This window comes from Antechinus flavipes, chromosome X, assembly GCF_016432865.1.
Source record: "Antechinus flavipes isolate AdamAnt ecotype Samford, QLD, Australia chromosome X, AdamAnt_v2, whole genome shotgun sequence".
Classification (NCBI taxonomy): domain Eukaryota; kingdom Metazoa; phylum Chordata; class Mammalia; order Dasyuromorphia; family Dasyuridae; genus Antechinus; species Antechinus flavipes.
Genome location: NC_067404.1, coordinates 14,524,476 through 14,790,779, shown reverse-complemented (window position 1 = coordinate 14,790,779; position 266,304 = coordinate 14,524,476). Strand labels below are relative to the sequence as shown.

The 266,304-nt window shown below is 46.4% G+C and overlaps 9 protein-coding genes and 1 non-coding gene across 22 annotated transcripts; 3 read left to right on the top strand and 7 right to left on the bottom strand.

Annotated features, from left to right (window-relative positions):
* Positions 1–7,959: 7,959 nt before the first annotated feature.
* Positions 7,960–39,146, bottom strand: PDZD4 (PDZ domain containing 4). Of its 2 annotated transcripts, XM_051968156.1 has the most exons (8): positions 39,057–39,141; positions 14,909–15,123; positions 13,526–13,616; positions 12,848–12,946; positions 11,808–11,870; positions 10,491–10,592; positions 10,117–10,227; positions 7,960–9,850 (listed from the first exon to the last, which is right to left on the bottom strand). In XM_051968156.1, the coding sequence occupies exons 1-8, from the start codon at positions 39,114–39,116 to the stop codon at positions 8,267–8,269; spliced, it is 2,325 nt and encodes a 774-aa protein (XP_051824116.1). In that variant the 5' UTR covers positions 39,117–39,141; the 3' UTR covers positions 7,960–8,266. The 2 variants fall into 2 exon arrangements, with proteins under 2 accessions (XP_051824116.1, XP_051824117.1); XM_051968157.1 differs by lacking the exons at positions 13,526–13,616; positions 14,909–15,123 and having other exon boundaries at positions 7,962–9,850; positions 39,057–39,146.
* A 34,462-nt stretch (positions 39,147–73,608) lies between these two features.
* L1CAM (L1 cell adhesion molecule) lies at positions 73,609–120,875 on the bottom strand. 2 transcript variants are annotated; one of them, XM_051968094.1, is made up of 29 exons: positions 120,762–120,875; positions 106,201–106,455; positions 101,934–102,039; positions 101,521–101,717; positions 100,519–100,641; positions 100,154–100,324; positions 97,487–97,598; positions 96,982–97,166; positions 96,510–96,641; positions 96,247–96,390; positions 95,489–95,600; positions 94,827–94,993; positions 94,501–94,657; positions 94,139–94,263; positions 93,860–93,961; positions 92,409–92,606; positions 92,048–92,118; positions 82,978–83,197; positions 82,677–82,789; positions 82,135–82,339; positions 81,896–82,018; positions 81,491–81,667; positions 81,097–81,216; positions 78,033–78,194; positions 77,079–77,213; positions 76,396–76,468; positions 76,240–76,251; positions 76,060–76,080; positions 73,609–75,149 (listed from the first exon to the last, which is right to left on the bottom strand). In XM_051968094.1, the coding sequence occupies exons 2-29, from the start codon at positions 106,274–106,276 to the stop codon at positions 74,915–74,917; spliced, it is 3,774 nt and encodes a 1,257-aa protein (XP_051824054.1). In that variant the 5' UTR covers positions 106,277–106,455; positions 120,762–120,875; the 3' UTR covers positions 73,609–74,914. The 2 variants fall into 2 exon arrangements, with proteins under 2 accessions (XP_051824054.1, XP_051824053.1); XM_051968093.1 differs by lacking the exons at positions 76,060–76,080; positions 76,240–76,251.
* LOC127543297 (U6 spliceosomal RNA) lies at positions 88,310–88,415 on the top strand. Its single transcript, XR_007949198.1, has one exon. It is a non-coding gene; the product is annotated as a U6 spliceosomal RNA (small nuclear RNA).
* A 19,605-nt stretch (positions 120,876–140,480) lies between the features above and the next one.
* Positions 140,481–144,756, top strand: AVPR2 (arginine vasopressin receptor 2). 2 transcript variants are annotated; one of them, XM_051968349.1, is made up of 4 exons: positions 140,481–140,526; positions 141,212–141,289; positions 142,388–143,236; positions 143,603–144,756. In XM_051968349.1, exons 2-4 carry the CDS (start codon positions 141,265–141,267, stop codon positions 143,806–143,808), a joined length of 1,080 nt encoding a protein of 359 aa, XP_051824309.1. In that variant the 5' UTR covers positions 140,481–140,526; positions 141,212–141,264; the 3' UTR covers positions 143,809–144,756. The 2 variants fall into 2 exon arrangements, with proteins under 2 accessions (XP_051824309.1, XP_051824310.1); XM_051968350.1 differs by lacking the exon at positions 140,481–140,526 and having other exon boundaries at positions 140,857–141,289; positions 142,391–143,236.
* A 2,272-nt stretch (positions 144,757–147,028) lies between these two features.
* On the bottom strand, positions 147,029–174,254 carry ARHGAP4 (Rho GTPase activating protein 4). Of its 3 annotated transcripts, none has more exons than XM_051967896.1 (23): positions 173,937–174,254; positions 166,374–166,578; positions 166,070–166,232; positions 161,146–161,208; positions 160,614–160,802; positions 155,917–156,045; positions 155,563–155,748; positions 154,283–154,384; positions 153,921–154,112; positions 153,745–153,829; positions 153,543–153,570; positions 152,972–153,074; positions 152,271–152,331; positions 151,971–152,048; positions 151,754–151,888; positions 151,532–151,637; positions 151,043–151,273; positions 150,690–150,763; positions 150,262–150,508; positions 149,851–149,940; positions 149,309–149,461; positions 149,087–149,183; positions 147,029–147,431 (listed from the first exon to the last, which is right to left on the bottom strand). In XM_051967896.1, exons 1-23 carry the CDS (start codon positions 174,001–174,003, stop codon positions 147,234–147,236), a joined length of 2,982 nt encoding a protein of 993 aa, XP_051823856.1. In that variant the 5' UTR covers positions 174,004–174,254; the 3' UTR covers positions 147,029–147,233. The 3 variants fall into 3 exon arrangements, with proteins under 3 accessions (XP_051823856.1, XP_051823855.1, XP_051823857.1); XM_051967895.1 differs by having other exon boundaries at positions 155,563–155,784; positions 173,937–174,253; XM_051967897.1 differs by lacking the exons at positions 161,146–161,208; positions 166,070–166,232; positions 166,374–166,578; positions 173,937–174,254 and adding an exon at positions 160,900–161,008 and having other exon boundaries at positions 155,563–155,784.
* An 835-nt stretch (positions 174,255–175,089) lies between these two features.
* Positions 175,090–189,325, bottom strand: NUDT16 (nudix hydrolase 16). Its single transcript, XM_051967898.1, has 3 exons — positions 189,131–189,325; positions 188,728–189,003; positions 175,090–175,374 (listed from the first exon to the last, which is right to left on the bottom strand). The coding sequence occupies exons 1-3, from the start codon at positions 189,266–189,268 to the stop codon at positions 175,207–175,209; spliced, it is 582 nt and encodes a 193-aa protein (XP_051823858.1). The 5' UTR covers positions 189,269–189,325; the 3' UTR covers positions 175,090–175,206.
* A 1,720-nt stretch (positions 189,326–191,045) lies between these two features.
* NAA10 (N-alpha-acetyltransferase 10, NatA catalytic subunit) lies at positions 191,046–197,920 on the bottom strand. Its single transcript, XM_051967982.1, has 8 exons — positions 197,792–197,920; positions 197,012–197,110; positions 196,609–196,667; positions 194,871–194,916; positions 194,614–194,729; positions 194,238–194,282; positions 192,457–192,541; positions 191,046–191,408 (listed from the first exon to the last, which is right to left on the bottom strand). Exons 1-8 carry the CDS (start codon positions 197,810–197,812, stop codon positions 191,172–191,174), a joined length of 708 nt encoding a protein of 235 aa, XP_051823942.1. The 5' UTR covers positions 197,813–197,920; the 3' UTR covers positions 191,046–191,171.
* Positions 197,921–198,254: 334 nt separating this feature from the next.
* On the bottom strand, positions 198,255–205,187 carry RENBP (renin binding protein). 2 transcript variants are annotated; one of them, XM_051968319.1, is made up of 12 exons: positions 205,071–205,187; positions 204,877–204,965; positions 203,732–203,835; positions 203,251–203,326; positions 202,901–202,976; positions 202,555–202,727; positions 201,892–202,116; positions 201,645–201,726; positions 201,219–201,394; positions 200,760–200,891; positions 198,544–198,631; positions 198,255–198,451 (listed from the first exon to the last, which is right to left on the bottom strand). In XM_051968319.1, exons 2-12 carry the CDS (start codon positions 204,877–204,879, stop codon positions 198,381–198,383), a joined length of 1,206 nt encoding a protein of 401 aa, XP_051824279.1. In that variant the 5' UTR covers positions 204,880–204,965; positions 205,071–205,187; the 3' UTR covers positions 198,255–198,380. The 2 variants fall into 2 exon arrangements, with proteins under 2 accessions (XP_051824279.1, XP_051824280.1); XM_051968320.1 differs by lacking the exons at positions 204,877–204,965; positions 205,071–205,187 and adding an exon at positions 204,405–204,560.
* An 11,589-nt stretch (positions 205,188–216,776) lies between these two features.
* Positions 216,777–245,043, bottom strand: HCFC1 (host cell factor C1). Of its 4 annotated transcripts, none has more exons than XM_051968964.1 (26): positions 244,549–245,043; positions 236,570–236,718; positions 236,091–236,251; positions 235,194–235,402; positions 234,408–234,492; positions 233,479–233,585; positions 233,066–233,245; positions 232,606–232,968; positions 232,058–232,218; positions 231,316–231,513; positions 230,542–230,766; positions 230,231–230,335; positions 229,143–229,491; positions 228,718–228,860; positions 228,414–228,552; positions 227,641–227,861; positions 225,280–227,029; positions 224,691–224,854; positions 223,049–223,601; positions 222,181–222,513; positions 221,544–221,659; positions 221,327–221,461; positions 220,797–220,982; positions 219,915–220,212; positions 219,309–219,372; positions 216,777–219,121 (listed from the first exon to the last, which is right to left on the bottom strand). In XM_051968964.1, the coding sequence occupies exons 1-26, from the start codon at positions 244,805–244,807 to the stop codon at positions 219,082–219,084; spliced, it is 6,693 nt and encodes a 2,230-aa protein (XP_051824924.1). In that variant the 5' UTR covers positions 244,808–245,043; the 3' UTR covers positions 216,777–219,081. The 4 variants fall into 4 exon arrangements, with proteins under 4 accessions (XP_051824924.1, XP_051824925.1, XP_051824926.1 ...); XM_051968965.1 differs by having other exon boundaries at positions 221,574–221,659; positions 244,549–245,038; XM_051968966.1 differs by having other exon boundaries at positions 229,272–229,491; positions 244,549–245,038.
* A 2,304-nt stretch (positions 245,044–247,347) lies between these two features.
* On the top strand, positions 247,348–256,934 carry TMEM187 (transmembrane protein 187). 4 transcript variants are annotated; one of them, XM_051968969.1, is made up of 3 exons: positions 247,348–247,753; positions 250,013–250,075; positions 255,976–256,934. In XM_051968969.1, exon 3 carries the CDS (start codon positions 255,976–255,978, stop codon positions 256,774–256,776), a length of 801 nt encoding a protein of 266 aa, XP_051824929.1. In that variant the 5' UTR covers positions 247,348–247,753; positions 250,013–250,075; the 3' UTR covers positions 256,777–256,934. The 4 variants fall into 4 exon arrangements, with proteins under 4 accessions (XP_051824929.1, XP_051824931.1, XP_051824928.1 ...); XM_051968971.1 differs by lacking the exon at positions 247,348–247,753 and adding an exon at positions 248,191–248,346; XM_051968968.1 differs by lacking the exon at positions 247,348–247,753 and adding an exon at positions 248,191–248,459.
* The last annotated feature ends 9,370 nt before the right edge of the window (positions 256,935–266,304 follow it).

The following is a 266,304-nucleotide window of genomic DNA, read 5'->3' as shown; positions in this document are numbered from 1 at the left end:
GAGATTGTATTCTCTGATCAGTTGTGTGTCCTGTACTCTTATTCTGTGTTGTCTAATCTTACTGCCACTTCTAGCTCTTGACATTTCCTAGAGCTTAGGACTTTTTAAACTTTAAATTCTATCAATAGTGACCCCCATACAAGTCATTTATCCCCGTTTGCCTCAGTTTCTTTTGCAAAAAGTCCTGGAAATCATCTTGCCGAGAATACCCCAATTGAGCTCACTGGGAGGGAGATCAATCTTGTGTCCCTTACAGCCCCAGGTCGTCTTCAAAAGGCCAGCACACCCTATACCTCTTGAGCACTAAAAATAGCACTATTTTATTGGCTATTCTACATGGCCAGATGCTCTCACCAGAACACAGCCAAGCTTGAGTCTTTGCTACCAGATATTTGGGGATACCCGAACCAAGATGAAGATTGTTCCTAGTCAGTAAGGAGACACTTTAAGAAGAAAAGCCAGACACAGGTGGAGCTAGAGGTGATGGGAGCAAGGAGTAAAATGTAGCTGCTTTGCTGGTATTCTGGTTCCCGAATCATTAGCCACATGATTCTGGCCCCCTGGCAGGCCTTTCACCTTATTGTCAGAACTGTCTTTGATGGGGATCAAGACTTGAGCCTTCCAATAAGAAAAGAGATGTATGTAATGAGGAAACCATTCTTTGCAGATAATAGGTACCAATAAGTGCTCCTGGATAGGTCCAGTGAATATAATAAATGTGACACTACCTAAACTAATCTGTTTAGTGGTATACCAGTCAGACTCCCAAGAAACTATTTTACTGACCTAAAAAAAAATAATTCATCTGGAACAACAAAAGGTCAAGAATTTCAAAGGAATTAAAGAAAAGAAAATCAAGTGAAGGTGGCCTAGCTGTACCAGATCTAAAATAGCAAGACACCAAAACCATTTACTTTAATAATCTAGTGTTTGGCAAAGACCACAGCTTTTGGGATAAGAATTCACTGACAAAAACTGGGAAAATTGGAAACTGGTATGGCAGAAACCTAACCTTGACCCACACCTGATAAGGTCAAAATGGGTTCATGATGTAGACAAAGAGTGATGTAAATGGAACATACCTCATCTATAGAGGAGAAAGGAATTTTGTGACCAAAGAACTAGAGACCATTATTGATCATAAAATAATTTTGATTATATTAAGTTTAAAAGTTTGTACAAACAAAACTAATGCAGACAAGATTACAAGGGAAGCAATAAACTGAAGAAAAAATTATGCCCAAGGGTTTTCACAAAGGTTTTCATAAAAATTTCTAAAATAGATATAGAGAATTGACTTAAATTTATAAGAATTCAAGCCATTCTTCAATTGATAAATGGTCAAAGGATATGAATGATTTTCAGATGAAGAAATTTAAAAACCAAATGCTCTAAATTATTCATCAGAAGTGCAAATTAAGACAACTCTGAGATACTTCTCAGATTAGCTAAGATGACAGGAAAACGATGAATGTTGGAGGGGATGTGGGAAAACTGGGATGCTAATATATTGGTGGTGAACTGAATGAATCCAACCATTCTGGAGAGCAATATGGAACTATGCTCAAAAAGTTGTCAAACTTGACCCAGTTACTACTACTGGGCTTATATCCCAAAGACATGTTAAAGGAGGGAAAGGGACCCACATGTGCAAAAATGTGGCAACCCTCTGTAGTGACCAGAAACTGGAAACTGAATCGATGTCCATGAATTGGAGAATTGTTGAATAAATTGTGGTATATGAATGTTATGGAATATTATTCTGTAAGAAATGACCAGCAGGATGATTTCAGAGAACTGATGGTGAGTGAAATGAGCAGGGCCAGATCATTATATACTTCAACAACAATACTATACGATGATCAATTCTGATGGATGTGGCTCTCTTCAACCAATGAGATGAATCAAATCAGTTTCAATTGTTCAGTGATGAAGAGAGCCATCTACACCCAGACAAAGAACTGTGGAAACTGAGTGTGGTTCACGACATAGCATTTTCACTCTTCGTTGTTGTTTGCTTGCATTTTTGTTTTCCTTCTCAGGTTTTTTTTCCCTTCTTTCTTTCTAGATCTGATCTTTCTTGTGCCACAAGATAACTGTATACATATGTATTTAACATATATTTTAACATTTAACATGTATGAGACTACCTACCCTCTAGAGTGGGGGGAAGGAGCGGGAAGTTTGGAACAGAAATCACCCATGATATATATATATATATAAAGAGACCAGCCTTCTCTGCTCGATTCTTCCAATAGTCAGCATGTCAGCTGCAAGAGGTGCTGAGATGGCTGCTTAGGCCATTTCTCATAAAAGAAATAACCCCATCAGCTAGAAATGGAGGGAAAGGAAGTTTGCACCAGTTGGATTCCAGGGCAGAGGTTCTTAAGCCTGTTAGGTGTTATGTACTTTGACAGTCTAGTGAAGCCTGTGGGCCACTTTTTAGGACTTTTTTAAATGCATAAAACACCTAGGATTATGGAGAAAACTAAAACTCAAAAGGAGAGGTTAAAAAGTTGAAGCTAAGAAAATGAACTAATAAAACTGAATTGGTTTTATGAAAAAAACCAAGAAAATTAACTTTTGGTTAATTTGATCAGAAAAAAAGGAAAGAAAAAAGCAAATCACAAGCCTGATCTCCACTGCTTACTGCTTGACTACAGACAAGTAGCTAAAACTCCTTGGACCTCAGTTTCCAGCTCTATAAAATTAAGCCTCTGGGATCTTTCCCACTCTAAAGCTATGAACTAATATCTTGATGAGGAGAATGTTCTCTTTGGAGACTTGGGCCCTGATTGGGGGGGGGGGCAAATAAAATCTAGCCTGAACTTTTTTAAGGCCTGCCAAATACTAGAGGAGCATAGGGATGGCCTTAGAGGCCATCTAGTACCATTCCCTCCTTATGTTGCATTTGAAGAAAATGAGACCCAGAGAGCTGACACATAGGTATAGATGTCTGAGGTTGGGTTTGAACTTGAGCCTTCCTGTATTCTCTGAGGCTTTAATCATTATTACACCTGCCTATGAAAGGGGACTTAGGTTAAGCATGATCCTGAATGAAAAAATAAAGACAATTCAATGAATTGCCAGGATTTCAGGATTTTGTTGCAAAAAGACCTGAACTTAATAGAAAATTTGACATATGAGATCCAAGAGAAACATCAAAGATTAATTTCAAGGGACAAAACTATGCTTTATATGTGAAAATGTAAACCATATATCAAGATTGTGGGTAAGTTCGAAAGACTGAGGTAGAGATGAGTATGATGTGATTCTAAAAAGCAAAATTTTATATGTGCCAAAATGTGTGTGGCAGCCCTTTTCGTAGTGGCAAGAAACTGGAAATTGAATGGATGCCCATCGATTGGAGAATGGCTGAATAACTGATGTTAAGTGAAATGAGCAGAACCAGGAGATCATTATACACGGCAACAAGATTATACGATGCTCGATTCTGATGGACGTGGCTCTTTTCAATAATGAGATGATTCAGACCAGTTCCACTTGTTCAGTGATGAAGACAGCCATCTACACCCAGGGAGAGAACCGTGGGAACTGAGTTTGGTTCACAACACAGCATTTTCACTCTTTATGTTGTTGTTTGCTTACATTTTATTTTGTTTCTCTTTTTTTTTTCTTGTGTGGCATGATAATTGTATAAATATGTATACATATATTTAACATACATATATATTATTTAACTACTTGTCATCTAGGGGAGGGCATGGGGAAAGGGGGGGAAATTGGAACACAGGGCTTTGCAAGGGCTAATCCTGATGTTGAAGAATTGTCCATATGTTTTGAAAAATAAAAAGACTTAATAAAAAAATCAAAAGCAAAATCATGTAAGAAAAGGTACAAATAAAATGTAATCAATTCATACTAATTATTAGAATATTAGAAGTGAGAGTAAGAACTGACAGAGAAATTAGATGGGGGAGGAGGGTTGGAAGTTCTAGAATTCTACTCACATCAGGCATGGGTTAAAGAGGGAACAAGACATATCTAGAAGGGTATAAAAGTCTAAATTAAGAAATAAGGGAGGGGGAGGAAATAGGATAAGCCGCAGTGGTTCTCCGACTTTTGTTTTCAGCATCTTTATCCTATTAAAAGTTATTGAGTTTTTGTTTATCTGGATTCTATTTATAGACATTTACCCTATTGGAAATAAAAACTATTTTTGAATTTGTAGGCCCTCTAAAAGGGTTTCAGAGATCCCCAGGATTCTCTAGACCATATTTTGAGAACCACTGGGATAAGGGGACATAGGAGATATAGATTAATGGGAATGGGATAGAGAGGGAAAATATGGGGAGAAGATAAGGGAGGGATCCTGGGGGAGAGGGGAGGCTAAGTATCAGCAAGGCAAGGTAGCCAATAGAAATAAAGCAGGGGTTGAAAGCAAGTTACAAATAAAATAATGATCAGGAACAGAAGCCATTAGGGAAAAATAAGCAAGGGTAATATAATCATTGATTTCCAAGTTAAAAGAGGTTCAATCAAAAGAAAAAATAGGGACTCTATATTAGCCATGGAAATATGATTTACACTATTTAAAAAAACTAGATAGCATAGGGTTGGGATATTGCTGTGCTGTAGAAAATCAAAAGTTGGTGGATTTAGAAAAATATGGAAAGATCTAAGAATGATGACAAGCATTGTAGCATGTGTATGGACAGAACTCGTCTCTGGCGTTACATAGATGTATGTGCGTATACACGTGTGGACATATGTGTGTAATTGGAAGCATCTGTATCTGTGTGTATGTACATACATACATCTATGCCTATGGATGTATAGAAAAATATATTTCTGCTTAACTGTAACCTGTTTGGGGAAGGTGGGGAGGGGGGAAGAAAAAGGGCAAAAAATAAAGTAAAAAGCGTCCAGCAGAAAACAAAAGAAAACCTGCAAAGAAGCCAAGGTGGACAATTCCGAATACAATGTGTAATATTTATTATATGTTTTCTTGAAATGGAAATTGTTTCATGTTTTGAATCCTCTCATGTTCTGCTTAAGTAGGACTTTTTTTTTTCTTTTTTTTCATCTCTTCTTTGTATTTAAGTTTGAAATAAATTTGTGTTTTCCCCTTGGACTTAGCAGAGGATCTTTCACCTACTTTACTAGCCTGGGTAACAGGGTACCCCTTTTTTACTCACCCATGCCCTACATCCATCTAGACCCCTTAATGGATATTAAGCCACCACCCCGTTGCTCTTATATATTTCTTGGACTCCTCTTGTCCCTGCTGATTGGGCAGAGACAGGAATTCCATAAAGGTGTGAAAATGAAGGCTGGGCTGAGATGTTTAGGCCGCTGAAGGAAAGGCCCCTTTCCCTCCACACGAGCCGGGCTGTGGCTTCCTCCATTCTCTTCAGATTATAGCAGGATGGAGCACACAAACCCACCTTAGATTGTTGGAGTATCATTATGGGACCTGGGATCAGCATCCAGCCTTCCAAGTAAAAGGGGCAGGAAGAGTGTTTTGCTGTTAGGAGGTCCCTCTTGAGTCCCTCAATGACAGAACTGGTGGCTGTTTCAGAGGTCACTACAACCTCCCTGCTGCTCAGCCTCCCCATAATACAGTGATGCTGATTTAGAGGGCTGGGCTCCAGCTGCTTCCAAGCTCTGCCCGGAGCATGGCTTGCTTCCGTCCCTCTTCTCATTCCGTGGCTCACACAGGAACTGACTCCTCTGCGTGCCAGCCTCGCCAGCCTCCTCATTGCTGACAATGTTTCTCGGGTTGCCCTCACAGATCCTTTCTGCCAGAATTTAATCAGGGGCGATAGATCTCCTCACTGCTAAGTTCCGTTACTTCCTGATTCTCCACATTGATATTTCTATTTCAAGGCCAATTCTAAAACGACTTCCCAGCCCCTTCCCAATGAGTGCTGAGTTTATACCATTTTTGGACTGCACAGTACCAACTCTGGACCCTTCCGGGTCAGCTGGTCATTCGTTCGGCAAATATTTATTTTGGGTTCCTACCACGTACGGGCCTTGGTGCTTAGCACTGTGGGAAAAAGTGAAAATCAGCGTCATCCCGGACCTGGCCCCGCACTCACTTCCGGCTAGCCCATCCTCAGAACCGGCTGAGCTCTCGTGGACCAGCCCGGAAGCCTGTTGGATTTGCACACCACGGCAGTGATGTGGCAGCTTCCAAAGATGAAGCCTGGCCCGGTTACTGCCCTTCGAATACGTGGGGACAAATGGTGAGCTCTGCTTCAGTCCGGGCCAAGTCTTTCATCTTCTCTCCTTTTTCCCATCTCCACCTTTTCCATATGGTTCCTCCTCAAAGGCAGAGGATTCTTACCCAAGTCCCCCCAATGCTTTTTGAGTAGAGTGGGCGGAACACTGCCCAATTCTGTTCTGTGAACGTGGTTTTTGTCCCTATTGCTTCTCTAGTGGCCATCATACTTTACATTTTTTTTGTGTGGGGGGAACCTCATTCAAAGTTCCCATTCCATAGCTGTTATTTCCTGCTACTCCAAAATAAAATGCTGTCAAATGTAAAAGAGTGCTTTTCCACGAAGAGTACCTCAGTCTATCTTTTTCGCAAATTAAGGAGTACGGTTTGTGAATTTCAAATCACTGCTTTTCCCAGCACCCATCTTTTCCCTCTGTCCCTCCCTCGCCCAAAGCAGGCCATTGCTCTTCTCAGACAAGTCCCTTCAAAACACAAATCAAGAGACCGAAGACGAGGAGTCAAATCACAGCTTGCTTTATTCTTAAGATGCAGGTGGTGCTGGAGGATGTGTACAGAGGATGGGGTAGCCTGCACGCTACCGATCGTAGAGCCTCGGAATTGAAAGGGACCTCAGAGGGCATCTGGTCTGGCATCCCATAGACTGCAGGAACCCCTTCCAAGGCATCCCCGACGGGGGGTCATCCAGACTCTGCTTTAACGACCAAATGAGACCGCCCATTCCACGGTTGGGCCACTGGTTGTTAGGAAGCCCTTCCTGATGTTGAACTGAAATCTGCCTTCCCATAACTTTTCCCCACTAGTCCTACTTGGGCCCTCTGGGGACAAGCAGAAAAAGTGGCATCCCTCTTTTACCTTTCAGCCCCTCTAGTACATAAAGACCAATCATTTCCACTTTCTTCCTCCCCTTGACCATGTCTTCTCCAGATTCTCCATCCCCAGTTCCTTCAGCTGAATCTTCTCACCATCCTGCTCACCCTTTCTTTGAACACTTTCCAACTTGGCAATGTCCCTCCTAAACTGTGGTGTCCACAAGTGAACACGACACTCTGGATGGGTCTGACTAGGGAGGAGTATGGCGGGGTCATCGCTTCCCTAGTCCTGGACATTGAATTTCGAGCTCCACTGGCTGGTGGAGAAGGAAGTGTCCCAGACTGGTGAGACAGCAGCCATATTACACACGGGACCTTCTTCCGGTCCACCTGTGATGCCCCCCACCCTATCCTGGGCCCCATACTTCACCATTTCCCCTCTCCCGCTTCCCCCCCCCTCCCCAGACCCTTCCCTCCCTCCCTACCCTCCCAACCTTCTTCCCAGACAGACATCACTCTTAGCTCCTGGCTATTCACCTGAAGGAGCTGCTGGCCCCTGGGCAGGTTCACAAAACATAAAAACAAATATTGGCAAGCACAGAAAGGATAAAGACCACAAAATCAGGGTTGCTTTTGTCCGGGGATCACAGGCTCCCAGCGGGCCCCCAGTAGACACAGCACGGTGAACGGCGAGCCGGGGGGACCCGACCATTCACAGGGACTTTTGTGCTCAAAGGAGGAGTCTGTGCTCAAAATCCAAGGTAAGGAAATGCTTTGTGCTTGGCAAAGTCTTCCTCCCTCTCCAACTTTCTTATTTAGTTTCCCTGTCTCCTTATACCCCAGGTGGAATTGGGGAGGTAGTGTGTGTGTGTGTGTGTGTGTGTGTGTGTGTGTGTATGTGTGTGTCTTGTTTCACACATACACACACACACACACACACACACACACACACACATATACACACAGCAGGCCTGGTGCCTTAATGCTGACCTTAGGTGTGCAGATAAATTGGACTTTACACACACACACACACACACACACACACACACACACAGCAGGCCCAATGCCTTAATATTGAACTTGGGTATGCACACTTGGGTTTTACACACACACACACACACATACACACACCTCACAGCCCACACCCTAGTCTCCAAGGGAACGGGCTTGTGAAGCAGGAGATTCATGGGACTGGGTGTGCTATGGAGGGAGAGCACTGGGTAGCTCAGTTAGAGGCCTGGCAGGAGCCTCACACGGTGGTGACGGAAAGGAGAGGGTTATAGACCCTCTTTCCATCAGCTGAGCGGGTTCCATGGGCCAGCATCTCTTGTATAGTAATCCAGTTGTCCAGGATCTTCTTGTTCCTCTTCTTCATGGTCTTGCGGTGGCTCAGAGCGATGATGTTGAGCTCGTGCTTGCTCTCGCTGTTCTGCTGCTCCTTCAAGCATTCCAGCCGGCTCTGCATCATGAATTCCCGCCGTTTCCGCTGCTCTCGGGCCCGGATCAGATGTTGCTTTCGTTCTTCCTTGCTCCAGTACCGTCCCATCTTCATCTCACTCACCGCATCATCATCCGTGGTCATGCCGCTCCGTTCCTCACGGATCTTCAGGGCCCGGGCCTTCAGGAGCCGGTCACGCACCGGTCGTTTGGCTACGTAGCGAGTTCCGTCGCTTCGCACCTTCACCTTCCATTCCATGCGTGGGGCTTCCGCCCCTCCGACTTTGGGGCTGGCCAGGGAGTCCTTGCACATGCTGGCCAAGCTCAGCGGGTTGTGACTCAGTTCCTCCAGGCCCCGGGCCTGACTCAGCTGCACGCAACTGTGGTAGCGCTCACTTGCTTGGCCCTGCACCCGGTGGCGCCTGGAGAGGTACGGACTGCCTTCCGCTCCCACCTGCTCCAATGTCCCTCCAGCCTTAGGGCTGCGGCGGAGTCGGTCATCGGCATGCTGCCTCTGGCAAACCTCGCCATCACGGGAGAGGGACCGGAACTTGGCAGGGCTCCCGTCTGGGGGGCCGGCCTTGTGGGGGCCGGCGACGGTCTGGTTGAGGTTCGAGTTCCCCGGGGCGGCCTTCTCGGCCCCTAAGCAAGCGGCCTTGAAGATGGTGTCGGTGACCCGTCTCAAGGGGCTCTCCAGCAGGGGCTCCATGAGTAACGGAGTGCTGCGGCAGCTTTCGCCAGTATTATAGGCGCTGGTGCTGTCTTTGTCAGATTTCTCCGGCAGCTCGGTGATGTCCGAGAGTTCGTGCTTCTTCGGCTCGCTGGCCCCGAAGTCATAGAGGCTCTCCTCCTCCAGCAGCCAGGCCTTCATGCACCGTTCCCGGAGCTGCTGCATCTTCTGGGCTCGTAGTATGTTCCTGCACTTGAATTCCAGGTGCCTCAGCTCCTCCTCGAGCATGGCCATCTCGTGGCCAAGGCTCTCGTTGCGGTTGACGTCCAGAGAGCTGTTGCCCCCTCCTGCCCTGGGGAAGAAGAGTCCCAGCTGGTTGCCATTCTCTAAGTGACATTTGATTTCCAGCAGCTCCCGATAACGCTCGTACTCCTCATCCGTGAGACCCGGCACGTCCCCACCGCCCAGCCCGGCTCCCTCAGCCAGGAGGGAGTCCATGCTGAAGTGGAAGTCCCGGCTCTGCAGGGCATCCCCTTGGAGGCCAAATTTACGCAGACTCCCGGGAGTGTTTGTGGTGCTCGGGGCCTCGTCTCCCAGCAGATCGTGTTCAGAGCTCTCTTCGTTTCGAGTGCTTTCGTCTGTCCGGCCTACCCCACTGTCCAGTTCTTGGCTATTGTTCAGGCCTGGGCCTGGGCCGGAAGTTCCCTTTCCATCTTCATTTTCAAGCTGAGGACAGAGAGACGTTTAGGATTCAAGTAGACCTAGACACGGCACAGCTTTGGAGCCAACACAGCACACCGAGTGGTGTTTGACCTAAGGCAATATGGGCAACATGGGCCAATGGACAACTTCTTCTTCTCACCATGGGGCTCCTCTCCTATCGCTCAGTGCCTTTACTCCACTTCTCCCACCCTGCCCTTCCTCGCCTCAGGGTATAGCCTTCTCTGAGGCCGACCACAGCAATGATGCCTTGACCCCTTCCCTGTCCTCACCTGGTAAGCGGAGGGGGATTTAAGTTTTTGGACCGGCAGTTCCCCCTCGTTCTCGGAGCCGAAGTCGTCTAGGAAGTCCTCACGGTCACTGTCCTTCCACCGCTTGGTCAGCTAGAGAGAAAAGCCAAGCATGAGAGTCATCGTGCCAGAGTCTCCCTGGCCTCTATCTCCCCACAGCTCCTGGTACCACGCTAAAGAGTGAGCTCGGCCCCGCCGAAGAAAGTCACGGCCCTCCTAGGTCCCCTTTGCTGTTCGTGGAGCGGTTCTTTCAGAGGGCTTTTAAGATCCTTTTCAGGGGAGAAGTGCTAGTCTGTCATTGCTCTATTTGATTCTCCTTCCCTAACAACCCCCTTAATACTTCTGGCTAGGATTACCTCCATCTCAGGCCGGGCCACAAGCAGTGAAATGTTGGTATTCTCCTCCTGGGTCAGGATGGCCACTGCTTCCTCCCGATTCTGGACATCCATGCCATTTATCTTCGACGGGGCAAGGAAAGAGGATAAAGTCACAATCTAGCCAGCCGACTGATGAGCACAGAAAGAGCAGTTACTGGCAGTTCCACCTTCTTGGCTCTGCTACACTTTCCGGGGAGACAGGAAGGTCCGCCCTGCCTGGGACGCCATCTCCCTGTCTCATGCCCGAACCCACCTATTCTCAAATGCCTGGGCCTCAACTCATGATCACAGTGAAGACAAGACAGCGAGCTAGGAAAAGTTTAATAAAATAAACGCTGATATCAAAAGTGTCACGGGCCCGTCACAGGACAGTTCAAATGAGAAGTGCTATGGGTGCTCCAAGAAGGGAGAGAGCTCTGGGGTTAGGGCAGGTGGAGGAGGCCTTAGGGGTGATTAGGGTGGGGGGGGGAATCTAATCTATATCTTAAAGATGGACAGAATATGGAGAGGGGAGGGCAGCACATCCCAGAAAGGGGAGACATAGCCTAACTTTTGCTTGGAAATCAGAAGACCTCCAGCTATGTTCAGGAAATGGCGAGAGGAACACTTTGACTAACACAGGCAAATAAGGGGATCAGGAGCCAATTGCAGAAGACCCTCCCCCGAGTTGTGGGGTAAAGACCCGGGGCCATAGGAAGAGATGGAATAAGCCAGATCCAGCTAGTTATTTCCAGGCTCAGATGGTGCTATAAGGAGCAGGCTCTGGCATGTGCATCTCTTCTTGTGGTACTGGGACCAACATTAGAGGATCAGAGGTCTCAACATTAGAGAATAAACTTGCAAAGCCTTGGCAAAGGTCGCAGGGGGGCTGAATCCTTCTCATCCTGCTCATATTCCACAAGACATGAAAGCAGCAGCTCAGAAGGCAGTAGGGGAACTAAGGTATCTGAATCGACAATCTTGGGCAATTATTGGGACAGGCAAGCCTTCCATCCAGTGCCTCGCAAGGGCTCTGGCCACGGTGTCTATCTGCCAACCCTAATTCAGCTCAAAGAACCAAACACTCATAACTCAGAGAGCCCTGTCCGGAAGCCTCAACCCAGAGGACCGGCAGATCATCTGGGTTCCTTCTGCTTTTCCTGAAGCCTTTTCTGGGTTCTTTTCACGGCCGCCTCCCCCACATCCCATTCTGGAAGACTTTCACCAATCAAATTGGACTAACGCGAGCCAACTGGTACAGGAGGGGCAAGCCAGGCTATTGTTGTACCCCCTCCCCAACGTCCATTCGATGCTCACCTGGATGATGCGGTCCCCTTCTCGGATCCGGCCGTCTTTGGCTGCGATGCTGTTGGGATTTACCTATGGGAGCCATGCAAAGTGAGAATAGTGCTGGGTACTCCCAGGGAATGACAGGTGGTTTCAAATATCTCAGGCCCACTTTGCAGAGGAAGGAGACAGAGCAGCCCTTGGAATCCTTCAAGGTAAATGGTAACCTTTCCTATCCCTCTGGGAATGGTCACTGGCTAGCCCCCAGGCTTGTTCGTCAGCAAGTAGCAGGGGTAGCCTCACAATTCACTCCTAGGCTGTGAGATGACTAGATACAAGGCTGAGAAGATTTCAGACACCCTCCCTGGCCCTGCCTCATCACCCGTGACCATTCCAACTGATACCCAGGGATTATCTGACAGGCAGCTGCCCCAACTAGGGAGCTCTATTCTGTCCTTCATACCTGACCGGTAGTTTGGGTGATGCTTACTGCAAGCCACTTTCCCCGTCCCCGTCTTCCCTGTCTCTATTTCCCACATCAGACAAATGACAACCCTGTTCAGGGATGCGAACTGTACAGCCTTCCCTTTAAAGGCACACGTCATGCTGAGATGGAGGGTGCAGAGCATGATGGACAAGTCCCTCTTCTCTTAGTTTCTTCCTTTGTAAAGTGAGGTTAGGCTAAGTGGAATCTAAGGCTCTTCCAGCTCTCAATGTAGGAGCCCATAATTCAGAGCAAAGGGACTACAGAGTGGGACTGGAAAAACAAAGCTCTCATTCACACACCTAATGCCGCTAGTGACCAAATGGGCCCCCAAATCAAGGTGAAACTCTGCCACAAACCAAAGTGGAAGAACCCCCAATCAAGGTGGAAGACCTCGCACTAAATCAAGGTGGAGGGATCCCTAAATCAAAGTGGAGGACCCCCCACAACTCAAGATACAGGAACCCCATAAATCAAGGTGGAGAACACCCCCATCTCTCTTTCTCTCTGTCTCTCTCTCTCTCTCTCTCTCTCTCTCACACACACACACACACACACACACACACACAAAAAATTTAAGTCGTACCTCTCCAACGTAGATCCCCAGATCCTCTTCGTCATCTGTTCGGTAGCAAACCATCAAGCCCAGTTTGTCCTGGTGGCTGGCTTTATACAGCTCCACCTCCTGCCATGCAGGGGGAGCAGGGAAGGGAGAATAAAAACCCCAGAGGAATGCATGAGTGACGCACAGCTTGATGCCCGGGGGGCAGGCCAATGACACTAGCAAGCTATGCCATCCAAACCGGCCCCTCTACCTGGGGAACACCTCACCTCTTCTCCCGCAACACCTACATTGCAGCTAGTTTCAGAGTGTCTCTTTCTCTCTCAGGTTTGAGATCTGTTCTCACTTCCCCTCAAAAAATGTGATTTGTTAACAACAGCCCGCTTCTTGGAAGCCCCAGGAGACACACAAGGAAACGTACAAGACATCAGACGCACAGGAAGACACACACTCACCTACACAGAGCAAACACGGGAGCCAAACCCATACCCTCCTTCGTGCCCGATGTGGCCTAGGCCACAAGGGATGGGCTGAGCCCACGAAAGCTCTAAACTGACCCGGGGCACGCTCCACTCTTTTGTACCTTCTCCCCTGGGCACTTTCTGTCTCCCAAGAAGTGACCAAACCTCATCACTCCCCAAATGGAGGCCGGTTAGAGTGATATCACCCCAAGAGCGGCCACTGACAGCGTCAGTCCCTCACCTCATACTCCAGCTCATCCACACGGTCTGCCTCCTGCTGGCTGCCCTCCATGAACTCCGCTGGGTCATAATACTCATGGCCGATGGGGGGGCTGCCCAGGAGAAGGTGGGAGGGATCAGGACCACCGACCATCCATCTATCTCCCCCCCGCTACTCTCCCCGCCTCCCACCAGCTCCAGGGCCTGACCTATCTGCCTCCCTACAAGTGACCCAGGTATCTGGGATATAGATGAACTACATACGCTAGACCGCTGCCCTAGGTCACGAGGCACCCTCAAGAGTGAACCCGCTAAATTCCACTCCTTGCAAGCCAACTCATTCATGCAGAGGCCGGAACCGTTCTGTGGAGTGTCCAACGATCCAGAAGGGAAGACTAAGGATGCCTAGCAGTCCCCCACCCCAGTGAGTTCTCACAGCTGCACCATCCAGCTGGCAAGATGACTCTGGCCTTTCTGACCAAAACTGTCACCGCTAGTGCCATCGCTAGTGCCTTGTCGCCAACCCCACCCCCTTAACTAGAACTATCCCATGCAGTGCCCCCAGGAGTTAACCAGGCCCAACAGATTCTCCGGGACCAGAGCTGGGATGATGATGTCCCCTTAAATATTGCTTTCCAATCCTCAGGAAATGATTAGTAGCAAGGTCAGCGGCAGCCCTTCCTCCCTATCTCCCACCTCCGATTGAGGAGAGGGGGTCCTGGTAGCAAGCAGCTCCCCCTGCGATCTGGCTGGAAGATCAGTGGCGGTAGTGCACACACACGCTCTCAATCATCCCTGACCGGAAGAAGGCCTCTTCTTTCCAAGGAGTAAAGCAGAGAAATGAAAGGAAGGAAGCAGGCAAGAGATGAGAAGAGATCCAGAGAGATGAGGGAAATAAGAGAGAGGGAGAAAGCAAGAGAATTCAAAGACATGAAGCAGAAGGACAATGAGGAAGAAGGAAAGAAGGAAAGACCAACTCGTTCCCTCTGCACCACGTCTATCAGCAAGGAATAATCCACAGCCAGTTCCATGCCAGCAGAGGGGGGCTTGCCTCCCTTGAGCCCTGGGAGGAGATGAAGGGAGGAAGGCTTCAGTTATAGCTTCCTGATCCCATCACTGGATGGTGAGAAGCCCGAGACAAGCGCTCCTGGGGCTTGAGCGTGAATCCAACATGGACCTCCTGGGAGGCAGCCCCGGGACTGCAACCCGCCCAGCCCATTCCCCAGGGAAGATTTCCACAAGGAAGGAAAGCAGCCAATCCTGGAGATATAAGAGGATCGGAAAAGGTAGTCTGAATATTCTGCCTCCGAAGCCCAGGCTTAAATGCGGCCTTTGGCAAACGGCCCTGTCTAGATGCTGGCCCGGAGCCCTCCTGGGGGCAACTCCCAGTTCAGAAAGGACATACGGCTCCAGGATGACCATGGGCGGAGTGGGAGGGCGCAGCTTGCCCAGCGCCATGACATGCTCGAAGGTGATGTCAGTCTGAGTCCCACTGTCCACCAGCTGCAGGTCGTTGCAGGAGCTGTCCCCCCGGAGCCGGGGGCTTCGTCTTAGCACCTGGATCACCAGGGGCTCCTTGGAGGAGCGCAGTGCTTCCAAGGTTTGCTCCTTTCCATTCACCTGTGGGCAGAGACATGCCCATATCAGCATCCCGAGGCTATTTCCCCATGGAAAGGGGAGGAGAAGGGGACCCAGCCTGGTAGGACTTGAGCACGACACTCGTTGCCTGAGCTCACCAACCGGTAGCCACAAACTGATCCGAAGAAGAGGTGACCATCCTTTTTGCTGTAACTTTGATTCCTGTTCCCATTTCTACCATTCTGCCCTTACTGGCAAACAGCATATACAAAACCAGCTCAGACAAGTCTAGGAATGAGAGGAAAGACCCACAGGGGCCTAGTGTCTCAGGGACAGGGCAGCATGCTCTACCGCAAGAGACCTTTCTCCATGGCAACAGACCTTCCTCCAGAAGATCCCAGAACTTCTTCACCTTTCCTCACCTTTAGCCAGCATGGAGGTGTTTTAGGAAGGATCAAACCAGGATCATCTGGAATCTGTAAAATACTTTAGAATCCTTTGGCAAGAGTCTAACATCATCACCACTACCCCAATATATTAGGTACAATACCAAGATGATGATGGGGACGGGGGGGGGGGGGCGTCGATCGGTGTGGGTCCCAAACACTGATGAAGTTTCTACTGGGTCCCCAATCTATGTGTAGCAATGTAGAGGGGAAGGAACACAGAAAACTGTAAACAAGCCCTCAGAAAGCTTCTGATGTGCTGGGTGGGAAAACAAATCCACACGACAAGATAGTTAACAATATGAGGCAGTCTACGATAAATAAAGCGAAAGGAAGCGAGGGGCCCTTGTGCGAGATCTTGAAGAACTATTAGAAATGGAACAATCTCCCCATCCTGGTAGAAAGGAGAATGCATTCTGGGTGATGAAGTATAATGACAAAACCAAAATCCCAGAGATGGGAATGAGTTGGAGGGTGGAGGTGCAGAGAAGAGAGCAGCCTGGCCAGAGCAGGAGCAGGAGAAACACACAAGAACAGTCAGAGAAGAGGCCAGACTGGGAAGATCCACCATTTCTAATCTCCAGATAAAACTCTTATATCTCCTAGACCAACCGAGCCCAAGCCAATATTCAGCCTGATCTCTTGGCGGCATTTCCAAAACCCTCTGGGGTCACTCAGTGCCTTCCCCTTTCAAAGCCTCATTGTCTTCAACTCCCTATTGCTTCTCTTTCCACCCCCTCCTACCCTAAATTAGCTGCCTGTATGTCTCTCCTGGTGTCTGAAGGAAACACTAAGACTCCTGGGAAACTGCATGCTACCTAATACCTCCGTCCTGATCTAAAGTGACTTCTCTTTGGTACAAGTCCCACTTTTGCAAGGGTCTATCCAAATTATCCAATTACTGTGTGGTTACAGTGCTTTCTTCTGGAGAACAGGAAAAATAATGATTTTTTCATTCCAGTTTATAGTCAGAACCACCCATTTCCAGTTGGAGGGGGCCAAAGAGGCCCTCTAGTGACTAGATTCTAGTCCAATTTCCTGATTTTAAGAAGAGAGGGTGACACATACACAAATAAGTCTAGGGTAGAATGTGACGGGGCCAAAGGCAAGAAACAGACAAGGCAATCTAGAAAACCCACGGACGGAGAAACATGGAAAAAATGTAGTCTTGAAATAGTCCTACATGGCTAGCACCAACACCTAGGCATTCCCTCCCCGTCATCTTTTTTCTTTTTGAAAAATTGATTTTATTTTTAATTTATGGAATAAAACAAGCATTTCCATAACATAACATAGTATAATAGATGGTTGTATATAACTCCAAATCTCTTCTGTACAATTTGCTATTCCTTTTAAATATGTAATAATGTAGCTTTCTTTTTTTCTTGCATCCCTCCCCGTGCCCTAGAAGTAGCTACCATAAAACATGAATAGAGGGCTGTGTGTGTGTGTGTTTGTGTGTGTAACATTCTGAACATATTTCTCAGTTCTTTCTTTTGATGCAATATGGCCCTTTCTTACTCAGCTGTAGTGTGTACAGTGAAACGTGATGTCTTTTCATCTGGCCAGACTTCTCTGGATAAACAAACAACTAAAATCTTCCCTCCCACTTAACTTTTTCAGTTACTGGGTATTAGGAACTTAGCTCATGGGCAAAGAGATACAGGAAAATACATATCACATGCTATAACTGACAAGAATCTGGGTCAGGGAGTGACTTACAAGCATCTTCAACCATTTCCAATAAGCTAGATGCAGAAGAGGTCACATGTCTATGGGCAGGGTGTGATGTTTTCACAAAAAAGCAGCATGTGATGGCTTAGAAAGCACGTACGCAGCACGAACAGGAGCTTGTTATTTGATAAGATGTGCTCACACCTGTGGTGTGCATGTATGTAAGGAACAAGGGTGTGTCCACACTCGCTGTGATGACCGAATCTAAGGAATTGTTGTGAAGTCACGTGCTCGAGCATGGGTGTGCGTGCCTCTCCCTGAGGTGTGTGCTCGTGCACTTCCCACATCTCCACTATTGGGATCTGTGGGCAGGGATCCTGGGTGACACAAGGAGGCTCTGCCACTGTCTTTTCTCTGTATGGCTGCACAGCAGCTGGGTTGCTATGGAAACTGAGCCCAGGCTGTGGAAAGGGAGCATGGGTTGGTTGTTGAAGGGGCGCCATGTCAGGATGTCAGAGAGTAGGGGGATGGGGTAGAGAGCTGCTGCTGTGTGTGGCTACAAAGATTCAGAGTCCCGACGTGGTGATCAAAGCTGGTGCTCGAGACAGGTGACATGCGGCTGGATGACCAAGCAGTCTCTGCCTGTAGCCCCATCCCCCACTTCTTAGCTCATGTTCCTTTAGAATTAATTGCATCCTGTCCCCCCAACCCCCAGTTGTTCCTTCCAGTTGCTGGGCCAGCACAGGGCTTGGGGGGGGGGGCATTGGAGTCCTATGATTTCTTTCACTGCATCTGAACAGTTGAATGTCTACAATAGCAGCTCTCCCCTTCATTAGTGTGTGTGTGGGGGAGGAGTACAGGAGTGAGTCCCAAAGTGATGAGGATTGACGATGGCACAAGATGATGGGAAGGGATGGGGGATGGTAAGCAGAACAACCATCCTCTTCTGAAGCTGCTTTTCCCTGCCTCCAGTGCTGCCCTCCCACCTCCCGCTTTTTAAAACAACGACCAAAAAAAAAAATCCATTTTAGAGTCTTCCTACAAAGACAAAGAGCCAGATACAGCATGAGGAAGAAGAAGAAGACAAAGCTATGCAAAAGGATGAACAAAATGAAGGAAAACTGGGGCAGAGTTGGGGAGGAGAAGAATGAATATCTGGGCATTGTGGCTTCTTGAAGATTGGGCATAGGCAGATTCTGAAGCCACATCAGGAAAAAAAGCTAGAGGTGGATTATTCCCATTAGGCAGGAGATTATGGGATTACTCCCATAAGGCCCTTGGGCAGAAGGGGCACTAGCTGCTGACCAACATTCTTCTCATCCCTCTCCCTTCAGAAGGAGCACAGAGACCCTGGACACCAGTTAGGGGCACATGTTGATGTCCATTTTTTAAAATACCCCTTAAGTCAAAGCTCATCCTTCCCTCTTGTATGATTCGTCTTCTTTCCAGCCTCCACTGTTCCTCTCTACCAGCCTGGGCTCTTCGATGCCGCCCCCCTCTATCCCTCCAACTCTCTGTGTCTCCCCTTCCCTCCCTCTCTCCTCAATCTCTCTGTCTCTATCTATCTGTGTCCCTCTCTCTCTGTCACACACACACACACACACACACACACACACACACACACACACACAGTCTTACCTCTGGATCTCTGTTTATGAGGGCTTGTTCATTCGTCACTTCCTTCCCTGGATCTATGAACACCCAATCCTGAGACTGACATGAGCTGGAAAGAGTCATTGATGCCTACAAACCCTTCTAAGAAGAATGTGGACACAGCAGCACAACCCCAGGAAGAATAAGGGCTTTCCTAGACACAGTAAGTTTTCAAAAAGACAATGAGGGACCCACGAATTTCCCCTCCAAAAGAGAAATATGCATTAGCTGTAACATCAGATCCCTTTCTCAGTACAAGAAAACTGTGGCTTTGTTGAAGTGAAGGTCAATCTAGTTTGCCATTAGCTTGGCTGACCAGGAAGTGATAATTGCCAAAGCCACAATAGTGAGCAATCTTTCTGAAAGATCTAGGCCTTATTCCCTATCAGCCTATCAGATAGTAGTAGTGTTCTCTAGCTGCCATGCTTAAAGGAGAATACTCTGGGCCTCAATCCAAGGCAGCACATCTGGTTATTCAGGAACAGGTGGAAAAGGAATGAAGAGGAGAGACTGCAAAGGATAAGGGAATTCTTTTTTCTCTTCTGAATCCGTTTTCTCCTTAGAAAATTATAGGCAAAGTTCCTGGAGCCCCCAAGAAAATATGACAGTCGATTCCAATCTCTAGATGCTCCCTAATACAACTCTTAAGATGAACCATGTCTTCTTTAGCCCTGCATTTTTCCAGAATATATATATATATATATAATATATATATATGAAGAAAGTAGGGCAAATCTGTAAGTCAATGTGTCTTTGCTTTCCTTATTCCCTTGCACAGCGCTTCTCTTTTTCTTCTGTTGGGCTCTCTATGCACATCTAGCCAGCTCATCATCTCTCTGTCCCCCAAACACTCTCTCCACCTCCCTCCCATTTTATATTCTTTCATTCTCTCCCTGACTCTGCTTTTTTCTTTCCCTTATCTCTTCTTATCACAGGGATTCCTCCTTCTTCATACCTGACCCCCTCTCCCTGGTCTCATTCCTAGCCCACAAAGTCTCACTTTCACACACAGGCCTAACTGGAATTCACAAGAGAATACTGATAATCCCCCGGAAACCTATACAGGAAAATTCGCACCAACACTTTATGAAAACGGCATTGTGATGGCCAGTCTTGGTCCTGAAAAACAGCCGAGGAGCTTTATTTCCTTCCTTTCGGCACGAGCAATTAGGCGCGCAAGAATGGGACACCGTACCAAGACCACAGCATTGCTCTTGCCTGACTGTTTTTCTTTGTTACAAGGGAAGTTCTACCAGAAAGCGACTGTGGTGTAAGAACAAATGGCATCAAGAAAACTTTTAAAAATGTATTCGAGCCAGCCAGGGAGGAGTTTGAAAAGAGGAACACAAACAGGAGAGCCCCAATACGAAGAATGAGAGTCAAAAATAAGCCAATGAGAGATTGTGTCCAGAAAAACAGGACAAAATGAGATAAAAATATAGTTACACATTGTGCAAAATCTGGGCATTCATAAATGCACATACATTCATGCAAGTGTGCACACATGTACACACATGCATGTGTGTGTGAAAATACACACACACAGTGGGAGGAAGAATCCCATGAGGCAGCGCTAGGCCGAAGACAGCGCCTGGATCCTCCCCATGTGGCATCTAGCACAACTCTGCTCCTCATCTTCTCTCCATCTTGGCAGGTAGCAGAGTAGAGCAAAAAAGATGAGTGGACGGAGCCAAAAGAACCAGCTTTGTCACTTTCAAGCTAGGTGATCTTAGACAAGTCACTGAACCTATCAGAGAATTCTTGGGAAGATCAGATGAGATTATGTTCACAAAGTCAAGTACCACCATTAGTTCTGCGAAGATCCAGATTCACCCTGTAGGGCAAGCTTGGGCCTTGCTCCTAGTTGAGCAGATGGCAGTAGAAGCCTTGAAGACAAGTCTGGAAGATGAAAAACTAAAAATTCGGGTTAAGTACTCGGGTGACAGGTCCAGACATCAAAGACCAGGATAGGCTCTGCATTGGTACTGAGTGAGCCAATGACACCCCACACAAATACTGCTCATCCTGACTGGGCTGTCTCCTGACTCCATTAACTTCCATTTGGTTTTCTTCTTCTTCTTCTTCATTCCTTTCCCTTTACTTTGTACATTTATGTCCTTTCCAGAAAGAGAAGGGAATAAGCATTTCTTTTTTTCTTTTCTTTCTTTCTTTTTTTTTTTTTTTGCTGGGCAATTGGGGTTAAGTGACTTGCCCAGGGTCACACAGCCAGAAAGTATTAAGTGTCTGAGGTCAAATTTGAACTCAGGTCCTCCTAACTTCAGGGCTAGAGCTCTATCTGCTACACCGACTAGCTGCCCCTGGGAATAAGCATTTCTTTAACAATGTCTATTATGCACCAAGCACTATGCTAAATGCTCTTTTTTTTTTTTTTTAACCAAAAATTTCCTCTTCTCCCTCTCTCCATTCATCCACTGGACTTGTTATGGCCATCTCCCCTAACACAACCTCAGAAATCACATGAAGATAATAGAGTTTGTAGAAACATGGGTGATGTTACTACAATCAGGAGCAGGCAGTTGATCTGTGGGGATAGGAAGGCAGCAACTGCTGCCAGGATTCCTAATGAGGGCACCAGTCTCTCCTTTAATTTTAAGGCTTCATGTAGGCATAGGAGTAGATAAAAGTGCAAAAAACCAGTTCTAGATTGATACGTGCTAAAATCGGGCCCATGATACTGTACTTGTGAATTTGAGCGTACCGACATAGCTATGAATTGATCCGACCGTTCTGGAAAGCAATTTGGAATCACGTGAACAAAGTGATGAAAATGCTCGTGTCCTTTGACTCAGACCCTCCACCTTTTAATCACCCCGTATCCACACCTAATTTTCAATCTCTCCTTATCGATGTCCCAGCTTATTAAACGATGGGTTATGACCCTATATGGGATCTCATAACTGAATGTAGGGGTCATGAAATAACGACTTATTATCAGTAAACATTTAATTTGTATATCTTTTATATCATGTATATACGTAATATAAATCTCTTGAGCGAAAAGGGGTAAGGAGTGTGCTACTCACTTTCCTGTAAGTAAGGCTCCTTCCCTACTTACAAACACATCCAGACCTTCATCCTTAATTAAAGCCTTCACTTGATGCTATCATCATCCCCTTACATTAACCTATATCTGTCCTCCCGTTCTCAACCGCACTCCTAGAAAAAGCCTCTATTTTCCCACTCCACACTAACTTCTCGGCCTCTTGTAGTCAGGCAACACTCAACTGACACTTCTCCCTCCACAGGTAGAGATGATTTTGTAAATGACAGTTCCAATGGCCTTTGTCAAAATGCATCTCCTCCTTGACCTTTCTGCTGACCTCAGTCTCCTCTTAGATCCTCACCCTTCACTGGATTTCCATTCTCTGCTTTCTTCCGGCTCTCCTATCTGTCTGCCTATTCAGTCTCCTTTATGCCATCATCATTCTTCTATTGTCCTCCCAGATATCTCCCAGGGTGCTGCCCTGTGCCTACTTCTTCCTTATCTCTTTGCACACACTCTCTGACTGACCTTATCAGCTCCCATGTGTTCAATGATCACTGCTATGCAGACAACTCCCAGTCATATCTTCAGTCCTAGCCTCTCTCCTGACTGCCAGTCTTGTATCTCCAAGCAGGGGTCTGGCAGGCATCACGTCTAAAACAAAACTCATTATATTTCCCCCCAAATCCTCTCTTTTCTAAACTTGTCCATCTCTGCGGGGTATGGGGTGGACTGAAGCAACAAGACAGTCTGAGGGAGAGAGAGACAGGAGGTGAGTAAAACCATAACCACTTCCAGCACCATCTCCTCTCAAACCCAGATGGCGACAGGCCGGGACTCTAAACTCAGAACATTAGGATTTGATTCTATTTCCTCGCTATATTCTCTCAATTCATACAGTTCTCATTCTAGTTCAGGCCTTCGTGATCTTTTGCTTGGATTGCTGCAATAGGCTCTTACTGGTTCCCCCGCTTCTAGTGTCTCCAATCTAGCTTCCACGCAACTGCCAAACCACAGCATACATCTAAGTTACTCCGCTCCTTTCCAATTTGTTTTAGTTTATTTTCAGTTCATATTCTCTCCCTCCTTTCCATCCTTTAAGGAGACAAGAAATATATAACTCATTGCAAATATGAAGTCATACAAAATAAAATTCCATATTAGCCATGTTTAGGGAGGGGCAGGGGAAGGAGAAAAGGAAAGAAAAATATCTAATTTGCCCTCTGAATTCATCAGTTCTCCATCTGGAGGTGGTTAGCATCCTAGGTTATAGATCCTTTAGAGTTGTGGTGGAGCATTGTTTTGTTCAGAGTTGATTCGTTTTTCATAGTTAATTATCATTACAATATTGCTGTGGTTGTATAGATTGTTCTCCCGGTTCTGCTCACTTCACTTTGCATCCGCTCCTACGGGTCTTCCTAGGGGTCTCTGAAACCCTATCCTTCATCAATTCTTACAGCACAATTGTATTTCATCATATTCATATCCCATAATTTATTCAGCCATTCTCCAATGAATATTTCTAATTCTCTGCCACTACAAAAAGAGCTGCTAGAAATATTTTTGTACGTATGGATCCTTTCCTTTTTCTTTGATCTCTTTGAGGAATAGAGCTAGTAGCGGTGTTGCTGGGCCAACAGATACATATGGTTTAATAACTTTGTGGGAATAGTTTCAAATTGTTCTTCTAAATGGTCAGTCTAATTCACAACTCCGCCAATAGTGCTTCAGTGCATGCATTTTCCCCAAATCCTCTCTAGCATTTGTCATTTCCCTTTTTTTTTCATCTTAACCGATCTGATGGATATACAGTGGTACTTCAGAGTTGTTTTAATTTGCATTTCTCTAATTATTAGTGATTTAGAGCATTTTATCATATTATTATCAAATAGATTTCTTTCTCTGAAATGGGTGTTCATATCCCTTGACCACTTATCAACTGGAGAACAGCTTTTATTCCTATAAATTTGGCTCTGCATCTATTTGAGAAATGAGACCATCAGAGAAGTTTGCTGCAAAGATTTTTTCCCCAATCTTCCTGCTTTTCCTCTAATTTTAAGTGTATTGGTTGTTTGTGCAAAAATGTTCTAATTTTCCGTAATCAAAACTGTCCATTTTACCCCCTGTGAACTTCTCTATCTCTTCTTTGTTCACAAAATCTCCCCCTAACCAAACATCTGACGGGTAATTTCTTCTCTGTTCCACTAATCTGCTTTATAGTTAAATCATGTACCATATTGAACTTATTTTGGTATCCCGTATGAGATGTTGGTCTGTGTCCACTTTTTGCCAGTGCTTTGTTGAACTGAACTAACTAAGTCATAGAGAAGTTGCAAAGTATAGTAATAGAAGTTTCCACTCTGGGAGTTCTTTGCACAGAAAAATTATAGATTCTTCCTATATTCCATGATGTGGTCCAAGGGTGATAGATAGATATGTAGATAGAAAGATAGGCAGATGGATAGATATATAGATAGGTAGTTGATTGAGAAGTAGGTAGATAAGTAGATAGAGAAAGAGAGAGATAGGTAGGTAGATGTAGATGGTATGAAAATGCAACGTGGCTTTAAAATTCATTAGCAGCAACATATTAAAAGGGCAAAAGGTAAGGACATTACTCTGAAAATAGAAGACCTATATATGTCTTTCTCCGCCTTCATCTTTCTAGTCCAACTACTTCAAAATGAGAAATGAGCCAAGTGGTCCCCCAACCCGGCCCGGCGCACAGCTTTGTTTAAGATCTTTGCTGCGCTGTCTTACAATTCTTCATTTAAGACCTTGAAGCAGGAAGATCTGAGTGCAAATCTTGCTCCCAGACACTTTCTAGTTATATGGCCCAGGAAAATCACCTCACCTCCGGTCTGAGTCTCATCTATAAAATGAGGGTAACAGCAGCACCTGCCTCACAGGATTACTGTAAGGATTTTGAAAAAAAAGTGCTAGCTATGACAATTATTATTCATAATCAGCTGAATCGATCTTTCCATTTCTCCTCTAAAGCCATCCTACATTTTGTTGCTTTGAAAATAAATTTCTTCCTCCGTGGGTGAGTGGCTGTCAAAAAGAAAAGGCTCCAAACTCATTGGCAGCCTGATGCTGGCCGATGAGGGAGAAGACCCGGGTTTAAACCCTCATTCTGACACGGGCCAGGTCATCTCATCTCGGTGCCCATGGCTGATCTCCCAGATGCCAAACTACAGAACCGATGATCTTCATCTGTGGACATTTCCCATACTCAGAGCTTCCTGGAGATTGGGAACCCCAGATCTCAACTTTACCCCTCCATCCCCTCTAAAGGGCTGAAACCACCCATTTTCCATTCTCCTATTTCCCAAAGTATTCTTGAGTTCCAGGAGTTTGCTTCATCTTTCTCTGCCCTTTGGTGCCCCTGGCCTATGTCCACTGCTGCCCTTGCCTCCCAACTCCGCTGGAGGAGCTGCTCCTTCTTCTCTGTGCCTGCCAAGAGTGGGATGATCTCAGACTCTGAAACTGTAAAATAAGATAAACACGCTTCCCTCTACTCTCCTCCCACCCATTGAGCAATGAGTGCCTTCCTGTTTGCAAGGAGAATTTACACTGAAAGTAGATGTGGTTTGGGGTTTGTTTATTTGCAAGGCAACTGAGGTTAAGTGACTTATTCAAGGTCACACAGCTAGTAAGTGTCAAGTGTCTGAGGCCACATTTGAACTCAGTACTGCTGCTTTATCCACTGTGCCATCTAGATGCCCCAGTAGTGTTTAACTACGGGGATGACCCCCTTCTCCTCTCCTCCCAGGAGATACCCACAAGTACCAACCTATTTCTAGCAGCTCTTCCTTTGTGGCAAAGAACTGAAAAATAAAAATATGAATCGGTCAGCGCCTGAGCAAGGGATGGAACGTGAAGGACAATGGAATACTGCCACAGCATACGCAATGATGAAGGGAACAGTTCCAGAGAAACCTGGGAAGACCTGTGGGAAGCGAGGCAAAATAAAGTGTGAAGAACCAGGAAGATGATTTATACTATTACATCAACACAGTAAGAACCACTCAGAAAGACTTTTGAGCTCTAATAAGTAGAATGAGCAGTCTCAGTTCTGAAGAACAGGTGAGGAAGTACGCTACCCACCTCCTGCCAGAGAGGTCTTGGGGTATAAAAGCAGACAGATTTTTGAGACGTGGCCAAAGTGGAAGATCATTTTTCTTAACTATGCATCTCTGTTTGTAAGAGTTGTGTTTATTATGTTTTGTTTTATTTTTTAAACTGTGGGGTGGGGGAGAGAAATTGGATTTTTTGTTAATAGAAAAAAAAAGATTTAATTTTAAAAAAGAAGAAAGTGTCTTTGCGATGAAAAACAAATTAAATGAAAAGAATATAACAACATTGAAAGTGTGTAATTATAATAATCGAGTGTGGTCCCAGAGGAGGGATGGCAAAATGCCTTTCATTGCAGAAGTGGAGAGCATGGGTGTGTAATGCAGCATGTAACCATGGTCCACGTGGGGAAGAATGATGGGTAGGAAATGACTCTGATCCACGTGCCAGTTGGCTTGGGAAATTATGGGTTGGTTTGAGGTGTTTTGTCTTGTTTTGTTTTAAACCTTTGATACAAGAGAAGACTCACTGGGTAGAAGGGTTCACCGGATATTTGGGAACGAATGTGTCGCAACAACAAAAAGCATCAATTAGAAATCTAAACCCAAGTGAGTGTTCCCCAAATTGCCCAAGACTGGTCAGGATGGTCCCCTTGGATTTGCAAACCAGAAGTTTTACACGGCAACAAGACTATACAATGATCAATTCCGGTGGACGTGGCTCTCTTCAACAAGGAGAGGATTCAAAGCACTTGTTCAGTGATGAAGAGAGTCATCTACGGCCAAAGAGAGGAGCAGAGAGGAGCGTGGGAACTGAGCGTGGACCACACCATAGCATTCTCACTCTCTCTGCTGTTTGCTTGCATTTTGTTTTCCTTCTCAGTTTTTTCTTCCTTCTTGATCTGATTTTTCTTGTGCAGCAACATAACTGTAGAACTATGTATACATACATTGGATTTAAGCTATACTCCTGCCATCTGGGGGAGGGGGTGGGGGAAGGAGGGGAAATTTTGGAACAGAAGGCTTTGCGAGGGTCAATGTTGAAAAATTACCCAGGTATATGTCTTGTCAATAAAAAGCTTTAATTAAAAAATAAAAAAGCCGGGCACGCTCCTGACCCCAACCTAGCACCTGCTCCCCCCCAACACCTGGGGCCTCCCGGCAGACAAGAGTGGGGGCTGTCCCACCGGCAGCTGAAGCCTCCCGGGCCACCCCATTCCCTTGGGCTGCTCAGAAGAGGCCCCAGAGTGAGGATGCACACAGGTGGTAGCTTGGGCTGGGAGGGGGGAGGTGAGGAAGAGTGAGTAGGCCAGGTGCAGAGGGCTGATAAGGGGCTCGGCGGGCGGGCGGGCGGGCAGACAAAGAGGCAGCGGCAGCAGGCAGGATGCAGCACGGCCCTGTCCTACTGCAGCCTGCGCATGCCCACGCCCACATTCCCTATGCAGGCCCGCTGGGCGAGCAAGGCGCAGGGCCCGGGAGGCCCGGGGCAGGTCCTGGGCCAAGAATGGGATTATGAAAATCACTCTTTAATGTGGGAACACCTCCGGCCCGCCCCTTTCCTTCACGCCCCGTTCCCCTCCGTGGAAAAGCAGCTCCAAGCGATGATCCACAGTCCGAGAGAACAGTGTCGCGGCCCTGCTTCCTTACACTCACGCTCCCACCCTGCCCGAGCCAAGCTACGGGGAGAGACGGCCAAGGGGTTAAGGGAACATCAAAGGGGAAGGGTGGGGCCCAGAAGGAGGCAGAAAACCGCACCGTAAGGAGGGCTGGATTTATATACTCGGCTTATTCAATTATGCAACATAACCTCCTAATTAATTTTTAAGCACCGTGTCATGGATTTGGCAACCTCCCTCTTCTATCCCCCTCCCACCTCCATTTGGCCCAGCACCCATGGGCCCTCATCACGCTTCCAACCCAGTCTACCTTGGCAAGCCACACTACCAGGATGACTCTGTGCCAATCGCCTCTGCCAACCAAAAGTCAAAGGGAAGAGAGGAAGGGAGGAGGGAGAGAATGAGAATCTTCTCACTTTAACTCTTTTGGGGGGCCGCCTCCGAACAAACGAAATAGCCTTCTCATCAGGCAGCTGTTTCTCCCTCACTCTCACTGGCACCCTTTGTTGTGAGGATTCTATCACATCTGGAATGGCAGGTCTTAAGGGGTGAGGGACGGGAAGCAGAGGGCCCATGGGCTGTAGCAGAGCACAAGAAAGGGAGAGAAAGCTCCCGGTTAGACTCATCAGCGGTGTGATGCTGCGCTAACCACAGGTCCTTCTCTTATCAAATTTGAAGTCATTTTCTTAGACTGCTCTGCTGGAATTGGAAGAGCAAAGGAAAGTCTGGTTGGCAGAGATATTAGGGCATCTTCGGAAGAACCATGATTCTGTCGCACCCAGAAGCCACAGACCACCAACAGGAGAATCTCGGGAATATATTTTGTTTATCACCAAACACCAATCATCAATCAAATGCCCATCATTTTCGTGGTTCCATTTACCACTAATTGACTATGTTTCCCTTCACTCACCTCAGAGCTAATCTGGCTGAGCTAATGGCACTATCTACCCTTTGTGAAAATCATAAAGATCTCTTTACCCAGCACTTCCCATGGTAGCATCTTCAAGCACCTAAAAGGCACTATCCAGAAGAAGCTCTGAAGGGAGTAGATGGCTTATTACCAGCTTCACCACAAATCTGGAGGGAGATATGAGAGGTTTTTGAACCTTTACCACTAGACCATATAAATCTCAAGATTTCTTCCTGTCTTGGCAGGAAATACACAGTCGGTGAATAAGCCTTCAGTTCAGTTCTGGGACTTTAGTTCTTCCTAACTGCCTCGTCCAGTAAAAAGTATCAGCACCTCAAGGGAAATAACGCTCTCCTATTTTGCTTTCCTGAGACATTAGCGGCTGAGACTAATGTTGGAATCGACCTGTTGCTCATCACGCTGGAAAGCTACCGGGGCCCAGCTCTACCACTTACTAGCCATGTGATCTCAGACAAATCACATCCCTTCTTTTGGCCTCAGTTTTCTCACCTCTCTAATGGGACAGTAGTCCCTATATTATAGTCATCATGGGGCTTGTGAGATGAAGTGAAAATTAATATAGTCCATCAAATCCAGCAAAGAACTCCATCACTCACTATTTCCATGTTTTGTGGTACCCAGTTTTGTAAGAACAACTTCTCTGCTCAAATTCTTCCTTCAGCCTGAGCTCTGGATGAAGTCTATATGCATTTACCCTAGGATGGAAACCAGACCAGGATTCCAGATCAAAGCATAATGCTTGCTGTCCAAATGACAGGAACCCAAGGATAGAATCTGCTCTCAATTCCAGAGAGAGACTGACACTTCCATCTTCCTCTGCCCTTCCCTGAAGAATCTGCCAACATGATTTTGTTGTCTCATCAGTTACATACCTAGAAATCCACAAAAGTGCATCAATACATAAATATCATCCAAACATACATACACACATATCACCACATCTCAAAAAACAAAACCCTGGTGGTATCTGGGGTAAAAGGCATAGGAGTCCATTATGAGACCCGGCCCCCAAATCCAGCTCTGCCACTTTACTATCTTTGTGACTCTGGACAACTCTGAGCCTCAATTTCTTCATTTGTAAAACGGAAATCATAATCCACCCATAATGTCTCCCACAAGATTGTGGGGAAAGTCCTTGAAAGGCTTTAGAATGGTACAGAAACATGTGCTACTTATTCAGAAAGATTAATCTGAGTTCTCTCTTCTAGATCTCAGAAACCAAATAACGAGGACTTCGAGAAACCTTCAATAAATTCTCCTGTATATTCACAAGTGGGAAAGAGAAACAACTCTGAGGTACCACCTCCACAAAAATGAGATTGGCTAATATGACAGAAAAAGGAAATGACAAATGTCGGAGGGGATATAGGAAAATGGGGACCCTAACAAACTGTTCATGGAGCTGTGAACTGATCCAACCACTCTGAAGAGCAATTTGGAACTATTCCCAGAGAGCTTTCAAACTGTGCATACCCTTTGATCCAGCAGTGTTATTACCAGGCTTATATCCCAAAGAGATCTTAAAGGAAGGAAAGGGACCCACATGTGCAAAAATGTTTGTAGCAGTCCTTTTTTGTGGTGTCAAAGAATTTGAAATTAAGGGAATGCCCATCAATTGAGGAATGACTGAACAAATGACATATGAATATAATGGAATACTATTGTTTTCTTCTATAAGAAATGATGAGCAGGCAGATTTCTTTTTTTTTAATAGCTTTTTGTTGACAGAACATATGCATGGGTAGTTTTTCAACATCGACCTTTGCACTCACTTCTGTTCCAACTTTTCCCTTCCTTCCTTCCACCCCCTCCCCCAGATGGCAGGCAATCTTATACACGTTAAACATGTTAAAGTATATCCTAGATACAGTACATGTGTACATATTTATACAGTTCTCTTGTTGCACAAGAAAAATCGGATTCAGAAGGTAAAAATAACCTGGGAAGAAAAACAAAAACGCAAGCAGCCCACATTTGTTTCCCAGTGTTCTTCGCTGGGTGTAGCTGGTTCTGTTCATCACTGATCAATTGGAACTGAATTGTATCCTCTCATTACCAAAGATAGCCACTTCCATCAGAATTGATCATCATATGGTATTGTTGTGGAAGTGTATAATGATCTCCTGGTTCTGCTCATTTCACTTAGCATCAGTTCATGTAGGTCTCTCAGCCTCTCTGAAATCATCCTGCTGGTCGTTTCTTACAGAACAATAATATTCCATAATATTCATATACCACAATTTATTCAGCCATTCTCCAATGGATGGGCATCCATTCAGTTTCCAGTTCCTAGCCACTAAGAAAAGGGCAGCCACAAACATTTGTGCACATATGGGTCCCTTTGCCTCCTTTAAGATCTCTTTGAGATATAAACCCAATAGTAACACTGCTGGATCAAAGGATATGCACAGTTTGATAACTTTTTGGGCATAATTCCAGATTGCTCTCCAGAATGGCTGGATTCGTTCACCACCCCACCAACAATGCATCGGGTCCCAGTTTTCCTGCATCCCCTCCAACATTTGTCATTATCTTTTCCTGGTGTGTAGTGGTATCTCAGAGTTGTCTTACTTTGCATTTCTCTGATCAATAGTGATTTGGAGCACCTTTTCATATGGCTAGAAATAGTTTCTATTTCTTCAACTGAAAATTGTCTGTTCACATCCTTGGACCATTTATCAATTGGAGAATGGCTTGATTTCTTATAAATTAGAGTCAATTCTCTATATATTTTAGAAATGAGGCCTTTATCAGAACCTTTAACTGTAAAAATGTTTTCCCAGTTTATTGCTTCCCTTCTAATCTTGTCTGAGCAGGCAGATTTCAGGAAAAACCTGGAAAGACTTATATAAACTGATGCTGAGTAAAGTGAGCAGAATCAGGAGAATATTGAACACAGTAACAATAAGATTGTGTGATGATCAATTATGATTGACTTAGTTCTTCTTAGCAATACAGTGATCCAAGACAATTTCAAAAGACTTGTGACAGAAAATGTCATTCACATCCAGAGAAAGAACTATGGAGATTGAATGCAGATCGAAGTATACTATTTTCACTTAAATTTTATGTTGTTTTCTTTCTTTCTCATGATTTCCCCCCTTTTTCCTGATTTTTCTTTCCCAACAGGACTAATATGGATATATATTTAACATGATCGTACACGTATAACCGCTATCAGATTGCTTGTTGTCTGGGGGAGGAGAAAGGGAAGGGAGGGAGTGGCGGAACTCAAAATCTTACAAGAATGAATTTTTGAAAGCAACTTTTACATGTAATTGGGGGGAAATTAAATATTGAAGTAAAAAAATTTTAAAAGGAAGAAGGAAATAGTAGATCACTCCAGTATCTCTGCCAAGAAAACTCCAATGCCAATAGGGTTCAATCAGACATGACTGAAAAAAAAAAAAGATTCAACAATGACAACAACAAAAGAAACCACAGACCTTAGAATCTCAGAGTTGGAAGGATCTTAGATGTAATCTAAACCCATACATGAACAGGAATTTCCTCCAGACCTCCCTACTTGAACACCCCCAGTGACAGGGAACCCTGCTTACTGGAGTGGCCCGCTCTGATTTATGTTAGGAGGGCTGTCCTCACCGAGAGCCCAAATCAGCTTCTCTTCAACTAGTCCTGACTCCTGAGGCCAGAAAAAACAAGACAAATCTTTTCTTCAAATGACAGTCTCTTCAAGTACTGTGCTTAAAGGCAGGATCATGCCTTCCACCCCAACCCTGTCTCTCCAACTAAGCACACCCAATTCTTTCAGTCTATAATGTGCTTCCTATTCCCCTCACCCTCTGAGACACCTTTCTCTGAATGCAATCTGCCACATGAATGGCCAGGTAAAGCTGGACACTATGGTTCTAGTAATGCGCCCTAAGAATTCTCATATACCCCTCTATAGTCTCATCCTGCTAGATCCAGTTCTCACCTTTTCCCACTTTGCTCATCTTTTACCCACTCCAATATTCTTCCACTCTGGAATTTGGAAAGGATCTGTGGGTAAATCTAAGGAGTACATAAACCTGGATGGAAAAAGACATTTTTCTCTTCATTAATCTCTAATTGAAATTTGGCATTTTCTTCAATTATAAATCTAGGCACTAAACCTTATTCTGAGAAGGGTCCCAAAGGCTTTCCCAAACTGACTGCAAAAGGTCAAAGACTGTTAAGAATCCTTGGACTAGAGGAAAGGGCTGGGAAAGAGAAAGAATAGAGACAATAGTAAAGACCTGGAGCCACTGTTTAGAGACACAGCCATTAGGGCCAGCCTAGCTCCAGGAGGAGTCCCTCTCCCCTTTCCTTTTATGTCTTCTTAGGAAAAACTGTGAAGCCCCTAGAGCAGGGACTCTGTTCCTTGTGTCACAGGTGCCTTGGCCAGAGGGTCTGGGGAAGCCTATGGACCCTTTCTAAGAATCATGCATAAAATATATAAGATTATAAAGGAAACATTATATTGAAATAAAGTTATCAAAAATTAAAAAAAAAAAAAAACAAAAAAACAAGTTGAGAATCCCGGGGCTAAGAACTTCTTCCTGAAAGGAAATAAAAAATCCTCCTCATGCATCTGAAGAGACCTTGATTCTGGTGCTCAGTGTAAACAGCTAAGATAAGGCTGGGCATGGGGCAGGAAAGCCTGAATTTGCATTGTGCCTTAGAAATCAGATGTATGATCTTGAGCAAGTTACATAAACTCTGTGTTTCAGTTTCCTTATTTGTACAGCAAGGGGCGGGGGCCTACTGGTCCCTGAAGCCCCTTCCAGCTCTAAATCTATGAATCTGAGAAATGATTACACCTTTGGGATCAATCTTTAAAAGGGGGCTGACATACAGCAAGAACACTAGAGACAGGGAGCCTGGACAGAAGGGCAGGGGGATGGCCATAGGCCCTGAGTTGGTTTCCTGGAGTGACGTTGCTAGAATTGAAGGAGAGGGGATAAGCAGGGCAGAGTAACAAAGGAATTCCAGGCCAAATGGAAGAGTTCTTGCACCAAGTCACCACTTAAGAAGCAACAAGATACTGAATCACAATGATAAGTCTAGACTTAAGTTTTTACTGGTTTTGTGGACTATGGAGGTTTGGGGGAAAGAAGTCTCTTGGTACCACTAGTTCTTTCCCCATCCAGGATAGGGCTATAAATCTAGAGGACTATAGAGGTATCTGGAAGGCAGAGACCTATCAGAAGGGGGTGTATTCTGACTAGCACCCCAAAATACTTTCCCCTTGTAGTAAGTCTGGAGAACTATATAGATCCCTGGAAGGCAGAAACCCACCAGAATAGTACTATAAGTCAGGAAAACCACATAGGTCTCTGGGTGGCAGAGATCCACCAAAGAGGGAGATGTACCAAAAAATATGAAAGCCTGTAAAGGTTTAGGGGGAGGCAGATACTAGTCCTTGGTGTTTTCTGTGAGGTGGAATCATACTCGTCCTTTATTCCAAATTTTGCTAGCTTAATTGCTTGTATGGGAACTGATCAGTCCTCCAAACATGAGCCCAAAAATGGTACCAAGAAAAATCCAGTGGAGGCATAAAACAAGCCAACTTCGAATATTTCCAGGTGAAAACGTGGACCCCAGAGATTATTAGAGAAAATTACCTAAGACCAAACCCATTCTGTATGAGCTCAGGGCTGCAGTTACATAGAAGTAGGCTGATAAGACTTACTTGAGTCATAAACTATCCCACTTGAACTTCATTCTGAAATCAAAGCAATAACATTAGACAAAGAGGACAACAGTAAATTATTCCGGAGAGCCACAGACCAAAGAAGTGGAGATGAAACATTGGGTGTGAAAAGGGGCCATTATTAAAAAGAGGTGTGATGATGTTAGTTTTCTGATCTGAATTATAGATACTCATGATCCTCACATGCAAAGGACCATAAGGAAAAAGTACAAGCACTAATATGAGACTCCTAGAATTTAAGAGACTTTAGAAGTCACCTAGTCCAATATGAGTCCTTTATAATGTCCTTTAAATAGACCTCCTGCTGCCACTGGAATAATGACTCTTCACACTGCTTTTGGGTTTACAAAATACTGCTCCCACAATAATGTTGTACAGTGAGGCCAATTATCACTTATTTTGCCAATAAGGAAACTGAGGCTTAGAGAAATAAAATGTCTTGGTCAGAAGTCTAAAGTTAGTCAGTGTCAGAGTAGATTCAAATCCAGACCACTGGATTACCAGCCCAGCCAGTGCTCTTTTTTCCCCCCACTGCCTCTTAGCAGCCAGGAGCTCACTAACTCAAAGGGCAAGTAGTTCAAACCCATCCACTGTTGAGTCCTTCTAATTGTTAGTTCTTTCTAATATTGACCTGAAATCTGCCTCCCTCTAATTTATACCAATGGCCTTAACTCTGCCCTCTAGCACTACACAGAATTAGTTTAATATCTCTTTAAGATGACAGCTCTTAATGTATTGGAAGATTCTGTCACCATCCACTCTATTTCCTCCTTTCGTCTTCTCTTTTCCAGGCTGAACCGTAGTCCTTGGTAGGTGATGGTTTTAAATCTCCTCACTAGCCTGATAATCTTCCTCTGGATAGGTTTCAGCTTATCAATGGCTACTGAAAGTTGATCCCCACAACCGAATGTAGTATTCCAAATGTAGTGTGAACGAGACCGGAATACTACATGCTCAAGAGCATGGTAGCTTTGGGGACTTTCAGATCCTAGATTGGACTTATACGGAATTTGAAGTCTAAAAATTTGAACCCTAAGATCACTAAGAAAAAAACCCCAACTATCTGAACTGTCATTAAGCCATGTCTCTTTAACCTACTACTTGGGCAAAATCTGAGCATAGGACTTTCTATTTAGCCCTGTTAAATATCAGCTTCATGTTTTTAGCCCACTGTTCTAACCATCAAATTCTGATTCCATGATTCAAAGCATTAGATATTTATGCCAGCTTCATGCCATCTACAAATCAATAAGCATGTCATTTATCCAAATCATCGATAAATACGTTAGACTTGACAAGGTTGAGGACTGATTATAGATACAATAGACTTGATTTTTTAGTTACAGTGTTGTCATTAAACCAGGTCCTTATCTACTTAATTATACTGTCATTCAACCCCTATCTCTCCAACTTGTCCACAAGAGTGTCAGGAGAGATTTGCTAAAATCCAGAGGTGCCAAATTCAGAGCATTCTCCTGATTTTGCATAATTTGTTCTTATGAACCCAGGATGGTTCCTAGTGATTACTGCTTTCCCTCTCAATGCTCTAAAACAATCTGTTTAATAATCCACTGGAGAATTTTGTCATGGATCGACATTAGGCTGACTTAGTCCAGAGCCTCCGAAATCCACCTTTATCCCTTTTTCGAAGATCAAAACAAAATTTGTTTCTCTCTCCATGATTCCTTCACAATTGTCAACATCTGTTTTGAGATGATATCTGTCCATTATTTCGGTACCCAGGAATGCTATTCATCTGGGTCTGCTCTTGAATTCACTCATTTTGAGCAGCAGGTATTCTCTTATTATCTCTCTCCTAATCATGTTTATTCTACCTTTTCCATTTTGAAGGTAACTCTCAAGAGGAAAGACAGAAGCAAATCTCGAGATGGCAAATTCACTCCATGACTGGCTGTCTGAGGTTCTAAACCCCAACTGCATCTCTCCTCCACAACAAGATCAGCCTAAGCTTCCCCCTAGAGCTCTTGACTTTATTTTAAAATAATCCTAAACTGTACCTTACATTAATATAAGGTTTACCAAGTACTTCACACGTATTATCTCATCTGAGCTTCACAGCAATCCTTGAAAGTAAGTGCCGCAAGCATAATTTTCTCCCTTTCACAGATGAGGAAAGCAAGGGTAAGAGAGGTAATGACTCCCCAGGTCACAAAGCTAGTAAATGACAAAGCCAGGACTCTACAAGGTGACTCATCCACTAGCCCTTGTTTAGTTCAAAGTCTCTAAGCCTCAAATTCTGATTCTTCCTCCCAACCCAAGGAATTTTTTTAACCCAAATATTTATTGAATGTTCAAAGCAGAGGGGTGTTATGATCATGGAAAATATTTATAATGCCCGTTCTTAGTTAAAAGAATCCCTTCTGTTTTGCTTTTTATTGTCCTAATTAATAATAAACATGGAAGCTATGTCCCTTGCCCCACCTCAAGATCTCTCTCTCTCTCTCTCTCTCTCTCTCTCTCTCTCTCTCTCTCTCTCTCTCACACACACACACACACACACACACACACACACACACACACACACACACACACTCTCCTCTGGTCTTTGTCCTATAAAGGAATCTCGAGCGTCCTTCCTTTCACTAACAGTGAAGATTCAGTGAGAAAGAAATTGGTTTCCATTTGGAATGATTCTAGACATTGAGACAGGAAGGATGGTGTTCATTACACCACCACCAAGCTATCACTATCCCACCCCACCTCCTGCCAGTATTCTCAGAGAACAACACTCTGATTCTGAAGAATAGCCTGTATATTTCCAGGTTGTGAATTTCCTGCATCGCTCTCTCAATGGTATCAAATCTCAGTCACAAAGGCAAGATTTTGAGCGGCTGAGACCAAGAGAAAGAGAGAGAGCATGATAGGAGGAAGAAAGTAGGAAAGGGGAAGGGCAATATACAGAAATTGAACAAGGGAAATAGGAAATCGATCAAGAGAAACAGGTAGAAAGAGTACAAAAAGACAAAAGAAACAGGGAAAGAAAAGAAAAATGAACACATTCCTACAGGCAATATTTACTTGTTCCTATTTTATTCTTTTCGGGTCGTTCCAATCAAAGGAATTAGGTCCACATGGCCAATTCTGGGACTACCCATTAGGCTTCGTTCCACCCTATCTAATCCCAAGTTCTCTATACCATGCTTCCTTCCCATTGGCATCTTTTCTATTTTTAAAATAGATTTCGAGAGGATGTTCCTCCTCCCCCCCACCCCCAGCTGAAAGCTGAGAAATCTCTCTCCGAATAGCAAATCTCCCTCATGCCTCAGGCCACATTCAGTCTTTCATATTCCCCACCCTCTTCCATCCAAAGCCCAAAGGACAGGATGTGGGTAGTTAAGGACCCTGAGCTGATCAAGAAAGCAGCTTCCTCTCACCTTCTGCCTTTGAGTCGGCACCGGCCCCAGACTCTATTTAAGCCACTACCCAACTATGACCTCCCTCAATATTGGGAACATTGCCCTAGGGAGTTTGGATCGGCTATGGGTGACTAATTTTCTCGAAACAAATTACATCCCAACACAGAAAGCATACATATATTAGCATGTCTACGTGCCCACACGGCATGTACTGTATGGACACATATGCACATATGTAAAGAATATAAACACATGTGTAGTGCTGTAATACAATGAGCATATATATACATGAATGTACAGTATATATAGAAGGTACCTGTATTAAGCATTAGGAAATGTCTAAATTCATACACTGCATAGACAGTGTATATACAGATACACATGCCCGGCTTTAATATATTCTATATGTATATATACATATACATATACACACTAAACATCATATACAAGTACAGACACATAAGCACACCTCTCTGCACACCAACAGGATATACAAGCTATTAGAGACACATTCTTGTCGGTATCTTCCCTCTCTAGTTTAAGCTTGCAAGCTGATTGGACGGAGATGGTGCTTTTCTCTTTTTCTCTGTTCTCTGTTCAGGCTGATACCCAAATCATGCTCAATGAAAGCTCTAAGCACAAGTGTGTACTTGATACATAACATGTACGTTAACAGCTCCTGTTCCTCAGTCTCTCCCTGTGGGGACCGAAATCTGAGGAGAAATGTGCAAAACAGAAGGAATTGTGTTCTTGCACTTTCCCACTCGACTGGGCACTTCCGAGGCAGAACACTGGGCATTCAAGGAAGCTCTGAGGTGGCTTATTATTATGTGCTCCTGGGCGTGTATATACTCAGCCTTCTGTCTCCTCACAAGTACCTACCGCCTATCAAGGCTGATAAAAACACGTAGCCTTGCCCCAAAGGGAAACTTGCTCTTTGTGGGTTAGAGCAAGGAGGAGTCGGTGTGTCCTTGTCATCCTGGCTAGCCCGTGTTTTTATTTATCACTTATTCTCATAGCTTCTTTCTCCCCTCTAGATAAGACGCCTTCCCCTGGTGGTTGGGTGACACTGTGTGTGTGTGTGTGTGTGTGTGTGTGTGTGTGTGTGTGTAAAAGGGGGGAGGGGTTGCTGGGAAATGAACTCGTTGCTATGCAACCATCCCCATCCTGCCCTGGTTTCCCATTTTCAATTGGACCTCTCTGTGCTCCCCAACCCTAAAGTGAACGTTCTTTAGTAAGGGCCCATTAATCCATGCCCATCCCAGACAATCCACGTGCCCGAGTGGTTCTATTTCAAGGCTCCTGCACAGATGCCCGGAATGATGTCCCCTTCTTCCACTCAGACGGTGGCATCCCATCCCACAACTTCTGCGGGATTCCTGATAAACTACACTAGAATTCTTGGCCATCACCCGTCCTCGCCACCACCCCCCAGTCGGGCCCAGTTTGACTCCCCTCCTCATCTCCTCCCCGGGAACTCCCCCGGTCTGGGCTCCTTACCTGAAGCATCACTTTGTACTGCTCCTCTGGCTTCTGGACCACACACATGTTACATCCCATGGTGCCAGCCGGGGTTTGAGGAGGGAGGCTGGGGGTGGCGGGCGGCGAGCAGGCGGCTCCCGGGCTCACTGGTCCAGCCGTGAGGCTGGTGGGGAGCCGGGGGCTCCCGGGCCGCCGGGCGGGGGGGCCATGGCGCGGCTCGGGGGCGGGGCCGCGCTCAGCAGGGGAGGGGGGCGCGCCCCTGGCCCCTCCTCCCAGGCGTGCTGCGCGGGCCGCAGCCCGGCCAGGGGGGCATGCTCCCCTGGCCCGCGCGGAGGGGCCGAGCGCGAGGAGAGGGGCTCGAGGGCCGAGGGAGGGAGGAAAGAAGGGAGGGAGGGAGGGAGGGCGGGTCGAGGCGAGTGTTGCCTAGCAACGGCCGCTCCCTCCCCAATTGAGCAAAAGGGCCTGAAGACTACCGGCTGTCAGGGGCCCTCCCGAGAGGGCTCCTGCCTGCGTCCGCCGACACCGCCTCGACCCGGCCCGGCTCTGTCCGGCTGGTCCCGCCAAGCAGCTGGAGGCGGAGGCGGAGGCGGAGGCGGCGACGGCGAAGGCAGCGTCTCCGACAGCCCCGCGCCTCGCCCGCGCTCCAGCCGCCTGGTCTCCCCCGCCCTCTCTCGCCTCCTCTCTCCCTGTCTGTAGGGTGCTTGCCAGCCGAGGGGGAGGGGGCGCAGCGCGCAGGCGCACTTCGCCGGACCCGGGTGGGGCGAGGAGAGCGAGGGGAGATAATGGGGTGGAGAAAGACACCTGGAGCCCCCTTCGACCTGGGTGGAGGCGGGGCTGCTCCCTCCTTCCGGCCTAGCTCTTACCCCCATTAGCGCTCACGCTCTGCCCTCGCCCATCCCGTAGAGCCCCAAGAGGCTTGAAGGGTTGGGTGGGGGTCTCTCAGTGCACCCACCCGAGTGAGCAAGTAAGACTTGGGGGAGAGGGCACCACCTCCCGAGCTGGATCGCTCGCGTTTTCTCCGCTCCCTGCTCCCCAGTTTCCTTTGCTGTCTTCTATGAAAGGGGTCTGGAAACTAGAGGAGTCAAGGGTCACTAGGAACCCTGGCTCTGCTCTCGCTCTGGGGTTCCCAGCGCCCCCAGCTATAATTGCTCCGTCTCAGCTTCTGTCGGTCGACATCTCTCTCCTCCCCTCTCTCTCGTGCCTTTCTTTCCGCTTCACTATAATTGCTCCTTCCCTCGACATCCCTGATTCATGGCCACGGCTGGTGGGTTGTCATTTTTTTCCTCCGAACCTGCATCTGCACGCTCCTTCCCACCTCGGCCCGTGGAGATAGGTAGACAGGGTAAGGATTCTCCCTCCCGTTTTTGGACGGACCGGCCCCCGTGATGGGTTTGGGAGAGAAAGCTCCAGCGCAACTCTAGACTTAGGGACTCGCCTTTACACGTAAGAAATGGAAGGCTCTTAAAATGGGAAGTAGCTTCCGGAGCAGTGGTCAGTCTGAGAACAATCCTTTTCAATGGAGCAATCACTTCACCGAACCCTAGAACGGCCTATCAAGCCTCCGAGAGATCCCAAAGGGACCTTAGGGGTTAATTCCTCAATACTCCCTTTCCTTGAGCGAATCCGAGGTCCGGCCTGAGCCATTTGAAAGTATTTTGGCCTTCCAGGCAGAAACGGAAAGATGGGTAATAGAGGTGACTCCATCCTTAGATGCTGTACAGCTGGACTTCTTAAATTCTTTCCACTCGAGAACCCTTTTTGCCTGAGTAATTTTTAAGTGACCCTGAGTATATAGGAATATAAAATAGATATCTAAATCAAACATTTACTGAAAAAAATCATAATTTTGCGATTCCCCACATTCTATTACATGACCTCACATGGGGTCGAAAAGCACCGTTTTACGCAGCTTTTATGAAAAGAAACAAAAGCTGAGATGGCCTTAGTTCTAGCTCTGCCTTTGACACGAATTTATTGTGTTATCCCCAGTTTCCATCTCTGTAAAATGGACAAAATGGCTTTCTGGGGGAGGCCCTTTCTAGCTCTAAATCCTGTGAGTCAGTCTCTTCCCTTCTCTGGAACTATTTTCTTTTTTAAATAGTATTTTAGTTTTCCAAATACATGTAACGATAGTTTTCAACATTCATTTTTGTAAGACTTTGTGTTCCACCCGGGGAAAGAACTCTGGGAGATGACTAGGAACCACTACATAGAATTCCCAATCCCTCTATTTCTGTCTGCCTGTGTTTTTGATTTCCTTCACAGGCTAATTGGACACTATTTCAAAGTCCGATTCTTTTTGTACAGCAAAATAACTGTATGGACATGTATTCTTATATTGTATTTAATTTATACTTTAACATGTATTGGTCAACTTGCCATCTAGGGGAGGGGGGGAAGGAGGGGAAAAATTGGAACAAAGGGTTTGGCAATTGTCAATGCTGCAAAATTACCCATGCATATAACTTGTAAATAGTTATAATAAAAATATAATCAATCAATTAATTAATTAATTAAAAAGTGAATACAGAAAAAAAAAAGACTTTGTATTCCAAATTTTTCTCCCTCCTTCCCTTCCCTTCCCCCTCCACAAGATAGTCAGCAGATATAGGTTAAACATGTGCAATCTTTTTAAACATATTTCCGTATTTGTCATGTTGTGCAAGAAAAATCAGACCCAAAGGGTAAACAACCACACAGATTTCTTTTCAATAAAACGAGAGGGTTTTGCCTTCTTACGGAAAAGTGTAGATGCAACCCATAGAAAGAAACATTTTGGACATCACCACCTCTTGGAATTGATAGAGGAATCTTTTTTTGATTTTAATATGGGGGGCAGGGAGACAAGGTTAATAATTCCCTCTGAAAGAGGGCCATTGAAATGTTTTTAAAATACAGAGAACAAAAGGAAGAAGCACAGACAAGTAAGACAATTTTGAAAGTAAAGCATGGACTTTAGTATATTTGTTTTTAAGCTAGTGTTTTGGAATGAAGATTCACACTTTCATATACAAACTTCTTTTTCTTCTCTGACTATTTAAATCCAGAATAAAAAAATAAATTCATTAAGCGAAGTAAAAGGTGAGGGTTGGACTAGTTAGCTTCCAATATCCCATCCATCTCAAAATCCATGGTTCTGGGAATCCAGCTCCCAATCTCATCATCCCATGAGTCTATAAAAGGCACTTCTAATTGTCCTTCCCACTGTATTTTATTTCTCTGTATTATATTGTGATAAACCCTAGAAGAGCATACGTAATTCTCCACCATAAAACATCATTGGAAGAATATTGCTTAAAAGAGGAGCCTTTATTTCAGGGCAGTTTCTCCAAAGGTAATCCAGCTGGGTTTTTTTTCCCGTTCAATTCTGGACCCAATTCACTGTTTATCTGCACTGTCTGTCTAAGGCACCACCAGCTGCATTGGTTTTCCATCCTAGTTACTGAACTATGGAGGTGTGCACAGGGGGCAGAATAAACTAAGCTTAACTTAGCACCAGCTAAGAACTGGGCCCCAGAGGCATCAGAAAAGGATCAGAGAAGGGACTTTTAGAGTCTAACCAAGTGATTTGCTCCAAGTCACCACAATAAACTGCAGAACTGGGATATGAAGCAAGTTCCTCTGGTGCCATCATTCTACTCAGACGGACTATGTGTTCCCTTGGATACTTATGTGATGTCAAGAGATCTAGCAGAAAGCCTACAACACATCAGATATACCACAGACAGGATGTAGACATAGCCATATCTTAAAACAATCTCCTTTGTTCTCTTTCTTTATTCCAGACTTTCCCTTCTCTGCATCAAGGTCAGCTCCTTTACTTTTACCCTTGAACCCAATGGATTCGATTATTATCTCTGTGCTAATAATTCTCACATCAATTTATCCAGCCCTAACCTCTCTCCTCTCACATCTCCAACAGACTCTTAGACATCTCAAACTGTATATCCTGTACCAATACTAAACTCAACATATCCAAAACTGAACTTAGCGTTTTCCCCAAATCCTCCTCTTTTTCTACTTTCCCTATTACTCTAGTAGTAGGGAGCACTACTATCCTCCCAGTCATCCAAGCTTACAACCTAGATGTCAACTTTGACTTCTCCTTCCCCATATTTAATCAGTGGTCAACTTCTGTTGTTTTTACCTTCATAATGCCTCTCAATTATGTCTCATTCACTCCCCTGATGCCGCCACTACCAATGGTGCAAGTTCTCATTATCTCAAGCCTGAACTGTTTTAATAGCTTCTGGTAGGTCTATTTGCCACAAGGCTCTCCCCACTATTGCAATAGTTGCTGGTGGGGCTGTCTGCCACAAGGCTCTTCCCATGCTAGTCCATACTCCATTCAGCTGTTAAATTGATCTTCCTAAGGCACAGGTCTAACCATGGAATGAGGCACCCTTATTCAATCATCTCTAGTGGCTCCCTATTGTCTCCAAAATCCAATATAAAATCCTTGGGCACAAGGCCTTACATAATCTGACCTTCTTTTATCTTTGCAGTCTTATTATGGCTTCACTTATTGCCTCCATTTTTTCTCCTCTCCCTTTTATGCCCCTTACAAAGTAGTTGACTTCATCACTCAATTAAAATTGCTCTGTTCAAAGTAATCAGTGATTTTTAAATTGCCAGATCCGAGGGCCTTTTTTAAACTATTCATCTTTCTCTATTCCTCTTTAGTATTACACTGTTGACTACCCTCTATTCTTAGATACTCTCTTTTGGTGGTTTTCATGACACTTTTCTCACATGATTTTCCTACCTGACTGTTTGCTGAATCATAATCCATATCCTACTCCCTAATTTTGGCTGTGCCTCAACATTTTGTCCTGGGCCTTCCCCTCTCTTTTGAAGACCTCATCAGCTCCCATACCATCTCTGTATAAATAATTGCAAGTCCTAAATACATCCAGCCCTCGTCTCTCTTGAAATCCAATTCTGTATGAACAGTCACTTTTTGGACATTTCAAGCTCACTATCCTGCAGGCATTTCATATCTCCCCCAGAACTCAATCTCTTCCCCTTTCCCCTAAAATCCACTTATGCACCACCATCCTTGCCATCCCTCGGGTTCACAACCTCAGCATCATCCTTATCTCTTCATTCTCACCCCGCCACATGTCCAGCCCATTGGCAAGTCTATCTCCACAACATTTCTTGCTTTCTTTTCCTTTTTTCTATTTACACAGCCATAACTCTAATTCAGGCCCTCCTCATTTCTTGCTTGGACTATTTTAAGAGCCTCCTTGATGGTATTCTTATTTCCAGTCCCTTTTTTCTTCAATCCTCCATAGGGCTGTCTAAGTGACTTTCCAAAAGCGCAGATCAGTGTCATCTTCCTCCTCAATAAATTCTAATGGTTCCCTATTGCCCATAGGATCAAACAAAATCCTCTGTTTGGTATTTCAAACAGTTTAGATGCTAGCCCCAAACCCACCATTCCAGGCTTTTTACACAAAATACTCTCATTCGTGCATTCCAGTGAGCTGGCCTTCCTCACACACAGCATTCATTCTGTCTTCTGTCTTAAGGCCTTCTCACGATTCTTATTCCATGTCACCTCCCACTAAAGACTTCTGTTTTCTCTAGCTTCTTGTGTTTCCCTCCACAAAGTTCCCTTGCATTTATTGTGTATAATAGGGTATGTGTATGCAGTTTGCATCTATTTCTGTGATCTTTCCCAGTAGAATGTAAGTTTCTTGAGGACAGAGGCTATTTCATTTTCATCTAGCATGCAAGAAGAACTTATGTTTGATGACTTGACCTCTATCCCCAGTACCCAGTAGTACATCTGGCCCATAGCATCAATTTAAATGTTTGTTGATTGATTGAGTGCCAAGAGTAGAATAAAATAAAAAAGTAAATGAGTCTATACTGGTGGAGGAAATACCAGCCAACCCCCACCCCAACCAATGAAAACCAAGGTCCCTTGAAGGATGGCAATGGAGTACGCTTTTGGTCTGCCTTGTGTATCTGAGCGTGATGAGAGGGCAAGAGATATGGATCTGCCACCAAGGCATCTGGGAGACAAGGACGATGGTAAAAAAGGATCAGGGGCACTTGTTCTTAGATTCCAGGAAGTCAAACTCACTATTTTGAGTCAAGGGGTAGAGATAAACTAGAGGAAACCATGGCCAGGAGGGGAAGAGTCCCCTGAAAAAATCCAAATGGGATGTGACCTCCTGGGGAGCTGAGGTCCTTCGGAACTACAAATGAAAGTTGTTCCTCTCTCCGCCCCCCTCACCCCAGAACAGAGGAGCCTTTTTGGAACTTCTCTCAGCCACTCTCAGTTTTGAACCAGTTTCTGCGTCCCATTCTGGAGGCCAGGTAGTCATATTGGAAGGAGGAAATTGAAAGGTTTGTGTTTTGGACCAGAGGAGAATGTGAAGCAAAGGGATGCTCAGAAGACTTTCAGTCCACATGGGTGGGGAGTGAATGGCCTGTCCTTTTAAACAAGTAATAAATGTTCACCCGTTTCTTCCCTCCAAACTCTAAATTTGGGTTGAGGTCTGCCCCTAGGCTCACTGCATAGAGTTCTGGATGAGGCACTGCCCAGGTGGGAGTTCAGGTCAGTAGGGATAAACATCAAAGATGGGAAAAAGGAGGCCTTGAGGGAAAAACAGATGAGGATAGGATGATGCTGGGAGTTAGGTAAGGGGAATGAAGATTATAAATATGATTGAGGAGGAGACCCAAGGGGCCAGGGAAGGGGGAAGTAGGCTCCCAGCTGCTTGGAAATTCTGAGCAGGTGCCCACCCAGGCTCTCTGGAGCCTTAGCAGAAGCCCTGTTCCCATCAACAGTCTCAGAAAGTGGGATTAGTTGGAGCTGGGAAAAAAGAAAGAAAGAAGAAATCAAAAGCTCCAGCTGCTTGGAGCTGACAGCCCAGGGCTTTCAGGCCTTCAAACCTACAAGTGGGAATAGCAAAAACCAAAAGGGAGGGGGGCTTGCAGCAAGCCTGGCCCCGGTGAGGGTAGTAGGATCCGGGCCAAGTCGGGACTGCTGTCGTAACCAAAGGCTGGACAGCGAAGCAGAGGCCGATGAGAAGACCAATCGATGAAGCAAGAAGTGCCGTGAAGAAACTAAGACATGTCACTGTGTTCTGACATGCCAGGAAGAGAGGTTTGAGGGAGCTCTCCAGTGACTCCGGAGTCCAGCTCAAGCTCTCTCTCTGGCAAGGAGCTGCAGGCACATCATGGGCAAAGGGCAAAATGACAACGTGAAATCCAGAGCTAGATTGGGCTGTCTTTTTTCTGAATGCAACAGCATGATGCAGTGAAAGGAATATGGAAGACCTGCCTAGAAACCTGCTCATCTACTGTGTGCCCAGGGGCAAGGCATTTAATCTCATCTCTAAAATGAGGGGTCATCACATCCTCAGTGTTAGAACTGGGAGGGCCCTAAGGCATCACTCCAACTCCTAGTCTGCAGAGGAAAAAACTGAGGCCCAAGCAGGTTAAATGACTTGCTCCAAAACACATAGGTAATAAATCAACAGTTTTGAACCCAGAGCCGGGTCTCATTACACCGTATAACAATTACAACTCAGAATTTCTGATCCTCTTGTCATCTTCCCTTCCTTTGGCCGGAAATGAAGAGCCCTGAGCTCTTGGCTTGAACAACAAAGAAGCAACAATAGCTCCTTGAGAACATTACAGATGGCAGCCAGGCTCATCCTTCCTGGATGAAGGCTTGGAGCAAAGAACCCTCTTCTGGCTTACCTCCATTCCTCACTCACCCACTTTGCTATTCAGATGGAATCAAGATAAAATAAGCTAGGATAGCCTTAAAGAAGAATGAATGAGTTGACCTGGAAGAAAGTTCGAGGAGCCTGGGTTCTAGTCTTTGACATTACTTCAAGCTATTTTCTCAGCCTACTCCTTTGCATAGCCAAACTCCTAGAGAAAGCCTCTGTCGTAGCCTCTCTTTGCCCATCTCTTTTCCAACTCTTTTACAAACAGGCTCCCTGCCCCACCCCACCCTGTTCCCAGCTCCATTGAAAGTGCCTTCTCAGCCATTCTCCAACTGTTAAATGGGAAAAGGCTTATTAGCACAGTGCCTGGAGCATAGTAAGTGCTTAATAAATATTTATTGATTGGTCCAAAGAATATGAACAGGCAGTTCCCAATGGAAGAAATTCAAACTAGCAAAAGTCATATAAAAAAATATTCTAAATAGAGAACATAATAGAGAAATAATTTTTATGTATTAGAGAATAATTAGAGAAATAAAAATTAAAACAACCTCACATCCATCAGATTAGGAAAAATGACAGGACAGTAAATGGTAAATGCTAGAGGGGATGTGGGTAAACTGGTAGACTGATGCACTATTGGTCGTGCTGTGAACTGGTCCAGTCATTCTGAAAAGCAACATGGAACCATGCTCAAGCAATACCATAACAAAGGCAACTTTGGAAGACATAGGGATTCTGTTCAACATAAAAAGCCAACTTCAATTTGAGAAGATGATGAAACATGTTACTCACCTCTTGATAGAGAGACTCAGAGCGCAGATTGAGGCATATATATCTATACATACATAAAAATATATGCATGTATACATAAACACCCACATGCACATATTCTACACATCCCCCCCCCCCCACATATAACCAATAGAGGAATTTGTTTTGCTTGACGTATTTGTACCAAGATTTTGTTTAAATCTCTGTCTACTGATTCAGTTCCTACTGCCTATAAGCATGCTCATCTCTTCCTCTTCCTGAAAAAAACTCTCATTTGATCCTTTTATCCCTGCTAACAATCATCCTATATTTCTTCTGCCCTTTTGTAGTTAAACTCCTTGAAAAAGCCATCCACGTAGGTGCACCTCCACTTTCTGTCCTCCCCCTTTCTTTTTAACCCCTTATAATCCCCTACCTTTTCATTCCACTGAAACACTCTAGTTACTCATGATCTCTTAGTTGCCAAATCCAATGGCCTTTCCTCCATCCTCATTCTCCTTAACGTCTCAGCCTTTGACACTGTTTTTCACTCTCCCCCTCCTTGATTCTCTCTTTTCTCTTGGTTTTTCAGGATAGTTCCCCTCTTCTTAGATCTCCTCCTACCCATCTAATTGTTCCTTTTCTGCCCTCTTTGTTGGATCCTCTTCCAGATCACACCCTCTAATTCTAGGTGTCCCTCAAGGTTTTGTTCTGGGCTCTCTTCTCTAATCCCTCTATATTATTTCACTTGGTGATCTCATCAGCTCCCATAGATTTAATGACTATCTCTATGCTGATGATTCCCAAATCTATCTTTCCTTTCCCAAACTCTTTGCTAATCTCCAGCTGCCTTTCAGATATCTCAAATTGATGCCCAGTAGATATTTTAAACTTAATATGTTTTTGTTTTCAAAAACTAAACTCATCATTGGTCCCCCGAAACCCTCCCGCCACCTCTGCCTTCACTATTACCGCAATTGTCCTCCACAATCTCTAGGCTTCCTCACCATCTCTCATGTACCCACATCCAATTTGTTGCCAAAGTCTGCCGATTTCACCTTTGCGATACCTCTCAAATAGGCCTCCTTCTCTCCTCTGACATTGCCACAACTCTGGTACAGACCCTCAATACCCCACACCTGAATATTGCAAAGGCTGCTGGGAAAGTCTGCTTGCTTCAAGTCTCTTCAATCTATCCTGAATTCATCCATCGAAGTGATTTTCCTAAAGTTCATGTGTGGCCATGTCACCACCCTACTCAAAAAACTCCAGTAACTCCTTATCATCTCCAGAATAAAATACAAAATGCTCCATTTGGCATTGGAAGCCTTTCATAAGCTATCCCCCTCCTGCTTTTCCAAGCTTTTTCATCTTACCCTCTGGCATGTATTTTTCAATCAAGGAACTCTGGCTTTCTGTCTTTTCCAAGAACAAGATAGTCTCTCTCAGCTCTGGTCCTCTGACTGTGCCCTGTGTCTGGAACTCTCTCTCTTGTCCATTCCAGCTACTCACCTCCCTGGCTTCCTTTAAGCCCCAATTAAAACTACATCTTTTACTGGAATTCTTCCCCAACCCCTCTAATTTTTAGTACTTCCCCTCTGGTAATTATTGTCTATTTATCTTGTATGTATTAGTATATTTGCTTTGTACTTATTTGTCTGTATGTTGTCTTCCTCATTAGACTAAGCTCCTTGAGGGCAGGGACTGGTCTTTTGCCATCTTTTTGTATTTCCAATATTTGGAATAGAGTTTTACACATAGTAGGCAAATGTTTATTAATTTATGGTCTTGATTGATTGATTATAAGCAAATGTCTTCTCAGATCTCTAATATATTTAAGACCCAGAAAGAAAGATAAATAAGACAGAGGGCTAATGGTTTTATTCTGGGTTTGGGGGGGTCTTAGAAGAAGACAAAAATTGGAAAGATGGTAAACTATATTGGAAAGGAAAGGAAGGGATGGAAAATCATTATCACATTATAGAGGTGCCTAAAAAGGAGAATATTCAAACTTGGAGAAAAGAGTAGGGGGAACAGGCATTTTCTGAAGCTTACTTTCATCTCAGTTGGATAAAGATAAGATCTGAACATAATTACACATCTGCCATCTCCTCCATGTACATAAAGATTGCAGTAGAAATACATTAAACTCAAAAAGGAAGTAGGAAGAGACAGAGAGAAGAGAGTACCCCTCCTTAAAGGAGGACGGCAGGATTGGTAATAGTCATAAGCAAAATAAATTCCAGCATCAGAGAGTGGAATGTGAAAGAGTGAATTCAAAGGAATGGAAGGAAAAATAGAAACCTAGAATCAGGGATGGAACAAGAAGTAGAGGAGAGGAAGAGTGGAAATAGGAAATAGGAAAATTCAAGGGCAAGAGTGGAAATAGAAAAATTCATTTCGAGATTACAAGTGTTAGGCGTTTAGATACATAAAATAAATACAGACTAAGAAGGTGCTCTTTTAAGCACCTTCTTGTTTGTAAAGAAGGGAATGGAAAATGAATATTGCAAAATAACAAAGAACAAGTATGGCTACAGAGAAGAGATATGAAAAAACACCCCCACCCCATCCTACCTCACTTATTGCAAAAGTGAGAGGTCAACAGATGTGATATATTGCACATATTTTCAGACTTTTTTAAATGTATTGATCCGTTGTATTGATTTTTTCCTGTTTCTTTTTTTTGCTTTTAAAAATATGATTTGTTAAATGGGATGGCTCTCTGAGAGGAGGAAAAATACTGGAGGAAATTATGGTAATGTAAAAAAAGAGATCAAATAAAAATTTGTTTTTAAAAGTTTTGAAAGAACTGGTGGGTAAAAAAACAAATTATAGAAACAATAGAAAATCTCATCAAAGAAAATGATAATAAGGAGACAACATACAAAAACTTATGAAATGCAACTAAAGTAATCCTTGGGTAAAATCTATGTCTCTAAATGGTTTCATTAACAAAAGAGAGAAAAAGCAAACTCATGAATTGGGCATGAAACTAAAAAAATATATTAGAACGACAAAAAATCAAAACTGTTCAACTAAACAAAATAGTAAAAATTCTGAAACCCAAAGACGAGATTAAGAAAAACTAAAAACAAAAAACCTCATTGAATTGATAAATAAAACTAACAATTACCTTTTTTGGGAAAAAAAATTAATAAAATAGATAAAGAAATATCTGATTTTTTTAAAGAGAGGAAAACCAAATTGAAAATGAAAAAAAGAAATTTCTTAGCAATTGAAGAAGAAATAAAGTAAATTATCGGAAACGATTTTGCCCAATTATATGATTTTTTAAAATTTCATTTTATTTTATTTTTAGTTCTACATAGTCTCTCTTCTTCCTTGCCCTCTCCCATCCAAAACTCTTTACAAATATGTATAGTCATACAAAACAAATTTCAGCATTGCCATGTCATTTTTTCCCAGCTACTTAGTTTTTTTAGAAGAAAAAAATTTTTTTACCTCCTTCCCCTCACTCCACTGTCAAAAAAAAAAAAAAGAGTTTTGTAATCTGCTTTTCAGTATTTTAAGATCCTCATGAAAAATACCTTGTTTTAAAATTGAAAAGAGGAAGCCAAAGGTTTGTCTCATTTGGAGGTTCTCAAATGAGCTCAGTTTCTTAGTGAATAAGGCCGAGGCAGTAATTGGAGAGTAATACCATAAAGTAGATGCCACTGTTGAGATATTTCTCTGTACTTGTCTACATCTAATCAAATATCTCGTATGTCTGGCTAAATGAAAAAGTCAAAGAAGAAGTGAGGAAAGAAAGAAGGAAAAAAGGAGGAGAGACAGTGAGAGGGAGAAAGGAAAAGGAAAGGAAAGGATTAGAGAGAGAGAGAGAGAGAGAGAGAGCCAGAAAGAGAGAAAGAGAGAGAGAGAGAGAGAGAAGACAATATGCTTCAACCTGGATTCCATGAGTCCTTTGGAATTGTAGGCCATTATGTTGATCAGAATTACTAAGTCTTTTATAATTATCGTTACAATATTGTTACTGTATAAATTGTTCTTCTACTTATTCTCACCCCACTTTTCATCAGTTCATATAAGACTTCCCCAGGTTTTTTCTGAAACCTTTCCTGTCATCATTTCTTACAATAGTATTCCATCGCATATATTATAACTTATTCACTTTCCAATTCTATGCCGCCACAAAAAATACCTGCTATAAATACTTTTGTAAATACGTGTCCTTTTCCTCTTCCTTTGATCTCTTGATCTTTGAATTAGTGTACCTATTTTCCCACAGTCCTTCTAGCATTTGCCATTTTGTTTTTATATGCTAACAAAAGTTATAGCTTATAGGAAACAATTGAATACTTACAAAAACAAAATGTCTAGATTAACAAAAGAAGACATAGATTAGTTAAGTAACCCAATATCAAAAAAGATATTGGACAAATCTGAAAAAAAAAAAAAAACCTCCCAAAGGGGAAAAAGACTCCAGTTCCAGATAGATTTACAAGTGAATTTTGTCAAACATTTAAAGAACAACCAATTCCAATATTATGCAAACTGTTTGAAAAGATAGGAAGTAGTGATTCTAAATAATAATAATAACAACAACTAGCATTTACGTAGTGAAAAATATGTATATAATAAAATGAAATGATAGCTATCTTTTCAGGCTAATTGCATGTTTTAAAAAAAGGTAGGAAAAGACAGACCTTTTCCATTGTCTTTCCATCATACAGATATAATCATTATAGTTAAACAAGTGAGAGATAAACAAATATCCTCAGTATGATACAAAATTTTTTAATAAAATATTATCAAATAGGCTACAATAAAATATTAGAACAGTTATAATGTGACCAAGATGGGTTTAGAATCAGGAATACAAAGTTCATTCAATAGAAAGAAAGCGATTGATACAATAAACAATGATACTGTAAACAATAAAATTATATGATTGTATCAATAAATGCTTAAAAAGATTTTGACAAAATCCAACACCCATGTCTATAAAAATATTAGAAATGGTAGGAATAAATGGATTTTTCTTAAAATAGTAAATAATATTACTTTAAAATAAAGAGCAAACATTAAAGATAATAAAGAAAATGTAGAGATCTTTCTAATATTATTGGTATAAAATAAGGTTGTCCATCATCACCATTACAATTTCACATAAAGCCAGAAACATTAGCTCTAGCAACAAGATATGAACGAGAAATTGAAAGAATACATATAGACCACGAGGAGACAAAATGATCACACCCACTTAATGTTAGTGCCTTTCCTCTGTCAATCTCCCATTTATGATATATATATATGCATATACCTACACACAAAGATATATTTGTCCTATGTGTGTGTGTGTGTGTGTGTGTGTGTGTGTGTAAATATATCTATATGATGTATGTGTTGTTTGTCCATAGCTAGTTGTATGTTGTCTCTCACATTGGACTGTGTTTTTTTTTTCTTTGTGTTCCCATGCTTAGCACTGTGCTCAGCACATAGGTTTTTATTAAATATTTATTGGCATTTTTGCAGATGAAATTATTTACTTAGAAAATTTGACTTTGATGCAAAGGATATGGTTTACTTAGAAAAACCTAAAGAATGAAGTAAAGTTAATTGAAACAATCAATTCCTCAAAGTTGAAGTATAAAAAATAAATATCTGCAAAGCATCAGCATTCCTATATGTTATCCAGAAAAATCTATCAGGAAGAACTAGAAAGAAATTTCATTCATTCATTCATTCATTCATTCATATTACAGAGTATAAAAAATATTTGGGAATCTATCTCTTAAGACATAGCCGAGAATCCATACAAAACACTTTTTACAAAAATAAAGATTGACCTAAATAATTGAGAAAAATAATTGTTAATGGATAGATTTGAGCCAACATGATAAAATGACATTATTTGAGTAAATTTGCTTTTTGATACCATACCAGTCAAATTACCAGTTCATTATTTTATAGAGCTAGAAAAAAATAATAATGAAATTGATATGGAGGAATAAAAGTTTAAGAAGAAAGTAATGAAAAAAGTAGAAGAGGACCTAGTAGTACCTCATCTCAAATTATACTACAGTGCAGTAACTGTCCAAATAACTTAGTACTGATTAAAAGATAGAGATCAAACAGAGGAAAAGATTAGGTATATAAGATATGAACAAACACAGTAGCCTAATGGTTGATAAACCTAAAGACTCCAGTTACTATGGTAAAGAGTTGCTATTAGGCAAAAATCACTGGGAAAATTAAAACGCAATCAGTCTCCATAGTTCTCTCTGGATGTAGATATTTTCCATCTCAAGTCTATTGGAATTGCCTTGAATCACTGTATTGTTGAACCAAATCCATCACAGTTGATCATCAAATAATCTTGTTATTATTGTGTATAATGTTCTTTTGGATCTGCAGTGATTAGAATTTCAAAGAAAAAGGACCATTGTCCAATATATAATTGGTCAAGAGATATTGACAGGTAGTTTTCAAAGCAAGAAATCCTATGCTCAAAGGACTATAAAACCGCATATCCTTTGACCCAGTAGTGCTGCTGCTAGGTCTGTACTCCAAGGAAATCATAAAGGAGGGAAAAGAACCCCCATGTGCAAAAATGTTTGTAGCAGCTCTTTTTGTGGTGACAGAGAATCGGAAAATGAGTAGATGCCCATCCATTGGGGAATGGCTGACTAAATGTTGTTGTGTATGATAGTGATGGAATATTATTGTTCTATAAAAAATTATGAACAAGCTAATTTTAGAAAGATCTGGAAAGATTTACATGAACTGCTGCTGAGCATAACAAGCAGAACCAGGAATACATTGCACACAATAATAGCAAGAATGTGCAATGATCAATTATGAAAGATTTGATTCTTATAGTGGTTCAGTGATTTGAGGCAAGCCCAATAGACTTTGGATAGAAAATGTCATCTACATCCAGAAAAAGATCTATAGAGATTGAATGTAAATCAACACATGCTATGTTCACTTCTTTTTTCTGTTTTTTTTCCTCTTCTGTGGTTTTTCCTTTTTGTTCTGATTTTTCCCTCCCAATATGATTCACAAAGAAATGTATATTAAAAAAGAAAGAAAGAAAGAAAATAAGAAATCTAATTCATCAACAATCAAATAAAAATAAAAAATAAATAGAATGCGCTACACCCAAAGAAAGAACACTGGGAAACGAATGTGAACTATCTTCATCTTTGTTTTTCTTCCCGGGTTATTTTTACCTTCTGAATCCAATTCTCCCTGTTCAACAAGAGAACTGTTCGGTTCTGCAAATATATATTGTATCTAGGATATACTGCAACATATCTAACATATATAGGACTGCTTGCCATCTAGGGGAGGGGGTGGAGGGAGAGAGGGGAAAAATCGGAACAGAAGTGAATACAAGGGATAATGCTGTAAAAAATTACCCTGGCATGGGTTCAGTCAATATAAAGTTATTATTAAATAAAATAAAAATAAATAAATAGAATGCAAATTAGAGTACCTTTGAGACTGCATCTCATACCCATCAGAGTGGCAAAGATTCCAAAAGAGGAAAATGACAACTTCAGTAGGGACTGCAGGAAAACCGACACATTAAAATGCCATTGTTGGAGTTGTGAATTGGTATTATTTAGAATTTCTGCTTAAAAAGTCACTCATCTCTGCATGCCTTTTGATTCAATGATACCATGACTAAGTAAAGAAAAGACAAAGGAGCTCCCCAAAGAGAGTAAAAAAAGAGGAAATGGATCTACACATATGAAACTATTTATAGCAATTCTTTTTATGGTAGCAAAAAACTGGAAACTTAGGAGATGGTCACCTATTGGAAAACAACTAAACAAATTATGGAATATGAAATGATAAAATGGATAGTTTCAAAGGGAACTGAGAACTCTGCTACAAAATGAGGCAGAGTGAAGCAAGCAGAAGTAGAACAATTTGTACAATATACTATTTTAAAGAGAAAATGAAAGATTTAAAAGCCAATCATTGTAATTAAAAACCATAATTTCAGAGGACTGAAAATCAAGCATCCTACTTGCCTTCCATCAGAGAGGTGATGCACTTATTCAAATTTATCCACGGCATTCAAAAATTTTCCATTTGCTATAACTGGTTCCACACATGATTGGTGTGGTGCTGGCTGGTGGAGCACCTATGATTTCTTGGGATTAATTGTTAAAACTGAAATTAGCACAAACAGCAGAGAATTGATCCATACTCTGTTCCATCTCAGCTTCAGAGGTTGCATTGAGCGCACAATCATTTGCAAGCAAAAAATCATACGCCAATACTTCCTCCACTTTAGTCTTGGCTTGGAGTCTTTTCAAGTTGAAAATTTTACTGCAGGTGCAGTAGCTCACCTTGATGTCATGTTTGTCCTCACCAAAGGTGCTTAGCAACATGGCTGAAAACATCGAGCTAAAAATACTGTGGATGAGTTCACTTACTTTGGCAGTGTACTTCCCAGGGATGTTCACGTTGATAATGAGGTTGACTCATGCATTGCCAAAGCTAGATGAGTGTTTGGGAGGCTCCAGAGGAAAATGTGGGAGAGAAGAGGTAGGAGGCTGCCTACCAAATTGAAGGTCTGCAGCGCCGTTGTGCTGACCCTATTGCTGTATACCTGGATGGTCTAGCAGCGCCATGACAGGAAACTGAATCGTTTCCATCTGAATTATCTTAGGAAGCTTTTGTAGATCACCTGAGACACGGGAACAAGTCCTTTTTCAGACTAAACTGTGAAGCAGTCAAACTCTACTGCAGAGAGTGCAGCTCCATTGGGCTGGCCATGTTATTCGAATGCCAAAAGTATGTTTGCCAACAAGACTTTTATAAAGAACTCACACATTGCAGGCTCTCCCAAGGTGGTCAGAAAAAATGATACAAGGACACTCTCAAAGTCTCTCAAGGACTTTAGAATTGATTGTATGATATGGGAGACACTGACACAAGACCACCCAGCATGGTTTGCCCTCATCACAAAAGGGGCTGTGTTCTATGAGCAAAATGGAATTGAATTAGCCCAGAAAAAATACAAGATGTACAAAGTTAGAGAGTCCACCCCAAAGGTTTATAGGGACTACTTGCGTTCAATCTGTAGCAGAGCTCGTATTGGTCCGATCGGCCACAGGAGGACACACTGTAAGTTGGCCCCAACATAGTGCTGTCATTTTGGTCTTAATCAGGAATGACAGACAACAACTAACCAACCAACAATGCACTTAAAGAATGACACATTTCAAAGGATATAAACAGACAATTTTCAGATGAAGAAATTGAAACCATTTCTAGTCATATGAAAAAATGCTCTAAATCATTCTTGATCAGAGAAATGCAAATTAAGACAACTCTGAGGTACCATTACACACGTCTCAGATTGGCTAAGATGACAGAAAAAGATGTTTACCATACATTGGATTACTTGCCATCTAGGGGAGGGGGTGAGGGAGAAGGGTCAATGTTGAAAAATTATCCATGCATATGTTTTGAAAATAAAAAGCTTTAATTAAAAATGGCAGGAAAAGATAATGATAAATGTTGAAGGGGATGTGGGAAAACTGGGACACTAATACATTGTTGTGGAACTGTGAACAAATCCAACTATTCTGGAGAGCAATTTGGAACTATGCCCAAAGGGCTTTCAAACTCCATACTTTTTGATCCAGCAGTGTCTCTACTGTGCTTATATCCCAAAGAGATCATACAAAAAGGAAAAGGACCCACATGTGCAAAAATATTTCTGGCAGCCCTTTTTGTAGTGATAAGGAACTGGAAAACTGAGTGGATGGATGCCCATCGGTTGGAGAATGGCTGAATAAGTTATGGTATATAACATTTGTGTTACCATGTTCTTAAGTCAAAAGAATCAACAAAAACAGTCAATTCCTGGTTTATAGCATCTATTTATTTCTGAAGTATAAATGCTCACACTGAAAATTTAACAATTTTTTCTTAAGAACTGGTTTAAGCTGCTTCTAGCACACCCCTGGCTTAGAGAGTAAGAGTAGAGGACTTAGGTTACAGGGCTGTATATGCATAGGATTCTCAAGACTGTGTTTTTTTAAGCACCACCTGATGGAGTCTCCACCACCTCACCCGCCATCTGCCTCCTTGAGCCGCTGTTCAGCTGTCAGTAGTAGATAGATCAAAGGGAAACTGCCCAATTCACCTTATCCAAGAGAAGAGCAGTTCTTCCTCTAGCTTCAGTAGGTTTTCTGTGGCTGCTGCCTAGGTCCCGGGGGACATTCAGAAAATATTAAATGATAAGGTGAGGCCTAACATGGGGACAAAGGAAGTGATTTCAAGGACTGAAATAAGGGTTTCGATCTCTTAAAATCTCTTCTCACTCTGCAGTCTGATGTCTTTTCGAGGAATGACAGGAAGAAATTCAACTGAGAGGGGAAGTGATGATTAATGGTAGAACCTTTTCTGAGAGCACACAGTGATGAGGAGGAGAGGAGAGGGATAACTGAAGGGGTACCACTAAGAAAGCTGGACAAGATCCTGAATCATAAGGAGAAGCAGGAATAGTTGCTTCTTTTCTTTGTGGGAAGAAAGGTAGTTTAGAGTCAGTATGAAAGCAATAAAAAGCCCATAAGAACTAACCCTTTGACCACTGCATGGTATGTACCCAAAGAAGCCTAGAGATAGAAACAAAAGTATTCCTTCCTCTCCCAGATCACCAACCCAACATTATTCATAATTACTTACTTTCTCAAAAACTCAACTCTGTCTTTGTTCCAGGATCTGGCTTTCTCCCTTAGCAATGGTCTCTGTTCATTCATTCACGATCAGCTCGTGTTGTGGCCAATCCTGTCACAGTTCCGGCTTCCTCCACCTATTTCATGAAAGGCTGAAAGTCTACAACCAATCTCAGCGGCCACTCTCCCCCGTTGCCTTCATGGTGTCCAGGAAGTTTGAGATAAGCAAAAGAGAGAAAGCCAACTCTCAATGCTAAAGAGTGCAGATAACATTCTCCTCTATCCTAAAACTTTTTCTCCCATCATGGACTCACCAATTCCCTCCAGAAATCTGTCCAAACTCACATTCATGGCTTCCATGATACTACCTATCCATCTCATCCTCTGCTGTCCCCTTTTTCTTTTGCCTTCAATCTTTCCCAACATCAAGTCTTTTCCAACACACCCCAGTCTCCTTCTGCTTCAGTATTTGACCTTCCAGTGAATTGTCCGAATTAATTTCTTTAAGTAGCGACTGATTGGATCTCCTTACTGTCCAAGGGACTCTCAAAAGTCTTCTCCAACACCATAAGCAAAAGTGTTGATTCTGCCACTCTCAGTTTTCCTTTTCCTTACTCTCACAGCCATACAGTACAGGGTAATGGGGGAAAAAAACATAGCTTTGACTATATAGACTTTTGTTGGCAAGATGATGTCTCTGCTTTTTAGTATGCTGTCCAGATTTGCCAAAACTTCCCTTCCAAGAAGCAAGCACTTTTAATTTCATAGCTGTAGTTGCTCTGGGCAGTAATCTTTGAGCCCAAGAATATAAAATCTGACACTGCTTCCTTTTCTTCTCTCTCTATTTTCCAGGAAGTAATGGGATCAGTTGCCAAGATCTTAGGGGTTTTATGTTAAGCTTCAAACCATCTTTTACACTTTTCTCCTTCATTAAAAGGCTTCTTAATTCCTCCTCACTTTTTGCCACCAGAGTAATATTATTTGCGTACCTAAGACTGTTGATACTTTCCCTAACCACTTTAATTCTAGCTTTTGATTCATCCAGGCTGATATTTCACATGTTGTACTCTCTCTATATAAGTTAAACAAGCTAAAGATGATAGGAAAAGATAATGGTGCATGTTGGAGGAGATGTGGGAAAACAGGGACACTGATACATTTTGGTGGAATTGTGAACACATCCAGCCCTTCTGGAGAGCAATTTGGAACTATGCTCCAAAAGTTATCAAACTGTGCATACCCTTTGACCCAGCAGTGATACTACTGGGCTCATATCCCAAAGAGATCTAAAAGGAGGAAAAGGGACCCACATGTGCAAAAATGTTTGTGGTAGCCCTTTTTGTAGTGGCAAGGAACTGAAAACTCAGTGGATGCCCATCAATTGGAGAATGGTTGGATAAGTTGTGGTATATGAATGTTATGGAATATTATTATTCTGTAAGAAATGACCAGCAGAAAAAAAAGAAAAGAAATGACCAGCAGGATGATTTCAGAGAGGCCTGGAGAGACTTACATGAACTGATGCTGAGTGAAATGAGCAGAAACAGATCATTGTACACAACAACAGCAAGATTATAGGATGATCGATTCTGATGGATGTGGCTCTTTTCAACAATGAGATGATTCAGGCCAGTTTCAATGATCTTGTGATGAAGAGAAACATCTGCATCCAGAGAGGACTGTGGGAACTGAGTGTGGATCACAACATAGCATTTTCACTCTTTTTGTTGTTGTTTGCATTTTATTTGCTTTCTCATTTTTTTCTTTTTTGATCTGATTTTTTTTACACAACAAAATAATTGCATAAATATGTATGCATATATTTCATTTAACATGTATTTTTACCATGTTTAACATATATTGGATTACTTGTCATCTAAGGGAGGAGTTGGGGGAAGAGGGAGAAATTGGAACACAAGGTCTTACAAGGGTCAATGTTGAAAAATTACCCATGCATATGTTTTGAAAATAAAAAGCTTTAATAAAAATAAATAAGCTGACAATATACAACCTTGTCATACTCCTTTTTTTAATTTTAAGCCAATCACTTCTTACATGTTTGGTTCTGACTGCTGTTTCTTGATTCTCATAGAGGTTCCTTAGAGAAAAGTCAATGAGCTGGTACTCCTGTTTGACAACTTGCCACCTTTTGTTGTGGTCCACACAACCAAAAGCTTTAGTTTCCTTAATGAAGCACAAATAGATGGTTTTCTGGAACTCCCTCGCTTTCTTCATAATTCAGCAAATTCGGACAAATTGGTCTCTAATTCCTCTGCCTATTCAAAAACCAGTCTGTTCTTTTAGGAATTCTCAGTTCACATATTGCTGAAGCCTAGCTTGCACAATCTGCAGCTATGCAGAAAAGCATAACTTTGCTGGTGTGTGAAATGAGTGCAGTTATTTGGAAATGTGAACCTTCCTTGGCATTGCCCTTCTTTAGGACTGGGACATAAACTGATCTTTTTCCATCCAGTGGCCACTATTGTGTTTTCCAAATTTGCTGACATATGAAGTGCATCTTTAACAGCATCACCTTTTAGGGTTTTAAATAACTCAGTTGGAATTGAATCATCTTCACTAGCTTGATTATTTGTAATGCTTCCTAAGGCTCATTTGATTTGATTTTCTAAGATGGGCTCTAGATCAATAACCACATCATCCTGGTTATCAGGGATGTTAAGATCTTTCTCGTACACTCTTTTGTGTATTCTTGCACTCTTCTTTTTTTAATAATAGCTTTTTATTTTCAAAATACATGCAAAGATAGTTTTTCTTGCCCTCTTCTTAATCTCTTCTGCTTTGTTAAATCCCTACCATTTTTGTCTTTAACATTCTCTTAATATCTCTAATTTTTTGGATGTAACTACTCAGTCTTTATTCCACCATAACACAATAATACATAACAAATAATACATTTATTATTTTCCTGATTCTGGGACAATTCACAAAAGTCTTTCTATGTTTCTTTAGATTCTTATGGCATAAAAAATTAATTAATTAATAAAAATTAACTCATCACATTCATATGCCATAGTTTATCCAGCTATTATTCCACAAATGGTGAGTATCTAGTTTTCTTCCAATCCTTTGTTACCATCAAAGGTGTTATGATTATTACTTTGATGTATATAGGACCTTTCTGTCTATTTGGCCTTCTTTGGACTAGCCTAGCAGTGGAATCTCTGAATCAAAAGCTAAGAATATTCTAGGTTTTTTTTTTCTTTACGTATAATTCCATACACTTGAGTGGCCCCCAAATGCTCAGAGAAGCTAAGATAGAAAAACTTAGCCGACTAAGAAAAAAAAAATCTTCCTTAATACGAATAATTCTCATTTAAGGTATAGGAGAACTTCCTAGCACTGTGACCAAAGCATGTTACTTTGTGTCTCTGAACCTCAGTTCCTTCCTCTCTAAAATGGTAACAGTAACACTATCTACCTATCAGAGTTGTTAGGAAAAGACTTTGTCCTAATGGGCTATAAATATAGGAGTGATTAGTATTTTCTTGAGAATGACAAGTACGCAGATCCACTGGATTTCAGAATCAATGATTCCGTGCTCACTTTGTCAACCCTTGTTCAATAGATGTTGCCACCTCACTGAATCAGTTGCACTAAAGAACCCCACACTATGGTCGTCTATTCCTTTCCCCCTTAACAGTTCCCACCCAGTATATATGCTAACCCTGATCATCTTTGAAATACCTAAGGTATCTCAGACAAAATTAAAGCTAAAATAGATTTAATTTAAAAAGAAAACTAGGGAAATTGCTGTGTGTCACCAATATTTTCAATATTGTTTTAGGTCATTTAAAATATCCAGACAGTATAAAATACCGTATATCCATCAAAAACAGACACAGGAATTATATGAAAGTAAACATAAAACACTCTTTATACAAATAAAATCAGACATAAATAATTAGAGTAATATTTGTTGTTCATGGGGAGGTAAAGCCAATATAATGAAAGATGATAATTTTACCTAACTAACTATTTATTCAATGTCATCCCGATTAAATTACTAAAGATTTATTTTACTTAGAAAAAAATCACAACAAATTTCGTTTGAAAGAACACAAGGTCGGGAATTTCTTTTTTTTAAACTTTTAATAGCTTTTTATTTACAAGTTATATGCATTTTACAGCATTGACAATTGCCTACCTTTTGTTCCAATTTTTCCCCTCCTTCCCTCCACCCCCTCCCCCAGATGGCAGGATGACCAGCAGATGTTAAATATATTTAAGTATAAATTAAATACAAAATAAGTATACATGTCCAGACCGTTATTTTGCTGTACAAAAAGAATTGGACTCTGAAATATTGTACAATTAGCCTGTGAAGGAAATCCAAAATGCAGGCGGACAAAAATAGAGGGATTGGGAATTCAATGTAATGGTTCTTAGTCATCTCCCAGAGTTCTTTCTCTGGGTGTAGCTGGTTCAGTTCATTACTGCTCCATTAGAACTGATTTGGTTCATCTCATTGCTGAAGATGGCAAGGTCAGGAATTTCAAAGAAACTAGGAGAAATGATGTAAAGAAATGAGATTCAGCAGTATCAAACCTTAAACTATGTTATAAGACAAGAACATTGTTAAAAAATAAAATAGATAATTTCAATTATTTTAAATTAAAATTTTCTTGTATAAATAATATAATGTAGCCAAAAATAAAAGGAATGCAGAAAATTGGAAAGAAACTTTCACAGAAGAGTATTCTGGGAAGATAGAGTATCAGAAAATGTTTGGCTCTACAAATTTCCTCCACAGAAAAAAACAGGACATCGACTCAAAGGGAATGTAAAGCATCAGGGATAAAAAATAGTAAAGGCAAAGCAATTGTTCTCCTAAGAACTTAAGAAGACCAAATGGAAAGATCTGACTTCTTGCGGCAAAGATTTGATCCGAGTGAAATGAAAACACCTCAAGGTCCACTCTGTACAATGAGCAAACAAGTCCCGAAGAAAGCTGGACCGAGAGGTTGCCTCAGCCTTAGAAACTTTCATCTCATAGACAGTGTGAGGGTCTGGGCTGAGTGGGAAAAGAGTGAAGAACCTTCCACTGCCAAAGGATGCCAGGTCCAGCTGTTCTTACCAGACTCTTCACGGGCTGGGCTGCCACAGTGGAGAAGAAGGAGCTGGCTCTCACCAGGTGTGTGCAGTAGAAGAGGGGCAGGGAGCGCACTGGCTGGGGGCACTTGCAGGAAAGCAGAGTCCCTGGTTTCAGTTCCAAGGGAGAGAGAACAACTGTAATATGTAGTCACCTGAGGGACTGCAGGGAGTAAGATCATTTGGGGGACTGCATGACTGGGACTGATCACCGCACAGAGCGACTGCAGCTATGAAATTACAAGTGCTTGCTCCTTGGAAGGAAAGTTTTGGCAAATCTGGACAGCATACTAAAAAGCAGAGGCGTCGTCTTGCCAACAAAAGTCTGTATAGTCAAAGCTCTGGTTTTCTTCAGTAGCACTGTGTGGCTGTGAGAGTGGCAGAATCAGCACTTTTGATTATGGTGTTGGAGAAGACTTTTGAGAATCCCTTGGACAGTAAGGAGATTCAGTCGCTACTTAAAGAAATTAATTCGGGCAATTCACTGGAAGGTCAAATACTGAAGCTGAAAAAGACTGGGACGCATTGGAAAAGACCTTGATGTTGAGAAAGATTGAAGGCAAAAGAAAAAGGGGACAGCAGAGGATGAGATGGATAGGTAGTATCATGGAAGCCATGAACGTGAGTTTGGACAGATTTATGGAGGGAATTGGTGAGTCCATGATGGGAGAAAAAGTTTTAGGATAGAGGAGAATGTTATCTGCACTCTTTGGCATTGAGAGTTGGCTTTCTCTTTTTTGCGTATCTTAGACTTCTAGGCCAAGCTTAGGAGTGAAGAGAGGAGCCCAAGATTGAGCTACGGAACAAATCTCAGAAAATAACAGTAATGAAAGAAAAGAAAAGAACAGTAAGAAGGACCTGAAGCATTGGGCATTATTCTCCCATATCTCAGGACTAGAACTTGATCACACTAACAGTTGCTGAAAACAAAATTAATAATAATAATAATAAGCAAGCAAAGGAGAAAGAACCTAACCGACCTAACCATAGATAGTTACTGTAGGGATAGTAAAGATCAGGCTTCATAATGGAGCTTACAAAGAAAAAAAGCCATTCCTTTTTTTAATGAGAAACGTCAAATGATCTCCAGCACAAAAAGATTTCTTAGGAGACTTTAAAAACTAAATAAGAGGAATGAAGGAAAATTACCAAAAAAAAATAAGAGCAAACCAAGAAAATTAAGAAAATTGTGAAATGGAAAGTCAACCAATTTAAAATAGAGAACCAAAAACTTAAGGAAGAAAATAATTCACTGAAAACTAGAACTGGGCAAAGAGAAGCTAATTATGATCTGAGACACAAAGAAATAATAAAACAAAATCAAAAGAATGATATAACATAAAATAATGTAAAATCTCTCATCAGAAAAACAATTGATCTGGAGACTATACTGAGGAGAAATAATATAAGAGTAGTCGGGCTAACCGAAAATTATGATAAAATATAATCTTGATACAATATTAAAAGAAAGTATCAAGGCAAATTGCCCAAAGTTCTAGAACAAGAAAGCAAAGTAGAAATAGAAAAAAATCAACCAATCATCACCTGAAAGAGATTCCAGGAGCAAAACTTACAGGAATATTAATAGCCAAATTTCAAAGTCCCAGGTTAAGGAGAAAATATTGGAAGCAACATAAAAAAAGATAATTTATAAATGTTGTGGAGCTACAGTAAGGATTATATAAGATCTAGAAGCTACTACATTAAAGGATGGTAAGTCTTGGAATACTACATTTGGTAGAGCAAAAGAGCTGGGGTAACCAAGGGTAATTTATCCAGCAAAATTAAGCATAGTTGGAAAAAACGGACATTTAGCAAACTGAAGACTTTCAGATATTTGTGACAAAAACAATAGAAGTTAAGGGAAAATTCGACATATAACATCCAGGAGAAATATAAGATGAACATTAAGGATTGATTATAAGGAACTCAATAAGGTCAAATAATTTATTTCTTACATATGAAAATGTTATTAATTCTTTTATGGCTCATTTTTATTTTGAAAGTTTGAAGGAAAGGCTTGGACTGAGCTGAGTATGATGGGGTGATTCTAAAAATACATAAAACTGTAGAGAAATATAAAAAGGAATAATTATATCATACAAAAGAAGCAAAAAGAAAAGAAAAAGAAATACAAAAGTAGGAGGGAGGATGGGTAGTGCTGAAACCTTGCTCTCATTGGGAATGGGTTAAAGAAGGAACAAAAATACATAGAGAAAGGTATAAAAGCCTAAATTCAGAAAGAAATAAGAGGCAAGGGGATAGGGTGGGAGAAGAGGATAAGGGAAGAATTCTTGGAGAGGTGAGTAGATTAAGGATAGGAGGGCAAAGTAGTAGGTAGAAGTGAAGCAGAAGAATGGGGTAGGGATAGCGTAAATAAGATAAGGAGGATAAAGGAGGGAAATAGGAAGGAGGAAAATATACAAGTAATTATACTTTAGAATGTGAATGGGATGAATTTAACTATATGAATATAAACATAAAACATTTTTATACAAATAAAATTAGATCTAAATAATTGAAATAATATCCTTTGTTCAAGGGTAGGTAAAAATCAATATAATTTTTAAAAAGACACTTTTACCTAACTAATCTAGTTATATAATGCCATTTCAATTAAATTACTAAAAAAATTTACTGAGTTAGAGGAACAAAATGGTCAGGAACTTCAAAGAAACCAAGGGGGGAAAGATGTAAAGGAAGCAGATTCAGTCGTATCTAGACCTTAAACCATATTATAAGGCAAGAGCATTATTGAAGCGTAAAATGAATAATTTTGATATTTTAAATTAAAATTTTCTTGTTTAGATAAAACCTATATAGCCAAGAATAAAAGAAATGCAGAAAAATGATTGGGGGGGAGGGGAACCTTCATAGACAATCTCTCAGATAAAATGTGATTGGGTTGGAATGTTGCTGTGGTATGGGAAATGATGAACTGGTTGATTTAGAAAAAACAGAGAAAGATTTGAACTTATGAAAGAAGATGCTATCCACAGAGAAATAGATGACAAGTGGAAACATGCACAGTACTGTCTGTATTGTGTAGATATGTGTGTGTGTGTGTGTGTGTGTGTATCCACGCCTAATTGTAGTCTTTTTTTGGGGAGAAGGGAAGGAAATAAGAGTAAGAAGTGCACAACAGAAAACAAAAAGAAAACCAACAGAGAAGCAAAGAAAAGCTGGGCAGCTTTGAAAACAATGTGTAATATTTATCATATAGGTTTTCTTAAAATGGAAATGCATTGCTTCGTATTGAATCCTTTCTTATGTTTCACTGTGTACATGAAAATGCTTTTTCTTTTATTATTTGGTACTTAAGTTTAAAATTAGATTGCAATGTTCTTCTCTAAAATATGTTCTCTGGGAGCAGATTTCTTGGGGAGCTTCTGGAGGCAGCCTTAGTTTCAGTGCAAAGTAATAATCCCCTCAAATGCAGAGAGGAGTTAAGGCCCAAATCCTTTATTGTGTCCTTTATTGTGTCCTTCCTTGGGCCCGGTTAGTTTTCTTAGAGGCCTAGCTTTCTCCTTGGTTCCAAGAGCTCTTGCCACTAGTCCTTTGTCTCTTCTGCCTCTAGCTCCCTCCGAATCTCTCCAGCCATCACAGGGGTGGAAAATGGAATGAATCTGTCTCCTCCTCCAAGAGTGGGCTTGTCCTTTAGTGGGCTCCTCCTTATATATGCTCTCTTACAGGTGTGAATCTTTTGGAACTGTAGTAAGTACTAAGTACATTTAGAGAACTGTTAAGCACCCTGCTAAACAACCATTGTCTCTATCAATTCTACTGATTTAGCACCTTGTAAGAATTCTAACATCAGATTAAAAATTTTTTTAAAAGAAAAGAAACTTGTATAGAAAATTTCTCAGATATTCGAGCCATTCTCCAATTGATAAATGGTCAAAGGATACAAACAATTTCAGATGAAGAAATTGAAACTATTTCTAGTCATATGAAAAGATGCTCCAAATCACTATTGATCAGAGAAAGGCAAATGAAGACAACTCTGAGATACCACTAAACACCTGTCAGATTGAGTAAGAGGACAGGAAAAGATAATGATGAGTGTTGGAGGGGATGAGGGAAAACTGGGACACTGATGCATCGGTGGAAATGTGAATGGATCCAGCCATTCTGGAGAGTAATCTGGAACTATGCTCAAAAAGTTATCAAACTGTTTGAGTTCATATGGATGTCTTTAATAAAGTACCTTTTAATGCCATGTTCATATCTTAGTCATCTGATAGGCTCCTCATCAAAGATAAATAGCTTTTGATTACTCTGTATTCATCATTGGTGTACCTGTGTACCTATTTTTAGCTTTGATGTGTACCTGTTTTTAGCTCTGACTCTTTCTTTGTGAATAAAATCTATTTGTTTCAAAGGTATTTCAACAACAAAAAAAAAAGTTATCAAACTGTGCATATCCTTTGACCCAGCAGTGTTTCTACTGGGCTTATATCCCAAAGAGATCTTAAAGGAGGGAAAGGGACCCACATGTGCAAAACTGTTTGTGGCAGCCCTTTTTGTAGTGGCAAGAAACTGGAAACTGAGTGGATGCCCATCAATTGAGAAATGGCTGAATAAGTTGTGGTATATGAATGTTATGTTATATTATCATTCTGTAAGAAACGACCAGCAGAAGGATTTCAGAGAGGCTTGGAGAGATTTCCATGAACTGACGCTGAGTGAAATGAGCAGAACCAGGAGATCATACACGGCAACCACAAAAATATGACGATCTGTTCTGATGGACATGGCTCTCTTCAACAATGAGACGATTCAGACCAGTTCCAATGATCTTGTGATGGAGAGAGCCATCTGCACCCAGAGAGAGAACTGTGGGAACTGAGTGTGGTTCACAACATAGCATTTTCACTCTTTTTGTTGTTGTTTCCTTGCTTTTTATTTTGCTTCACTTTTTCTCTTGTGCAGCATGATAATTGTATAAATATGCATGCATATATTGGACTTAACATATATTTCTACCGTATTTAACATATATTGGACTACTTGGGGAGGGCATGGGGGAAGGGGAGAAATTGAAACACAGGATTTTGCAAGGCTAATGTTGAAGAATTGTCCATGCATATGTTTTGCAAAATTAAAAGCTTTAATAAAAAAAAAAAGAAAATTTCTTAGATAGGATGTGATTTTATTGGAATATCGCTGTGGTGTAGGAAATGAGGAGCTGCTTCATTTAGTGCCCAGCTTCTTAAACTGTAGTTCTCGACTCCATATAGTCATGTCACTGAATGTGGGGATCACAAAATTCTGATTTAATATCAGTAAATATTTGATCCGTACACCTATTTTATATACCTATAGATCCAGGGTCACATAAAAATTTCTCAGGTGAAAAGGGATCGAAAGTAGAAAAAGTTTAAGAAGCCCTCATTTAGCAAAACATGGAAAGACTATGTAGGAAGATACTATCCACCTTTAGAAAAAAGGTCACAAGTGAAAATATGCATACTATGGGTCTTATCCTTATCTTCCATTAGAAGATATACGTGTAGATATGTCTATGCTTAGAGATATCTGTGTACACACACACACACACATACACACACACCCACACCCACACAAATATGTTTAATTGTAGCCTTCTTTAGAGTGGGGGTGGAGGAGTGAAAGTTGCAGGGAGAAAAAAAATAAAGTAAAAAGTGCACAGCAGAGAACAAAAGAAAACCTAAAAGAAAGCAAATATGGGTAGTTTTAAGAAAATAATGTGTAGCATTTGTTATATAGATTTTCTTGAAATGGAAATTTATCGTTTTATATTGAATCATTCTCATGTTCCACTATGTACATGAAAATGTTCTCTTTCTTCTTTTTTAAAAAATGTTCTCTTTTTTCTTTTCTCATTTTGTATTTAAGTTTAAGTAAAATTAAAAGCAAACAAAAATAAACGTTCATCCAAAATCTCTCAGAAGGATGTGATTATGTTGTAATATTGCTTTGGTGTAGGAAATAAGGAGCCGCTTGATTTAGTCCCCAGATTCTTAAACTGTGGTTGTCAATTCCATATGGGGTCTTGTAACTGAATGTGGGGGTCACAAAATTCTGATTTATTATCAGTAAATGTTTAATTTGTCTACCTATTTTATATACCTATATACTCGGGGTCACATAAAAAGTTCTCAGGTGAAAAGAGGTCGAAAGTGGAAAATGTTTAAATAAGCCCTCATTTAGAAAACCATGGAAAGATTTCAAACTATAGAAAAAGAAGCTCCAGAGAAAGAAATCACAAGTGGAAATATGAATACGAGTCTTATACATATCTGTATGCATGTCTGTGTGTATGTTTGTAGATATCTCTGTGTGTATATGTACAAATATATCTGATATATGTATAGTGTATGTATATATGTGAGTGTATATATATTATATATGCGTGTGTTTATCTGCATTTAATTGTAGGGCTTTTTTGGGGGGGAAGAGTAGGAAGGAGAAAAAAATAAAGGAAAAATACACAGCAGAGAAAAAGAGAAAACCAAAAAAGAAGCAAAGTTGGGTAGCTTTGAAAACAATGTGTAGGACTTGTTATATAGGTTTTCTCGAATAGCCTTTGAATGAGGGCTAATTAAACTTTTCCCACTTTCGACCCCTTTTCACCTGAGAAATTTTTACATGACCCTGGGGAGATAAATCAAACATGTATTGACATTAAATCAGAATTTTAGTTTTTTTTATATATTGAATCCTCTCTTATGGTCTGCTGTAATACATGGAAATGTTCTTTATTTTTCCTTTTCTCGTTTTGTATTTGAATTTTAAATGAATAAACATTTTACCAAAAAAACTCTAGAGTGTAAGTTTGGGGAAGGCAAGAAAAGGAGGTACAATGGAGAGAGCAGTCAGCAAGACCTAAGTCATTTAGTTTCTCTTGACCTCATCTTTCATAACAGTACCACTGAGGTAATAATCCCTGTAGTGCTCTATCCATAGAGCTATTATAAGATTCAAAAGAGATTGTTAGTGAAACCATAAAATGCCATATAAATTCCTGTCGCTGTTGTTTTTGTAAACTTGGATACTCTAAGATGGAAAGATTGTGTACTTTTGTGTACATAGTCCTGGGAGAATGAACCTCAACTTAATTGGTAGGTAATCACTGCCAGGTAATCACTGCCAGGTAATCACTAGGTATAATGCAGGTCAAGGCTGGGACATTTACATAAAACTCTCTTCATTGGCAGAAAGAATCATGATGACACAGGAGAGATTTGCACAGGAGGACATCCTTCCTTTCTGTTTTGAGAGCAGAACAAGGGGTCCTTTGGGAACAAGGCATCGTCCATAGCTGAGGATGTTGTTGTTCCATCCCTCATTTTCAAAGACTAGGGGCATCACAACTTGATTTAAAGTGAACTGGATTTAATGAGGCAGAGTTGCACAGACTTGTCAGCCTCACTCTCTTCCAGAGTCACCAAAGTCCAGTGGCGTGGCAAAGGTCAAGAAGCCCAGCAATGGTCCATGATACAGTGGGTAACCTTGACATTTTTGATCTAAGGTCTGAGCACTTTTGCTTCAGCTGCCTTCATGGCTGCTGGAACAAAACGCTCTCAAACGCCCATTCTACCTTCAGAGAAATCTTCACCTGCTTGGTGAATGAGATGAGGTGAGATCTCTCAAGACAGTTGTGAAAATCGAGTAAGGCTTCATCTCTTTCCGAGTTGGAGTAGGACTGAAGGTCTTTGAGCCATTGATCCAAGGGCATACCCAAGTCCTTCCACTATCTTCCTATGACATCATTTTGTCCAAACTTCGATCAAATATGGGCAACTATGTACTTATTGGCCAAGTTCCATTTCTTGGGTAGTTCCCACCATTTAAGAACCTCAGCCAATGAGGATGAGGGTCAGTGGTGGGAGGGGTGTTTGCATTAGGGACTATTTAATGTGTCAAACCTGTCCCAGAAGTGCATCCTCCTTTCGATTGCTTGCTCTAGGGGAGGGACCCCCGCTTTTTGCTTCTCGGGAGAACATACAATCAACTTTTACTTTATTCCTGGAGATCTCTCCAGCTTTTTATTAAATGATGACCACTCACCATTCTGAGCCATACATCCCCCTAAGTAACCGGTGGGTTTGAAGTCAGGCCATTACCCTCATCCTGGTTTATCCTTTCTGCCAAGATGGTTTTATCAGAATGTGGCCACGGTGCAAGCTACAGCTTCTTGGAGCCACGGGCAAGGTCTGGGTGCTAGGTGGACCCTAATGGTGGATAAGCATCCCTGAAAAGGGCTCGGCAGCTCTCACATCAGAAATGCTAGACCTCCCTGAGCACTCCAAATACCTCGTAACTGAGGATATGCCAGAATAGAATGACCAGGAACCTGAAGAATACCTCAGCCCTGGGACTTCAGCTAAATTGGATAGAACAGGAAGTTTGAGAACTGCCAGGTGTGTCGCAGCAGATTTCTTTCGATGATCTATATCCGAATGTGAGTTTATGAATAAGTTCTTGAAATTGTCCATGACGTCGAGTGTACAACCAAAGGAAAATGAGACTAGATGTGCTGGCAGCTGGGCACTCGACTCCAGGACAAGGCAAATCCCTCACAGTGCCTGCTATCTAGTAATCAATTAATGTTTAACCAAATTGAAAATCACCAAATTTGAGAGTCGGAAGTAGGCAACCAGCTTGTGCCAGCTCACTAGAGCCAATTGCTAAAGTTTCAATTTAGCATTTACACCCGGAAAGAAAATGTCCCAAACCAGGGTTTGATTTATTGCTTTGTCGATTGTCTAAAAAGCGAGGGCAAAAAGTTTGCTAATTCCTATTAAACTGAAAAGTCTATATACATTTTCCTTGGACATTCAGTTGTTAAGCTTTTACCAGCACCGTCCTGCTTGGAAAGGATCTCAGAAGTCCACTCCAATCCATATGCAAAAGGAATCCTCATTATATAAACAATATCGTGCGGTTGTCGTTGGTCCTTCATTCTCAAAGACGATCGAAGATATCAAGGAGGTAATGTCTTGACTTGCAAGTGAGTTGAATTTAAGTGAGGAAGGGTCTGTAGGAAGTCGTCAGTCTCATTCTGTCTTCTGAAGCCATCTGGGTCCAGTAGCAAGATATAGATCAAGATGACTGGAGACGGCCCTGGATGCAATGGAAGACCATGGCCTTTCTAAGCTAAGGTTTTTCAAAATTTTTTCAATAGTATTTTATTTTTCCAAATCCATGTAAAGATAGTTTTCAACATTGATTTTTGGAAGAGTTTGTGTTCCAAATTTTTCTCCCTTCCTCCCTTCTCTCCCCCCTACCCAAGATAACAAGCCATCTGATATAGGTTAAACGTGTGCAATTCTTTTAAACATATTTCTATATTTGTCATCTTGTGCAAGAAAAATCAGACCAGAAGGGAAAAACCATGAGAAAGAAAAATAAACAAAAAGATGAAAATCCTATGCTTCCACCCACATTTAGTCTCCATCGTTCTCTCTCTCGATGCCGATGGCATCTTCCATCCCAAGTCTATTGGAATTCTAAGGTGTTTCCCAGGTTTGTTTGTCTGAGGCAACACCCTTTCAGTGATTGAAGACTAAGAATTAAGGCCCAGTTTGCCTTCCCAACAGAATCAGTCTGGGAGGGGAAGATCCTCCAAGACTAGAGTCTGCTGGCAAAGCCTGCAAGAAAGCAGAACTCCTGTTGTCTTGAGTTTTTCCTGACGTGGCCTTTCTACAACCCTTGGCCTTACTCCAAAGGTAATTACTCCCCACCTTGTTCTGCTTTGGGGGACGAACAACAAATTGAACCTCTCTTCCACAGGCCTGCCCTTCATGTGATGATTAAGGAAAGGAGTAAGCAAAATCTTTGAGCACACAGAAGACATCCAGCTTAGTGATGTGATGGTCAGATGAGTGCCTAGAGACAGGTTTTGAAGAGTAACTTCTGAATGGCAGCCTGGGGAACCACAAGCCAAGAAAAGATTGCCCTGATTTCTGATGTCCTCTTATTTCCTCCTCCAGGAAACCGAGGTTCTCTCTGTAGGATAGTTTTATGTGTGTGTGTGTGTGTATTGAGAGTTGGCCAGGGATGTGGGGAGATGAAGATTCAGGGGCTCATATACCCCACTGTTCAAGTTCTGAGCTTCTAAAAACAACCCCCCTACCCAGCCTCAGGTTGTAGCTGAGATCTCAACTGCTGTACCCAATTCATCTTGGAGAACGGTGCTTAAGGAACACCTGGTCCAAACCTCTCACTTTACAGAGGAGGAAACTGAGGTCCAAGAAGGAATGGGAACAGCCCCAAGTGGCACTCTTCTCCTTGACCTTCCTCCGTTCCATGGCCCACCATGGGGACCTTGCTCGAGCACCAACAACAGCCAGAGAGTCTCAATGTCATTTCCAGGTTTTTATTTGACTGTTATAATTCTGTCATATATGTACATATATATAATATAAAAAGAGGGCATCGGAGTTTGTCAACAGACCAAGCGGACGTGTACAGACGGAGGCTGCGACGGCGCTGCTGGAGGGGTGACAGTTTCCACTTTCCCCCCTCTCCTTTTCATTTTTTGTGTTTGTTTTTTTTTTCCTTGGGATGGGATTATCAAAGCTAATCGCTATGGAAACCTAGCAACCACCTAGACTCAGACATGGGCCTACACACTAGCAGGGAGGGGGGGGAGAGCAGAGGAGGCTACAAACTGTCCAAAGTCACAAGGTATTTACACTGAGAAAGGATGCACTGGCTGGGGGAGGGGGAGGTGCACCAGGGGAGGGTGACGAACTAGGGGAGAGCTTGTGTCTGTGTGTTCTGCGTCCCAACCCAAGAGATAGGGAATGGAGTGAATGTGGTCAGGATACTGGGTCCCGGGGGAGGCGGGAGGGAGTCAGACGCTCGACGGGCGACTGACAGAGGCCACTCGGCTTCTTGTCCAGCGTTGTGTGTGTAACAAAGGCAGCTTGTGTATGAGATGCACCTGGAAGCAGTGTGAAGGGGACCTGGGGGAAAGCGAGGAAGGGATGGAGGATGGAGGGGTTGGGGTCCTGCTATGGGGGGGACTCTCGAGCCATCAGAGTGGTGGAGATGAGCCCAGCCGTGGGCCCGACTCCCCTCTCCAGCCTCGGAGAGGCTGACCGAAGAGGGGGTAGGGAGAAAGGGGCTGGGGGAAGGGGTGTTCGGCTATCCGGCGGCACCCCCTTCCTGGCCTAGCAGGCGAGGCAGGGATGAGGCTCTAGCCCTGGTCCTAAAGAGGCATGCTTTACACATCCCCCAAATCACTCCCCAGCCCTTCCAGAGGGTGAGGGTCACAGGGTCTGGGAGACACTGCTTGGGGCTCACCCTTCATACCCTCCCAAACTGTCACCACTCAGAGAAAAGAGCTAGAAGGGGCTTGGGGTGGGGCCGGCTGTGGTAACTTTACATCTAGGGGTCAGTCCCTGGGTGGGAGAAAACCTGGGTGCAGGATGGGGGAGGAGCGGACTTCATTTTTGGCAATTATATGGGGAAGGGCTGAGGAGAAGGGGATCCGGAGATGCCCTGGTCCCCCGATCCTTGTGTCCCACCCACCCGGGGACGGAGGAAGAGGGGCAGGGGCTCCCCGTGGAGCGGCATGGAGGAAACCCCTCGGCGACGAGGAGACAGAAGCTGACTTGGTGGGAGCGTTCGGGCCCCTCTGCCTCCGGGATGCGATGCTGGACTACTCCAGGGTCACAGTGGTGGGGTTGATGGGAGAAGTGGCCCCAGAGCTGTCGTTGCCTCCGGCGGCCTCCTTCTCCTTCTTGCCGCTGTACTGGCCGATGAAGGAGCCGTCCTCGTTGAACTGAACGTCCACGCTGCCGCCGTAGTCGGCCAGGCTGTCGTCACTGCCCAGGGGCTTGATGTCTCCATTCAAGGAAGGCTGGCTGCTCCCAAAGCCTTTCTCTTCGTTGTCGCTAGAAGAGAAGGGAGGCTTGGGTGTGCTGCGGGAGAATGGAGCCCTCGCCCTGACCACGTCTGGAAGACAGTCCCTGGCTTTCCCCTCCTTCGTCCCCTCAAAATGAGTGCTTTCTGCATTCCCATGCCCAGAGAGCACGTGCAAAGACCGGCACGTGCAAGGAGCCTGCCCAGCTCATGGCCAAGGGGAACATGCATGTTAGTAGAGTTTGGGGGGACCCTGAGGTCATCTTCTCCGTCCCCCAGTCATGCCTCGGGGACTATTTGGGAAACCAGAGAAATTCAAATGCACGTGTCTCTGGTGGGGGGGAGAGAATAAGTTCCTCGTGTCATAGTAGAACGAATGATCTAGATAATGCAAGAATGGTAATATAAACATCCATGTTTCAGGAAATGGTCGTGCCTGAGAGCCTGTGATTTCCAGATGAAGCCTATCTAGGTTGACTCATAGGATCATAGGTTAAAGCTGAAAGGGACCTTAGAAGTCATTTAGTCCAACCTCCTGGTTTTCCAGACGAGGGGACTGGAAGTGGAAACCAGGATTTGAACTCAGAGCCCCTGGTTCCAATTTTCAAGGTACCACAGGGGCACACACCTCAAAAGCACTTTCGACTTTCCCTAGCTTTTCCCTACCCCCTCACCTAGGCATCAAGACAGCCCACAATTAGGAGAAAAGAATACCAAAAGGGCAAGAGGGGCAGCCCAGCTCGAAGAGGGGAGAACAGAACCGTGACATGCAGACCCCAAAGCTCAGTTCGAGGAGAAGAGGTAGGGGAAGGGGCAGGAAAGATGGGGGTCACGTTCTTCCTGAGTCTAGGAGCCAAGGAGGGGAATTGGGAGAGGAGGGTGAGAGAAAGGACAAAAGCAAGGAGATTGCTCCGGGATGAGCCCGGGGTGGAGGCAGTTTACCTATATTTAAGGATAGAGAAGCTGGTGTAGACAGGGGAGAACAAGAGAAAAGTGTCAGGGAATGGGGGTATAGGGCAGGGCCCTTCCTCCCCACCCCCAAGGAAAATCCCACCCCAGCAGCACTGATCAGCCTGCTCTTAGGACCCTGGCCTGTAGCCTGCCCCACCCCTGCTGCCTTACCTCTCCAGGGACCTGAAGGACCCAAGCAGCAAAGAAGAGAGAGAAAAACATGGCATCAGGCAGGCTTCCGAGCCCCTCTGAAGCCCACCCGACAGCTGAGAAGGACAAGTTTGGACACCAGTGTCTCCCCCCGGTTCCCACCCACCCGCCACTCACCTGTACTCGCCAAATGTCTCGTCTTTCATCGGCCTGGCCTCAGAATCCACCTGCGTGTCTTCCTTATCCTTGACTATGGACACAGGAAAGGATGGCTTCTACTGTTTTCTGCTATTCTCCCTCTCCCTGCTCCAACCCTCCAGACAAAGCCCAAAGACCCCCACCTCCAAGAACCACCCCCGGGCTCCCACAGCCTCCCAGCGTGACCACATCGGGGCAGAGCCTACTTTGCCTGTCTACCAAGAAATCTCGTTCAATCTTTACTACAATCCTCGCAGTCAGGTGCTCTTCCTGAAGCAATTTTCTTCATCTTTGACCCCGCTCCCCGCTCCCCATCCCCCAGCCCCACAGTGCTCATCACTGGGTTCTGGAGATGCTCAGCAGGCATTTGTTGAATGAATGAAGGACTGAATGAGTCAGGCAGGGACACTGCTCCGGCCAGAGCGGGAGCCTCTTCCCTTGCCCCTCGACTCCTGCGGCCTCCGATTCTGACCATCTCCACCCTGCCTTCCTTTCTCTTTGGCTGCCCACCCCTTTCCTAGGAGCATGGAGACATGATCCAGAAGCCCCGAGTGACCTCCCAAGCCTATCCGTAGGTGGATACATAGCCACATGCACATGCACGTAGAGGTGTACACGTGTATTTTGTGTGACCATTCGTGGGGGGCAGCAGATCTTTTTACCTGAGTATTTGCCGCCTTTGCTGCGCTTGATAAAGCAAAGAATCAGAAGGATGAGAAGCAGAAGGATGATGGCACTTATAAAGACAATAAACCAGCTCTTGGTGGCAAAGTTCCCGGGCGTCAGCTTCACTCGATCTGAGGCGGGAAGGGTCGGAGATGCGGAACCCAGTCCCGAGCCGGGAAACAAACAAACAAAATAGCCATTGGAGAAACTCTAAGGGCCGTCATGGTGAGTGAATACCCTAAAGCACATGGCCACGGGGAGCTCGGAGGAAGGCCCTGCCCAGCACGCTCTGAAGGAAAGGGTAAAACACCGCCCCTCCATCCCCACCGGGCCAAAGCTAGGGAAAGGCCCCTGGCTTTCTTGCCCAGACACCTGGCTGTGATTTGCACACACTTAAAATGAGCGTGGCTCAGAAACCAGAAGATTTCTAAACCAGATAAATCCTCTAATATTTTTAGAAAGGAAGATTGTACTCTAGAAGCCCGTTTCTTAAGCCATGGTTCTCTTCACCCCATATGGGGGTCTTGTAACTGAATGTGGAGTTGTGAAATTCTGCCTTCTTAGCAGTAAATGTTTGATTTGTAAGCCTGTTTTATAAAACTATATACCCGGATCGTGTAACATTTCTCGGACAGAGGTCACCACTGGAAAAAGTTTAAGAAGCCCTGTCGTAGACTAAATGTGAGGAGGACAAGGGCAGGGAAGGTCTGCCCTGAGGTATTCACAGCCTCTTGCTCAGACTTCCTAAAAATGGGCACGTGTCTGCAGCACGCACCGGGAGTCCGAGGAAGCATTCGGCCAGTGACCAAGGGCGGGGTTCGATCCAGGACTAGAGTGGAGATTCAGTCAATGGGTCAGGGTTTGGTCTGCAGTCCCACGTTTCAACCTCATCCGCACGACCTCGTATCGCACCAAAGGACCCAGAGGCAGTTCTGGGCTCAGGAACCCACCTGTGCCACCGGTTTTCACCTCCATCTCCCTGAAAAGCACCATCTCATCTGTGTAGTTGTAGCCAAAGAAGCTGATGATGTACTGAGTGTCAGGCTCGAGGTTCTCCTGAATGTAGAATTTCTGACTGTAATTGACATGCTGGGGCTGGATAAGCTTCTTACCTTTGGGCAATAGTAGAGGGAGAGAAAGGAAGGAAGGGGAGGACAGAAGATAAACATCCCCAAAGGTACAGTAACTTCAAGCATTTGGTCTCACCATTCCCACAAACCATCAGAACATCCCTCGAGTCCCTCCGACAAACCAGTCAGTGACCGAATGACTCGATGACCAGAGAAGTAGAAGGAGAGAGATCAAAATGTCAGTCAAGCCCCAGACTCACTAACAGGGGTCCCCCACCAGCTGATGAAGTGAAACTAATAATAAGGACAGGGTTAATAAGCAAGCGTTGTCATTTGACATACAGTCTCGACCCTTAGAACAAGGATAGCTGAAAAACAATCAGAAGCAGGACACACCACGGTGACAAGAGTATGAACAGAAACAGCTCGACGAGGTAAGCCAAGGGGAACCACAAATCTCCATCCTGAAGACATGGCAATGAGCCGTGCCTCGTTCCTCTTGGTAGAGAGGTGGGGAGGGCGGGGAGAGGCTCCTATGGTCCTATGGATGTGGAACATTCTATAAACAGCAATCTCTGGGGCAGTTGGTTTCGCTCAACTATTTTTTTTTAATTACCAAAAAATATTCTGGGGCAGAAGGAAGTGAAAGGGATAGGAAAATAAAGCATCAAAGTATGTTGAAGATACTGATGAAATGTCTTTTTAAAAAAAGAAGAAGAATCTGCTCTTCCAGGGAGGGAAGAGAGCCCAGAATGCAAAGTTCTGGAAAAAACAATGAGTCTTTTCAAAAGAGTCTTCCCATTTTTCATCCAGATGAACTTTTTAATGACCTTTGGGTCCTTCAATCAGATCTTAATGACGCTAAAACAAAGGAGGAGGAAGCTGTCCCAGAAATGGCAGGATGTGGTTGGGAATATAATTGGAATGGGTGGAATGAATTGATATTTCTAATGGAAAGAGTATTCTTGAATTCATCCCCTGCCTGAACAAATAATGCCTCTGGTCATCACAGCCGCTTGACAACCTTGAGGGAATAAGGAGTGAGCAAAAAACAATAAAACTGTCAGATCTCACAGCACCAATCCAAATAAAATCACACCATCGGACAAGTTGTCGTAGGATTCTAGATCCAATGTTGGAAGGGACATCAGAGACCATCGGATCCAATGTTCTCATTTTACAGAGGGGGAAACTGTGGCCCGTGAAGGGGAAGGGATTTGCCCAAATCATACAGTGACAGACCGGTCCCTTGAGCCCAAATCCAGCACTCTTTCTATCGCGTCTTGTTGTTGACGCACCAGTGGACTGTATATCCTCAAAGCCCTTTTCCAGAGCCGAGGCACTATGATACCTGGTCATTAATGATGATGAAGATGATGGAAGAAGAAAGAAAAGGCGTTTCTTTTGTACTCTAAGGTTTGCAGAATGCTTTCTGAACATTCTCAATTTGAGCTTCAGCAGAAATCTGTTTTACAGATGAGGAGTCCAAGGCTCAGGGAAGGTGAGCGACTTAGCCTATGTCACATAGCACTGATCTCAATAGTGAGGGAAAGGTGAAAATGACAGTGTAGATACCAAGAGATGTTTTCACTCCATTTTCTATTTCTCTGCACTGGATTATAATTATCCCGATAAAGGGAATTTGTTCGACATACAATTAAACAAATTAAGAGCCAGCCTGGCTATAATGAATAGCTAGAGACGCAGCTTCAGAGTGAGAAAGCCTGGCTTCAAGCTCCACCTCGGGGCCAGCTAGGCCCTATGACAGAGCCAGTGCTGACCACGATTTGTGGAGAGAGGTTCCTACTCAGGGAATTCCCTTACCCTAATAAGACTCCCTTCTCAGGTTCAGACCCTGCCCCCACCAAAAAAAAAAAAAAAGCCCTAAATGCAATTTCACTTTTATATTTTTTGCATGAATTAAATTAAAAAATCAAAGGAGAGAGAGGCTTTTCAGTGACTATGCCCTGATTCAGTGCCTGGGCTGGTTCAGAGGAGAGTGTGACCTTTTTGTCAAAAAAAAAAAGGGACATTTGGGAAGCGGACCCATGGGGGTGGCCAGTAAAGTGGGGGGTCAACAAGGGGAAGAGGAACTGCTGAAGGCTCAAAGGCAGGGCTGGCTCAATGCCTCTTCCTGGGGTCAGGAATGACAAATCCTACTTTGGAGAGTACCCTCTATCGCGCTCCTCTCTCTCTCTTCTCTCTCTCTCTCCCTCTCTTTCCCCCCTCTCTCTGTGTCTCTCTGTCTCTGTCTCCTCTGTCTCTGTCGTTTCTCTCTGTCTTGTCTATATGTCTCTCTTTGTCTCCTCCCCCTCTCTCTATCTCTTTGTCTCTATCTTGTCTGTATCTGTCTCTGTCTCTCTTTGTGTCTCTCTTCTCTATCTCTTTGTCTCTATCTTGTTAAGGACCGTGCCTAAGGGAAGGGCCAGGTCAGTTCTCCCAGAGCCTCCACAGCTGTGGATCATAACATCTGAAGGAGTTGCAGGGCGGCCTTTGCTGACACAGGTGTTGCTTGTGGACTGGGCATGAGATAAATTAGAGGCAGAGGGAAGAGGAGGGAGGTCAGACAACCCAACTGCCTCTCAGTAGGGAGGTTAGACATCAGTAACTGCCTCTCAGTCTCCTTGTATCATCATCATCCTCTCATATGAAGAGATCCATTCTACAGGTCTGATTTGGACCTCCAGCAGCCACTGGCAGGAGGTTCCCGTATCGCAACACTATCTCTCTATCTTGTCTGTATCTGTCTCTGTCTCTCTTTGTGTCTCTCTCTTCTCTCCCCCTGTCTTTCTGTTTCTATCTCTCTTTCTTGTCTGCTATTTCTCTCTCTGTCTCTCTGTCTCTCTCTCTCTCTGTCTCTCTGTCTCTCTGTCTCTCTCTGTCTCTCTCTCTCTCACACACACACACACACACACACACACACACACACACACCCCTGAAGTACCTTCTACAGATTTGAACCATATCTTGAATGTGACATCATGCTGTCCCTCCTGTGGAGACCAATAAATAGTGCTTGCATTCTCACTGGTCACAGCCGAGATGTTTCCGAAAGTTGGGATCCCTGTGGAATGGTCAGAAGGAGAGAAACATTGTGGGAGAGTGAGGATGCAGTATACCCCCTCTTTTCCCATCTTTGCACTTTTCATTCCCCTTGGGCATTAGCTTTAGCTCGATCCCCTCACCACCATAGGTATCCCATTGACCTGCAGGAAATCGAGGCTACCTGGTCCACTTGGGACAGAGGAGGGAGGCCTACCTCATTCCACCTGGGCAGGTAGCAGGTGGGCCTCTCCTTTCTCCGCCCCCCTTCCCCTCCCTCTGCCCCAGGCTCCTACCTGACTTGAGTATGGTGCTTCCTTCTTGGGTGATCATTTCACCAGGGCCCACGCTGGTGGTGGCCCGAAGCTGGAAGTGGTACAGAGCCTGGGGGCTGAGGCCGCTCAGGTTGAGCATCAGCATGGTGGGAAGCAGGAGCTCGGTCTTTTTCTCTTTCTCTTCTGTCTCCTGGTTAACTATAGGGATGATTCAAAGTATACCAAATTGATACCGCCTTCCCTCAGCCAGATTATCTCCTCCCATGATGCCCCACTCATACAGGATTCCTTGGATCCCAGAACCTGCTCCTGGTATAACAGTACCCCTTTCCCCACTCCCTGAAATTTTCCCAGTTTACATAGTTATGGCCCTCAGCCATCAGACTGAGCCCCACCCAGAGCCTGAGATTTAAAAAAAGTACTTACTGGCCTCATAAAAAAGCTGATAGCCTTTGAGCTCCCCATTTGGGTTGAGAGGAGGTTTCCAGGAGAGTTGTAGGGCTGTGTCAGACAGGCGTCGCAGATGCAGTGACTGTGGGCGGTCTGGTACTGAAGGACAAGGCAAAAGACGGTCAGAATCTAGTCTGGACTGAGGGACCACGAAGGGCTGAAGAACAGGAGACTGGAGAAGACAGGGAGGGAGAGGGGGAGGGGGGGTTGCTCACCTCCCTCTTCAGTATAGAATTGCCTGGTCTCGCTGGGTGGGCCCAGGCCCCGACCATTGAACACTTGCACCTGTACGTTATAGATGCTATAGGGCCGCAAGTCTGAAAGGACAGCTTCTGTGGCGCTGGCGGGCCTCTCGATGGACATTTTGGAGCTATGTCTCTTGCTCCTACTCCAGCGGCTATTCACCCACCAGTACGTCACCTGAGAGGAAGGAAATGGTAGAGTGGGTAGGTACTTCTTCCTTGTACCCCAGTGACATGGATCTCAGGCCCCTGCTGTGGCCCCCCTGTGGCCCAGATAGACCCTTTCCCCTTCCTTTTAGCCCTTCCCCCCTTCCCAATGGTGTAGACTTGGGCCTGTACTTCAGAGACTCTCAGAAGGGGAGCACTTTTGGGGGGAGGGGGCTCAGCTGGGCCAACCTCCTTTCCGTTTCCCAACATTGCTTATGGTGTCTTCCGTGGCCCCTCCTCAGCAGGCCTTCTCACTTCCCACTCCCTTCCAGTTCCCCGTTCCCACCCATCTTCTTTGGGCCCCTTACCTTATATCCACGAAGATGCCCTCTGACTTTGTTCAGGTCCACAGGCCCCCACTTGATTTTCACTGAAGTTGCATTCAATGACTCGATATCTATTACAGGAATGGCCTGGGGAACTGAATATAAACCCATGGACAGAAGTTGGAGTGTGCCCACCTCTTCTCTTCGACGCTGACCCCAGCACTAGAGAAGAGCAAGCTCGAACTCTCACCTTCAACATACAACCCAGCTCTTTTACCCATACACTCAGACTCCTAGCTTTATCTTACACCCACTCACCCTCTTCCATAGGCCAGGTACTCACCATCCTCACCAGAGTAGCCAATGACAATTTGAGGGTCAGGTCCCTTCCCCACTTCATTGACTGCCTGGACTTTGACCTCATAGGGCACAAAGATGGGTGTGTTAGACACCACAAAACTGGGGCCTTTCGCCGTAGCCTCCTGCCATTCCGATTCATTTTTTTGACGCCACTGCACTCGATACGTCAATTCCATCCCATTCCAATCCATCCATTTTAGAGGCTGTGGGGGAATGAGTGAGTGAGGAAGAAGGGTGAGCAGGTGCAGGAGAAAATAGTTTTGACCAAAGATATAAACAAATGGTTCTCAAAAGAAAAGCTGCAAAGTATTCCCAACTATATGCGAGAGTGTTCTAAATCACTAATAATACGCACATCAAAAAAACCCTAAAGTATCACCTCCTACCCTACAAATTGGCAAAAATTGGCCATACTCAACACTTGGAGAGGTTGTAGAATGATAAGTACGCTAATCAATTGCTATGAAATGGTTCCACCATTTTGGAAAGTTCTCTGGAAATATGCAAATAAAGTGATTAGAATATCTGCTTTGAACCAGAGACTCCATCACTGGGCTTATACCCCAAGGAAGCTACAAATAAGAAGAAAGTCCCCATCATACACCAAAATGTTTATAGCAGCACTTTTTGTGGTAGCGAGGTATTGGAAACAAAATTAATGCCCATGGATTGGATAATGGCTAAACAAACGTGTGGTATACGAGTGTAATAGAATGTTACTGTGCAGTAAGAAAGAAGCATGGAAAGAGCTACATCAACAGAGCCAAGAAAATGAAATGGTTACTATAACAATGTAAATGGAAAGAGTAACAACACACCATTTTTTAAAAATGAATATAACAAAATTATAACGCTCAAACAAGGTTTGAATGAAAAGAATATATCCCCAATCCAACCCTTTGTGGAGGCAGAAGGTCCACAGGTGTTATGGTCAGAAATGAGTATTGACAGGGCCCGTCACCCTCTTGAAGCAATAGAGGTCATTGTATAAGAAACTGAGTGGCGCAGCCCCTAGCACTTTGTTTAAAAGGGAGGAGTTTTCTCAGAATCAGGGGAAGAAATTCTGAACTTCTGAATTCCAGAGGTTGGAGCAAAGGAAGAACTGGGCTGTGGTAGAGAAGGGAAATAACGGAGAGTTCTTGAGTCTATGGGCAATTGTGGGCAGGAAGATCCAAGTGGAAAGGAAGAAGTCCCAAGAAAAAGGTCAGCTCTTTCCCCAGCTTCTTCTAATGCCTGGCTATTTGCAGACACTCTACTTGCCGTATTGGTACGATACGATAAAGTGAATTGTGCCCCAACCACAAAAGACCCGGGGTTCACCAGAGACAGATAGAAAATGTAAGGTTAGGCAGAGAATGCAACTTCTGCCTAGATGTTAGGAACCGTTGCCAACTGGGGACTTGGAGTGACTGAACTTTTCATCTAAAGTAAACTCCCAAAAGCTAACAAGAAAGAAATCAAGTGGTCCTTAGATTGTCCCCTAGGTTTTGAATGAACTAATTATTGGCACAGATGTTACAGTCTGCCAGACATATGCTCCCTTTGCCAGTCATCCACAGACAACTAAAGCAATTAGGGTCAACTCAATAGATCAAGGTTCACACAGGCTGTTGCCGTGCCATCTGGTGGAAGTTCCCAACTTCCAGCTGCAAACTGCCATCTGCTTCTGTCCCAGCTCCTTGGGTGTTACATAAAGTTTTCCTCAATCTTCAGATACTACCGTAGTCGCAATATCACATGACCCTCTGAATAGGGTATCTATAGCCACAGCTATAGCCCTGGCTGGTAGTGGCTGGTAGTGAGCTCACTAGTAGTAGTCAAGTCACATCAACAAGTATTAATTAAGCAGGTACTATGCTAAGTGCTGAGAATACACATATGAGCAGAAGGAAGAGAACAGGAGCCCAACCGGGTGGGGGGGGGGAAGCACCTGAGCCCTTTCCTTAAAATGGAAGTTCTAGGAGGAACCGACCAATCGGAGGAAGAGGCTGCAAGGGCAAAGTGTCAGGATCCAAGTAGAGGATGGTCAGAATCTACCGGTGAGTGGTTGTCAGTTCAAACTCGTAACTTCATTCCATTCGCTGGCTGAATTTCTCAGTGACTTCCACTGCTCATTCCAAGGTGAAGGAACTCCAATTTGCTAATGGGGTAATGGGTCTCCTTGGCACTCCGACCTCTGCTGGCAAATGCAACTGGTTTCATTCTTTTACTATAGGGCAGCTCCTAATCTCTCCAAACTGGCATCCATAGGCAGGGCAAAAGGTTTGCTTTAACTGGTGCCCGAGTAAGACAGCTGACTAAGTCTTTGAAATCTTGTTTATATCTCTCTATTCATTTGTCTCTGACAAGTTTATTGCATTTAAGTGAGTTTTATCTTTCTTGTCTTTCTGTTTCTGTGTCTCTTCAATCATATATTCTCTAGTGAGTGCATTCAATTTTTAAAAATCATTTTTTTTTCAATAATAACCACTAAATAGATCCTAGAAAAGTCCTCAGGGTAAGAAAATAATAATAGTGCCTAACATTTATATAGTACTTACTAAGTGCCAGACACTGGGCTAAGTCCTTTACAGATCTGATCCTCACAAGAACCTTGGGAGGTAAGTGCTATAATTATCCCCATGGTACAGTTGAGGAAACTGAGGCAGGCAGAAATTAAGTAACTTGCCTGAGGTCACACAGCTAGTAAGTGTGGATTTGAATTCAGGCCTTCACTCTCTCCACTATGCCACCTAGCTGCCCCAAATCCAAAGATTCTTTGGATCTGGCCAAGTCAGAAGTGTTTCCACCTTTTCTAGGTCAGTATTCACATCTTTTTGAGATAGGACTCACATGGGGCTCTACAAAATTAGCACTTAGAACTGGAAAGTTTTAGAGCATTTTCCTCTAGTCAATCTAACATTTTCATCAGTCTTTTTCTTCATGTCCTTCCAAGATCTTCCCACAGAAAATAATGTCATCGAGATAGAACAACGCTTTCAGGTTGTCCTCGCTCCCAACTACTTTCTCCATCTGTCTCTGGTAAGTAGCATGAGTCCCCGAGATAATTGTGGCCCTGCACACAAACTGATAGAATCTGGCTGGGCAGATGGAAGCCATCTTCTGTTAATAACCACCACGCAGATCCAATACAGACGCTGGCCGTCTAACAAGCATCTTGAGTTCTTGGCATGGTATGGTGACCACCTTAGGTTTCATTGTTCAAAGTGTAGTACTTAGTACATCTGTGCAGCTTTCCATTCTCCTTTAGTACGACGACTATGGGTGATGCACATGAGCTACTGGATTCTGTAATTATATAATTTAGCAACAGATATTCCCTCACACAAGGGAATGGTCTAGATCTTCCCTGGAATGGTCAGAAGTCAGTGAGTTGAATCTTACAAGTTCTCCTTTGGGGCCATCCCACTCATGAAAATACATTTGTCTTCTTACTAAACTCCTGGCCCTCCTCTAGTTCCAGAGAATCTCCCAAATCAAAATTCTTTAGATCTATTTGGAAAGTTAGTCCAGTATATCCCAGGTATGGATACTTTTTGTCTCCGTCGTCCAAGGCCAAAAGCAACATGAGGCTGTATAGATACTTCCTTCAAATTCCTTTGGCTGAATTCATGAAGTCACATGAGGTCACATGCTCTACTGTATAGGAAGCCAATATAGTTACTATTCTTAAGGCCACTGAATCCAATGAGTCCTGGTGGGAAAATTCATTAGCAATGGATGACAAGCTCATGTCACTTCTGCTGTAGCTTAAATTGGGTGTATAGTAGTGTCATAACCAGTTATCTGTTACTTCATAGCTGTAGGTCTCAAGAATGGTCCCAAAGTCACCAAGAACATTTCAGATCTGAGACACTGCCACGGCCATGTCTGATTGACCGAGAACACCAAATTTTTGAGAGATTTGATCCAGAGAAGTATGTTTTTGCCCCTTAAGAGAGAAGAGGCATGGAATTTTAAAGGCCTTGAAGGATAAGAGAATTCTTAAGTTCATCACAAAAGGATGGGAACTCGCATCCCCATCGAAGTCAAGAGGAAGAGAAGTTGCTCAACAACATCTTGGCTGCCATAAGGAAGGCTACTGCCAAAATAGATAATCTGGATCTTTCCTCACTTTTCTACCTACCCAATCAAGACTTGACAAATTAAAAAACAAACAAGACAGAAATGGGCGACAAGGTCAAGGATATAGTTTGTGGATTCTGGAGTGAGTTCTTTCCCTAGGCCTATCTCCTTCCCCCAAAATTGATCCTATAGCCTTCACATCTATAACATGGAAGCTACATTCTCTTTCTGGGTACACATGACCTATATGTCATGGTCTCTGGTTTCCTTCTGATGGTCATGTTCACGTAGCGGGATAACTTGCCTTCTTTTCCCTTGTCTCATTACTTTTCTCAGTGTCAATGGATTTGTCCCCGATCTGATTTTTCCCACTGTTCCCCATGTTTTCTTCAGGTGAATCGATACCTACATGACCCTGCTTGGTCCCCTGGTACCCAAATGGGTCAATGTCCACTAAGTGACTAGAGTCTATTGGTCATATATCACATCCTTAATTCAGCATCCACATACTTAAATGCATTTTGCCATTTATCCCAAGTTAACATTTTTTTCAGTACTATGATAGTCTTATAAATCCCTCAAGGTCATGCCGACACCATAGTTCTGCAACTACTTGGGCAATTCTGGTCAAGTCTTTATTCCCAGGAGGTATTGCCTGTCTTATTACAGTCTGCGTAAGTTATCCACCCATGATGGGAATTAAAATGGCATCTTTCTTAAAGAGACTAGAGATCTTCCTGGAAAATGCCTCTTTATTATCTTTGCTGTATATACCAATGTGTACAGTTTGCAATATATTGCCAGAGAAAGCCTCTCCGGGCCTTTCGGAGGATCTAGTCACCTTCCAATATACTGATAAGGTGGCTCTGTCAGTCATGATGAAACTCTCTTTGGATTGGGCTCTGCTATTTGAGTCGGGGAAGATTACCCTCCATGAACATTTATGCAGAGGCAGAAAAAACACCCTTGGCCTATAAAATATAGATTCTGAAACCTCACTGAAACATATTTCTACCAGGAAAGCTCCAATATTCTCAACCGGGAAAACCTTTAACTATTTTCCAACGCAAGCTTCAATGATGTGCTAAGTCATCATTTCTACTCAATAATGATGCATGTGTATTATATAACTCCTCCTGCTTAAATGAAGGACTTTGAATCAATTTCCAAGGACTATATTCCAGAGGCACCAAACTCATGGTCCACAAAACTCCCCAGTATGGCCAAACCAGATTCGAATGTCATTGGGAATGCTCACTTCACAGCACGTATACTAAAACTGGAACAATACAGAGAAGATTAGCATTGGCCCTGCACAAGGATTACATGCAAATTTGTGAAGCATTCCATATTTTTAAACAAAATTTTAAAAGTCATTGGGAAATGTTTAATAAAATAATTAAAAATCCAATGCAACATAAAAAATGTTAACTCGTGATTTTCTAAATCAACATGTGGCCCCAGAGATCCCTTTCTATTTGAGTTTAACCCCACTACTATGTGCTATCTGATTTCTTTTCAGGTATTTTTGAATGTGTGAATGATTCCGGTAATTCACAGAGCGTACCCTATATAAATATTCTTGACCTTGCTTTCATATATACTTTTCTACCGTCCTCCAATTCTCTTCATTTGATTTTCATGAAGTTCACAAATCCTCATTAATCACATGTGCTCTATCAGGTGTCCCTTATGAATCTCACCCTCCACAAATAGACAATATTTTCTATATCTGATTCTCACACCTTAATGATGTTGCTCCATAATGCCAAGATTTCCCCAATTCACCAATTTGATCCCAACAATAAAAAATAGTAATAACACTATCAACCACAGTTGTCAGATTATAGCAATTATAAAATTCTATTTATAAATAGAAATAAATATATATATATAAACTTTATAAAAGTTCTATTAGAAATAGCTCAAAACTAAGATCCTTTTAATAAGAATACTTAAATGATACTTTGAGTAACAAAATACATAAATATAACAAAATCATATATTAATAATATAAACACAAAACAAATATATAAATATATGTGTATTGTGTGTGTGTGTGTGTGTATAGAAAATCGTGCTTAAAAGGCAGCCATACAGACAAAACAAATTTTCTTTTAAAATAGCCTAATTTTTAAACTTCCAGACATATAGAAGAAAAAATTGTTCTGGAAAAGCCCTGAATTTGTAACATCTTGTGACAATAATTAGTTCATTCAAAACCTAGGGGACAATCTAAGGTCCACTTGATTTTTCTTGTTAGCTTCAGGGAGTTTACTTTAGATGAAAAATTCTGAGTTCAGTCACTCCAAGTCCCCAGTTGGCAAAAATTTCTAACTCCTAGGAAGAAGTTGCAATCTCTGCCCAACATTACATTTCTATTTGTCTCTAGTTAACCCCCAGCTCCTCTATGATTGAGGCACAATTCATTTTATTGGAAACATTTGGGTAATAAAAGAGCAGGTTATAATATAGTGTCTGTGGAACTATATTAGGTATAGGGATTAGGGATTAGGGATTAGACAGGAGAAGTTGGGGAAAGAGCTGATCTTTTTCTTGGGACTTCTTCCTCTCTGCCTGGATCTTCCTGCCCACAATTGCCCATAGGGTCAAGAACTCTCCTTGTTATTTCCCTTCTCTACCACAGCCCAGTTCTTCCTTTGCTCCATGGTTACTCCAATCTCTGGAATTCAGAAGCTCAGAATCTCTTCTTCCCTGATTCTGAGAAAACTTCTCCCTTTTAAACAAAGTGCTAAGGGGTGTGCTACACACTTTCTTATATAATGACTTTGATTTCTTCAAGAGGGTGTATAAGCCCTGTTAACACTCATTTCTGACTCATTCAATTAAAAAAAAGTGCTTTCAGCTGGTTAAAGCATCAGAGCCAAATGGGGTGTTTTCTATTATATTATATCCTCTTATATTTTATATTATATATTATTATATATTTCTATTCTATTATATTATGCTCTTGAAAAAGGAATTTGGGGGCAGGGCAGAATCTGAGGGTCAACTGAGTTTGGTTTGGTTTTTGGTTGTTTTTTTTTAGTTTGTCTGCAATGGACCCGACAACCAAAAGTCTTAAAGAGTTGCCTGGAATCGTGAGAGGTCAGATAACTTGCCCAGGGTCACAATCTGATGTGTATCAGTGTCAGGACTTCCACGTTCCCAGCAGTGGCTCTCTATCCACCTCTTTATACTATCTCTGGCAGAGGCAGTGGCGTGTTTTCTGAGTGATGCATGTATCCCTAATAGTATTTGTTATAAAAGTTTTTCCTCAACCCTAATAATATTTGTTATGAAAGTTTTTCCTCTTCTCCACCTCCCAGGAAGAAGAAGGGGTTTTGAGTGACGAGTAAGATTGGGAATAGAGAAGCCAATGGCTTCCTCATGAGTAAAACCAGAATTATACATGGCCAGGCAACCTGAGTTCAAGGCACCTTGGAGGTGGGAGCACTATTAAGAATAGTGCTCTATTCTTGTCCTTTCTGAATAAACCCTGGAAAATACAGTGACCTGAAATATATTGGTGGCAGGAGTATTAAAATCCCAGGAATACAAACTACCAGGGTAAGAATTTCCTATTTGATAAGATCTGCTGGGAAAACAGAAGATTTCAACAGAAATTAGGTTTAGATCAATATCTTCAATCAGAGGGGTCAAAACACAAAGCACTCCTACATAGAGCCAAATCAGATTAAAATGCCATGTTTAAGAGAATAAATAAAAATACATTCAAACATAGATAATTCTAATATATGGCCTTCTAAAGGGATCCTTAGATACAGTTTAATAGCCCCCCCCCATTTCAATTTGCGTTTGACTCCACTGCTCTATTCACACAACATACTCCAGATGGATATTTCATTAAAATATAAAAGGTGACATAAAAATATACAGGAAAACAGAAGGAAATATCTTCTACATCTATGGCTAGAGTGAGAATTCTTAGTCAAACAGACAGCTATGATTTTTTTTTAATCCAGAATGGTGATTTCATTTGGTTTAAGGAGCTTTGAATGAGGAAACTCCCTCTATTAATGTAAAGCACTTGCAACTGTTCTGTAACTTAGTCTTATAGTCTTGAGGTCTCAGAGGTCGGGTGATTTGTTTAGACCACAGAACCAGTATGTGCCAGAGTCCACATATTTCTGACTGCATGGTTGACCTTCTATCTAGTATTACATTACTCTTGAAGGTAAAAAAAAAAAAGTAAGATAAATTTTCATTATTTTAAATGTAAACGCTTCTACTCAAACAAAATCAATGCAACTAAAAAAAGAAAGGAGGTTGTTTTTTAGAGGAAAAAACATTTACCATGAATGTATCTGCCAAAAGGAATTGATACAACCACATATGAGCAAGAGTTATTCTCTTAATACATTGAAAAATATGAACAATCAGATTTTGAAAGAAGAAATGCAAGTTAATAGCTACATGAAAGAATATTCCTGATCACTAAACTAAGAGAAATGAAAATTAAATCAACTCAACTTCTACTTGCAACCCTCAGATTGACAGAAAGAACAAAATGTCCTATCTTTTTTCCCTTGTGAATAAACACGAGGAAATGCATCGTCCTTAGAATATGCTGGTGGTAGGGGCAAGAAAAGAAGAGGTAGTGAGTACTAGATTTGGGCACCAAGAAGAGAAAAGGTCATTAGGGAACTCGTGATAAAGATTTTGGAACCTAAAGAACTAAAGCAAACTCAAGAAACCACAAAAGTTTAGAGATCAATGAGCTATAGAAGGCTGTAGGAAACTTGGGCCAAGGATACTGTCCCTGTATCGGTTCCAAAATGGCCTTAGACTTCTGGGAAGTTGCCTCCACTAGCAAGGCCCAGGGCCAAACCCTTTGGGGAACCGTTATTTCATCCCATTAACCTTTGAGACTTTCTCCCTCTCCAACTGCATTAATGATGACCCTTCTTCAGATGTACTAAATTCTGGATAACATTTGCAAAAAGCCCCTCTCAAGGCTCACTCACCGTCCAAGTAATGACCATATTGTTGGTCTCGTTCCCTTCCCCCTTGACATCTGAAGGGTTCTTCTCTGGTACTGAAACATAAAATATTCATTAATATCCCACCTCTCCCCTTGCTATGAAGAAGGAAAGGGGAAGTACAGGGCCTCCTTTTAACCTCTAAGGCACTAGGTTAGGAGTCAGGAGACTTGGCCAAGACTTAGTCCCAGCTCTGCCATTTAGTAACTGGGTGGCTTTGTGCAAACCCATTGCCCCACTTGTAAAAGGAAGGAGATTGTACTCTAAGGAGCCTCCTAGTTCTGCCATTCCACTACTCTTTATTTCTTTATCTTTGGGCACCTCCCTCCTCTGTACCCCAGTTCACCTGATTTGGGAGTGACAAAGAGATCCGAGTCAGGACTTGGGTCGCTGGTACCATACTTGTTGCTGGCTACAACACGGAAGTTGTAATGGATAAAGGGAGACAGCTTGAGCTTGGTTGAGGTCTCATTCCCAGGCACCGTGGCCAGTTGGTGCCAGTGCCCAGGGTCTAAGGTTCGGTCCTCAAAAGAAATGCTGTACTCTGCCAGGGAGCAAAACAGCAGCCAGTCAATGAATGCTTCAGCTCCACAGGGAAGAGGAGGGCCTCAGTACTCTACTGACTGGGAACTCCCAGGACTGGAGAAGCAAGCCTCATCCACACACAAAACTCAGAGAATAAGACAATACTCTATGGGGCAGAGAAAGGGCCCACCTCTCTGTAGAGTGGAGGGTTCATAGGTTTTGGATGTCGCACCTTTTTCAGACTTTTTCCAATATATTGAATGATTGTGCTGATTTTTTTCCTTAAAAAAATAGTATTTGTTATTATTTGGGGGTGGGGAGGAAGGTGTACCGGAGAAAACTGCAATGATGTAAAAATAATATCATAAATTGTCAAATAAAATGGACAAAATAATGTCAATAAAAGAGGGAGATAGATGATAGATAGATAGATGGATGGATGAAGAGATGATAGATTTAAAACAAAAAGACAAAAGGATAAGACCAAAATGGAAGGCTGGGACCAGGTTACGGAGGCCTGCCAGAATTACCACCCCAGACTGGGGGTCTACAGATACTGGAATGGCCAGAGTCCAATTGGCTAAAGCTCTGGTGTTTGGATTTTATACTAAGGATAATGGAGAGCCATTGAAGCTTGGGGAGCAGAAATATAAGAACAGTGCAGAAGCTGCATGGAGGATGATTTCAGGAGAGAAGAGACTGGAGGCAGGGAGGTCAAGAAGGAAGTCATTATAGAAACCCAGGAGAGAGATGATAAGGGCCTGAACCAAGTTTGGGAGCCATGGGAATAGAGAAGGGATAAAATCGAGAAATGTACAAGATAGAGATGAGAAGAAGATGATAAAGCTTTTCTCTCAGGTCTTTCTCTCTCCCATCTCTCCTCCAGTTCTGCCCAGATCCCAGCCGGGAAAGAATACCTATGCCAAGATATCTGTACCCACTCTTGACTGCATGGGCCACTTAAGGTTGTCTCTGGCTGACAATATCCAGGTACAGTGAAACTGGATTCTATCTTCTCCTCCACTGTAGGCCCCTCTCCTTTATTGCTCCTTTCTCTAGTGAAACCCTACAGTCTTTGGTTTTTACCATATGGCGTGGTCTTCCATAACAGCTGGCCCTTCTTCTGCCTGTTGCCTGTGGGTGAGACCAGACTGGGCATTCTCTATGGGGTGGGGCCTAAGCCTCTTGGTGTTCTGTGAAGTCTTTAGTGTATGAAGGAAGGGGAGGAGGATGGTCTGGAGCCAATATAGCAAGACAGATGGCAGAGCTTACTCTCAATGGGTGAGTTATGTTCCTCTGCTGGGCTCCAGGACAGCTGGACTTGAAAATCCTTCTGTTTATACAGCTCTACCTGGCCCACAGGCCCAGGGCTCCCTATAAATGGAAGATGGGTATGTGAGGGCAGGATGCCCTCGGTGCTCTGAAGAGCCCAGAACAGCCACTCTCCCCATCCCCCCCAGTCCCTTAGCAACATCCACCTGCATGGACAAAGTGTCTCTCCACAGAAGCTCTGGGTCTATACCCACTCTGCCTTCTGATTCTAGGACTTACCCACCACCAGGAGTTCAGCCTTTTTCTCTACAGAGTCCAAGGCAGTCTTGACCTCACAACTGTAGTTACCCTGGTCAGAATAGTCCAAGTTTCTAATGGTCAACTCCTCTTCCTTTAGGATGTACCTGGCACAAGAGAGGGCACAGATTGGCTTCAAAACTGCCCTTCCCTGTCACAGACCCTGGGTCTGATGAGGAAACCACAATCCTCAGTCCTCTTCACATTCCCTTCCTCGCTTTCTTTGCTCCCGGCTTTGAAGTGGGGCACCCCAAGGACAGGGCCCTTCTGTGCTTTCTATCTCTTCCTCCCCTTCCCAGGGCCTGCAAAAGTGAGCCCAGACCCTAGGAACTCCCTCGACTCACTTGTCATCACTGAAGATGTTCTTGATGTTTTGATCATTCCAGTACCAGTTGATTTGAATTTCCAGGGAGGGGTCAAAAGACACCTGGCACAGAAAGTTCACATTCGAGCCTTTCTTGACAATCTGGTTCTGGGGGCCCTTCTTGATCTGGGTGGCCTCTGGGAGAGAGAGCAACAGCAGTTACTCTGGGCCCATCTGGGCGGTCTTGCCCCTTTTCCTTGAGGACGACAGCTCTAGTCATAAAGATGGGGACAAGGAAAGACCGTGCCTTCGCTGGAAGGGATTGGGGCCCAGACTCTTGAAGGTGAGTGGGAGAGGAGTGCTGACCTTTGACCTGAAGATGAGCCTGGATAGAAACCGTGTTTTGATCATTGTCAGCCTCACAAAAATAGGATCCCGTATCATTAATCCGAAGGTCCCGGATGGCCAAAGAACCATTGGCAAAGGGGACAAAGCGTTCATCCTGCAGGACTGTGGCTCGATCTCGAGTCAGCCTAAGGATGGAAGGAGATGGGGTGAGGGGAGACAAAGGATCTCAGGCTCCTTACTTTCATTCCTGAGGGCCTCCAGTGCACCATTTCTGCTCAGCCCTGAACATGGGTAGCATTTGGGAGTCTGCACCATTAAAATGGACCCCTAGGTTCTTTGCCCTAGCTCCTGGGGGGGGGACATATTTTCCATTAATCTTTAATGGATAACAACATAAATTCCCACACTTTGGCACACGTGGCCTTAATCCATCAGCGGCCTATGATGGGTCATTCATCCCTGGACAGCCCATCACTGACTGGCTGTTTGATCTTGGGCCAATCATTCCGGGCCTCAGTCTCTCCAAATGTCACAGGAAAGGCCACACTCTGTTCTTCTCTGCCTGGAGCTGGTATTTTTTTTTCCTCCAAAGGAGACTTGAACTATATCTCTGGCCTTCCCATTCTCCCTTCTCCTGTGGGCCCTCAGCCCTCCCCCTTCGGAGCAGTAAGGACTCTCACCACTGGATTCTGGGCATGGGCACCCCGAAGGCATTACACAGCAGGTGGGCGGTGCTCCCTTGAACCTCCCGATAAGTCTTACTGTCTGGAGTCAGGATCTTGGTGGGTAGCTCTGGAGATGGGGAAAGACACGAGAGACAGACACTCATCAGGGAGCCTGGAGAGATTTCAGAGCTGAAGCGGGGAGATGATGGGATGGAGAGAACAGAGGGGATCCTGTAGCACCCACGTCACTTAGCTTGTCTGGGTTTAAAATCTATGACCTTCAAAGACTCCCCATGGCCAGCCCTTGGCCTAACATGAAAGACTTTCAGCCTGGCCCTTTCTCTGCCTCTCCTCAGTTTGATCTCCTTGCCTGTCCCCCCCTCCCCAGCCTCCCTTACATTTTATGGCACGCTGACCCCCACCCCAGAATGGCCTTTATCTTCTTCTCCCCATTTAGCCAACACTCCAAACTTCCTTCAGGTCCCATCTCCGGGAAGCCTAGGTCATGTACTGGCTCCCTACTCCACTTTCTTCTCCTATCTCCTCTTCCCCCATCACCTCCTAGCCCAGAAGTAGAATAATGAAGTCATGTCCAATGTCTGGTTCATTCATTGAACTCCAAAGATGGAAACGATGGGGGCTGGGGAGTGGAGCCAAGAACCAAGAAGGGAAATTATCAAATCATGGGGATGGGGAAAAGAGTGACAGGGCAGAAAACTTAGGAGCAGGCAAGGATAGGAGACGGGACTGGGGGGCTCAAGAAAGATACTCACGAACAACAAAGATGTAGGCGTTGGCAAGCAAGAGCCCGTGTTTGTTTCTGGCCTCGCACTGAGTCACCATGGTGTCATTTGGCTGCACGTTACTCAGGATCAATGCTCCTCCTTGTACTCTGAGCTTGTCATCCCTGGTCAGATCTAGAGGCAGAACGGGGCATGCTGAGCTAGGAAGACACCGTCCCAATGTCTCCACCCCACCATCCCCATCCCACTCATCACGCCCTTCCCACCATCCCAGCCTCAGAGCCCCTGCTCACTTTCCAGCGAGATCCCATTGATCCTCCAAGTAACCATGGGGCGGGGCCTGCCCTGGACTTGGCAGTTGAGTCGAGCGGTCTCCCCTGGTGCCAAAACCAGGCTTTCGGGCTCCTGCAACCAGTATGGGGCAGCTGGCGGGAGGGCAAGGGTAAGTACTGAGTGACTTGGCATGGTATTCTACCATCCTCCCAGCTCCTGCTCCCTGCCATCCACACTGGCACAAAGCACACATGGCCTAAACCAGGGTAGAAGTGGAATCGCTGACCTTGCTCTTAGCTACCCACCCCAGGATGCCATTCAGTCTGAGGAGTCTAGCTCAGTAGATGGAATAAGGTCAATCTGAGAATCTGAGCGGCCATAAATTGTGCCTCGATGGGTAGGGGTCGTATCAAATAGAGACGGGCCATATGCTATGGATAACAAACATGACATGCAAACTGGGGGTGACGGGAAGGGTAAGGGGTGCTATACCCTCAACAGTGACATAGTAGACATGTTGCGCCATCCCCAGGGTGTTCTCAGCCCAACAGCGGTACTCCCCATCGTCCTCCTCCTCCACCCTCACCAGACGCAGTGTCTTATTGAAGTTCTGGTAGGTCACTCGGCCTGCCTGCATCTGGTTGCTTGGGTATGACCACTTTATAGTGGGTGTGGGGCTGCCCGAGCAAAGAGGAAGGGTTGGTATGAGTCACCTTTCCCAACCCCCACTCCTCCTCCACAGCTTGCACCGATTTCCCTTTCAGACCCAGTCTCCTCTCTCCCCAACCCCATTTCTGGGGTTCTTCCCATCTTCCTGTCTCCATCTTCCCATCTCTAGTCCAATCTGGTATAGATAGGCCTGAGGGTCTCCAGGGAATAGGGGGCAAGTCAAAGATCCAGTGCCCAGTGGTAAAAGAAGTCGGCACCCTCCTTGCCTGAGAAGCCCTGGGTACTCTGTGAGGTGCCCAGCCCTTCCCCCAGGTGCCCCACAACTCACAAGCCCTCAGCGATACACTCTAAAACCAGAGGCTGGCCCCTCAATGCCACCAGACGGCTGGTCAAACCTTCAGGCAGGAGCAAGCGTGGCCGGCGGTAAATCATATTGTTAGCTGGAGGGGGGCAAAAAGGAGGGGTGGTCACTTTTCTATCCGGTGCTGCTTTTTCCCCATGTCCAAAGTCTGATGGGAGTCAGGGAAACAGGAAAAGGAGCCAGCATCTACTCTCAGAATCCTTGGACTCCCTGCCTCTACTCTCAGGCTTTCCGAGCTCTGCTTCAGGCTTGCCCATAATACTCAGCCCCTCGTGGGATAGACCATAAGACTGACTATAGATGCATAGAGTTTGAGGTAGAAGGGATCTTAGGAATCACTGAGTCTGACCTCCCTTTTTTTACAGAAGAAAAATCTGAGATCCACGGAACAGAAGTGACCTGCTCAGGAGTACACAGCTAAGAATTTTCAGAAGGAGAATCTGAACTGAGGCCTTCTGTCCTCCAAATCTACTTGAGAACATGTGAGCTTCAGTTGGCACCAATCACCGGTACTCCCAGGCCAAAGTCATCCATTCATCCATTTGCTCAACAAAGCATTTACTGGGCACCTACTTTCTGGTCAGCTCTACTGGGTGCTAAGGGGGATTTTTTTTAAAAGGCTAAGCCAAAAATAAATAATTATTAATAAAATAAATTAATAAATTGATGGTATAAATATATAAAGAAATATAAGTATGAATGACTTAATGATTAAATTTATTAAAATTATTTAAAGACTAAGAGAAAAATAACTATTGATAAAATAATGTAATCAATTAATTATATAAATAAATATAGGTATAGGTAAAAATAAACAAAAATAATTTTAAAAACCCAAACAAAAATGATTAAATAATTGTTCATTTAAAATAAGTTGATAATAAAAATAAATGCAAATACATAAATAAAATATAATGGGTGAATAAATTGATAAAAATAATTAAAAGGTTAAGGCAAAAAATTAAAATAATTGTTAGTGGAAATGAATTAAATGAATGATATGAATAAATAAATGTAAGTATAAATAAAAATAATTTAAAAGCTAAGACAAAAATAATTTTAAAATTATTGGCAAAAGTTTAAATAAATTGATTGAATAAATCAACATAGTGATAAGTTAATAAAAATAAATAAATCAAGTAATTTTTAAAACTAAGGCAAAAAAATAAAATAATTGTTTATTTAAAAGAAGTTAATAACAAAAATAAATACAAATACGCAAATAAAAGTATAGATAAAAATAAATTGGTAAAAATAATTAAAAGGCTAAGACAAAATAATTTAATAAGTGTTAATAAGAATAGATTTGATAAATTAATAATATGGACAAATAAAGATACGTAAATAAGAATATGAATAAATATAGATACGAATGAACAAAAAATAATTTTAAAGGCTGACAAAATAATTCAATAATTGATAAAATATAGATAAATATAAATATATAAATAACATGAATAAATTAATGTGAATTAAAGTAATTTAAAGGCTAAGATAAAAATTAAATAATTATTAATACAAGTAAGTTAACAAGTTAATCATATAAATACATGAATAAATATACAAATAATATAATATTAATAAATATAAATGAATAAAAGTCATTTCAAAGGCTAAGATGTAAGCCTACAGTCTCATACACAGGAAACAGAACAAGCTTCTGCTAAGCAGTGTACTAGGAGGACCCCACGGGTCCAAAGGTGAGAGTTGTGGGTGCTGAGGAAGGCAGAGAAGGCTTCCTGAGAGTACTGAGATCTGGGCTAGGGTCTGAAGAATGGGGAAGCTCTGGAGTAGGTGGAGAAAAGTGAGGAGCATCTGGAGGGGGCTGATGAAAAGGGACGTCTGAGCCAAAGGGGAAAAGCTAGAAGTCTGGGATGTGAGAGTGATGGTGACACACGAAATAGGGCTGGAAATGCAGGTTTGGTAGGATGTTGAATGCCAGAATGAGGTATTGCGTCTTGATTTTATGGCCCCAAAGGAGAGATCACAGAATCACTAAGTCACGTACCCTCAGACTTGAAAGGGACCTCAGCCATACAGCCGAATAAGAGTGTCTTCTACAATGTGCTCAAGTGGCCTTTGTCTGAAGCCCTCCGGGAAGGGCGAACTCTCACCCCCCCCCCCCCAAGGAAGCCTTTTCCACTTTTAGCTAGCTCCTGACTTGAAGGAACTCTCATGCCCCAGCCATTCAATCTCATCTTCTCCATTTGAAACATCCAAAGTTCGTCCAGCTGATGGTCATTCGAATGGTCTCAAGGTCCTTCGGTAGCCTGGGATGTTTTCCAGCTTATCAATATCTTTCCTAAAATGTCACTCCCATGAAGATATGGGTTCAAACCCAACCTGGTGCTTACTTACTACTTTCCTGACTTTGAGCAAGTCCATTTCCCTCCCTGAGTCTCAGTTTCCTTATCTGTAAAATGAGGCAGTTGGATTAGATGTCCTCTGAAGGATTTTTAGGAATCTCAGATGCTAGTTAAAAAGTAAATACTTTCAGACGAGGAGTAAGAGCTCAAGGGAGCGCAATCTGCTGGAGCCTGGAGTAGAGCAAATACTAAAGATGAATTGCCCTGACAGTTGGGGTGGGGCTCAGGGACTCCCTCCCCCAACACACACACACTCCTGGAGACTTACTGGGCTTGACCCTGAGGTCAATGGGCTCCTTCTGCATGATAGTTCTGGCCCCCAGGAAGTGGGCATGGCAGATGTAGTCCGAGTGGCTGTCATTGGTGAGTACATTGGCAAAGTAAAGGTTTCCGTTTTGGCCCATGGTCACCCGTTCGTCCTGTGCGATGTGGAAGATCTCTGGGCAGGGGAGAGTCAGAGCATGCAAGGGTCATTCCCAGATGGATTAGCTCCTCCTCCAGAATGTCCTCCCAGATGCCAGCCCATGGCCATTGTGCCAACCAAGTCCCTGACCCGGTCCCTTCCCTCTATTCCATCATCTAACTGGGCAGAAGCACGGCCACCCTGCCCTCCAGGAGGGAAGAGCCACTCACTGCTGTTCATCCAGTAGATTCGGGGCTGCACAACGCTGGCTGGAGGATTACAGGGCAGGACCACGGACTGACCTTCCTCCACCTCAAAGGGCTGCACCTTCTCCTTGGGCCACTTGGGGGCGCCTGGGAGGAGGTAGAGAGAAAGCCCAGCTAGATAGGTAGGGGAAAGTGAAGAATGGGAGGTTCAAGGGGAAGTGGGAGAGTTCCAGCAAAGACAGAGCACACTGGGCAGATCCATTGGACAGAACTGAAGGACTGGCAAGGGAGCCCTGTGATAAGAGGGGCAGAACTGGGGCCCTGTGATGGGAGGGGCAGAGCTGGGGTCCTATGATGGGAGAAGCTCCTTTTAGTGCCCCCTAAATTCTGGAGGTCTCCAGGAAGGTCCTGCTTCCCAGAACTGTGAGGGAGCTGAGATTCCCCAGTTCCAGCCAGCATCAATCTCCAAGCCACCACCCTCTCCCCCAAGCCTCATTCCTCTGTCTTTCCAGTTACAAATTTGTGGGTGGGGGCTATAGCCACTGGCAATCCAAGAGGAGACCTGCAGGGAATGGCAAGACTCCTTTCCATCAGCCTGACACAGAAACCATGGCAACCATTGCCATGGCAACATGAGGGGGCTAGGGCTCAAGGGAAGTAAGTAGCTGAGGGAGGACGAAGAAAGGAGAAGCCCAGGAGAGGGACAGAAGGGGAAAGTGGTATGATTGGGGGGGGGGTTACATAGAAGGGGTGGGGTCAGAAGAGGAGAAAACAAAACAAGGGGGAGAGAGAGAGAAAGAGAGAGAGAGAGAGAGAGAGAGAGAGAGAGAGAGAGAGAGAGAGAGAGAGTGTCGAGAGACAAAGGGGCCTGAAGGGAAGAAAACAAAGGCGAGGGGAGGAGTGGCTAAGCCAGGACTAGAGACTTGTTATGGATTCAGGCACTGCCCATGCCTGAAGTCTCCGGGAAAAGCATCTGTTGCAGGTCCCAGGGCTCCCACCCTCCTCCGAGCTTCTCAGGGTCCTCACCTTCAGCCACAAGCTGGATCTCATGGGACATAGCCGTGCCCAGTCTGTTGCTGGCAAAGCATCGGTAGGTGCCCTGGTATCGATGGGCAAAGTTGCTGTTGTTGCCAGTGATGGTGAAGGAACCAGAGTTCATGTGTGTGATCACACCAGGCTCCTTCTCAGGAGAGAAGTGGATGTTTTCCTTAGTCCAACGGAACCTGACCCCGAGAGAATGGGAGAAGCATGAGACAAGACTGAAAGGTGCTGAGAGGGAAATGAAGGGGAAGGGAGAGTGTGTGGACTCTGCCAAGAGGTGGAGGGACTGGGAGGCTTATGGGAAGGGGATGCACAGGAGCTGTGGTGGGTCAGAAAGGGGACCCAGAAGTCTGAGGCGAGGAAAGTCCCAGATTCAGACCGGGTATGGAGTTACTCACTGGACTTCAGGTTTGCCACTGGCCTCACACTTGAGGCTGATCTCATCAGTAGGGAAGACAACCAGCCGCTCCGGAGACTGTTCTGTGATGTTAGGGGGCTGCATCACTGCCAGGAAAAATGGAGGGAAATGAGGGCACAAGACTCAGAGCAAGGGCTGTCTGAAGCCGGTACCCCCACCCGAACCCACAAGCTCCCACAAGCCTTCCAGGCCCCCTCCTGTACTCCCACTGCTCTACTCCCCCTTGGGGTTAAACAGGAGAGTTTGGAAGTGTGTGTGATTGTGCCTGAACCAGCGAGTCTCACCTGGGGTCCTGTGAGAACATTCTATTCATTTTATGAGCAACTAATGAGGAAGTATATGCTCGGAGGAGAGGAGAGAGAAGGCGGCCCCTACTCCCCTGCTTGCTTGGGGTGAATCTGAACATGGGATAGGGAAGTTGGGAGACACACTGACGTGAAGACCCCGGGACTGCGGGATGCACAGCTCTGACCCCGGCATTTCCCTACTCTGCAAACTCTAGTGACTTTCCATGGCTTTCCAGGTGAAAAGCAAAACACCTGCGTTTGGTTTTCCAATCCCTCTCTATCTTGGTCTTAACTACCTTTTCAGTTTCATTCGAGATTACTTTCCCTCCAACACTTTACAATCTGGTTCTATTGGTCTTCTTCATGTTCGTTAAAACAGTACACTCCATCTCCCATCTCCCATCTCCCATCTCCCATCTCCCATCTCCCATCTCCCATTTCCCATCTCCCATCTCCATGTCTTTGGATTGGCTCTTCCCACGCCCGTGATACGCTCCCTCTTCAGATCTGCCTTCCTTCAAAGCTCTCTCCAACACAACACAAAACCTTTCCTGATCTTCCCAGCTGCTTGTGCCCTCTCTCTCTCTCTCTGCTATTTATTCTCCACATATATACATCATCTTCCCCCCCCCATTTTGTCTCTGTGTCCCCAACACTTAGCACAGCGTCTGATAATTAATGGATGTGAAATGTTTGGTTGATTGACTGGATAAGGAAAAGGAAGGATGACCTTCACACCTACTTGAAGGGAGCATCGCAGGGTCTAGAAGAGAAAGGGGTAACAGGTACTAACAATACGATAGGGGGAACTCTCTATACTACCTCTGACCCCTAGACAGATACTTACTGTGTTTGTGGTCTGTGAGATCCCCGCAGCGAGAAAGACAGAAGATACAAGATTAGACATGATTAGTGTAGGAGGGAATATCGCCACCGGGAAGGAGCAAGGACAGGGACACATGGGTGGAAGCATGTTGGATACGAAGGAGGGTGGGATGGCTAGAGAGGCAGAGGTGAAGCACGAAGGCCTGAACTCTTAGGGGTAGAGTGCGTGTGTTGGACTGAAGCTTATTTCCTCGTTTGTGAAAAGGAGGGAGAGGAAGGGGAGGAATGGGAGAAAATGAGATTATCTGGAAAATGCCTTCCGGAGCTAAATCCTAGAGTCCACTCAGCCTTCCCGCAAAGCACACGCACACACGTGAACACACGTGTCTGGATGTGCCAGAGGACTCTGCCTGAGGATGTGGAATCCCACTGAGACATTTTGGAATACAAGGAAATGACACAGCCCTGTGGGGAGCCCCCGGTGCCAGGGGATGCAGCCACACTCCTTGGGAGTTCTGGAGGACCTTTTGACAGTAAAGGCGGTGGGAGCTAAAGATAAAGGCAAAGAAGGAGGGGAAAGGGGGGAGGGGTAGGAAGGGCAAAGAGGAAAAAAACAAGATGAGTGGGATGTGGAAAAAGAAAGTAAAGGAGAGGACTGGGCAGAGAGAAAAACAAAAGAAATCATGGGGACGAGGAAAGAGAAAAGAGGGAGAAAAGGGACAGAAGACAAAAAAGGATAGAAAGAGACAGGTGGGAAAAGAGAAAGGGGGACAGCAGGACAGAGAGACTAAAGAAATGATGGAGAAAGAAAACGGGATAAAAGGCTGGAGAAAAAAAGACAGGAAAAAAGGGAAGAGGAAAAAAGAGTGAGGATTTGACAAGAGGAAGGACCAGAGGAAGGAAGGAAAGGGAGAAAGACGCCCATCCACCCATCCACTCCCCATCCCCACCCAGTTGTTTGGGGGGAAAAATAATGAAGCTCTGCTCCCCTCTCCCCCCCCCCCCTGCATCCTTCTTAATCCAATTAGCACCACTGTGGGTTGGCTCCTAGTCTTCAATTACCAGAGGGGGGAAGGCTGCAGAAGCAATTAGGCAGCAGCTTGTGGGGGAGGGGGGAGCGAAACTCAAGTCATCCTTGGAGCCCAGCTTAAAGCCTCACTAAGGAAAATGGCGAGAAGTGGAAAGGTGGGTGAGGAGGGAGAGTGGGAAACGGGCAAGAGAATCAATGGAAGCAAACAAAGAAAGTGGAGTGCTTGGGAGGAGGCAGGAGGCGGGTGAAGAAAGAGAAGAAAGGAGGGGAGGGACGGGGACTCCCCCAAATCCCCAGTGAAGCTTTGAATGGGGAGAGGGGAGCCTCATCTTTCTCTCACAATTTTCTTTTCAATATTCCTTTTACAGGAAAAACTTTGTCCTCCTTCCTCCCAGTCCTGGCTAGTCTATTCCTCCCTTTCAACCTAAGCTATATACCTGGGGAGCTAGGCCCAGCCCTGGTCCCGGGCGAGAACTCAAACTGAGACCCGGGTGGGAGTGTTCCAGCCACAGTCGGTGGCAGAGCTAGGAGAGGGCCCAGGTGTCCCGCTCCCCCAGCTGCAACCAAAGGAAGAAAGGAAACGCGTGTGTGTGGACGTGTCTCCCTCTGTGTCGGAATGTTTCCCCACACGCCTGATGTGTGTCTGTATCTGAAGACTCGAATAGTGAACACTGCTCTGCAAGTTTGTGTGTGTGTTATATATATATATATATATATATATATATATATATATATATATATATATATATCTTTGTGTTGATAGACCCATATGTTACCAAATCCAGAAAGGACCTTAAATCCAATGACCCGCATTTTACAAATGGGGAAACTGACTCCCAAAGAGAGAAAGTGACCGGCTCGAGGTGGTGCAGTACATGGTTGAGGTGGGGCTGGGTGAGCTTCTCAATGCCCGGGGCAGCCCCTATGTCTACACTGGTCTTTACATTGGAGTTTCTGGGTTTCTGTGAATATCTACATGAATGCACAGGGGCCTCCCCCAGCTCCAAGACCCCTAATCTGCACATGCCCCGATCCCCTCTTCACCTCCCCTCACACCAATCACAGACACCCTCCCAACTACCCCTCCTTCTCCATCGGTTCATTATTCCCTGGCTGAATTCACTGGCTGAAACACAGCTGCCTCACCTAGTGTAGGGCTAAGATGCCAGAAGGGCATCCTGAACACAAGTGTGGGAGTCTGGAGCACACATCCACACGTGTGAGCGCACACACAGAGGCGCAAAACACAGCCAACCTCCCTAGTTAAACACACAGACGTTTATGCAGCCCGCGGAGAGTCTCTCTTCCACTTCATAGATAATAACAAGGGCAATAATCATCATTCATAATAATGCCTCATGTGGTCCAGTGCCTTTTATTTTAAAGGTGACCTTTTCTGTCTATGATCTCATTGAGTCATCCCCATTTCTGTGGCTAGATTAGCCAGACTGGCTAGACTCATCCCATTTAACAGATGGGGAAACTGAGGGCTGGATCCTATTTGTCTAAGATCATACAGCGGAGCTAGGACCAAAATCCAAATCTAGTCTTCTGACCCACTTTTTGTTCCATGTTCCTGCTGACTGGAGGGGAAAAAATCAACTGAGTGAAGACAGGAGCAAGACGGTGGAGGGGGGGGCAGATATTTCACCAGTATCCACTGTCCTCATCATCCTGGGTTCCCCTTTCCCCTTGCAGCTGAGGGATATGGAGCTCTCAGGGCTGCTGTCCAGCGTTCTAGAAGAGCTGCTCTATACTGCCTTATCTCCTCTGCTGTCCCTGGTGCTAAAAGCAGTGCCGCTTCCACCACTGCAATCTGTCAGCTTCACTCTCAGATCCTGCCCCCTTTTTCCTTCTGAAGATCCGTCAAGAGACAGAGACAGAGAGACAGAGAGGGGGAGAGACAGAAACAGAGACAGAGGGGGAGAGACAGAGACAGACAGAGAGAGAGAGAGAGAGAGAGAGAGAGAGAGAGGAGAGAGGGAGACAGAGAGACAGAGAGGAAGACAGGGGTCAGGATGGAAAGACTAACAGAAGAGATTGGAGGTGACAAGAAGCAATAGGACTAGGGAGGAAGCCCAGCTCCTGTCACCCTTGCTACTCACATTCTTTCGGAATCTGGATGCACAGGCCGAGGCTCCACAGAAGGAGTGTCCACAAAAAGCTCAGGACAACAGCCATGTTCCCGGTCCTGCAGCCACACCCAAGGCCAGGCCAGGCTGGGCAGCACAGGCCGGGCTAAGGGCAGGCAGCTCCACTCAGGCTTCTGCACAGCTCCTGCCCTCCCTCTGGGGGAGGAAGGGAAGGAAAGGAAGGGGGGAGAGGGGAAAGGGGGAACGTGCTAAAGGTGCCGATCAGAACTAGGGAGAAAAGGTAGAGGAAGGGGGGCGGGAGGGGGACACCAGAAGAAAGGAGAAAAACGGACCATTAGTGACAAATATCTTGTGTGAGCCAGAGCTCCTGGTCCCGCCCCCCAACCCCTCCCCTGGAAGAAGGAGGACTCTGGAAGGCAGAGGCAGCCTCTGGCCTGCACCCCTATACCCCCGTCCACTGCTTTCCCTCTTCCTTTTCCTTCCCTTTCCCCTTCCCCTCCCTGATTTATTTATTCATTCTCCTTTCCTTTGCCTCCCCCCTCCTCCCCCTCTCACCAACTTGAGCCCAAGGGACTCCCCCTCCCGCTCCACAGGCTGTTGTGTGTGCTGGGGGGGGGGGGGCTCTGTGTGCACAAGCAGGTGTCTGTATCCATAGCTGTGTGTGTGAGCAGGTGCGCCAGGTCCCCGTATGTCTGTGTGAAGGGTGAGGGAAGGGAGGCGTGGGGAGGAGAGCGAGTGACTGTGGGAATATATGTCGCTGTGGAGGAAATAGCGCTGCCTCCCAGCCTTATTGTTGTGGGTCTCAAGGCAAGCTGACTCCAGAGTGCCATTCATCTCCAGGAAGCGGAGGGGAGGGGGAGAGGGAGAGATCAGCAGAAGAGAGGGAGGGGAGAGGGGATGGCCACGAGCGACCAGCCCAGCTTTCCTCAGTTCCCATCGCCACAGCAAGAGGCCTCCCGGTGCCTGAGCACTGACCTCACGGGCAGATGCTCCCACCTTCCTCAGAGGTGCCGGGACCCAGGATTCGGGCAGATTTCTTAGAAGCAAGAGAATCAGTGAGGTCTGGATGCAGTCCCAGCCCCCGGCCTTCAGACTAAGGTCCACCCGCTCCTTCAGGGAGCTCCCTGCTGGGGGAGGGGCACGCCCCCCATGCCCAGGGAGCACGCCCCCCTCTCGGGGCCGGAGAAAAGCCAAGGGGTCCCGAGCCCAGGGCTGTGCTGCCATGTCACCCAAATCCCTTCCGCACACAAAATCATTTGCTAGTCCACGGGGAGTCCCCAGTCTGAGGGGGAGGGGAAAGGCTGCAAGGGAGATACAGTAATGTGACACCATCCCTTTCCCCCAAGTCTCGGAGAATCCGAGCTTATATCAAAGGGAGGAGAGCTTCTCTGCTCTGCCAACAGCCAGCAAAGGAAATTGGTTCCTGACCAATTGAAAGGGGTCACGGATCGTAGAATGCTAGAACAAGAAGAGACCTTAAAGGTCAGGAGATTTTACAGCAGAGGCCACCAAGACCCAAAGGGGGAAAGGGGCTCATCAAGGTCACCCCAAACCAAGATCCCAAACCTAATCCTTTGATGAGGCACGAGGATGTGGGGAAGGGAAGAAGGACATAAACAGGCAGGGAATCAATACATCTCAGCTGATTGATTGATGGAGTTTCCTCTACTTGGGGTTGGGCCTGGAAGGCAGGAGCACGGCCTCATTCATGATCTCCAGGCTACAATGGGAGGGAGGGGAAGGAAGAGACCCGAGCCCTGCCCCGGGGGAGTCCCCAAGTGTGGACAAACTAGGGGAGAGAAGGAAAAGCAATCATAGCGTGAGGGAGCCCGAATCCTAAAGTCTTTGCGGGATGGCTGGGACTGGACACAGAGAGAAGATGGAGAGAGGATGGAGAGATGGGACGACTGAAGAGCTGGGAACTGGGGGAAGGGAGACCCAATTAGATCCATCCCCGTTCCCCTCAAACAAAGGCAGACACTGGCTGACCTTGCCCAGAGCCCAGGGGTGGGGCCGTTGCAGCCAGCTGTCTCCTCTCTCCCCCAGCCAGCCACCAATTTCAGGACTGAAGGCAGCCAGAGGGGGCAATGGACTTCAAGGCTCTGTGGGTGTCCCGAAGGAGGGTTGAGATCAGAGAGTAGGGAATCAAACACTAGCTCTGGTAATGCCAAGTATCTTAGGCGGGAAGAGGGAGAGAGCCCTAGAGGAGGCTTCTCCTCTTCTTTCTCCTCCTCCCCTTCCTCCCCTTCCTCTCCTCCTCCTCCTCCCCCTCCCCTCCTCATTTTCCTCCTCTTCTTTCTCTTCCTCTCTCCTCCTTCTCTTCCTCCAGCTCTTCTTCACCCCCACTCCCTGAGAGAGGGGAGAAGAGCAGAGCCGGGAAAGAAGGTTACTGCCTTTGCTCAGGAGGCTTGCCCTCAGCTTTATCCACCCCACCCCCCGCCCCACCACATCCCGTTCCAAAGCTGTTGGTCGTCCCCTCTGAGCTGAATCGGAAGAAATGAAACACGCAGTTGATATGCAGAGAAATCTGGTGCCTCCAACATCCCTGACCCCCTTCCCTCCTGGGCAGCCCTCTGCTCTCCCCCCGTCCGACCCTCCCACTCTCCCACTGCAGGTTTTTCTGCCGGCATGTACCGCCCAGCTTGGTGTTCTAGTCCCAGAATACCCGAAGCCAGAAGGTTAGGAGGCCCCTGACAGCTTGGTGTGTATGGGGGGTATCCCCCTCCCCTCTTCACTTTCCCCTGCTGCTGCTACCTCCAATTTTTCACTATTCATCAGGCAATTATAGAGCAAAGGGCTGAGGTTGTCAGCTCAGCAGGCTCCCACCCACTCACCCCTATCCCCCTCATAGGAAAGGGGGAGGGGAAAGGAGGAGGAGGAGGGGGGAGAGGACTTGGCTTCACAAGCTGGTGAACAGATGGAGCTCGGTCCTTTCATTGGGGATGGAGAGACCCAAGGACAGGGAAAGGAAGAAAGCGGAGGAGAGGGAGAGACTTTGGAAAGGGGGGAGGAGGTGAATCAAGGAGGGAGAGAGACCGGGGGAAGACTGACTTTGGAGGGAATAGGAACAAAAGGGAGAAAGGAAGACAGAGCCGGGGAGGGAGTCTTAACGACAAAGATCTACAAACACAAGCGGAACCGGAGACATCAAAGATGGGAAAGCAGATGGAGGAAAAGATGAGAGACGCTAGAATACAGAGAGAGATCGGTACCACAAGACAGAAAGGGAGATGGGAGGAAAGACAAGTGAGGGGCAGCAGAAAACACGGACGAGAAACTGAGGGACTCGGAGAGAAGACAGGCGGCGTGGGCCAGAGGCCCTGTCTGAGCAAGCGCCTCTCTCTGTGTGTGGCCGTGCCTGCCCGTCAGTGCCAGTGGCTGTGTGCTGGTGCCTTTGCTTCGTCCTTGGCCCCGCAGGGGGTGTGCCGGGGCAGGGGGGAGGGAGGGAAGCCGACCGATGAACCCGGTGAACGTGGAGATGGTGGGGCTCGGGGCAGTGAAATGGGGAAGGGGCATCTCTGAGAGCCAGAGCTGGGGAAGGAGATGGAGTAAGAGAAAGAAAGGAGGGAGGCAGAAAAAGACCAGAGGAAGGAAAGACACAGAGAGAAACGGGCCAATACAGAGACGGGATAAAAAAGACTGAGAGAAACAGAGACAGACAGGGAGAGACAGACAGAAACAGAGACAGAGACAGAGGACAGAGACAGAGAGAAAGAAGAGAGGAGAGAAACACACAGGGGGAAGGGAGGGAGGGAGGGAGGGAGACAGAGGCAGGCAGATAAATATAAACACAGGATAACAAAGACAGAGCCGGAGATGGAGACAGGAAAGAGACAGAGACACACAGAGAGGGAGACAAACAGAAGAGAAAAAAACAATAACGAGACAGGATAAAAAAGACAGAGATGGAGACAGGAGAGAGACAGAGACACAGAGAGAGGAAGAGAAAAAAGTTGCAGAGAGCAAAAAGTCATTAGAGGGCCAGAGACAGAGGGAGAAACAGAGAGCACCTGTAGCATCAGGATGGGTGATGGGGTGTGACGCATGTGACACTTTGTGTTGGTGGCGATGTTTGGGGGCAGGGCTCGGCTCCTTCCAGGCCTCGGTGTGTTTGCCTGCCTCCCCAGCCCCGGTCCTGAGGGGCCAGACAATTGCAAGGGAGGGAGGAACAATCAGATACAGCCTGTGACTCCAAATAAATTAATGCATAATTTGATCTGGAGGCCAGGAAGCAGAGTGAATGCGTGCTTCTCCCTAAAGAGCATATGAGCATGTGATTATGGATATGTGCAGGCACCTGTACATTCAGTGCGGACATGTGACATCAAGCCAGGCCTTCTTTCTGGTGGCTGCTGGGCCTGCTGGGTGTTCCTGTAGCTTATGTGTATATTTGCATGCATTGGGTCAGGGTGTGTATCCATGCTGGCAGTGTATAATATGGGTGATCTCTGGGGATCAGGAGGCCTAGGCTGCAGTCCCAGCTTTCCCACTAACTCACCTGGTGATCTCAGATAAGTCACTTGCCCTCTCTCAGTTTCCTCATCTGTAAAATGGGGGGGGGGGTTGGACTAGGTGGTTTCTAAGAACCCCCTTGAGCCCTCAGATCTGTACAGTAGACATGCCCGGAACTCCCAGGAGATTTTTAGGGGATTGGGCCTGCCCTTCCCCGTCCCCTTCCTAGCTCTAGCTAAGAAAAGCTCCCCTTCCTTCCTCCTCCTTCCAGCCTCCGGGATTAATGAAGCATTTGACAAGCGTTGTCAAAGGGCATCCATCTGTGGGGAAGGGGAGAAGGTGGGGGTCACGTGCACACAAGCTGTTCCCCCCTCAGAGAAAGGCTCAGGCAAATGAAGCTCCAGCTGAGGGCCCGAGGCTGTTAGCAGGCAAATTGCGGAGTTAATGCGATCCAGCAGGTGTTCAGAAGAGCACCGCATTCGAGGCTTCGGATTCAAATTTGAGCCCCTTCTATGTCCTGCCCACGCAAGGGGGTGCAAGGCTTCCCGGGGAAAAGAAGGCTCCGGCCTCGGGAGTCTAAGGTCCCTTCCAGCTTAGGGGACTTGCTGAGCGGAGGCCCGGTCACTCCTCCCCGCTCCAGCTGGGCAGCTCAGCGAAATAAGGCCCGGGGTGCAGTGGGGGTGACGGGTAAAGGAGCCTCTGGGGGCTCATAATACCCGCCAGGCCGAACTCCCAAGTCTGCCAGGAAGTTAGTCCTCAAAGGCAGCCTCGATCCCTCCTCCCTCAGCCCTCGGGGGAAAGGCCTACTTCCCCCCTCCCCCTCCACATTCCTACTCCGGGGGAGCCCAAGTCCAGGCCCTCCCTCCTCAGTCTGCTCCTCCCGGCCCCGGCCCCTCAAATGTCTGTTGAAGAGGAAGCTTCTATGGAGGTTGGGCTTGCGTGTGGCTCTGGGGGGTGCCTCCCCGCCCCCCACCCCCGTTTGTGTACTTCTAGTTGTGGAAGGGGCGAACCTGTTTGCGTGCGCGTGCGTTTGTGCGTGCGTGTGTGCGTGTGTGTGTAGAGGAGTTGTGGATTTCTGTGAATATATTATGTAGAGGGGTGTGGCATTGGATGCATGAATATGTGTCAGCGTGTTATCTAGACATGAGTCTGCTGGGGGCATCTACATATCATGTCCCTTTAAGACAGAAACCCCCTCGCCCCCCGCCTCCCGGAGTCTGCGGCTGGCTAGTTTCCATGGCGACAGAGCTAAGAGAGCTCCGCGGAGAGGAGAGCTAGGAGCACTTTCACTCTTATTTAAATAATTCCGAAAGGAGGAGGTAGCTCAACGGGGGGCCTATGGGCTGTGCCAGAGAACCCCCGACACTTAAAGGGCCCTCCCTAGGGCCTGCGCGGTGAGGGCTCCAAGTGGGAGGAGCTCCTCCCCGTGCGCTGACCTCGGTCCCCGGCACAGGCAGAGCGGCCGGGAGGAGGGGCCCCCAACCTGCGCTGGCCCTTCCCCTTCCTTCTAAACGCATCTGGAGCCATTCCTCCCCCCTCCTCGTTCCCTGACCAATTCCCACTCGCCTCGGCCTTCTGCCCATTGTCCCATTTCCCCAAAGATGTCCTGCTCTGCCTCAGATTGACCCTCGCCTGACTTCAACCTTTGCCCTCCCCACTCCCTTGGGCCTCTTATTAGAGGAAGAAGGGAGGGAGAGGTCCCGCGATGGGGAGCTGCAAACGGTGGGGCACAGCTTCTCATCCCCATCTCCAGTCTCCTCCATCCCCTCCCCACCGGTGAGTGATGCTGATGCTGTGGTCTCCATGACAACAGCAGCACACCTGTAATGGACCATTCTCCTTAAAGTGGTCCTGGCTGGGGTGAGGAGAGAAAGGAAACCCAGAGGTTAACCCTTTAAGGTTTGTCAGGGAAATGGAAAGGCGGGCCCACCCTGTTTCCTCTAGGAGGCAAAGACTCATCTAGAAACCGGGGATTCCTCATCCTCCTTTGGTATTGACATCTCTCAACATCACTTGGGGACAGGAAATGAATTAAAAGATCCTAGAGCTGCTGTCACACCTGCCTAGGCCCCTGATGAAACCTTTTAACAGTTAAAAAGAGAGCTGGGAAGGGAGACCACACTTAACGCCACAAGGAAGTTGAGGAACAGGGGAAAAAAGGAAGCCAGAATCCCTATACTGATGGGTATTATTCTGGATTATGGAAGTAGATCAACTCTTGACAGCAAACAGGCTTTGTTCCCATTCTGGACTGAGGTGTCAGTTCAGGGGGGTGGGGGTAGGGTGGAGATGGCCTTGGAATCTTAAGGCAAACCAGGAGCTGGGGGGTGGTGTCTCTCAGGGAGGATTAAACGAGACCATGAAGAATATCATCACCACCACTCATCCCACCCCACCCCAGGGAGGAATAACTGATTTGTCAGGCAGATGTCAAGCAAAAATTTATGTCAGGCAAATTTCTAGGTGCCACTACCCCCGAGAAAGAAGGAAGGGGGTGAGTGGGGGGGTAGCGTTTGATCTTCATCTCTATAATCTCCCCCTTAGACTTGGACTCCTCAAGTGCAGGGCTGTCTCCCCCTGACTGAGTATCCCCCTCCTAGTAAGAGGTCCCTGAGTGTAGGAACATGTCTCCCCTCAGACTAGGGGCTCCTGGAAATCAGAGTCCATGTCTCTCCCTCAAATTGGGGGCTCCCCAATGGTGGAGCTGTTTCCCCCTCAGACTGGGGCTCCCCTTCACAGTGGGATACCAAAGTAGAGAACCATGTCTCCCCCTCAAACTGGGGGCTCCCCAAGGGTGGGACTGTGTCTCCCCCTCAAACTGGGGGTTCCCCAAGGGTGGGGACCACATCTCCCCCACAGACCGGGAGCCCCCCCAGGGTGGGGTCATGTCTTTTCCCAGTTTCTTTCCCTAACTGCCATAATTGTGATTTTCTTGATGTTTTTCTATTTTCTTGCATTATAAGGGAGTTTCCTAGCTCTAGGTTCTTGTCTTATGCCTATATTTGAAATCACAGCTCTCTCTGTCTCTGTCTCTCTCTGTTCCTGTCTCTGTCTCTTTCTCTCTCTCTTCCTTTTGCCATTTTTCTGTATCACATCTCCCCTTTTCTCTTTGGGGACCCAATTTGAGAGACAGTCATTAACCTTCTATTCTCCCAGATAAATCCTTTCTTTCCTCTCTTGTCCAACAGAAAGCCAAATGTGTGCCCTCTTCTGTCCCCTGTTTTTTGCCCAGCCTGGCTATTCCTGTCCCTCTCCTCCATCTGTCACTCTCTGTCACTCTCTTGGTCCCATAACCCATCACTTTGACCCCAAAATAGATGTCCCGCCAAGGCACTTGTATCCTACCGGTGACCTTCAAGATAGGCCTTAGGCCTTGAGTTCTCAAGAAATGTCCGCCCAGGACAACAACCCAGCACAGCTGACAGATGGACAAGCACAGTTATCTTCCCTTACTCCGTTCCTCTCTTTCCAATTAGCCTTCCCATCTACAAAGACCTGGAACAGAGGGAGGACCCCCAGAGGCTAGGCTAGGTGGGAGAAGAGGTGATTACAGGGGGCAGGTAAAGCTGGGGGAAGAGGGGGAGAGAACAAGCAAGATCCTACAAGGGAGTGAGACAGAAGGCTGAGAAAGAGGAAGCCTGGCAATCCCCAGGAGAGGTAGCGACACAAACACCCAGCAGAGAGAGAGCCAGCGAGATGGGTGGTTGTAGGGCTGGATACGAACAGAGACAGCAACAAGCAGAGATAATGACATCAAGATGTCGAGACTGGCCAGATCTGAGAGACAAAGAAAAGACTGAACCCGGGAGGAAGGGTAGTGGATAGAGAAAGGTAGAGAAAAACAGACGGACCATTGGAGGCAGACAAGGAGAGAGAAGAGAGACGCAGAGGCAGCCAGAGACACCGAGGATGCCACGAGGTGTCTGTCTAATGACAAAGATTTACAGGTACTGACAGATGGGAAGAGAAGTAAGGGGGAGCCGACGAGGCTGAGGGAAAGGGTGGAGAGGCCTACGCAACTGGGAGTGCTGAGAGGACAGACCCTGGTCCTTCTGACTGTGGGATGCCCACATACATATGCAACGCGGGCATCACACGTCTGGGCATCCCTGGGGCTCCCAGCACTTAAAGGGTTAAACAGCTCAGGCTCTTTCCCCTCCCCGGGTCACCCCAAGGAGAGAGGAAAGAGAGGGAGGAAGTGTGGGGATGCCCCAACAATGGATCCTCTTGTCTACCCTGATCTCAGATTCCTAAGGGGTGAGAGCAGAGGGGTAGGGGGTCAAAGGCTACCCTGTCCCCATCCCCCATCTCTGGAAACTACAGGGAGCAAGGGAGAGCCATAGAGACACTGAGGGGAGGAGAGATGAAATGGGGCCCCCGGCAGAAACCCCCAGCTCCCTCTGCTCATCAGCCTGGCCCTAGGGCACTGAACTCTCTCAGGAAGTTGCCCCTCCCCTCCGATCCCACACAAAGACATGTATGAACACATGCATTACACGGATGCCTTACACTCAGGTACACATCTACGTTCACATGGATATCCGGGGGGGGGGGGCGGGGAGCTTCTCAGTGTCACAGGTTCCAGAACTCTCCTGACCCCAGTCCATCCCTGCCCTGCACCCCCACCCCCAGGTCTAAAGCTCATTAGTCACTCAGATGAGACCACAGGTGAGCACAAGGCCCAAGCTCAAACACAAGGCCTTCAAGTACCACGGGCACACCAGCACCGTTCAGTCTTTGGCTCATCGAGACTCGCACGGGCACACGAGGACACAGTCCGAGGCACACACAGACACATACAGCAGTCTGGGGAAGGCCGCGAGCACTCAGAGCTGGTCAAACACACGGTCACGGAAAAAGGCAGCATTCCCTCCCCCACGTGCACAACAAAACTTGCACAAATCGTGACATCCTGCCAGACTCCACCATGAAAACTGCCACAGTGGCAAGACTGAGGTACCCCTCTACCCCTTCCCCTAGCGCCAAACCATCTGGGAGATCCGGCAGCGGGGCCAGCACAGAAAGAGCTCCTGGATCCTTGGCAGCACCAGCTGGGTGGAGGACAGAGCATATGGCATCAGCCTGTGCCAAGGATCAAGATGCCTTGACAACTGGGCCCCTTGCCTTTCCCTTCCAGTCCCCCGGCTGAGTTACCTAGGTGCCACCATCTCACCCCCAATCCCTGTCCTAGATTCCCCCTCCCCAAGCAGCGGGGTGCCAACAGAGCCTGCTGTCTGGGTGGGAGACGGCTAATTATTATCATTAGCTCGTTACCAGTACTATAGTTAATTGGGCGCCTGTTGTCTCTGCTAGACAGCCTCCCCCCACTTCCTGGGGTTTCTTTCTTTCCCTAGCAGGGATCCCAAAGCATCGGAGAAGCTGGAATCCTAGGGGAGAAATTGACACTGAAACTGGTGAAAGAGGGAGAGGCAGACAGGTATATAGGTCAAAGGTGGGGGGAGAAGGAGATCAGGGGAGTGAATAAGCTTCACTTTTTTCAGAACCAACCAACTCCAGGAGGAGTGGGAGCTCAGATACCGCTCAATTTCCTTCCCCAGCTTCACATTATCCATGCCGGGGGAGGTGAGGTTGGTATTGTCTCTCAAGGATGGTCCCCTCTCTTTCGGTCCCATACTGCCCTGCTTCTGTCTTGGCCCTAGGCCTCAGGCCTCAGTGTCTAAGACTCCACACCCAAAAGTGGGAGAGACGCGTAGGGGAGGATGTCATCGTTAGAGGAAGAGGTTAAGAGACTTAGGCCAGTGGGTTTCCCTCTGTTCTTGACATCTCGGTCCGTACCGCAGTACGATACCAGCGACCACGGTCCCTTTCTGGCACTCAAAAAAGGAAGCAGACGAAAATAAGGGAGAGGGAGAGAAAGGAGGAGGAGGAAGAGGAAGAAGAAGAAGAAAGGATAGGTAGGGATGGAGAGGTAGACGAGGAGAAGTAAAGAACATCTGAGAAGAGAAGACAGACAAGAGATAAAGGCTAAGAAAGAGAAGGAAGGAGAAAGGTGGGGGAGACAGAAAGGGGAGGATAGATGGGAGAAGGGAGGGTAAGAGAGATCAAGACATGGAGAAGGAGGAAGACACTCTGGCATAAAGAAAGAAAGGAGGAAAAGAGGAGAGAAAGAGAGAGGGAAGGACAAAAGGAGAAGGGGGGATGAAAATCAGAGTAGGAAATGAGAAGGGGAAGGAGAAAAGGAGAGGAAGAGAGAGAGAGAAAGAAGTGTCTGATATCCTGACAGTGACAGATGGCAGATCAACTTGGCCCTTGCCTCCATCTCCCAGAGTACCTCTCTAGCACCTAGATCTAGCTTCCTAAACCCCTTCTTTGGAAGCTCTGGCCCCAGAAGCCAGGCAGTAGGAGTGCTGCGGGCCCATGTTTATGCCAGTAGCCACTGAAAGTGGTGCCGATGGAGGTGATATCCATGGCGGGCCTGGAGACAAGAATCTCCACTTCCCCCTCCCTCCAGTCCCGAATCCTAACAGTTACTTTCCCATGTCTGCTCCCCAAAGGATTAGATGAGGGACTCAGAGGTTGAGATCCAGACTTTAAGGCCTATGAAATTCATGGTACTCGTGGAGTCCCTGGGAGGAGGATCGTGCAACAGCCGTTCCGAAAAGAGTTGGGAGCTGAATACCAGTTAAAAGCTGGCTGAGAGCCCTTATTATGTCCTGAAACTGCTCGACCCCAATGCCCCCCAGAAAGGCAAATTGATTTGTGTACAAACACACACCCAGAGACACCCTAATCATGTGCCAGCCTCCTCTAAACCAGCCACAGCACATAATAGACCCTAAGCCCTGAGTTGTTTTCCCCTGTATTGAGGACAGGCTTGCATCAGAGCATCCCCTCCCTCCCTCCCATCGTTCCACTCGGATCTCAAGGCTAAAGGAGGTTCGAGGCTCTAGCTTCTCCCTTCTCCCAGAATCAGAAACCACCAGCCTCCTCAGCCCGCCCTCCGGGTTTTATTGCTCACATTGAAAAGATGCTCTGATGTGAAGACTGCTCCCTCGGGGGCTGTCCACACACTTCGATCAGCTTGATCAACATCAGGCTTCTCATCCTCCCCATCATCCACTGTATTGCTCCTAGCCTTTTTAAGAAAGCCTTCCCAGCCTGCACCAGCCTCATCAGACCTGGACATTCATTCCCCATTTGACAGCCGAGGAAACCGAAACTCAGGGAATGGAAAAGGCTTGGTGGAGGGCAATGAGTGGACGGCGCCGTGTCCACCCCGCCCCTGTCTGCATGCTGCCGAAAATCCCACCATAAAAAACTCATGCGTTTGGGCAAAGGCACTGCTAAAATGTTATTGTTTTCTGCCAAGGGAGAGGGTGGTTTCACTGCCTTCAGCCCTAGCCAGACCCCTCCGAAATACTGGGTTCGGTCCTGGAAAAGGGACATCACCCAATCGGAAACGGAGCTGAAGAAGGTGACTGGGATTGGGAGGAGACTGGAGACCAAGCCGCCATCCAAGGAAGGTGCAGTTGGAGAGGTGGGGGATGGGTAACCTGGAGAAGACGCAGGGAGACGTGCTAGTTGAGCTGTGTGAAGGGCCTGGTCTTCCTCTGCCTGGTCCCAAAGGGCCTACCTGGGGATAATCTGAGCCATTTCAGAGAGGGAGAATGCAGATGAGCTCAGGAAATACCTCTTAACTAAATCTCCCAGGGCCCAGAAATGCTCTGGCCTCCTCAAAAATGCAGTGAGTGCCATCATCGGAGGGCTTTGGGCAGAGTGGAGGCCATTTGGGATGTGGCTTGCCGAAGGGCTTGGTTCTAAGGCAGGGGTGGGGAACGTCCGGCCCTTGGGTCGAAGAAGGCCCTCTAAATCATTCGGTGTGGCCCTGCCGAGGCAACCGCAGGCGATGATGTGCCAAAAGCAACGATGTGCTATAAGCTAGGTACCAGGATGTACCTCCAACTGTCTGAGTCCTTTAAGTTGATCGTTTTGTAAGGGCCTCGAATGATATTATAAATAGCCAAATGGCCCTTGGCAGAAAAGAAGATTCCCCCTCCCTATCTGAAGGTACAGGCCAAATGGGTGGGATTTCTGAGGGCCTGCCCCCTGACCTCTGGAGTTGGTCCAGTACCCATGGCCCTGGGGACCGAGCTGGAAAAACAAGTGTAACTGCTTCCTGGCGGTTTTATTAGAGACTACCAGGCTCTTGGGCTGTGCTATACTGGGGTCGTGGTGCAGCGGAGGGGAGGGGAGAAGGAGTCTGGAATCCCCCAGGTCTAGGGAGCCAGACCTCACCCAAGAGCATCTTTAGTGAGAGCTACGTGAAGAGAACATTGGGGTGGGGATGGGAGGGAAGAGTTGGCTAACAGGGAGGCTTCCTGAAGAAGAAAGCGCTGGGGGTGGCCTTGGAGGAGTGGGGAGGGCCCTTTGATTACCATTGTCCACCTCCACCAGGAGGCACAAAGCGAGCTCCTTCCTCTGCGTTCTAGGGGCCCCTGGGGGAGGGGAGCAGCTTGATACCTTCTCCCCATAGGAAGAGTAGAGATCCTTAATCAGAACGGGTGAAAGACCAAATTTGGGCAGATGCTTCCATCACTTGCTGACATCCCCCCGGCGTCAGGTCACTTGACGTCCCCCGTGTTAATTAAACTTGTTGGGCAAGAGGCGCTTATAGAGTTAGGGAGAAACTGGGAGAATTGGGGGACAGAGATAGAGACAATGAGGGGAGGGAGGGAGAGAAGGGAAGGAGATTGAGCTAAAGAGAGGCAGGTGGAGGGGGCAAAGACTGAGATTGAAGGGGTTATGGAGGGAGGGAGAACGCTGCAGGGGAGGGGACCGAAAGACAGATATGGAGAAACAGACACACCCAGTGGCTGAAGAAGCACCCAGCAGCAGTGGAGGAGGAGAAGGAAGGCTCTTTAAAAAGGGAAGAGGGGGAGGCAGAGGAGGAGGGCTAGGAGGGAGGAGGGTTGGGGGAGGCTGCCACACCGATAGATAGAAGCCTGGGAGCCCCTCCACTCTGCCGGCCACACTACCTGACAATGGTAATCAGAATAATTCTGCGGGATAACGAGAGAACGGATTTGCCTTCCCCTTCGGACACATGATCCTTTCTGGCCCCCTCCCTTGCCCCTCCCTCTCAAGCCTTCCTGAAGCCTCAGAATGACACCCATCGTTAGCCCTCTCCATTCTTCAGGCCTGGTTTGGAGTGAGATGGGAGGGGCCCTGGGGCTGGAGGATTGAGTAGTGTCCCCACACCTTCCCACGCAGGTTCCAATACAATTCGAAGGGCTTCGCACCTGCCTGAAGTGGCCCCTGACCAGGATTCTCCCCTGAAGCAGTGGGGTGGGGGGAGGCCTCTGCTGGGGGGGAGAGGGATAGGAAAAGGGACCAATCGGTCAGAGTATTCCTCCCAGAATGGAGCAGGCCACACCCAGGGGCCACACCCTGCATCCACACTCACACACAGAGGCGGGCAGCACCCATAGGCTCAAACACACATGCTTTACACACGCATGTATAGACAACACCCAAATGTACACATAAACACTCAGCAGTGCACGGGAGCGAGACACTGACACCTGCTCCCACACCAACCACCGACTCACGCGGAACAGGACGCGCACAGACCCAAACACGAGGGAACACGCACACGCACACGCACACACACACGCACACACACACAGATTCCGGACTGAGCTAAGGGCGACCCCGGCTTGCTCTCGCACGGCCGGTTCCGGGCTCGCCCTCCCCCGGCCCGCTTCTCGTCCCCGCTCCATCCCCAATCGCCTCTGCCGGCGTTGAGACATTCCCGATCTCCCCCTCCAGCCAGTCAGTGCTCCATCCCCAGCTGCTGGTCTCCACCTGCTCCCGGGCCGGCAGCCGCCCCTTGCCCCGCGCAGCTTCCAGCTGATGCCAGTCCTTCAGCACACAGGTCTCTTCTCCCACCTCAGCCTGCGTGCCCTCCCCTTTCCGTGGGCCCAGCCTGCCCCCTCCAGGGGCTCCTCCATGCCAGGGCTCCCATCCATCCCCAGCCTTCTGGGCTCCGCAGGCATCTAGCCCAGCTGCGTGTGTGCAGTTGGGGATGGCGCAGTGCTTGGCTCTGGAGGAGAGAGCCGGGGATGCCCCGAGCTGGGCAATGCCCAGGTGCCACGCCTTACCTCCGGGTGCCCGCCCTGCCTTCGCCCAGTCTCAGCAGCTCCCAAGTACCGTCTGCAGCAAGCAGCGGCAGCGGCAGGAAGAGAGATTGGAAAGGGGGGGAGGGAGTAAGATTACCTCACACTCACATCCACAGTCTGCTCGCTCCTCGTCTCTCCTCCTCCTCCCTCCCCAGCCACCACCCCAGCTCCTGCTTAGTCCCTCCCCCCGCTCTGCTTCCCTCCGCCCCCTCCCCATAGTTCTGGAGCATCACAGCCATCCTTGGCCACCTCTGGAGCACAGCTGGATCCTGCCTCCCCTCCTCCTCTCCCCCCTCCCAGCTCTGGCACCTATGGAGCGAGAAGCCCCCCCCCCATTATCCCGTACCAGGTGCTATTAAAATGGCTATATATTGTGGCCAGGGGAGGAAGGAGGGAGGGGTGCTGGCCAAGGGGCAGTCGGAGCTTGTGAGGAAGGGGCAAGTGGCCCGGGCGGCCCGGGCTCCCATACTCGGCAGAGCCGAGCCACGCTAGGGAGAACAACTACTCCTACACCTGAGGCTGCCCTCTTTCTTAGCAGGGAATCCCTTTTGGAAATCTCCAGAACAGCTTCCCCTTGGCCTGGACCCCGGCCTTTTCCTCCCTACTCTATCATTTGCTCTTACGCCTCCCTAACCCTAAACCTCCTCAAAAATCGCCCCCAGGCAATAGACGTTCCCACACTCCATTGGTGCCCCACCCCCATGCCCACTCCAACCCGGTACATGTCAATACTCTGATGGGAAAAAGTGAGTCAACCTCAGGGGGAGGGTGGGATTCTGCTGCTGGCTCCTCCTTTTCTCTGCGGGGCAGAGGTGGGGGTTGGAGCATCCCGAGGGCCCTGGCATCCCCGGCCCATTCCATCCCGGGGGAGCCCAGGTGCTGACTGGGGACGGGGGAAGGGAATGAAGGAGAGACGCTCTCCGTCCAACACCCTTCAGCCGGATTCACTCAGTCCCGCCTCTCCCCCATCCACTATTAGCCTGCAGCCTCCCGCCTGCCCCGCCAGGGCAGGGCTGCAATTACTCAGACTACCAGCAGGCTGCAGCATAGGGAAGGGAGAAGGCTCTCCGTGGGGTGGGGGAGGGGAGAACTCTCCTATGTCTCCCCCCAGGCTGTCGAGGGGCTGCTCCCTTAAAGAGGCCGGGAGTGGGAGATGGGAAACACCTCAGGTTTCCCACTCTCCGCACCCGCTCCAGCTTTCCCAGAATCTCAACGAGATCTCGGAGCCCCTTCTCTTGGGACTGTTGGGAAGGGCCCATTCCCATCTTGCCTTTCTCCCTGAAAAGTGAGAGGGGCCCCCCAAACAGGCCTGCCCGCTGGCAGAGAGGGGATATCATCCTTTATCTGCGCCGAGGAGAGCCAAAGAACTGCACTTTAGGAAGAGGAAAATGGCCCCGGTGGCCCAGAAAGGAGGGTCCCACCCTCCTTCCCCCAAATGCTGGGCTTTCCTCCTTCCCAGCGGCCCCTACCCACCTAATCTTTCAGATCAGCAAAGCCCCATCTGCTGCTGGGCTAGAAGGGCCTGGAGGAGAGATGGAAAGATTGGAGGCGAGAGGCATTTTGATGGGCATGCCTGGTGCTCAGTGAGGCCAGGGTGAGGCCCGAGTCCCACCCTCAGTCTCCTAGGGGACCCCGAGCCCTAGAGGCATTGAATGCCTGTGAGCCCAGATCAGCTTCCCCTCTTTCTTTTCTTTCCTCTTCAAGCCTTGGAAGGGGGGAGATGAAGAGAAAGTGATGGCTTGAGTCAGGCCTGGGGAGCTCAGGTCCCATTCTCTTTCCTCTCAATCCTTGCCAACACCTCTGGCCTCTGCTTGTAGTTTCCCGAAGGAGGGAGGGAGGGAGGGGGGCCTAAAGGAGACCCCCAACAGATTCTCCCATCTTGCTTCAAAGTCCTGAAGACGCTGCTGTCCAGTGACTGAGCGGGAGCCGGGCTACTTTTTCCCAGGGAGTGATAGGTTACTACTCCCCCACCCCAATCCATCTTTTCCCTGCCAGTTACCAAACACCCCCCAGGAAGCAACAGGAAGGACTCATCCTGCTACGCCCAGCAGGCCAAAAGCTACTGGGGCCTCAAAGAGCCAAGGCGCCCTTAACTGTAACCTTAGCTATCCCCACCTACAAGGCTTCGCCCCCTGCCACCTATTCCCGGGACCTTTGCCATTCTTTCATGTCTTCCTTCTCAGATTTGTATTGGGCTGGAATAACCCCAGGTGAACAGAACATACAGATGTGGAAGCACGTCATTGGAGGCCCAGAGAGGGAGAGTCATGGCTCAAAGTAACACAGAGGCACAACTAGAGACAGAAGTTAGGTCAAGTGATATTCATGTCCCCTTGATGAGGTTCGACTCCCCTTGATTCCCGGTAACGGAACCAAAACTGATGAGGTTTGAATCCCCTCGATTCCCGGTGGTGATAAGATTAGCGGCAATGACAAAGTTGTTAAAAATCCCCTTTTAATACTTATTCCCGAATTATTCATCGCAAAATGAGAGTTTATTGTCGGAGAGAAACCAGTTTGCTGAGAGACAGACTCCAATGATGGCAGAGCCCTCCCCGTTAGGGAAATGGAATCTCCCGCTGGTGGGCAGGGTCCTGGCAAATTGCTCGGGCCTTCTGTGAGGAGCTGGGCCCAAGGAAGCCTTTATAGGGACGTCCTGGTGGGGGCTGGGACGGCCCGAGCTGGTCACACCAGGATTTCTCAATTGAATGAGAATTTCGAATTTCCAAAAGCTCTATGGGAGTGGATTTGCCCTTGAAGGGTATTGCTTCTCTCATCCTGGGAAGATGGGCCTTCTCCGGACTCCTTGGAGCCTGGGAGATCCTGATCTCTGAGATCAGAAAGGGGCCACAGCACAGTTTAGTGAGAGTCTTAAAGGGAGCACAGCTTCAGTAAAGGGAACAGTCTCCCTCCCACTTCACCCTGGATGCCATGATGTCTAAGTTTCCACCATCAAAAATTGATTTCAAATGGCACTGAAGGCCAAGTTAGAATATCACTCAGAAGCTAAGAGTGCCTCTGTTCCCCGGGAAGGAGAACCATTTAATCTGTGAGTGTTAGCCAAGCAGATCTGTCCAGGGGTGCTGAGAAACCGAATGGAGAGCAAGTCAGAGGGAAGTTCTGAGGGCAGGGGCGGCCTGAGGAATCCCAACTTGACCCACACCAAAGGACACTAGGCCAAGCCAAAGGCAACATGTTCATCCCGGGGCTGGGATAGCTAACCATTTCTCACCCCCAGCCACCCCTGGCTTTAGAGTACTCCTCCTATCTGAGCCGAATCAGGGCCTGTGGCAGGAAGCCAGCCACAGTCCAGTAGCTCCAGAACTCATGGAAAACGTTCTCACGAAGCCCCAACCCTCCACTTGGCTCCATTCCACTCCTCCTGCCCCCCTCCCCCAAACCCTCCCTGCCCTCAGTTACCAAGACCAGTTGGGCATGACACAGTTTAATTCAGCCCTGGCCCAGAGGGGGAAATGGCCTGAGGGGGGATGGGAGGAGGGGGTAGGGATAGAATAGGCCAAGAAACAGCAAGAAATTTTCCCAGCCCCCCACTGGATCCTTGACCTTTGACCTTACCCCACCCCCTCAACCTCCTTACTGCTGTCCTTTGCCATAGAAACAGATGTGTGCCGGGAAGGCAAGAGACCCGGTATCTAGGAGCTGCTCAGTCACTGCCCCACTCGCTGGGTAAACTTGGACAAGTTTCTTCCCCACGCAGACTAGGGGAGGCCAAAGAGCTCACCCGATCCAAACCCCTCCTTTTATAGCAGAGGAAACAGGCCCCAAGAGGAGAAGAGCTTCACCCGAGATCACGCAAAAAGTAAATGGCAGGCTCCAATGTAGCCAACTCTACCCTCTCACATCTTTTTCTACACTATTTGGACAAAATCTGAAACGGAAGGGTCCCCGTTCGGCCCAAAGCAAAAGAGCCCTGCCGAGTCTCGCTTTCCAAAGGCCTTATCTGCCTCCCAGGGGATGTGGCTGGGAAAGGATCCCCCCACAGAGGCCATTTCCTTCAGCTCCCTGCCTTCAAGCAGCTGCCCCAAGCGGGAAGGGAGGGTCACCTTGGGAGTTCGGGACTTCTCACCGGAGGTCTTCACTGGAGAGATGGCATGAAGAGGACTAGTCGTTCCCATTAGAATGGGACTAAATGACCTTTAACATCCCAATTCAACTCAGGGATCTGGTGATTCTAGGATGCTTCCAACTCCTCCTATGTCCTCTCTGCACAACCAGGCCCTCAAAGGGGGCAAGAGAAACAGTGACCCTGTCTGTTCCACTCAGAGCCATGGTTAGGCCACAGTCAGAGCGGTCTGCCTTTGGAATTGGGTGGCGAAGGGTCGGAGGGCAGGGGCTCAGAGGCATTCCCTTGTGCCTCACAAACCGTACTGCTCCCTCCACTTCCCACATTTTCTTGGAAGAGCATTGGGGAGTGAAAAAAGCCCAGTACTGGGGACCAGGAAACCTGAATTTAAACTTGAAGTCCAATTCTCTCTCTTCCTGGCAACACATTCTCTCCTTAATGCCCACATGTGAAAGAGAAGAAATGGCTTTGGTAAAATGGAAAGTTCAGAAACAGACCTGTGTCCAAATCCCAGTAATACTACCCATACTGTCGCCTTGAACAAGTCCCGTTCCTTCTCTGGACCTCAGTTTCCTCATATGTAAAATGAGGGGATTGGACTCAATCTTTCAAGTCCTTTCCAGCTCTAGGTCATGATTTCTCAGGGCTAAAAATCACCGATTCTGTAACCTCCTGCCTCCTTCTGTGCTTCTCTGGACATTGTCATCTGTTTACCTTATATAAAAGGTGAAGGTGGGAGGATGTTGGGAATCCTATTGCCCTCGATCATGGGTAATGCCAGAAGATAAGGGATTAGTCACTAGGAACCATTTTTAGAGGAGACAAAAAAGCTGGGCTGTCCAGGGAAAAAATGGGATGTGATTTTTCCAATATACCCACTCTACTTCCTCTTAAGTCTGGCACGTCCCAAGGTATCTCCGGGCTTCAGTTTTCTCACCTACAAAATGACGCAGTGAAGACGTTGGAGGACCCTTTCCAAATCTATGTTTATTCTTTGATTATCAAACAGTTTTTTGAATCCATAAGGACTCTCCTCCAACCACGTGTCTCTCAGGGTGTGTTCAGGTGATACCAGATAATTTTGTTTCATAATCCTCTGATTATCAGTATCCATTAAAGGATAAACAGAGAGACCTTTGCTTGCACAAGGTATACGCTGCTATCATAGAGGGTGTCCAGTGCAGAGTCCAAAGGGAAGAGGGCTTTCCTAGAGATGGCTACATCCTCCAGATGCTCCTAGCCCTGGAGGGCCGACTTGGTGACATAGCCAGGCACTCAAAATGAATCAGCTTAACACATGCACACGGGAAAAACCAAATGGATGAAAAATGCTTAATGTCCAGCCTGCGCAGCGCCATTGGGTGGGCAGCCCATAGTTTAGGTTATTAGTCCGTGGATTTGGTATAGACGCTACAATTAGACTCTGAGCTGAGGGAGGAGGAGTCAAGATTGTGAAGGAAAGGGCAGGACTCACCTGAGTACTCCCAAATCCTCCTCCAAACCACTTGGAAGTAAGGTCTCAGATTGAATTCCAACCAATCACTGACCCACAAAAGGGCAGGGTAAAACAATTTGCTAGCCCGGATCAATTTAGGAGGTCAACGGGAAAGGCTCTCACTAAGCTGGTGCTCAGACCTGGAGCCTCTGAGGCACAGGCTGGGCCAGGACTCCAAGAGCAGGCCTTGGAGGCAGTTCAGCAGTGACTTCAGGAACTCTCCACACACCAGGGGGTCAGACAACTGGTCAGAAGGAACTTCGCTGACACTGAGTTTCAGGACTCTGTTGCATTGCTGACAAGTGGTTCTGGGTCACAGTCCCAGGGTAAGGAGGGAGTAACACTAGTTCACCTGTACTTGAGGCTGCAAGGGTGAAGCAATCCTCGTCATAATTTCAGGATGAGGAAGAATGCTTGTGATCACTCACAAGTCAGAGCCCAGGCCAGAAGAGCAGTAAACATACCTTCCTTAGATTATATACCACCTTGGAAAAACTGAAAACTTACATATACTGAGAATAGCAGCAAGAAAGGCCTGTATTTGGAACCCTCTCTACCTTGGGAGCAGAGTCTAACATTAATATTAAGTTAAGAGTCAAGAAATAGGCTAGAAAATGACCAGAAAAAGAACCTGACCATAGAAAATTACGATGTTGATTAGGAAGATCAAAACACAAACTCAGAAGACAATAATGTCAAAAGAACTATATGTAAAACTCTATTTAAAAAATTAAAAAAAGGAAATTGGTCAATCAGTCGCAGCCCCAAAAAAGAATTTCTGGAAGAGCTCAAAAAGGAGTTTCCAAATTAAATAAGAAAGGTAGAAAAAACTGAGAAGAGAAATATGAGTGATGCAAAAAAATCATGAAAAGAAAGTCAAAAACCTGGTAAAACAAGACTGAAGAAAATGACTCCTTAAAAACTGATTGACCAAATGGAAAAGGAGGTATAAAGGCTCATTGAAGAAAATAATTCCTTAAAAATCAGAACCAGGCAAGTGGAAGCTAGTGACTCCACGAGTCATCGAGAAACTATAGAACAAAATCAAAGGATGAAAAAATAAAAGAAGATGTGAGATATCTCATCAGAAAAACAACTGATCTGGAAAAGAGATCAAGAGAGATGAATTAAGAATTACCTGAAAGAGAGAACTGGCGAGACTTACATGAACTGATGCTAAGTGAAATGAGCAGAACCAGGAGATCATTATATACCTCAACAACAATACTGTATGAGGATGTATTCTGATGGAAGTGGATTCCTTCGACAAAGAGATAATTCAGTTTCAATTGCTCAAGGATGGAAAGAAGCTGCTACACCCAAGGAAAGAACACTGGGAAATGAATATAAACTGCTTGCCTGTTTGTTTTTCTTCCCGGGTTATTTCTCCCTTCTGAATCCAATTCTCCCTGTGCAACAAGAGAACTGTTTGGTTCTGCACACATATATTGTATCTAGGATATACTGTAACCTATTTAACATGTATAGGACTGCTTGCCATCTCGGGGAGGAGGTGGAGGGAAGGGAAATATCGGAACAGAAGTGAGTGCAAGGGATAATGTTGTATAAAATTAACCTGGCATGGGTTCTGTCAATAAAAAGTTATCAAAAAAAAGAAAGAAAGAAAGAAAGAAAAAAGAAAAAAAAGAATTACCTGAAAGCCATGATCCCAAAATGAGTTTAGCATCTTTCAAGAAATTATCAAAGAAAAAGAATTATCTCCTGAAAGAGATCCCCAAATGAAAACCCTAAGGAATATTAGAGCCAAAATTCGGAGCCTTCAGAAGTCAAGGGGAAATATCACAAGCTATCATAAAGAAACAATTCAAATATCATTGAGCCACAGTCAGGACAACACAAAACAATACATTAAAAGATTGGAAGGCTTAACAAGTGATAATCTGGACTGTGAGCTGGAGGAAGAAAGATGAGTTAGTTTACCTTTGAGCACTCCTTTCCAAACCCCAAACTGCAACCTGACACACAAAAAAGCTATCATTTGAATATCAATATTTCCCTGGTGATGCTATAAATCATGAAATTCCACAGTCTCCATGGGATCAAAAGCAAATGGATAACAAATGCTTATTATCCAGTCTGTGGACAATGCAGTTGCAGGATAGCGAAATGAAATAGAAGGACATACACGCAGCGTTCAATAAGTTATCGGATATTATCTACAATAAATGGCCAAAAAGAAATGGCATAAGATGCATATATAAGATTGTTTCACATCACAATACAAAATCAAAGTGAAATTTGAAATGCTATCCAGTGCAGAGTCCAAAGGAAAGCGCTCCTCTGGGGATGGCAAGATCCTTCGGACGCGGATATCTGATTGCACATGTACAAAATGCTAGAGGGCCCCCTCCATAAAATCCATAGTCATTCAAAACTCCCCCTTGGCAGCAGAGAGTTGAGCTGTGGAGAGAAGCAGCCCTAGAGAGCAGAGCTAAGTGGCTAACCCAGCAAAGCTGTTACAAAGATCTAGAAGGAACCGTAGGTCATCCTGTTCCTAACCCTAACCCTAACCCTAATTTTATGAGTTTTCACTTCATACCTAATAAAAATGGACAATGGCGGAGGGACTATGGGGAAAAAGCCCCACTAATACACTGTTGCTGAATTTTAGTTTATCAACTAGCATTAATTATACAACTATTATGTACCAGGCTAGGTGTTGAGTGTGCAGAAACAAAAATATAGCAGTCCCTACTCTGGAGGAGTTGAAATTTTGTCAGGGGAGACAATGTATACATTGAGAGTTCTAACCCCACCCCCTCCAGCTACCTCCCCGACTCGGCCCTTCCAGGGCAGTAGATGAAGTTCCCAGTTCCTCATAAGATCATAGATTTGGAAGCAGATGGGACTTGAGAGGTAACCAATCCAACTGCTTCATTTTCTAGAATTAGAAACGGAACTCCGAGATGAGGGATTTGCCCAAGATCACACAGCTAGTAAGTGCCTGTGATAGGACTCATTCAGTTAACTAACATTTGTAAAGTGCCTACTATGTATCAGGCTATGGTACTATGAATCTGTAGATTCAAATGGTGCTCTACGGCTCTGAATTCCCAAAATGATAGCTTACAAGCGCCTTCCTGGGGAGCTTTCCCTTAACAATCAGCCAGTAGACACCAACAAGGCAAAGCAATATTGACTAAGATGGTGTTCCCCCTCATAAACCCGGGGCACATTTCCCCACAAATACACACAGCCTTAGTAGGAAGAAGGACACAAGAAAGCGAAACGTGGAGAGACACTCCTGTAGGAAACAAATGTGACTAAGACAACTCACGCCTCCTGTATTTCAGGGCGTCCGCATCCTTTTGCTTCGTGTAGAGTTTTGGCGATGTCTCCCCACTCCCGGCCCGGGCCCGTTTCAGATGCGCAAACCACTAGCTCTATTTCCTGCCACAAGTCTTGCCCTACTCCAGTCCGTCCTCCGCTCAGCTGACCACCCAATCAAAGCCATCTAATGACACTGGCCTTCTTGCTGTTCCTTGAACAAGACACTCCATGTCTTACTAAAAGCATTTTCACTGGCTATTGCCCCATACCTGGATCTCTCTCTCTCTCCATGTATGTGTGTATGTGTGTGTGTGTGTGTATGTGTGTGCACGCACACGCATGAGCCTTCTGGCTTCCCTAGCTTCCTCTGGTTAACAAAAAGCCTTTATCAATCCTCTTCAATTTTTGTGCTTTTCCTCTGAGATAAACTCCAATTTATGCCGTCCCTGTCCACTTGCCAGATTGTCTTCTCTCTTAGATGTAAGCTCCTCAAGGACAAGGGACTGTTTTGGCCTTTCTTTGTATTCCTAATACTTTGCACTGTTTCCGACAGGTAGCAAACATTTAATAAATGCTTGTTGACTAGAACACTTCCCTATCTGCCTCTTGCTTGCTGGGATCATATCCTAGACCTTGATCTAGATCGGGGATCAACTCCCCTTCTCTCTTCCCCTACTTCACCCCCACGTACATGGGCATATACAGAAAGACAGAAGCTGATTTAGGTTGGGGCCGAGGCGTGGAGAAAGGCTTCGTGGGGAAGGTTATCATCATTCTGAACTGTGACTGAAACCAAGGGAGACATTTTTTTCACCAGGGAACCAATTTATTCTCACAACGTGCCTGGGAGGTAGGGAGGGGTGGAGACAATCCCCATCCTACGGAAGGAAAAAATCGAGGTACACAAAAATCAAGTTATTTGCCCATGGTCACAGGAAATGGAAGAGTTGGGAATTGGAACCCAGGCCTCCTGACACCTTCCGTACCGTGAAACCCACACAGAAAAGCCAGCAATGCCATATAGATTTATACATAGTACGCAGCATAGAAGTTGGGGGGGGGGAAGAGGAGGGGAGCACCGAGTGACACAGTCTCCCAATTCCAAATGACATGTTTTTCTTTTTTCTTGGATTGAGGGGTTAGAGAAGCTACTGGACACGGTCTATTCCAGCAAGGAAGCTCAGAGATCAAAGGGAGATATTGAAATCTGAAAATCAAACAGGTATATAAAGGTATTTCATTTTTATTTTTTAAAGAGGGAGGGAAAAAACCAAACTCCTCATCATAAATCCCATGCTGCAATAAAACAAATCCCCACCTTGCCTAGACCTGTCCTTGAGAACCATCTTCCCTCCCACAGGAAGCCCCCTGGCCAAGACTGATACAAATTCTACAACATTTTCAAGTTGGTTTTCTTCAAAAATTGATCATAATTGTAGGAATCATTCCCTAATTCTGCTTCCTTTGTTCTGTATCACAAATCAAAGATATGATAGAATTTGTCTTTAGTTCCTCTGAAACTATCCATTTCCTCATTATTTACAAAATGATAATATTCCATTGCATGCCTATATTGTAATTTGTTGAGCCATTCTCCAATAGGTAGAAATCCCAACCTTCCTTTGCTTAGTTTCCAATTTGGGGCTGCTATGAAAAGAGCTGCTATAAATAATTTTGCACCTATGGGTCCTTTTCCTCTTTCTTTGTTGACCTGAGTCTAAACAGAAACTAGGGATTAAGGAAAATATTTCTAGTAGTTCTTTTTGTTGTAGACAAGAACTGGAAACAAAAGTTGCGTCTCCCCACACACACACCCCCCCCCCACTGGGGAATGGTTAAACAAATTGGGGCATGTGAAAGATCTGGAATATTACTGTTCTGTACTAATTGAGAACAAGACTCAGAGAAAACTCGAAGATTTGTATGAGTTGATGCAGAAAACTGAGACCCATAGAGAGTTGAACAGAACCAGAGAGAACTATAGCCAAAATAATAATGTGAAGACAAAGAACCTTGAAATAACGGAGTCTGATGAATGTAATGCCCAGTTGTAATTGCAGAAGAATGAAGAAGAATCATATTTCTCACCTCTTAGCAGAGTAGTGATGAAACCCATTATCCAGATATTTGTAGCACGAGAAGATAAAAGTCTTCTTGGATACTTAATGATTGCTGGCAAGAACTGTGCAGCTGACCTGTAACTGAAGAAAGGATACAGATTGGGGCTCAAAGAAGGGGCTGATGGGGGGGGGATCTGTCTAGCGTGTCCATCTGCATGTCCTTGGAGGGCATCAGATCAAATGGTCTCTTGGATAAATTGTTGGAATGATCTAGTTAGGGAGTAAGTCAGATTCACAATATATATGTTGAGCTGAGTGTACATAATGTTTTCTGTGGAACAAGAAATTGAGTCAGGAGGACCTGAGTGCAAATCTGGCCTCAGACGCTTAATACTTCCTAGCTGGGTAACCCTGGGTAAGTCATTTAACCCCAATTGCCAAGAAGGAAGGAAGGAGAGAAAGAAGAAAGAAAGAAAGAAAGAAAGAAAGAAAGAAAAGAAAGAAAGAAAGAAAGAAAGAAAGAAAGAAAGAAAGAAAGAAAGAAGAAAGAAAGAAAGAAAGGAAGGAAGGAAGGAAGGAAGGAAGGAAGGAAGGAAGGAAGGAAGGAAGGAAGGAAGGAAGGAAGGAAGGAAGGAAGGAAGGAAGGAAGGAAGGAAGGAAGGAAGGAAGGAAGGAAGGAAGGAAGAAAGAAAAAGAAATGTTGTGTTTTTCTTCTTTATAATAATAATTCTCTCTGGGAGCAAGTAGGTTTCTCGGGGGAGGTTTTCTGGAGGCAGCCTTAGTTTCAGTTGAAAGTAATAATCACCCAAATGCAGCCAGCTGGTAAAAATGCAAACATTTATTTTCTCCTTCCAAAGTGGCCCGGTTAGTTTTTCTAGAGGCCTCGCTCTCTTCTTGGTTCTAAGAGCTATTGCAGCTTTGTCCTTTGCTTCTGCCTCTGCTTTCTTCATCCTCCAATTCAGGTCCACTCCCCATGTAATTCAGCTGAATTCTGTTTGAGAGCCTCTGTCTGTTTCTTACATATGAGAGAGAGGAATTGTGGGATACGAGAGAGAGGGATTATGGGTTTCTTCCCAGAGTGCTCTCTGGCCCTAAGAGCTTCAAGGGAGGTTTGAATTCACACAGTTACACAGTTAACTTTGTGAATCTCCCATACTTGTGAATTCCAATGAGTAAAGGTGTAAACACAAGCACTGTATCAATTACACTGAGTTAACACTAGGATTCTAACATCTGCCTTGAGTTATCACCTTGTTTCAAATTGAGTTAACACTAGGATTCCAACATCTCCTGATTTCTTTTGTTTTAGAACTAGGGTGGTCCTAATCTCCCTGACTTCTCAAGGAGGTGAGAACCCCAAAAAGGTGATCACGCCTTCTCTGACTGCTCAAAAAAAAGGAGTGAAAACACCATAAAAAGAAAGTGGTCACGCCCTCCCTGACATCTCAGGAAGGGAGATGAAAACACCAAAGGAAATAGGAAATCAAATCAGATTAGTGGGTTTCTGAAGGGACTCACTTGAAACAAGTATACATAAATCCATCAATATGGGCCAGAACTTGAAACAGATATACATGGTATACATAAGTCCATCAATATAGGAGGCATTATACATAATTTACATAAGCACATAGTAATATAACACAGGCTAGTAGTAATGTAACAAATAACATGAATCAACATGAAAATTTAAGTACTGCAATAGTCTCATCAACAATTTTTCATCTCAAGAAATCCAATGATTCTTGCAATTACATAAAATACATAAGCACATAGTAATAAAACACAGGCTAGTAACATGAATCAACCAAATTCCAACAAAGAAAGAAAAGGAAGGAAGGAAGGAAGGAAGGAAGAAGAAAGAAAGAAAGAAAGAAAGAAAGAAAGAAAGAAAGAAAGAAAGAAAGAGAGAGAGAGGAGAGAGAGAGAGAGAGAAAGAAAGAAAGAAGAAAGAAGAAAGAAAGAAAGAAAGAAAGAAAAGAAAGAAAGAAAGAAAGGAAGGAAGGAAGGAAGGAAGGAAGGAAGGAAGGAAGGAAGGAAGGAGGAAGAAAGAGAAAAAGAAAGAAAGAAAAAAAGGAAGGAAGGAAGGAAGAAAGAAAGAAAGAAGAAAGAAAGAAAGGAAGGAAGGAAGGAAGGAAGAAGAAAGAAAGAAAGGAAGGAAGGAAGGAAGGAAGGAAGGAAGGAAGGAAGGAAGGAAGAAAAAAGAAAGAAAAAAGAAAAGAAAAAAAGGAAGGAAGGAAGAAGAAGAAAGAAAGAAAGAAAGAAAGAAAGAAGAAAGAGAGAAAGAAAGAAAGAAAGAAAGGAAGGAAGGAAGGAAGGAAGGAAGAAAGAGAAAAAGAAAGAAAGAAAAAAAGGAAGGAAGGAAGAAAGAAAGAAAGAAAGGAAGGAAGGAAGGAAGGAAGGAAGGAAGGAAGGAAGGAAGGAAGGAAGAGAAAAAGAAAGAAAGAAAAAAAGGAAGGAAGGAAGAAAGAAAGAAAGAAAGAAAGAAAGAAGAGAGAAAGAAAGAAAGAAAAAAGAAAGAAAGAAAGAAAGAAAGAAAGAAAGAAAGAAAGAAAGAAAGAAAGAAAGAAAGAAAAAAGGAAGGAAGGAAGGAAGGAAGGAAGGAAGGAAGGAAGGAAGGAAGGAAGGAAGGAAGGAAGGAAGGAAGGAAGGAAGGAAGGAAGGAAAGAAGGAAGGAAGGTAGAAAGCCAGGAAGGAATGATGAAAGAAATTGGAAAATCACTTCAGAATCACACTATAAAAGACAGTTACCTATTTTTAAAGAGGGGGCAGCTAAGTGATGCAGTGGATAGAGCACTATCCACTGATTCCAAATTAGAAGATTTGAGTTCAAATCTTACCTTAGATACTGGCTAGTTGTTTGGGCGAACCATTTAACTCCAATTACCTCAAAAAAAATTTTAAAGGAAGAAAAAAGAAAACTCCGGATTCTGAGTGATGATTAGACAAGAGAGATAGCAAGTACAAAGGCTGGATAGTAGGTGGGAATCTGCTATTTGAGGAATAGTAAGAAGACCAGTTCGACTAGACCATGATGTGAATGGCAAGACAAAGCAGCAAGCATTTATTTTTTTTAATAATAGCTTTTTGTTTACAAGTTATATGCATGGGTCATTTTACAGCATTGACAATTGCCAAACCTTTGGTTTCAATTTTTCCCCTCCTTCCCCCCACCCCCTCCCCTAGATGGCAGGATGACCAGTAGATGTTAAATATATTAAAGTCTAAATTAGATACACAATAAGTATACATGACCAAACCGTTATTTTGCTGTACAAAAAGAATCGGACTCTGAAATAGTGTACAATTAGCTGTGAAGGAACTCCAAAATGCAGGTGTGCAAAAATAGAGGGATTGGGAATTCAATGTAATGGTTCTTAGTCATCTCCCAGAGTTCTTTCGCTGGGTGTGGCTGGTTCAGTTCATTAAGCAGCAAGCATTTATTAAGCACTTACTATGTGCCAGGCACTGAGCTAAGCGCTGGGAGTACAAATACAAACGAAAAGATAGTCCTTCTCCTCAATTTTCTCCTCATATTAATGGGGGAAAACATCCTACAAAAGGAAGCTCCAAAGGAGGGGAAGCATGGGATTCTGCTGAAGACCTACTGGACTAGAAGAGTTTAGGTGGGCTATCATTGGCCACCGAGGTCCTCCCTAGCTTGACCCAGGCATTGGGTCAGGAAAAGGGTGGGGAGGCCAGGGAGGTTGCTGCACCAAAGGGAGGCCAGGTTCTGTGGAGTCGCGGGTGACATCAGAGTGCCCATCTGCAGCAAGATGGAAGGGCCCAGGTGAGGCAGGCCTCCTGGAGTCATAGGTGAATGGAGAGGTTCCTTGGAAGGGGTAGAACCCAGAAAGTCCGAAGCAGAGCCAGGAAGGATGAAGGGAATATCCTGGAGTGGTGGGTCCTGGAAAGGAGTCCCAATATTTCTCTGTCATTTTCAGATCCCCCTCTGACGCCAACACTCAGTAACCAATCCTGTCTTGACTTTCACTCTGGCCACATTCATGACCCGGGCCAGATTATATGGGCAGTTCCGTACCAGCTTCCAGGCCATTCCCCCACTTTCTGGAGGAGCTCAGTGTCTGGGTTATGGCTCTTCCACTCTATCCACACTTCCCTGTACACCAGAGGAGCTGGGCATTTGTGCTGGCGTTCCCTCAAACACTGTAACCCCCCCTGCACTCCCCTGCCTTGTGCTTTCCCTGGGCCTCAGTCGCTCAAGGAGACCCTGGATCTCCCCATCACCCAGACGTGTTCCACTTGCGTGATCAAGAATTCTGAAATTTCTCTATCCCATCATAATCTCCTATCGTTCCATCTGTCCCTGGGCCTCACCCATATGCAATCTATTCTTTGTCCTCCTCATGACCGCCAGGCCCTCCCCCTGTCCCTCAGCGCTTTCCCAGACTCTGATTCACTTTCTTTCCTTCCCGATCTCCTGACCCGCTAGTCCCTCAGTTCAGTGCTGCGCCTTAACCTCAAATCCCTTTCCTTGTCGTCCCACCGCCGCTTCACGCCTCGCCAAACCGCTGCCCTGCACCATCCGCCCCCTTCTTGCCGCTCACGTGCTGCCCCATGGAACGGGAGGAAATCATAAGAACCGATAGTTTTATTATCTAATCTTACTTGGGTCCTCACAAGGCAATTCCTCCCTAAGTGAATCTCCCTTCCACTCCCAACGATGGCTGTTTCAAACCTAAACCTCTGCAGATTGTCCCTCCTAACCTCCACCTTGGAAAATCCCTCATTTCCTTCAAAACTCGCTTCGTTTGTCTTCACCTTCTTTAGGAAGTTTTCCCTCTCATCCCTCCATACCCCAAATCACTCGGCGATTATTTTGTATATATGGATATTCTGTCTCCTCCAACAGATGGAAGCTCCCCGAGGACAGAGACTGCTTCAGTGCCTATTTCAGGGCTCGTTTGGTAGTTCAACAATTTCAATCGTGTCTGACTCTTTGTGACCCCATTTTGAGTTTTCTTGGCAAAGATGCCGGAGTGGTTTGTCATTTACTTCTCCAGCTCATTTTACAGATGAGAAAACTGAGGCAAGTAGGGTGAAGTGACTTGTCCAAGACGACACAGATCCTTTTGTTAATGGTATTTTTCTTTTTTTCCAATTACATGTAAAGACAATTTTTTACCATTCATTTTTTATAAGTCTATATTCCAGACTCTCTCCCTATCCCCCCCCCAAGAGAGTGAGCAATTTGATATCAGTTACATCCGTGCAATCACATAACAACAGATTTCCACAAAAGAAGAAACAGAACAAAAGGGAGAAACTATGAAAAATGGTGAAAATAGCATGCTTTGATATAACTCAGGCTCCATCGGTTCTTTCTCTGAACAGTCACGCAGACTTGATAGATTCTCATTGACTGAAAGTATGCATTGGATGATGACTAGACAAGAATATAATGGACTATGACTCCCCTGGCAGACGACAAATATGAAGACGTCAGAGAAACGTAGAAAGACGTATCGGAACTGAGGCTGTACAATGTGAGCAGAACCAAGAAAATGGCACGCCCAACGACTATGACAATCTAAATGAGAACACAACAGGAGAACTGATCACCCATTAGAATCATGGAGTTTGGTCCCGGAGGGCAGATGAGAACATGGTCTCTCGTCCTTTCTTTGAAGAGAAGGGGCACTGATAGGGAACATGGCATTTCCCGCCACACTTGGGTGATTAGCGCTTGCTCTTGCTGAGCTGCTTTTATTTCTCTGCCACCCGTTACTGAGGGGGGTGAAGGGTAGGGAGGGCAACACTTTTGGCAGTGGATTCCCAGACAGCCTAGATTCATCCTCGGGATGAATCTTGCTTTCCCCAATGGGAGGAAATCCAATTATTGCCATATTTACTGGATGATTCTACCCTCACCCCAAAGTGGAACTCCATTGGAAGCCTAGAAAACAGAGTTGAGCGATGGTTCGTGTCTAAAGGAGACCTGAAAGAAACTGAGAAAGTTCTTCGTGGAAAGAGTACTTGGTGGGCAAAATGGAGTTAGGGATAGGACACTATTTATGTCCTCCACCACAAAAGGAATTCTCGAAACACAAATGATTCAAAAGGGTGCTTTTTGAGAAATACAGGAAACAAAACGGTCCTTCATCTTTATTTTTCTCTGCCGAACAGATCTATACATTCACATTGGCTCTAGGCCGCCCAAGGGTTAGAAGGTCCAGATCTGGTGGGCCCGGCTGCTTTGGGCTCGCCCAGCCCTCTCGGCTACGGCATCGTCCCGACGAAACACAAAAGCCGATTGGGACCCGATGATTATTCGGAGCCACTGAGGTACGGCCAGGGCTAGAAATGCCCATTTTTTGGAAGGATCTCTGCCATTTGCTTCTGGAAAAGAAACACAAAACAGAAGAAGCAGCAGGGCCTTGAGGTCTAATCTCGGGATCAAACCTCAGTGAAATGTCATTGGGGCAGCTAGGTGGTGCAGTGGAGAGAGCAGTGCTTCTGCAATTGAGGATAGTGGAGTTCAAACTTGTCCTTAGAACTTAAGCTGGTTGACCCTAGCCAGGGCACTTAATTTCGGGCTGCCCTTCTTAGAAATGTTACTTCTCACCAGGACACAGCTGGAGGCAAGGCCCAAGTCCCAGCCTGGCTCATCAGACCTGGACCTTTCCAGACTCAGGTGGCCTAGAGCAGATGCGAATGCGTCTCTGTTCAGCAGTCCCACCAAGTGGCGCTTATCTTCTAGCACACAACAAGAGATAGGAAGGCTGGCTTTCTGTATCTCTTAACAACTCCCGCTGTCCAAAGAGGCCCGGACTCTAAAATCAGCCACATTGGGCAGTGCCACTCCCACGAAGACCACGGAAGGACCCAAGCCGAGCAACAGTGTATTAGTCCTTCCACGTCGCAGCTTCCACATGTCATGGGGCGGCATAAGAAATTAAATGGGAATTGGGAGAGTTTTGTGGACACGTGAAGGCCGGCAGATGATACAGAAGACGTTTAGAACTCAGAAATGCATAAAATACATGTATAGTATTATATAATATCAACACCCCATAAAGGAAAAAGAAAAAATACAGACTTCTTCTCAGTACGAAGGGAGGGTTAAAATATTACATGGAGGACCAGTCAGATGGCACAATGAACAGAGCATCGGCCCTGGAGTCAGTTGGATCTGAGTTCAAATGTGGCCTCAGACACTAATACTTACTTGCTGTGTGATCCTGGGCAAGTCACCTAACACCAATTGCTTCACCCCCCCCAAAAAAAATTTTTTTTACATGGTTTTTCCAGATCACATGGGCGGCAGAGATGCCGAGTCACTAACTCCCACAGTGTGGAAGGGACAACTGTATACAGGAGAGACCTCATTAAGATCACGGAGACCACAGACGGTGCCAATGTCAAAGGTGACTCAGAAGTTCCGGGTCTCTGAGAGTCCCAGGTTGGGATTATTCCCCGCGTGACTGTCGCTCTCCTGCCCCTTTCCCAGTTGAATATTTTGGAGCTGTGTGTGTGAGGGTGTCTGTCTTTACCTTCTCCCAGCAGGGGGTTCTCCCTCACTTATAAAAGTGAGAAGATCAGAGGCTTGAAGGATCAGCAGGAAAGGATCCTAGCAGTCCTTGAATCCAAGGCCATTCCTTTCTAGAGAGGAAACTGAGGCCAGGAGCGAGGTGCCTGGGGACCATAGCTTTAGAACAGCTAATCTAGTCTGGGAGGCTGAGGCCTAAGAGAGGCGATGAGATCGGTCAGTCCCAGAACCCAAGGCCTAAGAGAGGCGATGAGATCGGTCAGTCCCAGAACCCAAGGCCCAAGAGAGGCGATGAGATCGGTCAGTCCCAGGGCCCGAATTTGGTGCAGGCGCCCCCATCTCCCAGGCCGAAATGCAGAAGTGCCCATGGCAGACTCGGGAATGGAGAGCAGTGTATTAAAGGGCCAGGCAGGCCTGCGGCATGGGCACCAAGGAGTCCCTCCTCTGAAGTGGGCCTGGGCTGGGAAGGAGTGCCTTCTTCCCCTTTCTTCCTTCCCACCCCTTTGGCCGAGTTCCTAATTTGGGGGTGGGAAGGACAGAAGGGGCAGGCACGACTCAGGAAAATGGGTCAGAGCAGGAGAAGGTCCCAGCTCCATTCTGGGAAGGCTGAGATTCTTGCTTTTCCCCGTAAGGAAGCGAACTCCCTTAGGTGAAATCAACCCCACCCCCAGCCAAGCACATGCCTTCCTCCCCTCGTTAAAGGTGGGGTAGCCACCCCGGCTTGATGGCAATCCCAGAGACAGGGAGGAGGAGGGGACCCGAGAGCCTAGCGGTGCGTGCTTCTGTGCGCGTCTGCTTCGGGGCGTCTGGGAGTGCCTTTGAGCACCCCCATCTTGGGGTGGGGACAAAGCTGCAGAAAATGGTGTTCCAAAGAGTTCGGGACCAGTAGTGGGAATCGGGAGGGCTGACTTCTGGCCCTGCTCCCTGCTCCTAACTTGGCCAAATCATGTCCCCTGTCTAGGCCTCAGTTTCCCCAGCTGAAAAATCAGGACTTTGGCTGAGGATCTGTGGCCCTTTCCAGGGCAGAGCAGTCATTGCTGCCTAGGACCTTGATGGAGATGGTAGTGGCAGTGGAGGCTCCCCCATCCTTCTCTTCCCCCTCTCCTCCCCCCCCCAATCTTGGACAGGAAGTGGGTGGGGCAGGGCAGGTGTGTGTGAGCAGATCTGAGGCCCCTCCCTCCTTGCTCACGGGGGCCTGGGGGGGGGGCAGCCTGTGGAGGGCGGAGCTGGGCCCTGGTCTGGAGGGGGGAGATGGAAAGCATCAGAGGCAGGCGGAGCAGGAGCAGGAGCAGGAGCTGCTGAAGCAGGTGAGGAGCCGGGCCGGGCCTCAGTGGCTGCCTTTGGTGCATTGTGGGGTCTCTGGAGGGCATCCCTGACTTCCTCCTCTATCTCCTGGGGGTTTCTTTGGTGTCTCTCGCCGGGTCTCTGGCTGTTCTCGATCTCTGTGGATCTGGCCCAGGGCCCAGCCCTGCCTTATCCCTTTGCGCCCCCCCACCCCCATTTGTACACTCTCTCCCTGCCCTTGGCTCTGCATTCACAGCCCTGGGCCAGATCAGGCTGAGATGGGAAGGGGAGGGAAGGGAAAGGGAAGGAAGGGGAGGAAAGGAAAGGAAAAGGAAGGGAGGGCTCTGGCTGCAGCCAAAGCAGCAGGGACTATATTAAACCGAGAGCAGACCCGGACACGTTCCCTCGTTCACCTTCAGCCTCCTTTCCCAGGAGGGCCGGTTCTCCCACAGATCCGCACACTCTCCCTACCCACAGACAGCGCCGCCTCCATCACCCCGAGGCCCTCATCCATCCCAACCTGACCCACCCGGGGAGCCGGCGGGAGCAGCAGGGGCCTCCGGATCCCGCCCCTCCCAGCCTGTCTCAGCCTTGCCCTTTCCACCCTACCCCGACGCTGCCCCCAGCTGCCCCTGGGGTCCCATGGCAGAGGCGGGATCTTGGGGGGGTTGGGGATCAGCACGCAGCATAGGGCTCTCTCCCTTCCAGGCCCCAGAAGCGGAGGAGAGGGGTCAGACACCAGGGTGCCCTCTGTGTCCAGCATGCTGAGAGTTTCCACGGCGTCAGGTAAGGTTCCCGCCACCTTCGCGGCGTGGCCAAGGGGGCAAGGGCAGAGAGAGGGGAGGCGATGAGGCGCAGAAACAGGGGAGGCTCCGTTTGGACCCAGCTGGTTTGGAGGTTCAGGGGGAGGAATGAGAGGAGGCCGGCAAAGGGACCGGGTACCCCGCCCAACGTGCCCGATGGCTTCCTTCCCCGGGCCCCGGTGGGCCTCGTCCTACCCCGGCGGGCCTCGTCCTACCTGGGTCCCACTCTTTGCAGCGGCCCCCTCGGAGCTGGAATGTGGTGGGGCCGATGGCTGCTCCGACGTTTGTCTGGGGCTGGGGGGAAGGGAGGAGGGGGAGGTGGGATCAGGGTGTGGGGGAGAAAGATTTGGGAGAGCTGGATTCTTGCCTCCACTATCACCTCCCCCATCCCCCACCTCAATACCCAGTGGCAAAAGCCTGTCCCTTGCCCTGTCCTCCCAAATGTAATGGGATGGCAGAACTGAGGCACGCCCACTGTGTATATGGGGAGCGGATGGACATGGAGACTGATGTGTGTGCTATGTTGGATTTGTATCTGGGTAGCTGCACATGAGAAGGCTGAACTTAGATCCTATGAGTGACCTGGGCAAGATCCTTCCCCTCCTTGGGTGAGATCCTTCCCATCCTGGGGCCTCAGTTTCCTACTCTGTAAAAATGAGGTTGAACACAATGGCCTCTGGGGTTCCTTCTAGCTCTTAGCTCTAGGATCCCATGAGTCCTGTAAATAACCAGGAGTCGAATTCCCGCCCCCCGCCCCGCTCTAACTCCCCTCTCCAAGATTATTCTGATCCAGGTTCCCCACCCATCCTGACCTTTACTTACCCCCCAGGGAGAGGAAAAATATTCTCTGCCGGCTCTAGTTCAGACTAAGGGAAGTTATTATCTGGTGTGGGAAAGGGGAAGGAAGAAAGAAATGGTCTTCAAAGCCACCCCCTCCTCTCAAAAGCGCCCCCGCTCAGCCTTATAGTGTGATTGATCTTTTTTCACTATGATTCAACATGGGACGGAATTGCACCAAGATTCTCGCTCACTCTCCTCTTACCCGTGTTCTTGTTTCTCCCTGTCTCTCCACATTTCCCAGCAGCCCCTGGGCCCCTCTCCAACGGCAGCCTCCCCGGCAACACCAGCAGCGGCGGCGGCGGCAAACCCCGAAACCCGTGGTTGGCCCAGGCCGAGGTGGCGCTGCTGGCAGCCATGTTTGTGTGTGTGACGCTGAGCAATATGCTAGTGCTGGGGGCCCTGGCCCGAAGGGGCAGGAGAGGTCGCTGGGCCCCTATGCACGTCTTCATCGGCCACCTGTGTTTGGCCGATCTGGCCGTGGCCCTGTTCCAGGTGCTCCCACAGCTGGCCTGGGACATCACGGACCGTTTCCAGGGCCCTGACTTTCTGTGCCGATCCGTCAAATATCTGCAGATGGTGGGCATGTACGCTTCCTCCTACATGATCCTGGCCATGACCCTGGACCGCCACCGGGCCATCTGCCGCCCCATGTTGGCATTCCGCCACGGTGGGGCTCACTGGAATAGACCCATCCTGGTCGCGTGGGCCCTCTCGTTGCTTTTCAGTCTGCCCCAGCTCTTCATCTTCAGCCAACGGGAGGTGGGGGATGAAACTGGGACTCTAGACTGCTGGGCCCTCTTCATCGAGCCCTGGGGGCTCCGGGCCTACGTCACTTGGATCGCCCTAATGGTGTTTGTGGCGCCGGCCGCGGGCATCGCTGCCTGCCAGGTGCTCATCTTTCGAGAGATCCACGCCAGCCTGTCCCCGAGGTCAAGTGGCGTAGGGCCTAGTGAGGGTGCCCGGGTCTCAGCAGCCATGACCAAGACGGTGAGAATGACCTTGGTGATAGTGATTGTGTACGTGCTGTGCTGGGCACCCTTCTTCTTGGTGCAGCTGTGGTCGGTGTGGGACCCCCAGGCACCCCGGGAAGGTAAGTTTGAGTACGTACACTCTGACACACAAGTGCAGGCGGGCAGACAGATCTTCCCGGAAAGCTGAGACGAGCAGCGAGACGTCTGCTTACGGCCAGCCTGATGCACGTGGGGGGGCCACGTTCACAGACTCCTCTAAACCCTTATCCCCTCTCCCTGTCCTCAACCTCGCCTCCTCCTTGGCCTACTTGGAGGAGACAGGGCAGACCCCACGCCTCTGGACCCTGCTCCGTCCCTCATCCTACGGTCCCACTTGACCCATATTCCCATCGCTCGGTCATTTCTTGCCCGTCCCTTAGGCACCCTCCATTTCCCCCTTCCCTGCCCTGCGTCCACCTCTCTTCTGTCTTCTGCCTTCTTCCCAGGGCCTCCCTTTGTGTTGCTCATGCTTCTGGCCAGCCTCAACAGCTTCACCAACCCTTGGATCTACGCCTTCTTCAGTAGCAGCGTCTCCTTGGAGCTGCGCAGCCTCCTTTGCTGCTCCCGGGCGCCGGCTCTGGCCAGCCTCGGTCCCCCCGACGACTCCTGCGTAACTGCCAGCTCTTCTCTCACCAAGGACACATCCTCCTGAGGTTGCGGGCAGACCATGGGGGGTCGGCTCCCATCCTGGGCTCCAGAAAGCTCCTTGCCTAGGCCAACATCTCCCACACGGTCTAACCGGATCGGGTCCCTGCTCCTGGCAGTTTCCTAACGCCTTGAGGATAATACTCCGGCATTTAAAGGCCTGGATTTCTGGGCAGATCCTACATTGTGCCTCCCTACCCTCCATACCATTCCACGGCCTATTGCCTGTAACTGGAATATTCTCCCTCTGCCCTCTGCCCTCTGCCCTCAGAAGCCCTCGCTCCCTTTAAAGCTCGGGTCGAGGGTCTCCTCCTTCAAAAGGCCTTTCCTGATCCCCCCGCCCCCAAACCCGGTATTTATTGTGTCTACTTCCCGTACTCACTTCTCAGGACACACACCATATCCCTAGAATGTCAGTTCCTTGAGGGTAAACTACCCCACTTTTTTACTTGTATCCCCAGTATCTGGCACTTAAGTATTTAATAGATGCTCGTTGACTGGTGGAGGCTGGGAGGGGGGAAAGGACAGGAGGCCCCTGGAATTTCTGGGAATCGGGTCTGACGGGACGAGCCCCGTACAGGAAATCGAGAGTTTTACGTTCTAGTTCCGCGTCAGTCCTTGACTTGCTTGGGCCAATCGCTTCCCCTCACTTACTTAATTTTTCCATCTGTAAAATGAAAGGTCTGGACTCTGACACCCTCCGATTATCCCTTGGACTTGGGGACTCGAGGGCCATTTCCTTTGGCCCAAGGACTTGCGCCGTTTCCTGGGACTAGGGGAAAGAAACTCTGGGGGCTCCGTTCAGGCCTCCTTGTCCAAGATATCCTTAAGCCATCCCTTCCCTGGATTTTCAGCTCTGACCCCAACGCATGGACAAGCCCCCAGCCTCCCATGCCGACCCCACGCTCTGAGATATTAGCTGAATAAACTCTCCCCACATGGGGACTTTACAACCTGGCAGTCTCCTTATATTGGGAAAGGCGTGACGGCTGCATGGGGTGGATGGCCACGCGTGGCCACGTGTGAGCACAGATGTTTTGCTCTAGCCGGTAAGGACCTACCTGCTCACAGAGCCAGAGACAACACACAGCCTGGGGCAAGCTGAACGCCACGTGTGCACATGCACGCTTACACGCACACATCATGTGCCCACCCCTCCGTCCAGGAAGCCCGAGGGGTCTGCCCACACAGAGGCCCAGGGGGAAGGCCTTACCAGGGCCCCTGTGGATTAATTCCAGGAGCCGGGCAGGCTCCCCTCCCCCAGCTTCCACTACCCCTATCCCATTGTTCTCACCCTGTTTATAGCAGCTTCAGCCTCTGCTCAAGTACTTTTTCCATGACTTGGCCCTGACTCTAATGTCCACTTCCCTCCAGCCAGTATACCTGATAGCCTGAGGTTCCTGACCTCTTCCTTCCTAGCCCAGCCCCACCTCCTACCCCCCACCCCGCAGAAAGTCCCACAGCTTACTAGTGACCATTGCCAGATGCAATGGGCCGAGACTCCAGTAGTCACGGTCACACTGAACCACCACCTTAGTGAACCGGGGCAGGTAGAAAAGAGAAGTGGCCTAACAAATGGGAGGAGGGTGCGAGCTAAGGCACAGGCCTGGTGTGTGAGTAGCTGGCGAGGCCTGGTCGGAGCACGGGGGCCTGTTGAGTAAACATCGAAAGACAAGGCCAAGGTGATTCCCGAGAGGCTCCAGTGCCACCGTGACTTCAGCGGGTAGGCCGAACGAGGCTCAGGTTCATGGGAGCACTCTGGGGGGTCTATCCATTAGGAAGCTGAACACTCTCAGAGGACAGTGGAGGCAGCCACTTGCCATTAGGCTGTATTAACTGAGGCCACATTCAGGAGGAAGCTGACAGGCGCCCCACAACCAGAGGACTTGGTTCAGTTGTGGGAACCCGAGTTTAAGGAGCAGCATTGATAAACTGGATAGCCCTCAGAGGGGGGCAGACAGCATAGAGAAGGACCTGGAGCTTGTGTCCCGTAACAATCGGCTCAAGGAACTGGGCCCTTATGTCCTGCATCACAGTTAGCTAAGTGATCTTCAGACATCCAGCTGGCTAAGTGATCTTCAGACATCCAAATGGCTATGTTGAGGCCCAATTAGACCTGTTTTATTTGGCTCCAAGGGATACAACCAGGAGTACTAGGAGGTGGCAGTTTCCGGTATCCTCCAGGTCAACTGACTCGCTCTTTATTGGGGATACTGTACTTAGCCAGGTAGGGGTTGAACCAGATGACCTCTGAACTCTTGAGATTCTGAGAGACCCAAGAGATAGCTGTGACATTAATCCCAATGAGCCAGAACAGGTGGGAAAAGACTGGGGAAATTGAATCAAAAAGGATTTGGTACCAGGGCCAACTGGGAGTCAGGGCCACATTACCCAATCCTAAGTCTTTGCACCTTGACTTATCCCCCATACTGGGGACACCCTCCCAGAATTCACTCCACAGAGGTCCTGCCCAGGAACATCTGCAAGATCTCTCACACTTCCTATTTGGGTACCTGCTCCCCAGCAGGGATCCTTCAGCTGAATCAAACTCTTCCTAGGTGGCCAAGTCCATTATTTGACCTCCCTAGCTGTGTGATGTTGGCAAAGTCACCACCTTGGCCTGCGATTCCCTACCTGTAAAGTGGGGATCACAGCATCTCCTTCCCTGGGTAGTTCTGATTCTCCAATATTAAAACACTATGTAAACTAATCATAGCCTGGAGCTTCTAGCTGGTGGATTGGTGGTCAGAGAACTAGGCCTGAAATCAGGAAGACCAGACTTCAAATATAAACTCACTAGCTATGAGATGCTGGGCAAAGCACTTGTGTACCTCAGTTTCCTCAAGTGTAAAATAGGGATAATAGCAGCACCCACTTCCTAGGGTTAGAAGGATCAAATGAGTCATCTGTAAAGTGCTTAGCCCAGTGTCTGACACCTAGTAGGCCGCAGCTGCTTACTTCCTCTCCTCACCCCAGGCTAATGAAGCAAGTGTCCCATAATTTTTTGTTTGCTTTAGTCTGTCTCGGGAGCCAGGATGCCAGAGTACCTATGGGGAGGCGATGTCTTCTGTGGGGGTCGAATGTACAGGATGGGGATGGGACCAAAGGAGAGATGTGTCAAGTGCTTTTCAAGCCTGAAATCACTAGAGGTGTGGGCTATTATTGGCTGGAGTAAGGGCAGCTTCAATCCGGCGCCTTTCAATGAAGTACCAATGGGGAGATGGGCATTTAGTGATGGATTAACCCAGTGGGACCTTCCATTTTATTCACGTTTCTTGCAAGTTTGAAGAAAAAGAAAAGGGGTACGGATAGGAGAGTTTGGATAGAAAGTTAAGGGAAAAACGCAGTGGAGGTCCCAAAATCTATGAAGAAACAGCCGCATGCAGGAGTTCTGTGCTCAGCCCGGTGTGGATGGCAGTTTGGAGCGCAAGGTCAGTCTTGGCTCCCACTACCTCTGAAGAAAACCTTGTTCTTTCCAGTTCTACTGGGTCCTGGGAGCCTCCTGCTGTGAGGAGCGGAGCTGGTGGCTTCAGGGAAGCTTAAGAGGGTGTCAGAGGTCTTCATCACCTGCCAGGTATTGGCCTTCCCCAAGAGCTCTTTAAAGACTGACTCCATCTTCTGAGCGACATTCTGGGGAAAGTGTCAGGGGTCAGTCATTGAGGGGGCAAAGGGAGAAAACGAAGGCTCCTTTCTCCTTTCTCACCCAGTTCTCCACCTCCCCACTAGTGTCCGAGAAAGGCCAGTTCCTTCTTGCCAGTACTCCCTCCCCTTTGGCTTCAGCCCTACATCCACGCAGTCAGACCCTTTCATTCCTCCTCCTCCTCCTTCCTGTTTAGCTGTGTCTCCCCAACCCACGACAGACTTCTCCCCACGACTCTCAGCTCTTTCAGGCCAGGTGTTTCACCTCCATTTCATTCCCCACCACCCCGAAGTCTGCTGTTGGTCCCCAGGCCTCTCCGAGGCCCGGAGATCTTTCACACCCAGCAGGCTTTCTCAGGCCTCTTGGTTGAGCTCTCTGAAGCACCTGGTGCTGACGCCCATATCCTACCTCCTTGTCCCCCACGCCCCCTAGAAACAAACTCTCCCTCTTTGGTTTCTGAAAACCACTCTGCTGCTCCCCACCCTCCTGCCTTGGTTCTTTCTCTCGGGAGGCCTCACCCTTCCCCCAGTCGCTTCCCTTTTCTATTTCTGCAGCTTCATCCCCTCCCACAGCTTCAATGATCACAGTTCTCAGCAGGAGGCCCAAGGACATCTAAACTGCACCCCAGCGGCCATGTGGGCCTAAGCACTGGGTCCAAGTTTCTAGCAGTCTGCTGGACCAGCCAGCCCCACTGAGCATCCCAAAGTGAGCTTTCCCCCACCCCAAACTTTATCTTCTAATTCCGTTATTCGGTTAACGGCACCACCATCTTCCCATTAGCCTTCTAACCTGAGTCATCTTTGGCCCTTCTTCCTCCCTGCCCTCCCCTCACCCCCCAATCGTATCCTGTCAAGTCTCTCCCCTCCCCATCTCTGTTCTTAGGCCATCACTCCAGTCCAGAGCCTCATCATCTCTCAATTAGACGGTGCCAGAGACTCCTAATGGGTCTCTCTCTGCCCCATCAAGTCTCCACTGTAATCTACTCTCCATAAACTGCCAAAGTGATTTTCCTAAAGCCCATTTCTGGCCATGTCACCTCCTGGCTCCAGAATCTCCAGGATGAGATCATGACTCCACAGCCCACCAGCGGAACGACGGCCTCCACCCGCAGCCCTCTCCCCTCTAGCTCTACTCCAGCCACGCCAATCTCTTCATAATCTCAGGCTCATTCCCGCTCACACCAGTTACTCCCTTACCTGAATCCCTCCCCCGTTCCCTCCTCCCTCTCCCCTGCTTTAAGGCCCAATCCAAGCAGCGAGCCCCCCAGTCAGCCTTTCCCGACCATTCTGAAGGGCTGTATCCTCCCACTCAAGCACTGTGTTCTATAACCCGGCACCTAGCACCCTAGTCATCTTGCTATTTTCCTGTTTGAGGGGGTGCCAATGACCCTGCCACATGGAGAGCTCCCCAGGGACAGGCCTTGATTATGATTTCACCTATGACTTCCTTTACTCCCCAGCACAGGCAATCAGTGAAGATGTGATCTACTGAATGGAGGGGGAAGATCAGGGGGAGAAGAAAAGAGTTGGGAAAGGAGAATAGGAAGAAAGGAGGAATCAGGAAGGAGAGCAAAGGGGAGAATGGGGAGAGTCCTTTCGGGCCCCAGAGAACACCCACCCACACACTCCACGCCAGGCTGGCTCACCTTATCAACCTCCAGTTTCTTCTCGGAGAGGATAGCAGGGATGCGCCAATTATATCCAGAGGGACCTGGCATTTCCATGGTATTGCGACGCTCTGGTCTGAATTGGAGAGAGGGGGGTGGACACGGTTACCCTGAGGCCCCCCCAACCCGGTACCAAAGGGAAAGAGTTTGCCTTCTTCCCTCCGAGGCCTCCCCCAAGGAGTTTCTGCCCCTCTGGCTGACCTGTCACCAGATGTTCCGGGTCTGCAAGGTGTTGTCAAAGTCAAAGAGTGGCTGGTAGAATCCAGAAAAGGTGAAGTCAATTTGCCAACTGGACTGCCACTGCTCGATGAGGCGCAAGCCTTGCCATAGCCACCTTCTGAATTGGTTCGCATGCTGGCACAGAGTGAGGAGCCCCAGGTGAGAGCCTGTTGACATCCCCTGCCCCCCAGGCTGGACCATTCCCTTTTCCGGGTGGCCTTTCCACCCAAATCTGTCCAAGATCTGACTCCCCCACCTGCCAGCCGGGGTCTGGTTAGCCTCTGCTTTGCTGATTTCTCACAGAATTTGAGCAGCTAGGCCTGAGGATTCAAATTGCTTATTTCACAGATGGGGAAATGGAGGCCCAGAGCAGGAGCAAGGCTCTCCTCAAGTTCAGCCAGCCGCCTGGTTGTCCCCTGCTCCCAGCACCAGAGCACTGCCTTTTCCCTCAGTGTGATGAGGGGCCCAACCGCTGCCCTGTCCAAGGAGCCCAGGGCAGGCCATGCCCCTCCCCCTCCACTCACCGAGTCACAGGTTCCACTGTGAGATCCTCTAATTTGGAGATCAGTTCACCTTCTCCCTGTCCCTCCTGCAAAACTGTTCGATTCTCTGGCCTAGGGACACAAGGGGGGATTGGTTGGGGGGAGGATTCAGGCCCCAGAAAAAGCTAGGCCTTGGGGGGAGAGGGGGGCGGGGTAGCAGAACAGGGATGTGAAGATGGGAAAGGGACCAAGAGAAGGAGGGGCCGAGTGGCCTCAGTCATCACTCGGCCTCCAAGCAAAGGGATCCTCTCTTAAAAGACAGCCTGGAAGGCGACAGCGGGTGAAGAACTCTGGCTCCAGCTCCCCAGAGGGACCGGAAGATTCTGAGCCAGAAGTCAGGCTCGAGGCTGGCTGCTCGAGCCTCCTCAGCGGCTCCGAGCCGCTCTCACTCACCTCTCAGACACCTTGATGTACTTGTGGGGGATGAGTCCCATGGTGCCTGCCCGCTCCCCACGCCACCACTCTCCTGAGGCCCGGGTGTGCAGCCAAAGTAAGTCTCCACGTTGGAAACTGAGTTCCTGGGCCGTCCGGCCCACATAGTCAAAGCAAGCCACAGCCTCCACAGAGCCCTCGCTCTCTGAGGACGAGGCAGAACTCTCTGGGAGCGATCCAAGGCTCTCAAAGGGTGGAACAGGAGTCTCTGTGGGAAAGAAAAGAGGACGTTCTGGGGAAACCATCAGGCAGCGTGTGGGGTAGGGGGAGGCAGAGGACATTCAGGGGAAGGCACAGCCCACAACAGGGGGGAGGATGGGCAGATAGGAGTTGGAGGGGCCATTTCCTGATACTTGGAAGGGAAGAGGTCCCAGGGCCCTCTGTCTCACCCTCTTTATTAGTTGGTGTCTCTGTGGGCACGTCCTGTTCGCTCTCTTCTGCGGTGGCATCCAGTTGAGTATCCCTGAGGCCAAGGTCAGAAGGTCAGACCAAAGACAGAGAGAGGGCCACCCCTGCCTCTATTAGCCCAGGCTGCATGTGGAGGATGTGTGGAGGGAGAGACACACACATGGATGTTTCTCTACAGGTAGGCAGATAGCTGCCAGCGGACATCTTGGTGATAGGAGAGACTTTATATTCCAGTCCCCAGCAGATCACCCACGGGACAGCCCTCCGTTCCCTGAGTTTCTAACAAAGGGGGGAGGGGATGAGACTGTGGCATAGGCCCATGGCTCAGACTTACCCAAAATCATCATTCGGTGGGGTCATGCACTTTTCATAGAGGGGCCCTGGCAGCGCAGCAGGGGTTGGGAAGACCAGTTCGGGTTGCAGGATAAGTGTCTGAACTAGCTGGTTTACACGGCCTTGTACCGCCACGGGGTCTTGCTCAGGTGGAACCACCACCAGTGTGGGTCCGAAGCACACGGCCAAATTGTAGGGATCCATCATGTTTTCGTCACTATATTGGGCCAAACTGAGCACCGGGAAGACACACGAAGAACATAATGTGGACGGATGCTTGTCATTCAGAAAGCCCGAGAGGGCCCCCACCATCCCCGCTCCCCTCCGGTCACTTTCTGCCTTCCTGAAAAGAGGGCCATTCATCCACCTCCCCGTCTCAGAAACTCAGGGCACATCCTGACTAGATGACGCCATGTTGCCGATGACCCGGACGTGCCTTGGATGAGGGTGGGAAAGAAGTTACCCATGGGGCTCGGGGGATGCTACTCACTGATTGAGGAAAGTGAAGAGATATCGGAGAACCACCAGCACCGGCCCTGGCAGGCGGCTCAGGATGCTCTTCACATGTTCTGCCCTTTCTCCAGGGCTCTCTAGCTCTGGAGGCCCCCAAAACCCCATCCCGGGTGTCTCATTACTCAGACTGCTCCCCCTCCCCTCATCCAGCCTCCTCTCTAGTTCCTTCCCTCCCCAGCCTCGCCACCTACACACTCACCCACAGCAGCCAGCATCTCCCCAAACATCTCTGATGGGAAAAGTGGTGTCTCCAGGCCACGGAAATAGAGCTTCAGGACACCGGCCACGGAGTCCAGGTCGTGGGCCGAGTAGCCCTCCACCAAGGGGTCCTCGCCTGGGGACAATCTCAGGGTTGGCCCAAGGATGCCCAGCCCCGGCCATTTCTCCCACCCTTGCTTCCTTTCCTCCCTACCCACCTCTCTCAAAGGCATTCCGGATTTCTGTAACCCTGAGTTGTGCTCCAGGTACTCGGAAAATGCCCTCATGCTGAAGACCTAGAGGCGAGGCAAGGGGCGTGCTAAGTGTGGCTAAGACGGGAGGAGGGGACCCCAGGTGGTCTCCACCCAAATCCCAAGTCCTGAGGCCCCCGCCACCCAGAGTCCCAGCGTTCCCCCCTCCCAGCGTCTGAGACGGGCGTTCACCTTGTCCCGAGAGGGGGAGGGAAAAGAAAGGACAGGTGAACCAAGGGGCGAGAGTGGGGACACGGGAGGCCTTACCGTGCAGATTGATGAAGCGGATACAGCTTTCAACTACCAGTGGAACAGCCTGACCTGAACTCTGGAGGTGGAAAGAAAGAAGCCGGGGGACTAATGAGAGATGACCAGCCCATGGAACTTCCTCCCTGGATGGGGCTGATGAAAAGCCTAGTCCCTCCAACAGTCCCAACTGTCAACAAGTGACTGTTTCCTATGCCTCTCTCTCCTTAGAGCGGGCCCCTGGTGGACTATGGGTTTTGGGAAGAAGAGAAGACAACCCCTAGTATCCAGACAGGCAGTTTAAGCTCCCCAAAAAAGGGATGTTCATATCTAGTGGGTGCAGAGACCCCCTCTAAGGAGGGTCACAAACGCATTTACACACGCAGCTGGACCACTCTGCCCATTCCCACTTCATACAGGGGAACGGACAGAGGGTATTTGTCCCACTGGACCACAAGGTCCTTGAGAGCAGGGGTCGAGGGACTTTTCCTTCCATCCCCAGAACTTAGCATGGGGCCCAGCACACAGTGGGCACTAAATAAATGCCTGTTGCTCACTTGGGCCTTCCACTTGTACAGTGGGTGCTTTTTCTGCAGTGACCTGTGGCATAGATGTGTCTCTACCCAAAGACACTTGGAGGCCTGACCCCTGGGCCTGGGCCTGGGCCTGACTCCTGGCAGAACGTCCAAATGGAGACCCCGTCCCTTCTCTGTAGCTCGTACCTGAATGAACTTCTGCATGTCTCCCGAAAAGAGTTTGTGGTTGTATTGGGAGCTAGGCCGAGGGCGACGGTTCCTCTGGGACCTGGTCATGGTACAGCGGGCCCTGAAATCAACAAGGAGCAGAGTAAAATCACAGCCTGGCCAAAGGGAGGGGAGGTTGGGGAGAGCCAGAGGCTGGGGGGCTGTGCCCCCTCAATACCTGGGGCTTTTTCCCTTTCTAGAACTTTCTAGAACCTAGAAAGCTAGGTTTCAGGGCTCCTTCACCTCTGCCAAACAGTCTAATTTAACCCTTTCATTTTACAGGCAGGAAGCCTGAGAAAATCAGTGGCCCAAGGGCAGGCAGAGCCAAAGGCAGGACTAGCCTATTGGTGAATAGGAAGATGAAGCCTCAGAGGCGGCGTGGACAGTGAGAGTCATAGGACCTTACTTCGAATCCTGATTTTACCACTCATTTGCCACATTCCTTGGGCCTCAATTTCCTCATCTGTAAAATAGAGGCTTTGAACTAGATGATCTCTAAGATCCCTTGTGGTTTTCAGTACAAGGCAGGGGATTCCTCCGGGAGACTCACCGAGACTCATCACAAGCTTCCTTGTTGCCTGTGAGGACAAGAGAAAAGCGACTTAGCAGTGAGCCAGAAACAAATGGACTAGAACTGACTTGGACTGGAGAGCTGGGGCGGGCCACAGGCTGAAGGGGAAGTAGGGGCTCAGGCTGAGGGGCAGAACTGGAGCGGGGTAGGATAGGGGCTGGGAAGCTGGGGACAGGCCCACCTCTCAAAATGGCCTCCTGTAGTTTCTCATGTTTTGCTTGCAGTTTGGCGAGGATGCTTCTGCAGCTCAGGTATTCTTGCAGTTTCTGTGAGACCCAAGAGACGGAGTGGTTAGTTATGAATCTTGTGACCCTGATAGCCCTGGGCTACCTAGGCCTCTGCTCCTTTGGCCCTCACCAGAATATAGAAGGTTTCCATCTCCTGCTGCTGGCCGCGTCTCCGGGCAAGCTGCCGAAAACCAGGGTCAGAGCCTGTGGACCTGAGCGATTCGGTGGAAGGGCTGGCCTGAAAAGCATCTAGCATATCGCTATCATCGGAGGAGGCCTGATCCAGCAGGGACTGCAGGCTGGCCTGCAGTGTCTTATTGACCTGAGGGCGGGAAGCAACAGAACAGCTCTGAGGGCCACATGAGGTGACAGGAAGGAGACTTGAGAGAGCGAGGCTCCTCAAAGCAGAGAGAGGGTTTAGGGGCTGGCCCCCTGCTGGGAGGTCCTGGCTCTCTCCCTTCCCATCAGCTCCTGAGCTACTGAGTTGCCTACCTCCCCAGTCTCAATGTTCTGTTGATCCAGGCGGGTTTGGATATTCTTGGCTCGGGGAAGGATTTCATCTTCCAGATCTACGGGCACTTGAACCTCAGATACCTGCGAGGTTGACAGTGGGACAGCAAGAAACAACAGGGAAAAGGCCAGTAAGGAACGGGTGAAACGTGGGCCCCGTGAAGAGAAGGGGTGGGGCTACTTTAATCCCCCCCCCAGGGCAGGAAGGGAATCCAAAAGCATCTATTTGATTAGCCAGAGCCGTGGCCTATCATGAGATGCTACCTTCCTGCTTCTGGAATGGAGGCAAAACTACCAGAAATCGGCCTGCACTCAGAAGGCTGTGATTCCAATCAGGGCCTCAGTTCCTATCAGCTGCTAAAGGAAAACTCAAGGGCAGGCAAGAGACCTAATCACAAGTGACTTTTCCTGGTGTGCTCGTGGGACAGGATCACAAATCAAGGACCAGGTCAAAAGAGGGAGAGAGACAGAGGAAAGGAGGGAGAAAAAGATCAAGAGAAGGGAGGAAGGAAGGAGGGAGAAGGGGGAGAGAGAGATGAAGGAAGGGGGAGGGAGGAGGGAATGAGATGTGAGTGCCCATCCACTAGAGGTCACCCTATCCCACCCCAGGGGGTTACCCTATAGCTGGCCATCTTTCCCCAGTGATCAGACTAACTTTTATCAACAGCTTGCCACCTGCTCCCAATGGTAAACCTTCAGGGCTCTGTTCTAAGTGAGAAAACCAGAGTAGGCCCAAAAGCCAATTATTTTGGAAAGTACTGATTCGGTACTTGGCCCACGGGGTTCACCAGAGGTGCCCGCCTTGGGAACGCGCCATTCCAAAGGATTTGTGCCATACTTGGCTGAATTAATGAGATTACATATTTGAGAGAGATGTGGAATATTCCCTGTCAAGTTGGATCAGACTCGGGAAAAGAGCCACCAATTGTGGCCTCCATCAAGGCCTCCCTATACAGTGGCTTACTACTTCCATCTGGTGGCAGCATTTCCAAAATGCAGAAAGCCCATTATTAAGGCAGAGAATGGCATGGCCCAATAAGGACCTCTGGGTCAGGATAAAAACAGTTTCCTAGAACCTCAGCACTGAAAGGGACTTTTAATATCCCTGAATTTTACTAATAAGGAAACTAAGGCCCAGATAAGGTAGGCAGGTTTTCTCCCTCCCTCCCTTTTTGGATCACAGGGGGTGGGGGTGAGAGTGTAAAGGGCCGAGATGGGGACCAGAGGGTAGAGTTCGGGGCTGGGGCAAGAGCCTTCTTCACCTCGTCCCCTTCATAGGGCTGGTATTCAAATCGGAGAGGTGGGCAGAAGGCTGAGGCGTGGAACTCCAGCACCTTGCTTTTGTCTCCTTCTGGATCCAGGGTGTCCAGGGCTACGTCCAATCTGCTGGAGCCCTGACCAGGGGAGGTCTTGGCCCGGGTCACAGCCGCCGTGTAGCCACGCAGAACCTTGCCCAGAGCCAAGTGGAATCCCAGATCACTGCACTGCAGGGGACGGAAGGCGAGGAGCCCCTCAGCAGGTAGGCCCCTAAGCCGGGCCCACCCTCTACCCCTAAAGCGGGCCCACCTGCCCCAACCCCCAAGCCAGACCACCCTCCCCCAGCCCCCAGCACCTACTTCCACTATAGCAACGGTGTCTCGAAGGTAGTAGTTGCTGACTGCCGCGTTGGCGCTGGCCAAGCTGAGCAGATACTCGTTCCGGGCCTTGGTACACTTCAGTTTATGTTCTAAGAACTTGGCTTGGCGCTGCTCGAGAAACACAGAGGAGACCCGCATCGGCACGGGGGACCTCGGCGATCCCTCAGGGTAGGGGACAAAAGGGCGCAGAGGGAGGGCTGGGGGTACGTGCTCATCTTCCTGGCACTGTGCCCCCTCGGCCACTTCCTCATCCATCTCTAGCTGTTTCCTTTTTGGGAGAAGTTAAGAGTGTCCACCAGAAAGAGGAGCACGGGCTTCAGTCTGCCATGGCTAGCCACCACAGAAGAACAGTAGTTAGGACAGAACATAGTGGGTGTCACAGAAGCCCAGGAGCCATGGAGATAGAACCCTGAAGAAAACAGTCCAACCCCCACGGGCTGAGGCGGGCAACGGAATCTCCGAGAGGGGAAGGTTCTCTAGGTACACAGTTGGGAAGGGTCCTATCAGAATTCCACTACTGATCTCCTGACTCCCAGATGTCCAGGATTTCCCCCGACTAGGCTGGGCTAGAGGGATGAATTTCTGGCTGAGGGGACGCCTCTCCTGACCCCACATTGGCCAGGACCGGAGGGAGGGACAGACGGGAGGGGGAGAGGCAAAGAAGCAAGGCACAGGCAATCACACAGAAGCGCAGAGCGAGCAAACAATGACTTAGGTCACCCGAGCTGCAGTCAGGGAGTGACTCCTACTCCGCCTAAACTCAAAGGCGCCCACAAACCCCTCACAGGATCCCTTCACTGTCATCCACTAGGAAAGGCTACTTCCCATGAAGGTAAACGAGCACCACCCCACCCTCACCCCAAGACCTGCCCATTGAACTGCCCAGGCTCCCTAGCCCCCGTTGATCCCTCTTCTCTACTAACTCAGGATGCCCCCCAAAAAGTGAGTGAGCTTCCCCTGCCCCCAACATCTGCCCACAGAGCGGCCCCGGCCCCCTGCTGGGAAGACCTAACAATGAGCGGCCCCGGACCCCTAGCTCTAAGACCTGTGCAGTGGGCAGCCCAGGTCCCTTAATCCCCTCCATTCTCCCTTCTCTACCAGGCCAGGCCAGCCCCAAAAAGGGAGTGAGCTTCCCCTGCCCCCCCAACATCTGCTCACACCATGGCCCTGGCCTGCTGCTAAGACTAACACGTTGCTCTGTCCCGCTTCTGCTAAGACCGGACATCGAGCTGCCTTGGCCCCCGTCCATTGGGCAAACAAGGCCCCCAAACCCCCTTAATTTCTCCTTTTCTACTAGACCAGGCTTACCACCCCAAAGTGAGTGAGCTCCCCCTGCCCCCAAGACTGCCCACTGTGTGGCCCAGGCACCCTAAAGGCTTCTGTGTCTCTTTTTCTCTTAGAATTCACCTGGCCCCTCATGCTAAGACTAAGGAGTTTCCCTAGCGCCCTGCTGCCAATACCTGACAATGAGATGCCCTGGGTCCCTACCAAGACATGCCCATTGGGCAGCACAGGCCCCCTCTGCCCCTCCATCTCGCCTTCTCTAATAGACAAGGCTGTCCCTCAAAAAGTGAGGGAGCTCCCTCTGCCCCCAACACCTGCCCACTGAGCTGCCCTGGGCCCCTGCTGCTAAGACTTGACAATGAGCTGCCCTAGCCTTGGTCCAATGGGCAGCCCAAGTTCCCTAACACTCCAACTCCCCACCTTTATTGGGCCAGGCTGTGCCCCCAAAGTGAGCCACCCCTTGTCCCCAACACCTACCCTGCTGCTGAGACAAGTGGGTTGCCCTGACCCCCTGCTACTAAGACTTGACACTGAGCTGCCCTGGCTCCCTGCCCATAAGACCTACCCACTGGAAAGCCCAGGACCCAAAACACCCTTCATCTTCCCTTCTCTACAAGGACAGGCAGCCCCCCAAAATGGAGTGTGGAACCCCTGGCCCCAACACCTGTTCTGTGAGATGCCCTGGTCCCTACACCCAAAACCTTCCCACTGGGCAACCCAGGCAGCTTCAAACCCCTCCCTTTCCCCTTCACTACCAGGCCAGCCTGCCCCCCAAAAAGTGAGTGAGCCCCCCTGTCACCAACACCTGCCTACTGAGAAGCTTGGCCCCCTGCTACTGTGACCTGACATTAAGCTGCCCCGGGGCCCTTGGGCAGCCCAAGCCCCCTAACCCCCCCTCCATCTCCCCTTCTGTATTAGGTCAGGCTGCCCCCTCAAAAAGTGAGTGAGCTCGCCCAGGCCACTTCAACCCCTCCTTTTCCCCTTTCTACTAGGCCACAATGCCCCTGAAAAAGTGAGAGAGCTCCCCCTGTTCCCAAGACCTGTCCACTCAGCTGCCCTGGCCCCCTACTGCTAAGGCCTGACACTGAGCTGCCTTTGACCCTTGCTCCCAAGACTTGCCCACTGGGCAGCCCAGAACCTCTAACTCTCTCCATTTCCCCTTTTCTATTAGGCCAGGTTTTCCCCACAAAATGTGTGAGCTCCCTATCTCCAATACCTGCCCACTCAGCTGCCCCGGCTCCCTGCTGCTGAGACCTAACAATCAGTTGCCTTGGCATCCTGGCCCCAACACTTGCCCACTGGGCAGCCCAAGCTCCCAAACCTCTCCTTTTCTCCCTCTCTACTAGGCCAGATTGCCCTGAAAAACTGAGTAACCTCCACCTGTTCCCAATACTTGCCTACTTGCTGCTAAGATTAATGAGTTGCCCTGGCCCTCTGACCACAAGACCTGCCTTCTGAGCCACCCAGGCCCCTACTCCCTGGGTTGAGCTCCCATCTCCAATACCTGCCCACTCAGCTGCCCCGGCTCCCTGCTGCTGAGACCTAACAATCAGTTGCCTTGGCATCCTGGCCCCAACATCTGCCCACTGGGCAGCCCAGGCTCCCTAAACCCCTCCTTTTCTCCCTCTCTACTAGGCCGGACTGCCCTGAAAAACTGAGTAACCTCCACCTGTTTCCAATACTTGCCCACTTGCTAAGACTAATGAGTTGCCCGGGGGCCCCCTGACCACAAGACCTGCCTTCTGGGCCACCCAGGCCCCTACTCACTTTCCCCTTGTCCACTGGGCCATGCTGCCCCCCAAAAAGTGAATGAGCTCCCAATCACCAATACCTGCCCATTGAGCTACCCTGGTCTCCCACTGCTGAGATCTAACAATCAGCTGCCTTGGCATCCTGCCTTTATTACTGCTGAGACCTAACAATCAGCTGCCTTGACATCCTGCCTTTATTACCTGCCCAGTGGGCAGGCCAGGCTACCTAACCCCCATTTGCTACTAAGCCAGGCTGTCCCCCCCAAAAAATTGAGTGAGCTTCCCCTACTCCCAACACCTGCCCATTGAGCTACCTTGATCTTCTGCTAATACTAATGAGTTACCCTGGCCCCTTGCTGCTAAAGCCTGACAATGAGTTGCCCTTGAAACTTCTTCCCAAGTTCTGCCTACTATGCAGCCCAGGCCCCTAACCCCCTCCATTTCCCCTTCTCTACTAGGCCTGACTGCCCCCCAAGAAGTCAGTGAGCTCCCCCTGCTCCCAATACTTGTCCACTAAGCTGCCCAGGCCCCTAACCCCCTCCATTTCCCCTTCTCTACTAGGCCTGACTGCCCCCCAAGAAGTCAGTGAGCTCCCCCTGCTCCCAATACTTGTCCACTAAGCTGCCCAGGCCCCTAACCCCCTCCATTTCCCCTTCTCTACTAGGCCTGACTGCCCCCCAAGAAGTCAGTGAGCTCCCCCTGCTCCCAATACTTGTCCACTAAGCTGCCCTGGCCCCCTGCTGCTAAGATTAACGAGTTGTCCTGGCCCCCTGACCCCAAAACCTGTCCACAGATCAGCCAAGGCCCCCTAAATCCCTCTATTTCCCTTCTCAACTAGGCCAGACTGCCCCCCAAAACTGAGTGAGCTTCCCCTGCCACAAACACCTGCCCACTGAGCTGCCCTGGCCCCCTGCTGCTAAGACCTGACAATGAGCTGCCCTTGACCCTTGCTCCCAAGACTTGCCCACTGGGCAGCCTAGGCCCCCTAACCCCCTCTGTTTTCCCTTTTCTACTAGGCGAGACTGCCCCCCACCCCAAAATGAGTGAGCTTCCCCTTCCCCTGTCCCTAATATCTAACCACGTGGCTGTTCCGGCCTCCTGAAGCCAAGATCTACCAATGAACTGCTCTCATCTCTTACCCCCAAGACCCAACTGTTGAACTGTCAAGGCCCCCTAGGCCCCTCCCTCCCCTTCTCTACTAGAGCAGATTGCCCCCATAAAAGTGAGTTTCCCCTGCCCCAAAGAGCTTCCCACCAGACTGCCCTGGCCCCTTGCCCCTTGCCCCTTTTGCTACCTTCTCTACTAGGCAACCTCCCACTGGGCAGCCTAGGCCCCCTAACCCCCTCTGTTTTCCCTTTTCTACTAGGCGAGACTGCCCCCCCCCAAAATGAGTGAGCTTCCCCTTCCCCTGTCCCTAATATCTAACCACGTGGCTGTTCCGGCCTCCTGAAGCCAAGATCTACCAATGAACTGCTCTCATCTCTTACCCCCAAGACCAACTGTTGAACTGTCAAGGCCCCCTAAGCCCCTCCCTCCCCTTCTCTACTAGAGCAGATTGCCCCCATAAAAGTGAGCTTCCCCTGCCCCAAAGAGCTTCCCACCGGACTGCCCTGGCCCCTTGCCCCTTGCCCCTTTTGCTACCTTCTCTACTAGGCGCCCGCCCTTCTTGAGGGAGGTTCTTCGGGAAGGACCCCTGCCGTGGCCATCCCCGACTTGTGAGGTGCCGAACTCCCCGCGACCGGCTCGCTTCTCCTCTTGCCGCTCGGCCTCTCTCAGTTTTCCCTCAGAGTTCACGCTCTCTGCTCTATACGTCTGGTAGGTTTTCATGGCCTGCGGAAAAGCAGAAGTAAAAGTAAAGTCGTGACACTGACCGCTCAGCTTTCTGGCACCTCCATCCATAAGGGGTTTGTCCATCTAGAAGTTATACCCCCTTAGTCTTTCTTTTCTGGGGGTCTGGGAGGGCCAACCAGGAGGGCCAGTAAAACAAGACCACTCCCTACAGGACCAGTGCAGAGAACTGATCCTGGCAGGTACTGCTCACATTAGACTAGTAGGCAACCATGTCACAGAGGGCTAGCTTCCTAAGCCTTGGAGATGGAAGAGTCCTTAGCGACGGGAAAATGAAGGCCCTCTCCCCCATTGTAACGCCCTGCCCCCAGGCCAACCCTCTCACCATCTGTAGCTCTGACACCACTTTGAGCAGCTCTTCCTGTAACTGCTGTTCCAGATCTTTACTCTAAGGAGGAAGAAGGGAAGTGGGCATCACTGACCACAGGGCTGTCCTGCTCCCCGGGGCAGTGCCCACCTAGCTCCTTTATCCTGCCAAATAAAGATCACACTTTGGGGGCTAGTCCCATCACCTATAGCTCCCACTGTGCCCACCCTATGCTCCGCTCGGCCTAATTTGTGTTTTTTCAGAATCCTCAAACACGCCTCGCTATGCTCACACTCACACACACAACATACACACTCATACATACAAATATGTATGCACACAAAAACACACTTATAAAAATAAATGTACACATACACTTAAACACATACAAACACACTTAAACGTACAAAAAACAATACACAAACATACTAAAACACACTTAGACACAAATGTATACACAAACACTCATATATACACACACACAAATAAATGTACATAACACACTAAAACGTACACAGGAATATATGTACACATAAGAATAAATGTATCTATACATTAAAATATACACAATACACAAAAATATAGAAACATTCATGTACACCCACAAAAATAAACAAACATACACACTAAAGCATACACACGTATACACACAAAATAAATGTACACACACTAAAACATACACACATTCACATACACACAAAAATAAATGTACACACACTAAAACATACACAAAATGTACACACACTAAAACATACACAAAATGTACACACACTCATATACACACAAAAATAAATGTACACATACACTAAAATATACACAATACACAAAAATATAGAAACATTCATGTATACCCACAAAAATAAACATACATACACACTAAAGCATACACACATATACACACAAAAATAAATGTACACACACTAAAACATATCCACGAATATATGTACACACACAAGAATAAATGTACACATACACTAAAATAGACACAATACACAAAAATATAGAAACATTCATATATACCCACAAAAATAAAACACACACACATTCACATACACACAAAAATAAATGTATACACACTAAAACATACACGCGAATATATGTACACACAAGAATAAATGTACACATACACTAAAATATACACAATACACAAAAATAAAGAAACATTCATATACACCCACAAAAATAAACATACATACACACTGAAGCATACACACATATACACACAAAAATAAATGTACACACACTAAAACATATCCACAAATATATGTACACACACAAGAATAAATGTACACATACACTAAAATAGACACAATACACAAAAATATAGAAACATTCATGTATACCCACAAAAATAAAACATACACACATTCACATACACACAAAAATAAATGTACACACACTAAAACATATACACGAATATATGTACACACAAGAATAAATGTACACATACACTAAAATATACACAACACACAAAAATATAGAAACATTCACATACACCCACAAAAATAAACATACATACACACTGAAGCATATACACATATACACACAAAAATAAATGTACACATATTAAAACATATCCACGAATATATGTACACACACAAGAATAAATGTATACATGCAAGAATAAATGTACATATACACTAAAATATACACAATACACAAAAATATAGAAACATTCATATATACCCACAAAAATAAACATACATACACACTAAAACATACACAAAATGTACACACACTCATATACACACAAAAACAAACATACATACACACTAAAACATACACACGAATATATGTACACACAAGAATAAATGTATACATGCACTAAAATATACACAATACACAAAAATAAAGAAACATTCATATACACCCACAAAAATAAACATACATACACACTGAAGCATACACACATATATACACAAAAATAAATGTACACACACTAAAACATATCCACGAATATATGTACACACACAAGAATAAATGTACACATGCACTAAAATATACACAATACACAAAAATATAGAAACATTCATGTATACCCACAAAAATAAACATACATACACACTAAAACATACACACATTCACATACACACAAAAATAAATGTACACACACTAAAACATATACACGAATATATGTACACACAAGAATAAATGTATACATACACTAAAATATACACAATACACAAAAATATAGAAACATTCACATACACCCACAAAAATAAACATACATACACACTGAAGCATACACACATATACACACAAAAATAAATGTACACATACTAAAACGTACCCACGAATATATGTACACACACAAGAATAAATGTACATATACACTTAAATATACACAATACACAAAAATATAGAAACATTCATGTATACCCACAAAAATAAACATACATACACACTAAAACATACACAAAATGTACACACACTCATATACACACAAAAATAAAGGTACACACACTAAAACATACACACGAATATATGTACACACAAGAATAAATGTATACATGCACTAAAATATACACAATACACAAAAATAAAGAAACATTCATATACACCCACAAAAATAAACATACATACACACTGAAGCACACACACATATACACACAAAAATAAATGTACACACACTAAAACGTATCCACGAATATATGTACACACACAAGAATAAATGTACACATACACTAAAATAGACACAATACACAAAAATATAGAAACATTCATGTACACCCACAAAAATAAACATACATACACACTAAAGCATACACACATATACACACAAAAATAAATGTACACACACTAAAACGTATCCACGAATATATGTACACACACAAGAATAAATGTACACATGCACTAAAATATACACAATACACAAAAATATAGAAACATTCATGTATACCCACAAAAATAAACATACATACACACTAAAACATACACACATTCACATACACACAAAAATAAATGTACACACACTAAAACATATACACGAATATATGTACACACAAGAATAAATGTATACATACACTAAAATATACACAATACACAAAAATATAGAAACATTCACATACACCCACAAAAATAAACATACATACACACTGAAGCATACACACATATACACACAAAAATAAATGTACACATACTAAAACGTACCCACGAATATATGTACACACACAAGAATAAATGTACATATACACTTAAATATACACAATACACAAAAATATAGAAACATTCATGTATACCCACAAAAATAAACATACATACACACTAAAACATACACAAAATGTACACACACTCATATACACACAAAAATAAAGGTACACACACTAAAACATACACACGAATATATGTACACACAAGAATAAATGTATACATGCACTAAAATATACACAATACACAAAAATAAAGAAACATTCATATACACCCACAAAAATAAACATACATACACACTGAAGCACACACACATATACACACAAAAATAAATGTACACACACTAAAACGTATCCACGAATATATGTACACACACAAGAATAAATGTACACATACACTAAAATAGACACAATACACAAAAATATAGAAACATTCATGTACACCCACAAAAATAAACATACATACACACTAAAGCATACACACATATACACACAAAAATAAATGTACACACACTAAAACGTACTCACGAATATATGTACACACACAAGAATAAATGTATACACACAAGAATAAATGTACATATACACTAAAATATACACAATACACAAAAATATAGAAACATTCATGTATACCCACAAAAATAAACCTACATACACACTAAAACATACACAAAATGTACACACACTCATATACACACAAAAATAAAGGTACACACACTAAAACATACACACGAATATATGTACACACAAGAATAAATGTATACATACACTAAAATATACACAATACACAAAAATATAGAAACATTCATGTACACCCACAAAAATAAACATACACACTAAAGCATACACACATATACACACACAAATAAATGTACACACACTAAAACGTACCCACGAATATATGTACACACAAGAATAAATATACACATACACTAAAATATACACAATACACAAAAATATAAACATTCATGTATACCCACAAAAATAAACATACATACACACGAAAACATACACACATATACACACACACTCATATACACAAAATGTACACACACTCATATATACACACAAAAATAAATGTACATACACACTAAAACATACACATTCATATACAAAAACTAAGCATTCATATAAACACAATGTACAGAAACACTCACTTACACAAAAATATACACACAGAAACCTACAAAAATAAATATACATACACTCAAACACAAATATATAAAAATATAAACATTCATATATAAACACAAAACTAAATGTACACACACTCACAAAATAAATGTAAACATACACATTCAAACACAAATATATACATATAAACACCCATCTATACACACAAAATAAACACAGACACACGAAAAATACTCATATACACAAAATATACACATAAATACACATAGACACAAATATTAAATGTACATATACGCTTAAATACATAAGCATATATATACCTAATACACTTAAATATACATACTACACACTAAAACATAGATACATACAAACCAAGTTCTCTGCTGCTACAGTACCTGGGCTCATGCTTGCCCCCTTGTCTGTCTAGGCCCAGCTGAGGGATCCTGTCCTTTCTGGAGGCCAGTCTCCTGGAGCTCTCCCAAGCAGGCCTCCACATCAATTCTGTTCACAGTCCCTCTCCCCACCCTGGCTCCCAGAACCTGTCTGTCTAGGTCCCCTTTTCTGGGCCACTTCCTTCTGGTCTCCACTCCGCTCATCAGACACACGCTGAGCATCCTCGTCCCGGGTCCCTCGTCCCCCTCCGCCTGAGCCCGGGCGGTCACCTTCTTCACCAGCCGCCCCACGTCCTCTCCAATGTGACTGAGTTGTTGGGCCAGGGGCCCGGCCAGCACCTCGCTGAGGGCCCCGTGATCCCGGCTCTCCTGCCGAGTCTGCTGCAGCAGCACATACCAGCAGTGCAGGGGAGACAGAAGGGACGGCTCCTTCCTGAGGGGTGACATAAGGGATGGGCCAGGGGCACTGAGGACCCGAGGCCCCCCATCGCCACCCACAGGCCCTTGGTTTCACCCAGTTAAGGCCAGGCCCATTCCCTGGTCAGTCCTCAGATGAGGCCCTAGCCCCCGATACCGGAAGTTCTGGTCTCGGTCTTTGCCACTGATCCGGCCTCCTCGGGCCAGGAACCTCTCACTGAGCTTCTCAAGCCCCTTGGAATACTCAAGTTCCACCTCAGCCCTGCGCCGCATGAACTCCCCCAGGTCCTGAAGCAGCTCCCTCCGAAGCTCCCCCTGGCCTTCCAGGCACCGGATCTGCTCTGTCAGCTGCCATCGGATCTCTGTAGAGGGGGGGACAGTAAGGAGGGTGGTCAGCCCCCTGGAGAGCTAAGGACACACATAGGGATGGGAGGGAGGAACAGGGGGCAAGGGAAGACCGTGGACGGCTTGGGCCTCCTGGCTTTAGCCCACATAACTGACAAGAAAACAGAGTAGCTCAGAACAGACGACGGCAGGAGTTGACTTAGTTTCCATCAATATTCCTCGTGTGGGGACTCATTTCATAGGCTCACACGTAAACATTCATATATACACACAAAATAAACACACACACACACATACACATACTCATGTGCACAAAAATATACACACATAAACCCAGAACTCCAGAGGCCTCTACTCCAACCCCCTCCCTGGGCAGATTAAAAAGCTAAATGATTTGGCCAAGTTCACACACAGAACCACGAGTCTACATAAAAATAAAAGATATCAATAAAAATGTACTTTAGTTAAATGACTCATTTTTTTTAAAGTGGCAATCCCCTCATTTTATAGGAAACTGAGACCCAAAGAAAAGTAACTTGCCAAGGTCATACAGATAGGAAATATCTGAGGCTGGATTTGAATTCAGGGCTTTCTGACTATAGGCCCCGTGGCCTCTATCCGCTGCAGCACCCATTAGCATCCACTGCACACCATGATGCTTCTGTGATCTTTGAGCTCCAATGAGCTCAACTATACACTCCCAACTGTATATATATACAAACTATACATAAGGGGACAGGATGAGTTGACAGGGCTTGGTCCATTGACACCCCCTCCCCACACATATTAACACACTCAGCATCTACTCTTCTTCCCTTATACAATGATCCCTTCCACATCTTGATGTTCTCCATCGTGGTGATGATAGATCATGGGGTGGCATAAAAAATTAAATGGGAATTTGGAGGGAGTTTTATGGACGCCACAGACACCCAAAGGCCAGCGGGTGACAAAGAAATCGTCTGGAAACTGCGAACTGCATCAATTCTACAGATGGGATCACACAGTATCAACCCAAATTTTCTACTAAGGTATTCTAGATGCCCCAGTGAGGAAAAAGAAAACAGTCACACTTCTTTAGAGGGCCAACAATTTGATGGGGGTTTTTCAGATCCCAGAGGTGCCGCTCCCCTAACTGTCCAACTGTCTTTTCTCATCTTTGCTGCAGTAATCTAGTGACTCCCACGGCACTTTCTCGAATTATTTTGGTCCCGGGCTTACAAGCTTTCTTTATAGACCATCTTCTGCCAAAGTAACCTATGACCTCAAAATATATAATCAGTGCTCGGTGCCCAGCTTGTCCATACATCTCTCAAAACCATCAAGATTCGTAACAGGGCACCCAGGAAACCGGGCCATACAGGGAGGACCTGCTGCTCACAAACTGACCGTACAGTTCCAGGGAGTCGAGGCCTAAGGAACAGGAGTCAGCCAGGTGTGGGAGAGGATCGTGGGAATAGGGAGGCCCGAGATGGGCGTACCCAAGTACCGAGTGCCCAGTATGTGTGTAGTATCCTAAGCAGAACCTGGTAGAAGACTCAAAGAAGAAAAAAAATTCAGTCCCTGTGTTGGAAGAATTTCAGTCTAGCTTGGGTTGGAGCGTTCCATCCGCATCCAGAGGGAGAACCATGGAAACTGAATGTGGTGAATCGAAGCATAAGATTTTCACTTTTTTTTGTTGTTTATTCATTTGCTTTTTCTTTCTCGTGGTTTGCCCCCTTTGTTCTGCTTTTTCTTGCACAACATGACAAATATGGAAATACGTTCAAAGGGATTGCGTATTATCGCTTGTTATCTTGAGGAGAAGGAAAGAGAAATATTCGGAATACAAAATCTTGCAAAAATGAATGCTGAAAACGATATTCACATATATTTGGAAAAAGAAAATATTGTTGAAAAAATTAATTTCAGTCTAGGAAGAATCTTTCACGCAAGGGGCCAAAGGAATCGGGAAATTTGAATCCTGTCTCTGATACTCAGTGCCGTGTGACCTTGGACACGTCCAGTAATTTCTTTGAACTTTAATGTTCTTATTTACGGAATAGGAATAATAGTACCTAAGTCAGAGGGGGTGTCGTCGGGACAAATGGAAACGTATGTCTTGCAAACCCTAAAGCACCATATAAATGTCAGCTCTTATTACTAATAAAAATTCATGGGATTGCATAACAGGTTTCACTTTTGTTGTATTTTCAAGTTTATGAAACTGTCAGATAACACCATAGTATCATTTTGCAGATGAGGAAACTGAGGCCCACAAACCCACCTGACTCCTAGTCCCAGGCCTAAGGGATGGATGGAGGCCTAAATCTTCCCACTCACAGCACTCTCCGGCCTCCATACATTTGTTAATACTCTTCTCTAGGATGAAAAATGCCATCTGCATCTGGAGAGAGAACTATGGAGACCGAATGCAGCTCAGGGCAGACAATTTTCCCTTTTCTTGTGATGCTTCCCTTTGGTTTTGATTTTTCTTTTTCAATGTGACTAATATGGAAAGAATTGAAAAACCTCGAAACACGTCTAACCTGTATCAGATCGCTTGCCGTCTTGGGGAATTCAAAATTTTACAAACGTGATGGTTGAAAACGATCTTTCCGTGCAATTGGGAAAAATCAAATGCTGTTAAGTGAAAAAAAAAATTCAACTTCAAAAAAAAAAAAATACTCTTCCCTAAGCACGTGACACCCTCCCCTACAAAGCCACCCCTTAAAGGATGACTCCAACACCACCTACTCCAGAAAGGCTGCCCTGACCCGCCTTGTCTCACCCCCTCACTCTGGATATTAGGATCCTTAAACCAGCTCAGTGGATTGGCTCCCGAGAGTCCAACTATATTGTCTCTGCGGTGAGACTGAACGCAAGAGACTCCTCTCACTCCTTGAGTTCAAATCCAACTTCAGCCACTTAGTAGCTGTGTGACTGAGTGCCTTGGTTTACCCATATGAAAAATGATCTGGAGAAGGAAAAGACAAGACTACTCCAGTCTCTCTGCCAAGAAAACCCCAAATGGACTCAGACCAGACACAGCTGAAACTGAACAACAAGCGACGCCGTTAGGGACCCGATCACAGCAGTTGCCCAACCAATGCGGGTCAAGTTTTATTCCAATTCCCTGACACCATTCTCCTCTTTCTTACCTTGGCTGGCTCTTCGGTTAAAAGCACGGACGTCCCCAATTTTGACTTAGGCCTTCTGTAGTCTCCCCTGGCGGACAATCTCCCAAGCTCTTGTCCCATTTGGCAGAGAGAGTTCTCATTTCTCCGGCTCTCAAAGGGTTACAAAGCACTTTCTCTCTAACCTGGGGTATGCTGGTAAATGTTTAACCACTGTCTCTAGGTAGGAAACACTTGCAAGTTTATTCTGCATAACATTTTTTTAGTCTAGCCCATCAACAAAACTATAAATCAAACCCTGATTCGCAGGAGTTGCAGATTCCCAAGGTGCACGCTGAAAACTCAACAGTCCCCGATTTGGAGGGCCCGTGGGAACTTCCAATTCGGGGCCAAACCCGACTGTTCTCCTAACGTGTCCTTCCCTGTTGGAGAAGTCTCAAAGATAGCGCTAACTGGGGATCATCTCTGTTATCGCCATCTCTTCCATGAGCAGGAGTCAAATCCTATCAAGTCCCTAGCATCCTTACTCCAACTTCAGGAAGAACAATTCCGAGAGCCGCCTGAGAATCGGTGGATAAGCGTTTAGTGACTGTCTACGGTGAGTCAGGCACCGTGCTAAATTCTGGGGATACAAAAAGGGGCGAAACCCAATCCTAGCCCTCAAGGAGTCTACGGTCTGACGGGGGAGACAACAATCAAACCAATCTATGCCAAACGAGTTCTTCTGGAGCGGCAATTGGAGATTACCGACCAGGGGAAAGGCCCTGGAATGAAGAGGGGTAGGGAAGACTCCTTGAGGGGTTGGGACTTCAGCAGGGACTAGAGGGAAGCCTGGGAGGTCGGTGGGGAGCCAGGGCTAGGAGGGAGAGCATCCCAGGCCTGGGAGCTAGCCAGAGGGAACACCCAGGGCTGAGAGATGGAGGGTTGAGCTTGTGGACTAGGCCAGAATCCCCAAATAGCAGAGTATGGGGGAAGGATGGCACAGGTTATACGAAGGGCTCTGAAAGCCAGGCGATGCTTCAGGTACTCCATTTTTTTCCCTGTACTCTCCCTCCAACTAATCATCTTTGACAGACAGCATCTCATTTGACTCTCAGGACAAGCTTGTGAGGCACATCACCTCTGTCTTCCAGGCCAGGAAACTAAAGCTCACTGGGGGGTCCACGATTTGCTCAGTGCAACAATTCGAGCTCGTAAGTAAAGAGGGAGGATTCAAACCCAATGCTCTAGTCAAGTCCCCTACTTCTGCCATTATGCTAAATGGCTTCCTACTAAACCCTAAGCCCTAAGAGTGTGCTCAAATTTAGATTCGGGGAGATTTTATCGAATGTCTCCATAAAGACTTAGTGGGGACTGGCCTCCTCTCCCCCTTGGGTCACCACACTCAAGAGCAGAACTTAGAGACTCTTGTTCAGCCCTACAGGAAGGCAAGAGTGACCACACTGGGCAAGAAGCCTAGCTAGAGACCTCCTTGGACCTCCAGTCCCAGCCAAACTCCCTTCCTCCTTCGTTTCCTGTCCCTAAGCTTTGGAAAGCCCCAGGGCTGCCTCCCTAGACATTACTATTTCCTTCCCCTCGGGTGCCAGCCAGGGCTCTCCTCCCCCCCCCCTTGTCCTGAAGCTGCTCTTCGTCTCCCCCCTCTCCCCACAGCAGAACACCCTGGGCCCCCAACTGCCACCAGCGCTCCTAAAACTCTCCTTCGCCTCCCACCTAACGGAGAAAAGGCTGGCAAATGGTCAACTAGGAAGAATGGTAGCAAAAGTCAGATTTCCAATTCCAAGCTTCAAAGCCAGAGAGTCATTTGTTAGCTCAAGTAAAACCCCCAATTGGAGTGTCGCCCTAGCTAGAATGGCTATGGATCCTGAATCACACCTCCAGCAAAGGGAGAGCATGGATGGGGGGGGGGTTACATGGATTGTGGGGTCTGAAGACAAGGGTTCAAACAATAACTGATGTTTATCACCCGAAGGAGCTTAGCCAAGTCACTGTTCTTCCTGAGCCTCAGTTTCTCCACTTACAAGAATGGGTGAGGAGGTGGTTTCTGAGGTCCCGCCCAGCTCTAAAGTTGTAAAATAAACACATTTCCTCTCCTCCATCGACAGAACCATGTTCTAAGAAAGGTTTTATCAGACAAGGTATTTGTGGCGGGGGGCGCTGCTCGGGCGTGAGCTGGACCGGGAGCCCTTTGAGATCCCTCCTGCCTCTTGGATTCTGGAAGGTACCTACTCTACTGGACCCCGATTCTGGAATTTGCTATTCGGTATTCCTCGGTGGATACACACACCTGCGCACTCGCTTACACGCTGGTAGAAGGCCGTGCCAAAGCTTACCACCCTCTGTGTTCCCAGGACCCTGAGGAGTTTCTCAACTCTACTTAATTACCCACATCCACCTTCTCCTAGGCCCTAAAGAAATGGACACTTTTTTTTTTTTAAGAGAAAAAGTGACTTCATTTTGAGACTCTTGCTCCTTTGTGAGACAGTATGGGATTATCACAAAATGGTAAAAATGGTGGTGCACACACACACACACACACACACACACACACACACACACATACACACACACACAGTACAATACGTCATATACACATATCTGATAAGCTTTCCATGTAGATACACCATAAACACACTTTCTGTGGACACTTACAAGCTAAAACTGTTTAATCCCCTTAGCAAGGAGAAGCACAGCACACTATCAGTGAAGGTTTGGCCTTCAGTTCCAGGATTTTACATTTAGGTGGCCTGGACCTGCAGGACAGCAGATTTGGGATTCAAACCAAACCGTGCCATCCAGACCAACGGCCCCAGGACCGTGCACGGCCTGCAAGGGAGTTGGGGGTCAGGGAAAGTGACACGGGAAGTTTTAGGGAGGCTTCAGGCAGCTGGAGGGCATTAGAGCTGGGGAGATAGGCCCAGAAAGGGAAGAAGGTACCCAAGAACAAGAACAATCTTGGCCTAAGGGTCTCGGGGGTAACCAAGCACTGCTCTTCCACTCACCTGTTATACCCATAGTCCCTTGCTCCACTGAGAATCACAGGGCAGAAAAAGGCCCATAAGCAGTATCTGGAGGCTCAGAATGAGTGCAATGACAAAAGGCCTTTTTTTTTTAAGCCATTTTGGGGAAAGCTGGGGGTCGGACAGTAGGACGAATAACAAGATCACATTTCGGCAAAGATACCGAGAAATCAGAGCGGAGAACAGTTAAGTAACCTCGAGGTCACACTATGCCAGGGCTGACTCAACAACGCATTTTAGGCTGGAGAAGAAAGAAGGGAGAAGGCGAGGTTGTGCCTTGGAGGGCCAGACTAGGTACACTCTGCAGGTGGGCAAGTTTTAGCTCAATTGGAATTATCCAAGATCTGAGGTCAGAGGATCATAGGATTTAAGGGACCCTGGGGATCATAATGTAACCTTCTCCAATTACAGATGAGGAAACTGAGGCCTTGACTTGCCCAAGGTCATCCGGCTACTACTAGAATGGGGCTCCTCTGACTGCTTGAGCAGAACCTGACTGACCCCAGGGTTGTTGATTCCCGATCCGGTAGGAGCTGAACCAGATGCCCTCCTCTATGCCTGGGTCACCTCATCCCATACGTCCAGCAGACCAACTTGCTCCTATTTTCCTGCTAGACTCTCCGGCTTCACTTGAGCCTAAGGAGAAATTCATGTGATTTGCATAGCGGAAGACTAGTTCTAGAAAAGAGTTCCTCTCACTCTGCCCTTAAAGATCAAGCTTTGATGGAGGATGCCCGGTCTCCCAAAACTGGGGGGTTGGGAGGCTGTGGCAAGGGGGACTCAGGAAGAACTCGGTTCAAATCTGATGTGACAACACTTCCAAGCTGTGGGCCTGGGCAACCCAGCTTGCCTCAGTTTCCTCAACTGTTAAACGGGGGGTCATATATGGCACCCATCTCTCCAGGATTGTCGTGAGGAACCAACGGGAACGTATTTGTATAAAGTGCCCGGCACAGCTGATTAAATGCTCGGTCCCTTCCTCCTCCCCTCCGTTGTGATGCCTACCCTCAAATACTTCCTGCCCGTCCCATTGGCCCCAAAGGGAGACCAGGCCCGGAGAGAGAACGCCCGGGGAAACTGCGGGGAGGGAGAAGGGCCGCAGGCCCTCAGGGGCCCCAGGGAGGAAGGAGAATAGGGAAGGGAGAGCAAAGCAAAGCCCAAAGGCGGCTCTCTTTGTCCGGAGTTCCCGAACCTAACCGTGACCGTGACCGGCCAACATAGACGGCCTCCTGCCCTTCTCACCTTTGACCTGATTCTCATAGTCAGTCAGCGACCCCCGCTCCTTCCTCAGTTTCCCGTGAGAGGCCATGGCCGAGGCAGGGGAGACTTCGATGGCCGGCGACGCCTCCTGATGGGTAGCGTTGGCGGGAGCGGAGGCTGTCGAGCTCCCCGGCCGGCCGAGGTCTCTCCGACGGCTGGAACTAAGGCTTCGAGCTCTCTACGTGCTGCCGCCGGGGAGAGGGGGGCACACCGGCCCCGGAACGCCACCGCTACCAGCCAGACTGTGCGCCCCGCACGGGCACCCCTCCCTCGCGGCCCCGGGTTAGACCCCTCCCCTGGGCTCGGCACCCAGTAGGGCCCGCCGAAGTCGGAGAGAAAAGAGAAATGATATCGTGGAGGGAAGGAGGGGGAGGGGAGAGGAGGGGAGGGGAGGGGAGAGCAGGAGAGAGGAGGAGGAGGATCCGGGGCCCAGAGGGGAGGGGCAGATGGGAAGATTCTGTGGCTTCTGCTCGTTGCGATCGAGGTGCACAGACTGCACAGTGCACCCTCTGCAACGAGGGTCCGAGACTGGGGCAAGTCAGTCTCTTCCCCCACTCCCAAACACCTCGTTTACTATCTTCATCCGCCCCGGGGCAGGATTTATCAACTCCAATCCCACCCCCCCATCCGTTGCCGAGGTGGTGATCCCCGTCAGCCCCTGGGAGAAGAGGAGTGCGCAGGGTTGTTCCAAGGAATCACCCGTAGTTTGGAGGAAAGAAGAGGTGGGGTATAAGTTGAGGTACCCTTTGCCACCCGGCGCCCCCCTCCCCCATTGGGGTGAGGGAAAAGCTGTTTTAGCCCCCCCCCCCAGGTGGTAACCACTTCCTGCCAGCGGAAGCTCTTTTGCCTCCTCTGACAACCGTTGGGGCCCTGGCTGTCCTAACGGGGTAGAGGGGGAAAGGGTGGGGGCAGAGCAGACTGCTGGCCAATAATCCCTGTAGGACAGCACACAGGACCCTGGCAAAGTGGCTGAGGCCCTTTAAGGACCAAAATAAATTGGAGTCACACACACACACACACACACACACACACACACACTCTCCCACCCCAGAGACCCGGCTCTAATCAGTCCTCTAACCACCCCCAAGACTGGGGACGAAAAGGGAAGAAAGACCAGAATAACGAGCCCCACACGTTTTGGTGTTTCTGGAAATCTGTAATCAACACCGTCAACACTCTTCTTCCCCGGGCATAGGACTGCATAGCTCAAGGTCGACCCCTTCGGGGCCCCAGGCCTTCATCCAGAGGCCCCCTAGTGGCGAGCAGGGGGCAGCTGCCTGGTCTCCAGGAGCCCCAGGCCTTGAAGGGCTTCCAAGAGCTGGTCTCTGGCAGCTCCTATGAAGGAGTTCTCAAGAAACGCGGGGAGGCCTCCGACCCCGTCCCGAAGCGTGTACAGGGGCACCCGCACGAGCCCCAGCACCTGCGGAGACATTGGGAGAGAGGGGGGAGACAGTGATTGGCGGATTCCGGGCTTCGCCCCGCCACAGCCGGCCCAGCTCGAGGGGAAGAGCCAGGAACGCTGCGGGAGCCCCGATGGGGGCCGGCCGGCTGGTGGCAAGATCTCGGGCACTCCGCAGCACCGCCGGCTTTGTGGTGTCTGGGAATTTCTTCTGCCTCTCTCCAATTCCTACCCACTGCTCCTAAATCTGCCTTCTGGGGCCACGCGGCCCAAGCCTAATCTGCCCTCTGCCCTCGGCCTGTTCTCCAGAACACTTCACCCTCCCCTACTCCCATTCTTCCCACCGACAGCCATCCAGGATGACTAGGTGAGCTTCGGTCTCCCAAGAGGGGATCGGGAGCCCGAGTTCAATAGGGATACAGAATCAACCAATCAGAAGATAGCAAGATGAACCAGATCCCACCCTCTCCTCGATAGCCAATATCGGGGCTCGCCTCCAGCACAACCACTCCTACCCTCAGCCCCCACCACTTCCCCGTTTGGGTCCCTCCGACTATGTAAACTCTCAAGCTCCCCCCCCTTCGGAGCTGAACCCTCAAAGTAACTTTCTGACCTGGAGCCCGTACGACTCCCCGCGGTGCCTTCTCCCTAACCCCCGCGGAGCCGCGTGCGGGGCTGTCTTCCCAGCCCACCCGCAAGTGCGTCCCAAGGGCGGGGCCAGCATCCTCTCTCACCCTTTTCTTTTTGGGTGGGATTAGATAGGCTCCGGGAATAGCACTTAGGGATGGGCTGCGATCTGCGTCTCCGATTTCCCCAAAGCCACTCTTCTCCCGGGACAGGACGAGTCAGCGGCCAGATGTCCCCATTCCCAAAGGCACCACCTCAGCCCCGATTCACCTCTTGTCCAGATTAAAGGCTCGCTAATTGACCGCCTCAAGTCTCTGCCTACTCCGCCCATCCTCCCCGCCGCAGCCCCAGAATTTTTCCCTTTAAGAGCGGGACTGGCCACGTGGCTCCCCCGCTTACTAATGAAGTCCGAGTCTCACTTTGGAATTCCCTACAAGACGAGGGCCAACCTACTTTCCGGCCTCATTGGACCCGCCGTCCCCTCCAGAGGTCCGGATCTAAGCCCACGGGCCTGCTCCGCGCTCCTCCCTCACAACACGTCACCCTCCATTTGTCTTTGCCCTGCTCAGATCCCGTGCCTGAAATGCACGATTCATTTAAAATTTGAGGCAGGACGAGGTTTAACAGGGTGAATGCCGAAAACTCTCTTTGCATGTATTTTTAACAATTAAAAGCTATTATTCGAGATTTTTTAAAATAAAATAAAATATGAGTTAGAGGGGCAATCGGGTGGCTCAGTGGCTAGAGCATCGGCCCTCGATCTGGGAGGACCCGAGTTGAAATTCAACCACAGCTACCAGCCATGGCAAGTCATTTAACTTCACTGCCTCCACCAAAAATAATAATAATAATAATAATAGTTTAGAAGCACCTCCTGCTGAAGGCCCCGACTGCTAGTGTAATATAAAGAAAGGGAATTCCTCTTGTGTTGGGTTTTTTAGTACCAGCTTCAACACAGCTCTCCCTCAGCAAGGGGTCTTTCATACACACATCTCACCCTTAAAAATGACTGTCAGACAGCTCCAATAGACTTGGGATGGAAAATGGCGTCTGCAGCCAGAAAGAGAACAATGGAGACTGAATGTGGATGGAAAGCAATAGTGTTTTCACCTTTTTGTTTGTTTGCTTTTTCTTTCACCCTTCTGCTCTGATTTTTCTTGTACAACATGACAAACATGGAAATATGTTTTAAAAGATCGCCCGTGTTTAACGTCCATGGGATCCCTCGCTGTGTTGGGGAAGTGGGAGGTGAGGGAGAAAAATGTGGAACACAGTCTAATAAAAATGAATGTTGAAAACTATACATGTATTTGGAAAAATAAAATACTACTGAGAAAAAAATCATTGTCTGAAAGGTAAACCACAGAAATGTCTATTAAATGATTGGGATTAGGAACAGCAATTGGGCTGAAAAAGGAAACTCATGTGATTCTGCCTCTTCCTCTCACCTCCAATCAGTTTCGAGATGCTGGTAATTCCATCTCTAATTGCCAGCCTCTGGGTTGTTCCCAAATGCTGTCTTCCTCTCACTTCCAGAACAACCTTACTCTTGGGTCTCAGACCTAGTCTTCCTGCTCCTCTGCTCAAATATCTAGTGTCCCCTAAGTAAAATTCAAACTCCTTTAGCTGCCACGATTGCAAAACCTCCAATCTAATAGAAACTTCAGGCTATAACTGACCTAGACCCCCTGGGTGGGGGGAATGTCCCCACCCATGATCTTTGGGGGTCATCCCTTCCATTTTAATATGGCTCTTATTGGGAAATCTTTAAAGAGATGGTTGGTGAGCATTTAGAAAAGGCCACAGTGATCTCTAAGCACCAGAATGAAAAACCGGTCCTATGACAGGGGTGTGCCTGTGTTCCCTTTAATCTGTAAAATTATCACTGAAATTGTGTCCCCTTTTGATCTGTAAAAGAAGGGAGATTCCTGGTCTCCCAGGCTCCGAGCTTCTCAGGCTGGGCCTTTTTTAAGGCAAACGACACACACACACCACACCCTTCATAGATAACCATTCCAATTCAGGCAGAAAAAGTAATTTCATTCAATTGGGAGATCCTGGTGCGATCAGCCCAAACGGTCCCCAGGCCCCCACCAAGATCTGCTCATAAAACGGTTTCTGCTCACTCGTTATTTGCAGGACGTTCAAAGTGGCAGGCTTTGCCTCTTCGGCATAGCTGCCAGGACCCTGCCCACTGAGAAGGCAGTCTCTTCTCAGTGCCAGCCTCCATTTCCCTAATAGGACTTTGCACCTAGGAAGTCGGTCTCCTGACAAAGCTGACTTCTCATCCAATAAACTTCCATTTTTGCCACTTAAGATTTTGGGTTGGTGAATTCTATCATGAAGGACCTGCGCCTCAGAGCAAGAGGGGGTTTCCGCAACTCTCTGACTGCCACTAGAACGCCATCAACACCACACTGCTTTATTTTTTTCACAAGGTCACTGGAATGGAGATTGCCATCTGTGTCTCCCTGAGGACAAGAAGGGGGGAGGGGCTTCTTTCAGGCCGGGGCACCGAACATCTCCCTTGGGTCGCCCAGTGTGGCACTAGTTATTCTGATCTCTGAATCACAGATTTATACTGAGCTTGCTGCTCACTAAGCCCTTTCCCCTCTGAAAGTCCTTATCTACCTATACCTGTCTCATGCTGTACTTAACAAGGGAGCTGACTTTTGAAACTCAAGAACAGGACTCTAGGTGTTGGGCTTAGAATCAGGTGGAACTGGGTTCGAATCCTGCCTTGGATCCCCTTATTAGCTGTGTGACTGCGGCCTTAGAAAACGGCAGGCATCGATGCTGCTTTGGGGGGCCCGGCTTCCCTGCCTCCTCCCCCACACTTTTGGGAAATTACATTCTTGACCGACGGACATTAAATTCCATCTTATCGGTAAATTCAGATCATCCGGCCTCGAGATGTTCTCTTTAGGGACTCTGTCTTCCTGCTGTTAACTATTGTACCCAGCAAGGGATGTGGGTGCTCCCATTCTCTAAGACACTGCAGGAGATCCTGCACAAATAGATGACTCGGGTACTACCCCACACCAGCACAGCCTGGACCAGACTGAAAAACATTTAATAAAACAAATAAACCATACAATAGAAGACAGATGATCACATTTTCAAACTAAGTCAATATGCAGCCCACAGAACTATGCACAGGTTAACAGCCCCTGTTTCTATGGGGGTGACAGTCCTAATCTGGGCCACCTCTCTCCTCTTCATCCACAAGAACAGACGTGACTTCCTCAGATGTTTTGCTAAAATCTTGGCCAAAAGCTATCAAATTCCATTCTAGTGGTGTTTTCAGTTCTTCAAACTGATGCTTAGAGATCACGCTGTCCTTTCTAAATGCTCACTTTAATGATCCTTTGATAACATAGCCTTCAGAACCAAAAGAACATTTGTATACAGCAACAAGATCAAGCCATGATCAACTCTGATGGATGTGGCTCTTTTCAGCACTGAGGTGATCCAAGCCAATTTCAATAGAGTGGGGATGCACAGAGCAATCTGCCTCCAGAAACAGGACTATGGGGACTGAATGCAGATCACACTGTAGTATCATCACCTTTTTTGGTTGTTTGCTTGCTTTTTTTCCCATTTTTTTTCCTTTTTGATCTGCTTTTTTTGGTGTGACATGATAATTGTGGAAATATGTTTAGAGGAATTGCACATGTGTAACATATAATGCATTACTTGCCATCTAGTGGAGGGAGTAGGGGGAAGGAAAGGAGAAAAAATTTGGAACATAAGGTTTTGCAAGGGTGAATGTTGAAAACTATCTGTGCATGTGTTGTGAAAAATAAAAAGATAATTTTTTTTTAAAATAGCCTAGAATTTTCTCCAAATTCAGCAGCAGAGGACTCTCCCTGCCCCTGAAGACCCCACGGCCCTCTCTCTTCCCTTTGTAAAAGATTGGATATGTGGTTTTCTCCAAGCCAAGTGGCCTGGAAGTACTGCAAGGTTCACACCCACGGTACTCGTGTAATCTCACTTGATCTTGTGACAAGCTTATAAAAGGCTAGGTGTCCTGTACTTATCCTGGATTCCAACTCCTCGGTAACTACTCCTGCGCTAACCTTTCCAGTCCAAAGATCATTCTCCTTGGCAGATAAAATAAAGGTACAAAAGTAAATAGTTCAGCGGCCTCCTCCTCAGTACCATCTGTTAACCTTGTTCAATGAATTTGTCCTTGACGGTGCAAGTCAGCTGCCTGCGCCACTCTGACGGTCTCATCCTGTGACCCTGACATACCATACTGGGCATTCAAGGTCTGTCACAGCCTTCTCTTACTTCATCTAATTCACCTATGAGCACTCTCCTGTGCCAGCCACATTGGAGAACTGAAACATTTCCTTCCCAAAGAAAATACCTTGACAACGGATGGCCCTGGAATCAAAAACCTGAGTTCAAATTCAAATTCAAACTAAGATACTAGCTGTGTGACCCTGGGCAAATCACTTTACCTCTGTCTGCCTCGGTTGCTTCATCTATAAAATGAGGATAATACTATTTACCTGCCAAAGTTGTAAGGATCAAAGGATATGACATTTATGAAGTACTATGGAATCGAATTCCAGCCATCATCATCATTTCCCTCCAAAGCCTCTCCTCTTCTTAACTTTCCTCTTATTGTTGAGGGGATCTCCCAGTCACCTGGCTTCTCAATCCATCACTCCCCATCTGGAATCTGTTGGCAAGTCTCGTTGATTCTCCCTTCATCACATTTCTTCTCCCACCCTGGCACGGCCCTTCACGGCTACTGCCAGACCCCTTCTGTATCACAAGTTTCTCCCTACTTCATGGACTCTACATAGTAAGCTGTCGACTTGATCTGACGCTTTATTCCCTTTCATGTACTCTGTGACCAAGGAACCCTGGCTACCCTACTGCTGATTTCACCTGATGCTACAACAGCATTTACTCTGCCTGTTTGTCATCCACCCCTGGAACGCTCTCTCCTCACCTCCACCTTCAAGGTTTCCTTCAAATCCCAGCACACATTCCCCCTCCTGCAGAAAGCCCATTACGGTCACATTTGTCCTTAATCTTAGGGTCCTCTCTCTATTGATTACTTCTGTCTCATCTTGTTTATACATAATTATTTGTTAGACCTGAGGGCAGGGATTGTCTTTTACTTGACTTAGCCCAGTCATCTATTTAAGAGAGTGCTTTGCCTGGAGTCAGGAAGACTCGTGTTCTGGCCTTCAAATGCAGCCTCAGACACTGCCTAGTTGTTTGACCCTTCACCCTGTCTGCATCAGTTTCCTCATATGTAAAATGATCTGAAGGAAATGGCAAACCATTCCAGTATCTTTGTCCAGAAAATCCTGAGTAGGGTCATAAAGAGTCAGACAAGACTGAAAAACAATAACACTCCAATGGCCTCATTTTACAGATAAGAATTGGAAGCCAATGGCCAGGAAGGAGGCGGTACTTGAATCCAGGTCTTCCTGACTGTAGCATTCTTTGCTGTGCCATGCTAGCTGTGAGCAGATCACATTACACATTTAACTGGACTAGGTCCAACATAGACTAAAAAGGCCCATGGCAGCATTTCAAAATGAATCAGAACAGAGTTGAGTGAATAAGGGCAAGAGGGCAGGCCCCAACCTTGAGCAGGCCTCTGTTCCCTTCCACTAGTAACTTAACACCAATCCCCACTGAACCTTCACTGGAGGCCCCAGCCCCAAATAGCAGCTCTGTCACGGCCTAACCATGTGACTCTGGGCAAGGCACGGTCTCTCTAGGTTGCAGTCCCCTCACTTATAAAACATGGGGATGATGATTTTTCTTGTGCAACACGATAAACTAGACATATGTACTGAATTGCACATGTTTAACATATTGGATTATCTGCTGTCTAGGAGAGAGGGTGGGAGGGAGAAAACTTTGGAATACAAGGTTTTGCAAGGGTGAGTCTTAAAAAACTTATCTATGCAAGTATTTTGAAAAGAAAAAGCTTTTTTTTTTTTTTTTTGAAGTGGGGATGAGATCAATTTCTAACCTTCTTTCTGATCCTAAACCCCATAATCTAGCTATCCCAGTCACCAGGGGAAAATGAGAGGTGAGTCTGGGGAGGGCTCACTACAAGTTGGCACCCTTCAACCAACTGGGAGAGAACTCCCTCCTGGGGCTGGGCCTAAAACTTCACAGTACTAACACAGAAGGGAAGGATGGAAGTTTTCTCCTCCAATTACAAGCACAGGAATGAGTACACTCAACAGCTCTCAGTCCCAAAATCAATCAGCTGCTGGGTCTTGGCCATCCTTCCTCAAAAGCTTCTCACACATTCGCCTCTTCTCCCTTCAAGAGACCCTCATCCCAGTTTAGGCCCTAGAAAAGCTTCCTAACTGGTCTCCCTGCCTCCAATTCATCATCTACAATGCCATACAAGCAATATTGGAAAGATATTGGCACATCTAATCATGTCCCATAATTCCTTGAGAGGCTCTAGTGGTTCCCTCTTAACCGCAGGAGCCAATACAAACTCCTCTTGGTCCTGGGTAGTTAAAACCCTTCATGGTCTGGCTCTAAACTAGAATGTTCCTCAGGCCCATCATCCTCCTTCACAAACTCTCCACTGCAGCTGGCCAGCTGGATATTTCTGAAACAAGACAGTCTAACTTCCTCCACCATATACTTTTATGCCAATTGGACTACTGGGCTCCCCCCACGACTTCCTTCTTGGGAATCCCCCTCAAGATTTAGCTCAGATTCCTCCTTTATGATTTCCTCTTTTTTTTTTTTTTAGTGGGCCCCACCTGGAAATTTATAGACAGTAATCCTGTAATCCAATCAGAAGGTAAATTTCTAAAGAATTCAATTAGTATTTATTAAGCACCTACTAGTTGTCAGGCACCATGCTAGGTGTTGAGGAAATAAAGACAAAACAAACAAACAAACAAAAAAATTCCTGCCTTCTAGATACCTATATTCTCTTGAGGGAAAATGAGGATACACAGAAAATGAAATAAAAATTGTATACAAATAGATTTCTGGAGGAAAAGAGGGCACTAGCATTGAGAGATCACAATAGCTTTTTTGTTTGCTTGCTTGCTAGTTTTTTCTTTCTCATATTTTTCCTTTTTGATCTGATTTTTCTTGTGCAGCACAATAAATGTAGAAATATGTGTAGAGGAATCACACATGTTTAACATATATTGCATTACCTGCTGTCTAGAGGAGGGGGAAGGGGAAAAAATTTGGAACACAAGGTTTTGCAAGGGTGAATGTTAAAAATTATCTTTGCATGTATTTGGAAAATAAAAAGTTATTTTAAAAGTTTTTAAAAATTATTCTTAAAAATAAATAAATAATTGTGGAAATATGTTGCGAATAACTGCACATGTTTAATCTATAACCCTGTCTAGGGGAGGGAGAAAAAAATTTGGAACACAAGGTTTTGCAAGTGTAAATATTGAAAATTATGCCTATGTTTTGAAAATAAAAAGCTTTAAAAAGAAAAAAAAAGCTATTATTTATTTAAAAAATTTGTAAAAAGCTTTTATTCCTAAAAAAGTAAATAAATAATTGTGGAAATATGTTAAGAAAAATTGCACATGTTTAATCTATACTGGATTACTTGCTGTCTAGGGGAGGGAGAAAACAATTTGGTATACAAGGTTCTGCAAGGGTGAATGTTGAAAATTATCTATGCATATGTTTTGAAAATAAAAAGCTTTTTTAAAAAAGTGAAAAAAGCTATTATTTATTAAAAAATTTTTAAAAGCTTTTATTTCTAAAAAAGTAAATAAATAATTGTGGAAATATGTTGAGAAAATACTGAATTACTTCCTATCTAGGGGAGGAAGAAAACAATTTGGTATACAAAGTTCTGCAAGGGTGAATGCTGAAAACTATCTCTACATATGTTTTGAAAATAAAAAGCTTTAAAAAGAAAAAAAGCTATTATTTATAAAAAAAAATGTTTAAAAGCTTTTATTCCTAAAAAAGTAAATAAATAATTGTGGAAATATGTTGAGAAAAACTGCACATGTTTAATCTATACTGGATTGCTTCCTATCTAGGGGAGGGAGAAAATAATTTGGTATACAAGGTTCTGCAAGGGTGAATGTTAAAAATTATCTTTGCATGTATTTTGAAAATAAAAAGTTATTTTAAAAGTTTTAAAAAATTATTCTTAAAAATAAATAAATAAATGTGGAAATATGTTGCGAATAACTGCACATGTTTAATCTATAACCCTGTCTAGGGGAGGGAGAAAAAAATTTGGAACACAAGGTTTTGCAAGTGTAAATATTGAAAATTATGCCTATGTTTTGAAAATAAAAAGCTTTAAAAAGAAAAAAAAGCTATTATTTATTTTAAAAAATTGTAAAAAGCTTTTATTCCTAAAAAAGTAAATAAATAATTGTGGAAATATGTTAAGAAAAATTGCACATGTTTAATCTATACTGGATTACTTGCTGTCTAGGGGAGGGAGAAAACAATTTGGTATACAAGGTTCTGCAAGGGTGAATGTTGAAAATTATCTATGCATATGTTTTGAAAATAAAAAGCTTTTTTAAAAAAGTGAAAAAAGCTATTATTTATTTAAAAAATTTTAAAAGCTTTTATTTCTAAAAAAGTAAATAAATAATTGTGGAAATATGTTGAGAAAATACTGGATTACTTCCTATCTAGGGGAGGCAGAAAACAATTTGGTATACAAAGTTCTGCAAGGGTGAATGTTGAAAATTATCTCTGCATATGTTTTGAAAATAAAAAGCTTTAAAAAGAAAAAAAGCTATTATTTATAAAAAAAATGTTTAAAAGCTTTTATTCCTAAAAGAGTAAATAAATAATTGTGGAAATATGTTGAGAAAAACTGCACATGTTTAATCTATACTGGATTGCTTCCTATCTAGGGGAGGGAGAAAATAATTTGGTATACAAGGTTCTGCAAGGGTGAATGTTAAAAATTATCTTTGCATGTATTTGGAAAATAAAAAGTTATTTTAAAAGTTTTTAAAAATTATTCTTAAAAATAAATAAATAATTGTGGAAATATGTTGCGAATAACTGCACATGTTTAATCTATAACCCTGTCTAGGGGAGGGAGAAAAAAATTTGGAACACAAGGTTTTGCAAGTGTAAATATTGAAAATTATGCCTATGTTTTGAAAATAAAAAGCTTTAAAAAGAAAAAAAAAGCTATTATTTATTTTAAAAAATTGTAAAAAGCTTTTATTTCAAAAAAAGTAAATAAATAATTGTGGAAATATGTTAAGAAAAATTGCACATGTTTAATCTATACTGGATTACTTGCTGTCTAGGGAAGGGAGAAAACAATTTGGTATACAAGGTTCTGCAAGGGTGAATGTTGAAAATTATCTATGCATATGTTTTGAAAATAAAAAGCTTTTTTAAAAAAGTGAAAAAAGCTATTATTTATTAAAAAATTTTTAAAAGCTTTTATTTCTAAAAAAGTAAATAAATAATTGTGGAAATATGTTGAGAAAATACTGGATTACTTCCTATCTAGGGGAGGCAGAAAACAATTTGGTATACAAAGTTCTGCAAGGGTGAATGTTGAAAATTATCTCTGCATATGTTTTGAAAATAAAAAGCTTTAAAAAGAAAAAAAGCTATTATTTATAAAAAAAATGTTTAAAAGCTTTTATTCCTAAAAAAGTAAATAAATAATTGTGGAAATATGTTGAGAAAAACTGCACATGTTTAATCTATACTGGATTACTTGCTGTCTAGGGGAGGGAGAAAACAATTTGGTATACAAGGTTCTGCAAGGGTGAATGTTGAAAACTATCTCTACATATGTTTTGAAAAGAAAAAGCTTTAAAAAAAAAGGAATAAAGCTATTATTTATTTAAAATTTTTAAAAGCTTTTATTTCTAAAAAAGTAAATAAATAATTGTGGAAATATGTTGAGAAAATACTGGATTACTTCCTATCTAGGGGAGGCAGAAAACAATTTGGTATACAAAGTTCTGCAAGGGTGAATGTTGAAAACTATCTCTGCATATGTTTTGAAAATAAAAAGCTTTAAAAAGAAAAAAAAGCTATTATTTATTAAAAAATGTTTAAAAGCTTTTATTCCTAAAAAAGTAAATAAATAATTGTGGAAATATGTTGAGAAAAACTGCACATGTTTAATCTATACTGGATTGCTTCCTATCTAGGGGAGGGAGAAAATAATTTGGTATACAAGGTTCTGCAAGGGTGAATGTTGAAAACTATCTCTACATATGTTTTGAAAAGAAAAAGCTTTAAAAAAAAAAGGAATAAAGCTATTATTTATTTAAAATTTTTAAAAAGCTTTTATTTCAAAAAAAGTAAATAAATAATTGTGGAAATATGTTGAGAAAAATTGCACATGTTTAATCTACACTGGATTACTTGCTGTCTAGGGGAGGGAGAAAACAATTTGGTATACAAGGTTCTGCAAGGGTGAATGTTGAAAACTATCTATGCATATGTTTTGAAAATAAAAAGCTTTAAAAAGAAAAAAAAGCTATTATTTATAAAAAAATGTTTAAAAGCTTTTATTCCTAAAAAAGTAAATAAATAATTGTGGAAATATGTTGAGAAAATATTGGATTACTTCCTATCTAGGGGAGGCAGAAAACAATTTGGTATACAAAGTTCTGCAAGGGTGAATGTTGAAAACTATCTCTGCATATGTTTTGAAAATAAAAAGCTTTAAAAAGAAAAAAAAGCTATTATTTATTAAAAAATGTTTAAAAGCTTTTATTCCTAAAAAAGTAAATAAATAATTGTGGAAATATGTTGAGAAAAACTGCACATGTTTAATCTATACTGGATTGCTTCCTATCTAGGGGAGGGAGAAAATAATTTGGTATACAAGGTTCTGCAAGGGTGAATGTTGAAAACTATCTCTACATATGTTTTGAAAAGAAAAAGCTTTAAAAAAAAAAAAGGAATAAAGCTATTATTTATTTAAAATTTTTAAAAAGCTTTTATTTCAAAAAAAGTAAATAAATAATTGTGGAAATATGTTGAGAAAAATTGCACATGTTTAATCTACACTGGATTACTTGCTGTCTAGGGGAGGGAGAAAACAATTTGGTATACAAGGTTCTGCAAGGGTGAATATTGAAAACTATCTATGCATATGTTCTGAAAATAAAAAGTTTTAGAAACAAAAAAGCTACTATTTTAAAAAAATAAAAAAGAAGCTTTTATGCCAAAAAAAAATAATTGTGTAAATATGTTTAGAAGAATTGCACATGTTTGATCTATATTGGATTACTTGTGGTCTAGGGGAGAGAGAAAAAAAAAATCTGGAACACCAGGTTTTGTTTGCAAGGATGAATGTTGAAAACTATGTAGATGTTTTGAAAATAAAAAGTTTTGAAAAGAAAACAATTGAAAAAAATCTACTTTAAAAAACTTCTATCACTAAAAATAAATAAATAAATGTGGAAATGTTTAGAAGAATTGCATGTTCATCCTATATTGAATTATTTGCTATCTAGGAGAGGGTGGGAAGGAAGGAGGGAAGGAAAAAAATTTGGAACACGAGGTTTTGCAAGGGTGAATGTTAAAAGTATCTTTGTCTGACCTGTATTTTAAGGGCACCTGGATGCAGTCGTGAACTACAGAGGAGAAGTTAGAGGTGGGGAACCCAATTAGGAGGTTAGAACAACAGTCCAAGCTAAGGGTGATAAGGGTCTGGGCTAGGGTCCTAGCTAAGTCAATAGAAAGGAGGTAGAGAAGATACTATTATTGGCAACTAATCAGATGGGAAAGGGAAGAGCTGAGTACTTCTTCCAAGATTTATGGATCCACACTTGACAGAAAAAGTGGAATTCAGGAGCGACTTTAGGGGAGATAGTGAGTTCTGAAAGTTTGTATGAGACATTGAGGACTTGGTGATATGGAACTGTAGGGTTAGATGCACAGAATCAGTCTCTTTCTGTGTCTCTCTTTTCTTGCTTTTGTGCCCTTGGGACCTAGCACCGAGCCCATCACGTCAATGGTGCTTAATGAATCAAAAACCACCTGGTATCCAATTATTTCTGACAGGTTAAGCCTCTGCTTAAAGTATCTTTCTGATACTTGTGCTGACTATTGGGAATGGAGGGTAAGATGTGGAGGAAGAAAGAACCCATTCCCTGACCTGGAGAGCTTCCAGCCTGGCAGGGAGGCAGAGGTAAAAGGTGCCATCCCACCCAGAATGAGCAAGAGCCACCTGAAGAACAAGCAATATGGTATTGTAAAAGAACAATGACTTTTGAGTCAGAAGGTCTGGGAGACCTACTGAAGTCAATGGAGCTAGAACAGGAGACATGCAAAGTGAGGTGAGGGAAAGGTATTCAACTGAAAAGGCAGGTTGGAATGAGATCCTAGAAGGCCCAAAATTCTAGGTCATCTGAACTTTCTTTGGGAAACAATGGGAGATCTGCTGTGGTACCAACTCAGGATGTCCTGGAGGGGAGGAAAGACTGAAGGTGACCAGATTGGTTAGGAGTGCTGCGGTGTCAGACCGGGGGACATGGGATATGATACTGGATTAGGGAGAAACCAGTGGGAAAAGAAAGCTGATCAGAGGGGAGGGGCTCGGATTAGGGGATCTGCCAAGAAAGCACCCAGGAAGGAAGGCGGTGTGGGGGACTATTGAAAAAATGAAGGGTAACTCTGTCCTTGAGTCCGGGATGACCTGTGGACGGGCAGCTGTGAGATATGGGGCCGAGTTCCGGATAGGAAAGGCAGGGGAGAAAGAGGGAGGGAGAGCTATGGGGGAAGGGATCGGTTCTGGCCCACCTCCTGCCCATGATCCTTTGCTCGGGGGGCACCTGCTTCCAGGGCCTGGACTTGATCCAGAGTCAGCTGTTTGACGTAGAAGTGGGCCACTACGCGGGGTGGAGGAGTGGCGGTGGCATGGGAGCTCCGGTAGTCTTCCGGGCCCAGGCTGAAGGCGGCCGCCCCCTCGCCCAGTTCTTCCAACAACTCCCGGTTCAGGCCCGCCTCCAGGCTACCGTCCTGGGCATCCACGAAGCCCCCGGGAAAGCCGAGTCGCCCGTCAAATCGCATCTGCATCTGCCAAAGTGAAGGCGGGGTGAACAGGAGCCACCAACTATCCTGTCAGCTTTCCCGCCTCCCCACCCCCCAGCGCCTTTGAGATCCTTGTGGAGATAGTCACAGGGATGACCCAGCGCCCCCTCACCAGCACGGCATATCTCAGCGGGATACGGCCGAACAGACGACCCGGGTCCGGTGCGTAAAGCAGCGCGTGACATGCGTGGCGCCAACTGGGCCCTAAGTCCAAGGCCTCGGACAAGGTGATACGCCGAACTCCTGCCATGCCTCGGCTGCCCGACGACTTCTGTGATCCAGGCGCAGAACGCCAGTGAACAGGGGCGAGAAGTAGGGGGCGGGGCTCAACCGACAGGACGCTCGACCAATCCCAGAGGCCCTCGGGGGCCCCGCCACTCAATTACGCTACGGGTCACCCGAGCCAATCAGAGACGAGAGCATTCTGGAAGGGCGGGGAAACAACGGAGGGAGGCGGGCCTTCCTACTGAAGCCCGAGCCAGTCAATCACCTCATTGGTCCATCGATCACAGTTGTATCGTCAGTCATCGCGGTCCTTGGGAAAACTGGAATAAAAGCCCATTGGAAGCCAATTCCCACGCTGCGGCTTCCTTCCGTGAGTTGAGAAGCCCCCCACACTCACGAGAGGCAGGCTTACCGAGCCAGTTATCACTGAAAGGACCCTTAGCCAGCACCAAGTCCCATCCCCTGATGAGAGGACTGAGCGCGAGCGCAGGGACTGTCCTAGAACGTTCTGAGCCAGGACCAGAAGCTTCCTGGGCCGTTTGCCTGAGAAATCAACATTCCATCAGACCCTCTACCCTCCCCAAGATGTAATGCGAACAATGTAACGAATGTAATGTAAAAGCGAACAAGCAAACAACAAAACCCCCATTTATGCTTTTGGGGATTTGGGTGTTTGCTTGTTCGCTTTTTCTCGTGGTTTTCTTCCCTTTTGATCTGATTTTTAGATCACTAGATGTATTGGGAGAAAAATTTGTCACACAAAGCTTTACGAAAACGTGGAAAACTAGACATCTAATTGGAAAAATAAAATCCTATTAAAATGTTTAAAAAAAAAAAAAAAGAATGCATCAGTAGGTTCACCTTTTGATCTGATTTTTCTTGCAACCTCCTACCTAGACCGGTAGCCCTCCTTTCCAAATGTATTCTTCAGCCCAGTGTCTCAGCCTCCTGGCTATTTCCCCACTGAAACCTTTAATCTCTTAAGTTCCTATCATAGTCTTTGGCTTGTACCCCCAGGGCTGGAACAATCTCCCTCCTAGGCCCTCACTACTTACCTCCCCAGTTCCCCTTTTGAATCCCAACTAAAATCTACAGAAAGCTTTCCCCAAGCCTTCCCTCTGATTATTTCCCATTTAATGTGTCTAGAGCTTGTTTGTATGTGTATTTGTTAGCCCGTGGCCTCCTCCAATAGACAAAATTCCTTGAGGGCAGGGACTTTTGCCCCTTTTTACAACCCTAGCACTTTAGGAGAGTGTCTGGCACGTAGTAGGCACTGATGCTTATTGAACTATGATGATTGCGATTTCAGATTGGCACCTTCTTTTTAATTTAGTCTTAGTGAGTCACCAAGAGCACTGAGAAATGCCACTTATCTGTTTCCCTCAGGCTAACATAGCCAACCTGTTAAGAGGCCAGTTTTGCCCGAGGAGGATTACTGGTCAGCTCTCTAACCACTGCACCACTGTCCCTTCATTTGTTAATTCCCTTTCTAAAATGAAGTGCTTGCTTGCCACAACCCTCCCTACTCTGCCTATTTACTGCCAAGAAAGAGAATTATTCCCTCCGTCACTAATGCAGATTAGAATACCACTGGATTTGGGGGCTGCCTCGCTGAGCTGTTCGTGTCTTGTATTCCAAAAGTGTTTTCTGGTAAACACAAACACAGGACTTCCAAATTCACGCATGTGTACACACACACACACACACACACACACACACACATTTTCTCTCTCTCCCCCTCCTTCGGTCTCTCTCCTCTTGCAGAATCCCCCAACAAGGAAAAAAAAAAAAAAACCACTTCCTCACAGAAAAACAAAGCCCCCAGGGCCCCAAATGCTTTAATAGGAAGGACTGATGGGAGGTAAAGGGGAGGAGAAACACGAGATGGGGGTGGCAGATGAACAATGGAATCCCAGAGCTTGGGAACTCTAGGATGTGGAGTCGGAGGCCTCGGAACTGTCCTTGATGTCAGTGCTCTCGGTGGTCTCGCTGACCTCACTAAGGTCTTTGCTGTCACCGCCGCTGCTGTCCTCGGCTGTGGGGCCTAGGCCTTTCTCCTCACGGCAGCACTCCCCGAGATGGTTGACTTTGGGGTCCATCTTGTTCTCCAGGGAGGCCAGCACCAGATGTTTGCCTTTCTCCTTCACCTCCAGTTGCTTCCTCAGCTACCATGAGGGTGAAAGGACGAGCAAGTAGACGGACAAGTGGAGGAACAGATGGACAGGAAGAAGGTGGGGGGAGGGAAAGGGGGAAACAGAGAGAATCAGGAGGAAAACAGAGAGACCATCCTTTGTCTCTAGGAAGAGGCAATGTGGCATAGTGGAAAGAGCACCGGACCAGGAGGGAGTCAGGAGACCTGGGTTCTAGTCCTGGCTCTGCCGCTGTGACCTTAGGCACGTCCTTTCACCTCTCTGGACCTCAGTTTCCTCATCTGTAAAATGGGGACAATAATGCCTGCCCTGCCTGCCTCCCTCACAGACCTGTCCCAAGGATTAAAGATAAAGGAGGTAAAAGCAACTTATAAACCCTGACAAATCCTACGCCTAAGTAAAAGATTTTCCCACCTCTCTGGGGCCCGGGCCCAGCCCCGATCCCCTCCAGTGAGTCTAAACCTTATACTGCTGCTAACCGACACCCTCTCAAGCAGGCTTCTGAATCTAATGGAACACTTCTCTCAATCATAGTTTTGAATAATTGAAGGAAATGCTACATTTCTATTAGAAAAGAAGTCATTTCCCCCCTCCCTGTCCAAGATCACCAACCCCCAGAGCCCAGGTGAAGAACTGTCACTGAGGGGCCTGCTCCTGCCATGGCCATCACCAGGGACCTTACCTGTCTTCCTCCATTCCCCGCCACGTCGGGGAATTCCCTCACTTTGTTACAAAGCCAAGGTGTCCTGGTTTCTCTTGTCAAAGAGGGTCAGAGCTGCTAGGGACCTCAAATCACCCAACCCAAATCTGAGCATTTTACACAAGGAAGGTATTGGGGCCCACAGGGGCAAAGTTCCTTGCCAAGTCACACAGCTATTAAGTGACAAAACCGGGTCTAGGACCTAGGTCTCCCAAATCTTTCATTCGGCAATGTTTCCACTCTCTCCCACCATTTGGACCTCAGGGAATCTTTGAATCCGAGGATTCAACCAGCTTCTCTGAGGTGTCCTCCCCCATCCCGACTCCAGCTGCAGCAAAGCTCCAAGACTTGTTCTCTACCAACCTCTTCGGCCATCTGAGTCAGATCTCTCTTCATAGCGTAGGCGTCCTCCCCGTCGGCATAATATTTGGGCTCCACCTCACTGATTCTTGAAAAGAGAACGGGAGAGGAGGAAAGAGGGAAAGGGGGCCTGGTGGGAGAAATTCTCTCTGGTCTCCTTCCCTTCTCTCACCAAGTGAGAACAGGGCCCAACAACCTGTCTTTGGATCGAGAAGTTAGCATCCAAGGTAGGAGCCAAGGAGAATAATCAAGGACAACACGGGGGTGGGGTGAGGGGTGCTGCAGAGAAGATTCCAAGTTGTCACGAGGCATTAGTTCTCGACTCCATGGGTGCCGAAGACTTTTCAAGGAATAACTTGAGAGCTAAGCACAGCTCACCACTTCTTGTACCACCAACAGACACTCCCTGAGTTCAATTTCCACCTCAGACTTACTAGCTATGTGAGCTGGGGCAAGTCAGTTAACCTCTGCCTCAGTTTCCTCATCTGTAAAAGGAGGATGATAATAGCACCCATTCTTAGTGCTACCCCGAGAAGCAAATATGAGCTGAGCACAGAGCCTGGTACATAGTGTACGCTATAGAAATGCTTTTTCCCTCTTCCCTTCTCTTTCCCCCTTAGCTCAGCACAGGCTCTCCAGTCTTGACCTGATCACATCTGGCATACAATGTTTGGTCTTAGGGCTGACCTTTAGGAGTAAGGTCATTCTCCATTCAGGTGAAATAGGGGCTGCTGACTTTGGACTCAGCAACTGGCCCCTAAATTTAGCTAGAGATAAGAGGCCTGGAGGGGAGGGAGGAAGGATGGGCAACGTTAGCCATATCCAGGTGCCTGAAAGGCCTCTTCTCAAAGGGCAGATCTAAGAACACCAGGGAAGATGGTACAGAAAGATCAATTCCAGCCCAATGAGAATTCCTGGTAATTAGAGCTGTGTAGGAAGGAGGGAATGGAAGGGCTTTAGCAGTGGCTGGAGGACCACCCCAAAGACTCTAGGCTTTCTACTTCCTGTCAGGCTCCTTTCTCTTGCTCTGCCGTAAGGCCCTCCTGCCAAGCTTCCTCCACCTGGCTCTGCCTTTCTAGTTCACAGTCACCACCACCATAGACATCAGTCTATTTGAGTAATTCAGAGGTCACCTTTCTGGCCTTTCTGCACCACTAGGTAACTTTTGCAGGGAGTCACTCACAAAGAAACATAAGGAGCAAAAAGCAGCTGCCACCTTGCCCTGGGAAAGCTCTCCGTAACACATTTCCACCTACCAAAGCTGGATCATCATTTACCATCCACACCACTCACATCTCTATGGCACTCGAAGGGCTCCAAACTCTCTTCATAGTAGCCTGGTGAGGCAGGAAGCCCCATTTTATAGATGAGCAAATTGAAACTCAGATACTTGCCAGGGTTACAAGGCAAGTGTCTGAGGCAGGCTTTTAACTCGATTCTCCTGACTCTCAAAATCAAGATCTTTTCGTTTCGCCGTGCCGCACAACGGCACGAGGAGTGACCTCAGAAATCACCAAATCCAACCATCTCGGGGCACACAGGAGGAGTGAGAAACCCAAAGACGGGAGAGATTTATCCAGAGGTCACCGAACTAAGAGTGGCCCATGTTTTTCTATAGGGTCACATCTGCCTGGGCCTGCAACACCTCTGCTGCAACCTGGCATCCACATGGAAGAGCAAAGGATGAGGAGGTCTCTTCCTGGCCTCTTCCTCACACATGTCCCAACTTGCCTAGCGTTGGCCCAGGCTTCCCATTTCCCTCAGGAGGGCCTGGGATGACTTACTGAAAGTTAAGTGTGTTGGAATACAGATGCAGAGCTGCCCGGTTACTGTAAAACAATAAATAGCCAGTGAACGTGGTGAATTTTAAAAGGGAACAAAGTCTATCACCATCTCTCCCCTCTCCCCCCAACCAAGCATCCCTCCCCGAACATCCACCTCTCCACTCCTCACCCTAAGCCAAGACCTTTCCCCCACTTCAAAATGTCACCCCCGCTGTCTTTGAAGACCAATCTGACAAAGTCCTCATTCCTGCCTCCCAGGATGACACTCAGGCCTCACTGCTTACATCAGGCCCTGTTCGTGGGGCCTTTATCTTCCACCTCTGATTGAAAATGTGTCTACATTTCTCCCCTTCTTCACTCTACCTCTGGCTCTCACCTTTTTCTAACATGCAGGGAGACATATTTTGCATTGAAGTTTTCAATCATGGCCCTTGAGGCCTGGTCCATGAGTTTCTGTGCTAAACCTAGCCGACGGTGGGAACGTTTTACGGCCTAACGGTTTGAAAAAGTAATCATAAGAGAGGTTGTGAGTAAAGGAGAATAAAACCTAACAGCCAAGTCTATATTCCCTTTACCCCGAGGCAGAAATTTCAGTCCTAGGCCCGAGGTAGAGAAAGAAAGGGGTCTACATACCAAGGATGTAATATGTCCGTGGGGGACATCGTCTGGATCTTCCTCCCTAGGGCCAGAAAATGAAGATGAGGAAGGATTAGAAGCTTGCCTGTGAGTACAGAAATACATGAGCGAAGCTACCATCTCCTAAATTACCAATCATCTCTTCGCTACACCATCTGATGACCTTTGCCCTCCTTGCTGCATCTGACCTTTCTCTTGGGTACTCCTCTCCCCCTGATGACCTTTGCCCTCTTTACTCCATCATCTGACCCTTCTCTTGGGTACTCCTCTCCCCCAGTTCTCTTCCATTTTGTAGCTCCTCAGGTTGCTTAACTGTGAGTGTTCTATGAGGTTCTTTCCTAGGCCCTTGCCTCTTCTCCCTCTACCCTGCCAGGGATCCAGGATCTTGTTTGTTTTATTCTTTCATAAATGTATTTCAATACGTTTGCTTTCTTTTGAAACATATATACTTTCACTTACACTAAAAACATGATTCTGAGAAGAAATCCTTGGGCTTCCCCAGTCTGCCCCAGGGGGTCCTGGACACCAAAAAGGTTAATAAGCCCATTCCAACTACCGGGCTACTCATGCTCACCCCTACTGAGGGCATTTCGCTTTGTATATACAGTTACACATTTCTTTTTATTAGCTCTATACACATACAAATAGGCACTTGTTGCCCCATTAGATGTAAGCTTCTTAGGAGCAGAAGTTGTTTCATTTATATTTGTATTCTAGCTCCAAGGCAGTTGGAACTTATTAAGCACTTACTATGTGCCAGACAGGCCCCACACTAAGTGAACCAGCCAATCCCTACTTTTGGGGACCTTAGAAGCTAATGGGAGAAGACCTCATATCAAGGCAAACAGTCCCAAGACAATGCTTGGCCTACAGTAAGCTTGATTAGTATTTACTCATTACTTTCCCCAAGGGGCCTATAAAACACCCACCCACCCACCCCTATGTGTGTATATGCCCATATTGATTCACGTTTGTGTGTGTGTACGTTTACACACATACGTACATGTGGGTATACATACTTGTTATTTACATGTGTGTGTGTATACCTGTGTTTACATGTATATATGAGTATATATCTCTCTATTTACAGGTGCATGTATGTCCATACATCCACACACATTTTTAGCAGTGTCCTCTGCACATTCATTCCTGTTTTGATACTTTCTTTTTAGAATGTTCTCTCTCTCCTTTTGGCTAAGACCTGAAGCTGTTTTCATCTCTAGTCTAACACTAGTCTGCTGATTGTATGTTCAACACACATCTCCCAAAGTAAACTAGCGGATCCCCAAGGGAAAGGGAAAGGAACAAGCACTTCTAGCTTGCCTAATAAGTGCCAAGCACTGTGCTAAACACTTTGTACGAATAGGATCTAGATCCCGGAGCTTTCCTTTCTCCCATAAAGCCCTTCCCTACACACAGTGGGTACTCACTAACGTGTGCTGAATGCTTAGTTAGCAGAGGAGACTAAGAAGATGGACACCAGAGAGAAAAGTTCAGACAGACACAGATATTGAGGGGGAAGGCTTCTGGGGACCTCCCACGGTGTCCAGCAGGAAGGCACAACCTACGAGAGCAAGCCTTGGGGCCATACAGAATGGCCGGGGATCTTCACCTCCTGCTTTAGAGAACCATGGAGAGCAGAGGTATGAATAGAAGGGTCAGTATCAGGGCTCAGTGGTGGTGAAGCTTTTATTATCCAGGGAAAGGGGGCACAGAGCCGGAGAGGACAACTCACATTTTGGCCAGGACGTAGCCCACGATCTTCCCATTCTCATCTTCAGCGATGTAAGACAGCTACGGGCAAGTGGGAGAGTCAAAGTGAGAAGAGAATTCTTCTTATCCCAAACCCCAAACTCCTGACCATGCAGAGAATCAGAATGTCAGGCTTGGAAGGATCACAGGCTTCATTAGAATTGAGAAGGAGCCCAGAGATCATGCAGTCCACGGAATTCTTATTTTACAGATAAGCAAACTGACTCTCAGAGAAGGAAAATAACTAGCTCGGGGATATATAGACTGGAGGAGCGGGCGTGTTCTAAACCAAGTCTCCAGTTCTACTACCCTTGAAACCAGTGATCGATTCCCAGCCCACTCCACACTAAATCCCATCTCCTCCTCCATTCCCTCTAAACACACACCTGAGGCCACGACAGACCATGGTAGAAATAGTATTTCATCTGATAGTTTTCTGGAAGGCACAGCAGGTTGCAATGCTGCATATTCATCAGATCTTCTGGCTGGGGACAGGGTGGGAAAAGACAAGCCAAGTGTTCATTCTTAGACTTTGGTCCATGGGGCTCTCCCCTAAACTTTGCTATTGCTCAGATGTTTTTTCAGTCCCGTTCCACTCTCTGTGACCCCAAATGTCAAATGCCAGGAACGCTGGAGTGGCAGAACTGCCATTTCCTTCTCCAGCTACTTTTACACGTAGGGAAACTGAGGCAAAAGGGTGACATGACTCGACCAGGGTCATACAGCTACCCAAGGTCTGAGGTTGGATTAGTCTTTCCGACTCCAGGCCCGACACCTTAGCATGGAGATAGAGCCAGTTCGATGGGGTTAGGAATGGGCTGTATGGGTGCAAGAATAGGTAAGACCTATGGGAATGGAAAGAAGAAACACGATGACCCTCTTCCTTCCAAAAAGTAGGGGTCATGCGGCCTAGCGCATATGGTTGGGGGCAGGTTACTCTTTCCAGGGTTCACCACCACCACCCCGCATCCATGGAAAACCTGGGCCCTCACAGGCTAGGTTCCTCCCCTCCAAAACTCCACCCCAATAAACCAATTCCCGCCTCAAGACACTTTATTAACGCATGCGCACACACCCACAAGCCGTCAGGCCCTCCATTTCCACGCGGCCCGCGCCCTTTGCCTCCTTGCTTCCCTCCCACCTCCCGATTTCCATTCCGCCCTTACCCGAGCGTTGCGGATGTTCATGGTTCCCGATACCCACGCGGACTTAGCCGGGTAAAGGATTGATGAGGAGAAGCAACTGCGCTCCCAGCCGCCGCCGCGGGATCCAGGTTGCTATTGAGCAGTTGCGGAAGGGGCGGGCCTCAGCCAATCAGTCGCCGCCTCCCCAGGCACAGCCCAATCACCAGCGCGGGGGGTTCCCTCCCAGCTGCAGAGGTGTCACCCATTGAGCAGCCTAGAGCAGCCTGCTTCGTTCTCCCCTAGAATTCGACTTTCCCACTCCTCCCCCCCATCCTTCCGAGCCATTGGACTGCTCCGAAGAAGCGTTACCGAAGCCGAAAGGTTCGGTGGCGGGTGCTCCGGCCCCCAACTGCTGCTCAGGCCCCACCCCCTCCTCTTTCCCTCCCCCCCCCGACCCCAGTGCGCAGGTGCGCCCCGCCCCCCACGAACACTCGGAGTCTCCGGAGATGCTAGTAAACTTTATTGAAACTTTGCAGGTTGGGGTGGGGCTGAGGCTTCTCGAATCCCCTCGGGCAGAACGGGATGGTTGCTTGCAGAGGTTTGGCCCTTCTCTGTCTTTAGGCGCTGAATTTTAGGAGGTCATCAAGAGGGCCTTGAAGAGCTCCTCGCACATGTAGAGGCACCTGGGCACGTGGAAGCAACCTGCGGGAAGAGCCCAGAGCAGGGAGATGGGGGCATCCCGGTCCTGGCATCCCAGCATGCCCTTGGCACTCCCATCAGCCGTCTCCACTCACCTTTAAAGGGCCCCCCCTTGAAGTTGAGAGCCACTTTGCCCTCCCGGTTCAGATAGCCATACCATTCTCCATGCTCAGGATCTGAGAACTGAGGAATAGGAGACAGGGTTAGGTGCCAAACTGGCCATCCCCTCCACCCCTCCAGCCTCTCAATTGTGAAAAGGGAGCGAGAGGCTGGACATTAGAGGATCTAGTTTTTCTCTGTCACTTCTCTCACTTTAAAGCGGAGGTGGAAAAGAAAGAGCAGTAGAGTCAGAAAAAACGGAACAGATCCCAGCTTGACCCGTTTTCGCTTAGCCAAATCATAACCTGTTCCTGAGAATCTTTGATTTTTAAAGTTGGAAAATAACCTTAGAGGCCATGCAGTCCAATCCACTCATTTTCCCAATGAGAACCCAGCTTTGGCCCAGAGAAATGAAATGCCTTGTTGCAAGTCACAGGGATAAAAAGGGGCAGAGCTGCACTGAAACCCAGGCTCCTCTGCCTGGGAATCTTGGGCTCTTTTCACCATACCACATTTCCATACCCAAAGGAGAGAATATTTCAAAACGTGCCACCCCCAAAGGGCTACCCTACCCCTCCGCCGTGCCCTTTCTTTTTTGCTTAGGCAATTGTGGACACTCGCCCAGGGTCACCAAGCTAGGAAGTGATGAGGATTTGAACTCGGGTCCTCCTGACTTCAAGGCCAGCCCTCTACCCACTGTGCCATCTGGTCTACCCCTCATCCCATTTCTTTCTGAGTTCCTCAAGGCTCAATGAATTGGCTGCTCTGTGGAGCGCTCATAAGGAAGAGATAGGGCTTCACCACAAATTACTTCCGACATCAGCCCTCTCTCAATGTATGGTGGTGGAGAGCTGGCAAAGCACTTTTCATTTCTATGATGACTTCACTGATCCTCACAACTATCGTGAGGACATATTATAATCCCCCTTTCCCAAACAGAAGACTAGGCCAGAAAGCAGAAATGGATAGGAAAAGAACTGAAGGAGCTGGAGTAGTAAAGGGAAGTTTCACAGAGAAGGAACATTGGGGGTGGAAACCAACTAGAATGGGATAAAATCGAAACTTAATATTTGAAACCTGAAAGTAAGTTCAAGCTAAACCTACCTCCACCAACATACTGGGTGGTTCTCAACTTTCAAGGCCTTCCTACCCCCTCCAGAATTTCTGTCCTTCAAGATCCAACTCAGGTCCTAGCTCAGCAAAGATGTCTTCCTTGCCCATCCATCAAAACCCCAGCAATTAGTCCAAGGTTTCTTAAATTTTTCCCTCTCAAAACCTCTTTTTGCCTGAGCAATTTACATGTGAACCGGCTACCCGTGTAAAATAGGTCCAACAAATCATTTACTAAAAAGTGAATTTCGTGACTCCATTTTGCAAAGACCCCATGAAGGATTTCACATTACGGTTCTAGACCAGAGGTGTCCAATGTAGGCGAGAGACCCCAGAATCGGATCAACAAGTAATTGAGTTAAATCTGTGGTGAAAGCCCAGATTTAAGTTGGTATGTTACAGTTCAGTGGTCCTGTCTGTGAGTCTGGCAGCACTGCTTCAGCATCACGGAACCTGAGCCATCTACACAGATCCCGCCTTGATCAAGAACACTACAATAATAATATTTATAATATATAGTATATGATATAATGTGTATTATATACACATTATATCATATACTACATATTATATATATGTATATATATGTGTGTGTGTGTATATATATATATATATATATATATATATACACACACACACACACACACACACACACACACACACACACACACAAATAATATCACTGGGGGAGGGGCCTTTCAGCCTGACTTCTAACAATAAGGAATTCTCTACAATTCCTATGCACAATAAAGCAGCTGTAGCTATTTGAATTCACAGTAATGGTGACTGATTTCAACCCAATAAAAACGTGCAGCGGGAATATACGATAATTCAAAAAAATTCGTGAAATACTGAAAAGCTGAACAAAGCCACCTCTCTGAGGGGTTTAAAGCAGCCTCTTCTGTTTGGGGGCGATCCTCATGGTGACAAGTCTTCTCCTATCAAGCTGATATGTGCCTTGTGGTTGCCCCCTGGGCGGGCAGGCCCCTAGATTTTCCCCATCTGGGTCTCCCCTCCCTCCTTACCCCTTTCCAGTCTAGGCAGGACTTAAGCAGAGCAAGCAGATCTTTGCCTGGTTGGAGGTTTTTGAATGTTTTCTTACCTTCTCGAAGGCATATTCAGCGACTTGGCAGAAAAGCTGGAGCAACAGGGGGTCCCTGGTCTCATTGTAACTCATGAGGAAGGCGATCATGGCTTCATTATGAGGCCACCAGAGTTTCATGTCCCACTCCAGCTGGGGTCGGGGGAGGAAAAGACAATCTTCAACCACTCATCTCTAAGCCACCCTTCCCCCAACTTTGTCTCTCTATTCATTTCTTTAGAGTGAGCCCCCTGGACTTTGCCCCTTTTCCAGTGACGACAGTACATCCCTCGTTTCTCCAGATTCTGGTTCAACACTGTCCACTCCCACTTTGGGTCTAGAAGTGCTTCAGTGTCCTGTCTCTCCAAGGGTAGGAACATAAGATTTAGAGCCCAGTTCCCTGCCTTCCCTGCAGAATACAGAAGTCTCAACTCTAGCGTGGATGCTGGGACCTAAGCAGAGAGCTTGGGGGATTCTCACCTGGGTGGGGCAGAACTTATCTGCATCCTGGAAATAAAAGATCCCACCATTTTCAGTGTCCCAGCCAGATTGGAAAGGCTGCAGGATGAATTTCTCAATGATGAGAGCTTTGCGTTCAGTGTCTCGCTGGCGGATGGCATGGCGCAGCAGGAACCAGCCGGCCTCCAAGGCGTGACCTGAGGCGGGGATGCCACAGTCAAGACCCCCATTATCTCCCTTCCCTCTCAGCTGCACATTCAACCTTCCCCAACCATCTCTGGATTCCTCCACCTGGGAACTTCACCTCGTGAGCCACTCATTGGACGCAAAGCCGAGAGCTCCCGGGCCTCCTGACCTACCACCCGGCCCTGGGAGTTCGACCTTTGGACATACGGCACGCTCTTTTTTTTCCCCAAGCCCAGACCGTATTACTCCCTTTCCATTCACCTGGATTCTGCTGTCTTCCCAGGCACCCAGGAATCTCCTTGCCATCCATAGTTACGTTCTCCAGGACAACCTTTCCATCTCTCTGTCAGGTTGCGGGAGAGGAAAGTCAGAAAAAATCCTTCCTCCACTTTATACTCCTTCCCCCAAGCCCTCAAAGATAAGAATCTCAGCCCTACCCAAGCCCACACCCTCCTAAAACAATTTGCTGGCCACAGTTCCTGCACTCTCAGTCCCCAGGGGACCCAACCTGGAGATGCTTCAAGATTTGCTCAGTACACCATTCGCCCAGCTCCCAATATTTTCGGGACATCACATCATCATCCTCCCCGAGCTGATCCACTAAGTTAAGCAGCATCATGGGCACGGCCATAGAGTCGGCCTTCACGGATCCCGAGAGCTGGGGTTGGCCCAGGCCGGTGGGGTCCACTCGAACCCAGTATACGATCTGATCCATCATCTCCACAGCTTCTTTCTTGGGAAGGAAGAAATGGGATCAGGTTGAGTCTCCCGGGTCGGCCAAAGGGTTCATCCGCCCGGGCCCGGGCCCGCATCCCTGAATCTTGGCAGTGGTTTATCTCCTCCCCCCAGAATGACATAAATACATAATATGTACATACACATTAGATTTAACATATATTCTTAACGTGATTCATTTTTTTTTATGATTATTTGCCATCTCTAGGGGAGGAGGAGGGGGAAATTGAGGTTTTCAATGTTGAAAAATTATCCATGCACCTTTTTAAAATAAAAAGCTTTCATTAAAAAAAAGAAAACTCTTCCCAGTCCACACTGATTAGGAGTTTCTTAGATCTCCCACTTCCTAGCTGGGTACTTGGACAGATGACTTTCTCCCTGGGGCCTATGTTCACTCAGCTGGAAAATGAGATCTAGTCCCTTTTAGCCCACATACCTGGTAGCGGGGGTCCCCGGTGGCCCTCCACAGCTCATCCATGGCCATAGTATAGAAACATTCGCTGAAGATCGTTCGCTGAATCTTGGCAGGGCGGCCATCACGAGTCAGCACAAAGGCACACTTTTTCCCCGGAGGGGCTACTCGGGCATGGCGGATGAGGAATTCCCCTCCTGGAAGCAGTGACAAGGGAGGAAGTGAGCCCCTCGCTCCGACTCTATTCCCAACCCCTCCTCAGGGAGGAGGAGGGACAGGGATCGAAAAGGCCTTTCCCGTAGGGACCTCTCATTCTAGACGGGGCTACGCTTTCGGGGGGATGGGGGAGAGAGAGAGAGAATGAAAGCACCTGCTTTGGCGGCATCCAGGATCTCGGGCCAGTGGAAACGCTGCAGCTTTCGGTAGAGACGGCAGTACGTCCAGACCTGGAATGAGAAAGCCGGTGCGGGCTGGGCTGGGGGAATCGCGGCTCTCTCCGCCCTTCTTCCAAGCATATGGACCTAACGTTATCTTCTATACACCTTAATCTGGAGAGGGGAGAGCCTAGGGCAGCCCACACACTTTCTGGGCTAAATGTAGCTGGATCCAAGGAGGCGCCGGGCCTCTCGATATTCTGGATGCCGCGGTCGGGCCTGTCTCGAGGCCTGTGCCACACGGGCCAGAATACGTGGGTCTCCCCTGAGGTGGGGGGCACCTTACCTGCCTCCCCTGCAGCCACACGTACTTGAGGTCATCATATACTTGGCCTTCCTTAGTGAGGCAGGTAAAAAAGCCCCTGGAAGAAAGGAGGGGAGATTAGTTAAGGGGAGGAGGCTGTTTCGGGCTGTACTTGCTACATTGCCTTCTTCTGCTACCAACAGACCCCCCATGGTGGGGGGTGGGGGTGGAGAAGTTTCTAGGTTGGATTGGAGCCAGGTTGAAAGATATCTGCGCACTCAAGAGCTCAAGAAGAGGTGGGAGGGAGACAAAAACACCAGGAGAGAGTCAGGGCCTACAAAGGGGGAAGGCAGGGCAAGATGGGAGGGGGTTGGGAACCGATGCCTGGTTGGGGGAAGGGAAGGACTGGGGAGGAGGGGGGCAGCCATGCTGGACCTCTGCCCACAGTTGGGGCAACGAGTTGGCAAGGAGGGTTAAGTTTGGAATGAGGAACAAAGGCCAGGGGCCCTGAGGTGATCATTACCCGTGCTGGGAATCATGGGAGTACTTGGTCCAGAACATTACCACTCTGTCCAGCTCATTTTCCACCCGCTCCTTCCAGGTGGCCAGTGTGGCCCTTTCCATCTCCTAGGGAATGAAAGGAAGAAATCCTGAGTGGTGAGGCAGCCAGCCACGGAGTTCAAGCACACTCATACTGGAGCCCTCGCGAGTGTGTGCACATGTACGTGCACACCAACAACACACACACACCAATTCCCTCCCTCCTCACATGCTCAGACCCCCTCCTCTCCACTCTCCACACTCACACATTCACACACACCCCCTGCACTTGCACACTTACAGCCCCCCCCCCACTCAGATGCCCCTTTCTTTCCCCCCACACTCAGGCACCTCACTCAGACGCCCCCTACCTTTACCCCCACATTCAGGCACCCCCTTCCTTCCCCCCCACACTCAGGCACCTCACTCAGGCACCCCCTTCCTTCCCCCCCACACTCAGGCACCCCCTTCCTTCCCCCCCACACTCAGGCACCTCACTCAGGCGCCCCCTTCCTTTCCCCCACCACACTCAGGCGCCCCCTTCCTTTTCCCCACCACACTCAGGCGCCCCCTCCCCTCTCCCCTCTCCCCCTCCCCTCACTGAATCACCCCCTCAGACACCCCCATCCCTCTCAAATCCCCAGAAGGAAGCCTACCCCAAAGAGGCAGCTGTGAAGAGCCTCACACCCCTCCCCTCTCCCACAACCCCCAGAGCAGATTCTAGAGGCTGAGCCTGAGGCAGGAGGCAGAGAGACTGGGCTAGAGGCTGGTCCTGTGACTGCTCAGCTGACTGAAATCAGTTCCTGAAGCCGGAAGGGGAAAAGAGCAGGACCTAGGCTGGGGGCCCTGAACTTATAACCTTGGAGGGCTGGGGAGGGGCTAGAGTCGAGGCTCCCTCCCCTCGTGTCCCTATCTTGCTCCCTCCCCTCGTCTCCCTATCTTGCTCCCTCCCTGCTTCTCTCCCTCCCTGGCTCCAGCTCCCCCACAAGCAGCTCTTAACTCCCTCCTTCCCAAGCACCACTGAGCAGCAGGGCAAAGAAGGAACAGAGCCTTCCTACCCCCTGGGGTGTGGCTGAGGGGGAGGGAGAGCCCTCACAGCAGGGGCAGGGAGAGAGCAGGGCTACTCACCATGGCAGAGGAGTCAAGTTCAAGTCCTCTGCAGTGTCTGTGTGGCTCTAGCCAAGTACCATTACCTTTCTGGGACTCAGTTTCTCCACCTGTAAAAGTGAAGAGAGTTGTAGTCAATGAGCTGGAGGACTGCCCTCTGGCTCTGGGCTGGGAAGAAGGATGAAAGGAAGCACAAAAGCCAAGTCTTTACTTACTCTCCTCCAAAAGTCCCAAGATTCCAAGGGGGAAGATGAGCCTCTTCCTATCAATATAAGAGATGGGGAGGGGGGAGGCGGGCCTTCTGCCTCCAAGGCCAATCAGTGCCCTCAACCTGTGTATCCTCCTATCCCTAGCCTTCTGAAGCACAGTTCCTGTCCAAGATCCCACCGTGCCCCCACCCCTCCCCATCTCCGACCACTCAGTGGGCCCTGGGGGGGGCAAGCTGTCTGTTCAGGGTTGCTGCTAGATGGCGCCATAGAACACTGGCCTGGAGGCCCTGGGTGCAAATTCAGCCCCAGATGTTGTGTAGCTGTGTGAACCTGGGCAAGTCACTTCCTCTGCCCTCACCCTCCCCACTCCAACCACTCAGTGCGGGGAGGGGGGGGAAGGGGAGGCAAGCAGTCTGTTCAGAGGCTGCTGCTAGATGGCGCCATAGAACACTGGCCTGGAGGCCCTGGGTGCAAATTCAGCCCCAGATGTTGTGTGGCTGTGTGAACCTGGGCAAGTCACTTCCTCTGCCCCCACCCTCCCCACTCCAACCACTCAGTGGGGGGCGGGGGGCGGGGCAAGCAGTCTGTTCAGGGCTGCTGCTAGATGGCGCCATAGAACACTGGCCTGGAGGCCCTGGGTGCAAATTCAGCCCCAGATGTTGTGTAGCTGTGTCAGCCTGGGCAAGTCACTTCACCCTAATTACCTCCCCCCAAAACCGTTTGTTTTTTTAAAAAACGAATTGCCTGCTTAGCTTCCAAGGGGAGTAGGGCCATGGAGAGGGTGGCAAGTCAGGCTCCGCTCTCCCAAAGCCGGTGGGTGATGATCAGCGGGGCGGCCGAACGAGCTGGGCCTTCGTCTGGCCCACTCTAGCGAGCGGGGAGGAGGGCGCGGCTACTCCCCCTCCCCTCATCTGCCCCTCTTCCAAAAGCACCTGCTCTCCCAACGACCCAAATGGGCTCCCTGGCCGCTTCCCTCTGCTGCTCGGGGCCAGAATGGGGACCCAACACCGGCAGAGACAACATGTGGAGACTCAACGGGCTGATCTGGGAGCTTTCTTCCAGCTCCATCAATCCAGAGTCTCACCATTCCTGGCGCCGAGTTGGACACAACTCTAGTCTGACTGGCTTTATAAGATCCAGATTCCTTTTCCTCTCCCTGCTTCCTTCCTTCCTTCCTTCCTTCCTCTTTCTTTTTCTTTCTTTCTTTCTTTTTTTCTTTCCTTCCTTCCTTTCTTTCTTTTCTTTCTTCCTTCCTTCCTTCTTTCCTTCCTTCCTTCCTTTCTTCCTCCCTCCTTCCCTCCCTCCCCTCCTTCCTTCCTCATTCTTTCTTTCTTTCTTTCTTTCTTTCTTTCTTTTTTTCTTTCCTTCCTTCCTTTCTTTCTTTCTTTCTTCCTTCCTTCCTTCCTTTCTTCCTCCCTCCTTCTCTCCCTCCTTCCTTCCTCATTCTTTCTTTCTTTCTTTCTTTTTCTTTCTTTCTTCCTTCCTTCCTTCCTCTTTCTTTTTCTTTCTTTCTTTTTTTTTTCTTTCTTCCTTCCTTCTTTCCTTCCTTCCTTTCTTCCTTCCTTCCTTCCTTTCTTTTTTCTTCCTCCCTCTCTCCCTCCCCTCCTTCCTTCCTTCCTTTTTCTTTTTCTTTCTTTCTTTCTCTTTCTTTCTTTCTTTTTCTTTCTTTCTTTCTTCCTTCCCTCCTTCCTTCCTTTCTTTTTTCTTCCTTCCTTTCTTCCTTCCTTCCTTTTCTTTCTTTCTTTCTTTCTTTCTTTCTTTTCTTTCTTTCTTTCTTTCTTTCTTCCTTCCTTCCTTTCTTTTTTCTTCCTTCCTTTCTTCCTTCCTTCCTTTTCTTTCTTTCTTTCTTTTTTTCTTTCTTTCTTTCTTCCTTCCTTCCTTTCTTCCTTTCTTTCTTTTTTCTTCCTTCCTTTCTTCCTTCCCTCCTTCCTTCCTTCCTTTCTTTTTTCTTCCTTCCTTCCTTCCTTCCTTTCTTCCTTCCTTTTCTTTCTTTGTTTCTTTCTTCCTTCCTTCCTTCCTTTTATTTCTTTCTTTCTTTCTTTCTTTTTTTCTTTCTTTCTTTCTTCCTTCCCTCCTTCCTTTCTTCCTTTCTTTCTTTTTTCTTCCTTCCTTTCTTCCTTCCCTCCTTCCTTCCTTCCTTTCTTTTTTCTTCCTTCCTTCCTTCCTTTCTTTCTTTCTTTTCTTCTTCCTTTTCTTTCTTTGTTTCTTTCTTTTCTTCTTCCTTTTCTTTCTTTCTTTTCTTTCTTTCTTTCTTTCTTTCTTTTCTTTCTTTCTTTCTTTCTTTCTTTCTTTCTTTCTTTCTTTCTTTCTTTCTTTCTTCCTTTCTACCTTGGGGCCTAGAGTCACACTATTAGTAAGTATCTGAGGCTGCATTTGAACTCAGTTCTTCCTGACCCCAGACCCGGCACACTACCCACTCTAATGTCCACTCTATCTAGCCACCTAGCTGCCCCTCACATTTCTTTTCAAAGAAGAATAGGGGAGACCTAGGGATCATAGAATCAAGTCCAATCCTATTCATGAGACCAGTCAGAGAATCATAGTTTTAGACCCAAAAGAGAACTCAAGATTATGGAATCCACATGCCTTATTTGACAGATGAGGCCCAGAGAAAGTAAAAGGTTTGTAGAGGATCACACGGTTAAAGTTGAGATCCCCCAAAAAAGCCATTTTTCAAGTCCAGTTTTCTTTCTGTTGCACCATCCCCTCATTTCTGTGGGCTTTACATAAAGCAGAGATAAATCTCTTCAGTGTTCCTGGGGACAAGATGAAAGCTCCACAAAGCTTACTGAACTACGCAGGAAGTGTTTATTGTGTGCTAGGAGGAGAGGATTCAAATATGACGTATAAACTCAAGGAGTTTATATTCTAATGGAGAAGACCTCAAATACTGAGGCATGGGGTAAGAAAAGAGAGTTTGGGGTGGGAAACTCTCAGAGAAAAGAAACTGATCCATAAAGAAGTCCTAATTTCCAGAAACAAGGATAACCTAGCTAGAAGTGGAGAGGAGTGAGGGCCGGGGGAAGGTGTGCTTGCGGCGGCAGAGCGGCCGATGGCAAGATGACCCGGGCGTACTGCCAGGTAGGCTCGATGAAGCACGGTTGCTTTGTCCACAGCCAATCAATAACCAAGATGGCTCATTCCAAAGGTCAGAGTTCCACAGCGTAGAGAAGGACCAGGGGCACGGAGTCCGATCTGGCACGGAGGGGGCCGCTGCGGGTGGAGAGAGGTGGCTTAGTAGCAGCAAGACCGATGACAAAGTGACCAGATGGCTTTGGGAGATACCAAGGTGATATATGAAGAGATGCTAACATGAATGTTTTTTTTCTTTTCAGAGCTGAACAGTCAAGGTTGAGGTTGATCTTCTGGTCTGGTCAGTTTTGCTGAACCGACTTTTTGTTCAATCTTGTCTGACTCTTTGTGGCCCCATTTTGGAGTTTTCTTGGCAAAGATACCGGAGTGGTTTGCTATTTCCTTCTCCAGTTCATTCTACAGATGAGGCAACTGAGGCAAACAGGGTGAAGTGACTTACCCAGGGTCACACAGTTACTAGATGACTGAGATCACATTTGAACTCAGGAAGATGAATCATCCGACTCCAGATATGGCATTAGAGCACCACCTAGCTACCCAAATTGATACTTGGTCTCTTTCTAGTTCATTGTTATGTTACAGCATTAAAAGGAAAGCTGACAATGAGTCTCTTTCTTTCTTTCTTTTTTTCTTTTTCTTTCTTTCTTTCAACTCCTCCGCCCAGCGGCTACTTGAATTCATTTGCTTGATGTATAATGATCCTGGTACAAAGTAAAAATTAGCCAATATTAAGAGACTAAAAAAGACTGACTAAAAAATCCTAACAGCTTGATAGAAATTAGTGTTGACACAGACAGAAAAGTAACCTTACGTATTTTTTTGGCCAGCAAACAGAAAATGAACGTGACAGACAGAATGTTAAGAAAGCTTTATAGAACAATAATATTCCATGACATTCATATAAGCATATGTTCCTCATCTGACCGGATTTTAGTTACCATAACTTCTCTTTGGATTAAAAAAATTACTATGTTGTTTTCTAGAACTCAGAACTTTTGTTGATGGTACAAAATCAAATAATGGCTAACAAGTCACAACAATACAATAGGTAGAGGATACAACCACATCCAAGAGGTGTTAAAAATACTCAAAATTTTAGGGCATAAAGATCACCAAGTTAGCATATCTTTCTTTTCTTTTTTTCAACGTTCAGTAGTATTTTATTTTTTCAAATATATGTAAAGGTAGCTTCCAATATTCATTTTTGTCAGACTTGGTGTTTCAAATTTTTTTTCCTTCCCTCCCTTCCCTCCTCCCTTCCCAAAGTGGCAAACAATCCAATATAGGTTAGACATATACGATCCTTTTCAACATTTCCATATTTGTCATATTGTGCAAGAAAAATTAGACCAAAAAGGTAAAAACCCACAAGAAAGAAAAAGTAAACAAACAAAAAAAGGTGAAAATACTTGGTTTCTGTCCACATTTAGTCTCCATAGTTCTCTTTCTGGATGAGGATGGTGTCTTCCATTCCAAGTCTATCGAATTGTCTTGAATCGTTGTTGAGAAGAGCCACGTCCATCAGAATTGATCATCGTATAGTCTTCTTGTTGTCGTGTATTTCTTATAAATCTATATTCTGTACATCCAACCATTCTGGAGAGCGAATTGGAACTATACTCAAAAAGTGATCAAACTGTGCATACCCTTTGATCCAGCAGTGCTACTACTGGGCTTATATCCCAAAGAGATCTTAAAGGAGGGAAAGGGACCCACATGTTCAAAAAAGTTTGTGGCGGCCCTTTTTGTAGTGGCAAGAAACTGGAAACTGAGTGGATGCCCATCCGTTGAGGAAAGGCTGAGTAAATTGTGGTATATGAATGTTATGGAATATTACTGTCTGTAAGAAATGACCAGCAGGAGGATTTCAGAAAGGCCTGGAGAGACTTCCGTGAACTGATGCTGAGTGAAATGAGCAGGGCCGGGAGATCATTATACACAGTGACAACAATACTATATGATGATCAATTCTGATGGACGTGGCTCTCTTCAACAATGAAATGAACCAAATCAGTTCAATAATGAATAGAAGCAGCCACACCCAGTGAAAGAACTGTGGGAAATGAGTGTGAACTACTACATAGAATTCCCAATCCCTCTATTTTTGTCCGCTTGCATTTTGATTTCTTTTACAGGCTAATAGTACACTATTTCAAAGTCTGATTCTTTTTGTACAGCAAAATAACCGTTTGGACATGTAAACATATATTGTATTTAACATATACTTTAACATATGTAACATTTATTGATCTACCTGCCATCTGGGGGATGGGATGGGGGGAAGGAGGGGAAAAGTTGGAACAAAAGGTCTTGCAATTGTCAATGCTGAAAAATTACCCACACATATGTCTTGTAAATAAAAAGCTATTAAAAAAAGAACCATATTCCATTATATTCATAACGTGACATGAAGCCATTCCCCAACGGATGGGCAGCCACTGAATTTCTAGTTCATTGACACTACCTACAAAAGAGCCAGCATAATTTTCTTCTTTTTTCTTCTTCTTTTCCCCAGGTACTTGTAAAACAAGTTTTGTTTTAAGTTATACATGTACATTCATTTTTAAAAATATGTTTTCTTATGAATGATGTTGGACGGGAAAAATCAGAACAAAAGGGAAAAACCATGAGAGGAAAAAAAAGAAGAAAAAGGAAAAAAACGAACCTAGCATGTGCTGATTTACATGCAGTCTCCATAGTTCTTTCTCCTACAATGTTAAAAGGAAAGCCGACCACGAATCACCGAGTCATCATAATGAGGAGGGTATTTTCTAGCTAAAGTTTATTAGGATTGCTTTGGATCACTGAACCGCTGAGAATAATCAAGTCTATCATCGTTGATCATCACAAGTCTTCCTGTTACGTTGTACAATTTGATGGGCATCTACTCAATATCTAGTTTGTTGCCACTATAAAAAGAGCGGGCACAATTTTCAATAAAGGGACGGCACTCTGGGTGGGGAAGGCAGGTTCAGATTGCCAATGACAATTATTTTAAATGTGAAGAATTAAGGAAAAGTATGGGGAGAAGACCCCACTTCTGTGTTACTTCTGGAGGCTGGAATCTGGGTTGGGAATGGGGAGGGCCTAAAAGATAGAGCTACCTGGGGGCCCCGAGGGGGTTGTCTCCCCAGTTTCCAGTTAATGCCATCCCCTTCCTAAAGCTCGGGGAGAAGTCCACAGGAAGTTGGGATGGAGGCCTAGTTCCCCCTTCTAGACTCTTAATCAATTGGTGAGCATGCACTGAGCCCTCCCTGGCTGGCCTCGACTGTGTTGTGGGGAAAACAACAGCCTGGGAACAGCTAGACCCTGACCTTTGGATACTGGTTGGGGAGCCGGTTGTCACATCCATATTAGACACAGATAACAAATAAGACCTACAGGGTCTTGGTAGTGATGGGGAGGGATCACTAGGGGCTAGCAGAGAGGAACAGAGCAATTCCTTGGAAATGGGGATACCTGAGCTGGGCCTTGAAAGAGAAGTAGGAACTATGGAGACTGAATGCAGGTAGAATCACATTATTTTCACCTTTTTGGGGGGTTCTTTCTCATAGTTTTTCCCTTTAGTTTTTCTTTTTTTTTTTTACTTTTTGCTCAGGCAATTGGGGGTTAAGTGACTTGCCCAGGGTCACAGCTAGGAAGTGTTAAGTGTCTGAGGTTAGATTAGACCTGAGAGGACTCAGGTCCTCCTGATTTCAGGGCTGGTGCTCTATCCCCTGCGCCACCTAGCTGCCCCCTTGCCCTTTAGTTCTGATGTTTCTTCCGCAACACGACTAATATGGAAATATGTTTTAAATGATTGTACGTACCTGTGTAACCTATATCAGATTGTTATCTTAGGGAGGGAGGAGGGAAAGGAGAGAAGGAGAAAAATTTGGAACTCAAAATCTTATAAAAATGAATGTTTAAAACTAATTGGGAAAAATAAAATACCATTAATTGGGGCGGGGGGGTGGGGAGTACAGAGAAGGCAAGATACCCTTGATGAGGAACACATGCCTTGCCAGTAGGATCCAGTGGACTCTGACTAGGCTGCTGGTGCACTGCTGGTGACTGGGAATGGGGGTGTGGGGAGACGGACTATTGTCTGAGGAAGCTTTCCTTCTTTGGCCTGTCCTAATGAGCCGTGGGAAGGCTCTGCTGCTCTTCAGCCTTCTTCCTCATCGTATAGTTTCTCTCCTTTGGACTTCTAGGCAAGTACAGTGAGGATAATTTCTCTCTTCGCCAATGGCGGTATCTTATAGCAGCCAGCTTTTTAAACCGTGCTTTGGGATCCCATATGGGGTCTTGTCATTGAATGTGGAGATCATGAAATGATGATTTATTTTCAGTCCATATTGGAGTTGTTTACCTAGTGCATAGCCCTGAATACATGGGGTTATGTGAGAATTTTCTTGCGTGGAAAGGGGTGGTGAATGGGAAAAGTTTCAGAAACCTTGGCGAGCAGATGTGCATGGAAGTAGGAGCTGGGTTGACTCCAAGCTTTCCTGAACCAATGATAGCCGGCTCCCGTTTTCTGGCTTCCTTTTCTCAGCATGGATCAACAACCAGCAATCTTGATAAATGGTTACCTTGTGGATTAAGAATTCCAGATTCGGGGATTCGGGGCACCAGGTGATTAAAGGAAAATCTCTTTCCCAGCACAATTCTTGGAGAAGGACTTCCGCTAAGAGAGCGACTCTGTTTTATGGCTGGCAGATGAAAACAGCGTCACTGCTGGGTGGAAGATATGGACCTTGCCAGCCCACCCCGATGACCACTGTGATTTTCTTGGACAGTTGCAGGCCTGAGGTGAATGGAAATAGCACGTTATAGAATGTTTCCTGGATTTTTTCATGAGCCTTTTTGGTGTTTTGTGCACTTTCTGCAAAGAAAGAAACAGTTGGCCCCCTCTGATGGCTATCTTGCATAGGAGGTCACCGTCACCACCGCCACCGCCGCCCACTTTGATAGATCTAGTACCCAGAAAAAGGGGCAACCTAAACTTCAAGCTTTATTCCTGGAGCATCCAGGAGCCAAAGAGAACTTGAAGTACATTGGCAAGGACCGTTGCAGACCCTCCCCCCGCCCCGACCCACACTTGCCCAGCCAGTCCATTGACCTTCTCGAGAACAGGGCTGGACCTTACATTGGGCATTAAAATGAAGCACTTTGAGGCCTTCAAATCTAGCCCCCCAGCCTGGCTTTTCTTTCAGGTCTGGCCGCCGCTGCTTCATCCAGTTCTGCAGTTAAGCCTTCCATCGCTCCACTTTCCCCATCCCGGGTTTCAGTATCTTGCTGGTAGGCATGCAAAATCAAGTGGGAATTTGAGGGGAGTTTTGCCAAAGTTAAAGACGACACAGAGCCCGAGATCAAATCCGTAACCCAGATTGTACAAGGTACCGAAAACACCCCATCAAAAGAAAAGGTCTTGACTTCTCCATCCGGAGACTGACCAACTTTCTGCAGGTTCTCCAGCTCTCAGGGGCCCTCAGGCCATGATGAGGAAGGGAGAAGCGCACCCCGCAGAGAGATTGGCTCGGTTGGGGGCCCGGAGCCGGACATTCCCTCCGTTGGATCCTGCTAGGAACGGACTCTGTTCTCGTCCTTTCTTCGAGGTTCAGCTCTGAGCGAAACTTCCCGAGGCCCACGGCATTCGCGCTCTCTTTCTTGACCCTCGGGTATTTACTCAAATAGGCCAAAGTCATTACAATTTAAACTTGGGGAAGAACGGGAGGCTTCCACTTCCAGGAGAGTTCCCTTGGACCTACTAGAAGGCACTTCCACAGGGTGTTTTCTTGCTGAATGAGGAGACACACCGGGGGCCGGATTTACTGTCCATGCTGGGCAAGGCTTCCAGAATTTCCAGGTCCAGTCTGTGAACAGTTGAGTCCACATAGGTGTCCGGCTTTGTAGGGCCCTCGAAGGCAGGAATGATTTCAGTTTGGCTTTATATCCCTTGAGGCTGGTAAAAGTTAGGTAGGATAGCCTAGGATGAACTCCTAGCACGCCTGCCTGATTTAGCCTGAGTGCCCGGCACTGAGTGGGTGGCTCAGGGGAGCCTTCACCGACCAGAGGAGGACGGATTGATAATTCCAGGAGCCCCTTCTGCCCAGCATCATCTGGGATGGAGCGGGGCTGGAAGTTTCAGTCCGTTTGTAGAATCGCACCTCGTGCAGGAGACCTCAAATAGAAAGGCCTTTTTTCCAAGGGCTTTCATCCCCCCCCTTCCTCCCCCCCCCCCATTTCCTCCCCTCTCCCCTTCCCGGAGCACTTTCCATTCCTGCTGCTCAAGAACAAGACCAACTGGCTTGGCTGGCAGGTGAGGACTTGGGCTTAATCTCCATCTGGAATCACTCAGATTCCACGTTCTCTAATCCATCTTGGAGATTTAATGATGAGCAAAGGCTTCTCATTGTCGTTCAGACTCTCTGACCCTACTTGGTTTTACTTGGCAAAGATACTAGAGGGGTTGCCGCTTCCTTCTCTGGCTCATTTTACAAAGTGGGAATTGAGGTAGATGGCTAAGTGACTAGTCCAGGGTCATACAGCTGGTGTCTCAAGCCAGATTTGAACTAACAAAATTGAGCCTTTTTGACTCCAGGCCTGGAATTTTATCTACTGTGTCACCAAGTTGACTGTGCAGAGGCAGGAAACCCCATCATTCCCGGGAACAGCGGCTATTTCCTGGCCCTCCCCCCTTTCGGCCTAATCTATTAGCCATAGGGCCTTTCAGAGGTGTACCCCGGCAGCGGCCTCTGCTTTGGTTCTTAACTGTCTTAATTTTCTATTTGTATCCTTTATGTTCCACACAGTAAGTGCTTAATAAATGCTTTTTCATTCCTTCATTCGCTTGTGAGCAAGAAGCATCCTCACCAAAGTGCTCAGGGGAACGCTTCCTCAGGGGAACGCTTCCTCAGGGGAGCGGCTCGGATTCCTTCCAATAAGGGAAGTCAGCAGCATAGTTGGCAAGGGCTGGGAAGGGCGCCCCTTATTCTCAGTAAGTTGGGATGGAGAGATTTTCCTGTGCAACTGCCGTCGTTGGCCCAGGCCGTTAGGGGTTCTTTCTCCAATGCTTTTGTGTGAAGAACCTTCCCCCTCTTTGGCTGATGAAACTGAGCTGTTTTCTACCCTAATCTATAGAACACTCATCCAGGCTGCGGTGTGGATAGCCACGAGGGAGGGAGACGTGGGCACCCGGGACGGGGTGGGAGTGGGAAGGGCACCGTGCCCACCCCAAAGACTGATACAGGCCATCTTTTCCCTTTTGGCCAGGATCGCCCCATCTTTCTGAAGCAGATGTGAAGATTGCCCTTCTTGAGGCCTACAGGATAGAGTCCAAACCCCTGGATCGTGGCATTCAAGATTCTCCATGATGATTTGGTTCCAAGTCACCTTTCCAGTTTTCTATTTCCCTTGCTCCCTATCCCTACGTATCCTGATCTTAGCCATCCTCCAAGGCCCAGCTTAAAGTGCTTTTCACTGGGAAGTCTCCCCTGCTCTCCTTCCTTCGAGCCCTTCTAAACAGGCTCGGTCCCGCAACACACACTGCCCTATTCCTGGAGTGGTGCCTTTGAGTGAATCCCATTTCCCTTGGCAGACTGACAGCTCTCTGAGAAGTCAGGGCTTCTCGCCTCGATTTCCCCCAAAGTGCTGGGAATAGGCTCCCGGAAGGTAACTTGCCTAAGCCCCAACTGGATTCATGAACTGAAGCCCAGAGAAGAGATTTCTTGGATGACGGACATTACTGAGTATCTCTGGTACATCCAGCCCAGTGTCTAGTGGGGGGGGGGGGGGGGGTCAGGAACAGGGAGGCGGATCCTTGTTCTGTCCATTAAGAAAGACAGAGACTGGGTGCTACAAACTAAAAAGACCCCAGCTTCAGAGGAGCAAAAGGAAGTCCTTTCTTGGGGGATGTCAAAGGGAAATGAGTATCCGGAACTTACAGGAGAGCTCTAAATCTACTTCGGGTTCTTCTGGATCTTGCTGGCCTTTTATTTTATTTTATTTTTTATTATTTTATTTTAGCTCTGAAATAAGAAATGAGATTAAACTTGCTGTTTTTTCTGCCTCTAAAACTCTGATCAAGTTGGGAAACTGAGGCGCAAGCATCATAGCAAAAAGAGGAGACCCCGGTCTAATTCACGCCTGTCCCTAAATGCAGTGTCTTAGTAGGTCCCGGATCTGGTTCTCCCTCCCAGAGCCAAGAAAGCAAAGGGGAAGTTTGCATAGCAAAGCAGCTAGTTACATTATCCCCAGCCGTCCTGGACTCCACCCTCTTCTTTTTGGTCATCACGTACTCAGTTCCATTGGTATACCCCAGGAATTTTAAGGTTTTTCCTTCAAGATATACCTTCTCTTAACACGGCCCCTTCGAAGTCATCTTTGTCAACTCCCCCCTCCTCCCCTTTCACAGGTGGGATAACTGAGGTGCGCAGCCAGCCACGTAAAGCCCAACAGCTAGTTAGCAGAACTGGAACCGGAAGCTCGATTTTCTGGGTAGGCAACCCTCATTCTTAAAGGCTAGAAGCTCCCTCTAAGCTGGGCCCAAACAGAGGTAGAGCAGGGAACGTGTGTTTTCTACCTCTGGGTCTTGGGGATGATCTTTGGAGTTTGTGGGTAGGGAAGAAAACCACATGGTTATTTCAAAAAAACGTATTTTATTGTTCAAAATAGCACAAACAACATAGCACTAGGGTAATATTGAGTCACAGGGGGAGGGGTTCTCTACAATGGAAGATTGAACAGCTGTCCTTTTAAAAAAAAAAAAAAAGCAAGAAATTAAAGGGGTGGGTGGTAGAAGATGAAGAAAAACAGATGGCAGGACCAGGCGAATGGAATCTAAGAGACTAAACAGTAAAGTCGTCCACAGTGAAATATACTATAATACAAAAGAAGAGGCCCTGCAGTTTTGTAGGGTCCAATAGCAGAGGGAAGAGGGTACCGTGGGAGAGCAGGGAAAAGGATATCGGTCGCTACCTCTCCAGACTGGCCCAAGAACTGAGGAGAGGCTCTAGCCAGGTCCTCAAGGCTGGCTGGCTGTTTGGAAATTCTTTTGTACAGCATTTTGCAAAGTGCTCGTTTTGCCAATGCAGGTTTGGGGCCCCGGGGAGCTTGGCTCCCCGTAGCCACCCTGCCATATTACATTGAGTTCAGCTCCTGACTCACTGGCTCTACTCTTCAGAGCAGGTGGGTGAAGCTGGAGAGCAAGGCCTACAAATTCATGGAATCTGTAGGCCGGAGCTGCTGGCTTTGAGAAAGAGCACCCCCATCCCCCTCCAATCATCCGACTTCCACTTCTTCCGATCCAAGTTTCCTTTCTGCCCTTTCGATTCCCCTCTTTCCCCCAAAACAAAAGTTTGGGGGAAGGGCCTCTCTTGGAAACTGGCAGCTGTCTACTCTCGGCTCCATCTATACCAGAAACCCTTCCCGTTTGGACTGGCCCTAGCTGACCAGGGCAGGGTCTATAGGGAGCTCAGACATAAAGGGATCGGGGGGAGGGCGGGGGACAAGGGAGGCAGCAGATTCCAACATTACCTTTCTTGAAAACCAAGCTGATGGTTCACTTATTGCCCAACTGGCAAATGCGAGAAACTTGAAAGGATCTGGGTTCTTTATGTGCCTAAGTTGTTATTGCCTCCTTCCTCCCAATTAACCTGACATACCCTCTTCCTTCAGGGGAATTGGGCCAGCAGAAGATAAGGGACCGGCAACATGCAGAAAGTGTTTGCGGTCAAGAGAAACCAAAGTATTTAAAGCCTGTCTCTGCTGGCGCTACCCAGGGCTGCCATTCTCTCATCCTGGCCAGTTTAGCCCCCCTCCCGCCTCCCCCCACCCAGAACATCCCTGCCAAGACTGATGCTAAATTGGGAGGAAAAAAAAAAATAATCCATTTTGTACATTGCTAAAAGATACCCCCCCAAAAAAGGGAAAAAAAGCCCCACATACTATAAGATTGTAATAAAAATGAGCTTCGTCTCTTCAACTTTTTCACTTAAAAAAAAACGATGATAGTTCCCCCCCCTCCCCTGACCCTAACTTGTCTGGGCTACCTCGCCCTAGTGTGGCATTACAAAGCATCTTCTAGACCAAGCCATGCTGCCCGTGCCAGCCCCTGCTCTGTGCAGGAGTGTGTTGGGGGGGTGTAGCAGATTGTGATGCCAGGGTCCTGGGGAATCACAGGCTTGGGGGGAACAGGGATGAGGTGAGGTTAAGGAATCTGGGTGCTGCAAACTAAAAAGATAAAAATGACAAAAGATGCCCGTGGGGTTGGCCTAAGTCCGACTTGGAGGAAGGGGTGGGAGGGGAGGAAGGCCGGCTAAGTGCCCACCGCCCGTTGGTTTCCTTTGATTTTCTTGTGGCTGAAGTCCTCCTCTTCCTCCTCCATTCCCACACCTGTCTCCTCTGCAACCCCAGGGAAAACCAAGAATAAAGAAATGTTTGTCTTAAAAAGGAATTTGAAATTTCTCTTTTAAAGGTCATGAATATGGGACAAGCATAAAACCTACACGGGACCCCCGCTGTGAAAAACTTTCATGGGTAGAGGGAGACCGCCAAGGGTCCCCCGTCGTCGTCATCCTCTTCCCCTCTTCCCGCTACCACCCAGGGGAGGCACGAGGGGCCACCCGCTGTCTCTGAGGTTTGGTACTGCATGCAAAATCCAGCACAGGGGTCCTCTCCTCCTCTTTCTCAAGCTAACCTTTTCCCCTCCCCAACCCAATATTTTCAAATGTGCTTTCTTCATAACAACTCGTCCTCCCCACCCTTTCAAAAAACCAAAACAAACCAAACCAAAACAAAATGGAGAACAAGAAAACTGGGCGGAGGGAGGCTCCAAAGGTTTGGGGGTAAAGGGTGGGGGGAGAGGGGGAGGAGGGGAAGTTGTACAAGGCGCAGCAGGTGGTATCTTGGAAGCAGAGCAGGGGGCTGGGGAGAGGGTCGGCATTCACTGGCCATCTGCCTTGGATTTCTTTGGAGCAGATTTCCTTGGGAGAAGGGAAAGAAGGGTCAGGACAGGCTCCTGCTAGTTCTCCCCTCAGATTTTCAAGACCCCGGTGGCAAGAAGTGTTAGGTTAGGTGGTGGTCACTAGTACCCAGCATCTCTCCCCCCTACGCTATCCATCTCTCTCCCCCCCAAGTCTTTACGAGGCACAGCCAGGAGGCCCCACTTACATTTCTGGGGAGGACAAGGGCCGCTTGCTGGCAGGCTTGGAGCTGGAACTCTCTTTGCTAGATTCTACAGAAGACAAGGACAGAAAGGAGAGGGTGAACGGGAAGGGGGAAGCGAGGCGGCTTGGCTCGACACACGGGCAAACCAGGGCTCAAGGCAGATACAAGGGGACGGCAGTTCTCAAACCTGTTCAATTCCACAATTTTTACTTTCCCATAAAAATGCCATGTGCTGATATCCCAACTCCCTCATCAGAGCACACGGCCCCTTCTTCAAGCTCTCCACTCGGGACTCAAGTTGTGAATCACCTTGGATCAACATATGTTATATTCACACACATATTAACAATCGACAACTTCCTCAGCCCCGCCCCCCTTCCCCCCCACCTTTCCTCAAAGGTCTCCTTCATTAGACCAGGAGCTCAAGGGAAGGGACCTCTCCTCTGTCTCTCCAAACCACAGAACCCCCTCCCAGCCCCGCATTATGGTATAATCTATGACCCACAGAGCACAAACCTCTTTGTCTCTCTTCGCTCAACCTGTTGCCAGAGGTGTCCTTCAAAACCCTACCCAGATGCCCCCGAGTCCCCTCCCATGTACACTTCTTACCTTGTAACCACCTGACTTGTGTGGCAGGGCCGTAGCCCTTCTCATTGCGGGCAGCAATTCGGAAGATGATGGCGGGCTTGGTGGTATAGTCTATGTGGGCATTGGAGAGGCTGGAGGACTGCACCAAGCAGGATGGGTTGGGCCCACAATAGACCCGCATGAAGGCCAACTGAGCTGGGGCTGAGCTTTTCGGTTCACCTGCCTGGGAGCTCTGGATGGCTAGGTATACTGAGTACTCAATGATCTTGCCCGAGGTCACTGAGGGTGGCTCCCAGGTGAGGTGTGCACCATCTGGACTCTAAGGGGGCAAAGGGGAAGGAAGCACGGAGGGAGAGAGTGAGAAAGACGTAAAAAACTCATCAACACAGGCCCAAGGCTACCACTGTCAGCCTGAAATGCCACTAAGCAAATGCTTTACTACAGAAGAAGGAACAAGTTGTAAGCAAAGACCCCCAATTTAAGACAGATCGAACCCCTGAAACACAGCTACATCCCTCGCCCCCAGCTGCCGTCACTGCCTCCTCCTAAACCACAGCAAGGATGTCAGTGTTCCGCCTCACTATATAAGTAGGGAAACTGAGGCTTAAAAATAAGATGACTACTTGCAAGCGGTCAGTAGGACCAGTAACAACACCAAGACTATGTCTGAAGTCTAGGTCTCACACACCGTACGTACTGCTTCTACAACTCTACAGCCACGTTCTGATTAGACGAACATGCTTCATGTTTCCCCCTCCTCCCTTCAACCTGGAGCCGAGACACACGCAACTCCCAGCTCGACACTAGCCACTTTTGTTCAACGTTAGCCTTCCCCTCCATACAAAAAAGGGCGAGGACAAAAGGGGCCCTGTAGGTTATGTTCAGACTCGGGTCAATACTCACTTTACTGATTTTAATGGCACAGGGAGCCCCAGGAAAGCCAGGCAGACAAGTCTTAAAGGCTGAGATTTCACTGAAGGGTCCCCGGCCACAGGCATTGATGCCTGCAACTCGGAACTTGTAGGCTGTGCCTGGCTGCAGCTCTTGCTTCTTTAGTTGGTTGTAGTCAGGGATAGTGCCCGAGTCATCCTGGTAAGGGACAGAAAAATAGAACTAATTATAGCTGAGGTTACCTACCTGGCTTCCCACCAAGGACCTTTCCATGACCTTGGGAGGGAGAGAAGAGGCAGAGGAAAAAAGCTGCCAAGTCAATACAGAGACCTACAAACTGTTGTTACAGTTAAGGGAATGACCCCCCTCTCCCCCACCCTCCACCCTAACTGTCTCAGACCTCTTCTCTGATCCCACCCACCACAACTAACAAACAGACCCAGACACCGGAATGGGATAGAGCTCAGTTCCTAATGAGCCAGGGGTGACTGTACCAGGCCTAGGCCTGAGGGTGGAGGACAAACACTCCTGGGGGCACTCACGTCACTCGGGGCGTCATCTGGGGGCAGGAAATAGTGCATCACCATCATGTTGGTGCCTTTGATGACCCCAACATCGAACCACTGGTTTTCTTTCTTTGCTGTGGCTTTCATAGGTGGGGGCAAGGGGTCGGGTTTCTAAGGAAGACAAGGCATCGAGTCAATCTCAAAGACACCTGGAAGAGTCGTATTCCTTCAAGGACCAACGCACCCAACTCACCCCCACTGGTGACTCGATGCCATTAGCTACCTCAGCCAGGGCAGTAGCTGCCTGGAGCTTCGCTGGACTAGCCACCACTGGCTGAGGAGCCACAAATGTGTTAGATGGAGCCAAACCTGGGAAAAGAAAGCATCTGATGAAAGAGGTCCTAAGGAGACCTGGCTCTCACATCCTGCGCCCTGCACCTTCTTCTACAGCAGCTATCCTGGCCCCTGGGGCAGGACCTTTGCCACTGACAGGCTCGCACACAACGTTCGGGCTGTTGCCTTCTTCCTGAAATGAGTTTTCTTCTCCTGAGAACTGTGAAGAAGACTTTGAGAGAAGCCTGGAGATGAATCTTGAATCCAGACCTTTTCCCTCTAAAACACTCGACCCCACACAGGCACACACTTAAGGCCAGCTGCCTCCAGGGGCTTTATCTGCTCCCTGAGCAAAGGGCTGATAGGCACCTTAGGTCTGAAGGTAAAGGCAGGGAATGGTGGGTTGGGGGGGCGGGGAAGAAGAGCGTGTCAGCAGGCAACAGGAACTGTGTGTTCCCCAAGGATCGGTTCAGGCCCCAACACTGAAAGGTTCCCAGAGCGATCCCCACATCACTCCTGGCCAACACTCCATTCGGGTGGCCAAGGCACCCACTTACTCTCTGTTGCTGTGGAAGGCAGAAGGGCCACAGTGCTGGTGACAGCACTGGCTAGGTCACTGAGGCCATTACTTTCTGTGGCTGGGTCGTTGAGGCTGTCAGCCGGGGCCAGAGCCTCAGTAGGCAGGTGGTGGTGGTGGTGATGGTGGTGGTGCACCTGAGCCTGAGCCTCCTGCAATTGTTGCTGCTGCTGTACCAAAGCAGCCAGTTCCTGCTGGGTCAGCACAATGGGGATGGAAGTAGGCTGCCCCTCCTGGCCCTCGGCTGTCAAGTGTCCCAGCTCTGCCTGTGCCACTGCAGCAGCATCTGATGTGTCCATTGGCTCGCCAGCACCTGCTCCAGGGCCAGAGGAAACACCAATCAGAGCTAGTCTGTTCAGTCTGATGACGTTAGACCTGACTCCTCGCTGGCCGTCATCACCCTTGGTCCCTGACCTCCCCCAGTTACCAGCCATTCCAGTTCCACTCACCACCAAATCAAAGGACAATGCAAATAGGTGTGGGTGGCAGAGGGTCCCCCCCCCATACCATCCTCATTTCTTGCCATTTTGTTGGCATCAACTAGGGCTTTGGGCCAAGCGGCCTAGCTTCCGGATTTGTCCTTGGCAACCTCCTCATTCTATATGCTCAAGACTGCTACCTCTTCAAACCTTTACCCACACTTGGCCTCTATTGCCCACTACCACCCACCCACTCATTCCCCTGAAACATAGGAGCAAAAGGAGCTCAAAGAACTTAAGATCTCTACGTGAGGTAGCAGCCTGCCGTATCACTGGCTCTAATAGTTAACGGAGATGGCACATCCTCAAACAGATGTGGGTGGCTCTAGAGATCTTTTCTATCCACAATCCCTTCGTTGAGAAACTTACCCATGACGGCCTGCTGAGCTGCCTGGAGCACGGCCTGGATTGCCAGGGCCTGGGCTTCCTCAGTAGCTGCTGCTTGGGCTGCAGCCTCAGCTGCTGCTGTCACTGCCAGTTCCTCTGGGGTAAGGCCTGTAACCATAAGGGTGGTAGTGCCAGCCTGAGCCTCAGCCATCAGCTCTTGGGGCAGGGACAATTGGTCCACTTCGGGCTGTGGCTGCGGCTGGACCATAACGGCTGTCACTACAGCTGAGGTGGTAGCCTCCTGGCCTGGAGAGGGCTCCCCGGGTCCACTCATGTCCACTGCCGCCTGTAGATCAGGACTGTGAGTAGCTGAAGGGCCCTCGGTCTGCTCTCCTCCAGGAGCAGAGGGAGGCTGTAAGAGCTGCTGCGGAGCTTCTGTCTCAGCTGGGATCTCTTCTAAGGGTTGGAGGATGTCTGTGGCCGAGAGGGCCACCTCTTGCGCGTCTGTGCCAGTCACAGCCACTGCTATTGTGGCTGAGACAGACGTTTCTGTAGCCATGGCATCGGGAGGCATCTCCGTCATCGATGAGATGTTCTGCAAGGTTAGGGAGGCCTTGATTAGAGGGAGGCGGATGAAAAGCAACAGTTGCAAACCATTTCTTCCCTAAGGTTTTCCTTTGGTTTTCTCCAGAAATGTTCAAATGATCTGCCTTTGAGGGGGTGGGGATGAGGGGGAGGAGGCAGATAACCTGCAAAAGCTGCCAGGGTGACCTATTGAGAGAACCTTGATCCGAATAAAAGGACACAAGTTCTAGTTCCAAGATTGTGCTAATTTTCTGTAACCATAGTAACCCCTTAGTTTCTGCCACTCCACCTCAACAAAACGGAAGCTCTAAATCCTGCCTCCTCACAGCTAATTGGGTTGTATAGAGCCTGCTGTCGAGAGGAGAGGGAACTTGGGAAATAAAGACAACTTTGCTGCCTATTAGTGGCTTCTTCAAGTCCATGGGTCTCTGGACCTGGTGGGCACGGCTGTGCGGTCTGCCCTTCTCCCTTCCATCTGTTTCCTGCCAAGATGATGGCATGGGCGTGTGACACTTCGCCTTCTATACCCAGGGGAAGAGAGCACTAAGCACCACACTGGGGAGACTAAGGGCCGGAGACAAGGGCTGTCACACTGGAAGGAAGAGGTGATGGACTGGTAAGTTGATGATTAGCAAGAGGCTGGTATAGGATCAACACTCAGCACCCTCCGGGTCACATAGAGCTGGAGAAATGTCAGCTTCAGAACGTGTTAAACGGTCATTCCAGAGACAACTGAGACAAAGGAGTTGCCCGAACTCCCAAATCACAGCCAGGAGCAAAGGTTGGCGTGGGACAAGAAGAGTGAGTCTCTCCCTGTGGTCAGTGGGGGCTTCTGGAGATGGAATGGGAAAGGGCAGGGGGAGGTATGCTAGGAAAGCCAAGCCAGGCCAGGCCAGGCCAGGTCCTGGCCCACACTAAGGTTTTCCCCTCTGTTTGCCAGCCCGGGCTGCTTGATCCTACCCCGATATTCTGTCCGAGATCCACAGAAGCCCAACCTAGCCAGAAGTACACTGCTTTTTCACGAAGATAGGACGCTGCCCAGATCCCTCCGGTTTGGAAAGGAAAGGAATCGGCCGCAGAGGCCGTAATGGCTTCTCACCGGCACTGAAGGACCGGGAACTGGCGTGGACTGTGTCACAGTAGTCACAGCGCGGGTCTGAGTAGAAGAAACTGTCGTGGTGATGGTGCTGGAGCTGGTGGTGTTCATGCTTTCTCCTTGCATGTTCTCCGGCTCCCCTTGATTGCCTTGAGCTGGCGGTGGGTCTAGGGAAAGGGAAAATAGGTAGATCGGGAATGAAAGCTGAGCTGGCCGGGGCTGGGCTACACTTGGTGAAAGAAGGGCCCGGTGCGACCTCCCACTTCTCCACGGAGACTCTGGAGAAGTGGGACAAGAGGCGCGGGGTCCAACGGAAGAAGCTCGAGTTAGAAGTAAGGTTCTAGCTCCTCTGGGTGGGTGTGACTCCTGAGGCACGTGACCTTAAGACCTTTTTCTGGTTTCCTCATCTCTGAAAAGTAATCAACATCTCTCACCCAATTTAACACCAAGTTATCTATCTTAAGATGTGATCGGGGACCAAGCGCCTAGAAAATCCAAGTTTTCTTCCCCCGGGGAGTTCCCATTCCAAAAACTCCTGTTCTAAAATCAAGGTTGGGGCCTGAACAAAACGATCACTTGCCTCTAAACTCACCTTGGTTTGAGCTCATATTAGAGGTGACAGTGGTGGCCGTATGTGTGGTGCCTGTCTCATGGGTTTCACAGGGGGGGTTGGAACACACCCTCTGCCCTGGGGGAGGGGCTGGTGCTGCTGCAGAATCTAAGGCTGCCTCCAGGGTCTTCTGGGAGGGGCTGGCCCCAGAGGGTGGGACACCAAAGTTGACTGTCATGGTGGTGCCAGTGGAGGTGGTCTGGTGAGTCTCACAATGAGGGCTAGCAGGTATCTGCTGCCCAGGCTGACTGGAGCCTACATTGGAGGTGGCAGTGGTGGCCGTATGTGTGGTACCAGTCTCGTGGGTCTCACAGGGTGGATTGGAGCACACCTGCTGGAGAGTGCCTGCATTCGAGGTAGTGGCTGTGTTGGTGGTACCAGTCTCATGCGTTTCACAAGGTGGGTTGGAACAGGCAGAAGGAGCCAGGCAAAGCACCTCTGTGGCTTTCACAGTCATAGTGGTGCTGGTGGAACTGGTCTGATGTGTTTGGCATGAGGGCTTTGTGGGCCCCTGTACCCCAATGGCCTCCCCAGCGCCCATATTGGACCGGGCTGTAGTCGGGGTGTTTGTTGTATGGGTATGCTGTACCTCAGACTGCCGGCTGATGAAGGCTAGTTGCCCTAAGCCTGTGCTGGTACCACCCCCACTAGCTGAGCTGCTCTGAGGTGCCGGCCCCATAGAACCTGTGGTGCCGGCGCCAGGCTCACAGGATGGATTGGGGCAAAGCCGGGGAGCAACTGGGCATGGTCTCTCTGTAGCTTTCACAGTCATGGTGGTGCTGGTTGCGCTGGTCTGATGGGTTTGGCATGGAACCTTGGCAGGAGCCTGCGCTCCCTCGGGCTCCCCAGTGCCCATATTAGATCGGGCTGTGGTGGGGGTGTTGGTTGTGTGAGTGTGATGTGTCTCACGCTGCTGGCTGGCAGTTGCTGGCTGCCCTGAGCCCATGTTGGACATGGCAGTAGTGGCAGTGCTGGTGGTTCCTGTCTCATGGGTCTCACACGGGGGGTTTGTACACACACGCTGCCCAGTCATGTTGGATGTGGCGGTGGTGGCTGTGTTGGTGGTACCCGTCTCGTGGGTCTCACACGGGGGGTTGGAGCACACTCGTTGCCCAACCGCGTTGGGTGCGGCTCTATTGGCGGTACCTGTTTCCTGGGGCTGGCCTGGGGGGTTGGAGTACATATGCTGCCCAGCCATACTAGAGGTGGCTGTGTTGGTGGTACCTGTCTCATGGGTCTCACAAGGGGGGTTGGAGCACACAATCTGCCCTGCCCCTAGCAGTGCGGGGATGGTTAGGTTGGCACTGACCACGGTAGGAGTGTTGGTGGTGCCTGTCTCATGGATCTCACAGGGGGGATTGGAACAGACCCGCACCACGCTGCCATTCTGTTGACCCACTGCTGAAGCCACCAATGAGGCACCTGCCTCCTGCCTGTCACAAACAAACTGGACCTGGGTTGGCTGCTGGAGGCCCCCAAGGTTTGCTACCACAGTTGTGGTGGCTGTATTAGTAGTGCCCGTCTCATGGGTCTCGCAGGGGGGGTTGGAGCACACTAGTGTCACGGTGCCAGGCTGCACATCGCCCTGGCCTGATTCAGCGATTGTGACTGTGGCTGTGGGCTGCTCTGTTGTAGGTGAGGCCAAGATGGAGACAGGGAGGTCATGCACTGGCTGGGCCTCCACTCCACTGGGTGTGGTAATCAGCGTCACTTGAGTGGGCTGAGAGACAGGCTAGGAAAAAACAGAAGCATAAACTGCCCTAGTCTATCAAGTTTCTTCTCCCATGCCATCACACCCTTCTCTTCCCATCCTCCCAGAATCTCTCCATCTTGGCTCAGCTCTGAGGCTGGGGCAGTCTCCCGAGTTTCTGTGGTGATACACAGCGTTGACATGTGCAGTGGATCAAGCAGTGATCAGGAAGAAAGCCAACCCCAGCCTTCAGGCTAATTTGGGAATCCAATTTCTGAAGCCCAGGAAGTAGTGGTGGGCACACAGGCAGGGAGAAGAAAGTGGAGAAACGAAGTCACTCACTCACACAAACACGGAAGTCAGGTGTTCCTCCCGCACCCAATCCAAGAGACAATACCCCATTTTCCAGGGAAATGTGGCAAGTCTTATCATCACCCTGGTGCTGGAGTTTTCTCCCTTCACCTGACTTAAATGTTATGGCACGAGCTTAGATGGAAGATAATCCAAGAGGAAGCCAAGACCGAGGATTTGCCCAGGGTCATACAGGGAGAACTAGGCTCTCCTGCCTTTCGGTCTGGCCTGTTCGCCATGCTACCATAGTGCTCAGTTCCGTGGTGACATGACCGGCTGAAGGCCATGGAAGAAGAGCCTACCTGCATGGTAATGGTGGGGGTGGTGAGCCCTCCGGCCGCCGTCAGAGTGGTCTGGGCAGCTGACACAGTAATGGCTGTAGGATTGATCACTTGGCTTGACAGGGTGGCAATAGTCCCTAGGGTGGTGATGGGAGTAGCTAGGGAGGCGTTGGTGTTATGGCCACCCGCTCCAGCGAGGCTGGTGGACACTGTACCAGTCACAGTGCCGAGGGTCGTGACTCCTGGAACGAAGGAGAAACGAGATGAGATGGGGACGTTTCTTCCCGGATATTGGTGCCGGGCTGCTCCCTTGGCTCCTTGCCCCACTGCCCCCGCAGGAGCCGGAGAGGTCCCCGTTGCTCTTTCTAGCTATGGCTAGTCTGGTAGGTCTTGTTCTGGCGAGGACATACTTGAGATGGCAGGTATAGGGAGAGTTACTTATCCTTAAGTCTGAAGTCAAGACTGACAGGCATTTAAAAGGGAAAACAGTTCCCCGGGTGATTCTGCAATGATAAACACACCGTGTGGGGCAGGAAACAGCGAGAGCGAAATGCAAGACTCAAGAAACTCTCAGTGAGTTGAATGTGAAGGCACTATATTGGGATGGGATTATAGGAGCAGCCGGAGGCTCGATGGTACCCTGATGTGAGGATAGCTGGGTGCCATGCCTGATTCTATACCTAGATCACCTCCATGCCATTCTCCCCCTTTCCCCTCTGTGAGGTGGCAGGAAGATTAGATCAGGAGAACGCCAAGGCCTGCCAATCGCTCAATGTCCTGTCTACTAGACATACCTGTGGTGCCTTTCACCACCAGGGTAGTGACAGTTGGCTTAACAGCAGATACTGTGACTGGAGTGACAAGCCGCACCCCACCCATGGGAACTGTTCGGAGGATGGTGCCCGGCTGTCCAGGGGCCCCCTTCAGCACCACCTGTAATACCAAAGGTTAGAGAGCTAAACGATCCTTGGCAGATACTATAGGATGCCCCAAGAAAGGAGGATAGAACTTCGAAGACATATTCCCAAAGGGTGGGGAGAGAGCACCGTTCTCCTTAAATTAGTACGATGCCAGTGAAGCAGCGGGCACGTCTCTCACCTGGGTTACACCCTGCTGCCCGTGTCCAGTAGCAATTTTGGGGACAGCAGTGATGATTTTGGCAGGTGTGCCTGTGCCCGATGTCATGACCTTTGTGGTAATGATGGTGATGGGGGATTTGATCCCAGGGCTGCTGGTTACACCTGGAAGGATGGGAGAGAAAAAGAAAGCCCGGTATCTGGTCGGACTCTGGTAGAAAACAACTATCAAGTTCTTCCCTCCAAACCCACCTCCAGCCCAGTGTGCAGCAGATGGTGTTTTATTCCTAAGTCTATTACCTTCCACCCCTCCAAGTGTCCAAAAGGAAGTCACAGCTACCCCAGCCACCTCCCCCCCCTAAAGCGTGAAAAAAAAGAAAAAGGGAAAATAAGAGAACTCCAAACTGCCCCATTTGCTCTCTCCAGCCTCGTAATCCAGTTACTCACCAGCCTGGACCTTATACCCCGACTCAGAATTCAGCCCATTGGGGGACACCCAGGATGTTGTGTCGGGTGACTTTTGGAGAGTAATTGTATTCGGGTACATATCGCGCGGCCCCTGCCCGACGCCCCTACCCGTCGCTCCGGACTGGGTGATGATAGCCGACATGGGGATGGTTTTGATGATGGTGGTAGTGCCCGGTTTGGTGGTGTTGGGGGAGACGCTGCTGATGCCCAAGATGGTGGGTTTGGTTCCAGTTCCGCTAGCTTGAGTGGTGGTGATGATGGTGGTAGGCTTGCCATCGGCTGACGTTACCAGCTTCAGAATGGTACCCGCTGGCAGGGGTCCTTTGGTCTGAGAGGAAGGGCAGAAGTAGATTGCAAGAGAGAAGTGGAAGGAGGCAATAACATTTTAGCCAGGTATCGGTGCTCTTTGGCATCCTTTAATCTGGCTTTGGAGGGTAGGGAATGGGACAGATCGATCGCCTTAGAGAACTGAGCATTAGAATCTTTCCTGCCACTTTTAAAATTTAAAATCTATATACACGTATGCATGCATGTGCACCTTCCTAGCTCCAAACCTCTTCTGGATAAGAGTGACATATGTAATTGGCACAAATAGACAATGACAGCCCAGGCCACTCACTCCTATCCTTTTCCTTCAAATGAGATCACATTTGTAAAGGACTTGGCAAACCTTCAGGCGGTCTAAAACGCTAGCTGTTCTTGCTACTGCTCCGAGCTGACAGCCTGGCCTGGTTCATTTGGGGAAGAAACAAGTTTCGTTGTTCTTTGCCCTCACATGGCACCCAGCATCCATCCCCGGCAGCCTTGCATCTTCCCTAAGCAGAGTCAAAAGCAGACACCTGCCTCCTTATACTCCTTGCCTCTTGCTGCCCCACTCTCCCCACCATTTCCACAGCAAACACTCAAATCTTGATAATCGGTCCTAGTGAAAGAAATCACCTATAAGTCTCTTTTAGTCATTAGTGAAAGGTCACATCTGGAAAAATACCTGTTAGGATCCGTTGCAAAATGACTTTTATATGAATGAACACATCACCCCCACTGCTATCCCAGAATGGGTGGCTTACCTGGATGATCTGAGTCACGGGGCCAGTAGAAGCCTGGCCTGTGACCGCTGAGGTCTGAACCGGTTTGGTCTGAACAACTGACATCACTTTGCCCAGATTAGAAATCTGTAAAGAGAAGATGAGAGAGATTTTGAATGTGGCCAATTCGGGTTCTGTTATGTTTGTGTGTGTGTTTTGTTAGATTTCCTGAAATGCACCTTCAAAGTTCCAGCTAGCTATAGTCAGGTTGCCCCAGGTCCTGAGAAGCATGTATTGAGCTCAACTGGGGACTCACTCAGTCTGGACACTACCCACTGAAACTTGCTACTCACCAGTGCACTGCCCCCCGGGACAGAGATGGGGCTTTTCACCAGAGTGATGGTTTTGGTGACCCCACCAACCACAGTGGTCACCACCTGGGCTTGCTGGGCCACAGTCACAGTGCCTGATTTGTGAACAGTGATGATGGGGCGGGTGGGAGTGTTGGCAGCTGATGACACTGACGTGCCCACTTGAGCTGCTGCCGTTTTCAACATCCGGGTGGCAGGGTTGCTCACCTGAGGCAGAAAGAAGAGAGAGCGTGAAGCACTCATTTCAGGACTCCCCAGAGGTAATACCTGAGTCGGCTCAAAGAAACATAAAATTAAAATCAATACAAAATACAAAATACAAAATACAAAATTAACATTATAAAATTACTATCATGCTGTAATAGCCCTCAATTTTAGCTTTTGTAGCTAATTCACAGTTAAATCATTTTGGATAAAAGACCTCAATCAAGTGATCATGACTATCATACTTTGGGGGAAAGAGTTCAGTCTAAGATTCCCTGAATCCCGGGGAAGGACTAGTTAAGCTACTCCACTCGGTACACATTCCCATACCCCCAGTTTGGAAACTCTCCCAGAACTTGGATCGCAAACTTTCTTCTGCTTGTTAAAAATCTACTGTTCTCATTCGAAACTCAGAGAACAACTGTGGGGGCTCCCACTTGCTTTTCCCAAGGCTAGAGGCTGACCGCGATACCCGGAACATCTTACTTCACCCAGAAGGAGCAGACGCAAGGTCTTTTGTCTTCACAGGTAGACACCCAGACGAGTGCTTACCATGACTGGGGAGGAGGCCACTTTCACTGTGGCTGGAAGTGTAGTGGTTCCAGGAGACACAGCTACTGTTTTAACAATGGTGGTCCCTGCAGGGACACTCAGTACTGTGGGAGCCGAGGAAGGAGGGATCTTCTGGGTGGCGGCAGCCGCCGCCGCCAATGCCGCCATTCCGCTCATCTGAGGATTGCTGCCAATCACCTAGCGACAAAAAGGAAGACCTGGCTTAGGCCCGAATCCTGAACTCGAGCTGTCCTTGTGCATCTACGCACATACAAAACTAACGCCAATTGGCTTTGCCTGCCGGGTCCACGTGTTCGGGGCCTACAGAATATTCGCCTATATTTCGATGGGCTCTCAGCTAAAAGAGCCATCTTGCAGAATTTCCTTCTTCCTCCCCTCAGCACAACTGGGACAAGGGGAGGGACCCCATGAGCTGTATCATGACAGCTTCGCAACCTCCTCCTGGCTCTAAAGTAACATACTTCCAAGTTTCTCTGGCTACAGGGTCTTTAATCATGAAACTCCCTGTTGACATTCTCAAGGCCCATGCAGTAAGATACAAGCTATTTGTCCCAAGGCCCACAAAGGCTTTTTAGTTTCCATTCGTGTTCCCCTCCAAGGGCACAAGCCATTCGCCCCCAACCCCAGAAAGACTTAGTTTCTACATGTGTTTTCCTTCAAGGGCAACAAGGATTTCCCTCCAATATCCTTTCATGGAAAAGCCAACTGGGCATCAACTCACTGTCCCCTGGGCACTCTGTGTCGGCACAACCATTCGGACACCAGCAGGCAGCGAAGTCACAGTAACTGGAGCTTTCCCAGGTTGGCTGGCTGGTCGAACAGTGACCAGGGGAGTTCCTGCTGTGGCTTGGGGGCCAGTCACTTTGAGAACAGCAGGGACACCTGCCAATAAAGGAGGACTTCAGGAGAGCATGCCCACTGTATGACTGCAGAGCAGAGGCTCCTTCCTGTAGTCACTGCAGGCTAACCCACCCCAAGCAAGCTACGCCCTGTGTCACTGCCCCCTGGGATGGCTAACGTTCCAGGCCACTGTTCCTAACTGCGTGTCTGATTCTGTTTGTGCTGTTTTCAGCCTGGAATCACTCTGGGGACGGAGACTGTACCATTTCCTCCTTTCACACAACGCTCACTCGGTTTAAGAGCTGATTAAATGACATCCTCTGGTAAGAATACAAATTTCAGGTGCCCAGAGTCAGGTCTCCCTCAGACCACACCCTTGCTCTCCCCAACCAGGCAGAGGCCAGCTCAACATGTGGCCATATGGCTCACCTTGAGTCCGACCTGTGGTGGGCACAGGGATGGGGCTGCCAGGCACTGTCGGCAAGACCTGGATGGTGGTGGTGGTGGTGGGAGGGTTTGCAGCTGCCTGTGGGAGCAGCGTAATGCCAACCTGGGCCAGCGGCTGCACGGCAGGGGCTGCTGCAGCTGGGGCAGGGCTCTTGGGGGGATTGATAGGCACAGATGGAACTGGGTTGGCTGCAGGCGAGGTGGCGGCAGCGGCAGCAGCAGGAATGTCATACTTCTGGAGCTGCAGGAGATAGCTGTCAGCTGTTGGCACCGCTCCCCAGCTCACCTCTAGGGAGTTGGTGTTGGCTCGGACCAGCTGCACCCGGGACGGGGCAGGAGGCTTTTCTGTAAACGCAAACACACCAGAAAGGAGTGAAGCAGGAGCTGCCGTCTGTGCCCGTGGGCCTGCCTAATATGGCTTTCTTCGTGAAGGGGGTCTTACCGGTCTCAAGGTACCAAAGGTCCTTACAGCAGACTTGGTTATTCCATGCCTTTCGGTAACCATCTCGCCCACTCCAGATGTAGAGCCGGGTATTGATAGCCACTGCACAGTGCCCAGCTCGAGCCCGGGGGATGTTGTCTTCCAGTGTGTCCATCAGAATAGCTTCCCAGGCCATGGTGTCTGGGTAGGGAAGAGAAAGATTAGGAACCATCAGTGAGCAATGGACTCGAAAACTTGTGAATTTCTGCAGCAGAAATCAGGACTGGTTCTGAGGGAAAGAGGGTACGACTGTCCTGCTGGGCCCAAGTCCCACACACACCGCCCCCTGCCCAGTGTGGATGAGGAAGAGGGAGGGTCTCCCTACTGCAGCCTGCCTTGGATGGGGGTTGGGCCTGCCAGCCTAGAAGCCATACCCAAGTTGAGACAGGCCAGTGTGTTGGTGCACTTCCACTCCTTCTCATGTGTGGCCACTTTGACGTCATCCATAACAAGAGGAACCCAACCACCAAACACATACATTCTGGAGGAAGGAGGACAGGACAAATGGGTGATGGGGTGACAGTCCAGGTAGTGCCTCTGAAAAAGCCTCTCCCAGTACAAAGCCTTCAGCCTGGCTTCTGACGCTCCAGGCTGGAGGTCTTACACTGAATTCCTAGCAACTCCCTCACTCACTTAAGCTTTTTGTCTCCACTCCAAAGAGCTCAGAGCTGGGACAAAGGTCTCTAGGGAGCATCAAAGCCTCTAATCCACGTAGGCCATCCTGCCAGGCCTCCTCTCCGGAGAAACCTCAATCCCCTTACCTGTGCTTCTATCTGGACTGGTGAATCTACTTGGTAGAGGGAACCCTTCAGCGGAAAAACCATGACAAATGCAGCTATGCAACTTAGGACCTCAGTGAATTGGATGAAGCGCACAGGGATGAAGTGGTTGGCCCGGGGCCACAAAGTTAAAGCTGGTCAGAACATATATAAATATATGACCTCACATGGATTCTTCTGGTCTCCCTTGGTTTTTATCAAAGGCACAAGGGACTCGAGAGAGTTAGGTCCAGAAACAATGGTACTTGTCCACAGGCCTGTTCGTTTTCCTTCACATGTATGTGTGGGTGCACATGTTCTACTTGAATTCACTTCAAGTCCCAGCCCAAGCATGCCCCACTTTGGAAAAGGTAGGATGATGTGGGGTTGCAACTGTCCGACCCCTCTCCCCTCTCCAAACACAGAACCAATGGTCTTGGGAAGCTGCCAGCTGAGTGAAGACACTCATCTTCGACCTTCGGGGGCTGCGCCAAGCCATGAAAGGGAAGAGAAGAGGTAGGCGGTGGGGAAGATGATCCACTTACTTGTTTCCTATGGTGGTGGCAGAATGAAGACTTCGAGGCAGAGGAGCCACTCCACTGAGAGTAGGTTTATTCCAGGTCAGGCTCTCTGTACACACAAGAGAATTGGGCACCATCTGATCGCCTCACCTCCATTTACAGGGAACTGCCTACTCACCCAAATATTTCTAGTGGCCAGTTTTAAATCTACTTCAAAAATGTCTTTTGGCAACTCAAAGCTACTTTATTCCCTCTTGTTCACACATCGGCCTTCCGAAGAGAAGGACTGGCATCTCCTTGCCCACCAATTATTTTCTTCTCAAGGACATCTGCCCCTTTCCCCATTCTCCCAGCCCAATCTCTAAGCCTCTTCCTGGTTCAGCTGTATATAAAGTGATCACAGTCCTGACGGTGGGACAGGCAGCACACGAAGACCCCGATCTGTATACTCTCTATGTCTCTCCCCAACTCAGGCCGATGCCACATAAGCCAGCCCCTTTCCTTTGGACATTGCTCTCTCCCAAAGGTAGAAAAGTTAGCCATCGGTATCAGAGAAGCCTCTTTAGGCCGACCTGCAATAGGCAGGTTTAACAGCTTGTTCCCTGATCCCAGGAAGCGATGGAAATCTCGGTTCTAAGGAAGACTGATCGGATAAGGGCCGGCATACAAAACGCAACCATTCAGAAAAGTTCTGCCCAAGACAGCAAAAGAGAATGAGGATATACCTTCGTTTCCCCCAAAGTCTTGCCTCTTCTACACCAAAGATGCCAGATACTAGTTAGAAGCCATCTCCCCCCTCCAGATCCTTACCAATATCCAGGGTCCAGAGATCCCCAAGCCTGCAGCCACTCATTCCCCCGTAGATAACCAGTTTGGATTTCTTGTTGTCCTTTTCTGTATAGACTACAGCTGTGTGAGACTCCCTGGGGGGCGGCAGGACCCCATAAGTAATGGGGATGTCCCAGGCTACTACGCCAGAGCCTGGCCTTAACTCCAAGATGTATAGGTCATTCAAGTACCTAAGAGAGAGAGTAGTCCTATCAAATTGCAACACCCCTAATACTAATGCCCAAACGGTAGATTTTATAGTTCAGACATTTTCTAAGACCACATCTGATTTCCCAGAGAATTATCAAAAGCTAGAACAAGGCCAAGTTCCCTCCTATTTTGCATGTCCACCTTCTCCCCGGGAAGGGTTCCACATCAATTTCCCCAAATGAGCTGAAGCCCCGGGTAGCTTCCTGCCCCTCCAACACACAGAGCTAGGCATTATACAGAGTGAGACAAGAACATCTCCAGACAGGAAGGCCCCTTGGCCTAAGGCCCTGGAAAATACCACACTTGCAGGCAGCCAAGGCTAAGCATGAAGGCAAACTAGAGCTCTGGGAATGGGGTGAGGAAGGGGTACATCCCTGAAATTCTACAGACTGTCAATTCATACAGGGCAAAGCAGGAAGGGACATTTAGAGATCTGGCCCAGCTCCTCACTTCATAGTTGAGGATCACGATTCTCAGCTCTGAAAGGCCAGTGTCTAAGTGTTAGAGCAAAGACACTCTGCCAAGAGAGCTGCAGGAGAGAGCCTGAAGAAATCCCTGTTACTATATCTCAACTGAAGTTCTTCCTGAGCAACTGAGGCTCCTGGCCCGATGTCTGAGACCATGGGGCCTTGGTTCATGGAATTCTGGGACCAAAGGGAAAAGCCTCACCTCGGAATGTTGTTCTTGGGATCCTCGCTGTCATTAGCCAAACCCCCAAACAGGTAGCATTTGTTGCCCACGAGAGAAAAGCTGTGCCCAAGCCGAGGGCATGGAGGGGGCCCATTTTTGGGGGCCTTTGCTTTCAGCCTTTTCCACTCCCACCTGCTTGCCTGTAACCAGAGGACAAAGGGTATCATCAAGTCCTGCTGAAGAAGTGCTCAGAAGCCTGGAGTAGAAGACAGCGGAGAGGACAGGCCTTGGACAAAAACCCAGAAGCTAACTGCTGCCAGTTAGAGCAGGGAGCTCCTGGGGCCCTGAGTCCCTTTAAGGAAGCACTAGCAAAGTGTGGCTGGGAGAGATGCCCCCCGTTCGGTACTGGGCCGGGCTATCACAATGGAGCCTCCCTACTTCTGCCGCCTACTTGCTCTTACCCCATCCTCCCAATATTTACAGTTTTGTGCTTAGAGATCCCAAAGCTAGGCTGTTACCTGTAGCTCGTAGAGGTCGTTGCTGTACTTCCCATATTCCACCATCCCACCAAACACCAGCAGGCGAGTCCCATCACACACAAAGCCATAGGCTGCGCAGCCTGGAGGAATGTCCCCTCGAACCGCGGGGATAAACCATTGGTTGGTTGCTGGAAAGAAGCAGCAACAGTCAAGAAAGTGTTTAGGGAAGGCTTGGGGCCGGGGCCAGAGGCTGAAGAGCCTGTCATTTCTTCTGTGTCCCTTATTTACCAAGACACTGAAATCATTCCACCACTAACTCCTGGTCTGACTTCACGGAAGAACCGTACGAAAGACATTGCTAAACTACAAATGGAAGGGTGGGAATGTTACAGCTTGGACACCCCCCTCCCAATGATGCCAGCACCCTCCCGCTGCCCAGCTAGCTCTTGCCTCACTAATGACTTTGCTTCATGTCAAGTTTCTCATAATAGGAAGAAAGCTTCTCTGCTGGATTACCACTGCTCACTTTCCATCTCTGCTCAATAGAACTCGTCCCCCAGAGGGTCTCAGCACCGTCCCCTTCCCCCAATTTCAGTGCCACTCTCAACAAAGCTCTCCCATTCACCGTCTAGTCAATCTCGCCCAATTTTGTCCCCTCTGGCTACCAACCTCTACTGAATACCTCTCTTCCACTCCTCCATCATCTGAAGCCTGGCTCATGGCCTCCTCTCCTCTCCACTGGCATACAGTAACTATCTTGCCTCAAGCCTTCCCACACTCTAACCCATACTTCAAGCGACTATCGGTGATTTTTCTCAAGTGTAGTTTCAACTCTGCTATCCTCAGTTTAATGAAATCCAGTGGTTCCCTATTACCGAGAGAAATCCTACTGTCTGGCAACTAAAGTTCTTTATTACTGGGCTGCTTACCTTTCCAATCTGTCTTCCACTCCCTCTCTCATCTGGCTACACTGGCCCCTTTGCAAGTTTCTCCAACATGGCACTCCATCTCCTGTGTCCATGCCTTTTCTCTGGCTGTCCCCCATGTTTGCAGTGCTTCTCTTCCTCCCCTCCCCCCCCCCCAGTTTTCCCCAGGCTCTGCAGCTAGAATTGATTACCTTCCACCCACTCTGAATATCTTCACTAGCTCTTATGTTATCCCATCCCTGTATCCCCCTCCAGAATGTGAGTGCCAGAAGAACAGGGACTATTTTTTGGCCTTTCTTTACGCCTCAGTACCTGGCACAAAGAAAACACTTAAAAAACACCTGCTACTCGGGGCCCAAATCCCTTGTACTTAGAAGCTAGAGCCTTCTTCCCATCAAGAGGCAGGAATGTTCAGAGCATATAATGGTGTTCCTTTAAACTGGCCGGCACATTTGCCTGGCCCAGGGAGAGGCTGACTGTCTTTTCCAGGGATTTAGTCAGGAGACCGAGGAAATGGAAGAAAAGGGGGAAATTAAAGTGGAGATCTAGGATTTTTGTGGCTGAGTAAAAGACTTATCAACACTCCTCACAAGAACAGAGTATTCAATGGTGACAAAACACCACAAACCACTTCCCATTCTCACTCGGTGTGGATGTATGTGTGCACACACACCAGCAGCAAATGGCTTATTGGTATTTTAGTATCTACTCCCATCACATCCAGTTCTGAGGAATGCCGAATTTCCCAAGACTACAACCAAAACAACCTCCCTTGGGCAAGAGCAGTGAGATGATGGGGGACCATGGCAAAACCCCTGGAGGAGCCTCACCATTTCACCTGGTCAGAGAGACCATCACCTGGACAGGCCTCCAGTTGGGGGTAGGAAGGGGAAGGTACAAAGAGCCAGGGTGAATGAACCACAAGCCAACTGCTTCACAAAAGCAATGAAGAGTTCCCTCCTTAGCCCCTGAGTTAGTATTTCAAAGGCACAATAAAGAGATGGTTAAGATTGAAACTGCTCTTTTTTGACTGTGGCTATGAAAGCTGGGGTTGGTGGGATAAAGAAGGCCATGGTCATGACCTGATTCCAGCAGCCTTACCAGAAGTCAGCACAGTTACCCTGAGGTCTCCACTTTTATCACCTGTACTCTTTACCCTTACAGCTGCAGTGGAGCCAAGCAACTCTTTTCTTAGGGAGTGCCCTGTCTGTATCCCCACCTTCTCTTTAGAATCCCTCTAACAAAGGCAAATTCAAACAACTGAGATATCACTTCATACCTTTCAGACTGGCAGATATGACAGAAAAGGAAAATGACAAATGCTGGAGAGGATGCAAAAAAACTAGGAAAATGGTTGCTGCAACCGTGAACTGATCAAACCATTGGGAAGAGCAATTTGGAACTGTACCCAACGGGCTATACAACTCTACATACTCTGTCACTACTAGGTCTGTATCCCTCATGAAAGAAGGAAAAGAACCTACTTGTGTAACAACAGCTTTTTCTTTCTTTTTTTTTTTTTTTTTAAATGATGGCTAAGAATTGGAAATTGAAGGGATGCCCATCAATTGGGGAATGGCTGAACAAGCTGTGGCATACGATGGAATATTATTGTGCTGTAAGAAATGGTAAGCAGAATGATTTCAGAAAAATCTGGACTTACACGAACTGATACAAAGATGAACAGAATCTGAATGTTGTATGAAGTTAACAGCAATATGGTACAGAATGAACAACTGGGAATGACTTAGTTATTTTTATTAATACGATGATTCAAGATGATGAAGCATAAATATCTTCAGAGAAAGAACTGATATTCTTTGAATTGAAGTATGCTATTTTACACTTTCACTCTTTTCTTTTTCTTTGGAGTCTTCCTGTACAAAATGATCACTATGGAAATGTTTTCTATGATTGCACGTGGATAACCTATATCTGCTTGCTGGCTGTCTTGGGGAGGAGAACGGAAGGGATTTTAGAACTCAAAACTTAAAAAAGAATCCCTCTATTAAGGTTTGGGGAGGTATCCCCCTTTTTTTTCCCTAAAGTTTCTGACAAGATTCAAGAAATGAAAACACATTCAACAAGATGAATATCCAACTTAAGTAGGAAAGGCCCAGTTTAAAGTTTAAAGGACTTTCTCAGGAAGCACTCACAGAGGCATCAACTTTATTTTTTTTAAAATAGGTAAGCACCCAAAATCACTTAGGTTTTCACAGTTGCAGCCATCTTGAACTATTGCAAATTCATGCAGGGTAGGGGGGAAGGTGCTTAAGCATAACTCCTCCAAACCAAATAGCTTCAGATCGATTTGTTTACATATCCCCTATTGCATACTAGGTAACTGGGGCTTCCTGACCCCCCACCAATTTACATTAAATAGCCTTTCTACAGCTTACAGCTACATGAACATTTTCTCATCTCAGCGCAAGACACCTCTCCTATCCCTTTCCCTCTCAAAGATGGGCCCCTAGAGTCACAATGTTACAGTTACTACCAGGCAAGTTCCTGCAACCTTCTAGAAGATGAGCCAAACAACAAAAGCAGGTGAAAAATAATCTGGAAATAATTTGAGTCAAAGCAATTTCACTCACTCTTGGAAACAGAGAAGGTTCACTTTGAGGTCCAAAACAGTCAAAAGACACAGCCTCTTTGGTGCTGATCAGAATGGGTAGTAAGGCATCATCTAAGTCTCAAAACTAGAAGGATTCAGGTCATTTATTTATTTAGTTCAACTCTCTCCATTAGCTAGATGGATGAGGAAGACCACTTCCTCAGGTCAGAATAGGAAGTACTATCTTCCTCATACAGACCTAGGTATCTGCTACTGATCTATCACCAGAAGAATAACAAGTTGTTTTTTTGTTTTTTTTTTTCTAATCGTGTTGAAGCTTTCAAATGATTCCACACAACTTCAGAATGATCAGCCAGGGATGAAATTTTTGACTAGGAAATAGCCAGACTGAGATTAAACCTGTAGCACCTCCATGCTCCTTTCACTCACCTCCAATTCAACAGATTTTTAAAAAAAACAGTCAACCAATGCACTGAGCTAGCTAGTCCTCAACTGTATCTATTAGGTTGGAAATATCTCATAGGCACCACATGTTGAAGCACTGAATAATAGATTTAAGCTTGGCAAAGATCTTGAAAAAAAAAAATCATACACTTCAACCTCTCAGACCATTCATCAATTTTATTCCAGCAGAGTATCATCCAACTTCTGCTGAGATATCTGCAGAGATAGAGAGCTCACCCCTCACAGCAGCCTATTAATTCACTGCTGGACTAATTTAACTTGGTAGAAAGTGCCTACCTTTTCCTACTGCCCTAGAGGAACAAGACAAGCAGCCTGCTCTCAGCAGGAAGCCTCTTCAAATACAGAAAACCACAGATCATCTGGAGCAGCAATGCAGATTAAAAGAGCTCTAGGCACTGATCAGATGGCTTTTAGCCTCCAGGTTACACATAAAATCCGGATAATAGCAATTTACCTATCACCTCACGGATAAAATACAAGTAAAAAACACAAACTATTATCATTTAAATTCTCCAATTTCCTTAGGACTACCCTGCTATAAATTCCTTCTCTGGAAGCTTCCATCTTTTTCAAAAGATGGAATTACAAAAGATTTGAGATGGAAAATGCCAATTACATCCAGAGAAAAAACTAGAGAAACTAAATGTGAATTAAAGCATAGTATTTTCACCCCGCCCCTTGAGTCTGATTTTTCTTGCACAACATAACAAATATGAAAATAAGTTTGAAGTGATTGCACATATGCATATATTTAACCTGTATCAAATTGCTTGCTGTCTTTAGAAATATAAAATTTTGCAAAAATGCATGTTGAAAACTATCTTTACATGTATTTGGAAAAATAATGTTTTGTTTTTTTTTTTAAAAAGAGTGGAACAGATATCTATAATAAGTTTTTTATTTTCCCTACGCAGATAGTTTTAAACAATCACCTTTACAAAACTTCTGTATTCCAAATTTTTCTCCCTCCTTCCTCTACTTCCTCCTTCCCATAGATAGCAAGCAATCCAATATAAGTTAAACATGTGCAATTCTAGCTCAGCAGTCTAACATATCACAATACATGGAAAGGAAAATCAAATGCAAAAGCCAACATTCAAAAGCCCTCTACCTATGGTACCCAAAGAACTTGGGTGTTAATAAGGCAAGTCTATCGCCTGGAAGTCCTACATGCCTAGCGACTATCGTTTTTTGGTCTTACTTTGGAACTTCCAGAGGAGCAAGGTCTGAATCTAACCCAAAAAGTCCCCAAAACTCTAGATAAGTGCCACTATTTTATTATTTTTTCCTTTGAAAAAAATTATTTGGTTGTTCTTCCATTGTGAATCTCTAATTTCTTAGTTTACTTTTTAAATAAGTTTTTTTTCTTTATTTTTCAAAATCCATCCTTGCAAACCCTTGTGTTCCAAATTTTTCTCCTCCCCCCACCCCTCCACAGCAAGCAATCCAATATAGGTTAAACATGTGCAAGTCTTCTAAATGTATTTTCACATTTATCAGGCAGAAGCACCATTTTTAGATGTTAATGAAAAAGCACACTTCCTAGGAGGCCCAGAAAGGGGTAGATACTAGTTCTGGAGCCCTTTTAATTAGCCATTTAACTGGCTTACTAGAAGAGAGCTAGGATATTATGGAGACTGCTCCAGACCTCATCTGAATAGAATTTTCAGTGAATTGTTCATTTTTCAGAAGTCCTATCTGAAACAGGCCTGCTACTTGAGAAGTTGATTTTCTTCCTATCTCACTTTACTCCACTATTTCTTCTAATTGCTGCTGGGTTTGAGCTGCACCCTGTCCCCTGAAACAAAGGTCTTCTCTAGGGAGTGTGCAAAGATGCTGCAGATGAGGAACTAAAAACTTAAGCAATCTCCACTTTAGAGTTGCCAATGATATGCTTAAATATAAACCAAAGAACTGATCTATAATAAGGGGAAAGAAGAACCTGAACAGTATCTTCCATAGCTAGACAGAGACATAGGGATGAGAGATATTGGGAGAGGGAAGAAGGGGAGAAGAGACAGAGAACATGGACTTCAAAAACATTATCTCAATTTGTGGAAATATGGAAGAAATGCACATTAACATATATGGGATTACTTGCAGTCTAGAGGAGGGGGTGGGGAGAAGGGAGGGAAAAAATTTGAAACACAAGATTTTGCAAGGATAAATGTTGGAAATTATCCATGCATGTTTTGGGGGGGAAAAGCTTTAATTAAAAAAAAAACAAACAACCCAAAAAAACCATCATCTCATCTGACTTCCCAGTTGCTTAGGGGAGGTGTTCACAGCTGTTAGTCAATTTAAACTTGAGGAAAGCAAGATTGCCATAGGTTGGAGGTCTGGCTGAGGGTCACAGGTCAGAAGCAAGATGTGAAATGAAGTCTTGCTAAATCCAGTACTCTAGGCTACCTCCTTAGTAGTCTACCTCCAAACCTCTTTATTTTAGTTCCCCTTCCAAGCAAGGCCAGCTTTTGTGGCAATGATGCCAGGCACAGAGTAACAGGGCATTTGAGTGCCTGCCAGTCAATTGTGCATTGGCAGCAAAGGCAGCTGGGTATAGAACATCGTCAGGTAGTTCAAGGAAGGAGAGGATTTGTCCTCAAAGCACCCCTAAGACCCAGATTCAAAGACGTACCCAAACCGTCCTCTTGCCAAGCCTGACCATTTTTGTATCCTGGTATATTACAGACTTTGTTATTAACAAGGTGGGCTTAAGGAACATGGAAGATAAGTTATTTCTAAGTAGGTTTAAAAAAAAAAAGTGATATCGACTCCTCTCTATGCATTATAATCTAATTCCACACCAATTAATGGGAAGTATTTTTTTTCCAAAATGGGACCGTGAAACCAGCCTTCCTCAGTCCTTTAGCGCCGTTCAGCATATCACACCCCTCCCTAGTCTTCGGCATAACTTAATCCTTCTCTTAATAGGGGGTTCTCACACGGTGAATTTCAATTAAACTAGTCTTAAGCGGCAGGAAGGTTATCCTAAGCTTTGAGGTCAACCCTTCCTAGTTTAGGAATAAACTAGGGGGCTTGCAGAATAGCTCGAGCTTTAATCTGGTCCTAGCCCAGTTGGGGAAGGATAACCCTGGATTGCTCCCTATCCCCAAGGGGGAGGTACAAGAGACCTGAGGGTAGATGATTCCCCTCAGCATGGAAATCTATTGTTGAAACCTCAAAGGGGTTCCAAAGACAGGACTGTGGGAGCTGCCAGTGGCAGAAACGGAGCGGCCACGCTGTTCTGGATTTTTGCTTGCAGTGGTAGGAGGCTCATTTTCAGCACAGCCAGTGCCACGGTGAGCTACCGAACTCGGGAGCGTTTACCGTTTAGCCCAAATATCCTCGCTCACCACATCTGCCCATCAACCAGATCATTACTTTTGGAGCAACAGATTTCCAGTTCAGCAACTGCAGCCCGCCAGCGCCGGCCCTCGCAACCGTGGGCCGCGGGAAGCTGCTGCTGAGCAGGGAGAGCTCAGGGAAAAGTAGGCAGGAGCTCAGGCTCCGGCTGTTTGCAGCTGGCCAACGCCATTGCTCAGCACCCCCTGCCGCCCCGGGTGCAAAAGGGCCCAAAGTGGGGGGCTGTCACTAGTCCCTAAAGAAGATAGGCTAAACAGAGACGAAAGGAGGCGGGGGCGGCGGCGGCGGGAGCAGCAGCAATAGCAGCAGCAATAGCAGCAGCATTAGCAGCAGCAATAGCAGCAAGAGTTCAGAGGCGGGAAAAGCAAAGCATCTGCTTCCCGCCCGCGCTCACCTTCTCCCCCCTCCCCCCCCCCGGCCCTCGGCCTTCCCACCCCCCCCACCCCCGTGCTCCCGGGGCATAGCATCCCCACCAGCCCCGCGCCCGTCCCGGCTCCCGCCCCCCCCCCCCCTCCCCGCAGCCCAGACGCACTCTCTCCTATCGGGGAAGGACAGGGTTAAGGCGGAGGGAAGGAGGGGGCGGGAGCGGGAAGGAAGCCGGGTGCTCGGCGGCAGCAGCAGCAGCAGCCGGATAGCCCGGCCCCGCTATCCCACCACCCTGCCTTCCCCCAGCCTCAGGGTGCACTCACCCGTATTATACACGTGCAACTCGTCCACGATACCCTCGTTGCCGCCACCAAACACCACGATGAGCTCCTTGATGGCCACGGCGCGGTGACCGTGGCGGGGTCGAGGCACGGGTCCCGACCAGCCCACCACTCGCTTCCAGCGCGGCTGCAGGAGCTGAGCCACTGAGCTGCCGGCCGCTGCCGTAGCGGCGGCAGCAGAGGAAGACGAGGCGGAGGCGGCAGAGGCGGAGGCGACCGCCTGCTGCAGGCCCGAAGCCATGGCCCGGGGCAGGGGCAGGCACCACAGAGAGAAAAGGGTGGGCTGCTGGAGTCGGCCTGAGGCAGTGAAAAAGTTAGCAGTCTCAGTCCGGCAGGCGCCGCGGAGCTAGCAGCTCCGAGAAGGAACGCTGGCTGTCCAGCGAAAGCACTCACACGGCAACAGCCGCCTCTATGGAGGCCGCCATCTTACTCACCCCCCAGTACTCAAGCCCGACTCCGCGTTCTCCCAGCAGCCACGACGCCCTCAGCAATAATAGCGGCAGCAATAGCAGTAGCGATGGCGGCAGCAAAGCTCAGCCCCCGGAGAGCGCGTCCGCCTCGGCTCTGAGGCCCCAGTGGCCCGGCCGGCGACTCCGCCTCACAGGCCAGCCCTGGGAGCCGCCATCTTGTGCAGCCGCGCTCTCGCCTCCCTTCCTCGGGCTGAGCCCTCCTCCGCCGGAAATGGCCGAGCCCCGAAAGCCCGCCCGCTTCCCCTGAGCTGCACTGGCTGATCGGCTCCCCGGGCGGGCGCTGCAGCCAACAGGACACGCAGAGCTCTGCTCCCGCAGGCGCCTCTGACGCTCAGAGCGCGCTGCTGGGAGCCGCCATCTTGAAACGGTTCCCCTGGCTGCCGGCCCCACGCCCGCTTCGCTCTACCTGACGCAACCGCCCACGCTACAGCCCTGACCTAAGCCTGAAGGCAGCCGCAGGAGCAGCCACGAGCTCTCCGTACCCTCTGGCCCGAGTGCGCGCGGAGCCTGAAGCCTCCGCTTGGCACCCCTAGCGTAACCCAGCCCAGCCCTGCAGCTCAGGCCGCCGCCGCTGCCCTGGGAGCCGCCATCTTGGGACCGGCTCCTCCTTTACCCCCGCTCTCCTCCCGGCTCAGTTTCCCCAGCAGCAAAGCAAAAGAAAGACAACGGCAATGCCGCGTCCTCCTCCGCGAGAACCCCTTGCTCCGCTCACTGCGCCCTGCAGAGCGCTGAAGTTAAGCCCGAAGGTAGCAGCTGTACGGCACAGAAAGCGGTAGACTCAAGGCGCTCATGCCTCCTCCCTGGGAGCCGCCATCTTGAGTAGAGAAGTAACAACTAAACATGGCGACGGCGGCTGGTCGAGAGGGCGGAGCTTGGGGAACGTCACTCTTCCCGCCCTCGTTCCGCCCTCCCTGCTAGGGCCCTTAAAGGGCCCGGCCAACGCTAAATCTTTGGGCAATTAAACAGCGGACTTTCCGTAGCTAGCTTTCTTTCAATCGTTCCTTCCCTTCAGGGCGCCTTTGGACCCATGTCATCCTGCGGGGTTTCATGCTTCCTCCCTGGGAGCCGCCATTTTAGCCCCTCCCCTCTCCCCCATGGTGACAAGTAGTTTTTCTCCATCAACACTAAAAAGATGGCGATTGGCGGCGTGGGGGGGGAAGGGAGGGGGTGGATGCTCTCTGGAATATCCGGATGCAGGCTAGTAGAAAAGTTTAGCTACAGATCTCGACTCGGGCAGTCCGCTTATGCAATGTGCTAAAAGACGCTAGCCGTTGCGGAAGCGATTTGGAAATAAGGGGGCCAGGGTTAGTTCAATGCCAAACGCAATGCGAATTTGAAGTCACGCCTTGTAACTGGGAGCTGCCATATTTTTTTTTCCGCTCCTCAAAACAAACATGGCTGCAGTAGAAATAACCGGATGAGGGTGGTCAAGTTTTGGGGAAGGAAAGCGGGCGTGTTGTGGGTTCTTTTGAAAACAAACATGGCTGCGCTGGTGCAAGTACCAGAATGTGGCATCGCTAACTGCAGTTAACGAGGCTGCTCCAGAGGAAGTCGGGCACGCGAATGAGGCATACGTGTCACTACCTTTACACTTAGAGGGCCTTCGTTACTTTAAACTCAAATTCAGAGGCGGGGGAGGGTGGAGCCGAAGAAAAGGGCTGCAATTTGATACGATGTAGCCTTGGTTGCCTGGGAGCCGCCATTTTAGCTCTTCAAAACAAAGATGGCGGCTAGCTGCCCATGCGGAGCATCACAGTTCCACTGCAGCTGAAAATGGCCGAGGCGGACGCCACGACGCCCGTCCTTGCGCTTGACTTCGGCGACAGAGCTCGTCTCCCGAAGAGGAGATCTGGCGGAGACCGGAAGGACGGCCGGCTTATTGGCTACTTCTCACGCCTCTTAATAGGGAGCCGCCATTTTGGCCACTCCCGAGGGCCGGCCTCCCCTCATACCCCCGCCTTTTTCTGCTGCCAACAAAGATTGGAGCTGTTTAAGGGTGCGCGACCGTTACTCCTCCCTTCCCGCCACTCTTCTCCTCCCAGCCACGCCTTAGGAAACCCAGATTTCCCCTTTTAGGGAAGAAAATGGTGGTCTCGGAGCCCTGTCCATTCTCTTCTTTCCCGCCCCCTCCACCCATCTGCCATTTTATTACAAGCCCCAGTAGTGAAGGTCGGGGCCATTTACTTCTATATTACAGCATGAGAATTAGCTGAATTCCTGCGCGCCAATTAACCGGGGAGGGAGGAGGTATAAGAATGGGGAGGGACGTAAGTAGCTAGCCGCCATCTTCTCTAACTCCCTTCCCTTCCCCGGAACAAAAATGGCGGCGTGGGCCCCGGATGTTGGTGGATGGGGAGGGCTACAAGGAGTAGGACGCAGTCTAGGTCCGGAGTTGCTCCCTCTCCTTCGTGACTTGGGGGCGGGGCTGAGTGAAGTAGGAGCTTTCTGCAGAATTTCTCTTCACAAGCGATTCAGCGAATCCCCATTCTCTTCAGCCGCAGGCGCCATTTTTTCTTCCCTTAGCAACAACCTTTCCCCCCTGCCAACTTTGCCTAGCAACAATGTTTCCCCTCCCCCAACCTGGCTGTGCGCAGGCGTGTATGACAGCCTCAAAATAATTTTCGAATTCGAACTGCATTTTATGAGGACAATGGATCAGGTGGGCGCCGAAGAATTGCTTGGCTGCCCTTCCTGAGGCTTCGCCTCCTCTTGGACAGGTGTGTAAAAGTTAAGCGTAAGAGAAAAGAGAGGATACGAAAGCTACGGCCCCTTCTTTCTTCTTCTGCCTGCCTCCCTCCCCCCTATAGCTGAGGTGAGCCCCGCCCACCGCGGGCCCCAAAAGCCGGATCCCGGCAGAGATAAGCTTGGGCCTCCTCGGCTTCCTGGCCCACCTGGAGCTAGACCAGAGGAGACCGCCCTAGATCTTGGGGTGAGGCCAGCCCGCCTTCCGGGCTGCAGTGAACACCGTCCTCCTAGGTTAACTACGAGACCCGGGAACTGGCCCCTCCTCCCTATTAACGGGATCCCAGCCGCTAAACCCTGCCTCATCTCTTAGCAACCCCCGGAAAAATTGCCCCCCTTTCCCCCCCCGCCCGCCCCTCCAGTTAGCTGCAGTCAGCTAATTGACTGACGTAATCTTCCCTAAATTAACTGAAGCCCGCCCACGGACCGACGGAAGCCCCGTCTCGACGGAAGCCCTGCCCCGGCGGAAGCCCCGCCCCATTGTCTGGTGGCTGCGGGCCGACGGAGATAACCGCCTCCTCCTCCTTCCGTTCACTGTAGGCCAGAGATAGCTTGGTAGCCCCCTGACGTAAGCCCTCTTCAGTTAAGTGAAGTCCGCGGGCTACCCCTTAAGTAGAGCCACCCTTAACTGGGTTTAGCCTCGCCCCGCCCCGTCAGCTAGGGCCTGGCCGATCGCCTGAGGTACTTTCCCTCCTTGCCCCCCAGCCCAGGCTTGGTGTCCGGCTCTCTTTCGCTCTCTTGGGCGCCTCAGTCCCCTGGAGAAAAGGGATTGAGAAGCGCCCTATGTGCACTCAGGAAGTCTCCACTAACTCGGGGAGGTCGGGATGAGACAAAGGTTTGGGGAAAGCCGGTAGGCAGGTGAGGGACTTTGAGCACCGAAGTAAAAGTCTCTCGATCTTGCCTTAGAAAAGACTATTTTGGCTGCTGGGTGAAGAATGGATTATAAAGACTGAGGCCGGCAAGGCCTTTGGGACATTCCCGGGGTCCCTGGGAGAAGTGGGCGTGAGTAAGCTAGGGCTGTGGTAGTGTGAGCGGATGGAGACTTGGGAGGCAGGTTAGCAGCTGCCTGGATTGTCTGACGTCTTTGAAGGTCCGATATGGTAGTGGAGCCCATTGTCTGCTTTCGCAGATGCCACGTGCCTTGCAAATTAGCACTCAGTAATTTTGAGTCCTGGTTGGTGTTTGTGGAAAATGAGAGAGTAGAATTAGATTATCAGAGATCCCTTAATTCCTCTAAAGCCATCCAGTAATCCAGGTTCTATTGCCCCCTCTCCCCCAAATCTGCCATCATCCACAGTTACCAAATTCAAACTTTTCTCTCACATTTCTCTTTCTCCTTGAACCTAGGGTCCCAGGTTGCCCCATTTGATTACTTCAGCAGCAAAGGAGGCAACAAAAGAGCTGGCTGAGTTCAGCTCTCAGCTGTATTTCAAAGCTGAGCTGAGCTGAACTCAGCTGTATTTCAGGAAGCTTCATTTACAAGCAAGCAAGCTTTGATTTGGGGAGTGAATAATTGGGGACTTCAGGGAAAATTCAGTATTATCCTTACCTCTCCCCCTTTCATTCAGAGAACTTCAGGTTTTCACTTCATTTGCCCCAGGAGTCTGGTTTGATCCTCAGCCTCCAAGACCATCCTCACCTTGTAAGGCATCTATGGATGGAAGTTCTAGGGGCTATTTAGTATGACCTAGATCTTCAGATTAAAGTCCCTTCATCTTCTAAAATGGAAGGATACAAAACTAAGTGCTTCTGGGAAATTAGGAAACACAAGAGATAGAACACTAGAATTAATGACACCTATTTAGGCATAGAAAACTACAGGAAGGGAAGTGTGAAGGTGGGATGAAATCCAAGAATCTGAAATAAAGGGGCATTTCAAGTAGAACTAATATATCTTAACTGTGGACTCGAGCATAATTTCCCTGAAGTAAATTGCAAGGAATTTCTTTCAGATGGTTTGCTGCCCCACCGAACTCAAATCACCAAAGGAAGGTTCCTTCAAACTCTGATGAAGAACTAAAAGTGTTTGGCAAGGGACATGATGAGGAAAGGCAGTGCAGAAATGTAAAACGATTATCCCAAGGGACATTTGTGCTGAATATGTTGAGGAAGAACTAATGAAAAGATTGCTGCCCAACTGGGTCTACCTCAGATTCCCCTTGTTTTAAAAACTCAGCCAATAATACTGTAGAAATTTGATTTACTGGAACCTTTAATGTAATTTTTTCTTTTAGGGGAAAGAGGCAACGGACAAGAAAACCACCATTCTTCAGGGATTTAAGAGCCTAACTTATAGGGTCAGTACATACTCAGTCCTGTCTTCATCCTCTGTAGCAGGAGTGGGGAACCTCAGTGGGGATTATACTACCAGAGAAATTATTTGCATTCAACTGCAGGTGACTATGGGCTAAAAGCTAAATTGTGCAACCTCCTACTACTTGAGTTCTAGAAGTTGGTCATTTTGTATGGCCCATGAATAATGTTGTAAATATCCAAATGGCCCTTGGCAGCAAAAATGTTCCCCACCCCTGCTCTATGTGGTAATCCTTGATAATGACACTAATGATTGAAGCCCTGCAAAATCTTGAATCCTTGAAACAAATGTTTAACATACATTATCACTAAAACATGAAAGTAAATACGGATTTGTAAATACTTTCAACTTTAGTTGAAGCCAAATTGTTTTCCCACAGATTTTCTTATGGATTCAACTCCATTCTCTTCTAGATTTGGAAGAGCAATGAAAGGTTAAGTGACTTGGCCAGGGTCCCACAGCCGGGATGTCCCAGAAGTGGCACTGGGCTAGAACCCCTGGCTTCAAGGCCAGCTTGCTGCCTCTCATGATAGCAATGCAAGCTAGCATAGAGTCAGCACTTTGAGGTTTGTAAATGCTTTAATGTATGTTTTCTCACTTGATCCTCACAACAAGCCTGTGAGGGAGGTATTCCCATCTTAAGGCCATGGCTACTCTCATAGAATAATAATGATGATAAATAATCACAATTTATAAAGTATTTGAACATTTCCAAGATATTTTCTATTTCTTTATCTTATTTGATCTTTACAGCCCCACAAGGTAGGGTATTAGCATGAGTATTAGCTCCATTTTTTCTAGATTAGTAAACTGAGGCTTAAAGAACTTGAGTACCTTGGCTGTTATTACTCTGTCTAGTAAACATTACAGTTTAGTCTTTCCTGAATCCCAACCCGCTACTCTTTCCACTCTTATCATGCTGCTTTTTATTACCATTATGTAGAGCAATACCCCATTCATTCCATTCATCATGACAACTTAATATCTTTTGTTTTTACATCACTGGTATTTCCCAGGATATCCCTGCCAGAGAAGGCTTTCTTATAAAGAAAGAATAAAAAGGAGAGGGAAAAAGTTGAGCAAAACTAACACATAGAATAACTCATTTGGCAAGCTATATTCCCTACCCTTAATCTTCCACCTTTGCAAAGAAGGGGATGAGGTGCCTCTTTATTTCTCTTTTGAAGAGAAAATGAACTTAGTCCTTTGAAGCTTATCAAAAAAAAAATTATTTAAGACATTTTGAATAGAAATATTTCTAAAATATGGCATATTTTCCTAGCTCCTTAAAGTACAGTCAGTCCTTGGCTTATAAAAAGTTGTGTTTTGAAAGTTTTTGTAAATAAATTGTTTAGAACGTGGAAGACATTTCAACAAAAGAATATAAGGTTGCCACAACAGTCTCTTTAAAATAACTTACTTGAAAAATACTATTATACTGAGAGTAACTGGGTCCTAACTACAATGAATATGTGTTTGTGGCAAAATATTTTCAGCATCCTAGCCTGCAGTTCCAGGAGCAGCTCTGACTGCAGACATTTAGGGGGTGTGTACGTGTGTGTGTGTGTGTGTGTGTGTAAGTGTAAAGCAGTGACAAACAGGAGTGCCAGGGAACTGAGGGGAAGTTAAATAGCTTTGGGGGCATCAGGTCTCTTGTTAGTGGGAACTCTTGGCCTTGGAAGCCAGCTCCCTTTATGTTCATCCTCTCCTTCCACCTTCCCCAAGAATTGGTCCATCACTGTGGTTTCCCTCCTGCAGTGCCTTAGTCACAGTAAGAGACTGTGCAACCTCCCAAATGGCCCTTTGAAGGTTTTTCTAAGATATTTTACTGCTATCGTTCAGTGGTTTCAATCATGTCTAATTTTTTGTGACCCCATTTGAGGTTTTCTCAGCAAAGATAGTGGATTGGTTTGCCATTTCCTTCTCTAGCTCATTTTATTGATGAGGAAAGTGAAGCATATGGGAAGTGACTTCCCCAGGGCCACTGAGCCAGTAAGTGAAATCATATTTGAATTCAGGTCTTCCTGCCTCCAAGGCAGGTTCTCTATTTCCTGTAATAATTGCCCATTTTGCTGCAAGCAGCATGCATGTGAGCTGATCCAGTCGCTTTTGGAGAGAGATTTGGAATTATGCCCAAAGACTTAGCAAATTGCCTACTAGTGTAGGCAGTTTCCTTAGCTAGTACTGTTGTGCCACAGTTCCTTTTTATTGTCCTGCCTCAGTTTCACCCAGCAATACCCCTATTTGGTCTGTTTTCCAAGATGACTAGGGAAAATGGAAAAGAACTTACATGGTCTAAAATATTTATAGCACTTCTCTTTGTGGTGACAAAGAACTGGAAATTGCTGGGATGCCCATCAGTTGCTGAATTATTAAACATAAGTATGATATGTGTTCATGATGGAATATTACTTTGTTATAAGAAATGATGAGCTCAATTATTTTAGAAAAGCACGGAGTGACCTCCATGAAATAATGAAAAGTGAAGTGAGCAGAACCGAGAGAATACTGTATACGGTAATAGCAGTATTGTTTTAAGAACCGCTTTGAGCAATTGAGTCATTCTATTAGAAATACATTAACAGTGAAGATCCTATTTGAATCCAGAAAAAGAACTGACATATATCTGTATATATATGTACACAGGCATGGATATGTCCTGTATATGTATATATATACACACAGCTTTGTGTCTACCAGTGACCTTCTCAAATTTGGGGGTGGGGAAGGGAAAAGTCACATGATAAATCTGAATATTTGAAAGGAATAGCAAGTTGTACATAATGGTTATACAATTTCAGATCCAATCCCCCTTTTTTCTATCCCGCTTTGTTATGGAAATACTTGTTTTATTTCTTAAGTTCAGAATAAGATAAATAAGTTTTAAAATATGAAAACCCTCAATAGATTTTTTTATTTTATTCCATAATTTTAAAAAATTTAATTAAAGTGCTTAATTGGATATCCTACCTTAAATCTCTCTGCACTTCAATCCATCCTCCCCTTCTGTTTCACAATAACTCCATTCCCTTCTCAACTCAGTAAATACTAGAAACCCCCCAGGTTCAAATATAAATTTCACTGGTACTTGAAGCTCTTCCCAATGGTCCCTTTCAATCTTTCTAGTTTTATTCCACATTGCTCTCTTTCTTGGACCCTACGATTGAGGTACACCAGCTTCCTTGATCTTACGGGAGATTCCATCTCCCATATTAGTACCTTTGCACCTGTTGTCTTTCATGTATAGAATATTCTTCCTCAGCCAATCTCTAGTTTTCTTCAAGATTATATTGGATGTAGTAATATCAATGTGCTACATGAGCATAATACTTCCTTTGTTAGAATATAAGGTCCTTTGAGGGGAAGAATTGTTTCCTCAATAGATTTTTTAAAACAAAAAGATAAGGAAACAGACACAGAAAGTCCAAGTGACTTGTCTCAAATCCCACCAGTGGCAGAACCTGTCTTCGGACTTCTAAGGCTGGGGACCTTTGTGGCTGATGCTTTAGATAACAGTATCAAACGGCGACGCCTGCACACTGCTAGGGCTCTGGGCTTCTGGGGGGATTTTTCGGGTTCTTCCCGCTTTGTCAGCTGCCCGTATACTCGGCTTTCGCTCCTGCTCATTTGGCTGCTTATTAACCCTAATTCCAAGAGACTTTCCTTTAAGTAAAGTGTAACAGATGCAGTGTTTGAACTTTGTGGTATCATTCTGGCTGAGCAGAGGCCATTTGTCCAATAGTCTGTATGGTTGCAGTTACTAAATAGATGATTCCTGGGTAAGTGAAGTAGTTTGGAAGAAATGCTATTTTCAGTTGTGAAGCTTCAGCATGGTGCTTTCTCTTAGCCCTGGGATCAGAACTTGGGCTTTTTTATACTGTGGTCTCTTAGTTTTCGAGAGGCGCTTCCAACAGATTTTGTCTATTTTCACCCACAAATTACCTGTCCTTTTCCTGGCCTGAGCCGATGACATATTAAGGAATTTCTAATGTTACCTTTTAAGATTTTTGTCCAGGAAATATAGGCTTGTGTTTCCTGTTCTGTTCTCCAGTGACAATACCAAAACTATTTATAGCCTGAAAGGGGGGTGGGGGCGGAGGACAACCAGTTGTCATGAAGCAAACAAGCTTTTCTTGCTTTGGTTTTGTGGTTAATATACTTGAGGAGCCAGGATAAAGGAAAGGCTGTCTAAAAGCTTCCTAGGCTCACAGCTATTCCTCTTGATAATGTGTCAGTGTTTGCTTTGTAGAATGTTAGGAGACCAATGTATAGCCAGACATTTTCATCCATTAGCCAGACAGTAGCCTGATGTTTATTTTATTCTGATTTATATATTTTGGCTGCATATACACCGAAGTCTCAGCAACCCTCACATGGCCTAGTGGCTGCTTTTACGTACAGGAAACTGCTTAAGCAACTAGCTCTCCCTGTAGTCATCATGTGTCTGCTGTAGCTTCCAAAGGAATAAACTAAATTTCAGTATGTGTCTATGATGCGGATAGGTAGTCCTGATGAGAACAAAATTGATCTCTTTAATCCTAAGGAGGGAGTCTGAGCTCCCCAACCATTTTGAGCTTTGGGAGTTTTGAAAAACAGAACTACATCAGAGGATTGACTCTAGGGAGTGGCACCTAGATAACGGTTCATTTGTTTAGGGCTATAACCCCCCAGGATATATCTTTTCATCATGCCCTCAGTGCCTGAATTTTTTTTCCCACTTGTTTGTTTTTTTCCTGAAATTTTACTGCCCAGATATTCAGTTAATGACTTATGAGATGATATATTCACATTGAAGAAATAGAAATGTTGTTGGGGGTGGGGAAGGAAGATGATTTTAAAGTTTAGAATAATTGTGAAGGAAAGTCAATCTGAGTAGGAGGCCTTTGTAGACATTGGACTTAGGGCATTCAGATGACAATGGATAGCAGTCTGAGGAAAGAGTATAAATATTTTTCAATTTTCACTGTGGTTAGTCTTGATCAGAAAAGATCCTTCCTCCTAAGACCCAGGATTTAGGCTACTACTATACTTCAACTGCATGGTTAATAAGCTTTTGTGGGCTGCCTGGGGGCTTGAAAGCTATTTGTAATGTTGTTTCCATGAGAAAAGGAACTCCAAATTTTATACAACATAGAATTAGGGACAGCCGTACCTTGGGTATATTTGAAGGAAGAAACTTGAAGTTTGGACTTTCCTGGGCTTGCCTTGCCAAAAATATTAGTGATATACACTTATATGTGTGTATCCATATCTATCATCTTTCTATCTATCTATATCTATATCTCTCCACCCACCTATCGAATTAAGCAGTGGAACAGATAAGTAGAAAAGATTAAAGTCTTCCAATGGAAAATAAGACCGTGAACTTAATGGAGGCAAAAAAAAAAAAAAAGGAAGGAAGAAAGGAAAGGTAGAAAGGAGGAAGGATAGAAGGGAGGAAAAGAGGGAGGGAGGAAGGGAGGGAAGGAGGAAGGAAGAATCATAGAAAAGAACTTGATAAAACTACAAAAGTAAAGGCTGGAAATCCTGAGAGAAAAAAACAACAAATGAAACTTAAATGTTTTCTATAGAGTTTGTTTGACTTTTGATTTTTTTTCTGTTATGAAAAAGTGAGGGCTTACTAAGGCACAGTATGGACAGATGCTTGATCCTGTTTTGATTATACAAACTTGAAGTAATAACCTGAAAAGGGGGGGGAAGTTTTCACTCTCATAGTTTCTGTCTGTGAGAACACTCAGAAGGTTCTGTTTATTAAAGTCTTTTTCCTTCAGATTTAATTGTAGGGGTAACATTTTTACAACAGACCCTTGATTTTAATTTGGAAAGAATTAAAAAAGGTTTTCATTGGATTCTAATAAGGATATGCACTGATTGTCATTACAGATGAAGCGAGAATCTTACCGGGCCTTGATTCACGTGCTGCTTACAGCCTGCTTATGCACTACCACTGTCTACATGGGGTTCTTCGATGGTATCTTCACTGAAGTTGGCTATGAATATTATGCAGAAGTTCCAGTTCAGTCCTTTCCCGCCTTTCTTGCCATGCCTTTCAATTCCATCATTAACTTGGGTTACTTGCTGTTGGGATGGTACTGGCTGATGAAAAATAAGAAATGTGTAGGAAATGATGAAAATATGAGACAGGTCCGTTATCTGAAAGATGTCTTTGCTGGCATGGCCCTACTGTATGGTCCTGTTCAATGGGTACGCATCTGGACCCAGACCCACCACTCTGCTGTTCTAGACCAGTGGTTTACCTTACCCATTTTTGCTTGGCCAGTTGTATGGTGCCACTACATAAAAAATGGTTGGCAGCCCTGGTCATTCTTTTGTATTGAATGTACATCCCTAGCCAGTTACTGCTTTACCCTGTTCCACCATTTTGGATTTGAGATAGCCCTAGCATGTCACATTCTTGCCGCTGTGTGGAGTGCCATACACTTGCATCGCGAGCATGGAGATTCTGTCTCTGCCACATACATCGGCCTGGCTTTGATGTTTTGCCTGGGCTTTGTTGTCCTTAAGATAGGTGACCATTGGCTTGCTCAGTGGTCAGTCTTTAAGAAATTGACTGGACACTTCTGGTCTAAAATTTGTGACATCATGCAGTTCCATTTTGCATTTTTGTTCTTCATACATTTCAGTCATCCTCGGAAACTAATTGGTGAAGAAAAGAACATTTGAATGGGCTAAAAACTTTTCTATCCAAAGTGTTTTGATGAATGTATACATTTGAAAAACAGTATTCCAGCCAAGTCTATGCATCCATTCCACGTTTAAGCTTCATTCATTTTCTTGTTTTTCATGGCCATTAAAATAAAATGTGTTAATTTAAAAAAAAAGACGACTTCATTCCCACGGATGATACCAATATTACACTTGAATCTTCTTGACCTATTATTGCATTTAATAAGTGAATAACAAAACAGCATCACATTTATTGGAAATATACAAATATCTACCTATAGGAGAAACATATAAATTCATCTATAGTTCATGCAAACCTGTTCAACTCAATAAGCATTTATTAAAGGCCAGCTATGTGTAGGATCCCCCCTTATTTAAGATATTAAATGTAGTTCATACCCTCAGGGAGCTTTGTGAGATGTGAGATGGACCATTACTGTCAATGGGGTTTTCTTGGCAAATAGTCTTGTCATTTCCTTCTCCAATGCATTAAGATAAATAGGATTAAGTAACTTTTTCAGAGTCACCCAGCTAGTAAGTGTCCAAGGCTGGTTTTGAACTTAGGGTCTTTCTGACGGGCTGGCACTCTATCCACTAAACAATTAGCTGCCTCTTATATTAAATAGGCTTTAGATGAGAAAGATGTCTTAACATTGCCCTTCTATTGCATAGACGAATGGTGTCCAAACTTTTTTGAGCATGCACTCCCTCTCAGTATTTCTATACTTATAAAGTATATACTTATACCAGTGGTTCTCAAACTTTTGTTTTCAGTAAAGATACTGAAATTTATTAAATTTATTTATTAAATTATTATTTATATAGAGTCAATAGAGAGTCACTGGTGTTCAAATAAGTAGGGTGACATGTTCAAAACTGTACTTTAGGAAAAATCACTGGTGGAGGTTAGATTGCAGAGGGGAGACTTGAGGCGATGAGGCCACTAAGAAGCCTGTTATGATATACCAGGTGAGAGGTGATGAGGATGATTGAGAAGAGGGGACAGATGCAAGAGATGTGAAGGCAAAAAAGGCAAGATTTGAAAAGTAGGTGGACAAGTGGGGGCACAGAGGGAGGACAACACTGAGGTTGTAATTCTGGATGACCTGGAAGATATTAGGGCAATTTGGGAGAAGGGTATGTTTGAGGGAAAATGTTCGAGATGCAGGATCTGTGACAATCCTTTCATGACTGCTAATCCAAAACGAAAAGGGCTGGGAAGGCATTGAGGAGCCAAGCCTCTTACCTGTCACTGACTGTGAAAAGGTAATCTGGATGTCAGAATAGGTATATAGTGGGGGAGGGTATTTTCTCAGTGACTTCTATGCAACTGCTGTGAGTGCTCCGGGGAACTTGGGAGCTTGTACAGCAGATGGAATTGGAGAATGTTGGAAGATAAGGGTTTATCACTCTCCCCTCCTGGGATGAAAACTATCATCTTCTGGTTGATCATACAGTCCCAGTTAGGCCTTGGGCTCCTACTTAAAATGTCTTCAGACCCCATATTGAGTCATGTAATTGAAAATGGGGCTTGTGAAATTATGATTTATCATCAGTAATTGATTTGTATACCTATTTTTTCCAGATAAGCATTCAGTTTATTTATTTTTTAAAATTATTATAGCTTTTTATTTACAAGACACATGCATGGGTAATTTTTCCACACTGACGCTTGCAAAACCTTCTGTTCCAACTTTTCCCCTCTTTCCCCCCACCCCTTCCCTAGATGGCAGGTAGTCCAATACATGTTAAAGTGTATGTTAAGTGCAATATATGTGTATACCTATTTTTACACACCAGTATTGGTCGTGAAAAATTTCTCAGGCCAAAAAGGGTTCATAAGTGGAAAAACTTTAAGAAGCCCTGGTATAGATGACAACTGGGAAAATTAAGGAAAGCAATTTTCCCTACAGTCTATTGACAGGCTAGATAACTCCCTTCTTCCTTCCCTAATAGTTATAGCCTGTTTTGTTTTGTTTTGTTTTGTTTTGCTAGCAACCATTTATAAAGTACCTTCCATGTGCCAGACACTGTGTTAGGCACTGAGAAGATCAGTTGAAAAAAAAAAAAAGAAATAATCTTCACTTGCTTACATTCTAGTTGAGGGGGAGGGATGGATTGGAATGAGGAGAAACTTGGAATCTAAGGAGGAAATGCAAAGGGCCTGAGTTAGCTCAGGTGGTAACTCTGAGTGCAGAGCAATCAAGTCAATTAAACAAGCATTTATTTAGTACTTCCTAAATACCTGGCGCTGTCCTTGGAATTGGGAATATAAATACAAACAAGAGGGGAGGCAGTCTCAATCCTCAGGGAGTTTCCATTGTAATGGGGGAAGAAGGCGTATAAAGGGATGGGAGTAGGATACCTGCATGAGCTCCAGGTGGTGAAGTCCTGAGAGTTGGGATAGAGCTGGGAAAGCAATGAAGGATGATTGGCTACAATTCTTCAAAATGGAGATTCTGGGGGAAAGTCACCAGTGAAAGGAGGGAACTGAAAGGGTAGAAGCATCTTTCAGATTGAGAAGGCAGCTAAGGCATGTTGACAAAGTCTGGAGATTCAGGAGGAGACCCGGTAAAGAGTGTAAGAATTAAATGTGAGAAGTGTTATGAGGGGAGAAATGGCAATATTTGACAACTGATTGGTTATGTGGGGTGAAGAAGAGTGGGAATAATGATCAAACTTATGAAGTTGATTGTCAATACCTAAAAGAGAAGTTTGGAAGCAGGATGAGCTGAGGGAGGGAAGGAGTGGGAATGATAATGAGTTCAGTTTGGGACTCGGTGAATTTTAAGATATCTCTGGGACATCCAGTTTGAAATGTCCATTGGTGATATGGGACTGAATCTCACAGATGATAAAATACTTGGATCAGAGATCTAGATTGAGATAAGACACACAGGGTGTCCCAGAAATCTTAGTGCAGTTTGAAGCTTTAAGAACATCAGAAATGATTATTCAACTCTTTGACCCAGCAGTGTCATTACTGGGTCTGTATCCCAGGCAATCATAAAGGAGGGAAAAGGACTCATATGTGCAAGAATGTTTCTAGCAGCTCTTTTTGTGGGAGCAAAGAACTGGAAGATGAATAGATGCCCATCAGTTGGGAAATGACTGAATAAGGTGTGGTATATGAAGGTAATGGAATATTATTGTTCTATAAAAAAGGATGAACAAGTTGATTTTAGAAAAGCCTGGAAAGAGTTACATGAACTGATGGTGAGCGAAACAAGCAGAACCAAGAATACATTGTACACAGTAACAGCAAGAATGTGCCATACAACTATGAAAGACTTGGTGCTTCTCAGTGATCCAAAGCAATCCCAACAGATTTTGGAGCGAAAATGCCATCTGCATGCAGAAAAAGAAGTAAGGAGATTTAATGTAAATCAACACATGCTAGGTTCAATTCTTTTTTTCTGTATTTTTTTAATCTCTCCCATAGATTTTTCCCAAAACAATGTGTGTCAATAAATTAATTAGTTAATTTTTAAAAATAAATTATTTAAGCAATGAAATGGTTCAATGGATCTGGCCCGCAATGCTATGTAACCCTAGGCAAGTCTTTTAAATTCTATCAGCCTTGATTTCCTCATTTGTAAAAGACATTAAAATAGCAACCACTTCCCTGGGTTGTTATTAGAATCAAATGAGATCATTACAAAGCACTTAAAACGATGCCTGACACAGTGAGCACTATATAAGTGTTAGCTACTATTATAATCATCATCATTATTGTAATGCTACAAACTTATAAAAACAAACTTTGGAAAATTAACTACTTAAAATATTAATGTAGTTCTCATAGAAATTCAACATAACCACCACCTTGTGCTACACGTAGCTCTAGTCACTTTTTGAACTTTCATCAGTTACTACTTAGTGACCAAAAAAGACCTGCATTTATAATCTAGACCATCCAAAGAACAAGGTTTTGGTTTCTGTGCAGCAGTTTTTTCCTCCCAATAGTATTTTATTTTCCCAAATACCTGATATTTGATAAACAGATAGTTTTCAACATTCATTTTTGTAAGACTTTGTGCCCCAAATATTTCTCTCTCCCTCCCTTACCTCCTTCCTCCCCAAGACAGCAAGCCATCTGGTATAGGTTAAATATGTGCAATCCTCTTAAACAGATTTTCATATTTGTTATGCTGTGCAAGAAAAATCAGACCAAAAAGGGGAAAAAAAACTCTAAGAAAGAAAAAACAAAAAGGTGAAGATACTATGCTTTGATGCACATTCAGTCTCCATAGTTCTCACTGGGTACAGATGGCTCTCTCCATCACAAGTCTATTAGAATTGACCTGAATCACCTCATTGTTGAAAAGAGCCACATCCATCCCAATTGATCATTGAATAATCTTCTTGTTGCTGAGTGCAATGTTTTCCTGGTTCTGTTCACCTCACTCAACATCAGTTCATGTAAGTCTTTCTAGGCTTTTCTGAAATCAATATGTTCATCATTTCTTATCGAATAAAATTATTCCATTACATTCATATACCATCACTTGTTCACCATTCCCCAATTGATGGACATCTGCTCATTTTCTGATTCTTTGCTACCCCCAAAAAAGCTGCTACAAACATTCTTGAACATATGAGTCCTTTTCCCTCCTTTATGATTCCTTGGGATACAGACCCAGTAATGACCCTGTTGGATGGGCATCCACTCAGTTTCCAGTTTCTTGCCACTACAAAAGAGCTGCTATAAATATTTCTGCACACATAGGTCCTTTTCCCTCTTTTATGATCTCTTCGGATACAGACCCGGTAGAGATACTGCTGCTTCAAAGAGTATGCACAGTTTTCTAACCTTCTGGCCATAGTTCCAAATTGCTGTCCAGAATGTTTGGATCAGTTCGCAACTCCAATAATGCTTATGCAACAGTTTTTTCCCCCACAACAGTATTTGATTATTCCAAATACATGTAAAGATAGTTTTCAACATTCATTTTTGTAAAACTTTGTGTTCCAAATTTTTCTCCCTCCTGCCTTTACCTCCCCGCTCCCCAAAAGAACAAGCAATCTGATGTAGGTTAAATATGTACTATTCTTTTAAACATATTTCCATATTTGTCAAGTTGCATGCGAGAGTTTTGACATCTAATAGAGGTAGATTTATCTGATAACTTGAGTGGCCAAAAGAGCACTTCCTCTATTGAATTAGCAATCTGAGAAAATGCCATCTAGAAACTGTTGCACACACAATGTAATACCAGTTGCTCCATTTTGTTAAAATGAAATGAAAAACTTTATTCAAAATACACAAAACTAAATAAGTATAAATTTAACTTTCAAATGATCTTCTTGGTAAGTTTGTAGTATTCATACTTTTTAAGTTATTAAAGCTGAAATTTTTGTGACTATTAAAATATGTCACTATATTACCAAATGTTAACTAAGATTTGATTTTTGTGTGCTTATTATTTATTGATTTATTTTTAAATAATACTTTTATTTTCAAAATACATGCAAAGATAGTTTTCAACATTCACCCTTGCAAAACCTTGTGTTCCAAATTTTTCTTCCTCTGTTCCCCCACTCCAAATGTTAAACATGTATAATACTTGTATACATATTTCCACATTTATCATGCTGCACAAGAAAAATCAGATCAAAAAGGGGAAGAAAAACCCCCAAAGCAAGCAAACACCAAAAAAGGTGAAAAAGCTAAGTTGTGATCCACATTCAATCCCCATAATGCTTTCTCTGGATGCAGATGGCTCTCTCCATCACAAGTCTCTTGGAATTGTCCTGAATCACCTCATTATTGAAAAGTGCCATGTCCATGAGAATTGATCATCACATAATCTTGTTGGTTAATTAAATTGAAGTAAATTAAATCACATTATTCTCATTACAGATGTGTATTTCTAGATAGTTAACTTATCAAAACTTAAGACTGCACTAAAATTTTGGGGGGCACCTGTATATATGTCATCTACATAGAGATGAGGTTCCAGCAAAGAAAGTGTAGAGAGAGAAGAGATGACCCAAAAGATTTGCGGAATACCAACAAGTTGGGGGGAATATGAATAATGAGCCTGGAAAGTTGGCAAACCCATCAAAAACAGATTAATTAGGAGGAGTTGATGGCCAATCAAGCAGAGAAATTGAGGATGAGGTCCAGAAAAGACTATCAGATTTATTGGGAATACAGAAGTAAAAATAAAAATTCCTGTCCTCAAGGAGGTTACTGCTGAGGACACCTGAGGCTTTGGAGTGGCTTGCCTGATGCCAGACAGGGAGTCACTGGCCAAAAAACAACAACAACAAAAAAAAAAAAACCAAATTCAGGTACTCCAACTTGGAATCCGGCACCTTTCCTATTGTCCCAGGATGCCTGGAATAGGACCCCAAATGACATCTAGTACAGCCCAGGCTGAATAGGATGCTGGCTGAAGCCTGCCCAACAAGCAGTCAGCTAGCTTTCCCTTCAACTTCCCCGGACTACTTTTCATTTCTGAAAATTGTTATTTTTTTGTTTTTACATCAATTCACAATATATCCCTTCCCTCATCCCTCACTTTTCACGAATGCAGATTTGTATGCCCTCTGAAACTCCTAGTCTTGGAGAATTGCTTTAGGGACTGAGAAGTTAAAGTGACTTGCCCACTGTGACAAAACCATGATGTGTCAGAAGTAACATTGGAAGTTCTTATGCTACAGTTTCATTGTTTAATTGAATAATTAAATGCATATTATGAGTTCTAGCAGCTGGGGACACAAAGATAATCCCTTTGATTGAAAAAGTAGAATATTTAAATAAATTTGGGGCAGCTAAGTCGTACTGCAGTGGATAAAGCAGCTGGTTTGGACTCAATCTATTGATTTGCTATCTATTATTGACATGATTAATAGCTATGTGACCCTGGATAAGTCACTTCACCATGTCTACCTCAGTTTCCTTATCTATAAAATAAGCTGGATAAGGAAAAAGCAAACCACTCCAGTATCTTTGCCAAGAAAACTCCAAATAGGGTCACAAAGAGCTGTACATGCCTGAAAACGAATAAATGACATAATTAATGGCTAAAATACAAACTGTTTTAGGAAAATCACTTTCATCCTTTAAAAATGTATGTATGTTTTATTAATGATTGTGCATATTTAACTTCTAAATGTGCTCAATTTTTTTTACCAATATATGATCCCCAAAGTTTAGAGAATATTAGAGAATATAGACAAAAAATGTTATAAGGTTTTTTATTTTTGCTTTTTAAATGTTTTATTCATTTTTAAGTTAAATATAAAAGAAGAAGAAAAAAGAATATTTCCATGTATACAGCAGAATGTGAAAGAATTTAATATGAATTAATAAATTACCATTTCTTGAAAACCTATGTAATAAATTCTACACATTGTTTTTAATGCAACCCAACTTTTTTGTTTTTCTATATTTTTTGTTTTCTGTTATGCACTTTTTATTTTATTTTTTTCCCTCTCTCCTTTTACCTGTCCTAGAAAAGACTACAATAAAACATGGATATATATATATATATATATATATATTATATATATATATATATATATAATATATATATATATATATATAATATATATATACACATACACACACACACATATATGTATATATAATATAAATGCACACATATATATAGATATATACATGCATTATATATATGTATATATGCATATGTAAGACCATACTATGCATAGTTCTACTTGTCAGTTTTTTTTTTTGGAGGTACATACTATTTTCTTTGATAAGTTTAAGTGTTTCCTTGTTTTTCTAAATCAATCAGCTCATCATTTCTTATATCACAGCAGTATTCCATCACAACCATATCCTATCTGAGAGATTGTCTATGAAAATTCTTCCTAATTTGTTGCTTTCCTTCTAATCTTGGCTATATTGGTTTTATTTATACAAGAAAATTTTAATTTAAAATAATCAAAATTATCAATTTTACATTTCAACAATGCTTTCATCATAATATAATTTAAGTTCTGGTACTGCTGACTTTCTTTTCTTTACTCTTTTCCCTTAGTTCCTTTGAAATTCTTGACCTTTTGCTCTTCCAAATGAACTTTGTTACTTTTTCTAACTCAGTAAAAGAAGTTTTAGTAATTTAATTGAAATGGCATTGAGCAAATGGATGAGCTAGGTAAAACTGTCATTTTTAATTATATTATAGGCTTTACTTACCCATAAACAATGAATATTTCTCCAATTACTTAAATCTGATTTTCTATGTATAAAGAGTATTTTATATTTATGTTCATGTAATTCCTGTGTTTGTTTTGGCAAGTATGCACCCAATTATTTTACACTATTTAGTTATTTTAAATAGTCTAAAGCAATATTTTTTTCTTTTCTATTTTTCTCTTTTAATAAAATCTATTTTAGCTTTAACTTTGAGATCATGATAATTACACCTGTTTTTTTTTTACATAATAAATTCCACTATGACCCTTTATTTTATCTGTTTGTGTTTCTCATTTTTGTGTTTCTCGAAAGCGACATATTTTTGAATTCAGGTTTTTAATCTATTCTGCTCTCCATTTCTGTTTTATGAGTAAATTCATCTCATTTACATTGTTATAATAACTTATTCTGCATTTCCCTCACATTTTCCTCACTATCCTTCTTGGCTTATTTACCCTATCCCTCCTCCTCACTTGTCTAATTCTACTAGCTACCTTGCACTACTGTTTCTTAATTTATCCACCCCTCTAAGAATCCCTACCTTATCTTTTCCCCCCATGCTCCACTTTAATCTATCTTTCTAAGAGTTTCTCCCTTATCCCCTACCCACTTCTAATTTTTAATCTTTTAAAAGTTTTCCCTTTTAAGTTTTCCCCTTATCCTAGCCCCTCACCTTCTTCTTTCTTTCTGAATTTAGAATACTTTTATACCCTTCTAGATATATATACTATTTCCTCTTTAACCCATTTCTGATGAGAGTGAGATTCTAATACTTTCTGCCTTACCCCCAGTTTGCTTCTTCTTTATCAAGTCTTCCTTTCATGCCTTATTTTATGAGATAATTTACTCCTTTTTATATATCTCTATACATTTTTGGTTTTTTAGATCACCTCATCATACACAGCTTACTAGCTCAAGCCTTTCTTTCAAACTATCCAAATAATGATGTTGGTCATAAAAGTACTGATATTATTGACCTTGTTGAGTCCCTTACATCTTTAATGTTTACCTTATATTTCTCCTGGATCTTATATGTTGATGTTATACAGTTTTAGAGAAGGTTGTGCTCCCTAAAAGCTGGGCCAGTAGGCAAGACTTCATAGAAACATGGGGACTAGAGGCTTAATGGGACTTAGGTATAGACAGAAGCAGGAATGCTTATTATTAGTAGTAGTAATCATAAGGGTTCACATTTATGTGTAATACCTATGTTACCCCTTGTAACAGGGATACAGGAGGTAACAACAGGAGGTAAGAATCCATTCCAGGTCTTAAAACTTATCGTAACTTGGATCACCGACATCTCTTTTCTTAATAGCAGAGACATACTTGGTAATATTATAAATTGGGATTCT

What these genes read in the sequence shown, in the direction of transcription:
- RENBP (XM_051968319.1), bottom strand. An exon ending in AAATCTTGAAGCATCTCCAG is followed by an intron (nt 201,727 to 201,891) that starts GTTGGGTCCCCT and finishes GCAACCTGACAG; the next exon opens with AGAGATGGAAAGGTTGTCCT. An exon ending in ATAAGTTCTGCCCCACCCAG is followed by an intron (nt 200,892 to 201,218) that starts GTGAGAATCCCC and finishes CCCCGACCCCAG; the next exon opens with CTGGAGTGGGACATGAAACT.
- PDZD4 (XM_051968156.1), bottom strand. Translation starts at nt 39,116, where the DNA reads ATGGGATGTAACATGTGTGTGGTCCAGAAGCCAGAGGAGCAGTACAAA. An exon ending in AGTACAAAGTGATGCTTCAG is followed by an intron (nt 15,124 to 39,056) that starts GTAAGGAGCCCA and finishes CTCTGCCCACAG; the next exon opens with GTGAATGGAAAGGAGCAAAC. An exon ending in CCCATGGTCATCCTGGAGCC is followed by an intron (nt 13,617 to 14,908) that starts GTATGTCCTTTC and finishes TCTCCTGGGCAG; the next exon opens with CCCCCCCATCGGCCATGAGT.
- L1CAM (XM_051968094.1), bottom strand. Translation starts at nt 106,276, where the DNA reads ATGGCTGTTGTCCTGAGCTTTTTGTGGACACTCCTTCTGTGGAGCCTC. An exon ending in CAATGGGATCTCGCTGGAAA is followed by an intron (nt 96,391 to 96,509) that starts GTGAGCAGGGGC and finishes TTCTGCCTCTAG; the next exon opens with ATCTGACCAGGGATGACAAG. An exon ending in GGCATCTTCGTGGATATAAG is followed by an intron (nt 82,340 to 82,676) that starts GTAAGGGGCCCA and finishes CCTTCCTCTCAG; the next exon opens with GTGACGTACTGGTGGGTGAA.
- TMEM187 (XM_051968969.1), top strand. Translation starts at nt 255,976, where the DNA reads ATGAAGCGAGAATCTTACCGGGCCTTGATTCACGTGCTGCTTACAGCC.
- ARHGAP4 (XM_051967895.1), bottom strand. Translation starts at nt 174,003, where the DNA reads ATGGCCTCTCACGGGAAACTGAGGAAGGAGCGGGGGTCGCTGACTGAC. An exon ending in GACCGAGACCAGAACTTCCG is followed by an intron (nt 166,233 to 166,373) that starts GTATCGGGGGCT and finishes GTCACCCCTCAG; the next exon opens with GAAGGAGCCGTCCCTTCTGT. An exon ending in AGCCCTATGAAGGGGACGAG is followed by an intron (nt 154,385 to 155,562) that starts GTGAAGAAGGCT and finishes TCAACCTCGCAG; the next exon opens with GTATCTGAGGTTCAAGTGCC.
- NAA10 (XM_051967982.1), bottom strand. Translation starts at nt 197,812, where the DNA reads ATGAACATCCGCAACGCTCGG. An exon ending in ATGGTCTGTCGTGGCCTCAG is followed by an intron (nt 196,668 to 197,011) that starts GTGTGTGTTTAG and finishes ACTTGCCCGTAG; the next exon opens with CTGTCTTACATCGCTGAAGA. An exon ending in GGCTACGTCCTGGCCAAAAT is followed by an intron (nt 194,917 to 196,608) that starts GTGAGTTGTCCT and finishes TTCTGGCCCTAG; the next exon opens with GGAGGAAGATCCAGACGATG.
- NUDT16 (XM_051967898.1), bottom strand. Translation starts at nt 189,268, where the DNA reads ATGGCAGGAGTTCGGCGTATCACCTTGTCCGAGGCCTTGGACTTAGGG. An exon ending in CGCTGAGATATGCCGTGCTG is followed by an intron (nt 189,004 to 189,130) that starts GTGAGGGGGCGC and finishes TCACTTTGGCAG; the next exon opens with ATGCAGATGCGATTTGACGG. An exon ending in CAAAGGATCATGGGCAGGAG is followed by an intron (nt 175,375 to 188,727) that starts GTGGGCCAGAAC and finishes ATGTCTCCGCAG; the next exon opens with GTGCTGGGGCTCGTGCGGGT.
- AVPR2 (XM_051968349.1), top strand. Translation starts at nt 141,265, where the DNA reads ATGCTGAGAGTTTCCACGGCGTCAG. An exon ending in GAGAGTTTCCACGGCGTCAG is followed by an intron (nt 141,290 to 142,387) that starts GTAAGGTTCCCG and finishes CACATTTCCCAG; the next exon opens with CAGCCCCTGGGCCCCTCTCC. An exon ending in CCCCCAGGCACCCCGGGAAG is followed by an intron (nt 143,237 to 143,602) that starts GTAAGTTTGAGT and finishes CCTTCTTCCCAG; the next exon opens with GGCCTCCCTTTGTGTTGCTC.
- HCFC1 (XM_051968964.1), bottom strand. Translation starts at nt 244,807, where the DNA reads ATGGCTTCGGGCCTGCAGCAGGCGGTCGCCTCCGCCTCTGCCGCCTCC. An exon ending in GGCAGCAGGGTGTAACCCAG is followed by an intron (nt 228,553 to 228,717) that starts GTGAGAGACGTG and finishes TTGGTATTACAG; the next exon opens with GTGGTGCTGAAGGGGGCCCC. An exon ending in AGCTCAGCAGGCCGTCATGG is followed by an intron (nt 222,514 to 223,048) that starts GTAAGTTTCTCA and finishes GCCCTGGAGCAG; the next exon opens with GTGCTGGCGAGCCAATGGAC.